The following is a 240,790-nucleotide window of genomic DNA, read 5'->3' as shown; positions in this document are numbered from 1 at the left end:
ACTTGTACTATCAACTTAAAGTATGTAAAAATCAATTTCCCAAATACATAGATTTTAGTAAAATATGTTTAGATTGTGGTGGTCTAATTTTGTTGGTGTTTATTTAAAAAAAAAAAACTAAACTAAATATCTCGTAATCATTCAAAATCGTTTATAAGCCCTTTCAAATGTATTGGAATAGTTTTTATTAGTTTAAATAAAATTATTTTTTGAATTAAGACTTTTTCATTGGTCAACCAATCGTTAAAAACGATTTGGAGTACAATAATCAAATGAGTTTACAATGTAACAGGAACATCTTATCTCTCAAATTTTCATATATCCTAACAGTATATTTTTCAATAATTATGACTAGGGGTGTAATAATATGAGTTGATATCGAATAACCTGACTACCTAACCCATATTATTATAAGGGTTGGGTTAATAAAATGATTTTTGTTGGGTTGGGTTAAATAGTTGAAAAATTATGTTCAATCCAATTCATCCCGAGTTGACATAATATATATATATATATAGTTTATTTAATAAAATAAAATTTAAAAACTAGATCTTCCTAATGTCGTATGCCGCTTACCATTTTTCATTATCTTCAATTATTCTCTCCGGTCTCACTTCAGTCTATGATCTTCTCCTTCTTTGGTCTCCTCTCTTCCTCTTTGGTATTCTCCCTCAAAATCGCGTCATCCACCTCCGTTTCCCTAAACCCTAAATGTAACTCGAAAAATATGGGTTGGGTTGAGAATGTCTTACAACTCAACCCAACTACACTCCTAATTTCTACCTCCAAAACTACGCCTAATCTTTAGATTCAATTAAAATAGGTTTTTTTAAAAACTTCACTGATTTAATTTACAAACTAGAGATCTAAATTATACTACAGATGTATTAAAAACAGTTGAGAAACTAATATATATGTTCATAACACAAAATATTGATCTTTTATAAAAAAAAAAAAAAAGAATGAATTTTGAATTTTTGTTGTAAATAATTGGTCAATTATTTATAATTGAAATAAAAATTGAAAGGGGAAGCATTATTGAATTGGCTTCCTCCTTGTGGATAAGTCTTTTAGACTGAAACAAAAAAGCCGATAGAGGTAGCGATGGAGCCGCCGGCTCCGACGAAGAGAGGAGGCAGAGCCGATATTGGCGAAAGAGAGATCTGCATCTTCCTGGAAGCTCGGAATCTGGAAAAACATTGGTTTCAAATTTCTCTACGAAATTGCACATCGTCAATTTTTCAAAAGGTTCTACGTACGACGGGCTCATTGACTCCCAATTTTTGTGGTCAGTCCACACAGTGGGGAAATTTCAAGTAAAGTAAGACAACTCTCTACACACCAATCATTTCCTCTCCATTTCCTCGAAATAAACCCTAATTCTTTTTATTCATTGTGGGTTCTTTTCCTCCTTTTTACAGTTTAATGTAATTGTTTAATTGAATGTGGGGACAATGAGATCAGTTTTGTCCATTTCATGTAATTCTTTTTTGTCTCGCTTTCAAACATCTTTATGTTTTTTTCTGTCTCCGTTCGTCGTTTTAATGTGGGTCGTGTCGTTCTCGAGGAAAATGGTTCACCCATTAATCTTCTGAGTACGGTTTTTTAATTGACTGTGAATTTTCCCAGAAATTTGAAGGTAGTTTCAGCTACTCGATGTTTAGAGGCTGAACTTTTCTCTGTAATTTCTGTGCTTCTTCTTGATTAATCGGCCATGTTCGTTTATTTCTCTTTCATAATTCACTCCCTAGTCATTGTCAGATAAGAACACGTAATGGGTAGTGGTTGATATTTTCTTTGGATTGTTTCTTCTAATAGACAAAGGACATGGCAGTTTTTTTAGTTATCCAAAGCTTAGAGAATTTCTACCAACTTTCCATGACAAAATCTAGGTAATGTCAGGCTCTTCCCTAGAAATGATGTTTGATGATCTCAATATTTATTTTACAATATAAAATTGACTTCAACTATTAACGCGTCTCTTTTGAAGTTGAATGGAAGCTTCCTCCTCCCTTCCAAAATCAATCTATTCTCAGTGTCCATTTCCTTATAAATATTGATATCGAGAGTAATTCGTTAGAGATTGTGATTATCTCGACTTAATTTCTCGGTATTTGATGGTACAGAAGAGGCCTTTTCATGTCTACGGTGGTGAGTTTGGAACTTCGAATCAAGTGCCAAAGCGAATGAACATGTTCCAGAAGTGAGTTAGATATAGATAGTCCAAGAACCGTTGGTTTTCCGTACATAGATTTGTTTATGTTCTTACATGTGGCTTTCATTTGTGTTTCTGCAGTGCTCTTGGGGAGGATAGCCCGTTTGCTTTTCTCGAACCCCTGATTCGGAAAGTGGTAAGACAACGGGGCTTTTATGTTTGGTTATAATTGAACTGAATCAATTACATTTGATTTTAGAATTTACTTTGGCTACCTTGTTTCTTTTTAGCTTTTGCCTTTTAGGTTTGCAATTGAAACTGCAGTCGTTTTAGATAAAAGGAAACTATTCTGATGCCTTGATGGAAAACACTTCTATTATATTTATTTTATTATTATTTCAATATTTGGCTACAGATCATTGTGTCTTTTCTCTATTTTTTTTTTTGTCTCCCATCAAGTTAAAGAGTTTCTTTTTGGTTAAAAAAAAATATCCCTTGGGCACTTGAGATAGTGTAGGAAGTTGCACCAATTTACGGGCCACCTAATCTTCAACGCCACTTCAAAATATAAATTTCAAATTTGGGGATAAGATATTAACATCTATTTAACAAGGATAAATATATGGCGATGTGGCTTATACTGTCATGCTAAAATGTTCAGCAAGCTGCAGCCTTAGTTAGTGGCAAACTTTTGATTTCGTTCTTCTTCTTCTTTTTTGAGGAGGAAACATGAGAGCAAAACTTTGATTTCAGACGTTTGATATTCTATTCTATGTTTTTTTTTTTGTTTTTGGTTATTAGGTAAGAGAAGAGACAGAAGGTGCCATTTCCAAATTTTTCCCCTCGTCTTCAAGGTATATTCTTTACGTCTTTACCCTGTCATTACTCTATTTTTCTGATCGAACTCTTATAATCCGACTCTCCTCCTTTTAATGCTTTTATCCTCTAAGTTTGTCTGCATGAAGTCCAGGATTGCTCTTTTGATTTTCTGTCGATACGAGTGGTTTATCAATTAGTAAAATTCGTTTGCGTTTGTTGACCTGCATTTTTTAATGTATGATAATTCACCAATCATTATATTTGTTCTCTCCCCTTGTGCTCCATCTGATCTTAGCTTCCCTTTTGGTTCTCCAGCAGCTCAGTTAGTGAATCTGAAACAACAACAGCGGGATATAGTCTGCAGCTTCTGTTTGAAAGCAAATTGCCTGACGGAATATTCACTAACAATCCGCTGAAAGCTGAGGGCGGAAAACCATTGAAAATTCAGCTATGCCATGCCAATTCCAAGACTATTGTGAAATCGGGTCCACTGTCATCGGCCAAGGTTGATATTGTTGTCATCCATGGGTTATTTTCCAGAGGTAGAGAGGACTGGACTGAGGAGAAGTTCAATGCCAACATTTTAAGTGAAAGAGATGGCAAAAGACCTTTATTAGCAGGACCCCAGAGTGTCGTCTTGAAAAACGGGGTTGGATTAATCAGTGATCTTAGCATCACTGATAATTCCAGCTGGATACCGAACAAGAAGTTCATATTGGGAGCTAAAATTTCACAAAAGAATTCTGGAGAAGAAAGAGTTAAGCCAGCCATAAGCTGTCCTTTTTCTGTCAAAGACAGCCGTGGAGAGGGTAAGTTGTGATAACCCAACATTTAGAACGAACACCACTTTCTTCTTGTGCCTTATTCACCTATGACTTTTTCTGGGTACCGAATTCTGATAAATCATAGTTTTGTTTTACAGCTTAAAGCTTGTAACTGATTAGTTACTTTTCAGGGTATACAAAGCGTTATCCTCCTAGCTTGCAAGATGAAGTATGGCGTTTGGAGAAAATACGAAAAGATGGTAAATTCCATGAACAGCTTTCTTCGCATGGAATTCTCACGGTCCATGACTTTCTCTTGTTGAATGAAACAAATCAACCCGAGTTGCGCCGTGTAAGATATTTTCTCTGGTTGTGACTGTTAACTATAGTTCTGCATCGTCTATGTTTAGTTGTTCCTTTTCATTTGTTTCTTTCATCCATCTGACTGATTCTGAAAAGAATAATCTCATAACTCACACTTAGTTTTTTGACAACGACATTGCAGATACTTGAACGAATGTCAGATAAGATATGGCGAAAAGTTTTGGGTCATGCAAAAACTTGCACTATGGATGATTGCACGGTTCCTAGATGCTCACTTGGATGGAATGGGGTAATTATTTTGTTCAACTCCATCTCAAAAGTTGTCATATTTCTGCTAATGAGTAAATTATGACTTATTCTTCTGTATTGAAGGAGAAGCAAACATATGGAAAAAGGAATCATGATCTTTATCATCTTACAATAATGTTTCACTTAAATATTTGACCTGGAACTTAGTAGCTGTCATTTTCATCGCAGGGATTGGTTGGAGATCTGGATAAGCCAATATATCTGAACAGGTTTGATGAGCAACCAACCCCTAAACTGTCGTTGACTTACCAGGAAGCTGGTCCTTCATCTATATCTTCAACTTTAGGATCGCAACCTCTGGGACCTGGTATCGCACTTTCACAAGGTATAATAACTGTCATGAACAATATACATCATATTCTTTGTTCTTTCAATGTTTGGTTTGATGATCTTCCTACTCCGCATAAATAATGTACACGACCAAAGTAAATTTTCTCTTTTTTTTGGAAAGTAAATGATAACAAAAGGGGTCAAAAGCCTTTAGTCCAAGCGGTTCTACATGCTTCTATCCATCTAATGGAATCTGTGCTTGAACCATCGGTTTGATCTGGTTAGATTTCTAGGTTGTTCAGCGTTTCAGCATGGAAAATTCAGGTTCCCTAATTAGTTGCCTTGTGTCGTTTCCTTCTTGGTTATGGCACGTGATTGTATTCGTTAATGAGTCTCTGAGTGTAAACCACTCATGTTTTGAGTTCAAATATCTTTCCTGTCTTGTACAGAATTTATAAATCTCTAAAGCAAATCAATTCTATTTTCTGAGCAGAAAACCTGCAAATCTGTGCTCCAAATACTTACAACAGCGAAGAAGATGGAGCACGACCTCCAATTTTCCAAATCTGTTACAATCACACAAATCAAACTTTTTCTCAAACACTGCAGCCTGATTACACTGAGGAAGAGTGTTCTTTTCTGCCACACTCTCCAATTTACTTCACTCCAGCACCAAGCGAGCATGGATATGATTTGCTTCCTTCTTCGAGTTATACAGCAGAGACTGGGGGGAGTAGAATTTTCCCTTATCCGGATCTCGGGGCTAATATCTTAAATGGAGCAGATTAAGTTTCAAGTTGTTCTATTGAAGTATATCAGTTGGATCTTCAAACCAGAATGGCAAAGCCATTCCAGTTCAGATACCGCTCACTGTGCTTGATTCTGGAAGTGTCAAGCAACATCCTTTGTGGTCTTAACGTCAAGTTACTACACACCCAAGGAGAAAAGTTTCTGCTAAATTTGCAGGTCGTTAATCTGTTAAAGATTTTTTCTTTCTTTCTTTTTGGTAGATACCTCTCATGTGTTTTCCTGCAATATTTTTGCTTTCCCTTGGGGCCAATGTGTAGCAACTACCAAATAGTCTTTGTAAAGAGTCTGTTTTTCCTCGTTTTATCTTTGTTTCAGATCTGCAAGTTGTAATTGTTGTTAACTTACAATCAATTAGAAAGGGAAAGATTTTTCTTCGCAATAAACTTCTTAAAGAATACGGGTTCCTACATCCAGTAGCCTAAGGTTGAGGGCTTGGATCGCTATGCAGTGATACAATGACATTCTTGATTCAATTTATATAGCGTCATGGAGTACTGGTGTTCTTGAGTACTATGAAGACGGTCATGTTTTCGAGTACTTGATGATTACCAGAGGAAAAGAAACTAACGGTAACTGCATTATACATCTTTTGTTTCTAAATTATACATTTGGGGGAAAGATCTGAGTAGAGCATTGATTTGCCAGAATTTGTAGTTATTTCTTGTCAATTCTCCTCCTAAATATATTGAAGGGAAGAAACAATACCAAAAGAGGATGAAATCCAATCTTTTGTTTGTGAAATTGAGTTGAGTTTATGAAGTTTGAAATTAAAGTGTTTGGAGTTGAAAGAAGTAAGTGTTTGAGGTGTAGAGTTGGTTGTGGAGAGTTGGGAAAAGGAGAGAGAGAGAAAGAAAGAAGAGAAAATGAAGTTCCTCCGTAAATGTCTGAAGTTTGCTACTAATACTATTGGAATTAGTAAAGTTGAGTCTATTTTTAAGATAAAGAAGTGAAGTTGAGTTATTTAATACTGGCCTTTTGAATTTGGTGTGCCAAACACTCCCATATATTGTTATGGTAGAATGCTCGTGACTTCTAAAAGAAGTAGAATTTTGGATATCTATGAGTGTTTGGGCACTTTACATGTATATTGACTAATCTTACGAGATAACTCACATGAACCTATAACATTTGTATGTCAAAAGAAGTTTGTAGGATATTGATTCCTAGGCATAAATGGTCACCATGGATATGACCTTTAAACCATTTATCGAGATTATGCCCCATTTTTACCATTTAATTACGTTCAACCAGTGAATACATTTTTTTAAGGGAAATAAAATTATTTGCTATCATATTTACTAAAGTTATGTTATTGTGTATATAAATGACTGAATTTGAACAAATAATTTAATCGATGTGGTGTTGTGTTTGCTCACACATCGATGCTATAGTCAACAAAGTGATGTAATAGAGTACAACACCTACTAGTCACATACCTCCATGAGGATGAAGCTACTTGCTTATACAGACCTCTAGCTGTCATGAACTAGAGGATTTTATGCACTAGAGGTCTTTTTGACATCGTCAAAAGTGGAGATGTCAAGATGATCAAACATTGAGAACAACTAGTTTTGCTCGATGATTTTTCATCGTGCAACAACGTTTGAGTTTAAGCATGGTACACTCATTTCGTTGATATGAGTACTTTTCCTTTTATGCTATGTGAGGCTATTCTCTCATAGCCTATTTTCCCCTTGAGGCTTAAACTATGACTGAGTTTTGACTTACAGCATTGTTGAATATTCTTATAATTGTGCTTCTATTTAGATAATTAGATAATTTAAACTCTATAGAGCAACTATTTCATTTTTGTTTCTAAAAATGAAATCTATATCTTCCGAATTTGTAGTAAAACTATACAACTTTTTAAAGTTTTCAAAATTTAATTTAGTTTTTCATACCATCCATGATAGATGGATAACAAAGGAAAAAAGATTGGAGATGAAAGGAGTGTTTTTTATTTAAAATTTAGAAAAATAAAAGCAAAATAGTTAATAGTAAATAAGTGGTGAGTAGATAGACACCGTTTCAAAAAGACCAAATATCTCTACTTTGTTGATCTCTTCCTTGTTTTCCTAAAAGGACAAAAATATAAATTCACAATTTTCATATTTCTCATTCCCTGAAAGAGTGGCACTATAGTAAATAATGTAAAGTCAAGTGGGAAATCAATACGTCAAAAAATATCTAACCTAAAGTATTCTATTGCCATTGCCAGGGGAAGGGGAAAAAAATTATAAAGATAAGTAAATAAAGAAAAAAGAGAAATCTCTCGAACTTTCCTTGTACATATCATCTGCAAGATATTTTCATCTCTCTCTTTCTCTTTTTCTTCTCTTTCTACCGTCAATTCGCCCTTCCGTATACACCACACGCCAATCGTTGAAAAACCCAACGCAACCAACTCTCTAGTTCTTCTTCTTCTTCTTCTTCTTCAACTCCGTAACGCTGTTATGGTGATCTGAAAGTCGTTTTTCAGTTCTATTTTCCGGTCTGCTGGTTGTATTTCAAGCTGATTCAAGTTTCTGATGGATCGGGGAGGAGGATCCGACGGGGGAACTAGTTATTACGCTATTCTTGGTATTCGTAAGGATGCATCTCTCTCTGATATCCGTACTGCATATCGCAAGCTTGCTCTGGTATTGAATTTGAATTCTGTTTTGTTTTGTTTTGTTTTTTATTGGTTTGATTTGAGAGTGATGAATTTGTGAAATCTGAACTGTTTGTAAAGAAATGGCATCCGGACCGGTGGATGCGGAATCCGGCGGTGGCTGGAGAAGCGAAACGGCAATTTCAATTAGTACAAGAAGCGTATTCAGGTGAGATCATCGGTTATTCCGGTCCTAATCCCTGCCAATTGGTAAACTCCGTTGAATTCCCGTTAATGTTTATAGGAAAATGGCACTAACGCGCGTGAGGTTGCTCCGTCTGCCTCCTCCTATCTCGCAGTTCTCTCCGATCAGACGAAGAGGTCCGTTTACGACGCCGGGCTTTACGATCCGACGGAAGAAGACGATGAGGTTCGTACAATTTTTTTTTTTTTAAGATTTTAATTTCAAATATTATTTAATCATTTTTCCTTTTCTTTCTTCCTCCTGCCTTGGCTATGGGTTTAGATATTTTCGGCATTCCATTATTCCATCCACGGAAAAGACGACGTCGTTTCATCATTCTCTATTAATATCTTTTCATTCATCTATTTAATTAATTTTTTTAGCCGTCGTGATTATTATTATTCATCATTTTTTTTTTTTTTTTGCGTTCAAAAGCTGTCATCCAATTGCGTCTTCAAAACTTACTTTTTTTTTCCTCCTTCCTTCCTTACGGAGTTTTTCTACTAAAAAAACAATTGCAAAATAAAATCGGATCAAATTTAACCTTCAAACTTTTCAAACTTATCCTTAACATTTTATAGGTTCAATTTTAAAATAATGGGTCCCAACTTTTAGAATTGTGTAAACTTTATCCAATTTTAACATTTGTAAAAGTTTGATTAATTTTTATAATTGGAAGGTTTATTTGTGTAATTACTGTTACCATCCTACCTTGAAAGTGGTTTTTTTTTTCCAAATTCGTCTAAAGTGTTAATTATTTTTTAAAAAATACTTCTCATCTCTCTCTCTCTCTTTTTTTTTTTAAAAGTTTCTCAATATACTTTAGAAAAGTCACAATATTACAAAATTTTGGTACACAACCACCCAGTTTAAAATTTTCCATTCTTTGTTTGAAGTTTTAAAGGACTTATATTTTAAGTAGTTTTGAAACAACTATGATATGAAAGTACTGTAGGTGTATATTTGTTAACAAATGAGAAAGTTTGAGAATATTTGTTATAATACATAGCATTTTTAAAATATTCGTATTCTTTTTAAAAGGACCTTTAATGTGTTATTTGAAGATTCAATTTTGTTCAGAAATTATTTAACTCCAAGGTACTTTATAAAAAGGAAATGATAGTATTGATGCTTTTGAAATAAAGGTGAAAATTTGGATGCATTTCTCGTAATTTACCTTTTTAAAATTAGTCCTGCCATTTCCAAAAAATGAAGAAAGTTATATTTGCTAAGAACCATTTTTTTTTTTTAAATACCAAAATAAGAATAACCAAAAATGATGGCTAGGTTTTTTCTACAAAATATAAATATGTATTACCTTTCCTAAAATGTATTGTTTTAACTTTTTCCCTGTTTTACATATCTTTACCATTTTCATTTTTAAAAAATTCCTCGGAAGGTTTTAACTTTTTGAACCTTTTATTTTATAAATTTCTAGGTTTTATTAAGTAAAAAATTATTTTGTCTCTAAAGTTTGGGTAACAATTTAGACTTTATACTTTTAATTTTTATTATTTGATGATGACAATTTAGTCTATTTTGTGTTTTTCTTCAATTTCTTTTTTTCAATCTTCATTATGAAAGCATTTAACCCAATTAGAAAGATAAGGTTTTATATACACATATTTTTTGAGTTAAAACTGAAGTATGAAAGTAAGATTATTAAAATCTCAAATTCCATCCCATATGATAAAGAATTTCTTAGGAGTGGATCTTGTCTTCTTTAGTTTTGTAGATCGAGGCACTGTAGCGACCGCGGTCGATGCGCATCGTCCTGCGCGTGTAGCGTTTGCTTTTGGTATTCATTGGGCCGTTTCTCTCCATCGCCCCTTCTCTAGAGAATTCTCTAGGGGCTCTTGGGACCTTTCTTAAGTTTTTTAATGAATTCTGAAATTATATTTTACAAACATTTTAAAGAATTAATAATTGATACAATAGTATATATTTTTCTATATTTTGAGGGGGAAAATGTTGTCTTTTCTCTCTGTGGTGCAGGAATTTTGCGATTTCATGCAAGAGATGATCACAATGATGAACAACGTCAAGCCGGAGGTAAAAAAATCCAGACCGTTCAAAATATCCTGGCAAATTAAATCTCAACCATCCATCCATCCATCCATTGTCTTTTTAGTCTCACGAATATTTTTGGAATGTCGTTTTGGTTTCTGAAGGGTGACAGCTTCGAGGACCTACAGAAGATGTTTATGGAAATGGTTGGTTCAGATGGCGTGGGAATGTTCAACATGAACGACAATCCAACGGCCTCAAAGAGGCCACGTCCGAACGGCTCCAGATCTAGCGCGCCCAAACGAAGCTCCTCTCGCCGCTAAGATCTTTTTTAACTTTCCATTGGACAATGACGAAAATATCCTCAGCTGACGGGTTTGTGAAAGGGCGATTCGGTAGTTTTCTTTTTAATTTAATGTTAATTTAGAGCAAGGTCAAGGGGCTTTATAGTCTTTTCCTTGCTAGGGAATCTTTGGCTACTCTTCTCTTTCTCTTTTTCTTTCTATTTCATTATATTAATAACTATTATATGAAGTTCATTCCTCTTCTCTGATTGGTTTTCGACCTCATTTTCTGCTTTAACGGCCTTTTATTTACGTGGAAAATGTGTTTTCTTGTTTGCTACGTAGGATTAAATAATATTTTTGTATATTTTTTTACGTGATTTTAATATTATTATAAAGAAACGTAGATTTGAATTTCAAATACCACGATTACTAAAACATTAACACTAATGTTTTTATTTTAATTAGTTTTTGTTTAAATAAAAACCACTTGTTCAAAAATATTTATCTCTATAGTCTATAGAGTTTGGTTTATAAAAGAGACTTGGATCATGTTTTAACCCAAGTGGTGGTTTATATAATAGTTCATCAATTATTTGGAGTTGAGACTAGTGTTTGTTTCAAGGATTGAGAACTTCGTTGACCAATTTTCAGACACATCAATCTTCATGTCAACCAATCTATCGTCATTGTTTAATCTTAATTAATTTTCACAAAAACTTTTTTGATGTATGTGACAAACCCGATAAACTTGTATATTAAAATACTTTTTAAAAAATGGTTAAACGGTTTTGTATTAATAAAATAAGGTTTTTATAAAAAACGTTTAAATAAAAATTAAATTTTGATTTTTTTGCTGAGTTATTCCAAATGCGTGTTTGGTTTAATTATAATAATGTGCTTTATTTTAAAAAATACACTTTCTCATTTTTCTATTTGTTTTTCTTTTGGAGTTTATTTACTTATTTATTATTAGATTGTCTTACCTCCATTCTCTTTTGCTTTTGGAGAGATAGTGCTTGTATGTATATATGTATATAGTGTTAAATATACATCAAATAAACTTCACTTATATGCTTTATTTTTAATTAAGCCACATTTTAGGTTATATGGGTAGAAATTGCTAATTTAGTTTAATAACATTTTTCCTATTTTTTTTCGTTGGTTGATTTAACGAGCTCTAAGTCTTGGGGTTATCTTTTAAACGTAAATATTACGGTGTTGAGAAAAAAAATAGTAATTAAATAAAAATAAAAGTTCAAGCTTTGTGACGTTTTTATTCATCTAATATAATTTGATAAAAAAATATAATTTTTCAATAATTTAATTCAGTATTAGAATATTAATTTATTTCAATTTAAAATGGGCATATGATAAAATAAAAAACCACCCTTTTTTTAAATTACATAAAGAGACAAAAGTCTATCAGATTTTATTTCAGAACTTAGTAAAAACAAAACATCAATGTGTTAAACAAATTAATTATAGAAGTTGGTAAAATTTGAGTACTTTTTCACTATAATAGTAATGATAAATAAAAACAACCTAGAAGGAAGAAAAAAAATGAAAAATGATAATTTGTATGGTAAATAATAATAGTACACAAAATCATACACGGTTTAAATATCATATTTTACATTACACGATCTAAAAAGAATCGACACCCAAACACATACTGTTATAAACCAAACAGTAATAGTTTGCACCCTATACATATACTATAATAACACACAATTTGTTATAACTCCCATACCATAATAACACATACACTAATAACCTACCATGAGTTCCAATTGCTCCATTTGTGTGTAAATTTTCATTTCAAACAAACTTCTTCGTATACAATTTAAAGAGTACTTGTGTGTGTAATGCAAGTGAATGTGGACAAAATGTTATTGTCTGTTTGGATTGTTATTTCGAACCCTCTAGAGGGGCATAAAGATAATAAGTGAGTTATTATAGGCCTAGGTTAATATAGTTGACTTAAAGAGTTCGTTTTTAGAGTGTATACTATTTTAAGTATGAGTAATTACAATATTATGTGTTTATGGTGTGGATTATTTTAGATTAAGAATAAAATAGTAAACACTGTAGCAAATAATAAAAAAGGATGAATGTCAAATAATAAAAACGGTAGCAAATGGGGACATTGAAATAGTAATTACTATAACTAACTAAAAATTTTTAGTAGCTGGAGGGCTTTATTGTTTATATGGTCGTTGACCTAATCGAGTTCTTTACAATAAGCTCAATAAACATGCTCATTCCAAATTTATCCAAAATAGTTTAAAGCATACATGTGTGAATGTCATTTCATATTTGCATGTATAGTTGAATGACAAGTTTAGTCTCTTTACTTTCAAATTTTATTACGATGTTTAATTAGATATCAACTGTGACTATTATGATGTTTAATTAGATATCAACTGTGACTATTTGGTTTGTAACTTGATTTTGTCATAAGAATTTATCACCTATTAAAAAATTCCCGTTGATTTATTACATATAAATTTGATTTTTATATAACAAGACTTTCAACCTTTCTCCATATATCTTAGAATTTTAAAAAATGTCAATAGGTCATATTCCTATTAGATAAAAATGTTTTTTTTTAAAGATTTATCGAATGCAGGAAAAATGTTACAACTATAAATCTCCATCAACAAAATATATGAATCCGCCACTAGTTATGACTATCACCATTGTTAATGTTGGAACTGAAAAATTATCAATTTTAACATATTTACTATTACCATTACCGTTACAAATTGACACTCAAAATAGAGATAGAAAATACCCACAAATATAAAATGAAAAAAATATAATTTTAAGTTATTGCCATAAAAAATTTCAGTAACGTTTACGATTCATGATCATTACAATTAATCATCAATTTTTTTTTACTAAGGATTCGATAAACATGTTTAGGGTTTGGTTTAAAATGAGTTAGAAAGGAAAGAAAATCAAATTTAAACCTAAATAATCAAAGTGTCAATTTTGTAATAACATAGACATCGAAGTCGATTTACATTTCGACAGCCCGCTCTTGAGCGCGTCGATATAAATTCATCTGTAGGGTTCCTCCAACGTTCACTATCGTCTCTCTCTCTCTCTCTTCCACTGTGAAACTCAAAAAAAAGAAGAAAAAAAAGAAAAAAAAAGGAAAAAAAAAAGGAAAAAGAAAACTTCGTACCAATTTCTCCCTCTCTTCTTCTCCGGCGAACCAAATCCCTTAATCCTCATCGGAGTATCGTAGATTTCCTTTACTAATCGGGGAGAGGGGGGTTTGAGTTCGTCTCTTTGGTATTCAAATCATGTCGCTTAGACCCAACGAGAGGGCTGAGGTTCGGCGGAACCGGTACAAGGTTGCGGTGGATGCTGATGAAGGTCGGAGAAGAAGGGAGGATAATATGGTTGAGATTCGGAAGAATCGTAGAGAGGAGAGTCTGCAGAAGAAGAGGCGTGAGGGTCTTCAAGCCCAGCAACTCCAAACTTCCACTCACTCATCGGTAGTAGAAAAGAAGGTCAATCTTTAATTACTTTAGTTTATAACTGTATTGTTCATTTCTGGATTCTTTGTTTACTTTGTTTTTTATTTTTTTTCATGTGCGTTTTGGAGGTTGTGGTTTTGCTGTTTGAAGTTTGGTTTTTGTGGGTGTTTAGGGTTTGTTATTTGTGAGCTTAGGTGGGATCGCGTTTTATTGAGTTGTTTTTTTAGGAGAATTGATTTTTTTTAATGTAAGGGAGTTTGATTCTGCTTGAATTCATTTTGTGAAATTGTGTAAGATCAGATTGGTAGACTTTTTTCATTTCGACTGCTGGGGAAGTGGGATTATGTTGTGTTCTATTGTAGCTGTTTGGGAAATTGCTAATTGAACTTCGATACTGAGTTGTAAGCCTTATAGTTAATTCGATTATCCAGATAGTTGAAATTGGATGACTTGTCTTTTCAGCATTACGTTGTCCGATTTTTATGCACTGATATTGGCTTTGCACTATGCAAGTCGAGTTTCTCTATTACCCTCCTTGGGATTTTTTAAAAAATCAGCTATGTCCATGTTGCTGAATGTAGTTGAAGTGAGATTCTTACACGAACCATGTGGTAGCTTCTGTGTTTGTTATTCAAATGTCAGTTTCGGTCAAGAATAGTATTTTCTGTCGTGTAAAGCTTTCCTTTATTTCCCCTTCAACGTCTGTGGGCTGAATATGCATTATGCAGAGTCAGTTTGAATTTGAACTTTGATTGAGTACTTTTGTTACTAGAGAATCATGTTTGTTAATGTAGAATTTGTCTAAATGCAGTTGGAATATCTTCCTTCCATGGTTGCGGGTATTTGGTCTGATGATGGTAGTCTGCAACTTGAATCGACTACTCAGTTTAGGAAACTTCTTTCGATTGGTGAGTAACTTTTTAACATTGAATGTTGTTGGGTTTGTTCTTGGGTTGTTAGTAACTTTAAAGCATTTCTTCAGAGCGTAGTCCCCCAATTGAAGAAGTTATACAGGCAGGAGTTGTTCCTCGTTTTGTTGAATTTCTGATGAGAGAGGATTTTCCACAACTTCAGGTTTGATACAGATTAGATTATATTCAATCACACGGTTTGAGAGACTTCACAGTTATAAATCCTCTTTACATCAATATTTATGTAGTTTGAAGCTGCTTGGGCTCTTACAAATATTGCTTCGGGAACATCAGAAAACACTAAGGTGGTCATCGATCATGGGGCTGTGCCAATATTTGTGAAGCTTCTTGGTTCTCCAAGTGATGATGTCCGGGAGCAGGTAAGCTTTTTGAGTTTATTTCCACGACCATGCTCATGGGACCTTCTCCCTGCTTCTGAAATTATTGTATTCTTCCCCATCCCTTTTTTAGATCAAGATGTTCCCCATCTTCCATCAAAATGAGTTGCATCAGTTTTCTCTAATTCTTATGAAATGGAGAGGAGCAAATTCAGACCTCCTTTCCTGGAGATGTTATTTTATGAGTTGATTTGCTAGTTTTGTTGGATAAGCAAGCTTTTGTTATGTGGAATATTCAAGTATCTTCTCCTTCCATCTGCAGGCTGTATGGGCATTAGGAAATGTTGCTGGGGACTCTTCAAGATGTCGTGATTTGGTTTTAGGTCATGGAGCATTGGTTCCTTTATTAGCACAGTTGAACGAGCAAGCTAAGCTTTCTATGCTGAGAAATGCTACTTGGACATTATCAAATTTTTGCAGGGGCAAGCCACAACCTGCTTTTGATCTGGTGGGTAATTTTTCTAGTACTCTGGGATTTGAAAGAGATATATGATTGTAATTGGGTTTTGGATAAATCTGGCACCCACACACGCACACAATTTTGTCATTTCACTTATTTATGTATGTTGGAAGGTTCTCAAAGACTTGGTTGATATCTACTGACTGTTTATTATAAAGTAGAATGTGTTAATTTTTTCTAATCCATCTAGTGATCTTCTACTAATAGTTGTATACTATTTTTCGGACAGGTCAAACCAGCACTTCCAGCTCTTGCTCGTCTTATACATTCGAATGATGAAGAAGTTTTGACTGATGCTTGCTGGGCACTTTCATACCTTTCTGATGGTACAAACGACAAAATTCAAGCTGTTATTGAGGCAGGTGTTTGCCCTCGTCTCGTCGAGCTCTTAATGTGAGTGTACAATCATTATGGGATGCTTTATTTTTCTTCTTTAAGAGATCTGAATTAGATGATTCATTATATTCCAGGCATCCTGCTCCTTCTGTTCTTATTCCTGCCCTTCGAACTGTGGGAAACATTGTTACTGGTGATGATTTGCAAACTCAGGTATGGGCTATTTCATTTTCTTGGCCACTGTAATTGGTTGATGCTTTATGGACATTTAACCTTAGTTGGTAATTTTGGTCATAATTTATAATTTCTTTTTATTTCCATTGAGATAATTTCCGACATTATTTTAAACTTATTCTTCCAGGGAAAGATCAAATGAGGTTGCTTGTATGTGTTCCCTCTTTGCACTTAGTTTTGGAAGTAACTTACATTCTTTTGTGGGAACTGTGTGGAAGTTGCTTTTGGGCGCTCTTGCTTTTTCAGAAAGTGAGCATAAAATATAGTTTTTATTATCCAATTTAGGGGATGGATTGTGTTAGGCCACCTATTATATTGCAGTATAGTATGAGGGAAGCAAAGGAAGCGCACTAAGGCTGGGTTCCACAGTTAGGGAGAAGGTCTAAATAGTGAGGGAGTGGGAGACTGAAGGTAGGCAAATTGTGTGAGGAGAATGCCTATTCCTTGAGTAAGGAAAGATAGAGAGTATTGTCTAGGGTTTCCATTTGTTCTTACGTAATTGTCTTTGTTCTTGATCTGTTCTTGGTGATAGACCAAACCATTGTAATAGCCTTTGGCCATTTCAATTGAAAAAGATTCATTTGAGTTGGTGTTCTATCGGATAGCTGTTGATAGTTGATGCCCCTTAGTTTTTGGGGCAGACCCTTGGGATGAATTCAGATTGCTTCCCACTGCCTTCACCCTTGTCAGATAGCCTTGTATTCCATCTCCTGTTGCAAATTCTCTCTTCATTCCCTTCCTTACATTCTTTAGTTCTAACAATTTCTCCTAGATTGCAATCCATTTCTGAGATGAAACTGCTCTACTTCAATTTGATAGTAACCAGAGAATTAATATATTTTGTCATACAAAAACGAAGTTTTAGAACATGAAAATAGGATAAAATAATCTGCTACCATGAGAAACTTCAGCTTGCTTGACGAGAATCAAGTTTTTAACTATTGAAATTAACCACGTACTACTGTACTCCTTAGATTATGACGATGCCTTTGATATCTTAAGAATATTTTTTACATTACCTTAACATATCTCGAACATTATCATTGGGAGACTGGTTTATATTTGTTCATCTCTTCGGTGTTACTAGAATAATGATTGCTGTAATGCTGTCATTGGGCATTGTGTCATGGATACAGTCCACATGATGATGCCATTACAGGAATTACTTCTCATCTAGACTATGACTTAACTAAGGTCTGCTTTCCATTGGGCTCTCATCCGAAAGTTTGTGATCTCATGCTCTGTTTTATTGTTCAGTCCGTTTGCTGGGCTATATGAACTACTTGTAGTTTCCTACAACTCAATCTGATTTGTGCATATGATTCAATGAAAGCCCACTCTTCGTAAATCAACTTGTCAATCTATTTGAATCTCATTCACAAATACTTCTTTTCCTCCATAGGTTATTATCCAACATAATGCCCTACCTTGCCTGCTAAATTTATTGACAAACAATCACAAGAAGAGCATCAAGAAAGAAGCTTGCTGGACTATATCTAATATTACGGCTGGGAACAAGGCACAGATTCAGGTAAAATCACATATTCATCTTAACATGCCTGCTGATAAATCTTTTGTTGGGCAGTGGATTGGTTTCAGCTATATGATCTTTCTTTCTTTTCCTCCAGGCCGTTATAGATGCCAATATAGTTGCTCCCCTTGTTCATCTGCTCCAAAATGCCGAATTTGATATTAAGAAAGAGGCTGCATGGGCAATCTCAAATGCCACATCTGGAGGCTCTCATGATCAGATAAAGTATGGCGTTTACTGCCCCCTAGTTTCCACCCATTAGAAAATGTATGTTTGAGTTGCTAGGTTAACAAATTGTTCTTCCTGGTGTCAGGTATCTAGTAAATCAAGGTTGTATCAAACCTCTGTGCGATCTTCTAATTTGCCCTGATCCTAGGATCGTCACAGTTTGTTTAGAAGGGCTCGAAAATATCTTGAAGGTAGGAGAAGCTGAAAAGAACACAACTAATACAGGAGGTGTTAATCTATATGCTCAATTGATTGACGATGCTGAGGGGCTAGAGAAAATTGAGAATCTACAGAGTCATGACAACACCGAAATTTATGAAAAGGCAGTGAAGATCCTCGAGACCTACTGGTTGGAAGAGGAAGATGAGACTATGCCACCAGGTACTGATCCCCAAGCTGGATTCAATTTTGGTGGCGATCGACCTGTCGTACCATCTGGGGGATTCAACTTTGGCTGAGAAGGTACATTTTCTTTCATTCTGTTGCGTACTTCCAAGACTGGAGTCGATCAACTCTCATTTCGTGTTCTTGCCCTGGGTTGAAAGTTCGAGAAAAAAATCATCTCTCCTACTAATTGCAGGCTTTCCCCGAGGCTATTTCGACAACATCTCCAGTCACATCGGGTCAGGTCAGGCGTGTTATGTTGTTGTTTGCCTTTGCTTATCCCAGTCTCAGTTATATTTTAGCGTGTTGGTTGACTGGGTTGAATGCTTTTTATATGAGTTTGGGATTGACTGGTGATGAGACAGTGGAATATATATATACTATATCAATCGGTAATATAGTTTCCACAGATCTGAGAAATCGGAGCGATTTCATTTGGGCAAACTGTGATTTTTTATTGTTTTTTCTTAGTTGGTCTACTTGTCAGAAACATGGAGTCTAAGCATTGTTTTTTCCCTCCCTTTTTACATCATTACGCTCTTATATTTTTTTGTTCATAGTTTTTTCCGTAGAGCAACTTTTAGAATTATAGCAGATACCATTTTGGCTAGCTGGCTTCTATATGTTGTTACTTTTAAACAACACATGCAAGGAAGTTTTGGTAGTATTCTCATTTATGATTACTCTTTTTCGTTACATATCTTGAAAATCCTGACATTTCACTCTTAACCAAACTCCACTGCTTTTTCCTTTGACAATTTTTTGTTGATACATTACATAAAACTGAGAAGGGTTTTTGGGGAAAAGAATAGGTTGAACCTTGAATTGAATCGTGCTTGTGAAATCTCTAATTCTCTTGTTTTAGATTCTTAGGGTTGTCTATGTGGTTTATAGTTTCTGAAAATTTCTAGGTTTTTGAAATTAGTGAAGTTTTCGACTTAAAGTTATCTTGGTTGGCCAAAAAGAAGTTTAAAATAAAAATATAATTAATTTTTATGATCCCATGAGGAGCGTTCGTTCTTTCTTTGCTGTTCTTTGCCTCTTTTCTAAGACCGTTTGGGATAATTGGTGGAATTTTGAATTCTGAACTTTCCAAGCTGTAGTGTAGAAGTTAATATGGCACAAAATTGATGTTTCTTAGCTGCGGATTACTCTTTAGGTCAACATCCCCTAAAAGTGGGGAGCATTTTTTTTTTCTTTCAAGATGATGAGGAAGAAGCTGGTAGGAGCATTTTTCTAAAAAGACAAATATAATAACAAGTAATTTTTGTTTAAAATTTGTCACCGTCGGCTTTTCAACTCCATAATCAGAATTTAACATTTTCTAAGCATAAGAATTACACTGGCCAAAATGGTATTCAACTCGAACTCTAAATTTCGTTGATCAAATTGGTTTTCACTCTAATTTTGTCGAGTTAATACTTGGAAGGATTTAAGTGCATGTTTGAATTGTATTGATTTTTAAGTATTTACAACACTTAAAAAGTCTAAGTCAATTGAAGGGCAGAAGAAATCCTTGAAAAATATATTTGTACACATTGGATAGGAAGGTTTGATGTCAGTTTTATTGCACTGAAATACAAAAGTATAAGTACAAACATCAGTCGTTATCATCATACAAGAAAGTGAAAAGAATGATCTTCCAAGTAAGATGGACGGCCAAGAATCAACTTCTATAAAAACTCGTGAAAAAAAAATGAAATCAATGGCAAGTTTCCAATGCTAAATCAATCCCTATACAAAATAATACCGTCCACCATATCTCTATAGTTCAAGAATCTAAATTCCTCCCCCTTCCCTGACTGAAAACGCTGATCAGAAGAATGAGTCCTATGTGCTCAAGAATCTCGGATTGGCATGGAAAAGCCATTAACTTTGTTGTGTAAAGGTCTCTGAGAAACGTTGTATAGTAACTATGCATTATCTGGGAATTACATGCTTGAGGATCAAAATAGTATGGTTTTAAGGATCAAAAGAACCAACATGACGAAGCACATGATAACGAGCATGGACGCACACATCACCATCCCTCCTTGTTTCTGTGTTCTCTCTGCCTGTAGTAGAAAACAACGAGACGAAAATACAAACATGAAACAATGAGCATGAGATGGAATTAGAGAGATTTTGATTCTCCTATTTTAAGGGGATGTTTTGACAAATATAAAAGATTGAAAGAAATCAACCTTCTGCAATTGCTTAAGGCCCTCTTCAACAGTCGTCGCAACATTTTGAATATTGTAATCTATTCTATCAATAATGGTACCCTGTTGAAAAAAAATATAATGTACGTTGATTAGTGTGAGATTAGTGTATGTCACAGATGAATTTTATGAGCAAAAAAGAGAGGTTAGAGGTTCAATTCTTTCACCCAACAAATGGTAGAAAGAATTGAGAATTTTAGGATTAGGATGGAGAGCTTCTCTAACCTGGTCTATGACAAGTACAGATAGATCCTTCATGATCTGAGCAAGCTCGTTCACGGATTCTACAACCTGAATTCAAGTGAATTGGTTAAACAAAGAATTAAAGATGTATTAGAGGAATGAAGATTGTTGTAGCGAGAGAGGGTTGCTTCTTTTTTTTTTCCCTCTTCTTACTCACTTGTTTGATCTCTCTCTCTCTTTCTGCGGTGAATGCTTCACTCTTTCGCAGCTTAGCCATCTGATGCTCATTAAATACCTAGAGATAGTTTACACAAGAAAAGAAAGTAAGGCTTAAAGGACTCAATTACTGTACTTTCTCTTTATACAGTGACAATGATAGTGAGTGTCGACTCGAACTCAAGGGAATTAAAAGATGGAGAAGATGAAGTGTACCATATGTTCTAAATCGTCGTCCTCCATTCTCGATCGATTTCCATTTAAATTCATCTCTATGTCAATCCCATCTTGACCTTCCTAATTCACAAAAAAATGAAACTGGGATTCATATATTTGGCAATTGAGTGTCCAATATAAACATGAAGTAACTAGGTTACATAATTCATTTTGAAGCAAAGTAATTATGATGACGGCAATGTGGAATTGAAAGTCTAAATGAAATATTATTTCCGGACCTCTTTTTGTTGCCGTAGGCGCTTTAAATAAGTTGATTGTTTCTTGCGAAGCTCCATGGAAAGGTTCTGAAGATCAGTGGCAAGAGACCGCTGCATCATAGAAACATATAACGACATGAAAATTAGGATGGAAACCCCATATTAAAGAGAGATTCAATCAATGTGTTGACTTAACACCCATCTGTTTGTTCACTTGCAATTGAAAGAAAGTAACCTAATTGTCTTTTGCGCTAATTCAACAATTCTAGAATGCAAGTAAGAACATGGAGAAAATGAGATCGTAAAAATAGTACCCTTTCTTTTCCTAAAAAGAAACAGACGTCTTAACTTGTGGATTTCTTTATGAACCAAAAAATTTGACCTTTCCCACCTGCCCATTATCTCACGTTGAACCGTAGAGATAAATTGGAACAAAAGGCATGCAATAGACTGTTGAACCAAGGCTGTTAACAAGGAACTGGTCCTAAAAAGCCATTGAGTTTACTATCGAATCGGCTAACAAAGAAAATGCTAGCTGAGAAGTAATGGGGATGGAATACCTAGAACTTGCTCATTTTTTTAAAACTCAAGGGCACAGTTCTTCAACCTATAGAACGTATCTTGTTCAAGTAAGATCATGCCCCAAAGTTACACATTAAGTGGAATAGAAGGCTTAGAAGGCATTGGGATGGGGCGTGACTTAGGCTCATAAGCGTCGCCTAGAAAACTGATAATGGGAAAAACATCAATGCAAGTAAGGCAGAACAGAGGAACAATGCATGGTGAGAAAAGCCATTGTCTCCTTGTCCGAAAGTTCAGAGAGAGCAGCTCTATGTAAGAGAAGTAGCTTAATTAACCAATGTATGTTCCATACAACAATTTGCAACTTCAAGATATACCTGAACATTTTTTCTGATATTGGAATCTTCTGAAGGTCCAGCTACAAAGAGTCTCTTGAGTCCTTTCTCTGATTTCTTAATTAAACTAGTTATGTCCTGCGTGAGAGATTCAATTAATCGTTGATCCTCTTTACCATCACCAAATGAAGGCATTAAAGCCTTTGCATGAGCTTTAGCCAACTCCATCATCTTCACTCGTGCACACTGCACATTTGCAGCTATTTCTTCAGATACATCAACCCAAGCCGGAGGAAGACCCACAGTAAGAGCACCCTTACTGTATAGATAAACAAAGAAAAACTCCTAAGCCAAAAATATTATGATATAATTACGGACAGAACTAGGGAAAAAGGAAAAGAAAATGAAGTACGCGTTTGGTTTCCAAACATTGATGTTTATTCTGTCTCTACAGACATGGCTAACTATATAGTATTTTGACATGCTTATTTGATAAATATTTTGGCTGATTAGTCAAGGCATTAAAAACAGAGAAGAAAGACGGAGTTAGTTGGTACAAATAAAATGAAATGCAACATATCAAATTCATTTTACCAAGGGAAGAATGTTCGGAATCCATATTATGTAAGGAAATATTGCATTTGCTAATTCAAATTGAAAGGTATTTCTATTTATGTGAAGTTCATTCTTTCCTACCGCTGATACAAATTGTCAGGACAATACATATATATAGAAAGCCTCTTTGGATTCATAACCTTTCAAACAATAATATCTATTCAGATTCCCTTTACTTATAGGAGTACGATTGTACTACTTTTTTTTGTCCAACTCTCCAATTTTTATTTTGATTTGTTGATCAAGTCGTCCCAAAGAACAGATGTTAATTTGGAAAGAACCACAAAGAATAACATTTACATGGGTCAATATGTAATTGAAACTCCTAAAATTTCAAGTCTAAACAGACAGATGCAGAGACTAAACTTTTGATCGAACCAAAGAAGAACGAAAAAGAACCAGATATTTTTCTAATTGTTACGAATTCCTTCAATACTTGAACAAGTTTTCATATTTTCCTTGGTTTATCCGCCACTATTGGCCCTCCTCTGCCTCTGCAATGGCGATCACTCACTTTCTTATCTTAGATACTTTTCACTATTCCATTTCTTCATTTCTCTACTCCAAACATTAATCACCTAAGAAACCAAATTTCGCATCTCCTTCAACCATGGAACCGGTAACTGTAACTAACTATCAATTTCGACAAGATCTTACCAAGCGATCTCTACGATCAAACCACGAAAAAACGAACAATAAATTCTCAACATTAAGCCGAAAAAGAGATTTGGATCAAATCCACATAAACCAGATATACCGGCATACAATCACACACATGTATATAGACAGAGATAGACCTTGAATTACCCGGATCTTCGGTACTTAATGGAGCATACGATCGATTCGGATGCAACAACGAGGAGCTAACCAATTCAATCACCGGGCCACCACCAGCTGAGCTAGTCGATGGCGATGCAAAAGCAGGGGAAGAGCTGGTAGGAACCCTCACACTCCTCAACGCGTCCCTGTATTTCTTAAAAAGCAAAGTGCGGTTCCTCGACGCCATGGGGAGAGGGAAGAAGAGCTCGAATTCTCGTTGGAAAGAATTCCAAAACTCTTTAAACTTAGGAGGAGTGGAAGGATCTGTTACAAATTGTTGAAGTATAAAATCTCATTGCCGGGAAAAGAAACTCGAAGGAAAGGGGAATTTCCAGTCAGGTGATCGGAGATCAAGGCAAATAAAAGGGAATGCGGTGGCCGGAAGAAAGTTCACGTGGCCGGCGATGGGAGAGTTGCCGATGAAGTGACGTTGTGGAAACGGAGAGAATCGGAAACCGATGGCTCCCGCGAAGACTATAGAACTTCGTCGGCGTAAGCTTTGTTGACGTGTTTTGGGCCTTAGTGAAATGGGCCTAATTTGGATGTTTGGGTTTGGGCCGCAGTATTTAATTTCTGAAATAATATTAAAATTACTAAAGTGTGTAAATATTTGTTCATGGATAGATTTTGTTATTTTTATAAAATATAGCTATAGACTTTATTATTATTCTTGCAATTGTTACCGATAATAATTAGCTTTTTAATTCGTTAAACTATTTTATCAATTTTTTTGAACAATAGTGAAAGGTCGAAATATTTGTAAACCTAAATTTAATCCAACTTTAATATGATTAATAAGAGTTTATCAACAATAGAATTACAACAAAAAATCTAAACCCTAAAAAAACCAAATCAAACCAATCTAACCAATTTGATGGTTTGATTTGATTTTTAGTATAAAATTAAATATCTTGGTTTATATTTAGAAAAAATCAATACGTATTGATTCATATCCATTTTATATTAGAAAATTCAAATAAAAATTGAATCATTTACCCTTAAAATTAAACATTCATGTTCTTAAGTATCTTTGTTACCCGTGGTTTAGAAATTTTTTTTATTATTATTAGGAAATATGAACATTTTTTGTTAGAAACACAAAAAAAAGTCGAATTTCAATTCATATATATATAAGAAATATACCGTATTTTAATTTTAAATAAGTAAAAGGGAACAATTAGAAACAAAATGGTTAATAATTCTTTTAAAAAAATGCAACAAAAAATGTAAGAGAAATGTTGAATCAATTCAAGTGAAACTAATCCAATAGTTATGTCTCTATTTTTCAAACACATATTGATATAGTAAAAGTTAGTTTTTTAGTACGAAACCAAAACAATCATTATATTTGTTTGACAACAGAGTCCGCATAGATTTTGTTATATTTGTAACTTTTGTAAAATACGTTCTCACGGGAATTAACAGTTGTTTTTAAAAATGAAAAAAAAATTCAATCTCGGAGTATAGTCTAAATTTATAATTTAAAATGAAATATAATTTTGGACATGAAACTAAATACAAAATGGAGCATTCCCACTGATTATGATGTTTGTTCTTTCCCCCACTCGTATGACTCATTACGGCATTCTCTCCTCGTCCGGCTTTAAAATTAGGGTTTCGATCAATCTCCTCTGTCGATTTCCCCGTGCCCACACGGATTTCGCTGTTCTATAGCCGGTAGTTATGGCTAATCGGACAGACCCAGCTGCGAAAAGCATAAGGGGAACGAACCCCCAGAACCTAGTGGAGAAGATTCTTCGCTCCAAGATTTACCAGAACACTTACTGGAAGGAACAATGTTTTGGGTTAACGGCGGAGACATTGGTCGATAAAGCCATGGAGCTCGACCACCTCGGCGGTACATATGGTGGCAACCGCAAGCCCACGCCGTTCATGTGTCTTGTCATGAAGATGCTCCAGATTCAGCCGGAGAAGGAAATCGTGATCGAGTTCATTAAGAATGAAGACTACAAGTAATTGTTATTGTCATTTTACTTCTCATTAAGCAAAACTCTGGATTGTTGTTATCTAGAAGCGTTTTGGATTAGGGTTAATTGAAAGGAACATTGCAATTGTGTGTTGTATATGGAGATTAAGAAAACCAGGGTTTTGCAAAGTTACAGCGAAAAATTTATGAAAACTAAATGCTCGTAGGTCAAAGAGTTTTTGCAGTTGATCAGTGAATGATCCTAGAATTTCTGTATGGGCCTGTCTTTGTTAGTATGATTAATAAGTATAAGAAATGGATGAACTATCAAGCTTATGGTTGAGCTATCTTAAGTACATTGGAAATGTGTTATTTATCTCATGGTTTTCTATGGTTCTTAAAGTGATAGTTCACTTGCCTTAGCTTGCGATGATTGCTTTGCTTTTTATACTTTGTGGTCTTCAAAATCCGTTCAGTTAATAAGTACGTTGTCTCAGTGAATATTCTCTCTTGTAATTTCCTTGGAATGCTACTTTTGAAATTATATATATATATATATATTGTGACAGATATGTTCGGGTTCTTGGTGCCTTTTACTTGCGTCTCACTGGGACTGATGTTGATGTATATCGTTACCTGGAACCTTTGTACAACGACTATCGGAAATTGAGGAGAAAATTAGCTGATGGATGTAAGTTACTGAGCCTCTTTTTGAATTTTATTTAATTAGTCATTGTGAAAACTAGTTGATTTTACATTCTGGTTGGAATATTGTATTTTTAGTTATGATCTCCTCTCTAAAATGAAGTTGTGAGGCTCAATCTTATTTTTATCAGGTTTTTCTTTATCACACGTGGATGAAGTCATTGATGAACTTCTTACTAAAGATTATTCATGTGATGTAGCTCTGCCGCGTGTCAAAAAGAGGTATGGTACTGTTTACTCATTTGCCTATTTTCCAGTGGATTATTTTTCGAGTGGAAGTTGATAATATATTATTAGAATCAGGGAATTAGGAGAAATATTCATTATTCATTGTTTGATAAACAGAAGTACATGAATCACAAGTTCTAAATGTTGCTGTTCTGTTTTCTCTCTCTTGTATGTGTCTCTAGCGTTCAGTTTGGGTGTGATGTTTCTTTTGAAGTAACCTAAATATAAGACACACTTTGTAATGGCAGATGGACTCTTGAATCTGCTGGTTCATTGCCTCCAAGGAAAAGTGCTTTAGAAGATGACTTTGAGGAGGAGGAAGAAAAGGAGGAGGCTGAGCCAATTAATGATTCTTTAGAAGATGATATTCATGAAAAGGTATTAACGCATTATCTATTTGTATGTAATAGCATCTTGTTTGCATTTTCTTATTCTTGCTAACCTGCTTGATATCTTGCATCTGCAGAATTATTATCGTGGAAGAAGTCCGGTGCGGGAGAGAGACAGAGACAGAAGGCGTGATAGTCACAGACACAGGTTCAATTCCCTGTTTGTTTTATTCATTTATGCTCCCTCCCTCTCCTCTCGGTTTTTATGGAGCAATGAAACTTTGATGCTCTTTCTGATTTTGTGAATATTTTCTCCTGTGGAGAATGCCATTATCTGATATTCCCTGTCTATTTGCTGCCTTTGATCCGTAGATCACCTTTTTTTCTGTTATTGTTGAATGTGAACAATAATTTTCTAGATCAATATCAACAAATTTAGACTCAAAATTTGTGACTTACTTTAGTCTTTCTGATGCCGATGCAATTCTTTTAATGGAGTTGCTGATGACCGTTGAAAAATTAGATTGAACAAAATTAGAAGATGAATAGGAGAGTGGAAATTTTGGCATGGCATGAAGTTATTAGCATGTTTTGGAAAGTGATAAGGAATTCATAACAAAACATGACCCATTTTGTTTTGTTTTGATTTTTTTTTTTAATTACTTGGCTGGAAGCAGTTGGAATTTGTTAGTCTTGGATTGCTATTCGGACTTGTCATTTAACATTCGCATGTTTCTGTCACAACCATGGTATTTCAAGCCAATGGTTGCTTGCTGCTTCCTACAATAAATTCTTAAGATCCTGCCAGGTTTCTCTGTACTGACAGTGTGCAGCTGAGAAGTATGATGGATCGTACATATATTTGTCATAGTGATTTCATTTTCTCAATTTTACTTTTCCCATTGCATCGAAAGATTACGTGTTACTTAGATGTGTTTTTGAGCTGTCTTACTACAATGTTCCATTGAGTGGGAACAATATTGATCTTTTGACACCGTATTTTCTTTTGTTTAATAACAGGGACCGAGATTATGATAGAGACCGAGACTATGACAGAGACTATGATAGAGATCGGGGACGTGGAAGGGAAAGAGATAGAGATCGAGAAAGGGATCGGGATCGAGACAGGGAACGGGACAGAGATAGAGATAGGGATAGAGATAGAGATAGGGATAGAGATAGAGATAGGGATAGGGATAGGGATCGCTATCGCCTAAGGGATGAGAAGGAATATGGTAGAGATCGAGATAGGGAAAGGGAAGGCAGGGAGCGGGAGAGACGAGATAGAGATCGTGGTAGAAGAAGGAGCCATTCAAGGAGCCGAAGTAGGAGTAAAGATCGGGAAGATGGGGAGTACCGGAAGAGACACAGCCGTAGCAGTGTTAGTCCTAGAAGAAGGGACGGGGCGGAGGATAGGGAGGAACCGAAGAAGAAGAAAGAAAAGAAGGAGAAAAAAGAAGGTGGGGCAGGTGAGGAAGATCCGGAGATTGCAGAATGGAATAGGATTCGTGCTTCTCTTGGACTGGCACCTCTCAAGTAGATGGTTTTCTCTTCTTCAGTTTCAATGATATGTGAGTGAATTCTGTTTCATAAAGTATTGAAGTTAAAACTTGTTATGTATTAAAGTTTTGAGTTTGAGCCTTGTGGTTCTGATTTCTGTATAATATTAAATTTGCTGCTATGCTATTCTATTGCAATGTTGAATGATAGTATAAAATCACATTTGGAAATGCCTGCTTGTCCAATCCTATCCTATACTTGGGATTCTAAAAAATCATCTAAATTTACACTTTTGGGTCTGGTAATTCAATATCTTTTTTTAATAGTGCAAATATTAGGGATGATGAATTTAAATCACGAGACCATACTCTTACTTTTTGACATCTTCATTTGGAGTTCAAAGGTGTTGGGAATTGAATTTTGAACTTTTATATCAGTACACTGTGCCTTTGAAGTTTATAATAAAAGCATTATGTCCGTTCACATTAAATAGTATTTAATTTTGGAGTTATAAATTAATTTGAAATAAAGTCAATATACCGACCATTTTGTTTTTGCCATTTATTTTCAGTTTACTATATACTTATAATTTTAGTTTATTAAAAGTAACAATAAAAAATGATATTTTTTTCTGAATCCAAAATTAATAATGTTTTGAAACATTGAAAATTATTTTTAAAATTAGCTCTAATTATTTAAAATTAATCTTAGTTGTTAAATGTGAATATAATCATTTTAGTTGTCCTTGGTTAACATTGTAATCTTAACCGCGGCAAATACTCATAACATTAATAACAAAGTTCGCGGCTTCATTGTCAATATCAACCATGCCCACCATCATTTGAATTACTATCAACCATGTCCAACCTCATTTGAATTACTGATAAAGATTATGGCAGCACCAACACTTGGATTAGGGAATAGCGTATCCTAAACTACCTTTGCTCTCATACACAAAAGATGATAGCATTTTCAACTATTTCTTCTTTCCTACGGCAAAGAGTGCATCCATCAATCACATCCTACTTCCCGTTTCTGAGGGTAGCTAAAGACTGGAAGATAATTGTCACAAAGTCCACCAAATGCCGCTCTAGCATTAGCACAATCAACATTTTCTAAAAACGTGAATTGGACATAGATGCAACACAATCCAATATTGAACAACTGGGAAAATACTAACCATTCAATATCAGACTCACAAGTGAGAGGTGATTTTTCAAATATTTGTATTTTGCCTAACTTGTTTGCTAATAGAATTTGGTTAAAATATATTCCAAATTGCCTTTTATGGTTGGGACTCAGCTTCAAAATTTGCTGATGCCCCCAACAATTTTATGTTGCTATGTTGCTACAACACAACCAATCCAGGATTAACATTTGCACGTAAATGTACCATTCCACGGACCATCGCCGGCCCCGTTCTGCTCCGCCTTCCTGTCCGGCGTCTCAGCCTCTCGTTATTGCGCTTTTCGCTCTTACAATAAGCTTTTTTTTTTGTTTTGTTTTTTCGAAAACGAGTTCGATTGTAGAGCTTCACCAAGCATCTAGACTTTTCCCGGTATTCTCCATTTTTCCTGTGTATCGTCTTGTAGCTGCTGTTGAACTAACTCTTGATTGATCGATGAAAAAAATGCAGTTCGTGTAGCTATTAATCATCAATGTATGAATATTTATCATCGGGAGAGTTCGTGTTCACCTTTTCCTCACTGACTATAGTTTCTAGAGAGAGTATTGGTGTTTTCTAATTCCTGCTTGAAATCCATGAGGTTCTTGTTGTTATTTGATTCAAAGTATCTTAGATTATAACCGTCATTTTGCGGATTACACATGTTTATGAGATTCTAGAGATTGTTCAAGTTAGCCTGACTTGGATCGCCTGTAAATTTGAGGATCAAGGATATAGAATAATCTTCGTACGCATTATCATCCGACATTTGGAACGTTTTGGCTATTTCTTTATTTGTTTGTGAGTGCTGTTAGCCAGTCAGTTGTCCACCATGAAAGTTTGTATTATTATTAATTACTAAGAGTCCATATGTGGAAGCTGGAAGGTAATGAAAAAGCATTATGTTTATAATTGGGATCTTTAATAACTGAGGAGAGATAGAGGAGGCCATCCCACTTGGAGAATTGGAGCCACTCAAAACTCAAAAGGCAACTTTGTACCACAAAGATGTCTAAAAAAAGAAAGTGGGATACGGTTCATAGTTCTTTTGACAGCTGTTGGCTCCAATAACTTTTCCTTGTACAACAACCACCTGATATCAAGAATAAAAGATCAAGCAAAAGGTTCAAAAGTGAAAATAGAAGACTTGTTTATCAGATCATCTTTGTGTTTTTTTTTCTTATTGTGTTTAATTATGTGCTCATATCTTTCAGCTGTATCTTGAATAAGATTCTAGGCGTGTCCATAGATATAATGATATATTCAACCAGGTGCTTTAGGCGTTTCTTAATGGCTTTTTGGAATTATCAGTTTGATTTTGTTGTTTTGGATTGGAGTTTTTTTTTTGTTCTTGGACTTGTTTTCTTCATGCTCTTGTATATCCTTTTACATATCTCAATAATGAAAACATTGTTTCTTATAAAAAAATTGTGATATTCAACATGGTGCTATAAAATTCTTGTTTTCTCTTTGCTGCTTGCTTTTCTTTGATGTTAGGACAAGAAATAGAATAAAATAAAGATGGTAAGGAAGGTTGTTGATTTCATAAAAGAAAAAAAGAAAAAAAATAGTAATAAAGATGGGAGGGAAGGAGGGAAGGAGGGAAGGAAGGAAGGAAGGGGAGCAAGGAGGGGAAAATTCCTTCTAGGTCATGTAGGTTGATTAGTTTAAAAACTAGTGTTTAGATTTCCACTCGATGCATCTTTTGGTAAGTTTGATTTTTTTAACTCCTCATGATTAAGCTGTATATATTTACTTTGTGCACTGACATTTGTTTTCATGCGTGTTATAAAGGGAATTATATATTTCATAAAAGAGAACCCACTAAGATTGGATGTCTTAGTCCATTGGTTTCCGTACTTTTCTGTTATTCTCCATGTTGCTATTATTTATGCATAGGCAACTTTTCGCTTTCTATAAATAGACATTTGGCTCTGAGCACACTGTATTTCTCTATTGGAATCTCTTCACTCCTTCCTAAATGAAAAATATCAAGAAGACCATGTTTATTATATTTGCTCTCTTTTTTCAATTATCTAAAGCAATAGCTTTTTCGGCTTGTTCCAAATGTGGAAATCTTGAAGTCCCTTATCCGCTTAGCACAAATGACAACTGTGGAGACTCTAGGTACAAAGTTCATTGCAATGATGATATTCTTCAGTTCAAGTCAAGTGAAGGGTTTTACTATAATATTCATTCCATTGATCCTAATGCTTATAAGCTTATTATAAGCCCACCCGAAATACAGAATGGGAGATGTTTCTCTTCTGATCTCTCTTTAGGAGGTTTAAGGCTAGATGAAAATTTACCTTTCAATGTTTCTACACACAACACTGTCATGCTCTTAAACTGCTCAAATAATCTTATAAACTCGCCCCTGAATTGTTCAATAAACAGCCCTTGTAGGCAGTTTGAGGAGAAAATGATAGAAGCAAGTGGGTGCAAGAACACCCTTTGCTGTACGTACTTGAAAGATTCAGCCATGACTGCCCACATGATAAGAGTCAGAATAGGAGGGTGCACTGCTTATACTTCCGTGGTCAATTTTAAGCCTGGCGATCCAGTTGAAACCTGGAAATATGGAATTGAATTGCAATGGATCCCCCCAAACTAGAATTAGTTTCTGGGATACATGCTGGTTCTTTTTAGTTTTTTTTTTCTGGTGTGTTTTTCATTTTGCTGGTTGATGAAAGCTTATTTATTACTTTTTGTTGCCTGCCATGTACTTCATTGTTTGGTTTTCATTCCCTATTTCGTTTTGATGCTAATGCATGCTCTACAATTCTATCCCTTTTCCCCCTTCATTATTATGTACATTATATTAGATGTCTATGGTGGTATGGTGGTATGGTGGTACGGTAAAACTCGGCCTGGCCCTTTTTTCCATTATTGAGAATTCAAAACGTGTGGTTGTGACTTGTGAGGGTTAAATCATCCTTCCATTCAAAACTAAGAGACAATGGATACTCCGGCTCGCTCTTAACAATACTAAGGGGGTGATTGCAAAGGCTCTAAATGGACTCCAAGTCCAATAAGCATTCAACTAAACAAAACTAAAATGAAGCAAAGAAACACTTTGCTAGGTCATGACACATGAGCTATTAAGTTCTATGTCTAGAAATATCCCGAAGAGAGAAAAAATAGTGGCTAGGGGATGAATATAAGAAATAAAAGACCCAATATCCATATCATGACAATAGGGTTGTTGGCATCTTCAACCAACAATTTGAAGTCTTATTAAACGGACACTTTGTCCAATTCATCTCTTGAGGCAAATGAACACGAATAGAGGATACTTCCATAGTAAAGCATTTTGGCAGCTGGTCTTTCAAGATTCAATGATATTAGGACTTTAGGCCTGTTTGGAATGACTTTCCAAGGACTTCAAAATATATTTTTATACGTGCTAGTGAAGGGTTTTTAGACTCTTAGACATGCATTCCAAATAGATTATCCAATCATGCATGCTAAAAAGTTCTTCTAAAAAGGTGTGTCTAGCTGTATCTAGGAGGTGCCCACTTGGGTCTTCAATGCATCTAGAAGAGGTAAGAAAAAGGATGACTTTCTCTTTTGAAGAATTAGAATTCTTCAAAAAGGCACAGTTGGATTAGATTGTTGCAATCTTTTAGAGCTTTCCACTTGATTTTGGATCTCAAATAAAAAAAAGGGTTTTATCTTTTAGGAAGAAAGGAACCTCTTTTTGACTGCTTATATAAAATCATGTCATAATCCGAAATCAAAATTGAACAGATATGGCCTCTTTTTTTACCACGTATATATTCAAAGTAGGTTGTTATGAGGGATAAAACATCCTTCCAAACAAAACAATGGGAGAATAGACACTTCTGCTCCATTAATAGTCCAAGGTAAGTTACAAAAAGCTTCTATAAAAGGTTCATTGCACCTGAATATAACACTCAACGATGAGGAAGAATTTACAATACATGATTGGTCCTGATGGTATTGCTTTTGTTTATGTATGACATTGCTTGATAATTATCTCGTTTCCATGAAGATATAATGTTGAGTTCAACATTATAAGAAATGGTAGTGAATAAAAGAACGCTATGTGGAATATGAAATCTTCATCTTGTTCTTGATTCTGGTATGCAATTTTGTTTTCTGGAAATAATGATACTCGGTATATGGTTCATGATCTTTTGGTGTTCCACCAAATGTTCTTACTCATTTATTGTTCAAGTGTTGCATTGCAAAATGATATACAAACTTTTGTTCAACTCTTTCCCTTAAATTGCAGGAAACAGTGATGTTACATTTACTTGCACAACCACAAAGGTTAGTCTCATTGAAACTACACTTTCATTAAGATGAATGAAATAATACAAAGTCCGACAAGAAAATATCTTGTGATATTATAATACCAATTATCAAGTTGGTAAACCAAACACTACCAAATGGGTCTTTTGCCCACTAAGTTGAGTTAATAAGTTTGAAACTAAAAAGTTTTTATTTGAGGTGTAGAGTTGTAAGGTGAAATTTGGTTTATAAATATGAAAAGTAGAGGAGAAAAAAGGAAAAAGAAAGAAAAATGAAGTTTCTCAAAAGCTGTAAAAAGCAAAGAAAGAGAAGAACATAAAGTGTACAGATTTGAGTAATGTAACAAATATTGTATAAAGGTTAAATTTGATGGAAATTAAAATATTAATTATAATGTTAGGAGAAGGTTTGTAGTACACATAAAAGCTAGCGGAGTGGCCAAGTGCTATGTGACCATTTCACAATGGAATCTTTGCCCAAGAAAAAGAAAGAGAGGGATCCTATAAAAGGACAGTCCAATTTCCAAAGACTAATCTTATAAAAGAAAACAAAGTAGAATATAAAAATGACAAGTGGGACAATAGAAAAAGGAAAAAGAGTTAAATATAAACTAAAGTTGCTTATGATCAGAATGGGAGACCCACATTCACTCACTTTTCCATTCTTTTCGTTTTCTTTTAGAGTAGAAATAGGGCCAAAAAGAACTTTCAAGGGTCGGTATGATTGGTTACTGATACTGAATTTGATAACCATAAATTTTGTTAAAATTATTGTTTGAGTTCGCAATTAAATATTTGGTTGATTCACTTTTTTGACCTCGGTTAGATTTTATTTTTAATATGTTTGAATTAAAAAATAACAAAATGTTAGTAATATGAAATAAATATTAACAAACATCTATCTATATCTAAAAATGGTTCATTTTAAAATTATACGAGTCTATATAATGATTTATTTTTCTATATTTGAAACACGTTTTTTCTTTTCTTTTTTTATAAAGAAGTCGGATATCTTTAAATTATTAACTTAATTTATATTTGGATAAATTCTGCCCCATTATTTTACGTTCAATTAACTAACAAAAATCTAACTTAGAATGAACTATGAAACCAAACACATCCCTTACCCAAATACCCAAATTAGTTAGTTTTTTTTTTTATTACATTAAATAAATGCATGACCTACACATTTTTGTCCAATAGAAATGGATCGATGAATCGATTTGATAGCTCCGATATTGTTATTCATGATATTTTAATACGATTCGATATCATCGAGATACAATGCATCCCATTGAATTTACAAGCGAAACATTTATCATCTCTATGGGATTAAATCCCGAGTTATTGCGAATAAAAAATGAAACGATGATATTATGGAAGTAAATATTCTCGCATTTATTGCTACTGCACTGTTCATTCTAGTTCCTACCGCCTTTTTACTTATAATATAAGGCAAAAGTATTTTTTTAAAAAAGAAAAGCATTTGATCTTAGAGATGAAATATTTGGAAAAACACAAAAAGAAAGTAATTGGATGAGGAGAGGAAATGTTTGACGTAGAGAGGGTTGTTGAGTAGAATATTCAATTATGAGTTAATTACAATAAATAAGAATATAAGAATGTATGTCCCCTGATCATTTATATAATTGATATCCAAAAACTTACATTTTTTTTAGCAAAGGATGAAATGGAAGAGAGAATAAAGGGAACCTACACTTTTTAAGTGACCTATAGGCATAAAATTACAAAAGACACCTACAAATCTCATCTTTGTATCTGATCCGGTGTGTGGTTGCTGGTGGTCGACGATGAAGCTGTTCTACCGTTCAGGATTCCGTTGTCCATTGGCGGACTTACTCCCCATTTCCCTTCTGATTCTGTTGGCTCGATTACTTTAACAGATCCGTCAGACAACCCAATGGCTAATTGGTTTGGATCTAATGGATGTGTGGCAACGACGAGCGGGTATATAGCTTGGCTTCTGCAGAAGTTTGAAATGACAATGACAAAAAAAAAATGTAATGTCACTTCATACAACGTTTACGAGTATAATGGTAGAATTTGATAAAAAGAACTCTTAAGCTTTAGTCTTGTAATCATTTTGCGAAAACATAAATTTCAGTTACTTACGAATTCAACACTGCAGATGGCAAATACACTGATGGGGCAATGCGACATCTTAGTCGAAGGGTATCGGCATCAAACACTCCAACATTACCATCGCAAAACGTAGCGTAGACCAATTGGCTATTGCAGGAATATGCTGCGTAGGAAATAGGAGCAGGAAGCGCGTCTTGTGGAACCCACTGAGGAGAAGAACCGAGTGTCAAGGAAAAACCATATAGTTATTGGTATCATGGAATCAGTGAGGATTGTAAAAATCTGTACCTGCCGAATACGATCCATTTTCGAGGCATCATATATAGCTATCTGGGTCTCGTGGACTACCAACAAGCGTATCTGATCAGAATGGAACTGTACACGAGTATCACCGACGGGAGCCTTTCCTGCTGGGAGCTGAATTGTTATGGATTTCCTCTTTTCCCAAGTGTCAATGCTCCACAAACACAGCTGTGCAGAGTTGAGGAATAATTAGTGGTAAAAGATGGAGAAAAGCAAGAACCAATGTTTTATTCATGGAGGTAAGAAAAAATTAATTAAATCCCAGTTGATCAAAGGACAGTGAAGATTATGACGAGCCAAATAAAAACGATAGTGCAAAAGTACAAACGTTCGACTGTATAATTGTTGCTTAACAAAGGATAATAGAGTGACAAGAAAATAAAATCACTCACTTGAGCATCAGCACCAGAAGAAACCAAAATATTGAGACTGGTGGAAAAGGCTAGACCCGTTATCCGCTTTTGGTGACCCTTCAATTTTGATTTTACCTGAAAAGGGAAGACATAAAATGCCATTCATATAAGAGAGCAAACTAAAATAGGATGAAAGCTATATTGCGAAACCTTGTAGGCTTAGGGATAATGCATGAATATAGAACCAACTCCTTAAAGAAAACTTCTTGCACTACGACTGCTTTTCACTGTAAAATTGCTTTTTATAAATATTAATGGATCTCACATTTCGGTTCCACTCTATTTTTTAGAAAAAGTACGTTGACGTGACACAATAAATGGAGGGAGTATGCATGGTGTAGAAAATTTCCCACTGTGTTTTCAAAAAGAGATATACCTCATCCACTCTGACATTGTATATGTGAATGGTTGAATCCTCCATTCCTATGGCAATAATGTTGTTATCTTGAGGGTGGAAAGCTAGGAAGGTAGAAGCTGGGGGAGGAGGCATGAATGTTGTCATAACCTACAAGTCAAAGCAATTCATCACCAACCGGAAAAAAAACTATAGGTTACAAAGAATTTAATACGTTTTTGGATAATATACCTTAAATGTCATCATGTTAAATAATGAAACTTTTCCACCGGACGCTGACATTACATACGAGTCGTTTTTTGATAGTGCTATACATGGGACAGCTTCTTCAAGGTTTACACCTAAGACATCATTAGTCATGAGAAGACCACTGTTTGGTTGCCAATGCTGTGGAACAACATTGGCGGTGGCCTAAAAACTCAAAGGTTAAGATAATTGTCTTCAGAATGGATGAGAAAAAAAGAGTGAAGAAAAGATGTAAATTTATGAATGCTGACAGAAACTAATGTATCTCCTAAAATTTCAAGAAACTAAAGGAAATCGGCATATGTATGTTGAAAGCTGTTCGAGCTAGTACCTTTCCACTTGGATTCTGTTCATTGCGTGTCCATTTCCAGAGCTTCTGGATTCCGTTTGACCCAAGGGCCAAAAGACCAACACCAGAATTTGTATATAGAAGTCTAACGACCTGAATGGTACGGAAGAATTAAGCCATGTGGGAAATAATATCTAAGATCTCAAAAAATTTGAACAGATAACAAACCTTGTGGGAGGAATCTGCATTGTCAGGCATGGTGACCAACCGGCAACTGGCTGGATCAACAATTTCAGCTAACTGCCAGGGTTTGGCTTTATCAATTGCATCTTCTACAGTTCTTGCTTTGTCCAAATTTCTCCCCAAACCTTCGACTCCATTCTTCAGAAAGTGGTTGATAAATCAAAATGGTCAGTAATTCTAACAGCATAATACGCTAAATGACAAACAAATTAAAAGCATAGAAGAAATTAGGGATGACACTCGCGAACAAGTGTCTTTTTCCTGCGGAAGAAAGATTTGTCCAATGACAATGATATCTAAAACAACTCCACCATAAGAGAATAAAATTAAAAGCAAGGTCTAAAGAATCAGGATTTATGGAAGGAGCCAATTCATAACCGATCAACTTGTCACAGCTAAATTTGAGTATGTTACTAGAAAAAACTACAAATTTTCAGAAGGCAAACACGACTTACGATAATGGAAGGAGGTCTGACTGGGGAACTTCTTTCTACTTTGCAATTAACTGGACTAACACTTGCAACGGCAGATGGGCCAGAGACCTAAATGTGCATATTTGTGAGTTAGAAGTTTCTTCAGTAAAAAGAAAAGTAAATAAGGTCAAATAAAGAATAATCCTATGATAACAACAGAGTATACGTAGGTATGAACCTTCAAGGCAGATTCCATGGGCGACCTCAACGCTTCAAAAGGGGTGGTGGATTCAATTGCCTTTAATGATCTCATTCCCACAGCATTGGCGAGTATCTTAAACCCATTATCCGTTGTAACAGCAAGAAGATTTCCTTCCTTATTGAACCTCAAGCGAGGAAGACTCTGAACAAGCACACAACTTAATTCATCGATGACCAGGATAGTAGAATAAACATGTGATATAAATGAAACAATACAAAATATACTAACCGGAAGTCCACCTTCTGCATCAGTGTAAGTGAGAATGTTGACGTTATCCATATCCCAAAACTTAATTTGACTATCTTCACCCACAGCCAAAAAGTGATTCTGGGTTGTATCGAACTGCACAACGCCAGTTGATTTCTTCCTAAATCCAAGATATGTCCTCTTTATTGCTCCCTCACTCTCGTTCCATTCAACTAGGTAAGAATCTCCATCTTTACTTGTTCCACAGGAAAATAATCTGAAAAATGAAAAGAAAAATAATAATTAAATTTATGGTATATTCAAAAACAGTCAAAACGAAAAATAGGAAATACAAATATGAACAAACAAAATAGAGCATGGAAATTGGAACACAAACTAATAGATTCATAGTAATAGTCCAGAGATATTCAGAACCTAGCAATGTAGGATTTGAGGAAAAATAGATTTATAAAAATAGAACGAGGCAAGAGAGAAAAAATGGTAGAACAGGATAGAAGAGAGGAATTGGATCAAGAGATGACATGATGACAAAAACTCAATAGTTCAATTAATCTTAATAGCCAAATCAAACAATCACATGACCGTGAGCACCTTTTAGCATAGTCATAAAAAGAAATACAAGTGATTGAAATTAGAAACAACAATCAATCTGAAACATAAAAAGAAAATTAATTGAATATAATAAGTTCGATGATATTCTAGTGTAGTGCCAAATTCTTTCCTCATTTCAGGCATCGATATGACTACATACCTACTCCCATCTGCACTATAAAGCATCGTTGTACACCACTTTCCAGGGGCATCATAATCAACTCTTGAACCCATATGATCATAGAGCCATGCCTTTATCTTTCCATCAAGAGCTGTTGAAAATATGAACTGCAAAGCCACAAGTCAACATGGAACATTAAGCCGCCAGTGAATCATACCCGACTTATCATACGCAAAAGATTCAAAGGAATCCAAAAAAGAGTTGATAGATTTTCCTAACTGCTACCATGTTCAATTAACATTTATATATCTAGCATGAACTCACTTGAATGTTCTCCTTGTGATGAGGACATATGGAATACACTGATGCCTCGTGCCCTTCAAAGGTAAACAGTTTTCGTCCACCTATATCCCAAACCTGCACAATTTCTCAAATTATAAGCAAAAGCCAAGTTCGCCTAAAAAAGTTAAACAGAAATAAAGATTTCTTAAAGTAAGAGTGATGATCACCCTACCTTTATGAGCTTATCTTCTCCACAAGTTACCACGCAAAGCTGTTTATTTGGATGGGCAAAAGCCAAGTCATTCACTCCACCTACGTGGGCATCAATCTGGAAAGGAAAGGTAAGAAATGGTAGGTCAAGAGAATATGAAGTTATTGTATTAAATATTTAGAAGACAAACAAAAGTATAAGCACACCTCGGATTGTTGGTTTAGTTCATTTGAACTATTATACGAGTACAAGTGAACTAAATGTTTGGTAAATGCAACCCCTGAAACAAAAAGAAGTGAGATAATCAATTGGGCACCTACAATTGGTTACCACCCATGACTAAGATATAGCAACACGTTTTCCCGTTGTCAAAATGAACGTACCAACAAAAGTCCCATCTGGACTCCATGTAACTCGGCTGACAGATATTGGAGTGTCTTTTACAATGGCAGCCTGCAAGCATATTAAGTAAGACAACAATATCAGGTCATGACTTCAAATAAATTCCCCATATTAACATAAAACATGACAACTTTGATGTTCCCAAAGAGAATATTAACATAAAATCAGACTACCAAAAGGTCCAAATTAGAACAAAACCTGAAATGCCAATGACCTAGATGATAAATCCCAAAGCTTGAAAGGCTTTGAAATCAATCTCTCCCGTATACCAAGTTCCCAAAGTGTAACTTCACCATTGTTAGAACCAACTGCCCAAAAGACCCAATAGGTAAGATATAACAAGGAAGGAAGAAAATATCTCAAAACTTGGACTAAGAAATCAGACATAGAACTTTAGATCCGAGTTGGTTCATTTGGTACACAAACATACCAAGAAGTAAAGTGTGGTGAGTAGGATGGAAATCCATGCTTGTAACAGTAGACCCTTGGTGCAATGTAAAAGCTACTGTTCTCGGCAGGTCTTCAATTGACCAAGACGCTTGCTGCCTGGGTGCTGGATATGTGACCTAAAAAATATAGAGAACATTAGCAAATCTCAAATCATCAAAAGTCACACAAAGACCAAATTAAAGAAGAGAAAGAGCTGCATTTACATAATAATACAAGGATTATGGAAAAAGTTACCTCCTCAACAGATTGAGCAGACCGCAATCGCTTCATTAGTTGATCATGCTCAGGATTCTGATAATCAACCATACCAGGATTTGATGGAGGTGTTCTTGCATGTTTCAAAATTGAGACTGCATGTGTAAAATGGAAAGTTATCATCCGGATTCAGGACAATATACAAATAAGATTGCTTTACCCAGGTGTGTGTTGTGACAGAAGAGGGTTCTAACAAAATATTTTATATGAATGCCTCTTTCTTCCTGTAAACACCAACATTGGAATTATTTTATATGAATGCCTCTTTTTTCCTGTAAACACCGACATTGGGATTATTTTATATGAATGCCTCTTTATTAAAAAGGTTTCATAGAAGTGATGCAAATTTTAAATTTCAGGTGGTGCTGCCTTCCACTTAAAAAACTTCTAGCACAAACTCTTACAAGCTACTCTTTTGAAAGAAAAACTAAGAGCTGTTCCGAATTAATGTTACTGTGGAAACTGGTTGAATTATTTGGCTTGGTATAATTTTGGAATTGAGGATATTTTATTTCACGATCTGGGACTGAACTCCTTATCTAAGGCCTCTGGGATTACTGTGCTCAATTCAGGCCAATTGAAACCTTTCCTTACAATCTCGTTTTAGCTTTTAAGTTGGGAGGATACCTTTTTCTACCTATCCTGTGATCAACTGTGGAAAGAATTCTTCATTTTAAATACATTGCTTTACAACTCCCTATATATTTTATATAATCAAGTTGAAGAAGAGATAGGAGTAGGCAAATTGAAGAAGAGATCAAACCTTGATTTTGTGGAACGGGAATGGATGATGCAGTAACCACAGCTGCTTGAACAGACGAAGAAGCTGAAGCATTTGCCATCCAGCCAGCTAAAGCATTGGCATTTGCTGTAGCTCCAGTTGGTGGGAACGGCTGTTTGATAATAACATAAAAAGGAATTTAGAAATAACTTAATATTCAAATGTATCCAAGGAGAGGAGTATGTAACACCCATACACTGTGGGCTCCTAGTGGGGCATAAGGTGCCGGTTTTGCAACAGGAAGATTGACAGGTGTTGGTGCCAGAGGACCGTTTGGTGGCGAACATGTATGGTCCATGAATAAAGTCTTGATATCAGGATTTGGCCGTGGGTTCTTGCATAACTGATGCTGCCAGTTCAAGCTGCATAAAACAAGTATTATCAATGGTATGGAATTAAAAGAACAAGTACCTCAGCATCTACAGCTACTATCATCTGCTAATGCTTTGATGATTCAGTGTTGTAGCACTAGTATTTTGTTTACTATGGAGACAATTTTCACATTAATAGAAATTAGTGAAATCAAGGAGTAGGGTTCAATGTCAAAGGTTGAAACTCATCAACAACTATGATTCTAACCTTTGATTGATGAGTGTTCGTAATCTTGATGACTTCAAGGCTGGGAAAACAAGCTTGTCTCTGAAAAGAGGATTTGCCTCTATAAGCTTTTTCAGCTCTATCAACATTATACTACGAGCAGCTTTTGTGTCACCATACTTGGAAAGCTGCTCATTTTCCCTGGTAATAGTTTATTCAAAGAAGTAGCAAGACTCGGTAAATAAACCCCAAAAGATTGGTAAATTCATTTCAAGAGTTATGACTAATTTCATCAAGCCATTCTTTTATATGCAATCTATGTTCATTTCCTTCATATCATCTATATCAAGGAAGGATATTCAATCAACTTAGGTTGCTTATTAATAATGTATGTGCAATAACTTACCTAAAATTAGTAAGAGTCAAAAGCTGAGTAATTTCTTTGTACAACTCCTCATTAAATGTTGAGAAAACTTTCAAGTCGCTTACCAATATCTCCACAGCCTTTGCTTTGTCACTCCTTCAACATCATCAAACAGGACAAGTTATATATATCATTACAAGAGAGTTAAATTCTTGTACGTATGAACTATGAAGAAAAAGCTTAAGTACCGGTCAAGGGCTTCAAGATACTTCTGCTTCCTTATCTCGAAAAATATCTTCATTGAGTATCTGTTATCATCGACTTTAGTATATCCAGATAAGTACTTTTCAACTTCCTCCCATTCTCCAGCTTGAACTTTATCCTCAAAGTACTTCATATTGAAGTAAAACCCAGATTCTTTCTCCAGTCTACACAAAAAAAAAAAAAAAAAAAAAAAATCCTCAAACAAAACATCAGCAAAACTCCAAACTATTCCCTTTGAGGGGGAAGTGTCACAAAATAAACTACCATGCTAATATTGAAGTAATGATAATAATTATAAGAAAAGCATATAAAGGAAATCTTTTGGTTCCATTCCATCTTTAACTGTCATTTCGCCGGTTCCTAGCAACAGAAACTTCTGCTTAAAATGAAACCAACAGTAAGAATCTAAATCCAGGATATCTTTTCACATTTCTCACTACGAAACAGAATGTCAGCATTCTGTAGTAGTACATGCTACAAAGTCGGCTAGATAAAAATCCCCCATCCCCCACCATTTTCCCCCAACAATCAGACATCAAATATAAACATTAATTCAAAATCCTCGATAAAAAAAATTAATTAAAAATAATTTTTTTAAAAAAAGGAAAAAAAAAAAGCGCTAAAAGAATTTAATTCAAATCTGCTCTAAGCATACACTAGCCAGGTGAGAAACGAGGCTGCAACAACAATAAGTAATGCGTTTCAACATTAAATTCAACACACACATCGAACAAACATATAATTCAGATTCACAAATTCTACTTCCTCTCATCCCATTTAATTCCATTACAACTAAATTCAACAACTCCAACACAGAATTAACAAGGAATAGAGAAAGAAAAAACTCACCTATGCACCGATTCCTTGAACTTCTCCTCCTCAAGGAATTGAAGTATAAGAAACACCAATTCTCTGCTTAAAGACGACATTTATTCCAACCAATACTCTCAGAAGCCAAAAGCTCACCGTCCAAAAGCCAAACCTCGAAGCGGAGAGTTCAAATTGGCAGGAAAGACGAAGGAATCCAGTCGAATATCAAAAGCAACAACGAAATCGATGCTCAGACTTAGCGGAAATCATGAAAACACAAAGAATCATGAAGGTTTGAAGCATCACTGGGAGCGAATTCCAAGGAATTCTAGGGTTTCAGAAGGGTGCAGAGACGAGAGAGAAGAGGACTTGGTCTCGCTATCTTCGATGCGTTGTACAGAGGTCTCTCTTTTTCTACATGCCTATCAGTGACAAAAAAAACTTTGATAACCACTTTCGATAACTTATCAGATCTGTAATGCTGCTTATTGATAAGGGGATTGAATTATGAGTAATGTAAGATAAGAGCAATTAAGAGTCCGTGTTGCGGATTCGAACCACTAATTCAAATCTAGTGAATATTCGTTACACACGTCCAGTCGTACCCTACTTTCTCTCTCCTCTCTCTCTCATCCTCATAGCTCTTTTCGTACTGTCGCTTTCCGTTTCAAATTAATCGGAACCATTATCGCCGTCCTTATCGCGATTTATTCCCGAGTTTTTGTCCTACTTTTTATTTTGTTATTTTGATTTTCCTAAAAAGTAAAAAGAGCCTTCACTCGCGAGGTATTGATGCTTTTCCTAACGGATTGGATTTCAGTTCTCACTGTGGGACCCCACCTTGATGCCTCTCTACTTTTTCTCTTTTCTTAATTTCATTTTTTAAGTTTCTATTTATTTCTTTTTTACTTTTAATTAGTTCAATTTTTCCATAATATTAAATTTGATATTTCCAAAATTTCCGTTTATGACTTTGAAAGGGAAATTGAAATTTTCAAAGGTAAAGAAAAAATAACAATTTTTTATTTTAGTTACTTTCTATCAAGTATAAATAGTTTGTTTTATTTCTAATTTTGAAAAAAAATCTCAATTTTAAACATTAAATAGTTATTTGATATTTTAAATTAGAAATATTATCTTAAATCTCTTTTGTCTAAAAGTGGAATCCAGACTGTTTTCAAACATAAATCTAGTGATTTTGTTATCATAAAATAAGTTTTCATATTCTATAGTTTCAAATTTTTTTATTTTGTTTAATAAATACGTGAATTTTTATATTTCGTTTAATTAATAATTTTTTAGGATTAAAAACTATCTGACTTTTTAATTGAGGATTTTTTCAAACCTACTCGTATGTATATACAGTGGATTTGTTTAATTTTAGTGTTACCTCGGGATGAACATGGTGTGTATTTGGAATTTTGAGTTTAGAGTTTGTCTAATGTCTTAACATTCATTTACTGTGATTAAAATAAAGTTTTATATTTGTCACTGGTGGGTTTATTGTACTTGTCAATGGAGTTTGATTGAATATATTGTCGTGAGAATGGAAACCACTTATGAACCAAGTAAGAACTCATTGGGAGTCTTTTGATATATATCGAAGAGGTGTCAATCAAAATTACTTAACAAAATATTGCTTGTACGTGAAGTGGTGAATCACACACTTAAGGAGATCAGACATATGTTGCATTGAGAGAATCTCGTACGTACAATACCTGGAGAGACGTGTGAAAGTGAGAGGACCTAAAATTTAAATGAAGTAAAATACGTCTAACCTAAAACTAAAGGGTGTGTTTGAGAAAGGGTTGGATTATGGGGGTCAGAGTTAGGATAAACCTAATGTTATGATAAACCTAGAATTATGTTTTGGAAGAGTTACGTAATTAGTGTTATGAAATTTATTATCTCTTTTAAAAAAAATCATATTATAAATCTAATACACGAGTTTCTATACTTAATTTACCTAATCAAATAGTCATTTTAGTTTAGTAATTGTTATAATCAATTTATGGTAGTTCCATAAAATTGTACCAATTTTTTTTATTGAATTAACATTCCTTTGATATCTGTACCAAATTTGTAATTTAAAAACAAGTGTGTTTTAAAATAAAAAGATTAAAATTAATCGAACAAAAAAAATTAAATAGTATTTAAACTTAAATAGATTAATTATAAATGAGAAACAGTTAAAAGAAAAACTCGAAGAAGGGTTGAGAGAAAAACTAGGGTTATGATAACTCCCCTCACAAACGTTAGCTAATGTAACCCAACACTTCATAACTCATCCCTTCCCTCAAATACATCCAAAAGAGTTGGTGAAAGATGAAATCTCTCATCTAAGAAATTTTTGTGTACTCGTTAAACTCTTTAATTTCATTGGAGGAATAGTCTAAAGTGCATCAAACTAGGTTTTGGTTGTCTATGATTTTATTGTTGGATATTAATTTACTTAGTTGTTTATGAGTTATTATGTTACAAAGTTTTGTATTAAATACATTGTAATTTTTCAAACTTAACTTTTTCTTTAATGTTAAAAGACCAATTGAAAAATCTCTCTATTATAATATTGTCTTTTTTTTTAATTAAAAAACATTTTTTTTTAAAAAATTGAAACAAACTAAATGAATATGTCAAATTTTTTTAAAGTTACAACTTCAACATGAATTATAAATTATATAACTAATTGTACATAGAGATATCTTAATAAATAAGAATTATTTGAACCCTTATTAATTTAGTAAAGAATAAATAAGGTGAGTGGTAATCATCATCTCAATTCCATAAATATATAAAAAAAAATTCCACTTCATCATCTTCTCTTTTCACAAATCTTTAATTTAAATCATGAAGTGGAAAAAAGATTAAGCTTATCCCTAAACTCGTAAGAAAATCAAAATATAATTATAATATAATTATAAGTTCTATGATCTAAGAATAAAACAAGATGGTCAACTTATTTTTTTAGTTCCTTAATTTATAAATTAAAATTTAATCCATATAGTCATATAAAATCCATATTTATTCATTGACGAGGACTATTTATAATATTTTATTAAATCATATAAACTTAAATTTCAATTTTAGATATTAAATTATATATTTTTCTCCGATCACATGTATAAAACATGTCATTTAATCTTTAAAAAAACAAAGAATTTTTTGGGGTCAATATCACATCAATGTCAGTGACAGACAAAAACTATCGAAATCTATAATAATAAAAACATTATTATAGATAGTAAAAAAATATAATAAAACTATTTACAAAATACAATAAAAATGGTTTAGAAAACTTTACTAATTTTGTAGGCATTTTAAAAAATAGTAAAATAGTAAAACTATTTACGCAAGATAATAAAATCCATCTATCTGTTCGGGTCCATTTAAGTTTTTTTTATATATATATTTTGTAAATATTTGTAACCACAATTCTAATATAAAAAATAAAATGAAAAGAAAAAGAGAAGGAGGGGAATGTCATGCTCACACGTTTTGTTGAAAACATTGAGCACGTCTCAACACAACAACATCTTAAATAACAAATAAAATTAAAAATTGAAAAAATTGACAGCTTTTCTTTTATTGTTTTACATTAAATTTTGGTTCAAAATAATGAAACATCATTTGTCTCATTATATAAAAATAAATAAGGCTTCTAGTTGGTGCGGAATTTCATTTCCTCTTTTTAATTAATTTAATTAATTAATATTATTTAAAAAAAAAGAGAGAAAAAAAAAACTTTTAAAAAGCTTAGAAGAAGCCAACCCGAGTTGCATGTCCTTTCAAGTAGGGGCCTACAAATTTCCAGGGACCACACTTATTTGACACGTGGCATCACTTCCTTTAACTCCACTCCCTCACGCGCCTTTAACTGCCCGTGGTGTTATCTGTACCCCAAAGCACATGTTACGCGCGTTGCCCTTGCGTCATCATGACAGCGATACAAACCCTTTTTTCTTATTTCTCGCGAGATCATTCTTTTCTTACCAAATCCATCCATTTTATCCTCTAATAATTTTGAAAACTTTAGGGCTTTTCTATGATTCATCAAAATGGATTTTCTTATAACTATCATTATTAAATTTTGGTGTTAGTAAGTTATCCGTCGCTTCCTCCGCTCTCTCTTTACATTATCACGTGTCTCGAAAATACTCAACATAGTATCTATACAATCCAACTTACCAAATCTTTCGCTCTTTTTTTACATCGTCACGTGTCTCGAAGATACTGAACGTAGTATCTATTCAATAATCTAACTTACCAAATCCTCCGCTCTTTGTTTACACATTGTCACGTGTCTTGAAGATACTGAACATAATATCTATACAATCCAACTTACCAAATTGGTTATTGTCGTTTGGTGAGTTTTGTTAGATCTGTGTATTAATTGAAACTCCGAAGAAATTTGAGATACTGAACATTGAGAATTTTTCTATTTTTGTAATTATCTATTTAGTTATTTATTTTAATACTATATTTTTAGATATGAGTGTTTTGATTGTGTCTCGTTTTTACAAACAATTTTTAATGTATTTTTGCCTATTGAAGGAATAAGAACATGTTTGTGATTGTGTTTAGTCGAGGTTCGTAAATTTCATCTTAATCTAAACAATTATTTAAAGAGAATATATTTGGTTAGTATTTAGGTTGGATGCAAAAACTATAACCAACTCATTTATAAACCTTCCTTGTTTTAGATAATGTATAATTGTTAGTTTATAGATAATTTATAATATATTAAATAATACATATTCCAATTTAAGAAAATGGCATTGTGTTTAAGGGTAGAGTTGAATTTATTTTATTTTATTTTAATTTTTAGAATCGACTTGGACTAAACTCCAAAAATTTTAAAAATAGAATCTAGATTGACTAACAAATGAGGAAGAATTTAAATAAATTTAATGTTTCATATGATAAACTTAGTCTAAAAAATTAATGTATAGTAAAAGTATAAGACATATGTTGAATACATTATATTATATTGTAAAATATTGTAGATAATAAAGTATATTACTATCAATTAAAAAATAAAAGGGCAACCTAGGCTTAGGGCTACTCCTACTTTAAAGTGAACTCCCAAAATTTATTAACCTTTCTGTGACCACATTTAATATATATATTATATGTGCCAACTAGATAAAGTTTAAAATAAATAATAAAATTAAAATTTATCAATATACTTCAACTTATATAAATTTATATTTTAAATTTTTATGAATCTTAAATCGATAAAAAAAAAAAAAATGGTTGTGATGATAAAATTAATTGAATTTATTCATCAAAATGGATGGCTTGGCCAAGAATATAAATAGCAAAAATTACCAGTTTTAAAATAAGTGAAATTCTAAAGAGTTGGGAAGCATTATTGCCTTAGTGAGTGTGATCATTAAGCATTTTTCAATTTAGCTTTAGTCTAAATATGGGATTCTTTTCATTTTAAGCATCTATGATTATGATTATTGTTGAAATTGATTGGACATTTATGCTCATGGGAATAAGAAAGTAATGCAATTTAATTATTAATTATAAACACAATATACATTTAAAAATTTCAATCAAATCATGTTTATTATTTGTGGCATTTCTTAATACTTCAAATTATATACAACCACCAAGGTTCAACTGTCTTCAAATATAATTGGTTTATTTTAGTTGTTATTAATATATAATTATTAGTGTTAAATATGGTAAGATGAAACCAATAATAAAATTATACTCATACTTCAATTTTCAAACCTACCAAAGAGTTACAGCTAAAATAACGAAGATATATAGAATCGTAAGAGAAATAAAATTCACGAGATGTCGTTGTTCAATTTTCAAACCTACCTTTCAAGGTCACAACCAAAACGTTAAACAATCAAATATAATTAAGGGGTTTTTTCAAAAAAATAGCATGAAAATATTTACACAGTATAAAATAATTTTGAAAAGAAAAAAAGTCCACATGTCAGCAACGTGAAATAACAAAAATACCTCTTCAATTAATCGGTCACACACGCATGAAAAATAGTTTGTACCTAGTCTAAATAATATATTTTTGTAAGTCTAAACTATTTCGTAGCAAGTCTGAACGATCTTGTACTCTTGTACCAAGTCTAAACGATCTTATACCCTTGTACATAGATTAAACGATCTTGTACATAGTCTAAACGATTTATTAATGATAATGGTCTATCCATGTCTATTTGAGATAGACAATTGATCGTTTAGATATTGGTAGACGATCATTTATATCTGGTACCAATATCATTTAAATCTTGTATTAAGAAGAAAAAAGAAGATAAGCAACGAAGAAGGAAGAAATTCTGAAATAGGAAATGGAGAAATTGTTAAATATTTACATAAATAATTATAATATTGTAAACTAAGAAGAAGTCCTAATAACGCGAAGAGGAGATGAATAAACCGCAAAAAAAAAAAAAAAAAAAAAAAAAGTGAAAAATCATCTGCATTATTCAAAGGTAAACCTAGAATTTATGAAAATATCATGAACTTTTTTTATTTTGACAGAGACGGTATATATTTGAGTGTTTTGTTATATTTATAAAAATTAACCTATAATTAAGCTAAATAAAAATTTAAAATTTCATACGTGAAAAAGCTATATCATATATCCGTAAAATCTAATTTAATTAAATGTTTAGAAAATACTAGTAATATCACAGTCTTTTCACGATTTGATTATTAAGAAAGTTGATCTTAAGTTATATTATATCCATGGATGTAATTTGATTTAAAATGGTTGGATTGATGAAAATAAAAAAGGGATATTTTGATGTCTTTCTCATGAACATAAAAAAAGAAAAAGTACAAAAGGAAGCAATAGTAATCCACTACAAACATTCCTATGGAAGGGTTTAGTTATCAAACAATTTGTATAATATCACAAAATCTTTGGTGGGATCCATTGCCTATTTTATGATCTTTTATGTCTTAATTCTATTTTTGTAATGTTTCTCTCTTGTAGGGCTCATTCCATAATGGACAACTTCTTTTATAACTTAACCTGCTTTCCTAATCATTTATCTACGTTATATTTAGGTAGCCAAAACATAGAATGGGTTATAGTCACCCGAGTTTAGGGTTCAAACAACCCTTTGAATTTTAGTTGAAATAATTTATTCGAATTTACAAATTTATTTAGATCAACTTGGTTCTAATGTTTTTGTTTTAAAGAAAAAGTTATATAACTACTATGGGGAAAATGATTTGAACAAAAAGAAACAAAAAACACTTACGATGAAAAGTAGTGGAAGAATAGTATTAGAGTGCCCGTTGTTGGGAGCCAAATCAAAATCAAACCGAATTAATTTTGGCTCTTTGCTTACATCAGTAGAAATTACCACTTTAATAAAAATGCGTTTTTTACCTATCTTCTTCGTTTTCATTTTCCAAATTATTCTCTTCCTTCTTAGTTCTACTGTCTTTCTAGTAGGAAAAATTTTAGTTGCGTTTGATGAGAAAAAAGAGGAAGGTGTGAGAAGCTAGAACGAGAAACTGAAGGAAGAAGCTGAACAAAAAATCGAAGAAAATTTTGTAGTTGTGTCTATGAGGAATAAGAAAAAGAAGTGCAAAGAAGCTATAACAAAAAACCAGAATGAAAAACAAGAGGGAAGAAGTTGAACAAAGAAAAAAAATCTATAATTGTAATCGAAGAGGAACTAGAAAAAGAATCGAGGAGCTAGAACAAGAACCTAAACAAAGAAAGAAAAATTAAAGTTGTGTATAGTGAGGAGCAAGAAAAATGAACGAGTAGCTAAAACGATAAACTAGAAACAAAAAATTGTTCAAGTGAAAAATTTATTGTTTTGATTCTAAATTCTGATAACTCTTTTTTCACGTATCTTTTTCAAATGAACAATGAGCGAACAAAATGAATAAGCTCGATGACCATTTATATTTACAAGTTCTATATACATTTTCAAATTTTAATTAAAAAAAAAATAGTTTGCTCATTAATAATTAATTTTTATTATTTTATACCGAAAATTTTAAAAAATATTCAGAAAAAGTAGACTGAATTTTTTTCCTTAAAATATAATAAATAAACTTTTCAACAACAACAAAATATCCATCAAATAGCCCATAAATAATATTTTTTATCCATTGATCTCAGCCGTTTATATCTATAGAAATAAAGGAATTATTTTCCAATTATGACTCTAATCATACAACAAAAATATTATAAAATAATTGAAAAGACTTGATAAAATTTGTTGTACTTAATTTTATTAAAAAACATAAAATAGGCAGAAAGTATATTACAATATCATCCTTAATTTTTCATTAATATTTTAGGACGGGGATGATTTTTATTCCAACGTTCTTATGACTTTTTACTTTAAAAAGAAGTTTTCAAAAATCAATTAAAAGTTAAAGGTAATATTATAACTTTTCAAGAGATATAAAAAAGTAGAAGGTGTTCGTGGTATTATTTAGAATTATGCAAAACATGAAAATTGTTGTTACCATTTATTTCATCGTTAATATTTTTTACATATCCAATTTTTATATATCATCGGTCACATCATTGCATAAATTTCTATATGATTTTACATGAACACTTTCAAGATTCAAAATTGAAAAGAGAAGATTGATTTTTGAAAACATGGTTGAAATATTTTATCGTGATTCTTTCCCAAAATGTTAAGAAAAGGTAAAACCTTACTCTATATAGATTATATTAAAGAAAAACAAATAATTAAAAGAAGCAAAAGGCCAAAAATGAAGAAACAAAATTCAAATATGAAGACCCATCATATGATTTAATGACCAATTTGAAGCTTGTGACATTGGGAATTATTTAAAATGATTAAGTGCCACTAATCTTGCAAAATTCACTATCAAGTAGCATTTTTATTATTAATTTCTTTTCTTTGTCATTCCATGCCTATGTCATCTTGTTGTGTGCATTTGAGAATCTTGTACTAAATTTTAAAAATCAAAAATTAAAAAATCAAAATAATCTCATTCACTAAATATAATTTAATGTTCTACTTTAGTGTGCTATCTATCAACCTAAGTTCTTTCCCACTTGCCATAAAGCAAGTTGCTTTAATTTAATTCCTCTTCCAAGTGTTAAAATTCCACATGGATATATAAAACTTGTAGGGCCAATTTGGGAAAAAAACAAAGAGAAGAAAGAAAATGAACAATGCATTTTTTCACCATTGAAATCATGGAAAATTTTATTATGTGATAATTAATACGTTTTTTGTTTACTAGTGAATTGAGTGGGTAGAGTTTCTAAAAAAATAAGACTTAAAATATGACCAAACATTAATTACTTGATTACTTGGAAGTTGATTAATCTTGTAAGAACTATTATGACAATTTTATGGAATTATAAGAACTATTTTTGGATTAAATTTTAATTTTAATCTTGAGTGGAAAAATTTTCTACGTTAAAATTTTAATCTATTTTGGCTTCCAAGCAAGCCTTAAATTCTCACAAAGAAACTATTGAAATGCTAATATGTGAACAAGAAGAAGAAAGTTGGACATTTTCTAATGAACTATTAAAAATGATGATATTACAATTGGAACAAGGAGAGCAACAATATGTTTAGCTTATTGGTTCTTTTCTCCTATAGTGGGGATACAAGGTGATGTTCTTGCTCTGATGAGGAGTGGAAGAAGAGGCAAATAGCTGATATATCATCCATTGCAATGCCCCGTCTCTTCCGCTTCCATGCCCGAACCGCACACTCAACCAGACGTTTTGATGCTTTTGCTCTGTCCGGTGTTGATGATACGATTTCCACTGCTTCTTGGTTGGTGACAACATCCCATACCTAAAGAAAATAAAGTTACATTGATCATGTAATTCTCTATAGTTTTTCGAATTTTCAGGCTGCAAAACAAATGGTTCTTCTTACTTACCCCATCAGTAGCCAATATAATGAATTGGTCTCTGCTGGTTATACTTCTATGTGTCACTTCTGGTACAGAAATGAGTCCAAAATCTTTAATACAATAATCACCAAAGGCTCTCGACATCGCCAATCCCGGTGATTCTTCGTTTGGAAGCCAGACTCTGTGAACTCCTGGCTCGTCACTTAAACAAAACACCCTCCCATTGCATTGAATTATCCGTTCGGTCTCCTCTGGAGACGGTTAAAGATCAATAATAAGTAAACAAAGTTGAACTACTTCATTTATTTTCCAGATAGAGAGAAGAGAGAGACTCACGAGGTAGGTTTGGTTTGAAATCAACTGTGAGCTGAACGGCTACTACACTTCCATCATCTGAAGTAGTAGCTAAAACTGCTCGGGAGTCACCTACGTTGGCCAAAACGACTAGTTCGCCCTGTAAAAGAATAACAATGATTGGTTTTCTCAGAACAACAAAGCATCAATGTCCTTACTTGCCAAGAAGATCAAAAGCCAAAAGTATATGAATCCAGTCAACTAAAACATGAATTTGGAATTTGATTTCATAATTAAACATGTCACGGATGCAGGTTTGGAAGAAGAAGTAAAGGATAATTGTATTTTAAAATTCAACTCAGCCAAGTGAAGCATAAACCAATTAATCTTCCAACATTCGTCTTCTAGATCCTTGGACTACATATTGGAATAGCATTAGAGATGCAGAGTTGGTAGAATTTCAACAGATGATTATGATACTTTTCCTACTCAAGGAAACATAAAACCAAATTGGATCAATAATCAGCAACTAAAAAAGAAAAAACCATTTTACCTGTTTAACAATGGACAGGGCAGTTGTTCCACTGTAAAATGTATCGATTTTACGGTGCTGCTCGAGTTCGCGATCGATGGCAGCACAAGTCCTTAAATAAGAATGCTTCCATATATCATATCGTTGATGCTTCTTTTCTGAATCCAATTCTGGGTCAAGAAAAGCTTGAGCAAGTCCTTGCTGCCAATGGCACAGCAAAGAAGGTGGCAATGATTCTCTTACCGTCTTTGCAACAAAATGACCCCATGGTCCGTGCCCATCGAAAATCCCACAGAATATCATGTCTTCTTGGCAACCAAATTCCTAAACAGAATAAACAAGCAGTTTTTATATTAGCACAAGGAAACCCTCACAAGCTTTACTTTATTCAATTGATTCTCTTACCTCCCATACAATGCAGCAGTCTTGGTTTACTCCTTTTTCGCCTTTCTTCGAAAACACCGAAGCAAAAGTATCCGAACCTTCTGAATTGAGAACACCGGAGGTGCATAATATAGAGTCTTTCCTTTTGGCATCCTTTAACATGGCTTTTGCAGATTCTCGCCCTCCCCCATCATCGAGACTTCCGGAATTTCTACCTTTCTTGAACGAAAATGACCTAGCGAGCCCATTGAACATGGTGGAGAAATGCCCCATCAGTTCAACAATTCCAATTTTCACAACCCCACTGATCCCAAACTTTGGTTCTTCCTTTTAAAGAATCAATTTCTGAACATCAAATTGCTTAAATTCAGTTTAAATCCAATTCCATGTGCATGTGCACTAAGAAACTGTAGATTAGAAAAAGATTAAAATGAAAGCTGTTGGGCAAAAACAGCCTCAAAAACTTACAACAGTTGTTTCTGAGACATGAGAGTCAAAAGGAATGGTCTTATTGAGTAAAAGACAGGATCCGACTCAGAAAGTTAAGAATCTTATACTTTTTATAACAGGAAATGACATGTCACAGTGAATTTGTAAAGACATTATCATAATGTATATGCAAAGCCTTTAAACATGAATTCTCAATAAACAGCTGAAACCTGAAAGAATATAGTAAAAAATACAGAGTAGGTCTGCTAAGAAAAAGGAAGAAATGCAAGACAAAAAGGACAAGGATGCTGGAAAGTTAAACAAATTTTCTATCCTCAACTTGCCTAAGGATCAATAAAAAAATCTACCCACTTGTTTAATATTCAAGGAGGGAAACTTTGTTGTACACAACATATCATCTCAGTTAAGAAGAAAGCCTATTCTTTCTTTCTTCCACTGTGAGAAAGTTTCCTGTTGTTTATATATTTTTTTAACTTTTCTCATCCTCCAAGAAGAGAAACTATTCTGTCTTTCACTGTGGAAATTTTTCCTGTTGTTTGTCTTTGGAATTTTTCTCAGCTCCCAAACAGAAAAGCTAAGCTAATTCATTCTCTCTTTCACTGTGAGAAATTCTTTTTCTGTTGTTATTTTTTAAAAAACTTTTCTCAGCTCCCAAACAGAAAAAGCTATTCATTCTCTCTCACTGTGAGAAATTCTTTTTCTGTTGTTAATTGATATAACTTTTCAAAAGCTTTTTCACCTATGAGAAAATTTTCCCATTATTACTCTTTCGAAAAATTTCTAAGCTCCCAAACAAAAAAAACACATGCTCTGATTCGTAGAACAAAGTTTTAACCTTTCATACTTTACCAACACTAAAAAAGGAAAAACTCTTCAATCAGAACTCCAAATTGCAGAAACCCTCAGAACAATCCCCCTCCCCCCACTCCAACAAAAAAAAAAAACCCACAAAAGAAAATCACTTCAAAAAAATTTCACCCACCAAAACAACAGAACAGGGGAAGGAAAATTTGAGGAGAAGACAAAAACGAAAATAAAAAAAATCAAAACCCAGATTTCATATCTTTGATTCTATCAACAGATTCATACACACACACACAGAAAAATCAAAGCCATTAAAAACTCAAAAACAAAAACAAAAGTAAAAAAAGAAAATCCCAGAAAAGCAACCTTGGATTTCTCAGAGAGGGAAGTTAGAGAGCCGGAATCCAAAGAAATGAGCGGAAAAGAGAGCGGCGGTGGGGATTCCGGCAAAGTGGGTGGGAAGTGGGAGTGAAGAAGGAGAGGAATTGATCAGAATCCATAAGAAAGAAGAAGGAATCCGAGATCGATGGAGTGTTTTGATATGATAATTGGGTGTGGATTTTATGAGGAAGAAAATGGAAGAAAAAACGAAAGTGGACGTACGAAAAACTGTAATCGAGTGGTGTGATTATATGTAATGTAAAATGTGCTCTTTATTTATTCCTTAGTCACTTTGTATAAAGAAATTAAAATCATATATTTAAATTTTAACTTTTCTATTATATTCTAATAAAAATTTCATAAAATAAATTATAATAATAACTATTGATATTATTATCTTGTATAGGTGTTTCTAGTCAATTCTCAATTTGGTCTTTTTAAGATTTCAAGTGTAAATAAAGTTAAAATACTACAACAGGTTATTTCACTTTATTCAATTTTGTAAGTTTTTTTTTTTCTTTTATCAAAATTAGTTAGACAATTATAATAATTTTTTTTGGTATAATGTTTCTTAAATAGATTAAATTTTTGTTTGGGTGAAAAATGGAATAAGATTAAAATAGAAAGTATATTTTACATTGATTGAAACTTCTAGTAGTTAAATTTAGATATCCAAAACTCTATTAAAAAATGTAGATGTGCATATAATAGACTAGAAATTGAGTCGACTCAATCGATCGAAAATAGTGAAGATAGTGAGAAAATTGGTGAGTGTTCGTTTAGAAAAAATTCCAAATCTAATACCACTTTTATCATTTCACTTTTTTTGGTCCTGGTCGGAGTTTGTTTGAACACTTACTAAATCGACCATAACAAGTTTGTGACATTTAAACCAAAAATCGACTCCAACCAACTAAAGCTCATCCCTACTAAAAAGTAACCGAAAGTCATACCCAACATCTTCCAAAGTAGAAGAGTCACAAACTTCATAGAATAATAATTATTTTTTTTCATATTGCGAATATGATAAGTAATTAGTGATATCAAAGGACTATCACAGCTACAAGTGTAATTATCCACATTTAAATTTACTATTTTTGCAATTTATAAAATGTAATGACGTAGGTTCTATTATCATAATACTTTTGGTTATTTTTACAAGTTTTCCTTTTTTTTTTCTTTGAATGTTAGGTTTTTTTTTATCTAACAAGTTTAGTAGTATTTAAAAAAATTAAAAAAATATTTTTTCCCCTAAATTTTGGATAAGAATTAAAATGTTTATTAAAAGAACCAACAAATTAAACGTAAACTAACAAACGTATTTAATTTTAGAACATGAAATGCCACTTAAATAAACCATTAAGAGAATAAGAAGATTTTAAATAAAAAAAAAAGCATGAATAATTAGTTATGAGAATATATGTTATTAAAATTAAATAATGTGTTCGAATGTGTAGTGTCTCAATTGATCATTAGGGTTGGGTCAACTTTGGGCAACAATTTTTAACTATAACTTTGGATGTGTCAAACTATTTTTATATGTTTTTAAGAAGTTGTATTATGTTTCATATAATTAAAAAAACCAGGAAAATATTTTAAACTATTATTTAATAACGTATTGGTTGATGGATCAATAGAATATAAACTTGTATATATTTAATAAAATGAAGTATGTAATTTGTGAGACTAATTAAGTAAAGTTTACTTAATTAATAATAACAATTTTGTTTCCTATAATAAGTTATATTAATTTGTGACACCATAATATATAATATTTGTACATAAGATTAAAAGATAAAGAGAAGAAATTAGTAAGAAAGATGAGTTAAAATTTACATTTTTTAAATAAAGAAGTAGTATAAGGTAATTTGGATATGATTTTTAGTAAATTTTATTATTCATATCATGAATAGAAATTTTAGGATATATGAAATAGAAATAGAACGTAAAAAAGTTGTAATGAAGATTAATCAATCGTAAAAATTATTGATGAATTACATACAAAATATAACAAATTTTGATATTCTATCGTTGATAAATAGTATTGCTATCATAAAGATAATGTTTCATATTTTTTTCATAACTTAGTCACTATTCTCATTTATAAATGTAGGTCTAAGTCAACATTTAAAAATACATCATATTACAACATTTTTAAAAAATTATTAAATTAAGATTATAGAAAATATTTTTTTTGGTGATGCGATTTGGATAGATAAAAGAAAATTAATATTTAAAAATTAGAAGAAATTTTATTTCGTCAAATATTCTAATTTTAAAAAGAGTAAACACTTCAAAAGTATATTATATTGTATAGGTAATGTAAAAAGTTGTATAGTTGGATGATCAAATTTGATAGATAATTTCTTTAATTTAAAACTTTTTTATATATATCAAAATAATTATAATTAGCTTAAATTGAGTAATTAGTTTGGAATTTGAGGCTTTTTTTTTAAGATAAATTTCGTAATTTAGTAAAACCTTGAAGCATGAAAGTATATGATAATTTAAATAAATGAAGAACAAAAATGGTTTTTCCAATAAACCAACTTTACACGTGGCAGGTTATTAACCAGGTATTAATAAAACGGCACCGTCCAGATCTTCCCTGGTTAAAAGTGAATTTAATATATGCTTTGAATTTTAGTTCATAACTTTGATTAAGCAAATAATTATTGTTTTCTTTGAAGGATTAAGAGAATAAAATAATTGTAAGAAAGAGAATATAAATGATTTAATTTTGGTTTGTTAGTATGATAACAAAGACAAAGCAATGATAATATGCCAAGCTGTATATTGTTTGTTGCACCAAATTAAACCATGCAACATATTTCTTTGACTTTTTAATTAACAAATCTTCCTCTTCCCAATATATTCAATACTAATCATAATCTTTTTATACCAATTTTTTATTGGAATGTGGTATATATATATAAGGACGTTTTAAAATAAACTAAATAATTAATAATTCTCATTTATATAATAAGTGTAATTTAGATGTTTAAAAATAATGATTAGTGAATTGTATATATATGTAGCAGTCGTGAATGAAAATTAGGAAGAAAAAATATTTGTATACATGTCAATGAGTTTAATATAATTTTACTTAAAATATCATTATATGTATGTTGATATCATCACAATAGATTTATTGGGAAATAACTAATAACAACAACAATAATTATTATTTATATACTTAAAAAAGATAAACACAGAAGTAGAAAACAAATTTTCATATATATATAAATATATTGAGTTAACTATTTATAATAATAACTTTGGGATATATAACTTCTCATAACTTATAACTTGTAGGTATATAATAATGTGAATGATTGAGAGTTGGATCTTGACCCCATTTAATAATTAGAATATTATTTTAGTCCTTTTAGTTTGAGTTTCATTTTATTTTAATTCAAAGGCCAATCAATATTTAAATATGAGATATAACCTTAAATTTTAAATTACAATAATAGCAATAACAACAAATTTCATATTAGAAAAGATTGCTAATATATAGACAATATTCATTTTAAATAATCAACTTTTAATAAGTGTTTGAATTTAGTATCCTACTTTACATAAATCTTAAAGGGCCAAACAAAATATAAAGTAAAAGATAAAAATGATTATATTCATATATTAAGTACTATATTATTGATAACAAAAAAACAAAAATGTTTGCATGGGCCAATAGGTGATTGACAAAGTAATTGATTAGACAAAATTGGACACTTTTTCTCTTTTTAATTTCCAACTTATAATCATTTTGATTATGTTTGTTGGTGGAAAATAAGATAAAGAACTATCAAGGTCCAATAACACATACATATATATATATATGCTTTACAAAAGGAAAGGCAAGCAAAATGTGTGTTTTTACAAAAAGAGAAAGAAAGAAAATATTAACGATTCAAATTATGATAAGACAACCTAAATAATAGATCACAGTAATGATTTAGGTAGAAGTTGCAAACTAGAAAAGATACTTCGAAAAAGCTTCATCCATCGTTAAAAAAATTGATCGATGCGTGAAACTATACCTAATACATTTTTAGCCTCTTCAGTGTTGAAGGATAAGATCATTCTTTGGTTCTTTGTTTTTAAAATATATCTTTTTAGTTTTTGAGTTCATTTGAAATAGACGTGTTTAGTCCATGAATTTTGAAAATACAATTTTTATAGTTTTCGTGTTTTTAAAAATATGTTAAAATGGTGTCACTTTCAAACATATCAAAACGAATCAAAAAATATTTTCAACATTTTTGAGTCGTTTTTTAAAAATAGTAAAAAATTGAAATTATTTAAAAAACACCAAAATCCATTCAATTTTTCTAGAGTTATCTTAAGTTTTATTTAAAAAATATTTTGTTTTTTTCATATAAATAAACAAAATTTCTTTTTAAAATCTATTTTTTAGATTTAAAATAAGGACACAAATTTATTGTATGAAGTTTTAAAATAATCTATTTTCTCAAAATTATATTTAAAAAAGATAAGAATCAAATATAGTTATTCTAAATATGTTTTTGTATAGACATACGTGGTGTTTTTTCCTTGAGAAACTCTCTAGTCCTATCCTCTAAAAAGAAGAGATTTTTATTATATGATCTTTTGAAAATGTGATCACATCAAATCAAATAACTATCAAATCATATATATAATTATATATTGACTAAACTATATCTTCAACCTAACTAAATTTTAATTAACATTTAAAGTTCTTTCATTATTATTATTCTTATCTATAATTATTTTTACCATATTGATTAATGGGGTGTTTATAAGAAGGGAATTGAACAACTTTTCCAAAAATAAAATGAATTATTATTATTATAATAATTGGAAAAGAAAATATCAAATTTGATATGTGGTTGAAAATAATATTCGAATAATAATTTTTGTTAATTTTTGAAGGAGAGAAAACCCAATTTTGATTGCTTTTCTTGATCTTTTCTTTTTTGAGATAACTTCAAAATATTTCCAAAGCTCTATTTTTTGATATATATATATATATATATATATATATATATATATTAAAGTTTTCTAATATATTTTATAATATTAGGGCATGGAAAGTGGAGATCAAAAAAGATATTATTAAAATTAAATTAAAACCACTTTAAAAGGATCGGATTCCTTCAATTAAAAAACAATTCCAAAGGTTTATATTTGGATAATTTATTTTAATTCATTTCTTAAATCATTAAAGATGATTAGCCATAATTGTGAATAACAAATAAAGTGATATTCTTTTTAATCTTTCCATTATTAATTAGTCAAAAATGTTGAATTTGATTTAAAAATCATAAAGGAAAAATCAAAATTTCCAATTCTAAGTCTCTAATTTTTTTTTGTCTGATATGTTACATTTTCTACCATACTTTTTAAAAAATAAACTGAAATTTGAAAACTTTGTTATGCATGTAGAAACATGCTTGATATAAATATCTACCATTCTCTTTAAAAGTCGGATAAAAAATGAACTTCTAAATCGTCTTCTTGAATATATATCTCAAGCTCGATACTAAACTCTAGAAAGAAAGAATTCCAAAGAAAGTGAGACCATGTTTTTCTTCTATGAGTAAAAGTTTCTTTTGCATCGTGTCATAAATATTCGATATACAAAATTAGTTGTAAAGCTAGATATAGCCGTATTGATCATTGCTAACACATTTGTATATATCATAGGATGAATATATTATCATATATATATATAGAGAGAGAGAGTATTAACAAATTTAGTTGGAAGGAAAGAAAGAGGGGATTGTAAGGTCGAGGGTGGGGATATCCCATTGGAGTTGATGTTCATAATTATTGCCTCCAAAAGGAAAGTGGGGGTCGCCATCAACGAATACGGTGTCCACAATCACTCCATTTTCCCCATTTGATCACCATCTCTATTCTCACTTCCTTAAGGTGGTTTTCATTTTCTTTCTGTTGAGAGGTGGAAAGCAAAAACACACGATAGGGTAGTAAGGTGCTCAAAGGGAGACACCCAAAATTTAAAACCAAAACAATAAATAAGTTCATTAAGAAGAGCAAGAGCACGACAGAACAAACCAAGACATAGAAAGAAGAAGAACAAACGCCACTACAATCTACAACACCTCAACAATATTTTTAGGTCAAGAAGTCACTACAAAAAAAAAAATACACATATCTTGACGTGCAAGGTCATAAAAAAATGCCTAAAAGTGGGTCAAAATTTTAACTCTCAACGATGCAATGGGCGTTAGAAGTTTAATCCGAAGAAGCTCGTCGAGAGAGAAACTCGCGGCAGGAAAAAAATATAGTTGTCAGCATCGTTTTTTTAATATAATTATTGTTAATTGGTATTTAAACATTTTGATAATCAAAGTTGAAATTCTAATACACTCTTATGTAATATATTTTTATATTTTGATCCCACGTGCTCAAAAATAGAATTATTCGAGAAAACTACCAAACATGCTTACTCTAAGTCTAATGTTAATTAGTAAATATTGTATATATATATACACAATTACACATATATAATTGAGTAACCCATAATATTTTAATTACACTAATCATTCTTCACACATTTTTTCTTACTGTCAATATCTTGATTGAAAAAAGTATTGGTATCTCTTTTATTTTTCTCATTACTTTTATCACAATCAACTTTGCAAGAACAAGAAACCTGTTTAGTTTTATTAAGAAGTCTTATGCTCATTTATTAGGTTAACCATTCTAAATACATCGTTGAACTTTTTTAAGTTTTATAATTAAAATATACAATTAATTGATTAAAATTAAAGTTTAACCATGTAATTATAATAAACTCTAATTCAATAACACAATTTGTGTAATTATAGAAAAAACGGTCACATCATCCATCTAGAAGGCAACTATTAAATTAAAATTTTAGAGATATAATGGTAAGTTAAGTTGTACCCAACCACAACAATCAATGACTTTGAATAACAGTAACAATTTTAATAGTTTATATAATTTCTTATTATTTTTACGAACTACTCGAGAATGAATGAGTTAAAAAGACGAGGTTAACTTATTATCCAAATCTATAAGGATGTATATATATATATATATATATTGATTAAGAGAGGAAAGGAAAAAAGGTTGGGGTTATATGTTTGGGTGTATAATGGTACACGTGTCGGAAAAGGGATGGTCAACTTTAGAATATAATTGAAAAAATTGACTGAAAAGAGGATTAAAAAACAAAGAAAATCAAACGTCAAATTTCATCCACAAAGTGAAAAGAGATACACATGTGGATGTTGCTCACCATTTTCCTTTTCTTCTTCTTTTAATTGTCACATCAATTACAAAATAAACACAAAATACAATCAATTTATTATTCTTGAATTAGGATTATTGTATTAAAATGGCATTTCTTTAAAATAGACAAATTAACCAAATATTTAGAATAAGTTTTAAAATAGGATGGCCATATTAGCAGTTTAAGTCCTTTTATTTATTATTAAAATAATAATAATAGTAATATGTTTTACTTGAAAAGGTGAATTATTATTAATATTAGTATTTATACTCATACTATATATATATATATATATTATTTATATAGCTATCACTGATAAAATATGAAAGTTTTCTAGAATTTTGTAGGGTTTTCTTAATTTTAACCTTCTTTTTATATATAAAATAAAATTATGGAACTTACATTATGATTATAGTCAAGGAATATAAGTTTGAACTTTGAAGCTTTTTTAAGAGATTATTTGAAATCTGTTTGATTATTTTTTTTAAAGAATGCCAAATAATGTTGAACATAGGGGTAAAACATATATGATGGGTTTCGAGTTCCAATCTTCATTTCATATTATTGGCGCACAGTTCCATGTCTTATATTTTATTCAAAATTCTAAAATTTTATACTCGTGTAGTTTAGATTTTTTCTTCTTTGTCTACTTTAGACAAATTAGCATAAGGAATCGACAAAAAAACACGGTTTGGAAAGATTTAGTACATTAAAATCCACCCTAAACACATGGGTATATAGAAAAGAATATTTAGGTACATCTTAATATACATTATATATATATATGTGTGTGTGAATATTTATGGAAGGATACATATGAAATTTGGTTGTATTTTTATAAATATGGGTAATATTTTGATTGGGAGAAAGTAAAAATGAAAATGATATATTGATAAAGAAAGGGGTCCCAGAGGGGAGGGGGAGGCGTAAAAAGGAAGCAAATGAAAAGAGGGCACGTAGAATTGGGAAGGAAAACAATCCCATGTGGGGCGGTGCAAGGGAGCAGATACCGACATCCAGAAGTTTTCATATAAATTCAAATTCTTCAAGTAATATGAATATGGGACAACAAAAAATAATAATTCACTCTACATTTTTTTCATTTTCACTTTTTTATATAAATATTTTTTAAATCTAAATTTCATATCAAGAACATACCTACTCTATGTTCTACTTCTCTACATTTATTTTTAACTTTTTTAAAATTATTTTCCATGATTGAATTATGTGTATGTGTTTGTTTGTTACTTCAAAGTTTTTTGCAACAATTTTCTTCTTTGGTAAGGTAAGATGTGAATCCTCAACTACATTTCACTAACAACATTTTGAACCTCTCCCTCTCCCTCTCCCCCACCAAAGCTTTTCTTTGATTTCAACAGCATTTACAAGAAAAAATATAAGAAAATCACGTTAGAAGTAATTTTGAAAGTAAAAAAAAGACTAAGAAGGAAGTTAAAGTTTGAAGGTAAAATAAGATTCTAATTAGGCACACAATTGATAGGAAATAAGCTTAAGAGAGGGTGAGGCAATTGAGTCATCGACTTAAAACGTAACGCCTATCACAACCAAACAAATTGATTAGATTGGTCACTTGGTTCAAAAGATTTGTTTCAACTTTGGAGGTCATGGTCAAGGCTAAGAAAATTTTCATTAAGTGAGCCAAATGCCCAAAAGACCCTCCTCGACTTATGGCTCTAAAGTTGAGGTTGAGGTCAATCGATCCTAGTTGAGTCTACTTAATTAAGTAGGAGTCATATCTCTAAAGTCATACTTGTAAATGAATTAAGAAAACCCTAAGTTTAACTTCATATATATATATATATAACATGATAACTTCATATTAGGTAAATTCATAATTTCCTCCCTAACAGCTTGCTTCAATCATATATATATATATTATAGCATTTATTAGTGGAAAAAAGGTTAGAAAAGGACAATAATGAGAGTGTTTAACAAACCTAATTCTTAAATCATTATCAAGACTTTATATTCCTAGAAAAGGAAAAGTAAAACCTAAGATCACCACACAATAAAAGTCTAAGTATTTTCTACAAGTGGGGATAGGGGAAGGAGTGAACTTATAAATTACTTCATATTTGTTGGCTCATAATTACTTAGAAGAATTTTAAGTTTATTGCACACAAAATTTGACAAAATTGGAAAAGTTTTAATTTGTAAGGATTGAACAAAGCAAAAGAGCTAATGATAATACACAACTTGCATAGTAATTATAAAATTTTGGTCAACAAAGGTGTATGAGGTCATGTGGGTTAGTTTTGTTTTCTTATTGGCCTAACCCTAATATCTCAACAATAGCCTTTTTGGCACCAACTAAAATTCCATTTGAAAGAAAATATATATACATATGTGAAAGCTATTTGATGAAATCTACAAAGTTCTCTAAAGAAATTTGGTCAAAGTCACAATCTTAAATTCCCATATTATAATAAAGCCTTGAAAAGGAAGCAAAACACAATAGTGGAATATAGGATAATTTTATTTTAATATATATAATTTTATATTGTAAGAGTTGAGAGAGATTGCACAATGTAGTTTCTATTTTAATTCTAAATTTTAAAATGTTTTACTTTCGGTAACGTTCTACATTCTAAGTTTTGGAGGAAGATATGAATGAATTGATGAATGTGAGAGATTATGAGAACATAAAAGTAAGGTCAAAAGATGCTTAAAAGAACTGAAAATTACTACATATACAAAAAAATGTGCACTTTTCTTTTTCAGTGACTCAATTATAAGATTTCCAAAGTTAAGTGTGAAAATTTACAAGGATATGCACGTGTGAGTGTAAATAAAACATGCTAAAAGAACTCATGTTTGTTTGTGGAGATAACCCTCTAATAGACTTTTACGAGCAACAAGAACGATTATGTTGCTAGGTCATAGGGGAATGTCGGGATATTGTCCGTTGTCGAATTTAAATCCTAGACTTAAGGTGTTACAATTTCTGTCTACCAGTTTGAAATTAAATTTCAACTTAGTCTCTAATTTTCAAAGGTTTGAATTTTACTTTTAAAATTTAAATTTTATTTTAATTTTGATCTTTAAAATTTAAGATTTTCACTCTTAACCGCTATCTTTCACTCAATGTTTACTTTAAATCATTTAATGGCTATTAATTCACGTAATAACACTACAATTAAGTGAGTATTTAATGAAAAAATAAAACTAAAACGTGTGAATTTTAGAAACTTTGGGGTAACATTTTAAAAATTAGAGACTACATTGAAATCATACTTAAAAATATAACACACAATTAGAAGAAATATAGAGATCCCTATAAGGTTAAATCATACATTTCATTTGTAATAACTATCATTATGTGACTTGTAAGATTAAGAGTTTGATTATCATACTTATCTTTTACTTAAAACTTAAACCTCCCACTACATATATACTCTTCCTTTGCTATTAGTCAAAAGCAACAAAATTATGATAAAATAACAAATCTATTAGTCACCCATCACCTAAAATGATAGAACTTCACTAGATTGATAAGAAAAGTTGATAACAAATCTTTATAATTTGCATAGAGCAACCAAATTAAAATAGAGGCTACCACCAATGTATGAGCTAAAAAAATCTAATCCAACTAATGATGGGACTAAATATAAATAATAATGGAATGGTGTACCATAAAACTTCCCCATTACATCTACATAAATCATTTTCAATCACTTCAACTGTTCTTCCTTTTTCTAGCTAGTGACCTCAACTGTTCTTCCTACACTGATTATTGTTTAGTCAAATACAAGGTGATTTCAAGGGTCCTAATTTGAATCATCATGGCTGCTGTTTGGAAGGCAGGATTTTAAGCAAGATTACTGAGAATCTAAGATGGTGATGGAATGAATGAAAATGAGATTGTGAAGCATGGAAATGGTGGGAAAAAAGGTTGGGTTGAAAACTGTGAAAAAAGAATGAACTTGGTATTGCAAAATCAGGTCCTAAATACCCAATTGGAACATGGATTTTGGATTACACTACATTCTGATCTCATTCCATTACGAGCCTCCAAACACATATTAATGAAAGAGAAGCATATGGGTGAAATTGTATCATAATGAACTCCACAAAACTGGAAAAGATGGATGGACCCTACCCTCTACCACATTCTAATAATACATATTAGTCACACTGTGGGGTTGGCTTTTTCTACCAACCAACTGGCCAACTCATCAACAATGTTCAAAATGTTCAACGCGTATCTTTGATTCTTTGATACCTTTTTCCCCCTTTTCTTTGATTAGTCACATGTGAATTCTTGTTCATAAGCCAAAAATTAAAGCATTTATACTAAAGATAATGTCCCTCTACTCTTGACTGCGTGACATTTCTAGACATGAAAAGGAAGGGTAATTGGGTCTCTCTTACCAGTTTTTAAAAGACTTTTGATGCACTCCGTGTTGATAACAAGAATAGGGTCATTTGATAATAAATGACAGAAGTAAGATAGTTTTGTTTGCTCGTGGTGTTTGTTTTAAAGCATGCAGCGTGTATTAGACGACACTTGACACAATTTTATACTTGTGTATTGTAAATTGTGGTTAAGAAACACACTTTATTGACATGGTATATCATGCTTAAGAAACATGCTTGTACACTGTGGCTCGTTTTGTGATTATTTCTTTTGGTAGCTTTGTCTAATTTGAATTGACATGGTATATCATGCTTAAGAAACATGCTTGTATCTGGTTTTAGAGAGATGTCGGGTATTTGATGTTATTGTTGGAGATCATTTATTAAGAAACGTGATTGCGGTCTTAGTAAATGTCATTATGGTTTTTTTCCCCCACCTTTTAAACCATCCTATTTTAAGTACTATTTTATGGGACAATTCTATACATGCAAAAAGCTTCAGCAAAACATTCATTCAACACATGATATTAGTGAAATAAGTAGTTTACCTACTGAGATTTTCGTAACAGAAAGTAAAATAGGAAAAAGGAAAAAGTGGTTCATACTTTTGACATTTCAAAGATAACAATTACCTAGATTACCTTTGTCGGTGAAACACATGAGAAACTCATTCCAAGGCAAAAAGTGAACTAATTTGTTCTCTTGTTCAAGTGATCAGCTTGAAATTGTCTTAACAACTGCAAGGACTGATGATAAAGGTTGAGGTCAATGCCATCAACATTCCTGCCAACACGTGCCTTCAAAATTGCCTGGAAATAAAGCATCATTTAAGGCTCTTGTGTGTGAACGGTGTGACAAAGAAAAAGGTGGTCCTAATTAAATGGTATTTCACCTCATTATCTGACTGGACGAGTAGTTCACCAATAAATTGATATATGGAACCAATGCGAATGCTAAGCTCTATTAGATGCTGTGTGTCGATCTTCAAGTTAACATTTCCATCCACAATTATGGCAATGGCCGTCTCTACAGAATACTCCACTAATCTGTCTTGAAGAACAGATGTTAATTATTTTCATTGTCACAAAAAGAGTTACGGAAACAGTTCATAGATTCAAAAGTATTTCAGTCATCTATGTCATAGCAATAAATCAAGAGAACAGTTGCACATACATAAAGACTGTCACATCAAGTAAGAGGAGAATTATGTGATGACACCATTAGATTATGTTTCAAAGTTTTTCAAGATTCAATTAAATGGTAGGTCCGTGCCTTAGCTACGGATTTTAAATATCTGGTTTCTATTTGATGCATATAAGACAATGAACACTCACAATAGCCAAGGAAATCTATCACGATAAGATTGCTACATCCAAAAAAATTCTACATTGAATACTGCTACTAAAAAAACAAATGTGAAGGATATAATTATGCCACCCAAAGTGAATCATAAATTTAGATAAAAACTACATACAAATCTGCAACAAACTACTTAATAGGCTGCAGTGAAATAGTTTACTGGTGGCTTTTAGTTTTAAGAAAATAGTGAACATCCAATGCTAAGAAAATAAAGGCAGCCCAAATTTCAAACAGACAGTTATGAAAAACAAATTCAAGCAAAATCTACCAAAGAGAATCAATTCACCAAACAAGTTTAAGCCCAAATTTTTTGGCCCGTATGAAAAGTCGTAGAAAGCATAAGAAGTTTTTTCATTTAGATAAATTTTACTTTCCAGTAACTCTAAGCGAAGCCCCATCCTTGAAGAACTCAGAAGATGGATGCATCAAGTCTTTCAGTGAAACCAACGCCCCTGATTTTATTGCAGATAAAGCCATCCAGTACAATCCTCTTTCTCACAAAAAAGCACTCTAATCTCTACTGCAAGTCAAATCCCATATGAAAGACATGTAAATCTTAGTAACTAATCAACAATTTCTTTAGAATGAAGATAAAATGATAAGAGTAACGATTAAACTCGTCCTCCAAATTTAAGAATTCATCGTTCAACCATTATTCTTTACAATAACACGTCACATGTTGCCATGTTACACAGTTTCTTAGTAACTCAATGCTTTTGAATCTAACCCCCACCACTTAAATTTGCCATTGTCAAATCCTCATAAGACCAAGCAAAAAAAGAAAAAACCAACCTAACTCATCTAACATAAAATGAACTACCTTTTTTAACAAAATTCTAAACCCATTTCATGTAAAATTTGAAACTCAAAACCTTAATATACTCAATCGGTAAACTTCCCATTAGGAAAAGGGATTCCTCATGAATTCCCACCAAGGGAAACAAATGGTTGGAATTACCATGTGAACTAAAAGGGAAAATTTCAAAAGATCAATGAATACACTGGGGGTTATATAAAGATTGTAAGGGGGAGAATACATAAATTCTAGGATCAATGATGAGTTCAACAAGGGATTGAAATGGGGAAAAAAGTTGAAAAGGAAATCCCACCGAGGGAAATCTTAAACGATCAATAATAATGGGTAATGGATTCAGATTCTTGAAGCACCATGATTGTAGAAGTGAAATACTAAAAAAAGTGGAGTGAAAGAATTAGAAAGGAGAGAGAGCAGGTTGAGCATTTACCCGATTGGCGCCACTGAAAAATCAACCCAACCGAGACGACAAACTATCGACTTCCAAAACACTTTTTTCTTACGAACTTTTCCTATACTTCGTTCTGTTCCAAAATTTACAAAATATAATAAAATGTAAAAATATAAAACACATAATCCATAGTATTTACAAAATTTAAAAATATAACAAACCATCTTATTTATAAAATATAACAAAAATTCATATTATAGACATCAATTGTTATTGATAAACTTTTATGCACTCAATCACGATAGATATATACAGTCTATCGATAATGTCATAGATAAAATATGAATTTTTAAATATTTTGTAAATATTTTTATTCATTATCTTATATTTCATAAAGATCCTATTTTATTATTATTATTATTATTATTCGTTTTATTATTAAATAATAACAATAATAAATATTTTTAATTCTTTTTATGAGTTATTTTTAAATATAACACAATAAACTAAAATATTTATAAAATAATAGATTGTAATGGACTATAAATTATTAATGATGTAATCTTAGTCTATTGCGACTTATCACAAATAAATTATTATATTTTGTTATATTTATAAATATTTTTTTGAAGTTATGTGATTTAAAAGTATTTCAGTTTTAGCTATTACAACTTTCTTTTCTTTTTGTTTGAAATTGTATTGGTTCACACATGTACATGTACACAAGGGTGTGTGACAGACTGACGCCACAAGTGACCATTAGTATCAACGTAACATTCTCGGTGTGGATTTTAAGCATTTGGGCATATAAAGGAAGGTTGTACTAGAACAATGTCGTTAGACTGCCCGAATTTGAAACTAATACTAGATACAGTATACAACCATTATTTTTCAGATTATACATTTGACATGGAACAAAAATTTTATCAATGGAGAATTTTTAATAAGTCTGTCATTTTATCTTTTTACAAAATGGAGGAATTTTCATTGCATATCCCAACCAATTTCGTATATACTACAAAATACAATCTACATACTCAATCCCAATTTTCCTTTCTTTTCTTTTTCAGAGAAAATAATTGTTTATATACATACTCTTTACACCCATGTGACTAGGATTTGGACGACCTCTATGAAAGCATGAATAAGTTTCACGATCTTATTTTTACACTGACAATGGATGCATAATGGTGTATAATGCTGTAGTAAAGAATGTAATTTTCTTGTCCCAAAGGTCCATGGTTCGATCGTCTAGCTAAGAAATGGAATGGTTGAACTCGCGGTTCCATCTCCAATGGTATGTATCAATGGAAAACATGAGGGGCAGCATAAAACTCACTCTCAATGAACCCTGGCCTGAGATCTTCTTGCCACAGGAACTTCAAAGGAAAACAAACTAGATGTCCCCTAATACACTTCAATCTCTCCATTGGATCTATCATTTTTACTTCCCCATTTTCATGGCTTTCTATCTTCTCAGCAGCTATTCCTAAATCTAGTGTGTTATGATCAAGTTTCACCTTCAAATCGGCCAAACTTTGGCGTAAAGACGATCTGAATTCGGTAGAGTACAATATGAATAAAGGGAAAAGAAAAAAAAGAGCTTTGATGAAGAATGTTAAAGACGATAACAATTGGAAGTTGTTTGGTTACCTTGAGTTTATGTTGTCATTGGGGATACAAGAAAAGACTTCTTCATATATTGTTGTGTTTTCCTGTTTTGAATTCATAGCACTTTATCAGAATTAGTAAGAGCAGAAGTCGTAGTATTAAGGATTGAGAATTTAGTAAGTATTTTGTTTTTTGTGTCTCGTTTTTCTAGAAAAGGATTTTTAAATTGTGCAGAAATTTTGAAAACAACGAAATCAAGATTCTTATTCTTGCCCATTTTCTAGAACGTAAATAAAAGTTTTATTTTATTAAGGCTTATAAAGAAATATGTAACAAATTTAACAAAATTAGACATTTAATTCTAAAAACTAATTTTCATATATAATTTTACGTTTGTAGCTTATAGATTTAAGAGTACAAAAAAACAAAAATTGATTACCATATACATTTAAGAAAAACAAGAAATGGTTACCAAATGTAGTTCTATTTTACTATATAAAAAACGAGGGAAATGCTACCAATCTTGCCCTAAATAGCTTGCTTACTAATGAAAAGGTTAATGGTTAGATTATATCTACACTACAAAACTCGTTATTCTCACCTTTGCCGTAGCTAACCATAAATGTTTGTACGTTGCTTCTACAATAGGATCAAGGATCTGACAGACCTGAAGTAGTTAAGGCATATAAGATATGTTGAAATTGTATGGTCTTCTTTCATGCAATGATGTCATGGAAGATTGATGAATTATGGAAAACCAAAAATATTTCAACTCCTAGTATGTGTAAGTACACGAACCTCTCTGAGATGAAGACCGAGGTGCTCACACCACAAGGAACATCGTAGACTATGAGCGAACTTTCCAGCTTTCCAAGGTTTTCCATTCATAGATGAATCAACAAACTCTTTATCCTCGATAATTACTCCGATCTGCAGAAGGAATACAGTGATAGACGGATAGGTAGAAGTACATATATACAAGCTAGGCAAAAATACGAGTGCCTCTGAATTTTGCTAAAATGTGTATCACTAGTCTTTTAAAAGTTGCAATATTGTCCTTGACTTTAAATATAGTTTCAAAACTGCCATTTAAGTAGAAATCCTTTAAAGCGTTGGACAAAAATTGACGTGGAATGCTGTTTTGGACTACGTCTAAGAGAACAAGATTTAGACATGTTGCCCTTTCATCCAACAATCTAACGACTTTTCAACTCTAGCGACAATTATGAAATGTTTATGAAAGACAAGATAATTTTGCAATTTTTGAACAAATATAGGTATTTTTCATATTTTGGTATCTACTTCTTACCAATTTATAAAGCAATCTAAGATTTGAAAACTAAACCAAGCCAAGTATTACAAATGTTTTTATGTGACATGAAAGTAGACAACTAGCAGACTCTAAAATAGCTTTAGAGCAATACCTCAGAATCTCTGGATCCAAGTAAACTTCTATCATTGATATTGGAGGAACCAATAAAGGTAATACAATCATCAATTATCATCAATTTGCTGTGCACATATACCTGAAAAAAGATATTCAGGTAGTTCATTACAAGATCAAATTTATAGCATTTTAAAACAACTTAGCCTTTGATATTATTAGAGAAATTTGTTCTAGTTTATTAAGGCAGTTGACCATATGCTACAACTAATGACGCCCATTAACTAAAATCTCGTTTAGAAACCATTTCGTTTTTTGTTTTTGACTTTTGAAAATTAAGCCTATTGTTTCTTTTTTTCTTTCTTACAACAATTTGCATATTTCTTAAGTACAATGCTTGAATACTTAGCCAAATTCCAAAAACAACAAGAAGTATTTAAATGCTACTTTTTTATTCCGTTTTAGAAAATTTGCTTGGTCTTTTAAACCATTGGTAAAAAGTAAATAACAAAAGAAGAAATTTAAGGATGAAAGAAATCGTGCCTATAAGGTTAATTTAAAAGAAAAACAAAAAATCAAATGGTTACCTAATGGGGCCTAAACTTTTTCGTTTTTCTATGCAAGATCTGTAGCAAATATAAAAAAAGTTGCTCCAAAAATTGAGAGGCTATGTATACATTTTATTTCATGACAGATCATCTGATTAATATTCTATGAGAGCAAGATCCCGATCTCCAAGAGTAACCAATAATCAATAATAGAGATTATTAAGAAGAAAAAAAAGAAAAAAGAAAATAAACAAAACAAAAAACTAAGCTACATTTTGGCAAGAAGCTAGAAGTGTACCTGACTTGTAGCAATTGGACCACCATCAAATAGTCTGCCATATGATCGAAGGCCACAAAATAAAATATAATCTTGCGTTTTAGGACCCAATAATAAATTGAGACGGTACAGTATCGAAGTTTTTTCCCAACTAATTGTTCGGTACTGCCAATGCATCAAGGCTCGAACAGTTGCTGCACCATTATCATCTACACCACCCTGATGGATGCGTAAGGGAGGAAGCAGATAGTCCGTGAAGCCAGCCATAGAGAGCCAATAGAAAGACTAGAAATCTAAAATTTTAAAAGTTAAATGAAATATGCCACAATACATACCTGAAATCCAGGTAAGAGTGGTAAAACAACAATAACTCGGAAACATTGTTTTTCCTTATGAGCCAGCCATATACGTTGGTATAATGCATCCAAAACCCGATTTTGTATGGTCTCATCCCCTGATAAACCAGATATGAAAAACTGGTTCTGAAAGTAAAACAAAAGGGTAGAAAACTCATTCATCATTTCATTTAATTGCATCGATAGAAATAATGATTAGTTACTTATCTATGTTGAAATCTATCCGTTTGACACACACATTTCCTAGTGATTCCTGATTGGCTAAATAACAGGCTGAGAAGCAAGTGAACTTCGTGCATACTTACTCCTTCTGTTTGACAATATTTCTGTCTTTAATCGTTCTAATTTTTCGCTATTTTTAGTTGCAAATATCCTAACATGCATTGTTTTCCACGTGACAGAACATTATTGCTTAGATATATGTATGTCCTTTCTTTCAAGGTCTAGATACATTGGCAGATTGGTTTCCTTTTGCGTGATAGCTAACTCTTTATCTTTTAGGACTACAGTGATGTCAAAGGATTCTTTGAGAGAACAATTTTTTCCCTTCTAAACAGTGACCCATAAAAAACGGAAGTTCCCATGACGAAGGTCGTTACCTCAATGTAGATGAAATGTTTTGCCTCTTGAATGGCAGAGCAATAAGCAGCATGAATACTTGCTTCTGGTTTGCTTGTTCCTGCTGACCACTGGCTGACACTTCTTATTACCTAAAATCACCAAGCAATCCATAAGTACATACATAAATAAGATTCTTAATTAAGACATATATGCGGCGATGTTTTAGCACTTATAGATAGGTCTTGTCCTGGGAAGAATTTAAGATGTCTATTATGGGGTTTAAAAGAAGAAAAAATGTATTTAGCTTATATTCTTAATTGGCATTCAATCAGAAATGGATAGATAGAGATAGCTAACCTGACAATTGCTACTAGTAAGGGGACCAATTTCGTTGACCTCGTTTATAGCAACATGGTTACTTTTGCGTTCAGTTTCTAACCAATCATTTGAATTTTTCATATATGGTGGAGTATCAAAAGTAGCTTCCCTCAGATGTCCAAAAGCACCAAACTCATCCAAAAATCCAAATTCATCTAACAATCCATTTGTTTGTTCAAATTGAGTCCATGGTTCAGCATTGTATGCTTGGAAAGAACCCGTACCACTTCTTCCTATTTCCATGGGCTGATTAAAAGAATTGTGGTTCGAAAGATTATTTGTTTGCTCGTTAGAATCTGGAAGTCCACCAGTTTCCTGAGGCATCAGTAATGGAATATCATCCTGTGGGGATAAGGAGGAAAAGTGATCATCTGTGGTCTGCTTCTGATGATCTTGCTCTGAGTCTGTATTTTTAAAGCTCAACTCTGTCCGTTTTCCCATGTAATGTGGAAGGACCATGTCATGTTGAGGCATAAGTAGAGGTATTTTTTCTTCATTTGGGGCTTTGTTTCTCTAGAATAATGCTTTGACATGTTAGAAAGGAAAAAAATTAAGGTTGAAAACAGGTGCATGTGAGACAAGATTGACCTTGGCATGGTTCCACCTCTGAACAAAGTGTCGTGCAATATCACGGCACGGAGATCCCCAAAGGGCACAGTGAACATCATGCCATGGCATTCGGGGACACTTCTCCCGTTCCAATTCATCTTTCATTGTATCTTCCCAAGAATTTGGTTCAGATTCTCTAACAAACGCAAGGTCGGCAAATCAATTATATTCACAGAAGAAAATTTTAATATTCTACTACTGTCTCTGCTGTTCAATCAGGCATGAGCATGCTTGAGAACACGACAATAAAGAACGCTGATACAAGAAGTTCTCATCATTTTTGTGAAAAGTAATAGCTACCTTGGGTTGTAATAGTCCTTTCCCGGCCATGTATAGGGAGGGAAATCACTCACTTTATGCTCCATTGTATCATAGCGGCCGAAGCATAAATCCAAACCTCCAATGAAGCAAATGTGATGATCAACAACGACAATTTTTTCATGATGTGACCTGTCATTATGCCATGGAACAGGTGATAAAATTGTTTAAAAACAGAGGCTAAAAATGATAGGTAAAATATAACAACTTTAACATAATCTACAAAATGCTTACCAATAATAAATCCCAGTTGACATATGATCAGGAGAACGTAATACCTTAATATTCTCATGAATATTTAAAAGCCTCTTCTTGCTATACATACTGTTAATTTTCAGAGCAATAGGAACCTCCTTATACATTAAGATGTAAATCTGAAAGAAAAAAAAAAGCTTCAAAGTGAAAATAGGTTCATGATGAGTTCTAGAAAATGCATAATCATAATAATAATAATAAAAATGTATGGGAACTACTAAGAGCAAAATTGAGGAGCTGTTTGCACCAAAAAAGATCCAAGTCAACAAATAATAGCTAGATAAAACGTACATAGATAACTTTTAGAACTGCATTAATAGCTGATCAGAAGTTTAGGCTTTAAACTAATTTTATTGCATCCTACAACATCAACAAAGTATCCAAACTCAGTCAATGCCTAACAATGCAACAAAATCCAGTATTTTAAAACAAACTATTATTTCACTCATGATATTGGGAATTGCTTAAATACCTGGACACCTTCTTTTGCTTTTGTTTCCAGCAATGCGTCAAGCCGTGATGAAGAATGATTGTGAAAAGGACGTCGCGTATAAAGCTCAGGGCAAAGCCACCAGCCAGTGATGAATATCTGCAAAGAACATTAGATCACTTAAGTTTACATGGTGATTTGACAAGCATGTTGTTTCAACATTCATGTGGACTATCGGACCTCCGATTTAGCAGCCTCAATAGAGCAAGCAATTGCTTCAAAAGCTGCCCGGCCATCTATGAACCACTGAGCTTGGCTTTCATCATCACTCAAACCTCTCTGAGGAGCAAAAGAACCAAAGCGATGAGGCTGGCACCAGCCATCTTTGGCTCCAAAACCAGCATCATTAATTGATGAGACCCATTCTCTGACTTTGGCGGTACTTGTGGTCCTGAACCTTATGTCCCCATCTCCGCGTCTAACCTTTTCACAACATTCTGTATTGTCATTAAATTTGAATCTGCTATATGAACTCTCTTCTCAAATCAAAATTGAAGATTTTGGCACGAGAAAATAAAATAACTGAATTCCTTAACCAGCATTAGCAGACAAGTTCAATAACCACAATGAAGATTTCAGTTCAACTATGACCTTGCAGAAAATTGTGGTGTGTTCACAAACAAGTCGTGTAAAAAAATTACATAGAGCTAGACGAAGTAACAAAAGATGAGTTGAATTACAGCCGAACTTGAATAGAAATAAGAAGAGAAAAAGAAGAAAGAAAACACACCTTGAATGAATAACGTAAAGGATTGCGCTCCTTGACATGATATGATAAGCATGCTTGGGATCCCTCCTTTTCTTCTAACATCGGTAGCACATCAAAAACAATTATATCTAGAAGTTTAGAGTCCATAGGATCAGCAACCAAGGCCAAGAAACCTGGTTTCAAAACAGCCCAAACCTGTTTGTCATCAGGGGTTGTCAAAAAAACCAAAGTATTGATCATTGGAAAAAGAAAGGGGCATGTTGAAGTTCGTAAAATTAAATGCAATTCATGATTGTTAAAATGAAGGAGCATGAATAGCATGGGTAAAATTTCTCTACTTGGATATAAATAACCTTCTGCTAAAGTGATTAATAGTAATGGGAACTAATTCATCATTAAGCAATTTAAATTCGATCAAAAGAAACACAGAGAGATAAGTAAACAAACCTTTTTCCAATTGTACATGCAGCAACTGCACCAATGACATGCAAAACATTTTATACTAGAATCAGATCCTGTGACTTGTTTTAAATGCTTCACCATTAGGTAACCTTCTTTCAACTTTGGACCATGTTCTCTTACAAATGACATCTTCGAGACTTCTAAAAATTTGCAGACCTGCATTCCAAGACAACTTATTTAGAGAAACTGAGGAAGCATAGGGGTGCAACGTGATCAAATTATATCAGAAACCTTCAAGCAATCACCCATACATGATACATTTCCGTAGTTCGTAAGAAGGATAGGGAGTTTAGAATTTAATATTCATTGATATTAAAGTACACCAAAAATAAAATCGATAAGTTACTATTTAATGCTTTTATCAAAGTTACTCGTCTTTCTACGAGAAGTTGATGTTTCAAGAAAATTTTCCACTCACCTCACGAGAATTTACAATATCTAAGTTCCCAAAAAAGTGATTTAAGTAACCCTGCATTGCTAGCTTTGCCTTGTCTGAAATGGACCGCTGTCCTCCCAGAGCTGGCTTAATGATGGGTAAAGCAGCAACAGAAGGAACGTTCCTGTACATTTTAGAAGAAGATCAAATATCCAATGCATCAATATTTACCTTCTTAGTTCTTACACCCCAAAAGAAACAGAAAAACAAAACACAAGATCCACCATAAGATAAAATGATCAATTTGGTCTAAAGCATACTCTTAATTTAATAGGTAAATGGGTTAAATACTATGCTTCCATGCATCAACCTGTTTCTTGTAGTTTGTTCATCATGCAAAGAAAAAGCCCCATCATCAGACTCGTCATCATGATGAACTACAGCTGGATGGTCAACTATTCCCAAGTTGTGAAGCCATTCTTTCACCTTGTATGTAAACATGCGAACCAATCAAAACAAGAAATTATGAAAAACAAACTAAATAGAATCCACATTTCAGGGCCTTGTTCATAAAAATTTTGATTTTGATTATCTATTATCACAACTGTTACTAAGAATTATCTTCATTGTGTATTCTATTACTAAATCACTGTTAAATGCCCCTAAACTTTTTACTAAAAAGGTAGTTTTAAATTTTCATTTTTTGTTCATTAAATTTAACTAAGACTTCAAACCTAAAATTAACCAATTACATTCAGGTTAGAGCTAATGGAGCAGAAATATTATAGATAGAAGATTGTTTGGAATATACGATGTAAGGAAAACCTGCTCTTGTTTCTCGTGGAGCTCTTCAATAAATGCACGTCTCTTCAATGAAAAATGTAAATATAGAACTTGCGATGCTTTCTTCACTAACCTCCATTTAAACTGTCAGCAGTGAACTTCATGTCAGAATCACTTTATCACAATAAAACAATATTTTCAATTTGGAATAGCTAGACTTCATTTGGGCTTCAGTTACCAAAACCTTTTGTAATTATTGGTAGAAAATATTTTAATTAGTTGGAACCCCATTCTAATTCTTTAGTAGGATGTTTTGGAGGGCTTTGTTTTTCTTTTGAAAGTAGTAAAGAAAATGTCACTGACACAACCAAAAGTTTAGAAACATCTTAAAACACTTTCTAAAATTGAACCCATTATACACCAAACAACTTTGAAAGTCAAAACCATACGAGCATAATTTAAACTAATTTGAAGTTTGTTCAATTTTGGTCCATGTAATTTAGTTCGCATTTCTGTTTGTTGTCGACTTTTTGGAGAAAAAATTGTTATCCATGAGCATTTTTACTATAAATTTTGAAAACATATCTACATCATATACTTATTTGCATAAAAATTATTGTTATTATTTAATTAATTAGACTATTTTCAAATATAGTAGAATGAACTAAAATATTTACAAAATATTATATGGATCATGATAGACTACTATTTCCGTCTATCATAAATTGTAATATTTTACTAATTTGTAAAAAAAAATTGATCAAACTTCAAAGTCTAGATACCGTTTAGTTTAACAATAAATAAATGAAAAATTGCAATGAAGGACCATTTTAGCAATAATAATTAAGGATATAGCAACATTTTAAAAATTGCAAATATAGCAAAATTATCACTTGTATCACTGATACCAATATTTGCAACTTGATCTATCGGTGATAGACTTATATCAATGATAGAATTTGACAAATTTTCCTATATTTACAAAATTCTTAAAATTGTGTTATATACTTAAATAATTTGAATTTAATTACTAAATTTGCAATTATCTCTAAATAAATAATCATACCAAAAACACCTTACTCTACTCTTACCAATCATTTTAAAAAAAAAACATTCAAATAGAAGATTCAATCACATAAATTCTTCTATTTCTCACAAACAGGTACAACTGTTTCACAGCCAAATGCGTTAAACTTTCACAATTACAAACAACAAAGCCTAACAAATCAATCTCCAAAATTTCTCAATAAAACGAAAAACGGATCATAGCACAAGAGAGACAGAGAAGTTCTGTTCAATACCTGTTTGTATTGGATTTCAATGGTGTAAGATAACAGCAAGGGACTAATATCTCCAGTATCCGGCCGTGAAACCGATACAATGGAAACAATCGGAAGCTCCTCAAAAACCCTAGCCGATTCCACACATTGCCGGAACGAGTGCGAGGCTGAAGCAAACAACCTCGGCGGCTCAGCTTCCGACGGAGTCGTTCCACTGGAAATCAATCTCTTCGTCGACATAACGAATCAAGGAAGGAAGTGAATTACAGAGAGTTCATGAAGGAAAATTTCGCGGGACGGAAGTGAATTCCTGCAAGAAATAGAATGAAAATGGAATTTGAAATTGAAAGAAGACAGTAGTTCGTGTTCTTGGTATGGTTTATGCGTTTTGGAAGGTAACTTGAAGAAAATACAAAAACCAGTGAAAGTTGGTTATTTATATTTACGTATCGGTTGTGTTCAAGAATTTTTTTTTATATAAAATATTTCTATGCAAAGTGTATAATGACTAAAATACCCTCAAGTATTTTGTTTTAAGAAAAATAACCTTAATTAACAACAACTAATAAAAATGTCTATGTATTAGAAAATGAGAACGAGCATCGATCGTCGTACAATGAGCTAATTGATTGACAATAAACGTTACATATCTATAGAAATAGATATTTGAAAGATACTAACATTAATTCAGTTAAGAAGAAGAATGACGTCCAGACAATCAGTTTTAATAATAAGTTTTGAGTTTTTGTCAAACAAGTCTCTCCATTTTTTATTTTGTATTTAATAAATTATTTACTTAATAATTCTTTAAATTTATGAATCACATAATTTTTTTTATTTTTTAGTAGTTTTGTTCTATATAGTGTAAATAATTTGTCAATTTTTTTTAAAAAATCTCATTTTCTAATATTATTACAAGAGGAATTATTTTAAATGACAACTTCTGAAAATATTATTACAAGAAGAATTATTTTAAATGACAAAACTTCTGAAAATATTTACAAATACAACAAAATATCACTATCTATTTATGATAAATCACGACAAACAATAGACACACATAATCGTCAATCGTAGATTAGATTGTTATATTTGGTTATATTTAAAAAATAACTTTTATTATTGCTATTATTTGGTTGCAAATGAATAATAGGGGAGGGCAAAAGGGTAAGTTTGCCATATGACAAGTGACAAAAGTTTGTTGGTGTTGTGATTGAGCAGAGGAATAACTCAACGAATATCCGACCTTTTGTGCTGTCCACAAGAATATGCCAAATGTGTGTATATTTTGTTCCAACCCATCTTCTCAACTTAGGCCAATCTATACTTTTTTTTAAATGATTGGATCTAAAATATTGTATAAACTTTTAACCATAGTCTTGAAACACTACCAAACTTATCTTCATTGTTACCACCATAATATTAAAACTTTGTTCACATTTTCATATTTGTACGTGATTGATTGATACGACTACACAAATGTAAGTATTTTTTTAATATGATAAATGGTCATGTTAAACTCATTTGGCGTCTCTTTTAAAAATTATAAGATGTTTATTTACTAATTAATTTTTTTCAATTTTTTTAGTTTTAAATAATTGATAGAATATCCATTCACATTTGCATTTTATCAGTATTTTCTTAAAAATAAGAAATTTGAGTTTTCATCAATATGACATTTTAGACAACGCTTACCAACAACCAAATAGTTTTCAAGAAAACAATGATTTAAAATCACTCTCGTTACATTCAAAATCACACTCTAACATATTTCCAACATTCTTTCTTTCTTCTTTTGACCTAACTTGAAGTAAATATATTACTAATAGAAGCTTCAAGCCAACAATTTTTTTGGTCAACAATCTCAGTAACCCCCAAAGATTCATTAGAATCTGAATCTCGATCTGAAAAAGTAGATTGTACACAAGAAGGAAAAGGAACGGTAGAATATAGCTTAGAATTTTACTAACTGAAACTCCAGTTTCGACAGAGGCAGTGAACTTTGGCAAGAGCTGCCATGTAATCATCAGACCTGAAAAGAGGAGAGACATTGCCCATTAATCGAACTTCCATTATAACTTTTGTCTGCATTGTTTGAAGAAAGTTAGAGTTCAGTCTTTGTGGTTTTTAAAACCTATAATTTAGTCCTTAAGAACTATTTATGAGGATTTTATGATAAATCATTTGGACTAAATTCTAACCATGATAGAACCAAATTTACCATTTAAACTTGAACTAATTAAATTGGTTGCACAAAAGACATGGATTTCTTTGAACTTTATTTATTGTAGACTCATACCTCTGTGCATATGTAGACTGGCAAGCTGCAACTATATCTTGTTTAGCTGCATCTACTTTTTTCTGCGAAAAGGAAAATACAATCCCAGAAAATCACTTTCCAGCCGTTCTAGAGAAGAAATATTGCAAATGATTTTTATGCTGGAACCAAGTATTATGCTTGCGTCATCTTATCTCCACATGAAACACAGTTTTGGTACATCCATAAAAATCATAAGGATTGACAAGTGTGTTTTCTTGATTGAGTTTATTGGAGTATGCTATTTAAACTAAAAGCTAATGGGTATCAAACTAGTCCTAAAAATAAACCTTTTGTTTGATTAGATATTGTAACTAGGGTAGTTAAGGAGATAAACTTCAACTAGTGTAGTTGTTATTACTCTGAAAGGGTATAAAATCAGGAGTTCAGATGTTTGGAGATAACTTTTAAGCTCAAACTTCATTTTCCTAAGTTGAAAATTTTCCCCCAATTTTTATAATTCTTTCATTTCAGTTTTCTATTTTTGAAATGTATGCTTTTTTCGAGCATGTGGGAGAGGTTGTAGAAAAGAAGACACCTATTTTAATATTTAACTTCATTGAGTGAGTTGGATATGTCAACATGCTAGGTTATGATCCCAAAAGCAGAATTATTGGATACTTTACAGTGAAGATAAGCACCTGGGTTGGCTTAAGAGAGGCAAAGTTTGAGGATAAAATGCTTCTTCTCCTTAAAGAAATGTCTGTCATTGTTTAGGAAAGTACTTTGGACCCAAGCTGTCAAGCATTTCTGCGACTCAATTGGAACAGCCTCATCACAAAATACTTTATCCCAAATCTTGAGTAGAACAAACTTTACGGAGGATGGAAGACACATCATGAGTATACTGAGGAGATCAGACTCAGCTATTTTGTGGAAGGTTTGGGGAGAGAGATGGTAGAATTTTTCAGTGCACAGACAAATTTTTCAAGGAGATTGGAGGTTTTAGAGTTAGCGATCACAAATGCCTTCTTATGGTGTAAAGATATACAGATGATCAAGAGCCCTAGGTTTTCTTCTTTAATAAAAAATTGGAATTAGCATCATTTGTATACTCTTCAAAGGGATCTTACCTGTACGCTCTTCGAAAGAGTCTTTTATATACTCTTGGATATTTCATTTATTCAATGAAATCGTTTCTCATAAAAATATATATATTATACTTTGTTCACTTATAATTTTTCTTTCTATACTTTTCGTTTTCTTAAATATACAATTGAATTCTTAGTCAAATTTTAAAAACAAAAACAAAGTTTTATTGTTATTTTTAATTTTTAAAACTTGACTTTGTTTTTAAAAATACGGGTTTGCAACAAAACTCGAAGGTAGAAGTAGTGTTTAGAAGCTTAAATTTAAAAAGTCCAAATGATCAAACTTAATAACTTAGAATCCTTCCTTGTTGCCTTTCCGAACCAACCTTTGGTTGGGTGAAACTGCTCAGAAAACCATTGACATTAGATCATGAGCACAATCTAATAATTGGGGTATGATTTCAATTCTATTGCAAGATGATATGTTCTACTTTAGAATAACAGAATGTTTGATCCTAGTTATGTAGCTATCAAAGAAAAGCCTGAATCTCATAGTTGTGGGCATGGTAAAAGGACAAGAATATTACTTCGGGTTATTATTCAATGATTTTTCAGAGACTAAAAAACAGTAAAGAGTTAGCAAGTGTTTTAACCTAACCTCTGCTTCATGATAAAGCCCGGCATATAGAGAGGCATAAAAATATTCGTTCTCACGGCCACTTGAGAAGGCAGCAACAAGCTATGAAGTAAAAACAACTCTTCTGTCAGCTCATAATCTAGAAAATTAAACAACACACTTAGCAAAATGGTGCATCTAAAAAGTAACTTAGAGATCGTTTGTCAACAAGCGAATTACGTCGGGGCAACAGCATTGAAAATTATTTAAACAGAATAATAGATACTTCAGAAAGAACAAAGGTAGTGACCAAATGACTTAAAAGGAAAATCAAAGATAATTCAAAATAGGCAGAAATTCCGTACTTTCTCCGGATGGCCACCATCTTTAAACATGTTGTAAGCTTCCCGCATGACTGGTCGTGGATCTCTACCTACCTGCATTCATTGTAAAACTTCCAAATATGATTATGATGAGTTTGCTATAAATTAATTAGTGTTTCTTGAAAACAAAAAATGTGTTTCACTTAAAACACCACCCTCAAAATTCATCTCAAACTCGTCACACAGCGGTAATTGACATGACCTTTCATCCTAAAGGTGAGAGTTTCGAAACCCCTAACTCCCAATTATTTTAAGCAAAATTCATCTTAAACTCACTCCATCACTCTCATGCAAATATTTCATCCGTGCTTTTATCATCTCAAAGATATTTTGCCACAATCAAATTTTAGCTTACCTCAAGAAATCGCCTTCTTGCTTCATCAACTCCATACAATTGAGCTTCACAAAGAAAGCACCAAATCGACTCCTCTGTGTCGTTTGGATTTTGTGCAACATCTAGTCGGAACTGTTCGGCTCCCTCTTCAAATCTAAAAAGAGATTCCTACTTCAACTATTCAAACTCATCCAAATTAACATAATTTTATTTGTACCAATGCTAACTCAAGCAGATGCAAAAAAAAATATTTTTCAATGACTTGACAAACCCATTTCTGCTTCTTCTCTGCATTTGTTACTATCATAAGACATAAATGTAGTAGAAAAGAAAAATTGAAGAAGATTGGTACCTATCAAGGTAGTAAAGTGAAAGCCCTCTTTGCCAAAGATCTGATAACAACGATAACAAAATCTATATTAATTAACTAATGCACTGCTATGGATTAGGAATAAATCAATAATCCTAACTCCTAATCAGTAATAATTTCAATTTCCTTTCCAGTGAACTCCAAAGCAATATATCCCTATTCGAATTAAGAGTTTTCATTTCGTTATCATTCAGAACTAAAACAGACTCCTGGTTGATAGTTAAGCTAACAAAACCAATTTCAATTTTCAAATTAAATTACGAACATCGCCGCAAAGTTTAGAAACCTACATGCCTTTTGACGAGGATCCAATTCAATTGCCTTATCGAATTCAGCTAAAGATCCCAAAACATCGCCCTTAGAAACAAAAAAATTTAAACAAATTCAAGCCAAAGATAGTAACACTAGAAGCAATTTTAGGCAAATTAAGAGAAAAACCTACCTGCCTAAAGAGAAGCATTCCACGTCGAATAGCAGCAACAGCGTCACGAGGGTTGTTTCCCCCTGTTAAGGCGTCCCAAATTCCAGAGACGGAAGGAACGAACAGCCGTCTAGATAATGACAATGGGGGAACGTGATTGAGCGTGATTCTCATCGGAAGAGAGCTCGGAGAGTGGAAAACTTCGATGGTTTTGGTTGAATTGGTGAAAGAAGGGGCGGTGAAAGATTTGTGAAGCGAATGGGAGACGGAAATGGAGGATTTGAGACTGGAAGACGTAGCCATTGATGAAAAATTCGATGAAATTGAAGAAGACTGAGGCTGAGCTCAGTGCTAATTTGAGGAAGATAAGGCGCCAAAATGAATGATAATTAAACGGACGTGTACCTGTACGGGAGAAATTGCAAAAACAACTTGAAAGTTATATTTTAAAACGTAAAAATACATTTTTGCCCCTAAGTTTCTAAGGGTTATTTCAGAAAAATAACCGTTTTAAACGTTCCACATGTAGTCTGTAATAGGAATGAGCATGATAAACAAAAGAAAAAACAAGTCAATCGACCAAATCGAAGGTGGTCGATTGGAGATGAGAAGAGGAATAGTGTAGGAATGAACATGATAGACAAAAAAGAAAATCGATCGACCAAACCGAAGGTGGTTAGTTGGACATTAGGAGAGGTTTAGTAGAGATGAGCATGATAGACAAAAAGACAACTCAATCGACGAAACCGAAGGTGACCTCTGTTGAGATAAAGAGAGGTTTAGTAGGAATGCGAGCATGATAGACAAAATAACAAGTCAATCGAAAAACCAAAGTGGTTGATTGTAAATAAAGAGAGATTTAGTCAATGTTGCTTTATGAAAAATCCAAACCGACAACATATTTTTAAAAAGTTTCTTCAAAGGCTTAAACCGACCCATTGACTAACCAATAGTGATTTTTGTAATCTTTAATGATCCGGATCTGTTTGAACATTTACTAAACTAATTGACCATAATCAATTCGATCGAACAACTAATCGTTTGATCTTAAATTTAGATTACACAAAATTATTTTTTAAATATATATTTTATTAGTTATCATGATAAAACAAAAATCAACATAGTATCCATGTTTATGATAACAAAGTGGTAGTCAAATCAAACACTCATTTTCGTTAAAAGAATAAGAATTTCCTAACTCAACCCAAATTAAGTATCTTTATTAAAGTTAGGTCAAAATAATTGATATATGGTCCACCTTCTCACCTTTGACGTTCAAATATTACAATTATTGATAGATTGAAGAATCACGATATCTATTTTCATATATAGAAGAGAAACACTAAAACGGTGAGCACGTTAGTGAAGACTATATCACACGTTGACATCATATTTAGATTAAATAATATAGATTTTATGATTTTATTGTCTACATCAACCTCATATACATAACACCTACCTCAGCTTAACTTAGTTTAACCAATGTTATTTTCAAATGATTGACTAAATAGACTATATCATATTTCATTTCTCTCACATCAGACTTTTCAAATCATATATTCATCATCCATCCAACTTTCTAGATTAGTAAACACAAAACAATATATTTAGTGTTTATCTTTTACATTACATTGATCAATTGAAATCTACAATAATAAAAATAGAAGAAAAAAAAATGTTGATCATATTTCAGACATAATTGTAAATAGAGATCGTATCAAATCGTTAGCAACTCAATTACAAGGTCGTAGATTTTAGTTAACGAATAAAATAATCAATAATCAAACAATTATTTGTTGTTTTCTTTTTCAAATCAACAAATTGTAGAGAGAAAGGTAATTTATGATTGGAAATTGAGTTCGTCTCAATGTTTAGGTCTGATTTGAATGCCTTGAATAAGAAGACCAGATTTGAGTTGAAAGCCTTCTGTTTCCATGAAACTCATATGGAGTTGTTGGTCATTTTGTGTTGTGAAAAATTCACCCAGTTCGACCTCCAACCACCCATCTTCTCTTTGATTCAAAACCCTAAATTCCTTATTCTGAAGATGATTCTGTATGAATTTAGTGGCTCTTTCCCTTCTATTACCATATAACAAAGACTCCAAATTACTTTGGTTATTTTGATCATGATGTTTATGGTGCAGCCAAACGTAGGCTTCTGAATTATTATGATTATTATTAGAACTGTTTGTGTTTGGTTGATTAATTGGGAATAATTGAAGAGAAAGTTGAGCAGGCATCAATTCTAATCCATAAGCTCTCTCTGAAATCTTGAACAGAAGATAAGCTCCATATTTTGTGTTTGGAGATAGCATTTTGGTTCTTATTTTCCCATTAATCTCTAACCAACTCACTGTTCTTAGCTCCACCACTTCTGGGAATCTGCACAATTCATTTTTTCAAAAGATTAAACCTCACATTATTTGAATATATTCAAAAAGTATTAATCGATTTATGAAATATATATATACATACGTTGATTGAGGATGAGATTTCCAAGTCCAACAAAGAGGATCAGAACTCCATGTGATACTCAATTCCCTTGCTGATAACATATATATAACCTTCCCTGATAACTTCTCCAATTCAAAACTCTACAAAACAGTAAACACCAAAAAATTATTCATTTTCATTTGAGATCACATCACTAAGTCACTAACAAAATAATTAATTAATTTTACCTTTTTACCCTCGTCCACAAGGATCGGAGAGCACAGTCTGAAGAAAGCCTCTCTCTTCGATCTCAACGGAGCCTCACCGGACATTTCAGACGCTGCCACAATTTCCTCGTAGTTTTCCGGCAAAAATCTCCCCCAAACTACGTCGGATTCCGCCGCGGACCGAAACATGGACGACACGAGGGCCAATTTCCCGGCGTCGGAGGGAGATGTGAGTGACAGAATCGCCGAAACACAGTCCTCCGGCAACACTCCGATGCTCGAAATTCCGGCCATTTTACACAAACAAAAATATGAAAATTAAATCTCTCCCTTTCTCTGTTTCTCACCGAATTTCCTCTCTTGAAGTGAGTGCCGAGTGGGGTTTGAAAGAAATGGAAATTGGGAGATGGGGTTTTATATACAAACACTTTCTCTTTCTCCTAATTTGTTTAGAGTATTTTAAAGCCGCTGGTTTAGTCTTTAATTAAACGTTTAAGTATGTTGAGATTAATACCCATTGTTTTCCTTTTTTTTAATCTACCCTTATTATTTAATTCCAATTTTTAAAAGCTAAATTAAATTATTTTAAATTAAACGGTTTTAAATTAAATTTTTCTATTTGAAATTAAAAAGGTCTGAAACGAATATATTTTTATGTTTAGATGATAACGGAAAAGAAGAAAAAAAAAATGTTAACAATTTCCTAATATGTCTTTTTAACTTTTTAATTGAAAATGTAATAGACAGAGTAAATGGAATAATTTACTTTTAAATTCAATAAAATCCTATCAAAATTGTAAAAAAAAAAAAAATTAAAAAGTCAAACATATCATTTACAAAATATATATTAAAAACGGAATAGATTTTATTATATTTTGTAAACATTTTAACATTTCTTTTTAAAATGTATTATTTATTTATAAGCACATTTTTTTAGAATAACAAAATAAATTAAAATATTTATTATCTATAACCAAATTTTGAATTATATTTTTTATGGGAATCTCAATTTTTTATTAAATATTTTGTTAAATTTGTTAAATTTTTTTTTTGACAAATTTTCTTTATTTATTACTATTAATTTTAAAATTAAACACAATTAAATTATGTTAGTTAGATTAAGAAGCTCATTTCTTTTAATCTTTTGATTAAAGTAAATGAATATTAATTAATAAACATTATTGTAGAACTTCTGTGCAACTTCTCCGATGGGTACCCAAAGCTGACCTGACCACCCCTCTCTAACTTTTGAAACCTAATGACAATTATTTCAATATATTCAAAAAAGTCCATTACTAATAAAAAATAGAAGATACCAATAATAGAGAGAGAAATTATTAGAAATTGATCAAAAATTTGGTAAGTATTAATATTTATTTTACTATTTTTTTTAAAATAGCTCTAAAAAGAACCGTGCTAAAATATTGGTTTGGTTATTCTAAAATTTATTCAATTTTATTAGATTTAGACTTTATTATTCAAAATGCTAATTTTTTTTTGTTATCTTTTTAACCTTTTTTTTATTATTATCCACTAGTAATTTTGAAAGAAGAAAAACCACACATTGTATTTCTTTAAGCAAAGTATTATCATTGTGATGTAATGATTTTGATGAAAATTGACGGATTGAAATTGTGCAATTGTTGAAAATATTATAAATAAAATTGAATAAATTTTCTCTTTCGTAATGTTTATTTGGAAAGAGTCAACAATAACATAGTGAGATCAAATTCAAATTAAATAAATTTAAAGTATTGAAGCAAAATGGTTTTTATTTTAATAATAATTATCCAAATATTTTAATCTCAACATAACGAATTTTTTATTATTATTATTATTATTATAAACTTTTAAAAGTATTTATAAATATAATATAATGTTATATGTGATAATTTATTTTAATTTGTCATTTTTTTCATTTTATTAAATTTAAAAATAATCTTAGTTTTTATATTATTATTTAGTTTTCATTGTCATGATTTTCTTTTAGAAAAATGACATGATTTGTAAAAAAAAAGTATTTTACTATATTTAAAACTAATGTTAGTTTTTATATTATCATTTAGTTTCTCTTTTTCATATTTTTTAGAAAAATGACGTTTTTCTAACAACTTATTTCTAAAAATAAGATATAATATAGAACTTATTTTCCAATTCACAATTTTTTTGTCCATTTAAATATATTAAGTTCCTTGTGGGTTTAGAATTCCATTAATTTAACAATAATTTGGATCATAATCTAAAAAAATGAATTTTTAAATGATTAAAAGACAAGATTTTAAGTGTTGAAGAAGAATTCTTCAATTTAAAATTGACCTTAAATAGTTGTATTTTGTATTTGTATTAAGAAAATCCAATTGATTTGATAATTTATTATATGGAATACACAAACTATCTAGTTTTGACTAAGTTTGTTTTTTAATAAATTATTCTTAACTAATTATTTCATTACTAGTCTTTTTTAACGTATTAGAATTTAACATAACAATACTTACCCCTAAAATTTGATGTAAATCCAAAAGAATTAAAGATTAGATTAAAGTATAGAGATATTATGGTTTAGGGTTTGATTGTATTTATAATTAAAATGAAAGAATTGAGTTGATAATATAGATTAAAGTATTTTGTTTTGACATTGACAACCCACCTTTCTAATAATAACTATACATTCTTTGAATGGATAAGCTTCTTCCACTCATAGGAATATTTAACCTTTTAATATTCAACAACATTTAACTTATGTCTACTCATTTATATATTTATTAATGGTCAATATCATGCTTTTTTTAATATAATAAATTAATATTTCGTTTTTACCTTAGAAAAACATAAGAATAAATATTAAAAAGGTAATTTAAGTCTAAGTCAATTAATTATGATATTGTGGTGTTGTTCATAACCATTTCTTATGATGTTCTTTATATTTTTTTTTTTGAAGGGGAAAAGTAGTTGAATTATTAGTTAAATTCTAAAAAAAAATCAAGTAAAATTTGATTTTATTTACAAAAATATTGATAGAAAATAGATAACAACAAATTATATTAAGTTATTAATAAAAAAAATTGTACTGCATTGCAATTAGTACGTACAAATTTAGAGATACCATTTTAAGAAAATGATGACGTCCCTTTATAAATTTATCTTTTAAAATTAATGACAAAATTACAAAAATATATATATATATATATTATAAATTGAAGAGAAAGTTAGTTGACAAATCTTAATCATGTCACTAATTTTCATCTTAACCGGTGTATCGAATTAATATTACACGTGTTTGAAATTCACGTAAATAATATTTAGCTACAATTTGTTAAAGAGAGTTTAACCGGAAGGATTGTTCAATCTTTTAGTCTCACACCATTGAAAGTGATACTAAATCTTAATTTTTCTATCAAACATATATTTAAAACATGAAAAATATAAATGACAATTTATTTATATTTATAATTGGAGATTTATTATAAAGAAAATTTTTGAAAAAAATATTTACAAAATATAGCCATTTTTAAAAATATAGTGAAATAAAATAAACTAAAATATTAATAAACAATAGAAAAGTTTGGTATTATATCAATGATAGAAATTGATAACTATCTATCACTGTCCGTCAATGCGACTGATAGAAGTATATTAGTGTTTCTCAATATCTATTATTAATAAAATATAAAATTTTATTATATTTTATCAAATTATCTATTTTTGATAATTTTCTTTATATTAAAGATAAGCAACAATAATTTGGAGAATTTACAAAAATAGCAAAAAAAAATTATGATAATAAAACTCATATTACTTACATTTTCAAAATTACAAAAATAACAAATTTAAAAGTAGATTACCATCATACTTACCAATTTTGTAATATGCGAAAAAAAAAAGTGTCATGAGCTAAAATTTTGTTATATTCTATAAATGTTTGAATTAATATTGGTATATTTGAAAATGAATTTATATAATTTTTGGTTTTGTATTTTGAAAAAGAGAAAAGGGAAATGGTAAGTAAGTGGGTGAAATTAGTCAGAGTCGTCAGTATTTGACTATATGGTTGCAGCCCTCAGATTTGCGTTATGTGGAAAATCAACGGTCCATAGTCTACTCCTCTCGTCTTTTGACTCACTGTTCCCGTTACCGGTTCCGGTTTGCCATGCAGCCAAACTAGACCTCTCTTTTTCATTTTCTTTTTATTTCATTTTTATTTCTCTTTTCCACGCGTTCTGCCGGACCCCACCACAATTTCTAATTTTATATATATATATATATGAGAAAGAAAAAAAGAGTTATTTTTATAAATTTAATAAATAGAGTGGAATAATGATTAATGTTTGGATTCATTTGTGATTGTGATTATGACTCATTTTAGTGACATTCATTTATCTAATTATGTCTATTGGACACATACATTTCATCTTTGATTTTTTTTATTTTCTTATCTACATTTTATTACTGTTTCGAAAACTATATATATAAAAAAAAAATAGTGTTTCGAATTTTTATCGTAAAATTTGAATTAATTATTATAATTATGCTATAATTATATAGATCGATATGGTTCTTACGCAAGATATCGGTGTAAAATTCAAAGAGTGCATTTATGTAGCTCAAAGCTAAGAAAGTTACTTTACCTTTGCCTTACTTTACCTTCAAGCTACCATATATTTATAGGTTTGTAGTTCATTTAGGTCATTCTCCATAGAGTTTCAAAGTTGTATTGAGGTTATCATTTTATTCATTCGGCTGGAACGGCCGGAACATGTGAAGGGTGTGTCTCATTTAATATTTGGGTAATTATAATTGATTATCACAATTTTATGAATAATAATTAAGTATATAACATCGTTTTAAAAAAATTGCAAATATAGTATCAACTCTAATAGTATATCACTGGTATAATTTTTTTTTATCATTCATAAAGTTCGACAAATTTTGTAATATTTGTAAATATTTTAAAATATTGATATATGCTTAATTATTTTGAATCTAATTGTATTTGCAACTGTCTCTTAATATTTTGTTTAGGGTTTTAGTCAAACACCTTCTTCTTGTTGTATTTTGGATCTATGAATTTATTGGATCGAGGCATGCACAAGTCATACTCTATTAGCTATTCTATATACCTAAAGATCAAGTTAGGTTTAAAAAATCTCTGCCCCTATTAGTATTTTTTTAAAAAATCCTCTAATTTAATCCAAAATCATCCCAACACTTGGAAAATAAATCCCTCTAATTTATGTTTAGCAAAGGAAAAGAAAACTTTCAATTTAAAAATGGTTAAAATAAACTAAATTATTTGATGTTAAAAATCCCTCTATAACACATATTTCATCCTTGAATTTTTTGTTTTTCTTATCTTGTTTTTTAACTAAAACTTGTTTTTAGTTTTTGGAATTATTTAACTCAGAATTCTAACTCATAAAAATGTGTGAAATTAGGTTTAGTTTTGGTGTTTTCAAATATTAAAATTTAATCAATCTATCCAAATAAATCTATAGATCGTGGACTAATAGTAGTTGTAAACCTTATACTATAATTTAATTAAATTTCGTAAACTATTTATTATGTTTTATTTGACACCTATAAAAGTTAAGTGTATATATATATATATCATAGTTTAATTTAATATATTTTTCAAAATTCATAATTTGAATTGATATAATTATTAATTTATTTTTTGGATTCGTACCTTCATTAATCGTCTATGACTAAGGGCAGTTGAATCCTAAAGCAAAAACAATTTGAAGATATATTTTCAAATAATTAATAATACCCCTTGATTCAAATCTTCATTTATTATTTTTCTCACAAACTCTTGTCACACATCTTGCTTACATAAATAAGGTATATCTAACTAAGTACACATGGCATCCCCACATTTATACAAGATTCAATGGTTTCCACCAAGTAAAATATGTTGATATATGAATGGATTGTTTCTCTTTTTAATAGCTGTTTATCTTTTATATTTAACGACTTAGTCGTTTTCCTTCCTAACATTAACGTATTGAATTTAATTTTAAATGAATGTTTGGTTAATGACAACTTCATGTATTGTATTTAGTTTCTTTGTAAAATATACTAATTGCTAAAAAATTTGTTACTAATTTGGTTGTATTCGTTCATTTATAGACATTAGATAGTTTCCTTATGTTATAAGTTTCTATTTAAAAGCGTTATGTTCTATGTTATTATTACATATGAAGCTCTTATTTATATTTGTTTATTAAAAAGAAATTCTTAAAACTTGTTCAATTATAAATAAATATCTCACCCAGTAAAATCACTAAGAGGACCATCTAAAAATTATAAAATAGTCATAAGATCAAAGAAATCTTTTTATTATTATTATTTTTCTTTTGTGATTTTACAAGAAACTTAGTTAAGAGCGAATATTAAAATATTGACGTTGTTGTAGAAGATTAATAATTAAGTTGTTTGTCCTCCTCAAATAAACTATGAATAGATGACATTTTTTGTGATTTACGAACATTTATAAAATATGTTGGGATTGTTGGTCGATTGCGAGAAGGGAAATATAGTGCATTGAGCTAAGTTTATAAAGTTTTGATTTATGTAAATGTACACGTGGATATTATCATCCTTTTAGAAACCCACAAAAGTCCACGTAGGATGGTCAAATTTGGAGATCTAAAAGATTCTCAACGGCTTTGATTGGTAAAAAAAGTCCATTTGATTTTATTTTTTTTCCTCTCAAAAACCCACTTCCACTTCACACGTGCCAAATCAAAGTACATCCAAAACATGAGTGGGAGAGACAAATTGTTTGTATATAAACCCAATGTACCCAAACTCCCAAATTCCATCTTTTACTTACACACCCAAATCAATTCAACGCAGAAACATTAGAGAGCAAGAGAGAGAGATTTAAATTTTGATATTACTTTTTTCTTTTTTGTGTGTAAAATGGCTGGAATTTCGAGCATCGGAGTGTTGCCGGAGGACTGTATTTCCGCGATTCTGTCACTCACAACTCCCTCCGACGCCGGGAAATTGGCCCTCGTGTCATCCATGTTTCGGTCCGCGGCGGAATCCGACGTAGTTTGGGGGAGATTTTTGCCGGAAAACTACGAGGAAATTGTGGCGGCGTCTGAACTGTCCGGTGAGGCTCCGTTGAGATCGAAGAGAGAGGCTTTCTTCAGACTGTGCTCTCCGATCCTTGTGGACGAGGGTAAAAAGGTAAAATTAATTAATGATTTTGTTAGTGACTTAGTGATGTGATCTCAAATGAAAATGAATAATTTTTTGGTGTTTACTGTTTTGTAGAGTTTTGAATTGGAGAAGTTATCAGGGAAGGTTATATATATGTTATCAGCAAGGGAATTGAGTATCACATGGAGTTCTGATCCTCTTTGTTGGACTTGGAAATCTCATCCTCAATCAACGTATGTATATATATATTTCATAAATCGATTAATACTTTTTGAATATATGCAAATAATGTGAGTTTTAATCTTTTGAAAAAATGAATTGTGCAGATTCCCAGAAGTGGTGGAGCTAAGAACAGTGAGTTGGTTAGAGATTAATGGGAAAATAAGAACCAAAACGCTATCTCCAAACACAAAATATGGAGCTTATCTTCTGTTCAAGATTTCAGAGAGAGCTTATGGATTAGAATTGATGCCAGCTCAACTTTCTCTTCAATTATTCCCAATTAATCAACCGAACACAAACAACTATAACAATAATCATAATAATTCAGAAGCCTACGTTTGGTTGCACCATAAACATCATGATCAAAATAACCAAAGTAATTTGGAGTCTTTGCTGTATGGTAATAGAAGGGAAAGAGCCACTAAATTCATACAGAATCATGTTCAGAATAAGGAATTTAGGGTTTTGAATCAAAGAGAAGATGGGTGGTTGGAGGTTGAATTGGGTGAATTTTTCACAACACAAAATGACCAACAACTCCATATGAGTTTCATGGAAACCAAAGGCTTTCAGCTCAAATCTGGTCTTCTTATTCAAGGCATTCAAATTAGACCTAAACATTGAGAAAGAGAACAACAAATAGTTGTTGATGATTGATTATGTTTATTCTTTTAGAATCATATCTAAAGGCCTTGTAAGTGAGGTTGCTAACAAATTATGTTTCAAATCAACTTTTTTTTTTTTCTTACATTTGTTTTGTTTTATTGTAGAATCAATGTTATAACGAGAAAATTATATGTTAAATATGAAATGAATTGGGTTGAGTTTACTATACTCTTTAAAGTTGATAGATGATGAAATACACGAAAAGTCTCTCACATGTAAAGTCTTTTTAGTCACTGAAACATACAGGTGTCAGTTGAACTAAGCTCATGTTGACGAAATTTGTTTAATTTTAAACGTTTCAATTTCAAAATATTATAATTTATATATATAAATGCATCAAGAAATTTTTTATATAAATATTATAATGACTATTTATTTTTCGTGTAGAAGAAAAATTACACAAAACATTTATAATAAAATATACACGTGTGTGGTCGATTAATCGCGTATTTGATTTGACATTTTTTATATTTTCTATTGATAATCCATGTCTTTTCTAAATATTCTGTCTGTTTGTTATATTTTAATAAAAAAGATCTTTTCATATCATATAATAAAATAGTTATAGATCGATAAATATTTCAATTATACGAATCAATCTAATGGCTATTATATAGGTTGAATGATATGTTGCAATTAAAGAACGCATCGTCCCTAAAAGTTTCTCCACCACACAGTTGTCTTGAAAAGTAAAAACCTATTTTGCTATAATTCCATGGTAGTATTTAATTTTGTTAAATTTTTTAGACTAATTTATCATAATTTTTTTTTCATTTTTAGAAGAGACTTTTAAATTATATAAATAAGTAAATATCGATTTCGTTTGCATATCAATTAATTTACTTAAACTAAACCCAAATGAATTAAATAAACAAGTTTGCGTTGGGCTGAAATTCTTACTCCCTTTGATTTAAAGAAAAAACTAAAACACTAAGTAATATTCAATTTTTCCTATTTTTTAAGGAAAACCCCTATAAATTTTTAAACAAAAAGAAAATTACAACCTTTATGTACTTATAATAATTTAAAAAACCGAGTCATTGAAATTTTGGCAAACAATCAAAAATAGTTTTAAAATGTATTCAAATCGGTATGTATAAATAATGATGTATTTTATAAAAGAAAAAAAAGAACTTCCAAATGAATCCAAGATACTAAAATACTTTCCAAATATCACAATCCTCCCAAGGTTTTTCATCATATCCTGAAAGAAACGCTAATAAGTGATTAGAAGTAAAACAATCAGATGAAGATAATTGAGGGGGGGGGGGGGGGAAATTGCAAAGTCTTGAAACAATATCTTTCACCGAATCCGATTTTGGTTTTTATAAGAAGAAAAACTTGTACTAAGACATGATAGAGTCTCACATAATAATATTTCTTCAAGTCTAGCAAAACGTGAATTTTTTTTCTCTCACAAAAAGGGTTGAACAAATTAAACTCGGTATCCCCTGCTGTTTCTCTTTCCTCTGGCTCTCTCAAACTTCCTTCCCTTTGACCTCACGTACGGTTTCGTGTGGCTGTGAGGCACACCAGGAGCAGGACCGAAGTGTTTCACAGCCTCACGAGAGTTCTTCGGTCCACGAAGAAGAACCTTCAAAAGCAAAATGAAAACAATGCTAAGTCTGAGCTGGTGAATAAAATATGGGCATGTATGAATGACATTCAATAGCCTTGTGTAAACATAACAAGTGTGAGAGATAGATGAGGCTTGTAATCATACCGTATTCTGGCCAAGAGGAGCCCTCAAGGCAAGCTGGTCGAATGTCAAACACTCACCACCTGCCTTCTCAATTCTGGCCCTTGCGGTCTCAGTGAACCTCAAGGCTGTAACTTTCAATGCTGGGACTTCGTAAACACGGATGTCATCTGTCACGGTTCCAACAATGACAGCAATTCTCCCTTCCTACACCACGTTAACCACAAGAGAACTTAGACAATAAAAAGTATCTCTTGCAAAGCTGAAACCAGATGTAAAGAAAATGCAATGCATAATAGGAACACACACCTTTCCATTCATGTACTTGATAAGTCTGGATAGTGAAATTGGTGGCTTGTTCACCTTGCTCATGAACAAGCGCTTGAGGATCACTGCATTGAAATTGCTTCCAGTTCTTCGGACAAGAAACCGGTACAGCTGAATTCAATAAACAAGATTATAGATATGTTATTTAAGCAATCCGAATAAACATAATTACATGACAAATGTGATAAAAATCACATGGATCACATCATAGCTGATTCCAACACGGTGAAAATGTTACAATAATCGATAATGCAAAAAGGCAGAGAACTCTTCTGGAAATAATTGATTTAAGATTGTAGGCCAATTCCCTCAGAGATAACTTGAAGATCAATCATTATGTGATCAGTATTAGCATGGTTAAATATGTAAAACATCACAGGGAACAAACCTATCTCTCTTTCAGAATGGAAGAGAGTCTTAGTTCAATATCTAAAAGTCCAAACATCATTAAAAAGACACATAGAGAAAAGAAGCCAGAGTCTGAACGAAAAATGAAGCCTAGGGAATTACTTATTTCCCAACTTCATATTACTTTCATATTCAAGAGGAAATGAAACAAACTTCTGGGTAGAATATTTTATGCTCAGATAAATATGTGGATTTAGTCAAGTCCTTGACCTTTAAAAAGTCTCATAATGAGCTGGGTATCACATATTTCATCATTGCGGCAGCAAAAACAATCACATTCAAATCAATACAGAACAAAACGTTTAAAAATTACAACTTTAGAAATCAAGGTTCATTAACGTCCTATAATAAACAATATACTTTACTTCGTAATTCGAACTGAACAACGACGTTTAAATCTAAATCTGTGCTCAGATAAATGTGGAAATAGTTCATTCCTCGACCTACAAAAGATCTCATAATGAGCTGGGATACACAGATATCATCACAGCATATAAATGTTCCTCTACTTTCTAATCAAATGAATAAAAGTTCCAAACAATGCTTGCAAAATCAAACTCCAAACTCCGAACTCCATTGTTTCAAGGTTCATTAACGTCCTGTAATTAACTATATACTTTACTTCGTAGTTCAAAATAAACAAGAATATTTAACTCTAAACATGAGCTCAGACAAATGTGGAAATAGTTCATTCCTTGACCTACGAAAGATCTCATAATGAGCTGGGATACACAGATATCATCACAGCATACAAACGTTCCTCTACTTTCTAATCAAATGAATGAAGTTCCAAATAAGAATTTATAAAAAAAAAAAACCACATGAAAGCAAGAGCTCGTAACCACATCGGAACCAATGAAGATAAGAAACACCAACCTTAACGAGGAGCTTGAGGTAGATATCATCGGACTTGGGGGCAGTCCTTTTGGTCTTCTTGCTCTTACCTCCGGCTACCAGATCGATACCCTGTAACAAAAAGAAAACTCATCTCAGACATTGATCTAGGCCATTGAAAGCAGAGAAAGAGGATGGAAGATAGGAAGAGAAAGACGAAGAGACGGACCATTGGAGCTTTTGGTGGAGAAACCCTTGTCTTGAGCGACGGCGACGGCTAAGAGTGAAGCAAATGGTTCTTAGGGTTTTTAAAGAATACTGGGGCAAATATGTGCATCGGCGGGTTTAACCTATCTTCAGAAGATCAATCCTCACCGTACACGTGTCTCTCTATGTATTTTGAAATTTAGTTTCGGGGTTTCATAATCTAAACTTTTTAAAATAAAATAAAATAAAAGAACAATACATTTTTGTTGGTTTATTGTTATTTATTACAGACATTTTCGGTCTTCAATTTTAAGTTTAATTTTAATTTTAAAATATTTTTTTATAAGTATAACAAATCGATAAATATTTATAACCAATATTCAATTTTTTTTTAACATCTTTTATAACCAAATAACATTTTTTAAAAATAATACCATATTTATTGATTGATAACAAAAAATCATTAATTTTTAAAAAAATATATATGCGTATGAAAAGGAATGAGAAACATGCAATATTTAAAAAAATTGGTCGACTTTCTAATTACATCTAGATAGCATGCAATACTCTAAATTATAAGAATTAGAGTTTTACAATGAATAACCCTTTTAGTTTTCGAGTCACTAGAAATTTCTCAAATCAAAAACTCAAACCACCCCCTAAAGTTTATCTATACGAAGAACCGGGTTGTGGGACAGAAGGAAAAAAAAAATTGAATAAGAGAGATGAAATTTTAGGAAAGGTAAATAATTAGGAAAAAAGACTCGATAGTTTTTTAAGTAAATGAAATAAAAATGGCAAAAAAATCTCGTTTTATAAACTCTTGAAATTTATGCAAGTAATTGGATCATCTAAGCCCAATATCTCACAATCCATTAACTATTAGTAAAATTATTCTCCATTCAATTTTTCTTAGTGGGATGAGTGTCATCACGGCCAGCGTCCACTTAGCCCATTAAGAGTTAGTGAGATTATCAAACAAATATATTTTTTGATTTTGTTATATTTATAAAAATTTATCATATAAAGTGTTTGTTATTTAAATTTTAGTTTTGGTTTTTCACTCCTTTTTCTTAATTTGTTAACTGATTTTAAATAATTAAAAGATTTGTAATGATTTTTATTACTTTAATTTTATTTTATAGTAATTTCAAATTAATTAATAAAAGTCAATAACAAATATTCAAAACAAAGTATTTAGAAAAAAATAGTATTAAAAATGTAAATGTTAAAAGAAAACAAAAACACATTTAACATTTTTTTAAGCCTTCTTAACTAAATTGAAATTATATTCAAAACTTAACAACAATAATTTTATTTATGGTTTTGATTTAATACTTTCCATATAACTTAACTTAAATTGAACTATTAAACGTATTAATATAAGTTGAAGAGTGATTGATACTTAATAATATTGATTAAATTTGAACGTTAATATGAAATATAAGGTGAAATACTAGCATGAAATAAGCTTAACTGACACCTATATGTACCCGTAAACAATAGGTTTCATGTTTAAATCTCCCCCCTCTCGATATAATGTGAAGTATATGATTTAAACTAACATATTAATATTTAAATTTTCAAGCAATCTTTCTTTTCTCAAAACTCTATAAATGTATAAGTTTTCTCAACAATGACTATTTTTGAGTCCTTAATAAGTTCAAATCAAACATTAGCAATATACCAATATGCTTATTCTGTTTATATTCAATTTCACTACCTTTTATATTATTTACAACAATAAACACACTTTCTAAATAACAACATGGTTTAAAGTTAAGCAACCCACGTAAACTAGTATAGTCACAAAACTAAGCTCATATAGGCCACGAACCTCGCTAGGAAATACATTTGAGCTAAGGTGGATGATTGAGAATCAAAAGAGATGAATCGAGGTCAATCAAGTTGTTGAAAAGACAATTAAGTTAAATCAATGTTAATTAGGACAACTCATTCTACATATGTAGCATATATACTGATGTGAAAAGTTATAAACTCGAGGGGACAACCAACTCTATTGTCAAGACAATACATCTTATCAACGAGCTTAGCTCAATATTACTTTGTTATGGGATCCACACTTTTGACCCCTAGGATCCACATCTCGATATATATTAGTTAAGTTCAAATCTTATATAAACATTATAGAAATCTTAGCCGAATGTATGTTTTGGATCAAACATTACACAAACCCTAAACAAAAATTGACACTGATGGATTTTATTGTAACTAGAAAAATTATAACCATTATTGTAAATAAATATGTTGGTTTTACTTCAAAAGTAAGTTATAGACTTTATTATTGGTATATACCTATTCATATTGGAGTTAATACATGATCTCTTGTTTAACATTTCATGTATACTTATAAGTAAACTAGAGATATAGATTAATCTTCAAAATTAATATCAAAACTTTCATTTATAAATATATCAACGAATTAACAATTATTTTAACAATCGTTGATGTGTACTATGTAAGCAATTGTATTGAATTTTCAAGATTTTCGTATTTTTATCGAACCAATATTATCATGAATGATAATGTTTCCATCTTAACTACGAAACCGAATGATTATGGTAACGTGTTGAGGTTATCGCTTAGGAATTCTTTTGTACATGTTGTTGCACACAAAACTTTACAATCTCACATGTATTCAGTTCTCCACATTCTCCTTATCTTAATTGGTTTTGGCCAACTTTTGCAGACATATTCATCGCAATATTTTGGTGGACATTTATCTAAAAGTAAAGTAAAGTGTACATTTCAAATTTAATCCTACAATCTTACTCAAGTGGGTCCAAGCAATAATTTTACCAAGTGGGTCCAAGCAATAATTTTACCAAGTGGGGAAAAGCTTAAAATTTACTCATAAAATAATGCTCCATTTTATTTTTAAACGACAAATCGAAGTTCCACTTTCGACACCATAGTTGGGCTGGGCCCAGCCCAGACATAAAAGGCACCTACGACCTTCCTCTGACACATTACGACACGTCGGAATCATATTACGAGCCGGTCCAGGAAAACCGGGTCAGATAAAAACCCGACCCATTACAGCTCAGACTGTTTTCTCCTTTTACACCGCTCCACCCTCTCTCCCTCCTTCAGTTTCAGTTCATTTGAAAAATCGGCTAAACGAATTTCTATTTTTCGGCAATGGCCGATGAAGAAGTGGAGCTCAGCGACGAGCAGAAGAAGGAGATCGCGAAGTGGTTTCTCCTAAACGCTCCAGCCGGAGAAATCCAATTCGTCGCCAAAGGTCGTCAATAGTTACATTTCTGTTCACGTAGATGTGTAATTTTGTATATGCATTGTGTACGGTCATTTCGGTGATTGTTGTTGTTCGAATTGTGTATTTGATGTTTCGTGTTTATTAATTTTCAGATGTGAAGAAAATTTTGAACGACGATGAGTTGTACCACGAGGCAGCATCTGAAGCTTTTCCTCAGTACAATAAATCACATATGATTTGTATTGAAATGCCTGGTCGAGTAGGAGATGTAAGTTTCTTATACGGATAATGTTTTTGTGCTGCTCTTTTCATTGCGGATAAGGTTGGGAATTAGTTTTTGTGGATTCGAGATAATTGTAGTGAGTGGCGTGAAGAAACTGCATCTTGTTTTTACTTCATGTATCAGGTTTGCTTTTGTTAAATTTCAATTTAAAATAGTGTTTTCTGGCACTTTTGTGTGGTTTTGGCATTGTTATGCTGTTTTTTCTTGGAAGTTAAATGAAATACTCTCCAGCCCCGTCCAGATAGATGCAAAAACTTCACAAAATGGAGTTACTCGGCACGATTTCGTGCATATCTAGTGAAACAAACTGATATAGGTATTCAGTTCAGTAGGTGGTTGTAAGTATTAAAAAATTAAGCATTCTAACAATTTGTGAAAGGAGAATCTGATTATAATTATCTTGGAATTAAGTTCTAGAAAGCTTTCACATTAATTATCTTGTTTTCTTTATGCTTCTCAGTTCTCTCATGTGATGAATTCAGGTGATTATTACACCGTTCAATGAGCTTGAAGAAAACGAGTTCCTTGATCCAAGAACTGCACAAGTTGCTATAATAGATAATATCAAACAGGTACGGGTTCAGTCTGAATCAATCTAAGCAGAGTAACCATTTTATGGACTTAAGAGTATAATACTTCTAAATGGCTAAACGTGAAATTATCTTTTTACTTTCTTTTGACGTGGAGAAAGGAAGAAAGCATGATCACAAGATTGTCTATAGAAGTTATTTACTTACTGTAGGAACTTGAGTATTTCTACTTTGTTTGCCATTTTAAGGTCAATACCATGGGTATTCTTAGTTGATGTTACATATCTTAGACATTGTCTGTTGATTTAATCCGTATTAACAAAATCAGAAAACCTGTCTATTTAATTATGCATGAAAACTTAGGCCAAATTGTTAGTTACATGTTATTGAGTCACGTCTTCTGATTTATTCTATTGACAATGTGGCAACTAAATTCATGAAAATTACTTACCTCTATACTTCCCTGTCCCCTCTTTCTCGTTTGAATCCAGCTTTCTAAGTTGTTATATTATTCGATCTGTTTTTGTTAATTTGGTGGTTAATTGGCTTAGGTATGCACTGAAGTGAGACATGCGCTGGATGAAGAACTCCCCTCTGCATATGTTGAGGAATTTCGGTAGGCTTTAAAATTTGCAGTTTGAAGAACTGAAAATTAGTAACCATCCTTGTTGGAGATTTCTAATGTTAAATGATTTGGTGGATGTGAGTTTTAAAATTTGCAGCATATGAAACCACTACTTTTTAAGCTAATGGCTGATATGGGTCATGTAATAAAATATAGTAGGATCAAGCAATTAGGACTATGCGGTCTCCTTGAAATGGATAGTGCTTATATCAAGCTGTCTAAAATTTCTCCTTTGTTGAACAACAAATATATGTACTTCTATAACATATTTGTAAAATATTGAGCCATTTTTTAGCAGACATCGACCATTCCAGGTCAAGTGAGGATCATACACCTAAAAATTGTCTTGGTTATCCCTGAAAGATGAGCCACAACCATTGATTAGACTTTGAAGAGAGTATGGAATTGAAAATATGGGACAAAATGAAACAAACTAAAGTAAATAAACCTGAACATGTCTTTTCATTATTTTGTGTTCTATGTTATGGCAGATATGCTGTAGATATGGAAGTTTCTCGATATGTTGGGGAAGCATATCCAAAAGGTGTTTGCTCAGTTTACTGTGTAAATGGAAAAGACGCAGAGGGACCTGAATCTGATTTTGAGCTTGCTGTGGTTATTGCTGCTGCTAGACATAGCCCTCAGAACTTCTGGTGCGTGCATAATCTAATCATCATTATATTCCTTAGCAACTAACTTCTTGGCTCGTTTATTTGTCTTTCATGTTCTTGTACTTTTTCTCTTTCTTTACTTTTTGTGATACGCAGGTTTTGAATAATTAAGTATCATCACGTGGCTATATTGAATTTATTTTAGTTACAGCATATGTGATGCTTTTGGTTCATTTGTTGCTGATGACATTTCAATTCATTAGTGTTGACGAGTCATTTTGCAGAGTAAGTTCAATTCATTTTATTTGTTGCCTGTTTACATTCTTGTGCAGTAATGGAAGCTGGCGTTCTACGTGGAATATTGAGTTCAAAAGTGATTTTCAATCCCTTGAAATAAAAGGGAAAATGCAGGTATTTTCTGTTACTTAATCCAAGTGCACTATATATTTGTGTCTCTTTCTCACTCTCTCATTTCTTGGATTTCAACTTTATTTATTTTAATGTTTTATTAAAACCTCAACATTCTGTATTTTGGGGCTCTTTTCTCTCAACTCTCTTCAGGTGGGTGCCCATTACTTTGAAGAGGGAAATGTTCAATTAGATGCGAAGCATGAATGTAACGATTCAACTGTCCTACAGGTCATGACACATTTGAAAATTTCTTTTTAGTTATTATTTCTAGTTAGTATGGTTACCTTAGATGGAGTCAAACGTTTGGTTGCTTTTTTTGCTTTTTACATCAGTTTGTATAGAGCATTGGACATCCCAATAGGCAGTGCAGCATGATCATGTGAAATGAAATTTTCATTTATTCTATCAAAATTTTCAATTTGTCCATCAGATTTTTTCATTTTTTCTCAGCTTAAATAGGGCATGAGCTCGCTTTTCAAATTGTTGATATTTGTTACATTTGTTTTAGGCTCCTGAAGATTGTGCAGCTGCTATAGCCAATATTATTCGTCATCACGAAGCAGAATACTTAGTATCTCTTGAGGTTCTTTGTAAATCCCTAATCATTATTAGTTATTGGGGTTTCTAGGAATTTTAACTAATGCTTCTTTGTTCGACAGACATCCTATTCAAACTTGCCAGATACCACCTTCAAGGTACTATTTTGCTCTTGGGTGAAAAGCTTTTGCATTTCTAGAGCCCTTCATTGGAGTAAAATTTGTTTTGTTATGTGAAATGAATTTCGTCTGTTATCCCATAATCTTTTCACCATCTGATCCTAGTAAAAGTTGGAGGGAGAGAAATTTTAAAAATATTCTTGACTCAAGGAAGTGAAGAAGTCATTTTGATCTTTATCTTATTTTTGTCCTGAACTGTAAATATGATAATAATAATACTAATAACTCAAAAAATAGAATGAGTTTGTCAATCCTATGCAATGTCTTGGAAAAATTACTTTTATCATTTTCAAAACCACTCCGAAAATGTTTTTATACATTCCAAATCAATTTTAATATCATGAAAATTGCGTTTAAAAGTGTGTAAATTATACATTTAATTGATTTTGAGTGATTAAAGGTGTGTTTCGGAGTAATTTTAAACATGACAAAAGTGCTTTTAACCATTCTAAAATCACTCCCAAGCATGCCTACTTCATTGATTTTAACCATCTTATCGTGCATTGTAGGATCTTCGAAGGAAGCTTCCCGTTACTCGGACCCTATTTCCATGGCACAATACCTCACAATTCAGCTTAACAAGAGACATTGCTAAAGAACTCGGAATTGGAAAGTAAATCCACAAACATCAAAATCTCAGTATCTTTGTTCACTTTTACAGGTAAAAAACAAAGACACTATTCTCATTCCATTCCCCTTTCGTTTGCTCCTAAATCACATAACTCTGCCTTTAGAGTTAGTTTCCTTATTTTTTTCCACTTTCCTCGATATTTGGTTCCTCGTTTCGATGTCTTCCTTGTAGTAGTATTCATTCTTGTGAGTTGTATAGCTGCGAGCGCAACAGGTGCGTGCTACCGTTTGTAAGTACTTACTTATAATTTGTAAAGTGATGGTCATGTGTTTTTGTTTGATGTATTGCATTTGATTCTGAAATAGATTGTACAAGTGTTTGCTTCCTTCTTCTAGTTCTTTTCACCTTCTATTTGCCTTTTTGTTTTTCTTACTTCATTAACAGTCCATCAGTGCTTGTTTGTTTAAAATTCCCTGACAAAGACCATATAATTCTAATTCCTCTTTACTTTTGTAAAATGAGACTTTCCTTTGGCAAATTGCAAAAAACCATGTGGTGGACTGATAGTTGTGGTTGTTGTATTTCTTCAACATGTTGACATTTCCTTCGATATTGTTGCATTACTACGCATTCGATATTTTACCAAGTGAATCAACATTTTCATAATTTCATGAAAAAATAACGAAGCATAAGAAATCATTAACAAAATTTAAATATAAATATTTTAACTAGCTTAATATGTGTGACATAGCTATTTATATAACTTTTTTAGAAATATTTATTGAATTCGATGTTTTATTAATATTTCTACCAACATTCCCATGAAATTGAGACCTCCAAAGCTACTTAGAAAATTGAAAGAAAAATGTATTCTTGCCTATTTCACCTTTCTTGTTCTCACAAGTATGCATTTTCTTTACCTCTTTTATAACTTTTCTTTTTAATCTAAAGACCTTGTATTTTATAAAAATATAGAACTACAAAAATTTCAAAGTATGAATACAATATTATATAAGTATAAAATTGTCTCCTCGTTTAAAATTTATCACTCAACTGATCACATCAAATTTTTAAGACTATTCTAAACCATTTTTCATACCAAATGGCAAGTTTGGAAAGCATAGAATTTCTCTAGCTCAACAAAAATGTATCACCTCAATCAACCAGCTTCATTTTTCTTGTTAAGTCACACCAATCAAATTAACTCATATTTCTTGTTAAATCATAGCAATCAAATTAACTCATAGACCATTTCTAATATCTTTCAAAACCTTCTATACCAAACAATACATAGATATAAATGTTTTCATACAAAAAAGTTGACTAAATTATATATAAAAAAAAATTCACCAAACTTTACAACAGATAATATATAGAACCAATTTTAAAATAAACTATATAGTTGTTCTATTTTTTTTTCTTCATACATGTGTTCGCATGTTTATTTTAAATTGTCAATTCTTAGTTTACACCCATCTTTTTGTTAACCAAAATTTTAATTTAAAACATACAATTTCACAAAATTTCAAAATCAAAATCATTTTTAAACACACGAAAATGATAACTAGTAAAATAAAAAGAAAACGGCTCACACATAACTCGTACAATTTTGATAAATTATGCAAGTGTTTAAAATCATCTAATGCTTTTATTTTTCAGCTTTCTTCTTCTTTATTTCGTACACCTTGATTAAAATGTACAAATTTATTTCTTTTGGATAAACAAGTGTCAAATAGCTAATAAAAAGGAAAGCAATAGGGTGTTGAAAAAAAAACTTTGAAAGAACGTTATCGAAGATGAAAGAATTATTGTTAGTTGAGTTTAAGTTATTTTGGAAAAAAGATTTGAGTTGTAAACCAAACCAGTAATTAATTAATATCCATTCATAGAACACATTAAGAAAAGACCCGCACCCGCATGAGGAGGAAGAACAACTTTGGCTTTGCTGCATTAACTCACAAACAAAGCCATAGCCTTCAATCTTTAAAGCTTTTCTTTCCTTTTTAGATCCATTTCAAGAAAAATCACTGGAGCTCTATTTCATGAGCCCCACCATGGATCATGGTAACAACAGTCCAAACGAGATTTCTCAACCTGTAATTAGTTTCACTTTTCTCTTCTTACATTTCAATCATTCACTCTCTTTTTAGCTTCAGTTGAGCTAATTCATCACTTCACTTTTGCAGCTCATTTCCATGGAAGAAATCAAGCCCGATTCCACTTCTCACCACCCCCACCGCCTTATCTCGGTTGATTCCGATGCTTTGCTCCCAAAACCGGTGAAATCTAAGCGTCTTGCGTCGCTTGATATCTTCCGAGGTCTCACCGTTGCGGTACTTCTCTTTCCTCTGTTCTCCCGCCGCCTCAGCTAAATGATGTATAATTAAATTCGTCTTCATCCATAAACTTAACTTTTAGGTCCTCTTCGGGTCATTTTCCTTACTTGGGTCTTCTTTGTATTTTAGTGCACAAGTGAGGGGAGTTTTAGATGATATTTAATCAAATTTGCCTTCCTCCATAAACTTAAGCTTTTGGGTCAAATGGGTGATTTAAAAGTTCCTTTGGTCATTTGATGGATTATTGGACGATACAAGAGAAAATTTAGTAAAAATAGTTATAATGTACGCGTATATAATCAGCAGTAGCTTTTCTAGTTGTTAGTTGATAATTGGTTAGCAGTTGCATAGTTAAGTTGTCTTTGATATAGTACTGATTACTATCTTGTTTTTGGTTTTTTTGAATCTGTGTTTGTGAGGACTATTTCTTTTACTATGGTTCTTCATCTATCTCAAAGAATTATTTTGACTATAACACAAACTCAAAAAACACAAAAATAAATTTTTAAAAACCAATTTTTAGTTTCTAAAACTTCGTTTGGATTTTGAAAATATTGGTAGGAATTAGATAAAACAACAAAGAAACTTATTGTGTTTGGAAGTAGTATTTTTAAATTTAATTTTCAAAGATGAAACTTGAAAACCCAATGATTATCAAACGTTGCCATAGTTGGTTAACCATGCTCTATTTATACTTTATGGAGGGCTATTCTCTTGTATTAGCATTTTATTTTATTTTTTGAGTTTTAAACTATTTTATGCTAGATTGCATTAATTTCATTGGAGAAACTTGGGACCACACAATTTTGTTTCTTTATACTAATTTTTGAAACATTACTCAATCATCATTGCTGTAGTATTTTGAAAACTTTGAATCGTTGATAAGTACCGGCCACAAGAGTGATGGGAATTACTTTGAAAGTGTACAAAGAAAGGAAACGTATAAGGATTAATCTGGCTTGTTAGGTGATGAACAAGAAATTGAGGGGAAGAGAGCTCTTTTGATGAGGTTGTCAGCAGCCTTTGGTATGACTAGAATAATTTGACTGTTGGGTTGATGTGGACTTGTTGGCTTATGATTATTTTGACCTGTGGTTTGGTGCCACTGTTGAAGGAACTAGAGTTGAGTACAAACAATCATAGTCTGATGGAATCGACCATTTGTCTTCAGGTCTTTAGAGTACTTGGTCAAGTTGTACGTACTAGAATTGATAATCACTTTCATGTAGAACTCTTTGAATACTCAAATATCATATTGATGCTTATATAATTAATTAATTTATCATTGAGCTTCTTAACATTTGGCATTTTATTTATCGGGCTCTTCAATGTTTATGGTGCTTGTAGTTGATGATTTTGGTTGATGATGCCGGGGGAGAATGGCCTATGATTGGTCATGCACCATGGTATGGTTGTAATCTTGCGGATTTTGTGATGCCTTTTTTCTTGTTCATTGTTGGGATGGCCATTGCACTCGCCCTGAAGGTTCAGCTCTTTCAAAATAATTTTTTTTCTTGCAATGTTTTAAAAAGCTAAAGGCAGCCTTGAGGCTTTTCCTTTCCAAGAGGTGAGGCATAAGCCTCAAGGCGGTAGGAGGCGTAAGCCTCAAACAATGAGTTAAATATATTTTATAAAACCTAAATTGGTGTGATCAAGTATTGCTAAACATGATAGTCATATAAAAGTGTAAAAAAAAACTTCACCTCCACAATGTTCACTTAATAAAAAACTCTAAAGGGACATCTTTATCATTATCAATACTGCTATTATTAGTAATAGCATTGATTTATACTATATATGTTTGCTTTCAGCAAAATAGTCCCAGTTCAAATTGTCAAAACTCAAACCTTAATATTTTTGAAGAATTAGGCAAATCACTATTATTTTTCTAATCACTAGGCGAGACAGAGATTTTAAGCTTCAGTGTGTTTATGCAAAGGTGTACCTCTTATGGTTCAACAAAGGCATAAGTCTCGAGGATAAAACTTAGAGCCTTGCCTTGAGGCAAGCCTCAAGGTGTAAGCCTCAATAGCTTTTTAAAACATTGTTTTCTTGACAGCAATGTATGGGTGGATGTTTTAACACTGTTCTCCATTTCTTGTCTGGTTTTATTTATAGAGAATACCTAACCAACTTATGGCCATTGAAAAGGTCACTCTTCGAACTTTAAAGCTCCTATTTTGGGGCCTTCTATTACAAGGTCAGTTTTGACTCCAACTCTTCTACTTTTAGTGTAGTGCACTAAAGATTGAGGTGCAACCTGCTAAACTCTTCTTTTCAATGTCACATCTTGTGCCGTTGTAATGTTCTATTTGATAACTGAAAGGTTACTTTATGTGAAAATCTGGTGGGAGGATTATTGTTTCTGTGAATTTTTGTTATTCTACGACCATCTATTGACAATCCAAGCATGAAAAGCTTGACGTGTTTCACTTGGGTTGTGTGGGACTGGGAGTCTCTACATATGACGGGTAGAGCCAGTTATTATTAGTACCAATGGTTAGATAAAGTGTATTCTAGGAGGAGCAAGGAAGTGGTTAGAAAAAGTGTATTCTAGGAGGAGCAAGGAAGTTCTTTAACAATGTATCTAGGAATTTTCTAACCTCCATGGGTCATTACATAATGTCTTGACAGTGAATATTGGTATTTGGATAGAGAGAATTTCTATTAGTCTTTTGGGAACCACTAGTTATAGCCATCTCGAATGGGCCTGAAGGTTTCTTAGGTTTACTTTGTCTACTTCTGTAATATTCATCTAGAAGTAGTTTATAAATAAATACCTATCAGTTATATTTGAATAAGTTGAAAACTGCCGTCCTCAAGAACAGAGAAAAAGGATTCGAATTGAATGATTTTTTCAAGTGATAATAGATTTGAACAAGACTAAACAGTAGGTTGTTCTTTGAGACAGTATGTACATACATATATGCGCACATACACTCACGTGTTAATCCTCCTTTTTTTCAGTGTCATGATCTTCACTGCAATGGTGATAAATTAAGGTCTCTACCTTTTGATTATTGTTGTTAGTTGAAAAGGCTCTTTTTACTGGCACTATATTGTGGAATGTCATTTTTTTTCTATACTACAGTAACATCACCAACAACAAAATGTAACCAATGCAATTAGCTTATTTTCCTTAACAAAATTTGACTTTACCTCAACTATTTTGTTAAGGTGGCTATTCGCATGCGCCAGACAAACTGACTTATGGTGTTGACGTGAGAAAGATAAGGTTATTTGGCATTCTCCAGGTATTTAAATATGAAGCTTGGTATTTTTTTAAAAAATGATTACAGGAGTTGCTAATATATTTTTGAGTCCTTTTATAGAGAATTGCTCTTGCATATTTGGTTGTGGCATTTGTGGAAGTACTTTCAAGAAAAACACAATCCAATGTTCAACCATTTAACCACTTCTCTATATTCAAGTCATACTTTTGGAATTGGTAATCACTTGCATTACAATCGATCAGTTATCTTTATTCTTTTTTTGGTTGCAACGAGGGTGATTTTCTTTCTTAAATTGCAGGCTGGTTGGAGCTTGTATTCTTGTTGTTTACTTTGCTCTTCTTTATGGAATATATGTTCCGGATTGGCAATTTACTGTCACCGATAGCGAGAGTGTTTATTATGGAAGAAACTTCACTGTAAGTTCTTTTAAAAATTTATTATTATTATTATTTTATTTATTCTTTACCATCCAAGTTATTCTCAAATTATGAGAGGCATTGGTTATTTGCAATTATTTGTCCAATTGACTTCACGGTGTTTGATCTTCATCTTGATACAATATGAATACAAACATTTTTCTTGAATACTATTTATCGAAATGTTTTTTTTTCTCCAAAGTCTAGATTTTCTAAGCTATTTTCATATCAAATTTAGGTAGCATGTGGTGTCAGAGGAAATCTGGATCCTCCATGTAATGCTGTGGGATATATTGACAGAAAAGTGCTGGGAATCAATCACTTGTATGCCCATCCTGCTTGGAGAAGATCTGAAGTGTGTAAATATGTTATTCTTTTTTGAATTTCATAGAGCTATCATAAGTTGATGACATAAACTTTTGATGGCTTATAATATTTTGTATGGTTCAAGTGCTGCAGGCTTGCACCGAGAATTCTCCATATGCAGGGTCTTTCCGAGATAATGCTCCATCATGGTGTTTTGCCCCATTTGAACCTGAAGGAATTTTAAGGTCCGTCATACATATATAATTCAGTATTATGGATTCTGATTTATTTAAAAGTTCTAGACATGGCGTACTCAATTTCTGATTTTTTCCCTAATTGTATTTGGATATGCCGTGTTTGTTGGAAATAATTTGGTACTTGAGCATATAGATGGGTTTACTAGATAGAGATATGGAACATTAAGACGGTGCTCTCCCCCTCTGATCGACATCCCTCTAGAAAAAATCTTCCCATATTCTGAAGTATAACAAAATCTGCTCAGCAATGCTGAAGTTTTTTATAATAAGGTCAAAATCATTTAATTTTGCAGCTTCATTGAACAGAGAATGAAATAAAATGAAATGTTGAAAAAAATGCCTACTTGTTTCTTCCTTATGAGAAACTTCTAGACAGTAGTTATAAAACTAGATTATTTTGAATTTCATCAAGGATACCATGCTTGCAACTGCAGCTCTATATCTGCCATTCTGTCCACAATCATTGGAGTGCATTTTGGGCATGTTCTAATCCATTTTCAGGTTAGCTTTTGTTCATTCTAGTCTTTATGGTTTGAATTTTGGTTTAGTTTGGGTTTAGTTTGATCCCTATGATTGTGAATGTATCCTTTTAGAGTTTCTATAACTGTATTAGTTAAATCTTCCAAAATGCCCTTTCTATTATTGAATACTACCATCTTTCTTGCATTACATAATTTATTGCACATCTTTTTTACATATTGCACATCTTTTTTGCATATTGCAAATATGACAAATATGACAAGTAATTAAATATAACATAGGGTTATCAAATGGCTATCAGAGGACTATCCTCTTTTAAATTTGCTACTTTTGCAATTTAGAAAATGTAGTGACATGGGACCTATTATCATAAATCTTTTTGCTATTTTTGCAAATGTCCCTAACTTATTTAGATGCCATAGAGAGATGATGAGCTAAGGATTAGTATAAGATACAGGAGATATGTGAGAGTTGAATTAGGTGGGTCTCGTTGCACATCTTCAAAAACTCTAGTCCCATAACTCATCTTTTCCTCTCTTTGCTACATCCAAATGTATATATAATAAATGAAAGAAGCATCTGGTAAAGGGTTGGGTAGGAAGAATGTTTTGGAGGATTTAACCAAGGTGGTTATAATTTAACTTATAAAACTATAAGGATGGAAATGAAACAAACCTCAAACGTGAAGTAAAATGTTAATCAAACTTTTTTTTTTTTGCAATTCTTTGCATGTCATTTGACGCTCCACAGGATCACTCCGCTAGGCTGAAGCAATGGGTTACAATGGGCTTCACTCTTCTTATCTTAGGACTTGTTCTTCATTTTACTCACGGTGTGGCTCATCACCCCACTGTCAATTCTATGCAACTTCTGCTGTGTATAACCCATCTTCATTTATTACAAATAACAATGTACATCTTTGATCAATGCAGCAATTCCGTTAAATAAACAGTTGTATACATTTAGCTATGTCTGCGTGACATCGGGAGCTGCAGCGTTGGTTTTCTCAGTCTTCTACACTTTGGTACTTATCTTCTTCTTTAAACTACCTTCGACTGGTTTATGGACAACAATTTTGTACTTCAATGCATATGAAGTTCTTCAACTTGATTCCTTTCTCCACTGTGGTATAAAGATTTTGTTTTCTTATTTGGACTGAGTCAGGTTGATATCTGGGGCCTGAGGCCCTTGTTTCTACCATTGGAGTGGATCGGGATGAATGCGATGCTTGTGTATGTTATGGCAGCTGCTGGCATTTTTGCAGGTTTCATCAATGGGTGGTATTATGATGATCCCCACAACACACTGGTCCGTTCTTTTCTTTGTTGTTTAAAAAATAACTTAAAACCATTTTTCAGTTGTAAACTATTATTTGATAAATTATACCCTTAGATAAAAAAGCAAATGGAAACCGCTCTGAATTGGTCTAGTTAATAAACACTGTGGAAGTATTAAATGGCTTAGCTTAGAGGGAATGAGTTTAAACCATATTGCCCGACTGCTAGGATCTAATTGGTCCGACAAATTACCTTGACAACATTATGAAGTAAGATCAGGAACGATCGAGTTGCCCACAAGCTGACTAGACCTACTCACAAGAGAGGATACAGCCCCTTCCCCAAAAGATAACATCATTGTAGAAACATATATGATTTTTTTTCTAAAGAAGACCCAAATAGCAAAGATTAACTTTTCATATTAGGCAACACCAAATCCAGCATCTTTATCGACAATAAACTTGTCTTAGTTTTTAATCAAACAAAAACTGGTAGATGAACTGAAATCCATTTTCTACATCATAGTTCTTGTTTCCTGAATATGTTATAGTCCATTATTAACTGTGTAACATATTACATATCCATGGCAGATATATTGGATAAAGAAGCATCTTTTCATTGGAGTTTGGCATTCCAAAAAAGTGGGTATTCTCCTCTATGTGATATTTGCAGAGATCCTGTTTTGGGGCGTCGTCTCTGGGATCTTGCATCGGTTTGGTTTATACTGGAAGCTGTAAGATAGTTTTTCTTTTATTGTTCATACAGATTGATTGTCTTCTCTGTGTTATTGAAAAAACTGTTTAAGCTTCTCTTTTTTCATCAAGCAAATAGGACAGATCTTAATGGTCGATGTTGATTATATACTCTTCTTAGTTTAGCAAGGTCTCGTGAAAGGAAAGAAAAGGGGGAATTCTAAACTTTCAATGGTCAGACAGGTGGTTGGAGTTTTCGGAATATGATGGATGGTGATAACATTATTTAAAGGAAAAGCAATCCTTTTAAAATTAAAATGTGAGAAACGCCATGGACCCATAATAAGATAGAGATTTGAAATTCTAACTTCTTAAGAGGGAATGGGTAGATAGACGATTGTCCTCTCCTTCCTAGTTTTTAAATCGGAGAAGTTATAGGGGGAGGTGATTGCAAAAATTGTTTGTTCTCCCAACCTTAATTGAAGGGGGAGATGTTTATCTAATAATTATCAAACTGTACTACTACTACTTTGAAGAGGTAGCAAAGGAGAATATATTTCATAAGAACCATATACCTTAATTTCTTGATTAAAGGAAAATTTCGTCTCAAAACAAAATTTGTAGGTGTGAAACACAATTTTTAGGGATCTTCCTTTAATAAACTTTGTGAATTTGTTTAAAATTTGATAATTAAATTGAATGTTGTTTTCTTATTGGGATCTCAAATCATATATATATTTTAAAAAAAACTATAGTAACTAAATCTTCTCCTATTCTTGTTTATTAATTTTTGTTCATTGTTTCTTAGTTACCTTCGAGTTTATTGATACATGATTCTAACGAATCTTTCTTTGAGTATACCAAAAAGTCCAACATAATCAAAAAAGTTTAGCAACCAAATCAAAAATAAAATTTATAAGTTGAATCACATAAAAATTGAAAATTTGAATTTACTAATTTTAAAAAATCAACAAAAGGTATGGTTAAATATAATGTACAAAATCAACAAAAGGTATGGTTAAATATAATGTACAAGATTGATCCAAAAGATCTACAATAAAACTCAATTCGAAAACAGAAAGATCGGTCGTTAGATCTGAATGAAAATTATGGATTTAAGATGACAATTGATCGAAAATAACAAAAGTGAATAGCAAGCGGTGGTGAGTTCAAGAGAAAAAAATGTCAGTCTAAACAAAAACAAACAAAGAAAACGTGACGAGAAAAAAAAATATAGTAAATTTATTTTGATATCATGGTACAAAGAGAGATATTGATATTTTATTCATGTTGTCGAGATATTTTATTCATGTTCTTGTGAAATGTATGAATAAAAAACTATCAATAGACATTACATGAATTTACAAAGAATAAACAATATATATTTAATAATAATTTGACTCCCTAATACTTCTATTATCCTAATATTATGGTATTTAATGATAATTACCCTTCACCAATACTCTACTTTCTATGATTTCTTCAGCCCAATTGTGAACCTATTAAAATAGGCCCAATACACTTTAAGCCTAATTGTGAAACCCATAGGCCCATTAAATTCCCGGCCAATTAACACTCTTCCAAATTTCTTCGGCAACAAGTTTAAAATCTTCTATTTTCTTCTTCTTTTCTTCCTCTCTCCATTTCAACTGGTTTCGTTTTTGCTTAGCTATTTTCGCAAATTCAATTCCATCAATGGCAACTGCTATGGTTGAAGATTCCAATTTCGAAGATGATCAGCTTACTTCCATGACCACCGACGACATTGTTAGGGCCTCTCGTCTCCTCGACAATGAGATCCGAATTCTCAAGGTCCCCATTTTTTCTTTTTCTTCTTTAATCACTTGTCTAATCCAATTCTTTCTCTCTCTCACTCTCTCTCTCTCTTTTTGTCTGTGTATTACTTATGATATCACCATCTTGCATTCTTTTGGACTCTTTCTATCTGATTTTCTTTGTATGATTTTTTTCTTTCTTTCTGGCGGTGTTATTTTAGTTAGTGCTTCATGAAACAATGGTGACTTGTTTTTAATTTTTCTGACTGGTAATTGGAGTGTAGGAGGAGGTGCAGAGAACAAATCTGGAGTCGGAATCAATCAAAGAAAAGATAAAGGAGAATCAGGAGAAGATCAAACTCAATAAGCAGCTGCCTTACTTGGTCGGCAACATTGTCGAGGTATGTTTTTTTGGCATACTCAAACGAATTATTTTTCTCTCTAAATCACTTGTGTACGAATTTCGCTTCTTTTTTGTAGCAAGCCAAGGTCGAACTTTTTCTGTTTATATAAAATATATGAAGTGCGTATTTATTATTCTTAATTCTAACTTGTATTCGAGCTCTAATTGGAATTCTACATCAACCCAAGGAAGCGCATGGAGAAATTTCACATTATTTAATCTTGAAGTGGATTTTGGGGAAAGTATGGTAGTGGATATTATGAAATAAAGAATTCTAAGTTATTTCATAGGTAGTCAAATGGCCTTAATATTTATTTATGCTTTGTTGTTTATTTAATTTAATTTTTTCTAAGTAACTTGGGGTTTTTATTGCGTATATTCTGTATTGAAAGGTGATTTTTTGAAGTTTCTAGTATATGAGGTTTAGAGATTTTTATGCAGTCATTTTTCTTAAGAAGTTGCTGCTTCTCTTCCTTCAGTTTCGCCATGTTATGGTGTGTTAATCATGGATGAGTTACTGTGACTTTTTATTCTACATTCTCTTGGAACCAAGGTTGATGTGTTACGTTTAATGCTTGTAAGGCTGACTTCATCTCATTTTAATTGGCCAAGTTGGCCTTGGGTGATAATTTGGTCACATTAGCTGAACTCTGTTCTTTCCCCTTGTTGATTTTTCAGATTTTGGAAATGAACCCAGAAGACGAAGCGGAAGAAGATGGTGCAAATATTGATCTGGACTCACAAAGGAAAGGAAAATGCGTTGTACTGAAGACATCCACTCGCCAGGTTTGCTATGACCAGATTCTTTTATGTGTTCATATGATGTTCTTCCCTTTCTCACTGTCAGTGCTAGAATGTCAGTAAAATTTCAACTACAATTTAGGCTGGCAGCAACATAATTGGTGTAATATTTTGCAATTTAAAAGTAATATCGTTTCTAATTTAACTGATTTTGTTCTCCGACTTAAACTGTAATGCTGAATCATTCGATATGTTAATTGCATGAACTAGGGGAGGCATATATTCTTATCAATATTTCTTTACTTTGATTGAAGTCACGGCTCTTTTATTATCTAGAAATTGGCAAGAATTGTATTAAATTATAATGATCTTGGCTGCAGACTATCTTTTTACCTGTTGTCGGGCTCGTGGATCCCGATAAGTTAAAGCCAGGTGATTTGGTCGGAGTAAACAAGGATAGTTACCTTATTTTGGATACTCTGCCATCTGAGTATGATTCTCGAGTGAAGGCTATGGAGGTTGATGAGAAACCTACAGAAGACTACAATGACATTGGAGGGCTGGAAAAGCAGGCACTTTCAGACACTTGATATTGTCCATTAGTTCATTTGTTTGAAGATCATATTAGATGCCCTTTTTAACTGAATGCTATATTAATGGTGCAGATCCAAGAACTAGGGGAGGCTATTGTCTTACCCATGACTCATAAAGAGCGATTTCAGAAACTAGGAATTCGTCCACCTAAAGGTGTGCTTTTGTATGGACCTCCTGGCACTGGTAAAACTTTGATGGCACGTGCATGTGCAGCACAAACAAATGCTACCTTCTTGAAGTTGGCTGGCCCACAACTTGTACAGGTAAAAATTTGCTTGGGAAAAATAGTTTATTTGATTTAGAAACCTCGGAAAATTAGCTTCCTTTCATCTTTTTTTGGATATTAAGATGCTTTTCTTTGCATCATACTTTGTTAATGAATTTAAAAGGTTATTTTTTATGTCCATGATTCTGTTGAATTGGCTTCATGTGCTTTTTTACCCATTTATCTCTCTTTCCTTTTACTAGATGTGTCTATCAGCAATATAACTTGGAATTATTGCAGATGTTCATTGGTGATGGAGCAAAACTTGTTCGAGATGCTTTTCAGCTTGCAAAAGAAAAGTCCCCATGCATCATTTTTATTGATGAAATTGATGCAATTGGAACTAAGCGATTTGACAGGTTTGTTCACGTTTTCCCCCCCTCCGATATTTTCATATAGCTCTCTGTATTATGTATTTATGATTTTCTTTACTACAGTGAAGTAAGTGGAGATAGGGAGGTGCAGCGAACCATGTTGGAGTTGCTCAATCAACTGGATGGGTTTAGTAGTGATGAGCGCATCAAGGTTTTCTTTTGCCACTTTCTTGAATTATTTTGATGTCGTTCGTGTGTGATTGTTTCACCTTTAGCTAGGGTGGTGGGGGCTTATGTTTATTTGATTAGGCATTTGACTTCTACTTGAATCTCTTTGCTTTTGGGGCCATGCAGTATTTCATGATGTTTCATTTTCATTTTTTGTTAAGTTAGAACTCCTATTATTTCAGGTTATAGCTGCAACGAATCGTGCTGATATTCTTGATCCGGCACTCATGCGTTCTGGTAGATTAGATCGGAAAATCGAGTTTCCTCATCCAACTGAAGAAGCGAGGGCTCGAATCATGCAGGTTCTTATGTTAATCTTAATTCTTATGTTTTGTTGCTGCATTTTATTTTCTCTCTCAAAATTATGATGGGAACTTCAGAATTGTAGCCTATATACTATATATATATATATATATATATATATAAAATAATTTCTTAACCTAAGATGAGATAACAGGCCGTTCTATGCTTTGCTCATGTTATTCCATGTAAAATATATATTTTGTCATTTCATAAATATTGTTGCAAAATACAATTGTTTAGATCCACTCAAGGAAGATGAATGTCCACCCTGATGTCAATTTTGAAGAACTAGCTCGGTCAACGGATGACTTCAATGGTGCACAACTGAAAGCAGTTTGTGTCGAGGCCGGCATGCTGGCTCTTCGCCGTGATGCAACTGAGGTGCTCCTCTCTCTGTCTCTCTGTCTCTCATGCACTTTATTCCTTAATCAACATATGAGTGTTCTGTTCTCTCCTCAGGCATCTCTGGCTGCTCTCAGCCTCTTCCTTCTATATGCTCTTAATCATGAGGTCTTTTAGGAAGTTTCATAGGTTCTGGATTGAAAGCCTCTTAGTAGAGAACTTGATCAGTGGAAAACCCTTGATGTCTATTGGAACTGGCTTCAAGATTTTAAACTTATAATACACGAACTCTCTTCCTAAATCAGTACAAAAAAAGTATAAAATAAACAATAAAAGTTTAATCTTACCTTTTAGAATTGTGTGCTTGATGAACTTTGAAAGGTATTGAATTTTCAAATTGTGCCTACTAAGTATGTGATGTTTAGAAATGCTTAGTGCTGCTTGAGTTTTCAATTTAGAGGCTTATTAGATACTTCTTCATGAATCTATTAGACATCAACATTAAAAAATTTAGGGATTCAAATTGTAATTCAACAAAGAAGGCTAAAAGAACTACGATGATGAGGGTGTTATGTATGTGGCTGAAACTTTCTTTTGGGGCTATAATTAGGTGAACCATGAGGACTTCAATGAAGGTATCATCCAAGTTCAAGCCAAGAAGAAAGCAAGCTTGAATTATTATGCTTAAGATATCTACCGACGAAGACCGACAGTCGTGAATCTGGCAAATCGAGAGGTAAAAAAAATGTTGCTTCAAGCAAGAAAGACGATCATCAACAAAGACCCGAAAGTAGATGCTCAACTTTCGCGCAGTTCGTGTTCTATGTTTTGGATGTACGATAGATGAGACCAAATCGAGGCCATTATGCTGCTCCTCCAAAGATTTGTTTTTTCTTCCATTAGGCAATTCTTGTGGTTATTTTTTAGAATTAGTTTGTTGTCTGTTGTGAAGAACTGAAAAGCAATTTGAATCTCAACACCACATTGATAGAATTCATTGATTGTTCTTTTTGTGTTGTAAGACAGTTTCTATAAGTTTAAATTGTCAATTTTGTTTGAGGTTTTTATTCTTTTAATTTCTTCTCCAAATGATATTGTTTTTAATTTCCCCTTTCTATCTCTGATGATTTTTAAGTATTAATGTTAGAAATTTCTATTTACAAATTTGGAAATAACTATATAAATGTATTTTTAATTTGATTTCTTAAGGAAATATGAAATATTGGCAATAAAAATATTTAGGAAGATAAAAAAAGTAACAATATTTGATAATTAGATTTCATGGTCAATTTTTTAATAAGTGATAGGTTTATCAACTTTTTAATCTAATTTTACATTTTATACAATCGATATTTACAAAATATAGCAAAAAAAAAAGTTTAAAAAGCTCGAGGTCCATGGATTTATCTATATTTTATAAATAATTTTGATATTTTACTATTTTTAAAAATTTTCTATTTAGTTTGAAGCTTCAATTATTGGAAACTAATAAGACTTACAAACTCTTTAAACCATTAAGACTTACAAACTCTTTGAACCAAATATGAGTGAAGTTGCAACTATAAAATCTTTCAACTCCTTTTAACCTAACATCCTAGGGATGGTTGTGTCCATGAAATTTAATATCTATTTTTTCGAAAAGCAAATATTTATATAAAGACCATTTTAATTTTCCTTTCCCATTTTCTTCTTAAAAATTCACCTTAATAATAAAAAAAAAAAACTTCTCTAATTTCTCTCCTTACAATAAAAAAGAAAAAAAAGGAAATCTTTGATTGGTGGTTGAGATTTTTAATAACGTTGTGTCTATCAACCTTGGTGATGTGACAATTTTATGGCTATTTTGAGCACAACTTCTATATTTGTTGTGTGTTTTTCAAATAGACGAAACTTAATATAACCAAACAAAAATTTCCCATACATTCTTTTCTTTCAAACAGTTCTTACAAAAGATAAAATTTGAATATAATCTATTACTAATATATTTCAAATTGGATTTTTGAATCTAATTACTACATTTGCAATTATTTCTCCGCTCACATAATTGGAATGCCAACTATGCTCACTTGCACTTTATTGAAAAACTTCATAAGAGGTTCCTTATTAATTACAAAAAAGAAGAAAAAAAAAGGAAAACCAGTTGTTTATTAAACAAAATTAAAGAGTGCAATTAAGTTTTGGAGAGATGTTGAGGATGAGCCAATCTGCTATGTATTTGTAAGCCTTTTGAGTCAAATGAACTCCATCCCAACTAATAACTTTATCTGGGTTTGGACAAACACCTACTCCATTATTTCCACAAGTTCTCTTCAAATCAAAGTTGTAATCTCCTCCAATTCCACAGCATGATTTTTGCAAAGAACCATTGTCAAACCCTATAGATATATACATATTCAACCACATTAATAATACTATTACATGTAACTAGTAAGTTTCTAATTAAGAAATATTAAACATACCGAGCATAGAAGCGCGACGTAGAATCCATAAAAATGCGTTATAGTAGTCACCGTATACGATAACAGTGTGTAGATTTTCTTTCTTGAGTACTTCGATAACTTGTTTTATTTGATCATTGTGATAACTCGCCAACGCATTCAAACTTTTCAAACAGTGATATTCGTCGTATTCGTCGTAATCTGTTGTATTATTGGTTTGGAAGACAGTGAGGGAGATGGGAAAACATCCAATTGGAAAGTTTCCAGAAACAACAACTCGAGTAGCACCGTAGCTTATCACTCTCTACAAACAAAATCATAACCAAAAAAAGATAAGTTTTGATAAATAAAAAGAAAGAAACATACCCCAATTCTAATTACTAATGAAAATGTATTAGAAATAACACTGTTGTTTGAACGTATAATTTTACCTCAACTGCATTCTTTATGGCTTGAACAACTTCTGGTACCATTTCTTTTACCTCTTCAATAGTTTTTCCTTGTAGCAAGGCATAATTATAATCATTTGCACCAATTTCACCCACCAAGAACAAAGCATTCTTTAACTTCTCGTCGCAATCTATGAGATATACAAACATAATTACGAACTAAAATCAAACATGTATGTATGTATGATAAAGTCTAAAGGAAGAAAATGATTACACATATAGCAGAAGAATACTGAAGATTATAACAGTAAAAAAAGAAAAAGAAAAAAAAGCAAACCTTTTTGATCGTAGCAAATGGAATTGAAATGAGAGAACATCCAATCAAGTTGAAGGTCGAGGGAAGAGTTAGTGAGTAGAGATGAGATTTTCTTCTTCGAAAGTAGTTCAGAAGACAAAGCAGTAGAGCCAGCTACTGCGAAGTTGATTCCATGCCTTGTCAATGCATCTTTGTTAAGGTAAGGATTCACCAATGGAAGTCTTGCATCTAAAGCTACAAAATTACAAAATAGCCACCATTTATGTTGATCAAATCTCATAATTATTAAAGTCATTTCAAATAGGTTATAAGAAAAAGTTTGAAAAACGTTACGTACCAAAGTAATCTATGATAAGTAGGCCATTGGAGCAACGACCTGTTGGGGTGCTGTTGAAGAATGTTTGACCATAAGGAAGATGAGAAAAAGGGGTGTTGGGATTTTCTCGAATGAGATTTCCGGTGTCGGAGATGGAGTCGCCGAGTTGGTAAATACCATCGAAGTTACAAGCTTTTAGTGAATCAGCGTTAGAGGAAGGAGAAAGAAGAAGAAAAAGAAAGAGAAATGGAAAAACAAATGAAGTTATAGAAGAAGAAGAAGAAGAAGAAGAAGCCATATCGTTGGAGAGAGAGAAAAAGAAAAATAAGAAAAAAGAAAAGTTGGAATTAAAAAAAATGATGGATTCATAAGAACGTTATTTATAATTATAGTTAATATAGGTTTTAATTTCTTTTCCTTTCACAAAAAAAGAAAAAAAAATTTACTTTTTGGTTTTTTCAATTCCTAATTCTTCAAAAAAATCAAAATTCCAACCTATCAAAACCATCACTTTCCTTTTAGGAAAATTAATTAAATTCTCTAATATTCTAAGAGTGTGATGGCGTTGTCTCTAAGGAAAAATTTAAAAAAAGAAGTTTAATTCCCGTTGTTAATTTGTTATGTATTTAATCAAAACTAACTTAATCCACAAATTTGATACTAAACTATCATATTCTTGAAAATATTTATAAAATATAACAAAATTTTAAAAAAAATTAAGAACGTTTGTAGTACACCAAAATGAACTAAAATGTTTACAAAAGATTACAAAATTTTAAATTATATCACTAATAAACTTCAAAATAAACCAAAATGTTTATAAAATATATCAAATATTTTCAACCGTTTTTCCATAAGGTTGAGGTTATTAGAAGGTTAAAACCTTAATCCATATTTAATAACAACAAAAATAAATAAATACATACTCACATCTCTTCGAGTGAAAATAGAAAATGGAAAAAGGAAAAAAATAAAAATATTATAACAAAATAGATCAAAATATTTTTATATACGACAAAATATTATACAAACGTACATTTATTCGATAAACTTCAAAATTTGGTTGTATTTGTAAAGATTACGAATAAAATGATTAGTATTGTAGGGTTGATTTTGAAGTTAGAAATGAAAAGTTTCTAGAAATGGCTCAATCATGAGTGCCTTATAAAATCTTGGGAAAGGCATCACATATACCAATTAAGTGTAAGCAATTTACTCCATTTGGTGTCTAATAGTCTAATATTTGAAAATTTGAAGATGATTTGATGTATCATATTATTTAAATTTAAACATTTATGTTTATTGATATTCTTTTGATATTTTTCACTAAATTATGACAGCTTTTCAATCTCATCCTCACTTTCATTAACTCTCACTAAATGGAAATAATTATTATTCTTCTTTAAAGTTTATTTATAAATTAACAAATAAGAAAAATAAATGAATGTCTCTTTTTCTTTTTCTTTTTCTTCTACTAAACTTTTCTTCATTCTTGTCTATCAAGATTGTGCCTACACCCTATTTAGCAAATAATTAAAATGTAACCAATAATAAAAAAAATACCCTTTTGAAAATCATTAACATAAAACTAAAGTATTTTCGGTTAAATTTGAAAGATTAAAATATATAACATTAAAAAATAAATATCCTGGCTAGTACTATTTAGAATTATCGTTCAAAATATATGTATAGAAGCGATCGACTTGATGATCAAGGGCTTGAAACTACAAGGGTGAGTCAAGCCCAGTCTTGTCTAATGTCATGATCGTTTGACGTGTCCAACCCAAGTCAAGCAATTTATACCTTGGATTGGATATGATTATGGATTGCTATTGTTGTTTGATAAGAGGCATTTGGAGGTCATGGTTGGAAATATAGCAAAATCTGTATGGAATAAGTTTTTTAGCAAAATATTGACATGCGCGTATGATTTTTGGACTATGAGCTTGGAAATTAAAGGTTGGACCAAAACCCATTCCCAGTTTAACACACGATCATGTCAATTTTCATCGAACCAATCGTCACAACATTAATTTTACAAAAGCAATAACAATTTATATATTTAAATTTGAAGATTTGTTTTAATAAGTGTATCAATTGGTACTTGAAAATCAAACTTCTTACTTCAAACTACAAACATTCAACTAAGTTTCAGTTGGCAATAAATTACTTTATTTAATTTGCATTGTATTACTACAATATTATGAAATCTCTGGAAAGAACAAATTCAAACACTAGATTCCATATATATATTTAGTGTTTAGACATTTTCACTTCTTTTTATTTTTAATTGTCTCCTTCAATTAATATTCTCATTTAACACAAATATGGTTCGATTGCCTATACTCAAAAGTGCGTAGGTTATGAACTTCTTGAATTCCCTATTATTGGAACTTTAGGCTTTATTTATTGCAACATTTCAATAACTTTATCAAAAAATTTCATTGATTGCTAATTACTTCAATTTTACCCTATTCAACAATTACAAAATGTCAAATTGTACTCGACTTGATGTTTTTTAAAACGACGTCAAGATCAATATATTTACTAAAACATGATTGAAGTAAACCGATACTTAAAGGATCAAAAAATAAACTAAAGGATCGAGAAGTGCCATGCATTGCACATAAGGTGTTTGATTACGTACAATTTATTGTGTCAAGTTTGATTTTGATCCATAGAATTTAAATAATCAAATAACCATAATAATAATATACTCCTTAATAAAATTCGAACAACTATTTTCAAAATGATAAAAGCTTCTTTCACCTTTTCTCATTACACGAACTGCCATTTTCTCAAGCAATTCTCATAAAAGTTTTCAAGACCATATTAAAGAAAGTCTCCACTACCCTTATAATTCTAACACCTTCATCTAACAATCTTTCATTGAATAATATAAATGCAAAAGTAGCCAATACAAGACTCATCCCATACTTCAAAAATGCATCTTCACTGAAATAAGGACTCGTCACGAGAAGCTCGAGTGAATCTACAAATCGAAATCATTGAAAACCCGATTTTGAACGGTTAATAATTACCAAACACTCTAGTTATTCTTTTAAAATTAAATATTTGAAAATATATTCCAAAAATACTTAGGATGTTAGAAATAACGTTTACCAAAGTCATCGTCATCGATCGGGAATTGATCAAGGGAATCGTTGAGGGAAGTTTTGTCGTTGGGATCTTCGTAAGTGAGATATTCAACGTTGGAGATTGAGTTATTGTTGTTATCGAATTGGTAAATAGAGTCGTCGACGGCTAATGAATTATGAGCTTTGAATGAACCAAAAACCAAAAGAAGAAGAAAAAGAGTGAATGAAGATTTGATTGTTATTGAAGGCGTCATTAGTGATGGAATAAGAGATTAACCTTCAAGTGTTGAGAATTTGGATATGAGAGGGAATAACAATAATATTAATAATGGCAACAAAGTTATTTATAAGTTTAATTTTCTTTTTCCAAATACGTTTCCGAAAATGGTTTTGAATTTTTAAATCCTTTTAGGTTTTGGAAAAAAATATATAATTTTATGATTTTATGTAAACTTATATTGAAGGCGGAAAGGATTCAAGCGGAGATTTTGTTTCTCTCTTTTAATCAAATTTTTAGTTAATTTATTACAAAAGATCTTATCAAGTATGATTAATCATAAGATAAAGACGATCATTTGCAACTTTTTGTATGTAATCCTTTTATAACGAGTATGAGTCTTAAGATAATGTATAGTTTGGATGTGCTAATCTTAGACCGAATACTCATCTTGGCTTAATAGGCTATGGTACCATATTTGATACTCATTTTGTTAGTTTTTTTTTCTTTAAATAACACAAAAATTTGGCAGTTTGAATTTTAAATACCAAAATCAAAATCAATTATATACTTATTTTAGGTGATTTTATTTTTGAAAAGGTTTCATACAACAATTTAGGGTGAGAGGATTCGAACTCAAGACCTCTTGCTCTCAGGTACAAACATGTACTAATTAATAATTGAGCTCATGTTGACGATTTATGGTGATTTTATAGCATGTTCGAAAGTGTTTTCTAGCTATTTTTTAATCACACAAATATCCAAAAATAAAAACTAAAAAATTGGAAGCTAGTTAGAAAAAATTGTGTAAAAATTGGATTAATAAAAATATTGCACGAAATTTTTTGAACCATTTTTAAAAGTTTAAGGACATGCTAATTTTTTTTTAAAGTTTGGCAAAATTTTCTATTTTTGAAAAAATCCATTTTTTTTATGCCTACACATTATTATTATTTTTAAAGGAGATGTCTACACAAGTTTGGTTAACTTGGTCTAAATCAAGTGATTTATTAGTCTATCAATTAAAATAAATAAATTATTGGTTTTATTTCAATAAATTTTTTAGGATAGACAATTTTTGTTAGTACTATTAAGATCACAAATTGATTCTATATAGGCAAATATATAGTTGTAAGACTTGTTGAAAGATAGAATAGAATTTAGATCAAGCTCATCATCAGTGATAAAAAGTTGAGATTGATAGGAGCCCTATCAATATATAATGAAGTCTATATCACTCGAAGATTTTACTATATATATGTGTATATTTTTAAAATATATAGTTGGTATACATCAATTATTACCCTTGAAAGATTAGCTAATTTTTTTTAAGAATTTAAATTATTTTTGTTAAGATTATTGTGGATGTAAAATTAAATCATGATTTAAATAGTGATAAAAAGCAGAGAAGAATGAAGATTTAATTACGTTTATTAGGTATCTATTTCTTTTTTCAGAAAACATTTAGAACAAGAAAGAGTGTACGTAAGATAGGTTTGTTGATAAAGGTGGGATCCTCTCAACATTTAGAACAAACAAATAACTGAATCTTTTTATCGTTAAAACACACCATCACCACGAAAATAAAATTTAAGCAACGCAATATATGCTAAAAGCTAAGAGTAAAACTGAATCTTTATTAATAAAATTGAGAAGTTTATATAATTTCCTAACTAAATAACAGAAAATTAAAAACTTAAAGAATGCTGCAATGCAATTTAGGGAAAATGTGATGGATGAGCCAATGAGTCATGAACTTGTAAGTGTTTTGTGTCAAATGGACTCCATCCCAACTGATATGTTCATTAGGATTTGGACAAGCTTCAACTCCAGCTGCTCCACACATTTTCATCAGGTTAAACTTGTAATCTCCTCCAATCCCACAGCATGATTTTTGCAATGATTCTTCGTCATATCCTGTTTTTATATATACATATATATATAAGTAACTAAGTTGAAAAACTAAACTAAAATTAGATTCAGATAAATTATGTTGCAATTGACAGTAGTACAGAGAAACAATAATCACAATAATCACGTACCTAGAACAAAAGCATGACGAATAACCCATAGAAATGCATTGTAATAATCACCATATACGATAACCGTCTGTGGATTCTCCTTTTTGAGTACTTCAATGGTTTGTTTGATTTGATCGTTATGATAGGTTGCTAAACCATTCAAATCCTTTAGACAGTGAAGCTCGTCATAAGCGGATGTGTCGTTAGTATGGAATCCAGTGAGATAGATAGGGAAGCATCCAATGGGAAAGTTTCCAGGAACAACAACTCGAGTAGCACCGTAGCTTATTACTTTCTACAAAGGTTACAAGCAAAAGCAAGGTAAGTAATCATCTCATTCATATATGGGATATATATATGATCTATATTACTGTGTTAAACAAAATTAACATTACCTCAACCGCACTCTTAATGGTTCGAACAACATCTGGTACCATGTGTTTGGCCTCTTGTATAGTTTTTCCTTGGAATAAGGCATAGTTATAGTCATTGCCACCAATCTCACCCACCAAGAACAAAGCACTCCTTAATTTCTCATTGCAATCTACACAGTCAAATGCATAAAGACATATATGAAAACATCAGAAAAATATCATCGAAACATGCATAAATCTTAGCTAGTATATATGAAATGTAAGTAGCCAGTATGCTAATTGATCAGTCACCTCTTTGATCGTGACAAATAGAGTTGAAATGAGAGAACATCCATTCAAGTTGATGGTCGAGAGAAGAGTTGGTAACCGGAGATAAAATTTTGTAATTTGTAGAAAGATATTGAGAAGGTAAAGCTGTAGAACCAGCCACTGCGAAGTTGACTCCATGATCCATCCAACCATCTTTATTCAAATAAGGAGTCACCAAAGGAAGTCCGGCATCTAAGGCTACAAATATATTGGGAGTCATCATTATTAATTATTAGTAATTTGCAGATATAAAAACAGTAACTAAAAATAGAATAGATATGGAAGGTCATGTTTACCAAAGAAATCAAGCATAAGTAGACCATTGGAGCATCGACCGGTGGGATTGTTGAAGAAAGATTGGCCGTAAGGAAGATGAGAAAAAGGAGTGTTGGGGTTTTCACGAATGAGATTTCCGGTGTCGGAGATTGAGTCGCCGAGTTGGTATATAGCGTCAAACATACAAGCTTTAAGTGGATGAGCTTTGGACGAACCCAAAACAACGAGGAGGAGAAGAAGGAAAAGAGAGAAAGAAGATTTGGTAGAAGCCGCCATTGATGAATACTTAATATGGAATTGTGTGTTTGAAGGTAGAGAGAAGTGATGAAGGAAGGGAATGAAGAATGGTTTATTTATAGCATCCATTATTTCTTCCTATCATTTTCGGATTAATTAATTTCTTAATCCTTTTAGGAGAGGGAATTTCCCAATTCTCCGATAATTTTGAGCAGTTATAAAGATATATATATATATATATATATATCATTTAAAACGTTTTTTAGATATTTCTTCTAAATTATAACTAACCAAAATGATAAATGTTTATATTTATGTGTATATTAGTTAGAGACAAATGATAAAATTTTGTATAGCAAAATGAAAAATAACAAATCTAAAAAATATTAAGAAATTTGGTAAAATTGGTGGTTGCATAATTTTTTTAAATTTTGTTTAGCCGTTTATACCTTTTAGGTAGAATAATAGATGTTTTAGATATATGATATTTGCATGCAAATAATGAGGTCAAATATCACCTAGTCACAAATATGGTGTATTTGTAAACTATAATTAGTTTTGGAAAATATCATAAACTATGATATTATAGGGTTTGACCAGATTTCTTCCATATTTCCTAAATATATACATATAATTCATAACAATTTTTTGGATTTTTAGTATTTCAATCAAATTAATTAACTTTTATTTATTTAATTCATAAAAGTTATGTTTATTAAAGATTTATCCTAAAAAATTGCTAAATATCTCAAGCTTAATAGAAATGATAATCATCCGAGGAAAGGAAATTAAAGACAATGTAACCTTTGATTTTTATTGTGTCGTATATAAAATGAATATTCAAATCCATTGTAACAGATCAAATATATGGTAAGAAGATTTTGCTTTTAGTTGTGTGGAGTATGAAGCATAATAATTAAGGAAAAGAAAAATTCTTTGGAAGAGTAGGTAAAACTTAATGTGGGAGGATGGACAAAAAGGAGAATCCAAGTACCGTCATCGTATATGGTGATTATTACTATGCATTTCTATGAATTATTTGTAATGCTTTCGTTTTAGGTACGTAATTGTTTCTTTCTACTACTCTGAATTACGACATAATTTCTGAATCTAATTTTAGTTGAATTTTTCAACTTAATTACTTATATAAAATCATCGTAAATCACCTAAAAAGAGTATATAATTGATTTTTAGTTCGGTATTTCAAATTCATGCATTGCGACATTTTTGCAAGATTATTTTAAAAAATATATGGAAAAACTCCATTCAAATATGTTGTAAATTCACAATAAGTCAAATAAAACAAGTATAAAATATATTTGGAGTTGGATATTTCAAACTTGGACATTGTGAGATATTTGCGAGTTGTGTATATGATATTTGCTAGATGTGTGCGAGATGTTTTGCAAGATACAAAAACACAGTAGTTAACCCAAAACAGGTGTAGAATCTCCCGAAATCAAATAAAAACAAATATATATTGATTTGAGATTAAAAATTTAATGTTCAAAAGTAGCTAGATGTTTGCGAGATAAAAAAAAATAGTAAAAAACTTTCTAAATATGTGTCAAACAACCCGTACATCACTTAGAACAAATAAAATTGATTTGGGTTATGTTGAGAGGTTAAAGAATCTCACATTGAACTTAAAACCAACGAGACTCACACTCCTTATAAGATTGATGAGTTACTCCTCTCATTGCCATTTGGTTTTAAGATGGAACTTCATACAATCAAATATGATATCATAGCCCATTAAGCCCAAACGTACATGTATAAGATTCAATATTTGTGAATCCATAGAAACAACACACTACTACAAAAGTAGACTCTTTTTGACGTTTGTCATTTTAAATACTTGACGTACTATTTATTATCTAATATCTTTTTAAAAATAATTTGAAATATAAATTATACAAAAATATTGAATTAGTGATGGTTGAAGGATTAGATTTCATAATAATTCAAAATGTTTGAATTCAAGATATTTGAATTAGCGAATAAGGAATGGTGGAAGATATTTAGCAATTTTTTAGGATAAATCTTTAATAAACATAACTTTTATAAATTAAATAAATAAAAGTTAATTAATTTGATTTAAATACTAAAATTCCAAAAACTTGTTATGAATTATAAGCATATGTTTAGGAGATATTGGAGAAATCTTGTCAAACCTTATAATATCATAGTTAATATTTTCTAAAACTAATTATAGTTTACAAATACACAATATTTGTGATATTTTTTAAAACTAATTATAGTTTACAAATACACAATATTTGTGACTAGGTGATATTTAGTCTCATTATTTGTATGTAAATATAGTATATCTAAAACATCTATTATCCTACCTAAAAGTATAAACGGTTAAAAAAAATTTAAAAAAATTATGCAACCACCAATTTTCTTAATATTTTTTAGAATGGTTATTTTTCATTTTGCTATACCAAATTTTATCATTTGTGTTAACTAATATATACATAAATATAAACATTTATGATTTTGGTTATTTATAATTTAGAAGAAATATCTAAAAAAACGTTTTAAATGATATTTACTATAAAAGATATATATATATATATATATATATATATATATATATATCTTTATAACTTTTTAAAATTATCGGAGAATTGGGAAATTCCCTCTCCTAAAAGGATTAAGAAATTAATTAATCCGAAAATGATAGGAAGAAATAATGGATGCTATAAATAAACCATTCTTCATTCCCTTCCTTCATCACTTCTCTCTACCTTCAAACACACAATTCCATATTAAGTATTCATCAATGGCGGCTTCTACCAAATCTTCTTTCTCTTCTTTTCCTTCTTCTCCTCCTCGTTGTTTTGGGTTCGTCCAAAGCTCATCCACTTAAAGCTTGTATGTTTGACGCTATATACCAACTCGGCGACTCAATCTCCGACACCGGAAATCTCATTCGTGAAAACCCCAACACTCCTTTTTCTCATCTTCCTTACGGCCAATCTTTCTTCAACAATCCCACCGGTCGATGCTCCAATGGTCTACTTATGCTTGATTTCTTTGGTAAACATGACCTTCCATATCTATTCTATTTTTAGTTACTGTTTTTATATCTGCAAATTACTAATAATTAATAATGATGACTCCCAATATATTTGTAGCCTTAGATGCCGGACTTCCTTTGGTGACTCCTTATTTGAATAAAGATGGTTGGATGGATCATGGAGTCAACTTCGCAGTGGCTGGTTCTACAGCTTTACCTTCTCAATATCTTTCTACAAATTACAAAATTTTATCTCCGGTTACCAACTCTTCTCTCGACCATCAACTTGAATGGATGTTCTCTCATTTCAACTCTATTTGTCACGATCAAAGAGGTGACTGATTCAATTAGCATACTGGCTACTTACATTTCATATATACTAGCTAAGATTTATGCATGTTTCGATGATATTTTTTCTGATGTTTTCATATATGTCTTTATGCATTTGACTGTGTAGATTGCAATGAGAAATTAAGGAGTGCTTTGTTCTTGGTGGGTGAGATTGGTGGCAATGACTATAACTATGCCTTATTCCAAGGAAAAACTATACAAGAGGCCAAACACATGGTACCAGATGTTGTTCGAACCATTAAGAGTGCGGTTGAGGTAATGTTAATTTTGTTTAACACAGTAATATAGATCATATATATATCCCATATATGAATGAGATGATTACTTACCTTGCTTTTGCTTGTAACCTTTGTAGAAAGTAATAAGCTACGGTGCTACTCGAGTTGTTGTTCCTGGAAACTTTCCCATTGGATGCTTCCCTATCTATCTCACTGGATTCCATACTAACGACACATCCGCTTATGACGAGCTTCACTGTCTAAAGGATTTGAATGGTTTAGCAACCTATCATAACGATCAAATCAAACAAACCATTGAAGTACTCAAAAAGGAGAATCCACAGACGGTTATCGTATATGGTGATTATTACAATGCATTTCTATGGGTTATTCGTCATGCTTTTGTTCTAGGTACGTGATTATTGTGATTATTGTTTCTCTGTACTACTGTCAATTGCAACATAATTTATCTGAATCTAATTTTAGTTTAGTTTTTCAACTTAGTTACTTATATATATATGTATATATAAAAACAGGATATGACGAAGAATCATTGCAAAAATCATGCTGTGGGATTGGAGGAGATTACAAGTTTAACCTGATGAAAATGTGTGGAGCAGCTGGAGTTGAAGCTTGTCCAAATCCTAATGAACATATCAGTTGGGATGGAGTCCATTTGACACAAAACACTTACAAGTTCATGACTCATTGGCTCATCCATCACATTTTCCCTAAATTGCATTGCAGCATTCTTTAAGTTTTTAATTTTCTGTTATTTAGTTAGGAAATTATATAAACTTCTCAATTTTATTAATAAAGATGCAGTTTTACTTTTAGATTTTCGTATATATATATATGTGTTAGCGATTTAAAAGTTTATTAACGGATCCCTACAACTAACTTTTCTAAATACATGTTTTCATAATAATACAATACCCCATCATTAAATTAGAGAGATTATATATGGACTCATCTAAATCTTAGATTCAAAATCCTAAATGCTTACATATGTATAATTACAAAAAAAAAAGAAAGAAAAAAACAGAAGAGCTTTTGAGAGTGTTGTCTCGAAATCTCACCAAAGGAAGCTTAAAGTTTCAAAAGGCTTTTGGTTGGAAGCAGTTTAAATCTTCTTTATTTGTTTGTTTTGAATGTTGAGAGGATCCCACCTTTAAAAACTCAACAAACCTATCTTACCCTCTTTCTTCTTCTAAATGTTCTTTTTATAAAAATTAAAAAAAAAAAATTAGAACCCTTTCAAAGGTATCTAAATCATGGTTCAATTTTATATTGAGAGTAATCTTGATAAAAAAATAATTTAAAAGAAAAAAAGAAAGAACATTACAATGGGTAGCTTTTTAAGATCAATAAATTTATTTACATCAATCCTTTTCAAAAAAATATATATTGCAAAAATTTATAGTGATTCTATTGTTGTTAGGCTCCCATCAATGATCTAAGCTTGATCTTAATTTTATTATATCTATCATTATATCGGTTGATAAGTCTAACTACTATATTTACTAAAAATTTTAAAAAAATTTACATAGAATCAATTTGTGATCCTAATACTAACAAAAATTATCTATCCTAAAAAATTGATTGAAATATAACCAATAATTTATTTGTTTTCATTGATAGATTAATAGATCACTCGATTTAACCCAACCAAACTTTGTGTATACATTTCCTTTAAAAAAAATCATGTGCAGGCATAAATAAATTATTCCAATGATATATCTTAACTATCCAACCTGATCTAAAAGTTAAAAGCATGTACCTCATATTAGCTTTTGAATTTTAACTTTATTCCTCCATGGGCTCACTCTCTAACAAATTTTAAAATGTGAAATGTAGGTTGAACATATGTAACTTTTCCATGACAGATTCTATAAAATTTATATATGTTTAAATACAAAATACTTTCATTTGTCACCATTTTAAAAGAATATGTCAACTGACATCTAAAGCCAAATTTATTTCAGGGTATATATGGTTATCATAGGTGAATAATTTTTTTAAACGAGGAAAGGGAATCAAAGTTGTTCTTGGTAATACAATTTCTAGACACTTCATTGTAAGTCGTTTTGAAGAAAAAAGATGTTCTTTGGGTTCTCATTGGATTTTCAACCGAACGTAACATCACTATTGTTGTCTCATTTATTGTGGATATTAAACTATCGATATTAGTATATAACTAAACGCAAGGAGGATGGGTAGTGTATTCAAATCCAGGGGTTGAATGATGCCTTAAGAGGTGTAGAGACAAACATGAGATTGTTATAAATAGACATTGTCATATATCCTATGGAAATTCGTTTGGGAGCCATTCCTTGAAAAAATTGGACAACGAAGAATAATGGTGAGATGATAGGTTAACAAATGTTTATAGGAGAAGTAATGGGGATGTGATGTATCAAAGATTTTGATGAATGTTTAAAATGGAGAAATTAGAAAATTCAGGAAAATCTAAAAATGTGTAAATCAGTTTTAAGACTTGTTTTGTTGATGATAGGTGTCTTAATCAATTCAACTATATGTTTAAATTTTTGATGTTGTTGATGCATGATTGGTGCTATTGCAAAATAATCAATAGTTTTGTGGTTGCCTTTCACTTTTTGGGTTTTTGGACTCATTTTCTCTCTTATGATTCATCCGTTTGTACAAACACCCAAATAAATTTATGATAATAGAGTTCATGTCATCTACGTTTTTTAAATTGTAAAAATGACAAATTTAAAAGTAAATTATCGTTCGACTACTGTTTAATTACCATCAATTACTAGTCAAATTTGGAATATGCAAAAAAGAGGTGTTATGATTTTTTTTTTTAATCATCTAATGCAATTTTTCATTCAATATTTTATTAAAAAAATAGTAAAAGTAATGGTTTTTTTTAATATATTACATAAAAAGATCAAATTAGTCGTGGGTAATGATTTTGCAAATCAATCATTCATTTTGAACAAAATTATATCATAACAACTTTTTATTAGATGGTTGTCTAGACTACAACTTCTGATCCAACCTAAACAACAGCTTGGGTACCAAACTATGGCAGAGTGAAGTGAGCTATGTTAATCCACTTCACGTTTGGGACTTGATTATAGAAAACTTACGGTTATTTTTTCATAATCATCCATTTCTTTCTTTTTCACGATTTCACACTCCTTCACAATCGTTTCCAAATTTTCTTCATAAGTTGATCAACAAAAAATCATACAAATTAGTAATTCCATAAATTTGGACTCTCAAATAGCGTTATTTTCAAACATAAACAAAAAAATGAACAGCGACTTATTTACAAATACAACAGAAAATGACATTTTGCTATATTCATCAATGATGAATAGATATTGATAGACATCTATCATTATCACTAATAAACAGTGATATTTTGTTACATTCGAAAATATTTTCAATAATTTTATCATTTAAAACAATCATTCACATGCATCAGTGATTTAATTAAAAAAAATGCTTTAATTTTATTGTGTTTAAGATTTAGAGGGAAAAATACTCTTTGAAATAAGTGTTCAAAGAACTATAATTATTTAAGATTAAAAGGTATACTATTATCGTAACTCCGAGATTATGAGAGAAACATGAATGAACAAATATCACATCTAAATGAGAGAGACCCTGAAAACATAAAAGTAAGATTAAAAAAAATTTAAAGAATTGAAAGTCATTATCCATCCCAACAAGACATACATTCATTTTCAATAGCTCAATCACATAAACTTCAAAGTCAAGCGTGCTTAATTAGGTTAAAATTTTTTATGTTAGGTCAGTTCCAAGAAAGTGTTCGTTCGTAGGAACAATATTTTTTCTAATAAACCTTTAAGACAAGCAAATGGGTAACTGTGAAAGGTTACAATTATTCATTTATAAAATTATTTGTTTAATATATTTTATTTTTTAAAAAAGAAAAAGAATCACAAGAGAAGTTCAAATAGTGTCACACAACCACTTACTTTACTTCAACTTTGTAAACTTAATAATTAATATCTCAAAAGTCACTTCTTGAATTTCAAATTGTTTTAAATGATGTATACAATATGGTTAGTTGTATTAATTTAATATTAAAATTCTTCTAACAAAAATTTAATATCAAAATTTATTTTGTTAGGTATACATCATAACAAAATTGAAAAGTATCTAACCTTAAATAAATTATACTAACTTTTTCTATTAAATATAAACTGCACATCATATATATAAAGATATTTAGTTTCATAAGAAACAAAACCCTCTATATGATCAAAGTATTGCCCCAATATAATTTAAAATTTATGTCTTTATAATGTGACTAAGCCTAAGTTATTAAATAACTTAACTCAATTGTGTCTATATATATATATATATATTGTATTTAAAAAAAAAAACTCTAACTACCAAAAATGGTTCGTGATTAATTGATATCATAATGATTTTTTTTGGTACATATCGTTTAGATTTAATCGTTAAATCTGAACGCTTTTTTTATTAAAAAAAAATTGATACACGTTTAGAATTGAATAGTGAAATAAGAATGATTATTTTTCAAGATTTTTGTACATGCATTCAAATTTAATCTTTTAAATTTAACTATATATGCATCTAAACAATTTTTTCTATAATTATTTAGTTTAGATTTGACTATTTTTAGGTTATCCAATATGCCAAACTTTTTTTTATGATCTTTATTTATATTTCATCTACGAGATTAAACAATCAAATAACCGTTTGAAAAAAAATAAAAAATTGAAAGAAAAAAATTGCATAAGAATTGAAGAATTATAGTATTGAATAGATCAGTTAAATGGGTTTTTACATTTGGTTACATTTAAATATTTTACCAATTTATTATATTTTTTAAAACTAACCTTTATTAAAGTTAAAAGAAAAATGATAGTATTGATCTATTAACACACTAATTCATCTAGAATAAAAAAAGATATATAGTTTAATACGTCTTGTGATTTGAACTTTGCATGAAATACTTATTATTTTATTTCATGTAAAAAAAAAGTTAGTATAAATTTAAATATTTAATAAATTCATTCTTTTAAAGTATAGTGAAAGGTATAAATATGTTGAGAATACTAACATTTCTTTTTATGCATGCACCTAGAAATCATTTTTTATATTGAATACACTAAACATGAAGAATCATTTTTTTTATACATGGAACACGAATACATATATACATGAATTAATGTAAGAGTTCAATGTGTATATATATTAATGTGTATATATATTATCGTGCATGAACCAAAAAGACGTATTTTCAAGTTTTTAATTTAAAAGATAAATCATTTTAAACAAAGGTTGGAGTATATTTAATTTGTTTTTGTAATAAATATTTAAATAAAAATAAGTTTTCTAGAAAAGCTTTTCTTTATTGAGTTAAAAAATATGTAAGAGCAAAAGAAGGAATAGAAGTTTTCATCCATAGTAACGTTATAAAATTATAGAGCAATATGTAATTATGAAGTAAAGTTAAACTGACAAATAAATTAGATAATATATTTGTAATTGTTATTGAAAATTGTAATTTTTAGTCAACTTTGAAGCACTTTTCTTTTTGGTCCTACCATCATTATTAATATAATAAAATGGTCTATTATTAATTTTGATATAATGCAATTGATAATGAAAATTTGGACAAAAGAATTAGTTCATATGATAATGATGGATTTTGCACCATGAAAATCACCTAAACGATGGTAGCAGCCTCCTTGAGGTTGACAATCATCACTACAATTCTTTTCTTTTTCTTTGTTAGGGAACGCGTTTTTTTCAGCTTCCGACAACTTGTTAACGATAATTGACATGTAAAATTATTATACGTATAAAAATAATAAAACGATGGTAAATTCATGTTTCATCGTTTACGTATTGTGTTATCATGAACAACAAACAACATCAACGGTTAAGCATGTACTTATCATCAACACCTCTAATTTCAATAAATAAGAAAATTATTTGTTTTGCTCGATTTCTAATTTATCAATGTTAAGTTGGTATCAATTAATATATCAACATCAATGGTTAAGCATGTATCAATTAATTTAATGTTAAAGTGTACCAATTCCTACCGTTCAACATATTTCATTCGAAAACTTATGTGAATCTTCTCTATTTCAATTTAACTTCTTAATTTTCATAATTAATGAATCAATTTAAACTCTATTTATTAAAGTTACCTTTGAAAATTGATAATTAAACACATTACTTTTTACACCCAATTAATTGTACGTACGTTTTTCATAATTAATTCATGGTCTTAGACATGTTTAGATTGACTTTCTAAATGTTTGAACAAGTATTGATATTGATATAAAACACTCAAAATTAAGAATATAAATTAATATTTTTCAAAAGAATTATCGATACAGAATTGAAAAAACCCTAATCCATTTTCATGGTGATAAAAAAATTGTTTGCTTGTTTAAGGTTATTTGTACGTATGGATAGCCTTCATTTAGAGACCCAAATGAAAATTGACTCTGCTTTTGAGAATGAATGAAAAGTGGTCTTCTACTTGCTTTCGCACTGCTGTGAATTTACTAATGCGTGCTTGTAACTGGAAAACGCTACTCGATGCACGATAATTGATGATCTATGCTCTATGTTATCTATGCTTTATATTATATTCTCTATGATATATACTAGATACGTAAAAATACGAAAAAACCCTAAAAATGGAAGAATACAAATGAAAAAAAATGCAAATAAACAATAAAAAGTTGTAAAATGAAGAAAAGAGAAGAAGAAAACACATTTAAGATTAAGGTGATAATTTCATACCGTGATGCCATAAGCAAAATGTCATTTTTTTTTCGTTTAAAAAAAAATACACATTTTTTATTTGGCCTTTTATTTTATTTTAGGTCATGTATATAAATTTTTCCTTATTTACTGTTATAAGTTATATAGGTTCAATCTGTCCTACACGAGTTAAAATATTTGATATTCTAACCCCAAACGTGCATGTAATTATTTTTCTACCATCATTTTGAAACCAATTTGAAATAATTTATAAGTAACACACCTTATATTACTAATGTTCTTTCTATGTATATTGTCAAAACAAATTTAGTTTAATGGTAATTGACATAATTTTTCATTCTAGAGGTGAAATGCTCGTATTCTCATGGTATTATACTATAAATAAGTAATTTTGCATTCCACCACTTTTAGTTAGAAATTAGTGGAAACAAAGAGACCTTAATATTTGACATTGATTTCTCATATTCATTGAATTATAACTTGATTTGTTTAATAAAACCCTTTATTCATAAGATTATTATTAATTTGATTTAATCTTTATAGATACCTTTCATGTTTAATTAGAGAAATTACATTTTATTGAAGGGCTTAGTAAAATAATAGGTCTAACTTACTAGAGAGAAAATATTGGTCATGGACCATATTGATAAGCATATTAAATTTAAATTCAATCTAACAAAATAAAGAAACCTATGAATGAGATTGGTGTTTATATGGTTAGTTTTAAAAAAAAATCAAATGATTTAGGATTTTATCAATAGTTCATATGGTTGGAAAAAATTCCAAGGAGCCAATAAACTTAAAATTTTATTTAGATCTTCAAACTTTCCATTTTACTAACGTGTGTTTAGTCCATTTAATATTTTTTAGAAAAAAAAATATAAATTTATAAAAGGGATTTTTGTGTTACAAAATATGTACACCAAACAATTTCAAAAAAGTAAAAAACTCACGGACCTTCAATAAAAAAATATAAAAAATGTTCGTGATTAATTGACATCGAAGGCGCCTAATATATTTGGTAAACGGTAGTTTAAATTTGGTACTATTTTTGTACACGATCATTTAGATATATAATAGTTTAAATTTGAGTAGCCAAATCTCAAAGTTTGTTTCAAGATTTTTTTTTATATTAGGAGCACAATTGTTTAAATTTGATCGTTTAGTTCAAATTTGGCTAGCCAAATCTAATTTATTTTTTTAAGATTCTTTGGTACATATATTAGATTTGGCTATTTAATATCCCAATGATTTTTTCATCGTCTTTTATATTTTGTATACGATCTTAAACAACCAAATTAACAGTTTGAAGAAGGGAAAAACGCTCTTACGGTAACGATTGATCAATTTATAAATTAATTTAATGTAGTTTGAATATGCATAGATGTACAAAAAGTAAATTAAGAATGAAACTTTGATCGACATATAAATCTGGGAAAAACTCGTACTATATATAGAAAAGCATCTAAAACTCTTGAGATGTGTCCTATAAGAGCATTGATGCTCACACATCTTATATTACCATAAAACAAACATGTTAATCTAGATACACATTCTGTAAGAGAGTATTGGATTACCCAGGAAACAAATGATCTCTAAGGATGATGTACCCTTTTTTTTTTGTTCCTAGGACGACTTACATTTAGTACTCGTACACTCCCCATGAATGAGAATAAATCTTGTTAGACCCAATTTATTCCTATCGACGATGTTTACCAAGATCTATAATGAAAATAAAATGTGTGACTCAACTCAAACTTGAGATCGAACCCCATTCCAATCCTGGATTTTGCCCAAAGAAACGATTAATCTCATTCTTATTCCTTATTCCAGTGAACCTATGCTATCTTTTTGTTATAATATACCAATCTCTTGCCTTTCTCTTTGAGTTTTTCGTAAATATTCTTAAGTTGAATCATGAACAACTATGTACTAAAAAAAGAAGTTCAAAAAAAGCCGAACAAGTGAGACATTAATGAACCTTTTTAACTACTTCTATGTTAAAACAACCTAACTCAACTACCACATGTTTTTTTCGCAATCATAAAAACTTACACTCTATTTTAAAATGTATTTTTAAAACTAAAATATCATTTAATTTTGTTCATGAGATCAATTAACGACATTATTATATACTTGAGAACCATGAGGTCTATAGTTCAAATTTTTTATTCTCTTTTATATCGTCACAGTAGTATAAACACGATGTCAAACGACTTTATTTTAACTCGATATTTTGACTTTAATGTTTCCATAGGTTAATAAGTGACTAAAATTTCACTTTTTAAAAAAAATTACTGCCCCCTTGTAAGTATCTTCACTTAAGGGTATTCTGGTACTTTACCATCTGACAAAACTGGTCCCACTCTTTCCTTCCCAAAGTCCACGTGTCGCTTAATTTTCTTAAGAACCCCCGAGTTGTAGGGTCCACTCGTCAAAACGTTCTTATCTTCAACATCACCTGTTCTCAGCCGTCCAAGCCATTGTCCAAAAGATCAATCCAACGGTGTACATTTCATGTCTACCCTTGGACGACTTGTTCGATGCTTAACCCCTCAAATTTCTCTTTAAATATCGTTCCCACTGCCCCTTCAAAGCTCTTCCATACTCACTTCCGCAACTTTCTTCGCCGTGTCGGAACTTCATCCTCCGCCCATTTCTTCTTTCTCTCTCATTCGCAGTTCCCTATGGGCTTACTCGACCAGCTCTGGGACGATACACTCGCCGGACCGCGGCCGGAAAGTGGCCTCGGCAAGCTTCGGAAACACTCAACGTTTTCTGGTCGACCTACCTCCGGCAACAAGGGTATGCTACGCCCTTTTTATTCCACTGTTGCCATGGCGGACACTTAACCGAACTCGATAAACTTCGACTCAAAACCCTAATCATAAGACAATCATGGAATATTGAGTATTCGATTTGATTTTTCTTGATTAAAAGTATTTAAACTGTTGGCCGTCGATCCAATTGAGATTCTAATTTCTTGTTATAATTATAAATCGCTTAATGAGAAACATACTGTTGATTTTGATTAAGAAATAGCCGGCAGCTCGGATTTATCTTGCAATTAGACGGATCTACACTTTTGAACTGAAAATATGCCCAATCGATACCTCAAACTTCTTAATTTCCTCGTTGACTTTTTCTTATTTTTCTTCTTTTTTTTTTTTTAATGAACTCTTTTCGGATCAGAGCTCGATGGTGGCCGCGCTAGATCATACGGAGAAGATTCTTCGGAATCGCCGGTGAGGATCACAAGAAGTATTATGATAGTGAGGCCTCCAGGATATCAGAACGGTTCGCCTCCTATTTCACCGGCCGGATCCAGTTCTCCGGCATCTCCCTTTTCTGGTAAGAAACAGAGTCGCCCCTTTTACCTTTTCTCTTTATCTGAAATGACCAATATGTCCTTCGTATAGAATCCAAAAAAAAAAAAAAAAATACCCAAATGGTTAAGATTTATCTTGCCAGTACCAGCTGGAATGAATTACACGAGGGAGTGACTTTTGTTCTTTAGTGATAGCGTCTTGATGATCTGACAAGCACATGTTCTAATTAAGCCTGAATTTCAGATCATGGTTCCATTGAAAAGCACTTCTGCTCGTTTAAATTTGATCTCCATACTCCATAGAATAGTGAATGCAATGGTTTGTCATATTTATGGGAATCCTTAGCATCTTTCAATTCAATCGTTTTCAATTCATTGCATGCTTATCTTCTTGTGGACATAGTCACAAATCTCTAATGTGGAAAATTGGATCATTTTGCACCACTATTCTTCTGTTCTTTGGAGTGGAAAGTGGGTTCCCTTGTTGGTTGGTTGGAAGGTCTTGTCAAGTAAAAAGATCGTGTGGATCTGCCTCTTTGTTACAAAAAGTTTGATGGGAGTAGGTGGAGAGCAGTGGTTGTAAACGTAGAGCTTACTTCATAAACATGCATGTTAGTCAAACAAAAAATCTCGATCTTGTTGAAACATTATTGCAGATTGGTGATCATTATTACTCTGTTGACTGATAAGCTTTTGCTCTTACGGCTTGAATATTCTGTTAATGATATCATCTGGGAATTTATCAAATTTTGAAGAATTCCCTTTGTAATTCTGTTTGATGTTTCACAGCTTAGTGTCTAGTCTCTGATTTTTCCAAAGAAGTATTTAGAAATGATGCTTGTTTGTTGGGTTATCTCTTGGATTGGGTTGGATGATATTATATCAACTTTGCATAGTTAAGTTTTTGGGTTAATTGGTGAGACATTAGAGCAGCTCTTGCAATGCTTATTTCTTTCCCAATTAACTTTGATTTTCACTTGTTGGTCTTCTATTTGCCTTCCCTCGTTATCTTTAACTTTTAGTCAATGGGTGATGTAAGAGATTGTCATATTGAGAATTTGAGTTCATGTGTAGCCTATTTCAATTTGTGTTTGTTTATAAGTAATTTCTCTCTTTTGGAGGTAGAGAATCCTTCCGGTTTCGAAGAAGGTCGATCTCGGAGGTATACACGAAGACAACCAATGGTGGATCCGGGAGCCCTTCTTCTCCTCACAACATGTGAGATCTAAAGCTATTCTCGATCTCCCTTACATGAATATTTGTTCACTATATGTAATTTTTGTGTACTGTAATATGCGGCTGCTGTAGTATCTAGTGTATGGCCATATGAAATTCAGAATGGAAGTTGTTAGGAACAAAAAAGGTGTTGTAGGAAGGAGGAAGATGATGTTGGAAAATGTGTAGAGATGAGGGGTATTATAGCAAATTTAGCCCTAATATGTAAATATTAATATTTCAACTTTTTAGGTAGTCACTGTTGTTGGTTTTGTTAGTGGAATGAAAAAGAGTAGTTCTTTCTTTTTTGTATGTGGGCCTTCTTCTCTCTTTTGTTTGTGGATTTTCTTTCAATTTCAATTGGACAGTGTTTGATAAATGCAAAACAGCACTCTTTGTCTTTTGGGTGGTGGCCACAAATCCCCAAATCAATTCCTTGGACAGATGCTCTTTAATTGCAATTCCATTGAGTGTTGTTCTGTGTTGATTTTGCTTTTTTATTCTGTTAATGCTTTAGGGGAATTGTCAAGTACTGATAATAATAATTACACCCCAAAACAAAAAACTTTTCATCTTATTATTTATTCTATCCATCATGACATAGACAGACATGAACGATAGCCTATTTTGATCCATTGTTCATCCTAGATTGATTTTGATATTGTGTTTAAACTAAAAAAAAATTGTAACATATCAAAGATTTAGGAATGTGGAATTTTTGTATACTTTATTTTATTCTTTATATTTTCTTGGTTATGGAACTTTCCACTCACATGAATCATATAAATGATTCTCTTTTAAATTATCATATTTCTAAATTTAAGAATTAGGTTATGTGTATGTGTTTTTTTTTTTTTGCAAAGGTATTGTAATAAATTTTGTGGTGGGAATTTGAACTTGAAACCTCTTGAGCACGAGAACATATAGGTCAGTTGAGTTAAGTTCATGTTGGTTAGTTGAGCTAAGTTCATATTAGTTATATATATGTTATTTATCCTTTGTTTAGATTTTTCAATTAGTAAGTATCTAAAGGTCAAATAATATTAATTTAGAGTTTAACCAAGAATAAAGGTCAAATAATATTAATTTAGAGTTGAACCAAGAATAAATAAATCTAATACTATATTTAGAGTTGAACCAAGAATAAATAAATCTAATACTATATATAAATAAATTTGGGGTGGAAAATTATATGGAAATGACAAAAAAAATATTTAAAAAGTGATACTTTTTTTTTTTTCATATTACAAATATGACAAATATAATAAGTAATTAGTAATATCGAGGGGCATAATAGAGTTAATAACTTTTAAACTTGTTAAGCTATCGTTAAATTGGTGACTTCTAAATTTGTTGCTTGCAATTTAGAAAACTATAATTTTTTTTAATGGACTTATAGGACATTTGAGTTTAGTTATTTATATATTCGTTCTTTGACGTAGATTATTATTGTCAAAAGTGTGCATTGTCTATCATTTGTAAATATTTCAAAAACAGTATAACAATTTTTAAAACTGAAAAAGCCAACGTAGCCATTATGAATAATACCAAAAACGCTCATTGTGATTAATAGGTACCTAGTGCATAATATTCTTTACTACAAGATTATTTAGATTTGATCATGTATATTTGACAACCTAAATCTAAATGATTGTCTTTTTTCAAGATTTATTTATACCATTGTTTAAATTTTGATATTTTTGTAGACAATTGCTTAGCCCTTAGATTTGATTTTTTTTCCAGAATTTTTTGTATGGTCGTTTAGATTTGGCTACCAACATCCCAATGATTTTTATATTTTGCACACAATTTTAAACAACCAAATAAAAGTTTGAAAAATAATTAAACAATACGAACCAAATAATAGTTTAAAAAAGAAAATGATAAAAAAAAAAGAAAAAGAAAAATATAGAAGAAAGAGGATGAAAATGAAGAACAAATTTGAAATATTTTTTTTTCAAAATAGTCAACTTCATAGAATTTTTTTATTTTGTTATAGGTGTCGTAAATATTCGAGTGTTTGTTATATTTATAAAAATTAACCTGAAAATAGATTAATAAAAAATATCTATAAAAAAGTTTAACATTTTAGTGATAATTTTATAATTAGTATATATAGGTGAAAAATCTCAAACATTTAGAATAACTAAAAAAGAAAGGTAGAATTTGAAAGGATAAGTGGAGCAAAAAGAAAATAAATTTAGTGAAGGTCCTAATGAATATAGTTTTGATTTTTGAATGTATGTTTTGATGTTTATGGTATAGCCAATTCTTGTACTTTTCTTTGGCATTTGAAACACTTTTTGGAGTATTGTATTAAAATGGGCATTGGGCACCACATTTTCTTTTCTATTGCCATTACGGATTTACTTATTTCAACTCCATAAAACTATTTGTGGATTCCAATCAATTATTGATTTCATCCAACTTTGTCATTTTCTCATATTTGATGTATCACTAAACCATTTCATTTAAAACTACTTCTAACTATTCATTCTCTTCCATTATCAAATTATTGAGCTCTTATGTGCTAAGCATTTCTTTCCTTTTTTTTTGGCTTTATGACCTTTTATTTATTTATTTGGGAAATTAACCCTTAAATATGGTAACCATTACGAATGTCAATTCATGAGTAAGATTAAGGCCCATTAATACTGAAAACCCAAATCTAATGGGCTTCAAATCAATTAACCCCAGAATATACTTAGTTGGGCCTTGGCCCAATGGACCCAATGGATAGGAAAGAACTCTTGGTTGTGGAGTATCCATTGATACCAAAATGTCCGTCCCTCTACAAATCCAAAGCATCGTCTTCTTTCTCCGTTTTAGCGAAACTGAAAATTTTCACGGAAGGTCTTCAAAAATGGCGGAAAGGACCAAGAATATAAATATTTGGCACTTGTTCATGCTGCTTAATTTTAATCTCCTGTTTCCCTTTTCATCTGGTAAACTGACTCTATTATTTGCTTCATTTCCTCCCTCGCCTCTTCTGCAACATGATCTCTATATCAGTCTTGTGTTCATGTTAGATTCATTACTAAATGTTTTCTTATTGTGTCGAATTGTAATGTATTTGGTGATATTTTTACTGATTGTGGCTGATTTCTGGAGATTACACCTGGGTTTTGCATCTAAAGAATTTTTTGACACTTCATGGGTGTAATTTTCTGGAATTTAGATTATGGTCTTTCCAATTTGTTGACTCTTTTGTTTCATATATGGTGAAATATTTTTTATTTTAAATCCCTGGAATCATCCTTCTATCAATGAGTATTACTCGATGAGTAGAGAATTTTCTTTTGTTCTATGACAAAAAAAAAACTTGTGGCAGTTTCTTCTTTCTTGTGAATCTATTGGTTGGCTTGGTTGTGTCAGTATGGATGAACTTTGGCGTTATATCTATCTGATTTCTTAGTTGAATAAATAGATTCTTTCATCATATTGAACTAAGAATTTATTGTTCAAGGTTGTACTTCCATGCGTATTTGTGATTTGGTTTACATGGAAGGTGAACATAGCTATGTAGTATTTTTCGTTGTTTTTTCCATTTTATTTACTGAATGACTTGTATCACGTTTCACATTTATAGTAAAAGTTTGGATTATGAGGAATACTAATTGACCTCTTTGTTCTTTCTGTTGCAAGTAGGATTTGTTTTTACAGAATTGTGTTTTTTTCTTGTAGGTGAATCAAACGATGTCTGTATTTCGAAAGGTGGTCGTTTCGCACCCTTCTCATTGGAAGGAAAACCTCCTAGCAAGGTTAGCAAAGTACAAGATTTGACACTTTGCCGAGTTTTCCGAAAGAGGACTTGCTGTGGTGTAGCACAAACACACCCGGCTTTGCTTTCTGTTAGGAGGCTAGCTTCAACAGGGGAAGCCAACCATGAATGCTTGCAATTATGGGAACTTCTGGAGTGCTCAATATGTGATCCACAAGTTGGTGTTCAACCCGGACCTCCTCTAATATGTGCCTCTTTCTGCGACAGAGTCTTCAAAGCTTGTTCTGATGCTTACTTTTCTGTTGATGCTAAAACGCAGGTGAGCAGATGATAATGACCTGGTGATTCTTTTATTTTATTTATTTATTTGGCTGATTTTGTGTCCTAAACAGGTTTCGAGTGTGACCAAACCATAAAAATTTTAACTGTATAAGTTTTCTAAAGCCGGTTCGCTTCTTGAAACATAGATCTTGATACTCATCTTAGAATGAAAAAGAAAAATAGTGTCTCATTACTAGTAAAACTTTGGTTTAGTTATAAATTTAGTCTCTAAGCACAAAGAAGGTGTATTTAATTCTTGAATGTAAGATTATGCTTCTATTTAGTATTTGCTATGAAGGTCGTCAACAAAACATTAATATGACATACGACAGACTATAGTACATCGTAAAAAGCATGAATAAAGATGTGATACATGGATACAACATGATATGAACACAGAACACGTCATTTCTTCCCAATCTAGAACAATTTGACTAGGACACATTTTTAATAATATATATCATCTGTATACTGTATGAAATTTATTTTATGCATAAAAAGTGAGTTTGATGTATTTTTCACATTCAATATTTATTATTTTGTTCTATATTATTATGAGCCAATTTAGTGTATGTGTTCTATATATGCCTACAAATGTTGCATTAAAATTTAAATTGACTTTGTACAACTAGTGTCAAACGCGTATCTATTGTGCTACTAAGTGTCCAATAAGCATGAAACATGTGTTGAAGTGTCCAAGTCCAACATGTGTTGTACTTGGACATGTAAGTCAAACTTAAGCTTTTGTGTTTCTTAGAGCACATCAAAACTAAAGTGTTCTTGTTTCTTAGAGCATATCATTCCAACTCAAGGAAGAGTTTATATGATGAGCATGCGGTATTAGAATTTCACTAACATTATTAACTTAAGGACATTATAAACACAATGTTCAAAGTTGAGAAATACTTTAGCCTTGTAAATTTTAAATTTGTTATGCCGGGTTATTTTTGCTGTAATTTATGATACAATTGGAACTTCATTAAAATTATATTAGTTTGTTTCTTCCATTTTTCCACATGCATGATGTGCTTTCAACCAACACAATGAGAAGTAAAAGCATAATCTTGAACCTTGGCCACCACGTGAGATTAAATATACTTCCTGATTAGACTTTATGATTCAGGTTCTAGCACCCTGCGGAGTGAATGACTTTGTGTGTGGCAGGGCTTCCGAGTGGGTCTCAAATGGTACAGACCTTTGCAACGCTGCAGGTTTTACAATTAAGATCTCTGATGAAGAATCCTCTTGCTATGGTAGTAAAGCCAGACTAGACTCCATTGCTAATTCATGGAAGACTTCACCATCAGTAATGTCATCCCAAAGAACAGGTTACTTGGGCATCTTGGAGGATTTCCAGCAATGGGTAAAAGAAATGAGTTTTCATGAACAGGTTTCGTGGCTGATCGGGTCCATGGTGCTTTCAGCAGGGCTTCTGTTTGCAAGGTTGGGGAAGCTAAACATTTTCATTACATGGTCTTTTATTTTACAACTCTTGAGAGAGAAAAAACTGTCCTCCATTCTTATAAGTTTCTCGATGGCTATGCTTTAGGTTTTACCTTCTATAAGACGGGAACCGGTCATTTAATGTGTAAAACTCGAAGTGTAGTTAGAAATATAAAAAGAACTTGCTTATGTTCATACTCGATCAAGTTAAATGTTAAAACCATGTAGTGCTTGATGTTGAAGACTCAAAATGTTCTAATATTTTTTTCCTTGTGTTTCATCTGTTATATTTTTATGCTGTTTTTAATTCAGCAAAAGGCAAAGCCATAGCCAGCGCCAGAAATATGCTGCCATTCAACGAGCAACGAAGAAAATTGAAGTGACCATGAATCAAAATTCTCTTGCTACCCAAGGAATCAGGAAAGGAAGTAGAAGATGACCTGATACCTTACATCTAAAGACATTTTGTTTGGCCTATTTCTGAGGTAAAGCTATACCTCTTTTCTATCAACTATCTGACCTCTTAATGCTTTTCTCAATCTGCCTCTTCGTCGTACTCTTTTCCTCTCACTTTTATATTCATTGAAGTTCACTTTTGCAGAAAAATTGACTCTGTTCTCCAACAGTTCTGATGCTTGAAAAGTGGCACCCATGGTTGTTCTTCCATTTCAATGAAATATAGAAGACTAAAAAAAATGAGTTATGATGTAGCTGTACAATTGTAGGAAGTACTGGACATTGTGATAATTACTATTGAATTGTGTATTTAAGATAAATCTCTTGTCAAAATCAGCCATATTCAGTTTTATCCTTTTGTAGAGAGGGATTTTGCTCATAGATTAATTTTTGGTGAGAATAACAGTTTGTTGATGTGTACTGAACTGATGAAGCAGCTTTCATTAACTTGATAATTTTTTTAACTTTTACATGTGTACCAAACTGTAATGAAATCTGATGTAATTGTAACTATTGACAGATCAACGATAATGAGCTTAAATCACAAACGTAATTTGATTGTTTTTGATCAAGTATGCATAGAAATTATGAATTTTATATAAAACTTAAAGTTATATTTGTTGGTAATGGTAACAAGTAATGGTAACAATAAAATTCAAATTATTACATAACAAAAACCTCAAAAGTGATCAAATGATGGGATTCCTTTTTTATTACGTTTTCACTAGAATAAACATCACCTTAGTTTTGATATTTATTGCTTTCTTCGGGGTTGTGTTGATTAGAGAAGGGAATGAGGTTTGGGTGGTGGGATGTTGCTCAAGTGATGAAGTGAAAATGACCCTTCACCCAACACAAAGTTTGTTTGTTAGAGTTTTGATGAGAATTCTTCACTACTTTATGAGTTCGTTCAATAAATTATATTTGCTTTCTAAACTTTAAAATTGTTTAATAGGTTTTTTCTTTTTTAGTCAACAAATAATAACACCTAAATCTGCTACTCTATTAACCATTCCATCATGAATGAATGAGAATGCCATTTGAGAAACCATTTTTCCAAATAAAAAAAACTACCTGAGAGTTAAAACGGCTAGGAAACAGATAAATCTTAATTTATTTCTTTTCTAATTTGATAGGCTCCTTATTTTTAAAATAAACTAAATGTTCAAAAAGAATATTGAATTTCTCAAAATTCAGAAATCTATTAGATCGAAATTTCGTAACAACAAAATAAGCACCCATTATAGAGATTGATCATAGCAAAAGCACCCATTATAGAGATTGATCATAACTGTTGCGTAAATAAACCTCAAACAGACTATATAAAGTTTTGATTATTGATACAAGGACAACATTATGGCCAAAATTGTTACACATGAACGTATGGTTTGACACACCAACTTCTCGTATTGACGTAAATACCTCAATAATTAACACTATTGAAATTTGTGTATTTATCGAAAGTTTGTATTTTTCTCTTTTATCTTTACTTGCCACGTTTAACGACAAATTACATCTCAGCACATTAAACACAAACTTAGTGTAAAGATATTTTTCAATTCTTTGAAACTATGGTTTTGGTCATAAGTGGAAGTTAATCAAATTAAAAGAGGAAAAGGAAAAAGGAGAGGTTTCAAGAGGTTATTTATAAAATTAGAAATTCACTCAATCACTTATAATCACCATGGAAGAAGCAAATCTCTTTCAAGTCATTTCAAAATAACTCTGAACCATTGCCTTTCATCTTTACACACAACTTTTGCACTCCAATTAGCCAACCCATTGGAGACCACTGAAATCTACCACCTATTCGGCTACCGGGACAAGGACATACTCGAATTTTTACAGCTTCGATTGACATACCTCCGGCAAGGTCATTACAAGCTTCAAAACTATGAAGTACAGGGCACGAACAACTCTGCCGTCTCCAAACCAACTCGAGCTTGATTTTCATCTTCCAGAGATTGAAAAGGAACGTTCCTCAAAGTAATCAAGATCTTCCAATTTTGGGAGGCTGCTCAAGAAAAGATAGAGAACCATCTTAAGAAAACAGTCTTAATAAGCTCTCAATTTGGCAATGCTAGACCGACTTGAAAGTAAAATGTCAGATGAAGATGTTGGCCTGTTTGTTATCGTACCTTTTTAAGAATTACTCCCGAACTACTTCCTGATGCTATTTGCTCGGGTTTCAATATCTCGAAAGAACAAACTAATGATTCATCAACACTCAATAAAGCACCTGCATTGTCAAACTCTCCACCATAGTTCGGAGCAGAAAATATGGTGACCAACCGTCTTTTGGCGAAGAATTCATATCCATCTTCCACCACCTGAGTAATAAAATGAAACAAGCTCAAAAATCTAAATGGCTGGATCAGAACAAAGAAGTAGAAAACACATCAGAGAACCAAAATGTTTGAAACCATTCGACTTTTCTCATCGATGCCACAAAATCCAAAAGCATTATAAAAGACTATCAAAACCCAAATTTTCATATCCTTGTTTCAACCTAATACAGAATTTCATAACGGCTTCCCATAATGGTGATTACAAAATGAAAGATAAAAATATTTGCAATTTATACTCCTAGTCGACATATGCAGATTGACAGTCTATGGGAACATTCCATACGGAGTTAGTAATTGGTATTAAACTTCAGGAAAAAGCATGTTTACCTGATGACCACGACAAATGAGATCAAGGTCATTCTTATCTAAGAAGTCAGCCACTCGATCTGGTCCAAATGTACAAGAAACACCTCGATCACTGTCTGCCCATCCCTGAATACTAGGATCAGGATCGGACCAAAGCAGATCACAGAGAAGACCATTGTCAGGAATCTCAGTAGGTCTCGGCAGTTGCGTAATCTGATCCAAGCTTTTCAAATCTGGAGATATTCCTCCATGCATACAAAGGATTTTATCATCAATAAGTCCAGCCACAGGCATGCAGTTGAAACAATCAGTAAATATTTTCCAAAGCCTAACGTTAAACCTCCTTTTACATTCATCATAGAAACCATAGATTCGGTTGATCTTTGCATCTTCGTGGTTCCCTCTCAAGAGAAATACTTTATTTGGGTGTCTTATTTTATACGCCAAAAGTAAACATATCGTTTCCAAACTTTGCTTCCCGCGGTCGACATAATCACCAAGAAAGAGATAATTTGCAGAAGGAGGGTACCCGCCATACTCAAATAGTCTAAGAAGATCCTTGTATTGACCGTGTATATCACCTGGACAAAGCCAGCAGAGACAAGATTAAACAACTATGAAACAAAGTTATAATTCAACAGAATTGGATGCCTTTTATTTAGCATTTCAACCTCATTTCCTGATTTATGAAAGAAAGCTCAAATATCAAACCAAAAGAAGAAAAATGTATCAAAACTTCGGCATTCAGGGACACACAAGAGCTCGATTCATTTAGAACACTGGCAAATACCCTGAGGGAATGTTTAATGTTTATCTTGCAGATTGAGTTCATATAGCTTGGTCACAACATCGTCCCTATATACCCCAAAACCCTTAAAATCCACCAACTCCATTGACTCTTATAAAATCAAGCCAACATAATACATAGGTTTTTTCATCCAATTACAAACTACAAATTTGTCTATTCTACCAACTCCACACACCAAAACCCTTAAAACCCACCAAACGACACACTATCCTTTACAAATCATAGTACCATAAACCAAACGTAGACTATATAAAACTCGAGTCTAATGCACTATCTTCAAGCTACACAATTCCAAAGCTCCCAGCTCCACAAACGCAAGCTTATAAGAACTCCAAGCCAAACATTCAAACAACAATTAACCGTAGACTTCGCTAAGATTGTTCAAAACAGAATTAGAAAACATTATAATCCACAGATGAAAAAGAAGCAGAAAGAGAGAGAGTCAATACTGACCACAGATGCGAATAGGAGCACTAAGGCGGAGTAGATTTGGCTGAGAGAGGAAAATGTGCTTGGCGTTAACACAGAGATGGCGGATTTCAGCTTCTGAAAGCTGAACCTGTTTCCCTCCTCTCCCTTCCAGAAGCCTTCTAATTATATCATCCAAAACCCCTTTTTCAATCCCTTCCATTGTCATCATCCTCCTCTAATTCTTCTTCTTCTAAACAGTTTCCTCCAAGATTCACACCAGAATATCAACTACTCTGCCGTAGAACTTGCCCTAATGACTCTTCAAAAAGGGAAAATCAGCTTGGCTGCTTCAAATTGAAGAAAGATCAAAAGGGTATCTTCCAAATTGGAGAAAAGTAAACACCCAAGTCTTCAAAAGAGGCAGAGAACCAAATCAAAGTAGATACAGTGAATTCACACAACAAAACAACAAGAACAAGAAGCACAAAAAAAAACCCTCCAAAAAGTTTTCAGATGAAAGAACAGGAAAGAGTTTTCAGAAACAAGTCAACACAAAGAAGCCAAGCAACAATTACACGTAATGATTCCGATTCACAAAATCTCGGGTAGGAAAAAGGAAGAAAACCCACATGAGAGAAAGATATTTACAAACAAATTTGAGAGAATCAAGCTCTGAAGATGAGTCGATAATGAGAGAGAAGGGAAATTCTTGTTATCTTACATTTGGTTTCTCTGGTTGAAATCTTCAAACGAGAGCTGACCCGCGTATGATAGCAAAATGGCGCATGTAAGAAGATTTCATTTGAGAATTTGGACAATCATGAATGGAAGTCTTCTGTTTTGAATTGGTTTCCATTATTATTATTGTTGCAATTTACAAGAATTTCCCACAAGGAACAGATGTTCAATTGTTCACAGTTCATATACAAATCCATTGATTAAGCTTCTTTTTTGGAAAGATTCCAACTTATGAAGAATCTTCATTGAAAAAGGAGAACTTGATAGGAAAATGGTCATGATTCGGCCTCTTCCTCTTGTATAAATCTTGACGCTAAAGTTTAGTTGATTACAAATTTATAATTGAAAGTTTTAAAAAATGTTTACTTTTTTTTTTCTCTTTTACTTTATAATCGATGGAATTACGATTATTTATATAAAAAATTATTGTTAATTACAATTATACCTCAAATTTTCAATAGTAAAAATTAGGTCAATAAAATTCAATTCTTACGTAACATTCCACTTTTCAAAATATAGAACTATTTTTTAAATTCAACTTTACTAGTTTTTATAATTTAACTTAAGAGTCGTCATTATCATTTTTTATCACAATGCATTTTAAAATATAACTAAGATGAAAAGAAAGTTGAGTCCATGACAAACAATTTACTATAAGTAATCTAACTTATTGTGTACTTTTTCAGCCTAAACTAAACTACTGTTAAAGATAAATATTAATGATCTATGTAAGTGTGTCTATTATATATATAATGATAATTAAATGTTATTTGCAATGTAAGTAATTGATAAAATTTCATTCAATTCAAAACTAAATAATAATGAATTATATTCTTACACTTTAAAAATGAAAGTACTTAAGTTGTTTCCTATATACATATATACATATTTTTCCCACTAACTTCAATCATTTTCTTTCATTTATTATTTTTAGAAAATAAGGGTTCAATCAATTTTACAATATAAAACCATGAAGGGAAGGAAGGGATTAGGGCTTTTAATATAAGTAGTTAAAGGGAACATTCTAACTTTTCTTTTGATTCTATCTAAAATAATATTTGGAATAGGACAAGAAATATGAATGAATAAAATTATCACACTAATTTATTGTTTTTATAAAGAACCAAAATAATAATAATTAAAAAGGTAATCTTTATCTCAATTTGAATTTAATCAAGTCCTTGTTCTCATCCTAAACATTATACTTCATTGGTTTATTTATTTATCTTTCTATGTTTCAGTCCAATTTTGTTTTGTCTTTAGGTTTTAAATTACCTTTTAAACTTTGAGTTTTGATTTCAATTTGGTATGGATATAGTTTAGTTTAGTGATTACAAATGTTTAGTTTTTATCTCAATTTATTAATTTTTTACTATATACTCATACTTCACTATTTGGTATTTGTATATGTTCCTTCATTTAAAATAATTATGAAACGAAATTTTAAATTTAATTTTAATAACGATGAAATATAGTAAAAATTAATAAAATTAATTAATCAATCATAATTTTGATTAATTAATCGGCATCTATACTAAAGACTAAAAATAAAGATAAAAGTGAAATCTTGAAATATGGTGACTAAATTGAAACAAACTCAAATAATGTTGGCAATTTTGAAATTTAAGAACTAAAAGTATTTTGAATAATTTAAAAGGTAGATGAAAAATAAAGAAAAATTGCATTAGATGATAAAAAATTTAGAAAAAAAACAGCTCATAACACTTTTTTTTTATATTGCAAATTTGACAAATACGACGGTAATAATCTGATGATAATCTATTTTTAAATTTGTTATTTTTACAATTTTAAAAATACAGGTTAGATGACTCAATCTTTATAACTTATTTTCTCCAAAAATAAACTTAGAAATTAAGGAGTATTATATATGCTAATATTGATTCATTTATTGCATAAAAAATGTATAGTATTTATAAGTTGTAAGGGACCATTATGATAATGAAAAATTGAATAGATAGTAAGAGTGAGGTAATGGTTATTTGAGAGTACCTTTGAGTAGTTGAGAGTTTGGACCATTATCACATTAGAATATATATATATATATATATCCCTAATAATGATTTATAATAGGAGAATTAAAACATCACAAAACAATCCAATAATATTAATTATATATGCATATCATACGTTCCATCGGAAGAGTAGTTCGACATACACAATCACAATATCAATGTTTTAACTTTTATTTTCATTTTAAAAAGTTAAGTAATATTGACTTGTATGTTCACCGAGGTCGAAAGTTTAATTTCTCAATTCGCGATTGTTGTACTAAAAAATACTTTTATTTTCGTTGTTTAAGGAACTCATTACTTTGTGGCTATATAGAATTGACAGGAGTTTTATAGGATCGACTATTTCGAAGGTAAATGGTCGTGTCTTCTATTGATGTTATGATGATGTTTTAAGTATTTGAGATTTGTGTCGAGAAATAGACATGTCTAAGTCAATGTCAAATTAATTAAGCTAAAATATATCTAAACATATAAATAACCAATATAAAAAATAGGTTATTTGGGTAGTGGTTTAATTTATTAATTGGAAGATTTAAAAATTAAATCTTTATTGATACTCAATTCTTATTGGAAGATTCTTTCTAATCATGTTATATTGATTCTTCAAATAAAAGATAAAAGATACGTGTGATTATGATCACCTTGGGTCAAAAGATCAAAAAAAAAATGAGGAAAAAAAAAGCCATATATATTCAATCAAAATGTAGAGATTATTTTAATAATTATTTTTAAAATATTATTAAAACTAAAATAAATAAATAACAAAAAAAATTAAAAAATATATGTGTATAACATAATCAAAATCAAGTTGAATGAACTTTATTTTTTTTAGTGATTTTGGTAAATAGTTAGTTAATTTTTTCAATATTTTAAAAAAAATCTTAAATAAATACTTTATTTTAAGTGAGTTAAAATGTTGGAATATAAAATAGAGAAATTTTAAAAAATATCAAATTTTAAAAAATAATTACATTCTATAGCAAATTCTATCACCAATAGTCATATTAATATGTTATAATGATAGAAGACAATCATTAATATAATCCAAAAATTTGCTATACAACTTGTTAATATTTTAATTTATTTTGTTATTTTTTAAAATATTCATATAAAATATTTTATTTTTATTTACACTAAATTCTCTTTTATAATTATTTTGATTTTTCAATGTAAATTCATTTATATTTTTTCTTTAGAAAGGGTGTCATTTATATATATATATATATAGAAAATATCATTTCTCTTTGTTTTTGCAAATTGGGAGAATCGCGTGCTTTGAAGCGTTCGTCAATGGCGATGGCGTGGCCATGGTTGTTTGTATCAAATAACAAATCAACATATTCCACGTGCCTTTTATTAATGCTGCCTTTTTCCTTCCCTCATGGATGTCTACTTTTTTTTGGTTTTTTTAATGCTAAAGGAAAAACTAACTTTAATGTTTCAATCCTAATAATACGCAAATATCAATTTATACCGTATACTAAGAACGGTGGTATTAATTTAGACTCTAAATTAATAAATTTATCTACTTAAACATTGAATTTGAATATATCAATGTAAATTTTTAAACTTTCACAAGTGTATCTAAATAAAACATAATTGAGGTTTTAAATTCATACGATGGTGTAAGTTCGAGGTTTAAATTAACACACTCGTAAAAGTTTAAGGTTACAATTTATATAGTTCTTGTTGTAAATTGATTTTTTTTTTCTTAACATTATGTACATATTTGATCTCTAATTCTACTAAGGGTACATATTTAAGGGAATCTTTAAACTATTTTTATTATTAATAATATAGGAAATTTTGAATTACAAAAATAATCATAGAGTTTAACTGTTTCAACCTCCTCTTCAAAAATAATATTGGAGTTAAGTATAAGTTTGGAGGGGCAATCAACAAAGTTTGTTATTCTTTTATTAGTTTTGTTAATATAATTTAGTTTGTTGGTATATATATAAAACTTATATAACTATCGACTTCGAGTTTAGAGAGAGATCGATTTCATTTTCCTACCTCATATATATAAAACTTATATAACTATCGTCAATAAGAACTTTTACAAATAGAAATGTCCGTTCATGGTAAACAAAATTTATTGATATGCAACCAATTAGAAAATTATCATTTGATCATACAAAGTACATAAAACTCAAAACTTGATATAAGCTTGATCTCTATAAATATGTTATACCTCATATTGTACGGCCAAAAGAGATTAGAGTTGCTCTTGGTTTGAATTTACAATGTATTGTGATCAACTGATACCTCTTGGTTCGTTTAAATTTAAAATATTGATTCGGGCAAGAGATTAGGATTGGTTGATTTTTGAAGATAGCGTGGTTTCGGAAGGTGGTGGAAGAAGATGTTCATGTAACAAAGAAGTGTCCTCTTTGTTGTATGAGATGGGGATGTGGGAAGGTTGAGGTCCATTCATGTAAATGACATAGATTACCAATTGCATCAATCCTAGAAGGAATCCAATAAAATTTGGTACCTACAAAAGAAAGTCATTATATGGCATTATCAATTACATATGCAATTCAACACAAATATATTATCAAAAACGGAAAAGAATATCAATTTTTAATGTGAGTGACACTTAAAGTTTAAATTGATATAATAAAGATGGTTTTGTTGAAGTCGAGATTAAGATACTTATCAGTAGGTTCAACATCTCATAGTGTTGATAGACATCAACGAACTTATTGATTTTGTTAGTCTAAGTGCTACTAATTACAATACCCTAGAAAAACTTATAAAAAACAACTTTCGTTGTTATATCGTTGTCATTAAAATTCAAATTTAGCTAGCATATAGACAAAGATTAATAAAACGTATTGTGACTAATAGGTTATCATCAAACATTAAATACAAGGATCATTTTAGTGCATACTAGATTAACAATTAACAATATACTAAATATCGACATGAACATCGCAACAAAACCAATGTAGCGCACACAAACACAAACAAATACATACACACACATATACATGTATATAATTATGAGAGAAAAAGAAAACTTACTCCAATGAAGGGATCTTTGACAAGAAGAGCATAGAAAGTCCAAACCCCAGAGTTTAAGAATATGCACAAAGTCAGAAGGAATGGCATATACTCCACACTTTTACTTCTCACCACTTTCCTCTGCATTATTTTCATTTTCATTATTAATAATATTTCAACACTTAAGAATGGATTTTCAAAAAAAAAACTTTGAGATCCAAATAATGAATAGTAATCAAACTAGACATTAATTAACTTTGGTAGAGTTTAATTGGAGAGAATTATACTAACCGCTATTCCTAGGGGTGAACCGCAATTTATAATGTTAAGAGCAGCACAAATGAATCCAATCACATTGATTCGAGAGTTTCCATGTAACATGAAATACGATATCGATATTGTTCCTCCCACGAATCCAACGTCAAAAATTGCCACTAAAGTTGTTGTTCTAACCTACGAAAATATATACAAACATGATTAGTAAACAAATGATATGACGAAACGACGTTAATAAATCAATATATATACACACAATCGAAATTCAAGAAAAAAAAAAGAATTCCTTTTGAAAACTCAAAGAACAAATGTTTAATTATATTCTTAAAATCTAAAAACAAAAAGGTCTAACTTTAGATGCACACATGTTCTTCAAAATTCGTAATGTATGTTTGGATCGTATCTTTAGTCGTGTGAGTTTTGACACTTATCTACTAGTTGGGTTACCTTTCTTTTCTGAAAAATATGTTTTTTAATTGGTTGTTCTGCAAAAAATGATTAGATGTGATTCAGCTAGCAGTCGAGTGTTGTAAGTTTAGAGATGGAAATGGTTAAAAGTCATGTTCAAGGATGTCGAAAACCAAATCAAAAGTTACGAAAGTAGGGCAACGATGAGAAACAGGTACGGTGTGGACGAGTTACGACATACTTTCATGTGTGGAGGTGAAAAGAGAAGGAAGATGGTGAGGTAACAGATCTGGAGGGAAAGTCCAAAGATGTTGACAGTAACAATGAGAAAGCCATCAGGCTTAATGAGACCATAATAAGCCCATAAAGAAGCTGTGAGGAATGTCGAAACATATGGAAGACTATCAAACTCTTCTGTTGATCTTTTCTTCAACACTCTCCAAAATGTTTTTCTGCACAAAATTCATCACATTAATATCCATTAACTTAATGATCAAACTTTGAATCCAGGGAGTAACAGTACATCAAACTCGAAATAGTAATCTAAGTTTATTAAAACTATGCTTTTAGAGGTAAACTTTCTTTAGGGTGAGTGAGTCCCTCAAAATCGATTCTTATCTAAATTGGGTTAAATAACTACAACAACAATTTTTCATGCATTTGAATATAATATAAGAATATAATTTCAAATTCTATAATGAAAATACTAATTAAGAAAAATAAACCAAAAAAACCTAACAGAGACTATAAATTAAATATATCATAACTAAGATTAGATTTGAAAGTAGAGAGATTTTAATTAAACAAACATTCAACTATGTTGACAAAAATTTAACTAATCTGATTGAAGAAGAAAAAAACAATCTCACCAAGAGGGGTTAAGAGAAATGAACAAAATCGTTACAAAACGGAAAGAGAATTTATGGAGTGAACTTACATCGGAGAAATGAAGAACAATACTGAAATGATATTTCCTGAAAAGCAAAAAACGAATTGTATTAGCCCTACTGAAATGCATAAAATGAAGAGAGAAAATTTGAACTATGAACAAAAGATTGAAAACAAAAATTAGATTACATTAATACAAACTAAAATCAAGTTTTTGTTTGTTTGTTTTTTTCATTTTTCTTTCTGTTTTACCTATGACTCCAACAAAGATAGGAAGAGGCTCCATGTTTAGAGAAGAAAAAAAGAGAGTGATGATTTCAAAATAAGCTACGATGAGTTGAATCTTTATATATTATCCAATTTGGCTTTCAATGTAAATGAAAGAATTATATATTAATAATTCAAATAGTTTATTTTTGAATTAATTTAACACAAAGGAGAGATATTTTACTCCATATATAATTTTATATTTTCTCATGGCCAACTCAATCCTTGCAAAGTCTATTTAAATATAAGAGAGATAGATTTGAATTGGGATCTTTAGTTATAATAACATTTTTATAAAATTATACTAAGATTTCCTTTCATACCCATATAAACATGTCTTTTATTTTATTTTATTTTTCCTTTTCTTTAAATAGAAGCAAAAAAAAAAAAAAAAGCAGAGATTAATCTTCGGTCGAAATATTTAATAGTTTGATTTGTTTTACATTTTTTTGTAAGATCGTGGCAGTAAAATCACAGTTGCCTTTGAAATAAAGAATCTAGAACAAAACGTCGTTGATAGAACGATTGAAAAGTCATCATCGTTAAACGTTTTAAACTTTTAAAATGAATGAGAGTTATGTACCTGTAGTTTGGTTACTAGAAGAATTAATTTTTAAAAAAGAAATAATTGTTGACAAATTAACAAACACATATAGTTTTCTAAACATTGTAAAATTTTAATATTTAAAAATTAAAAATAAAATTTAGAAGTCAATAACTAATAAGAAAATATTTAGAAGTTTCGAAGGTGAAACATGCTAACGTGTAATACTCGAATTGAATATCCACGTAACATCGATGTTTTTAACAAGCAACGCTCAATTGACCCAAAAAATTCATTATACTACAAAAGAAAAACATTGAGATCTATCAAGCAGTAATTTAACGATGTTTTAAAAAATGTTTTACATCTAGCACTATATGATTTGATTGATATTAAGTATATAGTAGAAGATTCATAAGATTCGCATTTAATACCTTAATCAAGTTTGTAATAAATTAATTAAAAGACTTTCCTCCTCTTTTTGGTAAACTAAAAGTTTTCAAACTAAATGCCAAAATCTAGATCTTCAAGTACATTTGTATATTGCATACATACATTATTGAGCTCTGACTTTAAAGAAAATGATAAAAGGATTACCTTTTTTATTTTTTAAGAAATGGATTCCACAGTTCTCAATCACTTTGACCCAAGTATCAAATAATTGGTTTGAAAATTTTAAATCCTTTTTTCTTTTCTATAGAAATCGTCAAAACAACAAACACATTACAACAAGTGAAACAAACAAGGTAGAGTAAGAAAAAGAAAACGATGAGAAAAACTCCTCTAGAATATTATGGATTGTTTTGTACGAGTCAAAGATAACCATAATAAAGTGATTTTTGTTGCATATTCTTTTTGACGTGTTGTGGTTGAGTTCATATTATTTTATTAAAATTTTACTTTATAATATGATGTATTGATTTTATCTAATATTCAAAAGTACTTTTTTTTGGTGGCTTTCAACATCCCTTGAAAAGTGCTTTTATTTTCTCAAAATCAATTTCATCCAAATGATTCTCAAAATCAATTATATTAAAAATGTGTTTTAAAATGATTTTAAATATGGTAAATGTGATAGTCAAAAGTGATTTTTACCATTTCAAAATCACTCGTAAACAATCACATACCTATATTCTTAGAATACTATAGGACTTTTTCCACGATCATTCGATTAACCTACAGCAGTTAGAGAAAGAAAAAACATGTAAAAGAAGTGAGCCATTCATTTGTGATCTAATCTAAGATTTTTATTTAAGGAAGGAAAGTTTGTAAATGTTACACAAACCCCAGATGTACGTTTGATGAGTAAGGTATGAGGAGGGTGGAGATTAAATTTGCAGCAGAATAATAATGGATCCCTTGATGTTGACTCTGTTGTGCAATCCAACGTGGGAATATTGAACTAAATTCAAAGCATTCCCCTTGATCTGCTGCAAACTACAAATATATTTCAAAGCTACACAAAAAAAAAAAGAGAGATAATTTCAATATTCTTTTTTTCAAACACTCTAAGCACGAAACCATGTTGGTGAGAACTACTTGGATCCAACAATGCATGAGACGAGTTGGGACACAATTAACTGGCAAACCCAATAAATAAATATATCAACTTGCACAAACCTTCCAAGTTTAGAATTTGGCCTTAGATTGTCAAATAAATTTCTAAGAAAATAAAAACACAACCCAAAGGGTTACTACAAATAAGTCTTAAGATTTGTCTAGTAACCATTTAGTATTTGGTTCTTTTTACTAAGGGTTCGAGTTAGCTTACTTAATCCTATAACATTTGGATGTAAGAGAACTTGTGAGATATTAAATTTTAGGTAGGTGGTCACAATAAATAGAATTCATAATCCCTTGGTCTTTTATTTGGTAATTGGTTATTGAAAACGATAATTATAAACACTACTTCTACCTATATTTTTCTCCTTTCTTTTTTCTTTGTATTATTATGCAATTTACACCAATATTTTCATAAACAAAGCCAAAGATTTAAAAACTAGAAAAAAAAAATTCAAAAACTTGATTTTGTTTTTAAAATTTGAACCCGAATTTAAATAATTCTAATGTGAAAACCATAAAATGGAATTTAGGAGATACAAGCCTAAATTTCAAAATTTTAAAGTAAAATTATTACCAAATGTGTATTGTCTATTACATATTGAGTTTTGTCCGTAGTATGTCAATAAAAAAATTAAATGGTCAAAAATAAAACATTTGACATTTTGTCTATTTTTTCAATTTTTTAAAAAACCCCTGAAAAAAAACTATTGAGGCACAATATTGAAAATTCTAGAGTCTATTGCTTTTAAAGTTCAAAGATTTGAAGAACAAACAAACTTGAACTAAGTTCTTAGTAACCTATTAAACACTTAAACACTTATAGAGTTCAAAGACCAAAAAAGCTCGAACTAAGTTGACTGAACCAAATACAATACATAGACACACATTTATATAGTATTGGGAAAGAATGTGTGCTGGAGGCTTCGTACTAAACATCATTGGGATGGTTTTATTTTTTTCCCTCAATTCAACGACTAAATGGACTCAAAGGAATTACAAATCTATGAACCTAGAGAGATGGAGACACTTTGGAACAACGAATTATGAGTAAAACCCCTGCGGGGATAAGAAAAAAAAAAAAAATAGAATTCTATTGGCTCTCTTAGACACCGTCATGTTGAATATTGAAGAAAGAATAAAGTGTTTTGAGTTGGCAAAAAGGGTGAAATAATTGGCTTACTTGCTATGAATGGAGAGTAGATTTGAGAGGAGATTTAGAATTCATCTTGAACTTTGATGCCAGCTCCTTTGTCCCAATCCTCCGGGGAAGCCATATCAGCCATAATCTTCTCCTGACCGCGCCAAAGAATCTGGAGCCAACTTGTCAAATTAGAAATTATAATTTACTGGCATAACTAAGCAACATGACATGTGCATCATGTTATAAACATGGCCTAAAATATTTGTTGATAGAGTTCATCGTCGAGATTAAAGATTAATCGACATCTTTTTTTATATACACACATAAAAATAATATTGATAAATCAATAAATGTATTTGTTCTAATATGGAATATGGGTTACTAATAAGAGGAATTTGGTTTGGTTTTTTCATTTTTGAAAACATACTCTTTTTTTTTAGAATTTCTTGCGAGGATTGTCGATATGCTTAACCCAAACACATAATATTATAACCCAAACTTAAATAATCTACATCTCAAACACAAACTATAATAATTCATTGCTTACCTCAAAGGCTCCCTTAAAGGTAGAAACAAAACTAAATTTATATCATTTTTATAAATATTTTGATTTTCATAAATATCCATCGAAAACAATACTCTATCAATATATCTCCATCGAAAACAATACTCTATCAATATATCTCCATCGAAAACAATACTCTATCAATATATCGGTGAAAATGAAATACCATTATCAATATTATCATATTAGTATTTTAAACCTTGATTATACTTATTGCCCGAAAAATCTGTGCATTAATTTACCTTGTCAATAACTCCAAATTCTTTGGCCTTTACTGAGTCCATGTAGTACGGTCCTCCTTTCATCACATTTGCTACTGTCTCTACTGACTGAAAATATTAAAGTTGTATGATGAATTATATGGTATGTCCTACGTCGTGAGTTAATAGAAAAAGAGTAAAAAATAAACGTTGTCTAGGCTTACATTTTCAGTGTGCTTTGCTAGGAGTTTCACTAATGTGTCCCTGTTTGTTAGCACCTGAAAAACGAGATGAAATATATAAAGCTCAACTTATCCTTATAGAGCGGGAGGGGGGAGAACTGAAGGGCTGAGAAAAACATAATTTCCTGGAAAAAATTTGGGAACAAAGGTACAAATCTACCTTTAAGGACGTTCATGGTTCGGGTTAGTTTAACTCTTGGATATATAATCCAAATAGATCCTAACAGCAAATATTCAATTCGGTTTGATTTTTTATTTTGTGTGTATAAACGGTTAAATTTGATTTTTCGGTTTTACATATACAATAAGAGTTCCATTCGGTTTTATAATATCTAGTATATGTATAAACTATAAACATTTTGGTTTGGTTTTGGATCTGATTTACAAAACTAAACCAAACCGAAAATTTCAATTTCCTTATAATTTTAAACTGGACCAAACCAACGGCTTCAATAACATCTAAAATTTTGTTTTGGTTTGATTTGTTTTAGTGTTCACCCCTACCATCAATGTATGAAGATGCAAAAAGATTTTCTAATTACGATTACTTGAGTGAGATTTTGAACAAAATTTCCCCTTTTCACTTCTTGCATCGAAGTGGTAAGAGTTCCAGCGAAAATCAGTGTTATAGAAACTGAGTTCTCTTCAAAATAAATTATCAAGCTATGGAAGGGTCTTGACCTCTTTTGCACGAATTATAACGTCACTAGCAGGCATCAAACCATATGAAGGGACACTGGGCTGCTGTATCATCGCTGGAAATGAATTCAAGGGGAATTTGATCATTCTATATGAGCAAATAAACAAGTAAACAGATATTAACGTGTCAAACGCATCAAACCTTTGGCATGTGGCATCGAATAACGTCTGCCTTTAGTTCCTGCAGCAAGTAATAAACAAGCATGACCTACGGCAGCTCCAACATTTACTGTGTGTATCTGTATGAGACATTTAAACAACAGGGCATAATTATTTCCCACACTGCTTACATTAAAGAAAATAATTTCTTTAATCTTATTTTACAAAATTATAATTATTATTCCATTCAGATTACAGGAGCAAAAGAGATCAATCCGCACGTCACTTCTCAGGTCAGTTGTTGCATCTACAACCCTAGAAATTTTAAGTGTTTACCACTTCATGAAAACAGTGTACTTACCACCAGAATTCACGCCGTTGGTGCAGTGTTAAACTTACACCAAGGTATCAATCAATGTCATAGTAATTCCAAACTCCAAAATGCATCTAGTTATCATCTTGCCACTAAAAGAATAGTAGGAATGTACCAAATGGTTTGGAGAAGAAAACATACCTCATTTTTTGACTGCATCAGAGCATCATAGATAGCAAAACCCTCTGACTCCATCGCAACCTGAATGTCAAATAATTTAAGCATGTTGAAAGAAGACTGACAAATGAATGCATGCAATTATAAACCTACGAAGAGTATTGTAAATTTATCAAGTGATTGGTTACAAAGGTAAGCAAATATAAAATATTGTGGGGCCTGTTCGTCATAAGATTCATTCTCGTTTTTTATGCTTTTGAAAATAAGGGGATTAGTAAATACAAGAAAAAGGTTTCTGGAAGCCAAAATTTGAAAATCATTTTGCAATTGAGTTAATTCGAGGAAAAACAAAAAGATCATTTTAACATCTTTGCCTTTTCCATTTTCAAAATCAACAGAAACCTAAAGCACAATTTTCAGAAAAGATAAGTCCAATATGATTCAAACCCATTTTCATCTTCAAATTAATAAGCTAGCTCGTGGACAGAAAGACCACTCTCGGTCTCTCTCGGTTACCATACTTTGCAATATTCATTTAAACCATCCATATTGTTTCAAACCCACTTTCCTATATTGAAATAGTGAGCTAGCTAGAGGAAGACCCAACCCCTCTCCTACTTGATAATCTTGTGAAAGATTTATATCTTCTCACGATCAGATCACACAACATTCTGAAAGACTTGTCAACTCGTGTAACCCCACTGGCAGAGATTGTAAAAGTTCCATCTCCATTTCCAAACTATTGCTGGTGGAGTGTACTATGTCAGGAAGAATTAGAAAAACCTGTTCTATCATTCTTGTCCTGAGACAAATGAACCCCTGTCCCTCTTTTCTTATTATTACAATGCTTTTTGTGTTAGGTACTAATTGAAGGAAACTACCTGAATGACCATTCCATGGTATTATGGTCATCCTAGTTATATGCCTTCAGTTCTGATGACACGGAATAGATTCATTCTCTAGCTAAATAACGAAGGAATAGATTTTACTATTAGTTTACTGCTGCAGTAATTAGCACGGGAATAAACAGATTTTGGTTTTAATAAACTACTCACAGTAGACACTCAAGAATAAAAGTGTTCATAAATCTAGCTCACCAAATTTCACATATTTGTGATCAAGAAGCTGTCTTACGAATTACAATTAAACATATTTCTGGAAATGCAGAATCTAAAAACTACAATCACATTTTCAACTGTTTTTCTTGATTATTTTTAGTATAGAAATTTTGCTTCCATTGAGGGTAAAAATTTAAAGAATACATGAGGCATACAAAAAGAACTAATTCCAAAAGGAGAGAAGATGGCTAAAATTTCATTTGGAGTGAGGAACAATAGAGCGTTTAGAACATTGATTTTCTTGATTTTGAATGGAGACAAAATGAATGTTGAAGCATCTCAAACAAAAGAACTTCTAGTCAAGTCAAACAAGCAGATATTTGTTAAACCATCTCGGAAACCAAAAACATACACGAATGGAGTATGGTAAATTAAATTTATATCAATAATTTAACTCTCTTCATCAAGGGTTGAAAAATATTTTAAATACCTATCAAGCAAAAATCAATATAAATTAAGGAGGAAATGACATTATTGGAGTTTGAATACAAAACCTCCTCCTCTAATACTATGTTAAATCACCCTTAAGATAGAAAAAAAGGTTATGAAAGGAATCATATCAAATATGTAGTATTTACAAACAAAAGTATTTACTTATTAGGGGAAAAAATCATATACTTCTATTGTTGAATCATAACTAAGGCACAAGATCGAACTCTTCAACCGTGTAAATATAATAATTGTGGTAAGTTAAATTTTTTATCAAACTTAACAATATTCAAATCAACACTTCGATTTAAAGCAAGATGTATAGCCTGAAAACAAGCCCTGAAAACCCCCATGGTAGGCAGAAGATTTCAGAAAGGAAGGAGAGGATGTGCATGCTCCTAACAGCTTAATTTCACTCCCTTCACGTAACTGAATAAATTCAAAGTCAAGACTTACCACTTCGCCATCATCACGAGTTGTCCCTGTGGAGTTTATGTAAAGATACATTGGTTCTTTTGGATCCATCCATTGCAAGTACATTATTTGAGCAATAACTAGCTCTGTAACAGCTGGAACCAACTGAGAGTAGAAATAATTGAATGAAGAGCGATCAGTGATCAGATACACAAGAAGCTGAAAACCTCTTTAAATTAAAAAAAACGGAGTAAAAAACTACTCATAGCGTTGACATAAAAGTTTCTCAATCATTCCGAATCAACTATGCCTTGAGATGAAAAGACCATGTTACACTTATATTGTGAATGGCTATTTCAGTCAGGTTAATGCAACTTGAGAGGAAAGAAATGAAAATCAGCATACAAGAAAAGAGAACTTGGAAAAAGAACTTGCCAAACTTCAAAATCAGTAGCTGAATATAATCACAAATTCTGTTCTAATATGATTTTGGTACCGAAGCACCAAAAGAGAACTTAACTAACACTTTCAGTTCAACCAACAAGGCTCCTGAGACACCTCGACATCACTCATTAATCAACTAGAATCAGTGATGTCAAAGATATGCGATAATCATGAGAAGCACCTTTCCGGCGTGCACTAGTTAGTTAAAAACGCTCTAATTTTGTATAATTCTGTATAGCATAGTTCGTTTTTTTTTTTTTTCCTTTAATGAAACTACTCGACGAAACGAAATTGAAAAAATCATTGTAAATTCTCCCATGCTATTAGTTGAATAGTTCCTCGAGTATCAAGTTAAATCGTACAACACTAGAAAAACTCTAATTCAAGAACTTACAGGCATTCCGATGTAAACAATTCTTCCATGAAGTAACAGAGACGGCAAGTCCGGCGGCGGCCTCCTCGACCTATGTTCATTATAGGAAATTGATCTTTCGACCTTATCCAATAAGAAAATCACCAAACTCACAACATTAGCAATCTAACAAGACTCCGTTCTTTTACAGAAATTCATACCAACACAAGCGGGAACAAAAGAAAGTAACGCGAAATTAAGCGAGGCGAGAGACAGCTAACTTACTTGGGCAGGTGCAGCCATAAGGCGAGGAGCATCAAAAATATCCAAATAAGGAGGAGACTCGGAATTTGCAGGGCGGTTTAGCAACGTTTCAGGTGAGGTTGAAGCTACTGAAGCGAGCTTCGAAAGAAATGGATCCTTGGGGTTAATTGGAGGCAAAGGAACTTTAGCATTGCTTGTAGCGTTTAAGCAGGAAACAGTCCTGAAATTGATGGCTCTATGGAGAGAAAACGAGGAAGATGGAGCCGCCATAGCCATGGGCTTCTGCAAGGTAACGGTCATGGGGAGCTTCATCCCAGTGGCCATTTTTCTTGGATTTCTTCAGCTTCTTCTCAAAGTTTCTCAGAGAAATGAGAAATGTAAGGAGAAGAATTACAGTTTGATTTCGTAGAAGAGAAATGTTTGAAAGGGCCGACTCTTGGGCCGAACTATATGAGAGAGGCCCAGTTTCATCAAAGGATTTTTTTTTTCCCTCTCCCTATAAGGATTAGATTTAAAATATTAATAATTATTTTTAAAAAATTATAAATAAAACAAAATTGATTAAATTTTATTAACGATAGAAGTGGTAGATCATATTGGAATTATTGGTCGATCACTCATCGACCATAAAAATCTATCATTTATAAAAGTATAGATTTTACTATATATTTGTAATTTTTTAAAATGTCGATACATACTTGATTATTGTTTTTAAAATTTCTATTCAATATAATTACTCGAACTTTGTTTATCTTTTTATTTTTAACGATTACACGTGTAGCAATCATATTCAAAATATGTCATATATTGCAATATTTGAATCTTATTTTTAGTGGTCTATTTTCGATAAATTATATACATCTATCAATAATATAAATTTTTTATTAATACATCTATCAACGATAGCAGTCTATCACGAATTGATGTACAATTTTAACATTACAACTTGTTAAAAAGAAATGTTTGATTTACAAATTTAGTTTCATATTATTGAGAGAGAGAAAAAAAGGACAAATATCAATTTATACTCCTCAACTTTGAGGATTGTATCAACATAAGTTCTAAACTAACAATTGTATCGGTATAAACCTTGAATTTTAGAGGTTATATCAATTTAAGCTCTATATTAATAGTTGTATCAGTTTAAACTCATCAACTTTTTCAATTTTTATAAGTATATCCAAGTAAAACATAACGAGGATTTAAATCAATACACATTTATATAAATTTTTAATCTAAATTGATACATTTGTAATAGAAGTTTATGATTAAAATCCATACAAACTCAAACCCAAACATATAAATTCAAACCTTCCAAAAACGGTTTCATGGATGATTCATCGAAAAAAATGTTTTTAAATTGAAATTTTATTTAGCTCTTTTAAAAGAAACGTATTGGGTGTGTATCTAACTCTATGTATATAAATAAAAGCATACATTTTTTTGTTATAATTTTGTAAACTAATTTAGTTACCTATTTAGAGTTTTTTATTAGTTAAAATCGTTTCTACCACTACATTTTAACCAAAAACGATCCATTTTTAGTTAAAAACATTCGTATAGTTATCCATCAACAAACTAGGGAAGAAAATGAGTCACTTTTAAATTTAGTAAAATGATATGAAATATTGCAATAAATCAATATATATTTGTATGTATGTTTATTTGTATTGATTATTTGTATTATATAGTTAATCGTGATCTATCACAGCTATATTTGTGAGTACTTTTAGAAATTCTATCACTTAAAATAATTTTTTAAAAAAATATATCACGTGTGCAATCTACTCTCCATATATATACACACATATAGAATAATTGCAACGAATAACATTTTTAGAGATAATATGTTATGGAAAATTTTTAAATAATCATAAATATAGCAAAAGCTATCAATAATAGGCTTTATAACCAATATATCTCTACCAACAATATAGTTTCTTACTTCAAGAGCAAAATTTGCACTTTTGTATAATAAAAAATTAACACACAACTATTTAGGCATAGTTTGATAAACATTTTTTTTATATATATATATTTTTTAAATTAGGTCGATTTCCCCTCAACTCCTTACAATAATTTGCATATTTCTTAAACACAGTCATTGAATTGTTAGCAATCTCCAAAAATAAAAACAAGATTAATCTTTTTCAAATTTTAACAAAAATAAAAACAAGATTAATCTTTTTCAAATTTTAACTTGATTTTTAAATATCGGTAAAAAATAGATTTTTAAAAAAATAGCAATAAATATAAAAGTGAAACGAGCTGTGTGTATAAGCTTAAATTTAAAAATAAAAAATCAAATGATTATCAAACAACCGAACCCGAACCCGAACCCAAAGAGTAGTAGCTAGCATATGATGATTTAACATATCTAAATAATAAAGGAATGAGTAGGTCTAGAAGTGTAGATGTTGATGAAGAAACCAATAAATTTGATCAACCATATGTACATAATACATTACAAACCAACCATATTTTAGGGTCCCTACCACATTATTTTATTACATAACACTATGATCAACTTCAACCAACATTATTCACTTATCCATTATAAGTCTATGTCTATTTGAATAAATATTTTAGACCATAACTAATAGACACCATTAAGTATTTTTACGTTATAAATATATTATATATATACATACATATAAGAGTTCAATTGAATTGGCTAGAAATTAGAATGTGAAACAAAATGAATTCCATCTCTCTAGCAATCTAAATTGTCATTTGAAATTCACTTCAAGGATATCATAATATTGTATCATAAGTATTTGCAATAGTTTAACCCGAGAATACTAATTTTGAGACTAAGACCCAAAAAAAAATGATAATTTCGAGAGCCTTCGTCGTACATGAAAGTCGTGTCAAACTCACTTTGACTACATGTAAAAACGACCCTAAACAAGACGACCGAGAAAAGAGGACCTTCAATGCCTTTTTGTTTATAGACAAGGAACATAGAGAAAAAGAGAGATGCTTATAAGTGACGAATCGTACAGCTTCTAGTTGTAAAAGGAATCACAATGTGCAACAGTTAGGTGGACTGCTAGGCTGTCATGGCCCCCCCAACCATTAATTAACTTAGTCATGAACCAACCAAACAAAACATTACATGAAAAAAAAAAGAGAGAAATAGATTCTCCCCTGAGCATACAACAACGAACAGATCCCAGCAGAATAAGTTAAATGTGTTGTGTAATCTATTTGAATCAAAATCAAAAAGATTATGCAGCAGATTCAAATCCTACAGGATGTAATGTCTAAGATCTGAAAAGGGCTATAAAGAATTAGGGTTGCTTCCTCCTTTCTTCCCTTGTTTTCGAGATCGATCAACATAGCCTTCTCAAAACGTTCTTGTATTAGATCTGAACTGAACTTAAGGAGGGGGAAAGGGAAAGGATAAGGAGATATTGTTTTGTAAGCTATCATACGATCAGTTGGTAGAGTTTGGTTGGTAAAGTAGGAAATAGTAGCTGTCAAATATGGTGGCGCTTTCATCTCTACAACCTATCATGTTCAAGTAAGGTCGTGTGAGGTTTTCTAATTTTGGATTTTCTTTCTTCAGAAATATTCCTAACCCATGGTTTATATACATATACATAACTGACATCTAAACTATGAAAAAGGGGAAATGGGAAATTGGCATGTCAAAATCATACCAAACTCAAAAAAGATATAATATCCATCCAACATCTAGCTTTCTTCCTCAGCGTGTCAAATCAAACAACAAACAGGACATCACAACCACTTCTCAAATCTCAGCCAAATTCAATTCCCTTCACCAAGAAGCCTAATCATACCCTCAATTATTTGGGACTCTCATTTGTATTCAAGAGGGCACACTTTTAACTTTAAAATCTCCACCTTTCAAGTCTTAACAATTCAGAAAAACATATCTTTACCTTTACTCAAATAGATAGATCATAGATGTATATAGTTTCCAATCCACATAATGTACAACTCCACTGATCTCATAAAACAACCAACCAAAAATTAGTGTAGTAGAAGAACATTCAACATCCTACATAGATGGCCACCACGACACCACTGAGTTTGAAACCGTTGCCCGAAAACATTCAAGACCCAGAAGAAGTTATACATATAGAATGCATAATCATCATCGGTAACGTACTCAAACTAAGTAGACCACAATCAATTGACAGATATATACATATCCTAATAATGCAGGATGGGTTTAAAGTAAAATACATAACCTAAACAGTATAGCTCATTCAAGAGCACCAAAAATGAAAATGGCAGTATGCTTTCTCCTAGAATTTTTTTTCTCTAAATACTTTCCCTAAAGAGTTCAAGATTCTTTGCCGCAAATATAAGATGAAAGAGAAACAGAAAACAAGAAAATGGAAAGAAATGACCATGTGAAGTTCATCTAAACCCAAAAACAAGACCCGAAACACAATCATTGAGATTTTCTAGGAGAGAACTATACTCAAAATAACAATCAATTCATCCTCATGATTCTCCCTAATTTCAACTAATTACAGTCTGTTTTCTTCCTCATTTTCTTTGCCGATTCCTCCTTTTCCCTTCCATGGAAAAAGGAACAGAAAGAAGGATGAACAATCAAGCCACTAAAAGACTACCAAATTATTGAGCAGAGATATATAATTAATTAACACACGACAACTTTCAACACTTACAACAACAAGAACGACACTATATGATCAATATCCCCTTTTTCAATTTGTATAACAATCAAAGCCAATAGCCATATCAAAGAAAAGATAAAGAAAGGGGGGAAAAAGATCAATGAACATTGAAAAGGAGAGAGGGATTATTAAACAAAGAGTACAAACAAATTACTCAACTCCTGCACCTCGTAATGGCGTTGCATCCACGGCTATAGGGATTGGCCTGAGCTCCGGGCTGACAATTGTAATAAGATGCACCACGTCTTGAGCACGGCACGTTGTTCCTTCGTAGAGCGCCGTAGCTGATGTACTGGCTAGTTGCCAAGATACGGCGGTTGATTTCTGAATCAAATTCGAACTCCTCTCCCCCGAAACACTCCGCTATGGAGCCCTTACAGGTAGATTGATTAGGAATCCATGCAAGACTGTGTTGGATCCCTAGACCGGCGTGGACGGTGGTTGAGGAACAGCTGAAGATAAGAAACACGGCGGCGCAGATCAGGAAGAAGGTCGGAGAATTGAATCCGGCCATTGCCATGCAAGAAAAAGGTCGTAGTTTGTCTGACTTCGTTTGTCAGTGTATTGTAGTCAGAATTGAGAGTTTATTCAGCTCCGGCGGTGGCTCCGGCGAATCGTCGGTGGGTTGTGCTTCGTCTCTTTGCTTTTGAAGTTCACAGTGTGAAGAAGGAGAATTGAAAGACTTATTTAGAACGTGGTCTATAAACATGCCCTTTATTTTGTTACTTAATTACGAATATGCCATTCTTTGAGATTCCTTTTTTTGGAAACGTCATGGAGAAATAACAAAACAACCACTCCCACTAAATAATACCAATTTCTCGAAAATTAAATCTCTTTCAAAACGCCGACGTTTTATGGTGAATCCCCATATTTTGTTGCAATTTTGCACACTAATTTGTCACCAATAACCAAAAAAAATAAAAAATATTACGACAATAGTCACTATATTTTTCAAATTGAAAAAGTAGCAAATTTAAAAGTCGATAACATTTTGACAGTCATATGATATCACTAATTTTGTCATATTTACAATATTTAAAAATAGGTGTCGTGAACTATTTTTTTCTAAATATCTTTGTTATTTAATACATTATTTCTTTATAAATATTATTTATTATTGTTTCTTGTTTAAATATAATCAAGACTTAGAAGAGTGGCTTTTTGTTACTAAAATACCATTATGGTTCTTGTAGTTTCAATTGTTTAATATTTTAGAAAACTCAAACGATTGTCCTACAGAACAGAGAACCTTGCATTGGGGTGCTTGACTGATCGTAAATATTTTACAATCAAGTTTGTAATTGTCTAGAAAAAGCGTTAAAAAGCAAGTTATTCAACTTATTGTTTTCTACTAACTTAACTATCATTTCAAATAATTAACCCAACCATCAATGAACTAAAGCATGTTATTGACTAGATAGACAGATGCTAGGTCATAATTTGTCTACTACAACAAACCCTAGGAATTGACCTTGATAAATTTCAGAAACTAACCTATACGGCTATTTTAACCATTCTTATACTGTTAATCTTAAAGAAAGAAAAATTAAATCTTTGAATTCACGATTAAGAATTAAACAATTGTCCTACACAACAAAGAACCTTGCACCAAGAACGTTTAATCTACCATCAACATTTTGGCAATCAAATTTGTAACCATCTAGAGAGATCAGTGCTAAAAAACAAAATATTCAAGTTGTTTTCTACTAACCTAACTATCCTTTCGAATAATTAATTCAACTGTTACTAACTTAGTACAATTGTTACAAATGACCCAAAACACACTATTGATCACTACATAAACAAATATCAGGTCACAATTCGTCTACGGCAACAAACCCTAGTTCTTGACCTTCATGAAGTTCGAAAACTTACCGATACGACCTTCTTAGTCACTCTTATATTCTTGATGGAGATTAAGAACAATGTTGAGATTAGTAATTAGGATAATAGATAACCACCTTCCAATGGCAATTTAGTAACTAAAACATGATTGGGAGGGTATTAGAGACATTTTGAGTTCCACCGAACACATCATGTAGTTGACCTGCTGTCTTCCTTCAATGGTTGGTGAGAACAAATTATTTTTTAAAATATAAATAAATACAAACTTATTAATTATTAATTATTTGATAAGAAAGAAAAAAAAAAGGGAAAACAAAGGGAATTGTTTTTTAAAAGTCCGTCAAAGAATCTGTTACCCGAAACGCGTTTATTCCATTCTTTTCTTTTCTTTTTTCCTTTCCGACTCTTTTTTTCACCAAACTTCCCACCAATTACTCCGTTCTCTCCGTCACCGTCAAATCCCAACTATTGTGTGTATATATTTTTTATTTATACATATTTATGAAAGTTGGTTTCTTTATTGTTCTTCACATAATTGTGAATGTAATACAAATTATACAAATTACATTTAAAGGAAGATTTTATTTATGAGGCTAACACAATAGCTTAATTGAAATTGAAAAGAAATTGAACCAACCAATTTAATTTAAGTGTGGTATAAACGTATATTTTAATGAGTTTTTAGTTCATTATATTTTGAATTTTGTTTTCAAGAATAAAGCAATTTCGTAAAAGTGAAAGACTTAAAATTTTAAATTGCAACTTATATAAAAAGTTTGTGGTGTTGTGTAAATTTATTAAAGTTGATTGCATATCAATATAAGTTCAAATTTCTAACTTTATAATATTCCGTGGTGGAAAATAAGTTCCGTTTGATAATTGTTTAGTAAAGATGATAGTTTCAAGAATGATATTTAAACTAATATGTAGTACAAGAATAAAATAATTACATATATGACAAAAAAAAAAGTAAAAGACGAAAAACACAGGTCTAACACAAAAACTGATAACTATTATCAGGTAATATCACTGAAAGTTATATCATCAATAACTTTCAATTAAAGAAATGTACTATATATTATTATTACTAATAACTTCTACTAGTGATGCTGCTATAAATGATAACTTTCATTTTAATAAATGTGTTATCAACTGCTATCAATAAATTTCATCTTGCTATAAGTGATAACATTCAATTTGAAAAATATGCTATTAAGCAATATCATAAATAAATAGCTCCAATCATTGATGAAGGTCCACCGAAGAGTAAACTTGAAATTCTAAAAAAATCACGATATGATGGGTCAATCTTTTCTATATTTGCAAATGATTCACAATTGTACTACATCTTGATATTGTTTTCCTCGTTGTGCTATTTGTTATATTTTTCAAGTTATAAGCACTATTTTTGCCCACAAGTTTTTTGTTTTGTTGTTTAATGTCTACTCATGCTTATAAGAATCAAGCCAAATTTAAAATAAAAAGTAAAAAAGAACGATTAGGAATTCAAGTACTTTTTTTAACAATGTAAATTCATAATTTTAAAAAAATGAGAGGAAAAAACATAAATTTCAAGGATAAAAAATAAAAGAGTTACCAAATAAATAATGATGTGAAAGAGAGTTTCAAAATTTTGGAAAAGACAAAACTATGAATATGAAGAATAATCATAAAAGACTTTTCCAATATAAACCCATACAAACAAATGACAAAAATGAAACGAAAATGCAAGGAGCAAACACAAAATGTTGTGCCAACTCAACCACAAATAAATTAATAACTTTGAAAAATGAATTCAAATGCTTGGCTAACTAAAAAGTGGAGAAAAATGAGTCATTTGGAATTGAAATTGGTCATCAATTTAATTCGAATGACCTTCCAAACATTATTCTTTGGCTGTCATCTTTCTATTGCAAGCTATACCTTTTGTTTTTCTTCATTCTTTAGTTTATTATCAAATTCAAAAGTTTGTGTTTTATTCTAACGGAAATGGACATTGACAAGCCAAGAATATATTAACTTTTTCTTAGAGGGTGTATATAACATGAATATAATTATGTTGAGTAATAGAAAGTCACAAAAAAACAAATTTTAATTTTACAATTAGGGAATTTTGAACCAACATTTATCATAACTTAGCACCCTTCCAACACTTAGATGCTCCTCTCATTTTATCTCCTATGACTTAAACCTATAACAATTGTTTTTTATAGTCTTATCCTTTATGGGTTAAAAAGGCACAATACGGCTAAACTTTGAGTTTTGTTTCGTTTTGATTGTGTTTTTAGTCTTTGAATTATACCTAGTAACTACTTGACTTTTAGTTTTTAAAAATTAGACTTATTTACTCTCAATTTCTTATAGAGTTTTCTTACATAAAAAAAAGTTTTCAAAACCAAGCTTGATATTTTTGTATATATCTATAGAAAGTTGACAACAAGAGATGTGGGAGAGATGTTTAGACTCAATTTTTCAACACATATCTAATTTCTAGTAATTCAGATTACATTTTAACTCTCTAAACAAGTCTTAAATGACTACCAAATAGAATATTCTTCTTTACCCTTGATTTTAAAATTATTCCAAGCAGATGTCTTTTCTAGTATGATAAAGAATAGAATTGATGTGACAAATGATGAGTAGCAATTAGTTGTATGTTTTATTTTATTATTTACAACTATACAGAAAGTAAAGATAGTTGTTACTATTTATTCCATCTCATAAATCCATGTGAACGATGTAAATAATATCATAAATGACCATTAATTTTTACATTACCTGCCACATCATTTTTTTTAAAATTTTCATAGAAAAAAATTGTCACATGGAACTTTTTCAAAATACAAAATTCAAAGTTCAATCATGAAAAGAAAAAAAAAATTCAAAGTTTAGTGCATAATTCAAATAGTGGGTATCTTTTATAGTTTGAACCCATTTCAAAATCAAACTTAACAAAACTATTTACACCAACCTAAGTATATGTGTGAGAATTGAAAAAGTAACAAATTTAATAGAATATTTATAAAATATAACAAATTTTAAAATTCTATTAATAAATGCCTAACATTAATAGACAGAAATTAAAATTTATTGATATATATATACATACGCTCCATTTTCAAATTTTAGAACTACCAATTTTTGTTTTCTTTTTTAAAAAAATTGTGGCAAAATTTTGAAATAAAATAAATTTTAGAAACAAAAAAACAAAATCATTATCATTGTCATCATGGAGGTTGCCATCTCCCATACATACACAAGCATGACTACTATGGATAACTTTTTTCCATTACCATAAATGCATATAAACATTAAATTATTGAGGATGAATTGTGGCATGTTCCTGTACAAGCTTTTTTTTCTTTTGGAGTATTATTTCCTCTGGAAGCTAAATATAGTTTTTTTAAATATTCTTTCTTCCCCCACATCATCTGTAGGACTCCAATTTTCTTAAAATCTAACAACCCACTCTTCTGCCTTTGGATTATTTTCTTTTCTTATAGGGTTTATTTTCAAATATTTATTTCCTAAGATCATTTAACCATTGATTTCTAATTTGAATTTTCTAGAAAGAAAAGAAAAGTTTAAGTTACCAAAATAATATTTTTTAACCATATTCAAAAGTGTAATAAGTGTGACTTAAGAAACTAACATGAGTACTACTCAATTAATGACCAAAGTTAGATTTTCAAATTACTCCAAGGAATAGAAATCAAATACAAATTGAGTAATTTATAAAGTGAGAATTAAAGGAGAGTTCATTATGCATTTTTGAGGGAGATAATATTTCTAGTATTTGTTGTAATACCCACTACCATCCTTTATAATTTGACCGTCATCAAATGATATATTAAATTTATTCATTTATTCATGGGCCCGCACATTTTTTAAATTTTACTTCTGCGTCAATTAATAAATGGAAAACTTTTCAAAAAGTTCTGAGAGAGAAGGGCTTACTAGGCTTTGCCCCCTCAGTAAAAAGCTTTTGCTCTTTCACCTCACATGAGATTTGAAAACTCCAGCATTCTGGGACTCATCATCATATCTATAAACAACATAGACATTAGAAAATACCTGAAATTAATGCAAATGAACACAGTAACAAAGCAAAGGACCCCAAACCAATAGCTGATTCTGTTCACAACTATATACTAGAACAGTAAAGTGGACTGGATGCTAAAACATTAACAATTTATGACCAGAATGACCCTATGATCAAGCCAAGGATACAGATACCACCAGCTAATTGAGAAAGTTGGCATCTTCTAACCCCCCAGGTTGACATTACATCACACTTTTCACACGAGAGCCGAGCACATGCGGTAGTATCTTCGAGATGTTGGTCCTACTGTTTAACGTCGTACAAGTTTGATATGCCAAAGTTTGAGGAGTAAATCAAGTAGGTTTGTGTTTACGCTGCCATCTGCAGCCAAGCACGCATGAGTAGAGTGTAGAAAGCAGACAACTGGTAATGTGTCAAACAGTATAAAAACGTGATTCAATAATGCAGCGGAAACGGAAACATTGCTCAGCCCGCCTATATATTTCAAAAATATTTATATTCTTTTTCTTCTCAGTATGTTCGAATTTCCATATAAAAAAGAATACTTTTATGATTTAACCTATAGGTTAAATTACAAGAAATGTCCCTAGACTTTGTACTTTATCAAAAATACCCTTAAAACTACCAAAGTTTCAATATAATACCATTAAAACTTTGTAAAACGGTTCAAAATATCATTGGTGTTAGATTTGAATGAAACCATTAGTGTTTTATTTAAAACGATTCAAAACACAATAGGATTTTTGTTCAAGAGTATTTTTAAAGCAAAAATTACTATTTCCATCCAAAACAACATTGAGGGTATTTTTTAACTCTCTTTGAAAGTATATTTTTTAGAAGATTATTAGAAAAAGAAAAAACAAAACCTCTCCAATTAGATAAATAAAAGGACCGGGAAAACAAAAAATAATCCATATGGAAAAAGCACCGTTATAGGAGCTCATAATCTACCTTGAGCACTAAGTGGCAGATAAAGTTTATTATGCCGTTGCTAGGAAAGGTACATATCACACCTCAGACAATAACATGGTTCAGATAATTTCAAAACAAACAGGGACCACAAATTGCTAAATTTACAATCAATGAGCAGTAAAAAAGATATACTAGATGGAAAGAAAAAACAAGAAGGCGCAATATTCAAATTAGATTAATGAGTCAACGAGAAAGAAAGTAGATACAACATGCAATGCAGACAAGAATACATGCAATGTAGACAAAAAATAAAATAAAATACCTTTCTATTGTTCTTCATAGTATGGTGGAGTTGACTGAACACACAATTCGTTGTCGTCCCCGTCGTCGTCGTCGTCGTCTTCTTCATCCACCCAGTTACTGGGGTGATGTTGGGACACAGGAGGACCATTAATATCAGACTTCTCTGAGAGCATCAAGCAGCCGAACAGGAAAATGTTACTACTAGCAGCCGGTGTAACAATATATGCTAGGTTAAGCAAATGACTAATGTGGTATCTACTACTGACCTTGACGTTCTCTTCCCTGATCCCTTCCCATAGAATAGTCACTACATTAATCAGTCAAGTAAACTTGGTCACGTATATCAATCCAAGCACTGGAAAAGGACTCTAAGGTGACCGCAGTTACAAAGTGTAGGTTACAACAGTCACTTAATATGCACCAAGTGAAAACCCTGTGGTTTGTTAATGTTTTGCATACTTTACTCGACTGTTGTCCACTTCTTTGGCTATTGTCTATTAGAATTTCAGTTTAAACTATGCATATACAAGTTCATGTTTTTCTCAGTGTTCACTTCTTCCAATCACTAAATATGTGAAGTTTTTTATTAAACATGAATCACTTTATTTTTTAATACGAATTGCTTTATTTTTCTAATACAGCTAGTGACAGGATGGATATCATTACTCCATTTACAAAACCTTTGTCCAGAGCAAAAAATCAAAAAAGGAAGAAATTTAGTCAGATAGCTAGGCTGAAGACTCTAAATTAGAGTTAGCTCCAAATCACCTTCCCATGCTATGAATATTCTTGAAGGGAAGTAGATGTTCAATCCTAACCGCAAAGATTGTGTCACTGTACCCAATTTTCTCCGTAAACTAATCTTTATTTATTGGTGCAAAATTCATCGGAACAGTAATAGACATCTTCATATAAGAATCATAACCAAAAGATCACTTCAAAACTGATCAATATGGAAACAAGTTGCATTGTAAAGGATACCCAGCACGACCAACTTGGTCATTTTCTTGAGCACACCCAGCTTTTGAAATCTGTATTGTACTAATCCTTTGAATCTCCATCTGCTCGGAAGAACTCAAATTTCTCTCACCTTGTACCTGTCCTTCAGCACCGTTACCACTTCTTGGTGCACTTCCTGAAAATGAGTTGAAGAATGATTCAAAATACAAAACAGTTTATTTCTAAGAAATCGTATCTTGGATGAGAAAGCCAAAGAAAATGTGATGGGGATACAAAAAAACTAGATTTGGGCCTCAATAAAAACAATGACCTGAGAGGTCAGACCACATTCTGGTATGATCAGATGGATGCCCAGAGACATTAGGTCTAGATGTATCTTGCTGTGCTTGTGCTTGTGCTTGGGAGCCAGCTCTGCGATCAGATTCACCATGCACACTAGCAGCTTCTTGTGGAGGCTGTGATTGGTTTCCCGCATGGAGCTGTGATATAAGCATGGTAGCAAGTACAAGTGTAGCATCAAAGTTTGAACTGGAACCATCATCCAGACCAAATTTCGGTGCCATTAGAATTGGCCTGCATCCAAATATGAAATCCTATCACACTAGATAACAAGAGTTAACTTTGTATTTCGTTCAGAACCATAGTTACTAAGTTCTAACCAGAAAATTGAACAAAGTATTATGAAGCTAAGTCAAGCAGTTAGAAGATCATCCGTGGTAATTTAGCACCATTATGATAATTATAAGTCGGAGGTCCTCAACTATTAAGGATTGAGAAAATGCTAAGAAGAAGGTAAAAGAGGAAGCAAAAAGAATAAATAACAAAGAAAAGAGTCGGAGTTCTTACTCCCCAGCTTTCTCAAAATACAGGTGGATGTCAACTTCACAGCCCTCACAAAAAGAAAGAAATGCCTGAAATTTGATGATGAAAGTAGCTTAAAGGAAATGCCTTGACCACAAGTATCCACGAAAGAGCTATGAATTAATAGCTCTTCCTATATATAGTTCCATGTCATCAAAAATAACAACAATAACATCAACTAACCACAGACTACAGAGCATATAGAAGAAATGGCTAGTAGCACCACCAGAGGAGCAGCATTCTCAACTCTATAATGAAAATTGAATGCACAAGGGAGATTCCAGAGGTTAAATCAAAGTACCTTCAATTCTTTTACTCCAAATGTTATGTCCACTGGATCTCCACTGTGAGAATAATGGACAAACTCTTCCATAGGATCTATCCAGAGTTGAGTATGAAGCAGTGCATCATTGTCTGCAGTTAAACAATGAAGCATAACCTAAATTTTGGTATATCCATGAAAAGTATCAAGTTTTCAGGCATCAACATTTAACTTAAGTTTATTGAGAGGGAATTTATAGTATTAAATATTAATTGATCTAGGCTTGCATGTATCATTTTTCACCTTTTGTTGGGTCTATGTAGCTTCTAAGTTCAACAGCCTTTCCTTCAATCTCACTTGCAGCTTCAGAAGGTAACGAAGTTGGTTCTGTTGCAATAACAGTGATCTCCTGCAAGGATGACTGAAAATTAGAGAGTAATCTGTTCAGATCTCGAGGTCTTACAACTAAGTCGCTTGGGAATTGCCTCCTGTCAAGAGACAAGTGTTGTATGTCTGGCTCAATGTTGCAAGAAATAAAGTATGTTTTCTTCATCCCTGCATAACAGATAACATTGGTGTATTTAAAGTTTATTCATCATAAAACCATATGATCTAGTGGTATTAAAAACACAAAAGCATTTCGTAAGACCAATGATCCTTGTAGCTTTAGATGCAATCTACATTTTTAGTTATCAGATGATTTATAATCAATGAAAGTCACATTGGACCAACGTAAGTTAGACATCATTGAGTGACATTTTTAAGTAGTCAGCATCTGCATTTATCAATGATCTTAGATCATTTGAACATGGCTTTACACAAATGTGTGTGTATTCATAAAAACGCAACTGACCGTTGAAACATTCCAAACTCCATCGCACTTTCAATGCATCAGGATCTGGTAACTGCACTTTCAGATGGTCTATACTGACAATTGGTGTTCTGAGAACAGAGCAGACAGCCTGGCATGCCATAATATGTAAGGATTGGAGCGCAGTAAAGTACTGATGGTGAGTGCAATACAACATAAGATCGTGAGTGCAATATAACATAATATCATGCATACCTTCAAAAGAACACTGCACTGCACTTGATTACCAGAAACAGCATAGTGATCAAAAAACCCAGTCTCAAATGTTATAGCTTGATAGGCAGACCGTGATGCATTGAGAGTGTAAAAAGCAAGCTGCACTTGATAGAAAATTAATTGGCTATAAGATTGCTTTTTTCATATATTTGAGCCATGCATGCCCGTGCCAAAACAATTCAACAAGCAAAGCAGGCTTCAAGATTTTAGCTATTTTACAATTTCAAATCGCACAGTTCACTCAATTTTCAGTGACAATAAAAAGTCCTTGTATAGGATAAAGGTTTGGGATATACCGGCTCAATGCTAACTACACTTGCAACTCCTGGCATATCAATGATAAGTTTTTCTGTTTCAAAAAAGAGTTGATATCGAAAATAAAAGCCATGGTTATAAGTTGTTAGGGTTCACGGAGATGACAAAGGAAAAAGAAAGACTGGATGTGTTCATTACTAAAATTCACTGGGTTCTCTTTGGGGGGGGGAGAGAGAGAGAGAGATGAGATCATTTCAAATGGTCAACATCAAATTGTTGAAAGAAGAGGATGAATTGTTTTTTCCACAGGTTTAGGCAGCTGGAAAAGGGAATAGTTTTTTGGCTAAAACTATCTGAGGTGAAGTAGTAGGTCTTTTACAGGAACATATGATTGAGGAGGTTTTTGAATTTCTCAAAGCCTTATTCAAAATAAGTAGGACAAAGGTTTTTTGTGGGGAGGTGAGATGAGTCTTATAAGCTAAGATAGTAGCCTTTGCATCAATCCTAGAGTTTCAATGCGATACCTGTTACCTCCCTTTCACAGATTCCCAGTTCACTAGTAGAAGGAACGGGTATTCCGGCTCGCTTTTCACCAACCAACGACATTTTACATGTTCAAAAGTTATTTTCACTCGAACTCGCTAACCAATGACCACATTCTGCAAACATATGTTACCTATATTGGATACAGAATCACTGGCTAAAATACAATTTCCAGAATCCGTTTAAACAGATACTGATATTCCACCTAATCTTGGACTCGTCAAAACATAGCACTATAATTAACCTTACAAACAACTCAACTGATCGATCAAACTAAATACGTCAGATGCAAAAGATGTGAGAATCGGTGATGAAGTTGTTGTAGGGAAACGGATTCGGAGGGGAAATGGAAAGAACAATGGAGAGCGAATTGAAAAATATGGAATACCTGCGATGGAGAAGCTTGGATGACGAGCTCGTTTCCGATTCGAGCAAGGCATGTGACTGAGCGAGCAAAGGTCTTGAGAGCATTTCCGCTTAAACTAAACTCCATCGTTGTCACACCCTCGCCGTCCGGTGACAGAACGAGAGAAAGCGAGAGGGAATCGCACTGATTTTGTGTTGGCGGGAAGAAGTAAAGAAGACCCCGCGAAGTTTCGAGGTTGGTGAATAATTAATTATGTGTTACTAATAGAATTAATTCTTATGTAATTACGGTAGATATCAAATATTGTAATAAGTATATAACAATATTTCTAAAGTTTTGTAAATTACAAATCTTTTCTATATGGTTTATTGTAGATTATTATAGTTGATAAACTTTCAAATGTTATTTATGTTATATTTACAATCTTTATAAAATGTTGCTATGTATGATAATATTTTGAATCTATCGATTAGATTTAGAATTATCCCTAATATTTTGTTAAATAGTATTGAAGAACTTTTGTACGGATGATTCAAATTTTAACATGAGAACGTAGTTGCACTTGAATGTTAAAAATATAGGTATATGATATTTTGTTAATTCACCTTTTTCTCGTAGGTGTTGTGTTTAATTATTCCAATACAGATTATACAATGTACTTGTTATTGCACGTTGTGGCACCTTCTTGTTCACTCTTCTCCTTCCTCTCTCACACTCGTGCACTTCACACTAAAATAATAAGTTGACATTTGACAATGTACTTGTTATTGCACGCTATGGCACCTCCTTGATCAATCTTCTCCTTCCTCTCTTACACTCGTGCTCATCGTTGACAAATGGTATGTGATGTCATCAATATGTTTTTTTTTTTCATATTTCAAATATACGGATTAAACAACGTATTGAGCGAGGATGTTTTTTGAAGTTTAATAACTTAATTGACATTTAAGTAAATCGTGAATCTCTTAGATATTTTATACGAGATGTTGAAGATATCTATTAAACAATGATATTAATGTTGAATCATTTGATTTACAAATATATTGACCAACTAATTGATGGTTTTATTGTCTATCGTAATACATGTATATATATAGTGTTTGTTACTGCAATATGTGTGTAATTGAAGTTGTTGTATATACGGGTAAAAACAACATGTGTGCATGTATTTACACAATATTCGAGCATATGAACCACTAAAATAAAGTACCGTGATAATTGCAAACTAAAACCAACTAATCAAACTCACATAATTTATGGAAGATTTGAGGTTCGATTTTCATTCTCATAATTGTTGTAATAATAATAAAATAATAATAATAGATAAAGTTAGGTAAAATACATTTGGTTAGTTATCGAATTTTGAAGAATAAGTTATACTGCAACTTCTCATTCATCAAATCCTTAAAATTATGTGCATTTGGTTAATAAGTTTTAAAATATTGTATGGATACTGAGTTTTCCAATAACTATATTTAAATAAGTATTTGGAGTTACTTTTTAAAACGATGGAAAGTCGTTTAGATTATAGAAAACAAATAATTTTAGAGAGACAATACAGTTTGTAAAATTTGTCGTTCTAATTTAAAATGTCATTCAACAATAAGCCTTGAATGGTAATTATTTTGCCTTTTTGTTACCATTCCTACAAATTAATTAAGTCTATAAACACTATATTACTTTTACCTTTAAATTTTGTTATTATTTTGTTACCTACATTTTACCATAGTGTTAGAAAAAGTCAAAATTTGAAAACTATAAATGAATAGCTTTCAAATACTAGTTTTTTTTATAAGACTACGAGAATTCAATAGTTATAGTTAAGAACCATTGTAATAATCATGAAAATATAGGCATAATTTTAAAAAACCAAAAACAAAATATAAAAGCCCTCTTTAGTAACTATTTAACTTTTAAAAAATTATATTGTATTTATTTCTGATTTCTTAAAATAATGTTATTTAAATATAATTGTTGAATTTTTAAGTAATTTAAAAAACATAAACAAGTTTTTAGAAGGGATAATTTTAAAAAGAGAATAATTGACAAATTATTTACGGTCAATAACAAACTTTTAATACAAGCCTAAAGTTTTTTTTTTCTATTTATGTAAATTCCCCTTTTTAAAAATTATTTTGTTTAGTTTTCAAATGTTAGATTGGTCTTTTTAAACCATTGATAAAGTAAACAGTAAATGAAGAATTTTGGATGTGAAAAAAATGCATAGAAGCTTAGGTTTGAAGGACAAAGACAAAATATATAGTCAAAATAATTACCTAAGGAAGTTTAGAAAAAGTTTACATTTTGAAAGTTGATTGTTCAAACATAAAGACTAAAAACGTAAGTTTCCTTCGAAATTACCATCACCATTTTTCAAACTAAATAACAACAATAAACTCTAACTTTTTTTAGAAAATATTACCATCTAACCAAACACAACTCGACACTCGACACCTAACCCACCAAAATGCAAATGGTTTTACTTCAAAATACTTACTTAGCTATCTTTTAAAAGAATGACATGAAACTATATTTGTTCACAAGTTTGATAGACAAAAGAAGTAGATAAATACAAAGGAATTAGATTCTCCATTACAAGACTACGGATATGAAAATGGGAATCTTCAATGACCAAGAGAATAATATGAGTTTCTTTTCCCTATAAAAGAAAACAAGAAAAGGGGAAAACTCTTTGGAATTTGAAAGGAAAAGGCAATTTTAGTGGGTATTGTTCTCTCTTTATTTTATATCTTTTTGTTAATATCTTACCATTACTCTATAATCATTAGATATTGGTCCAACTCAAAATGAATCAAATCAAAATATTAGGGGAAAAATGGAAAAGAACAATGGCCTTTAGAAAGTATTATTGGACTTATTAAATCCTACATTTAGTAATTTACCATATGACCCAACCCAACTATTATGTATATGTGTACAAATACTTAGAATTTGAACAAATATTGTAAACTTAGGATGTGAATGTATAACATATATATGTCACCTTACACCTTAAATGAGAATTTGTACACTTTTGTATATTGAAAAACAATATGAAAATTTATCTGAATCGTAGAAAGATGAAACAAAAAAACCAATATGGCAACCTAATTAACTCGACTTATATACATCCCTAGCAAACAATGAATGAATTTTTTTGTTTATTCATCTAACTCAGCTCAATTATGATTCATTTAGATAAATCTTATAAGTTTTGACTAAAAATAGCTCAAGAGTAATTAATGACATATAAATTTGTCAAAACAAACCTGGATAAATTGAGAAAACACTCCATTCTCATATTCTCATATTGTAAAACAAAAACACACAAATTTAGTTACATTTAGGAAGAGACACTCACATATTAACTTCATTAAACAACTATCTTCGTTTTTGGAAATTGAAATTATTTTCTGTATGGATATAGAACAAAGTGTAATTATTTTCTATATATATATATAGGTGTAGGCATGTAGCTTCGGATACGCTCAAATTCAAACCCTTTGAAAATGTAGCATAAGCAATAGCATTACAAAATGTGTTTGATATCAAAACAAAAGCCACCTGTACATTACATAATTACCCCTCTAAATACTCCTAAATTAGTTTAAAAGACCTTGCACTTACGCTGTCCAATATGGTCATTTCGGAGCAAAAATTTTAAATTGCCTCACACGATTGAGCACCCATTCGGATTTTCATCACTGAATATCTCCAGAGAATCAGACGGCTGTGATGAATATGGCTCAAAATCAGACGGTGGAGAATCAGTCTCAGGCCGTACACCTGGATGCACGTACGCATACGAATGTTGTTGCGGCGTGGCATAATATGATTCGCGCCGTGGCTGAGAACTCATGGCGTATGCTGTACTGTACCGCACTGAATAAACTGGGTGCGGAATGTAATGCGGTTGATATTGAGTCACATAGTGACGTGTAGGGCTCTCATTCACTACAATCGGAACCGGAACCGGACCGGCTACAGGATGTGGACCGGTATCCGAATGACCCGGATTTGGTTCGGACGGTGGCGCTCCATTTGCTGGAGGATCGACGGGAGCTTCACCGCCGGCATTGCCGCCGCCACCTCCGCCGCTCTTCTTCTTCTTTTTCTTCTTCTTTTTCTTACCTGCACTGCCGCCGGTCTGGCCATCACCGGCCGGTGCAGGACCAGGCTGTTTGGCTTGACTGTCACCGCCGCCGTCGATGATCTTCCCAGTCGGGTCTCCATTTTTCTTCGGATCCTGTACATCGAATTTCACTCTGTCTTTTTCGTCTTCATGGCCGCTGCTTTCATCGGAGCTTTCGGAATCGCTATGTTTCTCTTTCTTCTTCGACTTTCCTTTACTTTTTCCTTTTTCCGGCCATAGCTCCGCGTGCTTCCCTGTCTTCAACAATTTCTTTATCAAAGTTTCTGATTCGACGTTACCTTTCACAACAACTTTCTGTTGCTTTAAATCGATATCCGTTTCATATACTCCTGAAAAGTCACATTCATAATTAAACAGATATTCTCCAGTCCATGTTCCAAAGAAAAATCATGAAGAAGGTAACGATTCTACAAAGAAATAGTAGATTAAATCCTAGCAAATAGAAAACAGCGAGTTACATAGAGAGAACAATACAAGAAACTGAACAAAAACCAGAATGTTAAGAACGCCAGAGCAGATAGTAAAAAAAAACTTATTTGAATTCATTACCAAAAGAATATTACCGAATTCGCAAAACAGAAAATCGCAGTACGAACACGAATCGAGATAGATACAGAGGAAGGACAAAAAAAAAAAAAACATCGAAATTAACCTTCAATGTCCTTGAGAACTCGTTTAACTTTCCTCTTGCAGGCTTCGCAATGAATGGAGACTTTCAAAACCCACGTCTGTAAAACAGAACAAGAACATGACAAATTACACAAAGCGTCAAGAAAATCAAGGCATATAGTGAGTGAAGGAAGAAGACGAAAAAATGTTGGAGTACCTTGTAAATGAGAGGAGGGTCCAGATTTTCTTCAACTTCTTTAGGCTCAGGCTTGGGTTCTTGTTCTGCCATTAAAGGCACTGAAGCTTTGATCAGCTGCTCTGTTCTCGGGAGAGATTGTGGAGGATTAGATGCTTTTGAGGGTAATTCAAGCATTTCTTTTTTTTTCTTTTTGGAATGAATGGAGACGCCTTTGAAAGAGGAATAAGTGAAAATAATTTGAAAAAAAGCAGTTTCTACATAAAGAAGGAGAATCAAATACTGAAATGAAGGCAATATTTGGTGGGAATATTGTTATTTATGCTTCAAAAAATTGTTTTTTTCTTTTCAAATTCGAATAATAAGTGAATTTGAACTAATTGGATTGAGTGAGCTATTATAACTCAATGGGTGATTCACTCTTTAATTATCATACTCGATTTTTATAACTATTGTTAAATCATGATTCGTTATAGTAATATTAATTTATGTTATTGAGGTAAAATGACACTGTTGATGTTGATATAAGATGGAGAAGTTTTGTTTCTTCTCGATTTGTCTTCGGTGACTAATAGGGTTGATGTGCAAATTCTGTGGGTTTTTCTAGTTCTTCTATTAAATATGTCGGGTGGATTGAATTTCCCAACTTTATGAATTGGATGTTATATATATTGTGACTTATCAGTAAGAAAAAATTGAGTTGAATTACCAAATTGAAGTTTTTCAATTGGCTTATGTTAGAAGAATTTTCAAAAATAACAAATCACAAAGTTGACCAACTAACGATATTATTTTTGACCATGTTAGAGTCGATTTGAACATTTTCTAAATTGATATATTCGATTCGATGGTGATTTTGTCAAAATATCACTTTGATCGATCAATACTCACCACTACTTACCAAATCATTTGCCCCTTTAAGGTGAAATAAAATAAAAAGAACTCGTTATTCAACCTCTCATCCTTTTGTTACACTGTTTCATACTTACACTAAATAATCTACCCCTAAAAAACACAATCTTGTAACTTTATAGTACAATAACCAGCTTCATTAAGTTTCAAAATATGCTTTTGAAGCAAATTTTTTATGTTAGTTTTCTAGTATCTAAAATTTCTTACCAGAAGTTGTTACAAATAGAAAAAAAAAAATATTCACCCATTCCAAAATAATCTTAAATGGGTTATAGAAAATTGAATAGATTTTACTATATTTTGTAAATAGTTTTTTTTTGTTATATTTGAGAATGATCCATTTTTTATTTTCAAATGTCGAACAATTATTTAAAACAATAAAAATAAATATCTTAAGAAACTTTTTAAGTTCTTCTAAAATCAATAGATTAAAAATTAGAAATCGAACATGAACATATATACTAGCGTGGACTCTTAACATTTAAAAGTATTATTCTTTATGCTTTTATTCCATCTTTATTTGATTTTTGTTAATACATTACTATAAGGATTATCACATGATATTGGTTCCAAATCAAAGTTAAATCAATTCAAATATTGTAAAAAAAAACGAAAGAGATAGGAGAAAAAGAAATCAATGGTCTTTAGAAATTGTTGGACCAAATAAATAAATTATTTTGGTTATTTACTATATTAACCCTCATTGTCAACGATTTCTATGGTAGATGGCGTATTGTAAGCCACCGTTTGAGGGGTATTTTTGTAATCTAATATGGAGAATCATACTTGATGTAGAATAAGAGAAAAATCATGTTGTGATGTGATAAAAGAATAAACAATGGCATATTTGGGAGGGTAAAAAAAAAAAAAACGCATGTTTAGTGTTATGACAAATTTGATTTTAACGATTTAAATTTCGTTGTAAATCGTGCATTGATATGTTGATATATGTGAGATACAATATTGTATATAGTTGTGATACTAGCGAAAAAATGTAGTAATTAAAACTACTAATATCAAAATTGTGGCATAAATTAAAACGGTTATTGTAAACATTTTAATTTAAATGTTTTTAAAATGCAGTTGTTATACTGATTGTGTGTATATGTTTAAATGTGATGATAATAAGATTGTATACTACAATACTCAAAATGAATCTATGTTGTTTATCTAAAGAGTCTTTGGCTTACCATCGACTTGAGTTAGAATAAATTGATAACAAATATCAATCTAAAATACTGATGGAATTTAGTTAGGTTAGTTTAAACAACTCACTCTAGCTAGAAATGGTTATTAGTTGTTTTACAAGCATACTGTCACTAGTCGGTTTGGTAAATGTCCAAACCGACCTCAACCATCAATGCATAAATGTTGGTCGGTCGGTTTAACATTGAGATTTTTTTAAAAAAAAATTATTGATTTGAAACTTTCCAAAACTGACATCGACCGATTCTTCTCTTTCTCCAATCGACCAACTTTGGTTTGGTTGGTCGGTTAGGTTTTTCAGTTTATTATGGTCACCCCCTAACTCTAACTCACCTTAATCGTCTGCCCTTTTCATGTTTACGTTGCTTCCACCCACGAACCAAATGTTGCCTCACTCGTTTTGGCACATTGTGGTGATCACCAACTTCGATTGAACTTTTGCGCGTCCAACCTCGTCCATGCAACTACCTTTAATGATAAACTTTGATACAACAGTTAAGTGTTAAGTTTTTGGCAAAATACCATAAGGGTAATTTACCACACATGGAATGTTCGGTTAAATTATGGACTCCCAACGCTAAACAAATAACTCATGTGTTTGGTTCCCAATCATCCCAATTTATAGATAAAGTTTAAAATAGGAGCTCATACAACACTTTTCATATAAGTATAGATTTTACGTGTGGTTGTAATAAAATTGCCACATAGCAAACTTTGTATAATTTTGTGGTTTTTTCTCTAGTGTTGAAGTTTCCACACGTAAATTATTACGTTCATTTTATTGTTTTATTTTAATTGATATACGTTATTTTTCTGCTTATTCATGCAACAATAGTTCGAGGTTTTTTTCCATCCACTCAACACGTGCTATCGAATTATTAGGTTTGTAGTTTCATAAATGGTGAATATGTTATATGGTCGAAGCATTGTCTAAAATGCCACCTCATAAAATAACTATTGAAACAATATATGCAATGTTGCAAACAATGTATATTATTGTTTGCAATTTTGTTGGGTTGCTATGAACTAAGCATGTGTGTTGAGCTTTACGAGAGTATAAAATATTGATTTTGAAATTTGATGAAACTACTAGTTTTGGCTTGTGGCAAATACTCGTTTAGCATAAGATATGCTTATAAGAATGTAGACAATACGAACACATTTGTTAAAGAGTTATGAATAAAACACAGTGACATAGTCGTTCTTATTAAGTGACGATGATAATTTCCTCACCAAACAAACACAAGTGAAAAGATGTTACTAGTTACATGATAAAATAAAACGAGCAAATATGCCCTAATTCATATGTTTAAATGTTAAGAAAGTACCACAACGTGTTAGAAATTTTAATCATAAATTTAAAGGTCTTTAAAAACTTTAACTATAGACTTTAAATTTTATCGATTTAAATCTCGAACTTTCTAATGTAGAATGATTAATAAAGTAGTATTATTATTATAAGTATGGGAAGGTTTTTTTTAGATTTAGTTTAATTTTGAGGGACATTGTTTTGTTGTAAAACGACACCGTAAAGAAGTATACGATTTTAACAATTAGAGAGGTCAAGGTTTTACTATTACTCGGATCAAAACCACGAACGCTCCAAAAATTTTCCCACTCAATTTTTTTCGCGCGCCACAGTGTACAAACGAACGAATTTGCTTCAAATTCTGACACTTGAGAATTTCCGGTCCAATCTCTCGCCATAACCCGTTATTCTTAATTGTAATTTCGAAGTCGCATCAGAATTTCGTCTGAATCACCTACATTTCGGTATATCTCGAGTATCTTTCAACGTTCTTGCCATTTTTAATTACATTCGCCAAGCGTTTGTTTTAATCGTCATGTTGGATAGAAACGCTCCATGAATCTGATTGCTTGTCAAAACAGAATTAAGTTTATATGGGGTTTTTTGGAATTTTTTCATACGATTGCATTAGTGATTGTCTGATACTTGTGTAGTTACTGTCGATTTGCATGCTTTAATTGTAGCCTTTTGTTAGGCAGTCGATTTTTTGGTTGCGGTCGTAGATTGCCAATGAAAGACATCGGGATTTATATTTCTGCTGCTGAATGTTTTGCAGTCTTGCGCTGGATTTAATAAAGTTTACATGTTGCAACTATATCATACCACGTCTTCAGCTGGATTGTAGGAGAGAAATACGGGGAAGGAAATCCCCACCATGCTTCAGCGAAGCGGAAAAAGAACACAGTCTCAGGTTCTAATGCGACAGTCTTCCATTCTGGATCACTTTTCTCTTACCAATAGAGGTAAACGGAGTAAGACTGAAGCTGAACCAGTTGTTCCATTTTCTGAACCAGAAGTGTCCCACTATCCCGTGGAAGATACTCAGGAACATCAAAGACGTGTTCTTCAAAATGAATCAGATTCCTATCTGATTGATGGGCCACAAGAACCAGATACCCTGTTAGACTGGGAGAAGAAATTGAATAGGGTTCTGAAAAAGCATTTTGGTTATCCGTTCTTGAAGAAGTTCCAAAAGGAAGCTCTAGAAGCATGGTTAAATCACCAAGATTGTCTGGTTCTTGCTGCAACTGGATCTGGTACGACTTTGCTTCCTAGATTTTTCTTCCACATTTATGTGGTCGACAAGTTAGAACTGCAGTGGATGGAAGGATAATTTCTCTTGCATTGTTTTTATTATTGTTTCAGGGAAATCCATCTGTTTTCAGATTCCAGCTTTATTGACAGGCAAGGTGGTGGTTGTTATTTCACCATTGATAAGCTTGATGCACGATCAATGCTTAAAACTTGCAAAGCATGGGGTTTCTGCCTGCTTTCTTGGATCTGGGCAACCTGACAGTTCCGTGGAAAAGAAAGCAATGGGAGGTGCATATAGCATCATCTATGTTTGCCCAGAGACAGTTCTAAGGTATTTTCCACGTAAAAGTCAATGCCTAATGTTGAAGGGATTATTTGTTCTCTTGCAAGTGAAAGCTGAAAGGTTAATCTTATTATTTGCAGATTGATTCAACCACTTCAAAAGTTGGCTGAAACTCGTGGAATTGCATTGTTTGCAATTGATGAAGTACACTGTGTTTCTAAATGGGGCCATGACTTTCGTCCTGACTACAGGTTATTTTCTTCCTGGACTGGATAACTGTTTTCCCCCTTTCCATTCATTGTTTTTCATCCATTTTGATCTCTGTGGATAATGTTTTTCTTGCACTGACAAAAAGTCTTAATTACGCAATGTGGGTCTGTTTTATATTTACCAACCTTAGAGTAAATGACTAGAAGAGATTCTAAAATGACGCTGAAATTTGGAGTTATAAGTTCCTCTCTACTGATTTTTCAATTTGTGCCCCATTTCTTTTTAACACACTACTTGCGATGAGCTTTTACAACTTCTTATTTTCATCGCTTCAAAATTGCAGGCGCTTGTCAATTCTGCGAGAGAATTTCAGCTCCTCAACTCTAAATTTTTTGAAATATAACGTGCCTTTGATGGCGTTGACTGCGACTGCCACAGTTCAAGTTCGAGAAGACATTTTAAAGTCATTATGTATGTCAAAGGAAACAAAGATCATTCTAACTTCATTTTTTAGGCCTAATCTTCGCTTCTCTGTGAGTACAATATTTCCTTTTATAGAAACTTAACAAATTTTTCATTCAAACAACAATTAATCTGTAAGCCCTTTTTTGTTTTTCCCCCAAGTAAAGAAAACTTGGGTTTCCTTTTCTTTTGGTTTTTTATTTTCTTTAAGTAATTGATATCTTACTGACTTTTGTTTATGCATTGTTTAAAGTACATCACACATTACGTTCAAACTTACATCCTTGTTTTCATTCTTGTTCCCATTGTCAAATCATATTATTCATCTTCTCAGGTAAAACATAGTAGAACATCTTCACCATCCTCATATAGGAAGGATTTCAGCAACCTTATAGATGTATATGCTGGAAATAGAAGATTCGGAAACAAGAAACAAACTATAATCTCTCACAAACCAGACAGTGTATTAGATTGCTCAACTGACTGTGGCTTGTATGAGGTAGACAAAATCTCTCCAAATGACTTAGAGGACACTGATGATTCTGACTCAGATAAAGATGATGAGGTAGATTCTTCAGAAGAGTGTTTACCAAGCCCCTCAAAAGAAAGGACAATGTCTGTTGAGTACTTGGAGAATGAGGTTGATGTCTTTCAGAGTGTAGATGATTGGGACGGTACTGACATTATTTAAATTCTTGCCATTATACTGTATTTTTCTGAACTTTAGAAACCTGTAGCAATGAGTGGGTGATCATGTATGGGCTTCAAGACAAACAAAAAATACTTAATTTGTAAACTGATTTTTTCACCTTGTGCAGTTGCATATGGAGAGTTTTGTGGGCAATTAGTTTGTGAGGACACTGATGTAGACACGGAGAAGATTAATCTGCTGGATAAAGCAGATGAAAGACAAAAAAGTAGTCAAGAGAGTTTAGATCAAGGGCCAACTATTATCTATGTTCCTACTAGAAAAGAAACTTTAAGCATCTCAAAGTTTCTTTGTCAATGTGGTGTGAAGGCTGCTGCTTACAATGCATCGGTTTGTTCTCTAATACATGGTGCCAGGTTTATGAATCTTTCAAGTTGATTTTATTTTTGTGGTCCACCTACTGCACATCATGCGATTAAAAGTTTGTTTATTTTAGTTTTATCATTTTTTTTCAGACTTTCTTCACATACATGCCAGGATTTGAAAGTGTTTTAGGTGCCTTTTATCTTTGAAGTAGAAAATTTTCCATGCATTGCTAACTATTCGTTTTTATGTGTGACATAGTACTCCCTCGCCTTTAGTTCTTGCTGAGTATTAACTATGGATTAGAACTCCTTTGCCTTAAGTTCTTGCCAAGTATTAACTATGGATTGCTTATATTCTCTTACTTTATTTCACATGCGAAATTTTTGATAATGCTGTATCAAAATATTCTCGTTCTTGGAGCTGCCTACAGGTCTCAGAATAAAACTAAATGCAATCTTTTTTTCTTTCCAGCTTCCAAAATCTCATTTAAGGATGGTTCACAAGGATTTTCACGAGAATAATGTAGAGGTCTGTTCTTCACCTCTCAAATTTGGTCAACTTTTTATTTTATTTTCCTGAATTGTAATAAGCAAGCAATTATTTAGAACTCTATCTTCCGATTTAAGCATATGGCAGATAGGTTAAGTGGACACATTTCCAGTATGTGCGAATTACAACCATTTCTCTAAGCAATTAGTAGGTTTATGGTTAGCTTCTTCTAATAAGAACATAGTTGAGATTATACTGTACGTGTTTTAACCCCTCTGCATTTTTCTTTGGAGTACTGCCATTTGTACATTACAAGAGAAATCCTGCATAACCTATTTAGGCTAATACCCCCTTCCTCTAGAAAGGGAGAGATTTTTGGATTTAGTGCATTAGTGATAAACTGATCATTTACAGTGACTCAATGTCAACAATTACCACCAAAACTGGAGCCATTATAATTTTTTTTAGATTTGACCTTGTACATAACTTGGGATATGAATCATTTTTTAAACCTTACTATTTTCAGATTTTGATCAGTCTTTTAGCAGTTTAACCAAAGCTGGCAATCTTACATAATTTCCGTTCATTTATATTAATACGAATGAGTATGTATGTGTGTGTATATATTCTTTTTGGAATGTGTGTCATCAAAACAAATATTGATTGGGGAGCTATTAGCTAAGGAATTTTATTTTTTTTCTTCCATTGATTTGTTATTAAAATGAAGTTAAACCTCCAATTTAATTTCTTAGCAACACAACATCTGCATTCCAGTTTTTTGAAAGTTTGGTATTTTATGAATCCACTAGAGATTTTATTTTGTTTGTTTAAGGAAAAAGAATCTTTACTATTTGTTGACATCTTCTCTAATTCTCTAGGTTGTAGTTGCAACAATAGCATTTGGAATGGGGATTGACAAGTCAAACGTCCGAAGAATTATTCACTACGGTTGGCCGCAGGTGAGCACTCAATTTATAAATGTACTAGATATAATAATTCTTTGTTAGCATGCTTATTTTTGCTGTTCGAAAAGCAGAAAACTTGTGAAATTAGTTTGTTTGCACACAGCTATCTAACTGTGGTCTGCCTTGCGAAATTCGTGCAAGCATTCTAATGTGAGCTTTTCTGTGCATATTATTGTCACTTATTATCTTACGGGACTTTTTAACTACTGTTTTTGTTTTAGAGTTTGGAAGCTTATTATCAAGAAGCTGGTCGTGCTGGAAGGGATGGAAAATTAGCAGATTGCAGTAAGTTCATTAACATTTTGGAAGTATTCTTAATTGTTTAGATTAAAGCAAGAAATAATTTATCTTGATTTTTAACTTTAGATTTTTGGGATTAGTATGTGTCATGATATTACGTACATTAGAAGGATTCCACGGGTCTTTATTTATATCCTTAAACCATCCTGTAGCAATATTTATAGTTTGTGTTCACTTATCAAAGTAAAATTTGATCCTCCAACCATGGAAGGGGACCATCTAGAATTAGTTTGGAAACAACTATTATTATATTTTGTGCTTATTCAATATATTGGTAGCTTGCTAATACAAGGTGCAAATTTGTGTGGAAATTGTAGCTTCTTAAGAATTCTATTTTCCATCAGAGGATAGTTTCTTTTTGGGACTTCTTTTTTATTTTATTTGGTCTTATCCCGCTACTGTATCTTGACTTGGATACTGCCTATGCCGATGGATTTTTCTGACTATTGTGATACTACTACGTAATAGTTAGGCTTAATACAGTTCCATGCTAACTTGGGACAATCTTTTCCCTCTGTAAAACAGTTCTGTATGCAAATCTGACAAGAATACCATCCCTTTTGCCAAGTCGAAGAAGTGAAGAACAAACTAATCAAGCATACAGAATGCTATCTGATTGCTTCAGGTATGTACTTCTCTTTGCAGTTTTACTTCCCCCAAAATTGAGTATTTGCTCAGAGGTGATTCTATTTTTCACGTCCACGCAGATATGGGATGAACACTTCAAATTGTCGAGCACAGAAGCTAGTGGAGTACTTTGGTGAAACTTTTGATCGTGAGAAGTGTCTAATGTATGTAACACTTTCAACTTTAAAATCAGTTTCCAGTTTACTTTCTGGATAGAACTGTCCAAAGTTTGGTTTTTTTCTATTATCTTTAGATCCCTGCCAGTCATAATCGTAAATATATTTGCTAAAACAAGCCATTGTAGTTTATACATCTCATAAGTAATAGATATGCAACTTGACCGGACTCTACTTCTCCCACATTCGTTGATGGAACTTTTTCGTAGGTGTGATGTTTGTGTGAAGGGACCTCCAAATATGCAGAATTTGAAGGAGGAATCAGATATATTAATGCAGGCCATTGCTGCACATCATGTAAGTATTTTGATATATACATATATATCTTATACTTTGATATATACATATCTATATTATTTAGTTTGCTGTGTGCTGATTGTGGTTTTGTCCAACTTCTCTCTCTTTTTGTTTTTCAAACTCTACGTATGTTTATAGTTCTGAAACTTATGGTTTGCAGTTTAATATTTGTTTTTTGTGTTCGAGAAGTTCCACAAGATATTGGATGATTTCACAATCTCATGTTTCCAAATAAACTCACAATAAGCTGGTGTTCATTTTGACGTACAGCGATATTTAGAGGAGGCATCATACGATAATTTCTCATACAGCGATGTCAAACACAGATCCAGGGAGAAACCAAATTTGAGGTTTTTTGTCAGTAAAGTAAGAGAGCAGGTGATGCTAGTTAACCTGTTTGCATTTTTATGTTTGGTTTTCCATATTAAATGTTAAAACTGTTCTCCAAGATTCCAAATTAATGCCAGTTTGATAATTTTCATTAAACGGGTGTGCACCATGCAGACCCTCAAATTCGCAGCAACTGATATCCTCTGGTGGCGAGGTCTTGCAAGAATCCTGGAATATAAAGGTTACTTGAAAGAAGGAGATCACAAGGTATTGGAATCAACAATGGTAATTTTTGTTCAGTTAAGAATAATTCTGTCTCTTGCTTTAAATACATGCTACCCATAGGCATTATTTAGAGTTCGTTTTAATTGTATTTGAATGATTGCTAAATACTCTATTTTTTTCTAGAATGACTTATCTTTTAAATTAAACACTTGAAAATGTATTCCAAATACACAATTACTTGTTTGTATAAATTATCATTTTATCTCTAAATGTTTTTCCTTCTAAGAAGATATGAGAATTTGAACCTTTGACGTGGCTAATCATAAATATACTGTCCTCATATTTGCTCTTTTATACTTGTTTCCTTCTATTTTCATGCACATTCGAAGTATGAATTTTTGTGCAGATCCATGTTCAGATAAAATTCCCTGAGCTTACCAAGTTGGGATTGGAGTTTCTGTCAAGAAGTGACCAAACGTTCAATGTTTACCCTGAATCAGACATGCTTCTCTCAATAGCCAAACCTAAATCCTTCTCATCCTTCTCGGAATGGGGCAAAGGCTGGGCTGATCCTGCCATTCGTCGTGAACGACTCAAACGTAGGAGACAGTTTGTTGACAAGTCACAAGGACCACGGTCACGGTCACGGAAGCCAAGAAAAAGGAAATCACGTAAACAAAACTTTGATTCGAAAACGGTTCGAGGTAGATTAACTGCTAAATTGTCAATAAAGAAATAAGTTCAAAATTTTTAGTTTCCATGTTCACAATTTTCAAGAGATATTTATCCTTTGATATGAATTCTATCAGAATGTGCTTATTGGCTATTTTTTTTTTAGCTTTACTTCATTAGTTAAATGAAGAGGGAGGGAACTAAGGGGTGAAAATTAGCCAATTAGATTAAGATTGCATTCTTTTCTTATTAAAAACCTGGCCAAAACGAGCTAGTTGGAAACTATTTAGGAAAAATGATTTTTAGTTTTGGCTGTTTGTTGGAATGCAAGAGGATTTTTTACCAAAAGTGGAACTGGGAGAGGAATACATTTTAAGTATTTTATTTGAGAAATAAGTTTCTTTAAAAACTCAATAAAATTATTGTAAATATTTATAAAATATAACAAAATGTCATATTTTATCTATAGTTGACATTAATAAACTTTTATTATTATTTATCAACATTTTAGTTGATTATGCTATATTTGAAAATGCCTCTGTAATTAACTATCCAATTAAAACATTTGTTTTTGTATGTTTTCACTTCATACTGATCGTTGATCAAATATAATAAAATAATCCAACCTATTTAATATTTATAAGTATAACAAAATATGATTGTTTATCAATGATAGTACTAATAGAATAATATCATCTAGCATTAATAAACAATTTTTTAAGATATTGATAGATACTTATATATATGGTTATCATTGTTGATAGAGAATAATACCCTTTTTATATTTTTTAAAATATATTTTAAACAGTTTTGTCATTTAACACAATTATCTTTCATATTTCATACCTATATACACTATAATTTAATTTATTTACTTTTGTGTTCATAAATAGCGCATCTAGTGTAGTGGTATCATAGTACCCTCCCACGGTACTGACCGGGGTTCGATTCCCCGGATGCGCATTTATTATTCTTTGTTTATTTTGTTAACTAATTTTAAATTATTTGGGAAACGTGAAGAAATTTTAAGATTTTCCAAGTTTTGTTGTTTTTTTATGTATTATATTTTATCGATATTCGTACTTGGGTTTACCTCTCGCTTTTATAGTTGTTATTATTATTATAATAATATGATGTGTCTTAAAGTTTCTTAATTTGTCTTAAAGTTTTATATTTTATTTATGTTGGCTTTTTTCTCTAACTAGTAAATTATAAAAATATGAGACTTGAACCACAACTTTTAGCCTTTTGCATGTTAGTATGTTATTGAATTATGTTTCTTTTGATGAATGTTTTGTATATGATGAGTCCCTATCACATTTTATATTTTTTTTAAATTCATTTATATAACATTCGTCAGCCCTACTAGAACACGAGTTAAAAACCTATTATACACCCATAAAAATCCATATATTTTTTTAGTATAAATTAAATAGGAGAGGAGAGCACGAGTCCCTTATGAAGGAATATCTTCAAATCAGATTGTTGAAATTTGTATACAACTAAGGCATGTACAAAAAGAGATATTGTTGGAATTAATTAATATAAAAATGTGAGCATAACCATAGTGATAGATATCACACATGTGGTCAATGAACACCTGCTCCTCATTATCACGTCTAAAATTTTCCATCTAAAGGTTTCAAATGATTTATAAATTAGTTTTGGCCCAAAACCGTAGAACGTTGGCTTTAAGAACTCTAAAAAGACCTTCTTACCATAAACAAGACTTTTTGAGAAATCTCACAATTATAGCTACTGGCTCGAATGACATATTTTAGAACTCTAGCACTCTCTACTTTAACACTTTGTTCATTGTTGGCCCAAATAGGACATGCCACCTTAATGCATGGGGACAAACAAAGCAATGATCTTAGCAAGCTCAACAAAACTGTCAAAAGGGAACATCTCTCCATGACCAACACAACATCCCCTTCGAACCACAAAACAATGCCTTTCACTCATCGATTAAAGTTTTCACGTTTGAAATTTACCTTGAAAGAACTACGAACAGGACCAAAACCAAGCAACGTGGTCCTTAGGAATCAAAAGAAGATTAAAAAGTTGAGAATAGACAACCCAACAACTAAGGAACTCAACTAAGTTAATTACACGCTAAATATACCCAAATTAATGAGGTGTTGGGCTCAAGAACAAAAAAAGTGAGTTGTTGCTAGACCATAGAAACATCGAGCGCAAAAATTGTGATATCAAAGGCAGTGAAGAGTTTCAATTAACATAAAATGAGAGAAGATGTTAGGATAACGAATCAACCAAATGTTTACGAACAATAAAGACACCACACTTTAGCTTGTTGCATGGGATAGATGAAGAGTGTTTATAACACAAACATAAACGATCAATGAGTAAACTCAATAGCATTTCAAGCACTATATCAATGCGAGTAGGTGAAGTTCAATAGTTTTCTAAACAAAGCAAACCAAACAATCTCTCTCTTCAACACTTGAAGGGAGCATTTGGGACATGTAGTGAGTTATTATAATTTATTTGGAGTGCAGATTATTATAATTTGTGTTTGAGGTACATATTAATATAATATGAGTTATATAAAAAGTGATTTTTTTCACTATTTTTTGTTGCAACACATACATGTTTCCAACTTTTTATTTATTTAATTTTGTTAGTTATGTTGTTCATACTACAATCTCCCTAAAATAACTTTCTCATTTGTTTAGATGATCGTGTTTGAAATTAGGTTAGACTTACAATCCTTCAAATCGCGAACATGTTTTAAAAGATAAAACAATACAAAATTAAATTATTGAATATGTAGTTACTGAAATATAAATATAATAAAGTTATATAACATTTATAATTAAACCTTAGTACAGTAGAAACCAAAATAACAAGTTCATGCAATCATAAAATCTACAACTAGTAAAATATTATCTTCCAAGGAAACATTCCAATTTAAGTTCCGTTGGACACAAAGAAAATTCCTCAAATTCATTGGTAATCCTAAATTAATTGTGTAAGGAAAAAGAAATCATGTTCACAGTATTTTCATTAATCTTGAAAATTTGGCTATCAGGGTGGGTTTATATCAAACCCACGAACTTTCCCATGCCCGGGATTGCCAGCGTGGCACGAACGTCAGCCGTCAGATCTAATAAAACAAAATGCACAACTCCCACGTCAAATCCTCATTGCAAAACTCCATTTCAATCCGCCCGATCGAATCACACAGATTGCCAACGTGTAACAGTTGCGACCGTCCGATCGCTTTTCGAACCAAACAACCATCCCGCCATCACAGTTCCTATATATTCAACATCGAGTTCAATTCAGCCATCTCAATCGTCAGTTAAATCCCAAGTGAACTTTCATTTCAGATTCCAACAATTCTACAATGGAAGGAACCAAGGGTGCTGGAGGAAGAAAGGGTGGCGATAGAACCAAGGTCTCCAAGTCCGTCAAGGCCGGACTCCAATTCCCCGTCGGTAGAATCGGCCGGTACCTCAAAAAAGGCCGCTACGCTCAGCGCACTGCCGCTGGTGCTCCGATCTACCTGGCTGCCGTCCTTGAATATCTCGCTGCTGAGGTAATTATTCAATCCAGATCCGATTTGAGTGTTCATTCGAACTCTCTGTATGCAATGTGTTTCCGATTTCTGAGATTTGTGATGTTTCGTAATGTAGGTTTTGGAATTGGCTGGGAATGCAGCGCGTGATAATAAGAAGAACAGGATAAACCCGAGGCATGTTCTTTTGGCTGTGAGGAACGATGAGGAGCTTGGTAAATTGCTTCAAGGAGTGACCATTGCAAGTGGTGGAGTTCTTCCGAACATCAATCCGGTTCTGCTTCCCAAGAAGACCGCGTCGAATTCCACTCCCACTGCTGAAAAGGCTCAGAAATCACCAAAGAAGGCTTAAATTAAGTATAAGTTTCAGAGAATGATTTAAACTGTTTTTCTCTTTTGTATAAATTAGAATTCTCCTTGAATCCCTAGTTTATTAGATTAACCGATGGTTTTGATCTCTGGTTTGCGTATGATGTACGTATCCATTTCACAATGTCTAATGGAAATCTTATCGTTTACTAGTTCTTCTGTCTCATCTTTTTTGCTTTTAATCTCAAATTTCTTAAAGTTCTAAGTGCAATTATCGTAAATTTTCAATCCACAGAATAACAAAACGTAACTTGACTACACAGTTTGCGGACAATGATTTCAATGATCATTCCGTAAAACTTTGAGGATCGAACTGTTTTTTCTTAACGATGAATATAAATTCAGCGATCGTTTAGAACTATCAGTAGAAATGATCAATTGGTATATTTTTGTGGGCCATTAGATTCGATGGCACTCTTAAGCCCATGGGCCGAACGTGAATCTGGGCCCAATATTGTTCGTCTTCCTTGTCGGAATTATACCGGAGTGTAAGGGTACAGTCGAGGCGAGGTTTTAAGGACAAGAATTTTCAATCGAAATACAGCGCCGGATGATTCCATTTCTGGTGATAGTTATCTTAATTACTCTTGTGTTTTCAGTCATAAAAAGATTTTTCTTTTTTGAAGTTTGTTTTTATGGATTCGTACTCATCGGCGTATTTGATTTATACAGAGAAATGTTTCGAGTTCATACAAAACTTTCAGACGGTTCGCCGCAGTTGCTGCTGCGGGTTCTTGTTACTTGTATGCCAGAAGCGATCTAGATTATTCTAGTGAGTTCTTGAGCTCTTTTAATGGTTATAAGAAAATTTGGTGTAGATGAATGTAAATCTTGTATTAATATCTTGAAAATGTCTGTTCATTTGTTTTGCTTATTCTTTCAAGTATTCTGCATGTTTCTTCATTGAAGAACCCTCTATTGTGTTGTCAATTCCTGCTGCGTGGAGTGATCCACTGTTTCTTCCATGGCAGACAACACACGGAGTCCGTCCTCGCCCCCTTGGCACGTTCGATCATCGGCTATTGGGTCTGTCTATCTGACTATCTTGATTTTAGGCAAGTTTTCTGTATATGGTTTCTGCTTTAATTTAAAATGGGATTTTGTGTGAAATTGTAGATATTTCATTATGTTCTTCAAGAGTCAGTCCTGATGACAAGAAGGAAACTCCATGTTTGGGTAGAGATACAATTGCAAATGCAGCAGCAGATGTTGGCCCTGCTGTTGTGAATATATCAGTTTCATATGGTACTTGAGTTGGTATTAGTAATTTCTATTCTTCTTATTTGGTGTTGGTGAAAACAAAATGCTGTAATTGTTTGTTTTCTTAGGTATTTACGGAATTGCTTCTGCTAAAAGTATGGGATCTGGAACCATTATTGACAAGGATGGCACAATTTTAACATGTGCACATGTTGTGACTGATTTTCATGGTCCACGAGCTGCATCTAAAGGAAAGGCAAGCAGATTTATCAGCTCGTTTATTTTCTTATCTGAACTTAACAAGGGTAAAATTAGAGATCCCATCTTGTTTTATGTGATATGTTGAAGTGTGAATGAATGCATTTTTGTTGTTGCTAATTCTTGATCATTGGATTAACTTGCTCCCATGGTCAAGATCTGACTGTCACAATAGTTTCATGTTAGTTTATGATTTTGCGTTGTTTACACTTATGTTTGATACTTGTACTCTGTTGGTGAATATCCTAGCTCTTCAAACTCCCAATAACCTAGGACTATCTTATACAGCTCTTTTCAAGATTCATATTTGGTCGAATTAAGTTTATCTGTTTTTCTTAAAACTTTCGGGTGCTTAAACTGACAAATTGGTTTGTTATTCTTTCACTATTTGTTTGTTAATTTCATTCGCGAAATGAAATTATATAGGTGGAGGTTACTTTACAAGATGGTCGGACATTTGAAGGGACAGTAATGAATGCTGATTTTCACTCTGATATTGCCATTGTGAAAATCAATTCTAAAACTCCTCTTCCCAAGGCAAAACTTGGTTCTTCAAGCAAGCTCCGACCTGGGGATTGGGTTGTAGCAATTGGATGTCCACTTTCCCTTCAGAATACTGTCACAGCTGGTATAGTAAGGTTGTTAATTGGCAAAGGTTCCTCGGTATTTGTGCTTTTAATTCATTTTATATTGTTGTCAATGAAAAACATAAATGAAAGGTTATCAATCACTTTTGGTCCTTGAACTTTCATTTCATCCCCACGGAAGAAACAAATTAGTCCTTGAATCCTAGTTTGGAACAAAACAGTTTATGTATTTCCAAAATTTTAACAATTTACTTTAGTAAGTAATCAATTCAGTCATCATTATATATACTTTTCAACGTGTAAATATATAATCCTTATCCTAAAACATACTATTAAGATCTAATGAATTACTTAAAAATGTAAAATGATCAATTAATTAGGGATCAAGCTTCTTTAAAAGGCATAAAAACTAAAATTGTTATATTTGATGAAATATTTGACGATAGTCACTAAATAAATTGTTACAAATGTGAAAGTGTAAGGACTAAATAATTGCAAACTTGAAAGTATATAGTGACTAAATAGTTAAATAAATTATTAAACATTTGGAAGTACAAGGACCCAGTCGTTAGAAATCAATATTCACAGATTAAACTGTACAATATATTTTTTGGACCAAAAGTGATTTAACCTAAATGGAACAATCCTTTCTTCAATGGTGGGCTGAAGGTTTATCTGCACTTGTTGATGCTAAAAAATGGCCAAGATTGAAACAGAATTACCATTGTAGACCAGATTAGAGTTTGTGCAGGTTTTTTAGTTTGCAGTGCTGAGCATTAACTATATATATATTTGGTTGTCTACTTTTCCTCTGTTGATCCAGTTGTGTTGATCGTAAGAGTAGTGATTTGGGTCTTGGTGGAATGCGAAGGGAATATCTACAAACAGATTGTGCAATTAATATGGTATTTAACACATTCTTTTTTTCCTCATTTCATGCTTTGTGGTAGAAGCTTGTTGGGTATTCATCGGTCTGTACTATATACAAACAATTGGCATCCTTTAATGAGTATTTGTCATGTAGGGAAATTCTGGGGGTCCTCTGGTTAATGTTGATGGAGAAGTTGTCGGTGTAAATATTATGAAAGTCGATGATGCTGCTGGATTAAGTTTTGCTGTACCAATAGATTCAGTCTCCAAAATTACAGAGCAATTCAAGAAAAGAGGGTACAACAATTTTAGAGACTATTTATATTGCCAGTAGATTGGATTGTTGAATACGCGGAGTCTCTATTTGTGTGTTGTAAATACTTATCTTTATTGTTCTTTTCTCTTCCGTTCAATTGAGGGGTCGGTCTAATGAAGTTATCATAATTTCTAGTCACACCTTGCTCTTAATTTAAAAGTTCCATTTGATTTTTACATCATTGTGTAAGGGACCTAATTAGAGTTAAATGGGGATATTAGTCATTAGTACTGTTAATAGAAGGGGCATGTTAGCAATTAGTTAATAAGCTGGTTAGGGTTTTAGTTATAATTAGAGGGTTGGTGGAGAGCAAGATATCGAGAATTTTGTAGTGGGATTCCCTTGAGTGGGAATTTTGTAGCGTCTATCCCTCTCAAAAGGTTAGGGGTATGTGTTCTTGGGTATCTCTTGTTAGCTTGGGATCCTAACACATTGCTTTTCTTTTCCATTACTATGGCTTGTTTTAAATGGTCAATCTATGTTGTCCTTTTTTCCTTCGGAAGCCAATTTCTGATGTTTAAATTTATTAGTTACAATTGTGGTGTGTGCTGAAGCAAGACTCACTCATATATGGTCATGCACGTTCTTGTTTGATGCCTTTATACTTGATGGAAACTTCAGTTTTACAATCTAAACAATTCATAACTTATCCAAGCGAATGGAACTTTTTTGCTCATTCATAAAATAACATCCACGATGTTTTAAATTATTTTAAGGAGGTCTTTGATATTGAAAATTTTATATAATAGTAATGTTGATATAGTTCATCCATCCATTGAATATGTCGGCGTTGAGTGTAACAGCACACTGCCTTTTTAAACATACACATGCATTTTTATCTTCTGGGAGCAATTTTAGGTTTGATGCATTTTGATGCTTATGGGAACTGAAAATGGGTTGATTTTGTTTTGAACTGTGCACAATCTTTCACCTGGCTGAAAATACTTGAGATAATTGGTACTTTTAGCCTACTATAGGATTCAGAAAATGCTTAGCCGTTTCATTGATTATTTTCTTATAGATGGTAATTATTATTCATGCAGGAGAGTAATTAGGCCTTGGCTCGGATTGAAAATGATCGATCTCAATGAAATGATAATTGAACAACTGAAAGAAAGAGATGCAACGTTTCCAGATGTTACTAAAGGGGTTCTTGTAGCTATGGTAACAGTACCATCCGATCTACCAATGTTATTTTTGCTGCATTACATTCTTTCTTTTTCTTCTTCAGTTCATCATCAGATATAGTTGCTATCTTTTAGATGTTTTGTTGAATAAATTTAGCACGAACAAATCGATTATTGTCAAATGGTTCAATAGGTAACTCCAGGATCCCCTGCTAGTCATGCTGGATTTCGACCTGGCGACGTAGTCATTGAGCTCGATAAGCAACCTGTTGCAAGTATCAAAGAGGTATATTTAGACTTTTGTTTGTAATTCTCATATATCATTTTCTCGTGGAATCTTTGGTTAGAAAATTTTCACTTTTTGCTTCCTCTTCAAGCAACTTTAATTTCTTAGTCTTTATTTTGAGGAAAAAGGCCTTTCTTCACCGTTTGCTTCCAGTAAATCAATAAGAACATAAACATATTTCCCCCTAAATTTCTTGGTAAATATATAGAACAATATAGTTGGTAGATTTAGTGTTGGTTTCTTATTTTCATCTTTAACCATTTTGAATTATGTCATTATCCCTAAAGCCAAGTATTGATTTTGTGGCAGATTATTGAAATTATGGGAGACAGAGCTGGGGTTCCTTTGAATGCAGTTGTGAAAAGATCACTTAATACTATCATTACCTTAACTGTTCTTCCTGAGGAGTCCAATCCAGATATGTGATTTTCTTTTTCATATATAATGTTCCATCTCACTTCAATAATATAAAGATATCAATGAATAGGTTATTAGCTACGGAAACTTTTTTAGATTACTTCACATTTTGATTAGATCATCGTTGGGAGAGATAAGTCTTGTTCTTGTTCTCTTCTTCCGAAATACCCAAATGCTATATTACTAATTTGGACAAACTGAACTCGGGATTATATCTAGTCTTACACTACGGAATAAAAGAAAAAAGCTCAAATTTTTCGACCTTACAAAACCAATGTAAGATTGTGTTCGATAACTATTTGGTTTTTGAAATTGTTTTTGTTTTCTCACCCGGTTTTATTTTTATTTCTAAGTTTTAAATAAAGACTTTGGATTCTTTTTTTAATTGATTTTGTCAGTAAAACAAACAAACAAAAGAAGTGATATATGGGTGTTTAAAAAATTATATTATCCAGATTTGGTCAACTCAGGCCAAATCCATATGGTTTCGATTGGGTTCAAATAAAAATTTGTAACGTGTTGATTTGATTAATAGAAATCGAGATAATTGTTAAGTGAAAACATCAAAACTATTTTTCAATTATTGAGACATTTTTGCAAAACTCGTCAAACTAATTGGTAATACTGTTTAGTCATTGAGTGTGTGTTGTTTTTGTTAATACTTATAGTACCATCTTAATGGAATAACAAATCAAAAACCCCGCAACTAAGATCACTGCGGTGTGCAAGAGGGGGACGTTCGAAGGCCAAGGGCGGAGCAACTGTGGCACCATCGTCACTGGCATCGGATGCATTGTAAGTCCTGCTGAAACAATACGAAAAATACACCAAACCACGCAGGCCGCCGGACTTCGATAGCATAAAAGAGGAACTGCAATTTTCATTTGTTACATTCTCATTGCCATTAAACAGATTTCTCAACGGAATCGAAGCTTCAGCAATGTCTTCATCATCTCTTCCGAATGTTCGCCTTCGCTTTAGTTTAATCTTCAGAGTCAGTGCATTTTCTTGTAGCTTCGATTCCTCCAAATGGAACCTCATCGAACAATTCCACACTGGATTTTTGCCGAAGTATTTAGCCAGCGGCGTTTCTTGGGTGGCTGAAGGGGTTCCGTCGACGGAGACCGCGGCGTAGACTTTTGATTTGAAGAAAAAATTGGTGAAACTTAGAACACCTTTGATTCCTTCGGCGCTGGTGATGTTTAGATCTAATACTCTATAATCGATTAGCATTTTCGTGAATTGAGAATTTTTAATTTAACTTTTGGGATTACGATTTGAAAATAAGTTGGTTTTGGTGTTTTTATAAGTTGAAAATAAGTTGGAATTTGAATGGGATTTGAAAAACTCATATATTTGATTTCCGTTTTTTAAGTTTTTAATTTTACTCCTGATCTAGTGATAAGAAATTAAAATAATGGGTTAAATTAAAAAGTTAACCCCTAATCATCTTTTTAGATCTTCAATTTTTAAATTTTTTAAATTTATATATATAACAAAAGTATTTAAGTTTTAAGGAATTTTTTTTTTTAAACAATGTAAAATTTGAAACAGGTATAAAAAATAGAGTGGGTGCAAAATTATTTTAAAAATACGACTTCCATGGATTCCACATATTCTATTTTTTTTAATTTTTATATTTATACTATAGCGCTCCACATTTTTTTATTTTCTTATTATTTATATACGTAAGTCCCACACATTTCACTTTTTCTTATTATTTATATATACATACTCACATATAATATAATATATATATTAAACATTCAAATTCTAAAAATATCTTTCTTTATTAAATTAATTTATTTTTTTATTTTTTCTTTATATATATATATATATATTTAAATATCACAATATTTAATCTTCAACTTTTCTTATTAAATTCATTTTTCTAATTTAATTTAATTCTTTCTTAATCAAAATTATACGTATATTTTTTTTCCAATTTTCAATTTTTTTAAAAAAATCCCATATATTAAAAAAACATGTTATTAAAATATATTAAACAAATTAAAATAGTAATAATAATAATTGAAAGAAGTTAAATTACTAAAAAAATAATAATAACACTTGCACATTGGTTCGATTAAAATTAAATTTAAAAAAATTAATAGATAATTTTTAATTGCAAATTTGTTATTATTTTTAGAGTAAACTTCAACTTCTTTCGATTATTATTATTATTTTTCTTTGTTTAATGTATTTTCTAATAACATATTTGATTAATACATGTGTTTTTTTAAACAGAAAATTAGAAAAAGATATATATAATTTTGGTTAAGAAATAATTAAATTAAATTAGAAAAGATGAATTAATAAGAAAAATTGAAGATTGAGATATTTAATATATATATATGTATATATATAAATAATTATTATTTCTATTTTCATTTGTTTAATATATTTTTAATAACATATTTTGTTAATATATGAGTTTTTTTAAAAAAATTGAAAATTGAAAAAAAAGATACATTTATTTTTGATTAATAAAGAATTAAATTAAAGTAGAAAAATGAATTTAATAAGAAAAATTGAAGATTGAAGATTGTAATATTTAAATATATATAAAGAAAAAATAGAAAATAAATTTATTTAATAAAGAAAATATTTTTAGAATTTGAATGTTTAATATATATATTATATTATATGTGGATATGTATATATAAGTAATGAGAAAAAGTGAAATGTGTGGAACTCACGTATACAAATAATGAGAAAATAAAAAATATGGGATCGACTGTATTATAAATATAAAAATGAGGAAAAAATAGAATATGTAGAATCCACTGCATGGAAGTCGTGCACAACAAATCACCTATTTTTAAAAATAGTTTTGCACCCACCCTATTTCTGATATATGTTTCAAATTTTACATTGTTTTTAAAATAGATCCATGTTTTAAGAGATGAAACTATCTTAAAAAACGTTTTAGAGCATAATACTTTTATAAACATTTTAAAACTATGCTCGAGTTGATTAGTCTTAGTGAAAGGAACAAACTATGCTCTAGCTGATTGGTCTCTCAAACTATGCTCGAATTGATTGGTCTTAGTGAAAGGAACAATAACTTTAAAAGCGTGAGTGAAAGAAACCATATTTTTAAAAGTTTATCCCATGAATAGATTTGTGTCTATAGAGTTTATATATTTGAAAAGTGTTCCATAGTTAAAATTGTTTGTTAGATTTTTCTTTTAAAAATTGTGAATTTTGTATGTGATATATTTCTTAGATATTTGAAAATGCTAAAAATTAAATTTTTATCCTACATTATATTTGACTTTTGGAATTATTATTTATCTAATTCATAATAAAAATACTTTCACTCCCTAAACGCAATAATTCATTTTTTTTTACTTATAATTTTGTAACATACGTAACTTTATTGTGTAAAATTGATATTAATATTAAAAGATGAAAGTCCCAATATTTTTTTATAAATACGAATTCTACATCATAAAACAGGATGATTTTTCTAAATTTTCTTTCAAACTTTTTTAGTAGGAACAGATTAAAATGAACGAAAATAGATTTAAAGAAAAAAAATTCATTGGAATAGAAACTATATGAAATCAAAATGAAAACAACCATTAGGGAAAAGACAGCCGAATGGAATAAAATAGAGATTCCAAATGTTATTGATAGCCAATGTCTATCATTTGAGATTCCAAAGTTCACAAAAATAAAGCAAAATGGAAGGAATGTTTTGTTTGGAAATTAATGTCCGTCCAGTTGTTCATGCATCGTTGTTTTATTTACAATATATTCCATGGAGATTTAATCATATTTTGCCTTTGGTTTAATATCGAAATCCAATAATATATCATTATTCTTCCAAAGTCCCTAATCTTCAAACCAATTGTTCTATATTCTATCACATATCAAATTAAGTAGAGCTTCATACCAATTAAGACCCTCAATTCAATTTTTTCTTTCTTTTGAATTTCAATTCTAACTCGCACAAGTTCTTCCTAATTATGTGACAGTTGAACTATGTGATTATAGTAATCTGATTTTTTTTAAAAAAAATTATGACTAAGTTCATGTGTATAGAGCAAAGAACTTGAATGATTATAGATATCAAACATGGAGCCCCAAATAGTTGAACAAAATAAGTAATATAACACATAATTAAGAAGTACAAGAGATTCAATCTCAAGTCAGTGGAGGATTAGTTACTAAATTCATAAGAGCCAAAGAAAAAAATAATTGCAAAGTACTGATCATACCCGAAAAGCTCCAAAAAGTTTCATATACATAAACAAGAAGAAGAGGAAGAAGAGGGATTTAGAAATCAAAACCATCACCAAAACCAGCATCATATCCGGCATCATAAGCCGCCATATCACCGACATCGGAAATCGCTTCGCCGATCAGTAAACCACCCAGAAGTCCAGCTCCGGCTCCCAAAGCCATACCACCAAAACCACCACCGCTCTTATGTGGCCTCTGTGCCTGATGCACCGGCGCATATCCATACCCTGCCTGCGGCGGCGGTGGGTAACCGCCATACGCATATCCAGCCTGTGGAGGCGGTGGATAACCGTACCCTTGAGGCGGAGGCGGATACGCGTAAGCAGTCCCTGGCGCAGGGGGATAAGCACCTCCTGCCGGATATCCGGAACTAGATCCAGCATAACCTTGAGGATAAGCAGTCATCGGCTCACCGGATTTCATAGCAGGAGGCGGTGGCGGCGGTGCTTGAACCGTGTATTTTTCCCCAAATTTATACGATAATTCGACGTTACCTTTTTCCTTTCCGCTCATAGTCCTGACGCTGAAATTAACGGTTCTCTCAGATTTTCCCTCATCTCCTTTATTAGCACTTTCATCGAGCAATCGCTTAATCGGAACAATAACCTTCCCGATCTTCTTATCGCCTAAACTCCGATCGGAAACGAATTTGATCTTCAGATTGAGTCGATTGCTCTGTAAGGCAGCCTCATCGATTGTGAACTTCATGGTATAGTTCCAGTAAGGATCCGAACCGCCTTCTTTAGCTACAGGAGTCTTCTGCTTCGACTTCCCGCGAGGATCACCGGAGATGGAAACGACAGCGTATACATCCATCTTTGAGAAGAGATTGACATTCTTGAGGCCGTTGGCTCTCTTGATGTTGACATCTAAAGTTCTACACTCCATTGAAGAAGAATCAGAAGAAGTATTCAAAGAAATGAATTGAAAGTGAAAATGGAAAAGCAAATCTTAAGATAGAGAGATTGAATTGAAGAGAAAGCGAAATCGAGAGTTGAAGAAACTGTGAGTAACGCAAACGAAGGGTTCGGTTATATATATATAAAGGAAATAAAAAAGAAATTTCGTGGGAATGATATGGAAGAAAGAGAAACCGACTAATAATAATAACAAAAATCTAAAGTGATTTTTGGAAACGCTGCTTTGATTCCAACCCTCTTTTTATCCGATTCCATTTCTTTCTATTTAAGAAAGTAAAAACGCGTTTTCAGTTTTTATTTTTATTTTTCTAGAAATGGTTGTTTAAAAATATAAATTTACACCCATTATTTTTGTTGTCAAATTACACGTGACATTATCATAATATTTATTCAAATTTTAAATTTTAAAACTTCATGATTCAAAATTATTTTTAAATACAACAAAATAAATTAAAATATTTATAAAATATAAAAATCAACATAATTATTATTTTATTTTAATATAAATAAGTATTCATGAATTAGAATAATTTATTTTTTAATATTTAAAAAAGTCTGCACAAATATAATAATAAATTATTAAGTCTAAAGAATATGTTAAAGTTAGAATGTAAATGTATAAATTTTAACTATTAAAGTGGAATGGTTTAAGGTAAACTAAAAAGAATTTAATTTTAAAATTTTGAAGGTCCGAAATTTACTTTTAAAAAATTTTAAATCTATAAAATATATATATTTTGAATTGGAAAAGATTTGGTGTTAATATTTGATTTTAATATTAACAAACTGATTTATTTTAAGTTTAAGAAGGAAATAAACAATTGGTCAAACGCGTCCGATGCGTGTAGAAGCGTGCGTGTGACATGACGCACAATGAAAGCGCAAGTTTTGAGTGCGATTTCCCAAGTCTTTTTTCCCTTTTCTTTTAGCAAATTCCAAATACTTCAGGACTTTACCAGAAACTTTCACTCCAATTTATTTTTCATTTTCCATTTTAGAAAAATGAACCTTTTCAAAAATAAAAAAATACCTAAACTATTTACAATCTATTTATTCTCCATATTTTAACGAAAGTTTTAAATTTGCTCTCATTTTTGCCAACTTGCTCACTCTTGTTAATTTTATCGAATTCCAACTATAGATTCTCGACATTCTCCGTTAAATCTTTTTAAAATGTTTTTGTCCTCACTCATATGCGTCGTTGTTTCATAATGTTTTTGTCCACACAAGTAATTCATTTTTAAGATGTCACTTAATATAAAATTACTCTAAAGTAAGCACGTTTAACTTTGAAGTTGCTATGATCGAGTTATAGAAAAGAAAGATGCACATTGTTGGTATAGATAATAACTTTTAATTTCTTTAAGTCTTTTTTAACATTACTTTCATATTTTTAATGTTTTCAGATCTCTCTCATTATATCGTTTTATTTATGTTTTTCTCCTAAACTCAGGGTTTGAAGTATAGATTATTTTGATTTGAATCATAATAATAATAATTTGTGTCTAAGATGTAAAATATTTTAAATAAAATAGAAAATAGGAAATGTAGGGTTTTTGAAATAATGTATACTAAAAAGATCCCAACAAATTGTCAAAAGAAAGAAAAAACAACTTTACTCATAGTTGGCATGAGATTTTATGAGAGTTTTAGTGAGACAAAATAAAAAGATCCCAAACCATGATTTTACCCTTTTAAATTATATATACTCTCATTTCCCATGCATTCATCTCTAATAATTTTGTTTTTCTTCTTATTTAATCCAATAAATTTTTAATTTCATAACTATCTATGTTGTGCTTCATATATTGTATAAATATTTCTTGAGTTTTAAATATATCTATAGGTAACATAAATTTTATTTATTTAGTTTATTTAATAGACATTGAAATTTTTCCTCCTCAATTGAGTTTCATGAATTAAAAAAAATATATATATGAAGATACCAACTCGAAATTGAAAGTTGAAGATAAAAATTAAGAATATATATTTTTTATTATCTTTAATTCCAATAACCTACCAAGCACAGTTATAAAAAGAAAGGATCAGACTAAACAAACGTAAACTAATTAAGGAAAAAGTTAGAGATTCAAACCTCTCGGTGTCATATCTTGATCATTTTGTCATATCTTAACGAATTGATATAGGTTTGCTTGACATTTCTTTAAAAATTAGTGGAGGAGTTGAAAAGAACTATCGGATACTTTTTAATGGATGAGTAGACAACATTTTAGACTTTTTTTCAAAAAGATTTTTTTTCTTTCCACTCTTTGTGGACTTAATATTTCCTTCCTTTCAAGTATTAATTTTAACTATTTTTAAGAAAATAAAATTTTTACTGTAAATTTTAAAAATTTGTAAGTTTTTTTTTCTTTGATAATTTATCTCAACGTTTCTTCCAAAATTGATTTTAATATCCTTAAACAAACTAGTTAATGTTTCAAAGATGTTTGCACAGTTCTTTTTAATAATAATTTAAAAGAAAAAAAAGACCAGAGTAATACTAAAAAAAATCAACTAGAATTTGAGTGGTGAGTAAATAAATAAAACAAAATTTATAAATTTATAAATGATAGACCTTGATTGACTTCTATCGATGTCTATTGGTGACAAACGCGAATAAAAGTCTATTGATGTCCATTAATTACACTGATAAACACCGATAAAAATTTATTGATATCGATATAGAACATTGAACATTTTATAGAGCTATAGAGACTAAATTATACTTTTCTATAAGATACTAAATTTGCAATTAAAAAAAGAGAACTATACCAACCAAGAAAAATGGTGATATTATTTTGAAGAAAAGATTAAAAGGAAAAAATAAGCAAATTTTCTCACGATAAAAGTCCAACACAAAAATAAAAATAGAGAGGGAGAGAGAGAGCAGTCACTCTTTAATCAAAGAGTATATAAGGACTTATGGTCCACTTCTCCATAATCAACAATGTACAATGAGAAATTTTGAAGGAAAATAAAGAAAATAAAAGAAAGCAATTGAGCAATATGATCAATATACCATCAATATTCAATATCAGTACACTTATGGCATCAACATCAAAATCCCATCTTTGAACAATTTTAAGCCCCCACTTGGAATGCCAAAACTGCCCCTCTCCCTTTCTTTTTCTTCCATTGCCAATGACATCATAAACACCCACATACCCATTTTGATTCTTTTTTTTCTCTTCGAAGTAGTTATGTATTCAACTCTCACCCTCTCGAACGGGCCTCGGTCGCAACCGGACCACACTCTTATGTCTCCTCTTTTTTCCCATTTTGGTTTGTTGTGGAAGTTTTAACCATTGGGCTACGTAATTTTTTCAACAAAAGTGGTGCAGATTTTGTTCTTTGTCAAAGAGGGTGGTAAGGCGCATAGCCTAACAAGCCAGTCACATTGGTGACTACATCGCTGCACCTTGTTAAAAGGCTCAGCAGCTGCTGGGATATGTCGGTGGTCGGAGAGGCAACGGGTGGTGGGTTTTGGGGCACGGGTGGCAGTGCAACGGCGGGTGTGTGGTGGTAGTGATGGTGATGGTTAAGTGTATTTCTAGGTTGCGGGATTTCCGAGTGTTGTTGCATAATATTTGTAGTAGTAATGCTATGAGAAGGTTTAGTGAATTGGGGAGGAGGAATTGGGAGTGGAGTTGTAGAAACGACCTTTTGAAAGAAGTTACTATTAAAATCCATTGCAACAGAAGAAGATGTTCCACCATCTGCAAAATTTGCATTGATGTTGTTTCTATTACTTTCTTCCCCGCCCAACATGAATTTCACTCGTGTCGTTCCTTTGCTGCTGCTGGTGCCTCCCGTCCCCACACTCGGTACACCGGGTTCATCACCTGTTGCCTTCTTAAGGCATGACTTGAGCTGAACTGCTGGGAGTGGTGCAAGAGGTGGTTGATGTACCACAGGTGTCGACGCTCGTCCTGATAAGACCAATGGATCCTTCATCCTTGGGGTTTCAATAGGATTGTCGTCTGCTGTTGCACTGGGCTTCTCGGAATCGGGTACTTCAGTTGCAGGAGCTCCAACTTCTCGAAGTTGGTATTTCACATTGACATTCCCAAATAAGGACTTGTTCCCCATTGCATACTTGTATGCTGCCTGAGCGTCTGGTTTGTAAAGGAAAACAACACGGCATGTTGATGATTTCCAGAAGATACGAAGACCTGACTGGTCAATCGGCCCAAATCGACCAAACCTTGCCTTTAACTCATTGAGAGATGGAAGTGATGTTTCAGGAGGAAACTTCATAACTAGCATGGTTGGATCAACTTTCCTTGCTGATGGAGGCTCCGGCTTCTTCATATAATCTCGCTTGACCATCTTCACTGCCGTCGGTACTGCAACGGAATCTCTGGATTCTCGTTTCTGGCCATCAGCAAGTTTCTGAGTTGCTTTTCTTTCTGACGCCAACAATTTCAAATCACCCATTTTCTTTAATTTCTTTGATGCAATTTCCTCTAGACGGTCGGATGGGACCCGTTTCCGCCCCGTTTTTGTGGGATCATCACGTCTACGCAAGGGTTTAACTGAGTTTGAGGATGATAAATCTCTAATATTTTCGCTTAAATTATCGGTTCCAAAGCTAGCATCTGAAGATTTCAATGCACGAAGTTCAGGGGATTCAGCTTCACGTGGTGGCGATGAACCCAAACTTTTCTGATAAACAAGTGACCGAAACCGCAGGAAGAACTTGTGAACAATTACATGGCAATTCCTTTCAACCCCATGGAAAGGATCAAGAGCAAAGGCTTGCAAATCATTTAACAGTTGGGGCACATCGAATTCGTCGCTCCCTCGGCCAAACACGACGCCAGCTGAGACGGAATTATTTGTTGACGCATTGCTCTTTTTCTGATGTTCCAGTCGAAAATCCTCTCTCGAACTCAAGCCAATCTGATCAGATTTTTCTACAGCGTTTCCAACTAATCTCCTAACCTTCTTTTTGGCCAACTGTTTCTGTGTTTGGTCAGAACCCATTTCTGCACCATTGACTCGCTTCTTTTTCTTTTTCTTTTTCTCCCCCATGAATGGAGATCCAGAGGAGTTCATGTCTTCTGCTGGCCGTTTTAGAACCTTTGGTTTCATGACTCCCCCAACTGAACTATCTCCATCAGAAAACTTTGTGCCAGCTGATGTAGGTTCGAGGTCAACACGGTTATCCAAATTTCTGTCCAATTCATGGTCACCTTGAAGATAAACTGTGTTACTAAGCTGGGGTTGTTGAGGAGTTTCAGAGGATTTTGAAATATTTTCTGTCCCTGCATCTGCTTGGTCGCACAATGGGTCACCTAAAGCATCTGTTCGATCAAAACGAGGGTCACTATCCTCCCCCAACACACTGGGAGAATCCCTCTCACTTGCCATATCAGGGGAGATATGGCTTCTAGAACTGATAACTTCATTAGGTGCTATTGTCTCTTTCGGTTCCTCAAGAGGAATCATTTCCTTATCAGAAGATGCCTCAATGCTCATAGATTGCCCTTGGCTCACAAGATCAGTGCCCACAGCCATCTGACCAATCTCAGCTTCATTTTTAGGTATACTCAAACTAGAAGTTTCAGTATCCGTCCCAACAAATCCAGCGTGTTCACTTTTTGGGAGTATAGTTGGAGTCCTCTTCAAGAGAACATAATCCCCAGCGCCCCCAGTTTCAGTGGACTCCGCAGCAACAAGAGATAAGGGAACAGTAGAAGTTTCCTGCTCTTGATTAGCTGCAAAAACTTTCAAGTGACTTGGTTCATCTCGGCGTTTGAGAAGATACCTGTCTTTCTTAGATTGGTCCTTTAACTTCATAGGCTTTACTCCACTCTTCCCACCACCCAAGGCTTCTGCAATCACTAGGGGGCCGCTCAAAGGAGCTGTTGAAATTTAAATCCATCAGAACCAAGAAAAAGATAAAATATTTGATATTTCCTAGTTCACAGATAATTAATACAGGTGAAAGAAGAGATTTACGGTTCTGATTGAAAATTGCAGCTTAACCAATAAAAGAGAATGTGGATGAACTTCAAAACTAAGTCGAGAAAGTTAATGCAAGCTAATTCTTTATTCAAACAGCGAGAAAGGAACATAAAATTGGTATTAAATCAATATATCCAAAGATTCATTGCATTGGCCAATTGAATAGAACAAAATTCAAGCATATAAATAATTTGATAGGAGACAAATGTTAAGGACATCCATGTTATAATAAACCATAACAGATGTTAATGACACAAAGACAAGTATCAATCACAATATAAATGCTAAATGAACAGAAAATGTCTCTGACATAGTTTTCCAATGATCCTCAATATGGGAGAAAAGGGGAGAAACTGCCGTAATCAATACAGAGCAAGATGCATTAGCAAATTTAAGTTTGGATTGGAGTTCACAACTGCAGAAACTGGAAGTTTCCAAATATAGGAACATTAAGTGGACCAGTTTGCTCATTTCTGAAGCTCGTTTACGACAACAAGTTGATTGCGTAAGAAATTTCAAATAAATGGCATGCATTCAGAGTTCAAATGAAACATTGCATAAAGTGATGGTGCTGAATTTTAGAAAGATCCCCATCTATTATCTATTAATAAATAAATGTCAGTTACAGTCTTGAGTACACAATCGACAAAAATGTAAAACCAAGCTTCCAAGCGTTAATTTCTCAACAGTTCCTTGGGTGTTCGAACAAGCCAAGATCTGTAGAATGATTATCATTCCCATGAATAATTGTATGCGCACAGATTGGATTTCAAACACTAGAACAGAATATAGCGGGGAACATAAATCAAGAAACCATGATAAGCACAAAACTCCATTAATCTCCACATGCCTGAAAAAAGTAACATAATTTCTTCCAATCCACTATAAAACCAAGTCAAGCTGAAACCTATTTATTTCTGTTGTTGGGAGGGGAAGGTAGTAGGACTCGTAATGACAGGGAAAGGGGATGTGAGGCATTGAAACAACTAAGAACCTACGAATCCTGTAACTAAGTACCTCGAGCTGGTTGTCTATGCTGATCCAATGAAGCTACAGAATTGCGAGGGGGACGTCCTGGCCCAGATGGCACACCAAATGCTTGAGCATATGTTTCATCGAACTCTTCATAGACCAATCTTCGATAAGCAAAGACTGTAGCTTTATTGTTCAAAAAGTTAATGCTTCTATGATCACCACCTCGGGGAGTCAATGCCAGTTGCTTGATAAACGAGAGAGTTTCACCAGGTTTAAAACTATCCCTCGACCTCCTAATCTGATTCCACGAGTAAATACCTCCAGCCTCAAAATCTGGAACATCAACAGCGAAGTACCCATCAACGTTTGTGGGGCGAAAATTGTAACGATTCCTACACTTGCAGGCCAGACCAAGACCCCGTCTCCGACTCGCCTCGTCAACTGCCTCTTCCACAGCCTTCAGAAAGGTCCTAGAAGTTGTCTGCCTAGATTTCTCATAATAGTTAGGCTCGAAGGGTATTAGCTCAGCAGGGTCAAACCACCCATAACTACTATCACCAAAAAATGCAACCAAAACATATCCCTCCCTCCTCGTACGACGCACAGAAGGAGAAGCCAAAGCATCGTTAAAAATGTGCCCGGGCCACCACGGATGAGACTTGACCTTTCCCCACACCATATCCCCAACCTCAAACCCATAGCTCATCGCCCTCGAAGTTGCCGCCGCAACCATTGCACCACTACTCTCATTCGCAACATAATCATCAAACTCAGACATTAAACACTTATACTGAGACAAATTACCCTTTCGATCATTCTCTGCATCTAAATCACCAACCGAACCATCAAATCTATCAGTTTTTGATATTTTAACATCAACAAGAGAGTCCGAGAACTTCAAATCCATATCTGCACCTCCTCCACCTTCGCCATCCGAACTAACCAAAAACCTCACCTCCTCGGACGGGAAAACCCTAAACTCTGCAGATCTACCATTCCCCAACATCTTCGCATCAAACTCACTACCCGGAGCTCCAGGATCCATCTCCATCAAAGAAACCCTAGCTTCGTTAACAACACCCGAATCAGAAACTTTCCGGTTGTGATTCGAACTGTCATCGGCATGGTCAAGAACTGTATCCTCCGCATGTGACACTTCGAGGGCATCTGGTTTTTTCTCGAATTCAAAATCGTTGTTCATCACCGATATCATCTGAACTGAAGCGAAATCATGTCATAAACCCTACAAAAACAGCATGTAGAGATGGAGAAAAAGATGAATGGAGTGAGAAATGTGATGAAACAGAGATGAATCTTGATGAAGAAAGCTGAGAAACTGCTGGATTTTGGAGCAAATCTAAAACCCTAGAAAAAGTTTTGTGTTTAGGCGGTAAGAAAAAAAAAAAAAAAAAAGGAATGGGAATGAAAAATTTTGGGACTCAATTTTTGAGTGAATATATTTGTTGAGGGATTTTATTTTGAGTAAACGACGAGATCACGAGCGCCCTTCTAAGTTCTATCCTTCTTCCGTAGCCACGTCATATACTACTTCTTCAATATTATTAATTTATATGTATAAGAAAAAAACTATATTCTATATATATATACTTTGACATATTTTCAAATATAAAAATCAAAATTTGTTGTCTATATACAAAAATTAATCATATATAGAGAGTGATATTTGGTTAGATTTGTGATATATAGTTTTCTATAAGTATTTTTAGCCTAATTTAAGTAAAATGAATATCAACGTTTGAATATTGCTAGTATTTGATTATACATTTTAATTTAAGAAGATTTTAAGAAAATCATTCTAAGTTAATAGCTAAATTATTTTTTCTATTTGAAGAGTTTGAAATCTTATTATTAATATTTAGATTTAGAACTTGTAAAGATCGATAGCTTTTGTTCAACTTTTTATTCACTAGAAGTTTCGATCTTGTATTTATTAAAAATAATGATTGAACAATTGAATTACGATTGAGTATACACACAAAATTCGTTTATTTTAATCGTTACTCTAAGAAATGGTTTTAATGCACGACATGTCAAATAATATAGTTGCTTAAGTCATACTACTTCAAATAAACAAATTAAGATTACTTCGTGATCTTTTTAAATTTTTGAAATTAAGATTACTTTATGATCTTTTTAAATTTTGATGCCTAAGCAAGAGAGATTGCAAGTTATAGGGTAGAAAGGCAACCTACCAAAGGGAAGGGAAACAAATTGAATTGTACACATTGTGTATTGCTACAAACGTTTCAATTTTGTGTCCAATTTGTAGAGTTGACAAAGATTGTAATTCATGCATATACAATGTAGGGTTTCATCGTTATTGTGATATTAACTAAATGATAATTGATACGACATTTTTTTTTAGACATTAAAAGTTTGATGACCTATCTTTGCAATTGGTATAATAAAAATAAAGGGTTTTTTCCTCTCAAATTAAAAAAAAAATAGTGATCACCCAAGTTTAATCTATATTTGACACAAGTTATCGAAACTAATGAGTGATGAAAATTCAAAAATTAAATTAACCTCTCTAGATAGTTTTATTTATTTATTTTTATATATAATGACCAAACCAGTCTACCGACACTTACCTTGCAACATTTAAATGTCAAAAAAATCTTGTAAAAAATTAATTATTAAGTAATTGGTGATATGAGATTGAACACGAGTGTCTTTCCTAAGACATTTATAATAAAAACCACCAAAATTCTATAATATAGTTAAAGTGCTAAAAGCCAAAAGAAATAATAATAATAGAGAGTACATTTAAACTTCCACATGAAATAACATTGCTGAAGGAACGAACATCCATTCAACTCACTTAATAGTAAAATCATTCTCAAAAGAGAATAAACAATGAAAAATGTGTATGCCTCTCATTATCATTGTAGCTATATATTATATTCACCTCTAATACAAAACCTCTTTTTTTAAAAAAAAAAATGACAACAAAAGAAAATACACGGCAGTTATATTATAACACATTCATTTGAGTTCCCTAATGAAAAAGGAACAAAAAAGAAAAGAAGAGTAAAAAAGACTAACAATCTTATTATGAGATGAAGAAAAATTACTATGTGGAGATGAGGATGACCAAATGTAAATGAAGGAAAAATTGTAACAATTGTAAGCTAATTAATGGTCACTAACCAATGAGAGGTTGAAAAAAATCAGGCTTCTTCTGGAGGAGGGGATCCAGCCAACCAACCCCACACACCACCTGACCCTTGTTTCTGTTTTGCCTTGAAGGCCTCCTCAGATGCTGCCTTTTGTCGTTGTAGAAGGTCGAGTTCCTTTTGTAATGTCTCCATCGTTTGGAGCTTCTGTCGTAACTCTGCAACGTCCACCTGATATAGATGGTTGAAAAATGAGAAAGATGATTAAGATATTTATGTACTTTTATAATAGAAAGCAACATGATTCTCAATTGTCGAGTATTATGCTTGACCCAATGCGTTGTCACGTCCTATGTTGGTTCATGTTCGGAACAAGGGTTCTTGTATCTACCTTCCTCATGACCAGAACCAACCAAATTTATCAAAAGTGAACCTATTACTTTTTATCTTTTATGGGACAAAGTGCAAAATCCAAAAGAGTAGTTGCATCCTTAAACTTTCAATTGTAAAATCTGAACCCCCAAACTTATACAAGGGTTAAAATTAGTCCCTCAAACTTGCAATAATTGTAGAAATTAGACCCCTCAAATAATAAAATTGAATCCTCTAACTTGATATAAGTTTGTGGGTCCAATTCAAACATTTGTATTAGTTTGAGGATTTAACTTTTATAATTGGAAGTTTAAGGATCAACTTGCCGTTTTCGATTTTATGAAACTAATCCAGCCAACAAGTATACTGAACCGAGTTGATGAAATGAGTTTCGATTAGTTTTGTATCAGTTTTCTCTTATACACTCGTACTTTTACCTCTGGCTTCAGCTACAGCATACATAACAATGAAGAGAATGAAGGAATATAAACCTCAAGTTTGAAACATCTCGACTGCTCAGCTACAAGTTGCAAGCGTACTGATTGCAGCTCCTGTATAAAACCATGAAGATCAAGCATTCAGTTTCTTCGCAAAAGGAGTTGTGGATTCAATTTTTTTTTCCCTTTTTAAACATTTTACAATAAAATGTCAGTATTTTACCATACAGAAAGTTCTTTTCGATTCTATATCATCTCTCACGACTTCATGAGATGGTCATTTTCAGGAGGAGCCTTTTTATTTTCTGTTTTAATTTGGTTTTTTTGGCTCTTTCAGTGTCGGATTTTGTGTATGTCATTTCTATTGAAATTTTAAATTTGGTTTCTCATACAAAATAAATAGTTGTATTTTCAAAGCAATGAAGCACCATTGGAGTTATCCCAATGTAGTTCAGCTCACTTCCAAAATGTAAAAAGTTTTGGGTAAAGCAATTACCTTGTATAGCTCATCGTTACGGTTCTCAGCATCGGATAGCTCTTGCTTTAGTTGTAAAGAGTGTATCTTCTCCTTGTTGAGAGATGATTCCAGTTCTTCCTTCTCTGCCTTCAATGTTGATACAAGTTCTTTCGTTGGCTCACTTTTATTCTTCTGTGTGAAGTTTAAAACTGTTAGTCATTTTTAACATACTAAACTTAGATAGAATAAGATTCTTGATCCAAGTAATAGGATGATATATAATCACAGGATGAACATGAGAAAAATGTCGAGACTATCACGTTTCCTGGAGATAAAAAGGAAGTTACTATTTTTCTTGATTTCCCAACAATTTATATAAATTAGGATTTCCTTTACTCAATTATTTAGCAATTTTTAACTGACCCTGACCTAGTATCCTGTACCTAAAAATCAGCGCATTGTGTACAGTACAGTTGACCAAGTACAAAATTGAATAGCTTTTTTCACATTTCGCGTGTTGCAATATGACAGATACTCACAGCACAACCTTGTAAAAATGAAAAACTGAAAGCTACAAACATCACGTATCGAGACATACCAAATGATCCGACTCTATGTTGTCCATAACAATTTCCCTAATTTTTCCTTCTTGTGCCCCTTCAAACTCGGATTCGACATCCCTGGTGGGATTGGTGATGTTATGCACAGCTGAAACACTGTCAGGCACGGGAGTTGCCATCATCTTCGACTGCAAGGTTGATTTGTGGCTTGGTTTCAAAACATTAACCTAAAAAAAAAGATATATATGAGTGAGTTGAAGGGGTGAGCCGGCAGACAAAGCAACGCTATATATGGTAATTCACCTCATTGGTATAACGTCCATTGTATCCTCCAAATGACACAAGAATGTCTTCACCACCATAGGAGCTTACAACCAAACTAATGCCCTGTAAGGGATCAAATGACGGTGAGAATCTTGATTGATCGTTCTCATAGTAGAAAATGTGGGCACTTTATTAGTTTACATGGTTCAAGCTAAAAGATTTATCCTTTAAGACACGTCCTTAGTTTGTGAAGGTGGAGCATGTGGTGAATAGGTTAAAAGAAATGGCACCTCACTAGCAATAGGAACACGCCCTTGAACAGATGTTACAACTGACCAAACAAGTGTAGACATATTCAGCACAGCAGTTTCGGAGACCCCTGCAGGAGATCAAGAGGATGTGATCAGTACTTAGTTAGCGTGATAGTGGAGCATGGTAGCTTTTTGTGATAACAGATAAGACTTCCAAAAATCTTATTCAAACATCATGGATGATTTGCAATCTTCAGATAGAGCTAAAACTTACTGTGTTCATTCTGCTTTTTTTTGGTGTATAGACTTCCAGCTATACATAGTCACTGCTAATTGGAAAACTTTTTTGTATACCCTTTGAATAGGGCCCCTTTGTTCCATTGATATCTTTGGTTATTTCATTCAATCAATGAAACCGTTTCGTATCAACAAAAAAAAAAATCGTTTCGTATCAACAAAAAATTTCACGACAATAGAAGGGGAGGTGGGCACATGGGAAGAAGCTCCTCAACAAATGCTACCTTGATTATTGGAATATTGGAAATCCTTTGCAGTGTGACTGCAAGGGAAGAGATCTATTCTCAGAGAAAGGAAAGCATTTATTTGGTCCTTGAAGAATTCACTTGAAAGCATTTTTATGGCTTCAATTATAGAAGATTACTCCCCCTCCCTCGCCAAGTCGTCAATTAGTGGAGTGTATTCCCATCCAGGTACATGTACATTTTCTTGAACACTCTAGTAATAGAACTCGCAATGGTTTCTTTTCAATTTTATTTTCTAAAGGCAGTAAATATTTGATTGATTGCATCTTAACAGTTAGAGATATAAAACATGTTTTCACGGTGAAACTCCAAAATGAACTTACATCTTATTAGGAGAGGAAGGGAAATTCTATTACTAATTGGATAAAAAATAATTAGGAAGTGCTAATTATAAGCAAGGTACATTATTTACTCCAATATCCCCTACCACATTCATCTTCGAGGCGTTGTTAATCTTGTAAGCTGTACTTCCAAAGGAGAAACCCCGATACCATTTAATAAATCCACCTGGACCATCTTAGCTACTATTGCTATCAGATTTGTTAATGCCAGGAGATTATCCAATTGGAAACGGCAAGGATGATTTTTGGAACTGTGAAAAAGGAAGTAAAAGAAAAATACAAGTGCATACCATTCTTGTTGTCACCACCACCAACAATGAACCAATTCTCTCCGACTGTAACGCCTGCATGTCCAGCTCGTGGAGTTGGTATATCACCTTGTTGGGTAGGTCTTGACCATTCCATCTATGGAATCAGCAAACCATATAATATTTAGTACTTAAAATATTCACCATATAACATCAATAAATACTTGTATAAAATGATAATCTCACAGCTTGCAAATCAAGAACATGCAGATCATTGAAGCAAGTAGCATGTGAACCCCCACCAAAGATGAGGAGATAGCGCTCAGCATGGACTGCAGCAGCATGATCAGACCTTGGAGAGGGAGGAGCCCCGCTGCAGTATTGTCATCACAAATCAGCCAAAGATATGATGGAATAATAATTTTGTTTTTTTTTTTTGTTTATAAAAACCGAACTTTCAATGGGATTGATGAAAGGATAAACAAGGGCATACAAGAAAAAGGCTCAAGAATAAAACAGCCCCAAGCCCAATTACAGAAAGAGATACCAATCCAGAAGAATAAGAATCGTATAAACAGATGCTCACAGCAGAATGGAATAATTCATTCTGTTGGAGCTAATCAAACTTTAAAAAAAAAACCCAAATCCTCTATATTCTCAAAGTATTGCCAGTTGTCATGGTTCAAAATTAAATAAATAACTTCAATTCTCTGTTTCCATCCAACAAACATGGAAACGTTAAATAAAAGTACATCCCCATAGTGGAAAGGAGTACGCTGGAATATTTTCAATTTTCTTACACTGCATCAATTTCATCCCAGGTCATGGTTTCAAGATCAAGAATGTGCAAGTCGTTCAGAAGAGTCCTTTTTGCATCTTGCCCTCCAAATATAACCACGCTTGTACCAACAAGAGTCACTGACTGACCACCTCGGGAAGCCTTCAATTTAAAAAACCCATATAATTTAGAAACACAGGAACTGGTATCCACATTCAGTTCTTCAGTATAATTTTTTTAATTTATTTTTCTGATAAAGATCAATGGGACATACCGGTGGTTTGCCATAAGTCTTCAAGTTTGACCAAGTGGAGGTTTGTACATCAAAAACTCTCACTGGATAAAAGGAAAAACATGTGTCTTAAAAGAGAGGTATTTATCGCTTTCCCATAAAGATGAAGATCATCTCTAATAGATCAAGAGAGAATAAAAATATTGTTGGGAGTTCTTCCACTGGATTTCCCTTGTAGAGTGAAGTGTTAAATATATAATTAAACAGCAAATAACTTAATACAACCCTGAAAGTATCTACCAGTCCTTTTTCCACTAAACCTAAGGTGAATAATATGGCAAAAGCACGACATTTGTACCCTGAATAGCATCAGAAGGATCCTTAGTATGACCAGCTACTGATAAAAGTTTGTTCTCCCATGGTATCTACAGTCAAATAAGGTAGATTATAAATCTGACATTATACCAATGTTGATATTAACATCAAGTAAAACAACGGCATTTTCAATAAATGCTATCACGTTTGGAAGTATGACTATGACAGAGACAAATAGACTAATAAACCACAATGGGAAGAAAATATATGACCACATAAAAGAAAACATCTGCAAAAATTAAAAATAAATACGTGTACTGACCAATGAATGACCAGCACAGGGAGTTAGCTTTTCAGGAGGTGATTCCGGAGACTGGGTCTTAGCCTCAAGTTTTGTCCAAGCCCAGCTTCTCAGATCCAAAACCTACATGTGAGTGCAGGAGTTTAAAAGAATAACTATGTAAAGAAATCGATCAATTAGGTAGAAGAACAGGTGCAGGTGCAGATTAGAAGGAAATCTCATCACTCAAACTGACCAGGACTTTCTTGTTTCTGCTTTATTGTTCCATTAGACAAAAAATAATTAAGCCAAGTTTTCTTACAGAATCATCCAAAAGCTGAAATGAAAAATGGCATGAATGCAGCAAAAGCATGTAAAATATTTTGCTTACATGAAGATCACTAAGATAGCGACCATTGTGGTTTCCTCCAAAAATATACATCTTGTCCTGAATAACTGCTGCCCCATGCTGAAAAAGTCAGTAACCTTGGTTTAGAAAATGCCATGGTAGAAGATCATAGTCCTAATCAGTTGAAAGATGAATGATCCAAACCTCATATCGTGCTTTCGGGCGCAGACCAGATACTGGGGGTGAAATCCACTGATCGTAGACAACAATAGAGCCAAGACCTTCCACAAGAACATCCTTATCCTGAGTTTCAGGCAGGCTTCCGTTTTCTGTTGATATATTCTTGGTCTCGGGGATTGAATTCCCATTTTCAATGATTGGCTCAATTTTTGGGTCATTCTAAAATGACATAGTTATAAGTTTAGTTATTGTGAAAACGTGTGAGAGGAAGGCACTATGAAATTGAAAGTTAATGACACTATAATTTTTAATTCATATCAATTTCTTTTTCTTTTTATGTATTTATTTTGCTATGTGTTGGATGGAACACTAATTAATTTTTCAAAAGATAAGAAACTAAACTTTCTTTGAGAGCAATTAAAATACTATACCAGAGCATGCAAAAAAGACAGGCCAATAAAAGACGCCAAAACAAACCTTGAACTAACAAAGCATAAAAAGGGCGACATCCAAAATGCCAATAACTCCGATTGCTTGCTTTTCTACGAAGTGTTAGATTCCAAAATGTTGAGATTAACCCTGAGCTAACTAGCCAAAAACAGGCTCCAATGAAAAATCCAAACCAACTCGATTAATGGCTTCCTTATGGAATACTAGTTTCAAAAATGAAATTAGCTTTGTGGAATGGATTGTTCAAGTAGGTTTTTCTATCCTTTCCTTTTTTTTTTTTTAATGAGAAACAACTATTCAAGTATAGGTTTAAACATTTCCATTGATGTTATACATAGGTCCAATAAAATTACTATTAATTGAGGTTCAAAGAGGTCTCTATTAGCATTATATCACATTTATTAAAACTTAGGAAAAAGATCTTTTTTACCCCTGTTCTTTGAGACTATTTTAAACTTAAATAACTTAAATGATAATAAGATCTGTGATAGGGATTCCATATGCTCACATTAATTTGCACATCTAAAATAGGCTCTGGCTCTGGGACAAAGCTGGATACTCTAGAATACCAACCTGGCTCTTCTTCCTACCAAGATCAAACAATCATTAATTAATTAAAATGAGACTGCAACAATACACATGGATTTTTGGTGTTGGATTCGCACTGACCTCCAATATTTTCACAAAAAGGCGCATGGCTTCAGCAGGAACCATATTTCCAAGCCCATCCCAGCTGCAGAACCCCAAATAAGTTCCTCAAAAACTCTCAACATGATCGAAGCAAACCCATAGTTATACAAGTGAACTGAAAAGCGTGTTATAAACTTCTATGCAACTTAATTGCACTGCCTATCCAAATTCCTAGCAAATGGTTAGTTAACTGTTGACACAAAAGTAACCATTGACTCAGGATATGAAAAGAGGTTACAATACAATGAACACAGCATATAACCAATCTACAAAGAAGGTAGAGCATGAACAATAGTGAAAACTATCTGGTAGCAGTGACTACCATCAAATACAACATCACCAAACCATAACCACGAATATACAGCACAGCAGTTTACTAAGAATAAAAAGATTGAACAGTAATAATTTGAAATAAGTTATCTTTAAGAGCATCAATTCATCAATGCCAAAAGCAGACAAAATATGGATAAGAAACTGTGACTGAGCATGTGGTACTCTGGTGTTAGCACCAAGAAAATCACAGAATAACTTCAAGGACCTAAGTTTTGAAGAGACAGTATTTCGTTGTGCCTTAAAAGACCCTCACAGGAGAACCAGCATGGTAACTACCCATTAAGTAGTAGCATTGGTCTAATACCATAGCTAACCTTCTCCACAAATTGCTTCCTCCTATAAGCCAGAGCCACTATGCGATTCCATTTGAACCACTTAAGGACATTTTGTAAAATTAGATATCAGAAATGGAACAATGACCAACTTCAGTTGCAACAATTTCATTATATTGCAAGTACCGAGATGACAGAGTAGATATCATTTTGAAAAATTCTAAACCTCATCTATTCAATATGTTGCTTTTCATGTTGACTTAGGTTAGATATATAACAGCATGAGAAGGAATATAAGCTAACAGACCTCTTCCATTTGCTTTTCTCGATTGCATGCCAACTACTGGGTTCAGGTACATTACAACGCCCTACTGTAGCCTGTAATAAGAACAGTTAAGAGTTTGGCCGGTATCCTTACAGTAATTCAGGATTCGCTCAAATAAACAATAAACCCACTCAGTAAGACAATTTGGTACTGACATACATTTAGCATTCCTAATAAATTTGTGAATTCAGCAAGCTTTAAACCCGATCTATAACCTCCAAGCACAAAGCATGTCAGGAATCAATCTTCCCAGACATAAATTTAAATCGCACGGTCAGATCCACCAAAATCATTCCCGAGTTAACAAAGAAAATAAAGGACTCAAACCTCTGAATTCCATAACCAGAAAATTAACAATTTAAACTTCCAAATCAACGCCATAATTCAGTAAATCTGTCAGCTCACATTACACCAGTAATGCCAAAACAATTTTCAAAAAGAAATTTCCAGCTATTTGGAGACAAGCAATTAAACCTTAGACGACTCAGTAATCAGAATGGCCATCACAATTCGTACAAAAGACTAGATCAAAAATGAAAATACGCTTGAAGCCAATTACACCGTCAGAAAACACACAAGCCCAACAACCTACACAACTACGCCACCGCCATTACACAAATCAAAAGAAAAAAACGCGACCAAAAAATGCAGCAATCTCAAACCTCAGCCAAACAGCAGCGGTAAGTAACAGGTGTAAGAACACGTGGTCGTACCTGCTGATACAAGCCATAGAGTAACAAAGCGGCCTCATCAGAGAACTTAGACCTGAGGGCCTTTGAAGAGGATTTCGGTGATCCATCAAAACCGGCATAAGAAGCCGCGGCGTAGAACCGGTCGGGATATTGCAAGCCGGAGCTCGCCCTCGCCATCGCAGCCATTTCTTGTTCGTCTTCTTCTATGTAAGCTTAGGAATTGGACGAACAAACAAGAATTGAACTGGAAGAAGAGAAGAAATGGAGGTGGAGGTCGTTTGATTTTGATAGCAACAAAAAATTTGTTTTGGGAGTGTTAGATCTGATTTAAACTGAATTTTGTTCTTCGCACCTTTCTTCTTTGTTACGAACACTCGGGTCTGGATCTGTTTGTTTTTCTTTTTTATCACGAGAGTTTAATTTTGGTTTTTTCTTTTTTTTTTTGTAATTAAATAAAACGTTCATAATAAATTTCATATTTTGTAGAATTATATAAAGTAATTGTCAGTTGTATTAACTTTGGTAGATATATTCACATCTACCTCATAATTCCCATTCTTTTGTAAGAAAACTTCCTAAACTAATTACAAATCCGCTATTTTTAAATATAAATATAATAAAATAAATTAAAATATATAAGTTTTTAAAAAAATAATAAATTTGACAAAATATTTACGACATATAACAAAATTTTTAAATTTTATCAATAATAGATATTGATAGAAGTATTTATAAAATCTACAATCTTGTTATAGTTTATAAATAATTTAATTTATTTTTATAATTTTAAAAATGTCTCGTAAAATATCTACAAAATGTAGCAAATTTATTCATGGTAGGTTCATATAGTAGATCACTCTATTTGTGTATGTAGATATCAGATATACTTTTCTATACGTGTCTGTTTTAATCTATTATAAATAATTTATGATGTTTTGTAAATATTGTTAATTAGTTTAAATAAAAATTACATAATAATTTATTTTAAGTGACAAAATTAATTGACGTGTTTTTCAAATATAGTATGATAGGTTTTAGTAACAATTTTATGACTAATAATTAAATGTATGATAAATAGTTGTAGATATAGTAAAATTTACCGGTGATAAATTTTATCATCAAAGTACTGCTATTAGTGATCGACTCTATCGTCGACAGACCTCTACCAGTGACAACATCTAATAAACTATGAAAGTTGAATTTAAACTTTGTTATATTTGCAATTTTTTGCATTGTGTTATACGACCACTTGCGTAATTGACGTTCAAGTAAAAAACAATAGAATATACAATAAAAATGTAACATAATTGCATCTATAACACAAAAATTAGTAAAATACTACAAATAGTAATGTGCAACCACAATTTTGACGCTACTTATCAAATTTCTCAAATTAAAACTATCACTGTCATTTTATAGCTATCAATGATACCTTTTTATTTGCTACTTTCATGAGTACTTCTTATCAATTTTTTTAAATTGTGAAAGCTAAAATCATCTATAGTAGCTACAACTATAGTAATTGATAGATGTTATAAGTTGTTATCGCTGATAGATGTTGTTGGTGATATATTTCGACTTGAGAAACGTGTTATCAGCTGTTATAATTTATATCGATTATTGGTGATAACTTCTATCAATAAAAGTCACTAAATGACAAAACTTGTAATTATAAAAGTTTGCACAAGTGACTTGTCAACATTTATTACTTTTTGTAAATAATTTGTCCATGTACTATATTCATAGTTTATTTTTTTAAGTACGTTATTTACTATAATTCTCCTTTTGTTATATTTTCAAATATATTTGGTCTAATTGCTATATTTACAACTATTCATTGTTTAAAAGACAACAAATATTTTTTTAATATTTTTAATATTGTTTTTATTAACTCTATGTTTGTTTGTGTAATTTATTACAGACACGTTTACTGACATAGATATTTTATTGATATCTTCGTTGACATTTACAAATAATTGAGTGTTTGACATTTGTACTATTTAATGAGGTTTTTTTTCCTTTAAATAATGTGTTGTTTTATGTATGAATACAGTGTTTCAAAATAAGAAAATATGTGTTTAAAAACATAAAGATAAAGTTGTATGTAGGAAACTAATTATTTGTTTTTCATACTCGGCCACGAAGATATGGATAAATTAAAGACGATCTTTTATGAGCGAGGATGATGAAACACTTTTAAGTTTGACGGATAGTAAGGATCGGTGGATTTGATATCATAATAAGTACGAGGTGTATACTGTCCGAAATGGTCACAAATGTATTCTTCTTAATCGTTACCAGAAAGTGGAGGTTGGTTTGAATGTGGAGAGTAAAGATCTAAAGACAATTGTTGTTTGTTTGTATGGAAGGCTTGTAATAGTTGTTTTCCATCTCCGTCTAATATGGAATGTTGATATTTAGATGTGCCTTGGTGACATGGATGCACAAATAAGGAAAAAAACGTCTTCCAATGCTTTGTTTGGACTATGACCATACCAATTTGGTACATTTATTTTTATCGAACTTTGGTGTTCACGGTTTCAAACGAATGGTTGAGAGAGATGTTTGCATAAAGTTGGAGAGTAAGCTTAGTGATCATGATATGACTCGAACTTGTACAATGTGCTTAGGCCATATTGGGAGGTGGGGGATCAAAACAAATCTCACAATGTTGAGCAATTTTCGTATATAGAATTTCAACGCAAATGGATTTTTGATTAAATGGAGGTTATAAATCTTCTTCAAAATGGGCAAAACACATCGGTTGAGTTTGGAAGTAATGTTAAATCCTCGTTGAGGCATCTTGCCTAATTACATGGCTTCATAAGGTTTGTTCAAGTCGTTTATATAACCAGATAATCATCGTCTATGAGGGTACGAGGTTGACACCAAACGTTGGAGGTGGAAGTGGCGTACTTTGTGTTCGGTATTCAAAATATTGGAGCTTCTTTTTGTTTGATTCTCTTCCATCATGTCTCTCAAACATACAATTAGTTGAATTGGACATCTCATTGTTCAAGTACTTTGTGGCCTTTTCGGACTCCATTGGAACTTCTTCTCAATACCAAAATGAGTTCTCCTCTATTTTTTACAATATCAATATGTAATTGTTCCTTTGATCTCTCTCACTATACAACCCAAATTATATAACTATTTAATTGAAAAAACAACAACTAATTTAACAATGAATAAGTAATATTATAAGTTTTGTTAACATGAATTCAATTCAACTAACAGTTATATGCATCGTGGATAAGAGATTTCAGGTTCAAATCATTCACTCCAAGTTATATTACCACACATTTATAAAAAAATATTATAATTTTCATGGAAAAAGTCCTTAATTATTGCAACAATGAATGTTTAAAATATAACAAATTACCAAAATTAGCTAATTTATTTATAAATATAGCAAAACTTTATTTTATACTATGATAGACATGGATAGACTCAAATAAGCATCTAAACTGATACATGTTTATCTAGGTCTATAATCTCAATCAATAATATAAAGTAAACTTTTAAATATTAGTAAATGTTATTAACAAATTTATCATTTAAAACAAACTTCCTAAAAATAATTGATAAAAAATGTGCAAGAGTGAACATAACTCAAATGACATACAAACATATT

The 240,790-nt window shown here is 31.8% G+C and overlaps 33 protein-coding genes and 5 non-coding genes across 58 annotated transcripts; 15 read left to right on the top strand and 23 right to left on the bottom strand.

The window, feature by feature from the left end:
• Positions 1-1,040: 1,040 nt before the first annotated feature.
• Positions 1,041-5,834, top strand: LOC101207106 (protein SAR DEFICIENT 1). Of its 6 annotated transcripts, XM_031880910.1 has the most exons (10): positions 1,041-1,321; positions 1,819-1,892; positions 2,127-2,203; positions 2,297-2,351; positions 2,957-3,009; positions 3,290-3,783; positions 3,930-4,090; positions 4,244-4,351; positions 4,540-4,696; positions 5,135-5,834. In XM_031880910.1, the coding sequence occupies exons 3-10, from the start codon at positions 2,187-2,189 to the stop codon at positions 5,428-5,430; spliced, it is 1,341 nt and encodes a 446-aa protein (XP_031736770.1). In that variant the 5' UTR covers positions 1,041-1,321; positions 1,819-1,892; positions 2,127-2,186; the 3' UTR covers positions 5,431-5,834. The 6 variants fall into 6 exon arrangements, with proteins under 6 accessions (XP_031736770.1, XP_011648852.1, XP_031736772.1 ...); XM_011650550.2 differs by lacking the exon at positions 1,819-1,892; XM_031880912.1 differs by lacking the exons at positions 1,041-1,321; positions 1,819-1,892 and adding an exon at positions 1,373-1,639.
• A 1,805-nt stretch (positions 5,835-7,639) lies between these two features.
• Positions 7,640-10,847, top strand: LOC101207347 (dnaJ homolog subfamily B member 8). The gene is made up of 5 exons (XM_004144717.3): positions 7,640-8,090; positions 8,183-8,270; positions 8,401-8,471; positions 10,281-10,337; positions 10,457-10,847. The coding sequence occupies exons 1-5, from the start codon at positions 7,980-7,982 to the stop codon at positions 10,613-10,615; spliced, it is 486 nt and encodes a 161-aa protein (XP_004144765.1). The 5' UTR covers positions 7,640-7,979; the 3' UTR covers positions 10,616-10,847.
• Positions 10,848-13,647: 2,800 nt separating this feature from the next.
• Positions 13,648-19,159, top strand: LOC101207753 (importin subunit alpha-2). Of its 2 annotated transcripts, XM_004144718.3 has the most exons (11): positions 13,649-14,100; positions 14,879-14,975; positions 15,050-15,141; positions 15,227-15,358; positions 15,639-15,824; positions 16,066-16,229; positions 16,307-16,385; positions 17,809-17,937; positions 18,035-18,162; positions 18,251-18,627; positions 18,746-19,159. In XM_004144718.3, exons 1-10 carry the CDS (start codon positions 13,891-13,893, stop codon positions 18,621-18,623), a joined length of 1,590 nt encoding a protein of 529 aa, XP_004144766.1. In that variant the 5' UTR covers positions 13,649-13,890; the 3' UTR covers positions 18,624-18,627; positions 18,746-19,159. The 2 variants fall into 2 exon arrangements, with proteins under 2 accessions (XP_031736565.1, XP_004144766.1); XM_031880705.1 differs by having other exon boundaries at positions 13,648-14,100; positions 18,251-19,159.
• Positions 19,160-20,087: 928 nt separating this feature from the next.
• On the bottom strand, positions 20,088-24,493 carry LOC101207998 (syntaxin-41). Its single transcript, XM_004144719.3, has 8 exons — positions 23,853-24,493; positions 22,483-22,759; positions 21,605-21,694; positions 21,366-21,446; positions 21,151-21,228; positions 20,976-21,041; positions 20,733-20,813; positions 20,088-20,603 (listed from the first exon to the last, which is right to left on the bottom strand). Exons 1-8 carry the CDS (start codon positions 24,059-24,061, stop codon positions 20,496-20,498), a joined length of 990 nt encoding a protein of 329 aa, XP_004144767.1. The 5' UTR covers positions 24,062-24,493; the 3' UTR covers positions 20,088-20,495.
• Positions 24,494-25,390: 897 nt separating this feature from the next.
• On the top strand, positions 25,391-28,793 carry LOC101208242 (pre-mRNA-splicing factor 38). Its single transcript, XM_031881425.1, has 6 exons — positions 25,391-25,847; positions 26,371-26,492; positions 26,638-26,728; positions 26,983-27,112; positions 27,201-27,271; positions 28,084-28,793. The coding sequence occupies exons 1-6, from the start codon at positions 25,558-25,560 to the stop codon at positions 28,601-28,603; spliced, it is 1,224 nt and encodes a 407-aa protein (XP_031737285.1). The 5' UTR covers positions 25,391-25,557; the 3' UTR covers positions 28,604-28,793.
• A 6,758-nt stretch (positions 28,794-35,551) lies between these two features.
• On the bottom strand, positions 35,552-44,311 carry LOC101208482 (topless-related protein 3). Its single transcript, XM_004144720.3, has 25 exons — positions 43,947-44,311; positions 43,082-43,261; positions 42,876-42,989; positions 42,512-42,670; positions 42,129-42,294; positions 41,915-42,044; positions 41,131-41,246; positions 40,877-41,012; positions 40,645-40,754; positions 40,428-40,497; positions 40,251-40,324; positions 40,066-40,161; positions 39,876-39,968; positions 39,591-39,718; positions 38,861-39,095; positions 38,609-38,773; positions 38,413-38,499; positions 37,943-38,095; positions 37,757-37,867; positions 37,411-37,590; positions 37,201-37,329; positions 36,804-36,899; positions 36,397-36,579; positions 36,139-36,314; positions 35,552-35,989 (listed from the first exon to the last, which is right to left on the bottom strand). Exons 1-25 carry the CDS (start codon positions 44,024-44,026, stop codon positions 35,773-35,775), a joined length of 3,384 nt encoding a protein of 1,127 aa, XP_004144768.1. The 5' UTR covers positions 44,027-44,311; the 3' UTR covers positions 35,552-35,772.
• A 9,081-nt stretch (positions 44,312-53,392) lies between these two features.
• LOC101208725 (probable protein phosphatase 2C 34) lies at positions 53,393-56,879 on the bottom strand. Of its 2 annotated transcripts, none has more exons than XM_004144721.3 (6): positions 56,602-56,879; positions 55,003-55,326; positions 54,619-54,921; positions 54,108-54,225; positions 53,799-54,022; positions 53,393-53,710 (listed from the first exon to the last, which is right to left on the bottom strand). In XM_004144721.3, the coding sequence occupies exons 2-6, from the start codon at positions 55,252-55,254 to the stop codon at positions 53,504-53,506; spliced, it is 1,104 nt and encodes a 367-aa protein (XP_004144769.1). In that variant the 5' UTR covers positions 55,255-55,326; positions 56,602-56,879; the 3' UTR covers positions 53,393-53,503. The 2 variants fall into 2 exon arrangements, with proteins under 2 accessions (XP_004144769.1, XP_031737162.1); XM_031881302.1 differs by having other exon boundaries at positions 55,003-55,388; positions 56,602-56,860.
• Positions 56,880-68,743: 11,864 nt separating this feature from the next.
• On the bottom strand, positions 68,744-70,984 carry LOC101208970 (CST complex subunit TEN1). 4 transcript variants are annotated; one of them, XM_004144722.3, is made up of 4 exons: positions 70,864-70,984; positions 69,990-70,139; positions 69,153-69,306; positions 68,744-69,069 (listed from the first exon to the last, which is right to left on the bottom strand). In XM_004144722.3, exons 2-4 carry the CDS (start codon positions 70,094-70,096, stop codon positions 68,950-68,952), a joined length of 381 nt encoding a protein of 126 aa, XP_004144770.1. In that variant the 5' UTR covers positions 70,097-70,139; positions 70,864-70,984; the 3' UTR covers positions 68,744-68,949. The 4 variants fall into 4 exon arrangements, with proteins under 4 accessions (XP_004144770.1, XP_031736409.1, XP_004144771.1 ...); XM_031880549.1 differs by having other exon boundaries at positions 69,990-70,136; positions 70,864-70,962; XM_004144723.3 differs by having other exon boundaries at positions 70,729-70,865.
• A 761-nt stretch (positions 70,985-71,745) lies between these two features.
• Positions 71,746-81,629, bottom strand: LOC101220522 (phospholipase D zeta 2). The gene is made up of 20 exons (XM_004144769.3): positions 81,243-81,629; positions 79,984-80,085; positions 79,529-79,644; positions 79,201-79,342; positions 78,768-78,938; positions 78,342-78,515; positions 77,792-78,034; positions 77,594-77,710; positions 77,101-77,240; positions 76,849-76,998; positions 76,528-76,684; positions 75,919-76,452; positions 75,600-75,710; positions 74,980-75,126; positions 74,666-74,863; positions 73,860-73,961; positions 73,234-73,365; positions 73,037-73,102; positions 72,478-72,539; positions 71,746-72,378 (listed from the first exon to the last, which is right to left on the bottom strand). The coding sequence occupies exons 1-20, from the start codon at positions 81,459-81,461 to the stop codon at positions 72,129-72,131; spliced, it is 3,333 nt and encodes a 1,110-aa protein (XP_004144817.1). The 5' UTR covers positions 81,462-81,629; the 3' UTR covers positions 71,746-72,128.
• Positions 81,630-82,882: 1,253 nt separating this feature from the next.
• Positions 82,883-87,093, bottom strand: LOC101209381 (hypothetical protein). The gene is made up of 8 exons (XM_004144724.3): positions 86,715-87,093; positions 86,563-86,629; positions 86,255-86,294; positions 85,924-86,056; positions 85,551-85,622; positions 85,228-85,308; positions 83,521-83,582; positions 82,883-83,253 (listed from the first exon to the last, which is right to left on the bottom strand). Exons 1-8 carry the CDS (start codon positions 86,994-86,996, stop codon positions 83,187-83,189), a joined length of 804 nt encoding a protein of 267 aa, XP_004144772.1. The 5' UTR covers positions 86,997-87,093; the 3' UTR covers positions 82,883-83,186.
• Positions 87,094-88,277: 1,184 nt separating this feature from the next.
• Positions 88,278-89,750, bottom strand: LOC105434556 (F-box protein PP2-B15). Its single transcript, XM_011650544.2, has 3 exons — positions 89,377-89,750; positions 89,171-89,289; positions 88,278-89,077 (listed from the first exon to the last, which is right to left on the bottom strand). The coding sequence occupies exons 1-3, from the start codon at positions 89,647-89,649 to the stop codon at positions 88,558-88,560; spliced, it is 912 nt and encodes a 303-aa protein (XP_011648846.2). The 5' UTR covers positions 89,650-89,750; the 3' UTR covers positions 88,278-88,557.
• A 6,438-nt stretch (positions 89,751-96,188) lies between these two features.
• Positions 96,189-97,590, top strand: LOC101220765 (F-box protein PP2-B15). Its single transcript, XM_004144770.3, has 3 exons — positions 96,189-96,549; positions 96,637-96,755; positions 96,849-97,590. The coding sequence occupies exons 1-3, from the start codon at positions 96,277-96,279 to the stop codon at positions 97,366-97,368; spliced, it is 912 nt and encodes a 303-aa protein (XP_004144818.3). The 5' UTR covers positions 96,189-96,276; the 3' UTR covers positions 97,369-97,590.
• Positions 97,591-98,688: 1,098 nt separating this feature from the next.
• Positions 98,689-101,063, bottom strand: LOC101209626 (60S ribosomal protein L18-3). The gene is made up of 5 exons (XM_004144725.3): positions 100,908-101,063; positions 100,721-100,810; positions 99,419-99,547; positions 99,134-99,316; positions 98,689-99,004 (listed from the first exon to the last, which is right to left on the bottom strand). The coding sequence occupies exons 1-5, from the start codon at positions 100,908-100,910 to the stop codon at positions 98,846-98,848; spliced, it is 564 nt and encodes a 187-aa protein (XP_004144773.1). The 5' UTR covers positions 100,911-101,063; the 3' UTR covers positions 98,689-98,845.
• On the bottom strand, positions 99,739-99,820 carry LOC116402269. The gene has a single exon (XR_004214783.1). It is a non-coding gene; the product is annotated as a small nucleolar RNA snoR53Y (small nucleolar RNA).
• LOC116402321 lies at positions 100,012-100,109 on the bottom strand. The gene has a single exon (XR_004214835.1). It is a non-coding gene; the product is annotated as a small nucleolar RNA snoR69Y (small nucleolar RNA).
• Positions 100,248-100,342, bottom strand: LOC116402320. The gene has a single exon (XR_004214833.1). It is a non-coding gene; the product is annotated as a small nucleolar RNA snoR69Y (small nucleolar RNA).
• Positions 100,504-100,596, bottom strand: LOC116402261. Its single transcript, XR_004214775.1, has one exon. It is a non-coding gene; the product is annotated as a small nucleolar RNA snoR69Y (small nucleolar RNA).
• A 2,919-nt stretch (positions 101,064-103,982) lies between the features above and the next one.
• LOC101209871 (F-actin-capping protein subunit alpha) lies at positions 103,983-108,279 on the top strand. Its single transcript, XM_004144726.3, has 10 exons — positions 103,983-104,150; positions 104,276-104,391; positions 104,889-104,978; positions 105,488-105,552; positions 106,053-106,214; positions 106,505-106,583; positions 106,734-106,811; positions 107,092-107,166; positions 107,243-107,278; positions 107,809-108,279. Exons 1-10 carry the CDS (start codon positions 104,048-104,050, stop codon positions 107,914-107,916), a joined length of 912 nt encoding a protein of 303 aa, XP_004144774.1. The 5' UTR covers positions 103,983-104,047; the 3' UTR covers positions 107,917-108,279.
• A 1,488-nt stretch (positions 108,280-109,767) lies between these two features.
• On the top strand, positions 109,768-117,164 carry LOC101210116 (heparan-alpha-glucosaminide N-acetyltransferase). Of its 3 annotated transcripts, none has more exons than XM_031880744.1 (14): positions 109,768-109,934; positions 110,057-110,203; positions 111,554-111,691; positions 112,325-112,406; positions 113,384-113,460; positions 113,539-113,654; positions 113,738-113,855; positions 114,094-114,210; positions 114,315-114,406; positions 114,853-114,919; positions 115,649-115,730; positions 115,831-115,922; positions 116,063-116,206; positions 116,766-117,164. In XM_031880744.1, the coding sequence occupies exons 1-14, from the start codon at positions 109,932-109,934 to the stop codon at positions 116,910-116,912; spliced, it is 1,422 nt and encodes a 473-aa protein (XP_031736604.1). In that variant the 5' UTR covers positions 109,768-109,931; the 3' UTR covers positions 116,913-117,164. The 3 variants fall into 3 exon arrangements, with proteins under 3 accessions (XP_031736604.1, XP_004144775.1, XP_031736605.1); XM_004144727.3 differs by having other exon boundaries at positions 109,768-109,966; XM_031880745.1 differs by having other exon boundaries at positions 109,770-109,966; positions 111,554-111,612.
• Positions 117,165-118,486: 1,322 nt separating this feature from the next.
• LOC101210367 (26S proteasome regulatory subunit 6A homolog) lies at positions 118,487-122,908 on the top strand. 2 transcript variants are annotated; one of them, XM_004144728.3, is made up of 10 exons: positions 118,487-118,679; positions 118,927-119,043; positions 119,724-119,831; positions 120,167-120,358; positions 120,452-120,643; positions 120,886-121,004; positions 121,083-121,170; positions 121,370-121,489; positions 121,731-121,871; positions 122,443-122,908. In XM_004144728.3, the coding sequence occupies exons 1-10, from the start codon at positions 118,563-118,565 to the stop codon at positions 122,518-122,520; spliced, it is 1,272 nt and encodes a 423-aa protein (XP_004144776.1). In that variant the 5' UTR covers positions 118,487-118,562; the 3' UTR covers positions 122,521-122,908. The 2 variants fall into 2 exon arrangements, with proteins under 2 accessions (XP_004144776.1, XP_011648845.1); XM_011650543.2 differs by lacking the exon at positions 118,487-118,679 and adding an exon at positions 119,525-119,622.
• An 899-nt stretch (positions 122,909-123,807) lies between these two features.
• LOC101221001 (acetylajmalan esterase-like) lies at positions 123,808-125,590 on the bottom strand. The gene is made up of 5 exons (XM_031881350.1): positions 125,313-125,590; positions 124,997-125,209; positions 124,702-124,850; positions 124,292-124,574; positions 123,808-124,207 (listed from the first exon to the last, which is right to left on the bottom strand). The coding sequence occupies exons 1-5, from the start codon at positions 125,587-125,589 to the stop codon at positions 123,990-123,992; spliced, it is 1,140 nt and encodes a 379-aa protein (XP_031737210.1). The 5' UTR covers position 125,590; the 3' UTR covers positions 123,808-123,989.
• Positions 125,591-130,241: 4,651 nt separating this feature from the next.
• Positions 130,242-131,920, bottom strand: LOC116402172 (acetylajmalan esterase-like). Its single transcript, XM_031881353.1, has 5 exons — positions 131,607-131,920; positions 131,293-131,508; positions 131,023-131,171; positions 130,649-130,922; positions 130,242-130,523 (listed from the first exon to the last, which is right to left on the bottom strand). Exons 1-5 carry the CDS (start codon positions 131,860-131,862, stop codon positions 130,303-130,305), a joined length of 1,116 nt encoding a protein of 371 aa, XP_031737213.1. The 5' UTR covers positions 131,863-131,920; the 3' UTR covers positions 130,242-130,302.
• A 2,729-nt stretch (positions 131,921-134,649) lies between these two features.
• Positions 134,650-136,253, top strand: LOC116402175 (acetylajmalan esterase-like). Its single transcript, XM_031881360.1, has 5 exons — positions 134,650-134,868; positions 134,967-135,182; positions 135,306-135,454; positions 135,555-135,828; positions 135,954-136,253. Exons 1-5 carry the CDS (start codon positions 134,706-134,708, stop codon positions 136,172-136,174), a joined length of 1,023 nt encoding a protein of 340 aa, XP_031737220.1. The 5' UTR covers positions 134,650-134,705; the 3' UTR covers positions 136,175-136,253.
• Positions 136,254-144,722: 8,469 nt separating this feature from the next.
• LOC101210613 (dormancy-associated protein homolog 3) lies at positions 144,723-147,049 on the top strand. Of its 2 annotated transcripts, none has more exons than XM_004144729.3 (3): positions 144,723-144,999; positions 145,387-145,545; positions 146,648-147,049. In XM_004144729.3, exons 1-3 carry the CDS (start codon positions 144,738-144,740, stop codon positions 146,749-146,751), a joined length of 525 nt encoding a protein of 174 aa, XP_004144777.2. In that variant the 5' UTR covers positions 144,723-144,737; the 3' UTR covers positions 146,752-147,049. The 2 variants fall into 2 exon arrangements, with proteins under 2 accessions (XP_004144777.2, XP_011648844.2); XM_011650542.2 differs by having other exon boundaries at positions 146,644-147,049.
• A 2,471-nt stretch (positions 147,050-149,520) lies between these two features.
• LOC101210852 lies at positions 149,521-153,148 on the top strand. 2 transcript variants are annotated; one of them, XM_011650541.2, is made up of 5 exons: positions 149,521-149,682; positions 150,422-150,777; positions 151,903-152,222; positions 152,535-152,707; positions 152,811-153,148. In XM_011650541.2, exons 1-4 carry the CDS (start codon positions 149,601-149,603, stop codon positions 152,659-152,661), a joined length of 885 nt encoding a protein of 294 aa, XP_011648843.1. In that variant the 5' UTR covers positions 149,521-149,600; the 3' UTR covers positions 152,662-152,707; positions 152,811-153,148. The 2 variants fall into 2 exon arrangements, with proteins under 2 accessions (XP_011648843.1, XP_004144778.1); XM_004144730.3 differs by having other exon boundaries at positions 149,522-149,682; positions 152,824-153,148.
• Positions 153,149-154,306: 1,158 nt separating this feature from the next.
• Positions 154,307-157,415, bottom strand: LOC101211101 (serine/threonine-protein phosphatase PP1). Of its 3 annotated transcripts, none has more exons than XM_031881338.1 (5): positions 157,273-157,415; positions 156,594-156,895; positions 155,354-155,913; positions 154,817-155,008; positions 154,307-154,692 (listed from the first exon to the last, which is right to left on the bottom strand). In XM_031881338.1, the coding sequence occupies exons 2-5, from the start codon at positions 156,778-156,780 to the stop codon at positions 154,669-154,671; spliced, it is 963 nt and encodes a 320-aa protein (XP_031737198.1). In that variant the 5' UTR covers positions 156,781-156,895; positions 157,273-157,415; the 3' UTR covers positions 154,307-154,668. The 3 variants fall into 3 exon arrangements, with proteins under 3 accessions (XP_031737198.1, XP_011648842.1, XP_011648841.1); XM_011650540.2 differs by having other exon boundaries at positions 156,594-156,960; positions 157,273-157,413; XM_011650539.1 differs by lacking the exon at positions 157,273-157,415 and having other exon boundaries at positions 156,594-157,266.
• A 3,929-nt stretch (positions 157,416-161,344) lies between these two features.
• Positions 161,345-164,204, bottom strand: LOC105434717 (bidirectional sugar transporter SWEET16). The gene is made up of 6 exons (XM_031880753.1): positions 164,156-164,204; positions 163,953-163,989; positions 163,257-163,467; positions 162,623-162,784; positions 162,353-162,472; positions 161,345-161,819 (listed from the first exon to the last, which is right to left on the bottom strand). Exons 1-6 carry the CDS (start codon positions 164,187-164,189, stop codon positions 161,634-161,636), a joined length of 750 nt encoding a protein of 249 aa, XP_031736613.1. The 5' UTR covers positions 164,190-164,204; the 3' UTR covers positions 161,345-161,633.
• A 1,715-nt stretch (positions 164,205-165,919) lies between these two features.
• On the bottom strand, positions 165,920-173,137 carry LOC101211351 (ATP-dependent Clp protease proteolytic subunit-related protein 3, chloroplastic). The gene is made up of 10 exons (XM_004144732.3): positions 172,756-173,137; positions 172,513-172,614; positions 171,717-171,839; positions 169,738-169,797; positions 169,267-169,363; positions 169,107-169,180; positions 168,408-168,461; positions 168,226-168,312; positions 167,458-167,587; positions 165,920-166,170 (listed from the first exon to the last, which is right to left on the bottom strand). Exons 1-9 carry the CDS (start codon positions 173,056-173,058, stop codon positions 167,492-167,494), a joined length of 996 nt encoding a protein of 331 aa, XP_004144780.1. The 5' UTR covers positions 173,059-173,137; the 3' UTR covers positions 165,920-166,170; positions 167,458-167,491.
• A 9,916-nt stretch (positions 173,138-183,053) lies between these two features.
• Positions 183,054-189,112, bottom strand: LOC101212079 (cell cycle checkpoint control protein RAD9A). 2 transcript variants are annotated; one of them, XR_004214284.1, is made up of 12 exons: positions 188,893-189,112; positions 187,686-187,805; positions 187,473-187,581; positions 186,923-187,174; positions 186,659-186,771; positions 186,343-186,407; positions 185,807-186,069; positions 185,518-185,671; positions 184,803-184,843; positions 184,556-184,699; positions 183,498-183,681; positions 183,054-183,303 (listed from the first exon to the last, which is right to left on the bottom strand). XR_004214284.1 is itself a non-coding variant. In XM_004144735.3 (11 exons), exons 1-10 carry the CDS (start codon positions 188,995-188,997, stop codon positions 184,560-184,562), a joined length of 1,362 nt encoding a protein of 453 aa, XP_004144783.1. In that variant the 5' UTR covers positions 188,998-189,112; the 3' UTR covers positions 183,142-183,681; positions 184,556-184,559. The 2 variants fall into 2 exon arrangements, 1 of the variants encoding a protein (XP_004144783.1); XM_004144735.3 differs by having other exon boundaries at positions 183,142-183,681.
• Positions 189,113-192,297: 3,185 nt separating this feature from the next.
• On the bottom strand, positions 192,298-194,135 carry LOC101221234 (heavy metal-associated isoprenylated plant protein 36). Its single transcript, XM_004144772.3, has 3 exons — positions 193,851-194,135; positions 193,677-193,752; positions 192,298-193,353 (listed from the first exon to the last, which is right to left on the bottom strand). The coding sequence occupies exons 1-3, from the start codon at positions 194,004-194,006 to the stop codon at positions 192,542-192,544; spliced, it is 1,044 nt and encodes a 347-aa protein (XP_004144820.2). The 5' UTR covers positions 194,007-194,135; the 3' UTR covers positions 192,298-192,541.
• A 3,395-nt stretch (positions 194,136-197,530) lies between these two features.
• Positions 197,531-204,726, top strand: LOC101221470 (ATP-dependent DNA helicase Q-like SIM). 2 transcript variants are annotated; one of them, XM_031881556.1, is made up of 16 exons: positions 197,531-197,720; positions 198,032-198,512; positions 198,622-198,841; positions 198,934-199,044; positions 199,347-199,536; positions 199,800-200,139; positions 200,284-200,504; positions 200,952-201,008; positions 201,848-201,928; positions 202,156-202,219; positions 202,760-202,859; positions 202,942-203,025; positions 203,247-203,334; positions 203,605-203,700; positions 203,839-203,931; positions 204,296-204,726. In XM_031881556.1, the coding sequence occupies exons 2-16, from the start codon at positions 198,131-198,133 to the stop codon at positions 204,626-204,628; spliced, it is 2,460 nt and encodes an 819-aa protein (XP_031737416.1). In that variant the 5' UTR covers positions 197,531-197,720; positions 198,032-198,130; the 3' UTR covers positions 204,629-204,726. The 2 variants fall into 2 exon arrangements, with proteins under 2 accessions (XP_031737416.1, XP_011648840.1); XM_011650538.2 differs by having other exon boundaries at positions 203,605-203,712.
• Positions 204,727-205,453: 727 nt separating this feature from the next.
• TRNAG-CCC lies at positions 205,454-205,524 on the top strand. The gene has a single exon. It is a non-coding gene; the product is annotated as a tRNA-Gly (tRNA).
• A 2,314-nt stretch (positions 205,525-207,838) lies between these two features.
• Positions 207,839-208,625, top strand: LOC101212964 (probable histone H2A.5). Its single transcript, XM_004144738.3, has 2 exons — positions 207,839-208,123; positions 208,221-208,625. The coding sequence occupies exons 1-2, from the start codon at positions 207,932-207,934 to the stop codon at positions 208,452-208,454; spliced, it is 426 nt and encodes a 141-aa protein (XP_004144786.1). The 5' UTR covers positions 207,839-207,931; the 3' UTR covers positions 208,455-208,625.
• A 252-nt stretch (positions 208,626-208,877) lies between these two features.
• LOC101212324 (putative protease Do-like 14) lies at positions 208,878-213,803 on the top strand. The gene is made up of 11 exons (XM_004144736.3): positions 208,878-209,036; positions 209,144-209,243; positions 209,381-209,497; positions 209,588-209,716; positions 209,800-209,927; positions 210,356-210,567; positions 211,340-211,421; positions 211,541-211,683; positions 212,746-212,866; positions 213,023-213,115; positions 213,425-213,803. The coding sequence occupies exons 1-11, from the start codon at positions 209,022-209,024 to the stop codon at positions 213,539-213,541; spliced, it is 1,257 nt and encodes a 418-aa protein (XP_004144784.1). The 5' UTR covers positions 208,878-209,021; the 3' UTR covers positions 213,542-213,803.
• Positions 213,804-214,207: 404 nt separating this feature from the next.
• LOC116402064 (protein SRC2 homolog) lies at positions 214,208-214,765 on the bottom strand. Its single transcript, XM_031880822.1, has one exon. It carries the CDS (start codon positions 214,763-214,765, stop codon positions 214,208-214,210), a length of 558 nt encoding a protein of 185 aa, XP_031736682.1.
• Positions 214,766-217,628: 2,863 nt separating this feature from the next.
• On the bottom strand, positions 217,629-218,810 carry LOC101212570 (protein SRC2). Its single transcript, XM_011650537.2, has one exon. The coding sequence runs from the start codon at positions 218,669-218,671 to the stop codon at positions 217,817-217,819; it is 855 nt and encodes a 284-aa protein (XP_011648839.1). The 5' UTR covers positions 218,672-218,810; the 3' UTR covers positions 217,629-217,816.
• A 2,792-nt stretch (positions 218,811-221,602) lies between these two features.
• LOC101211600 lies at positions 221,603-227,098 on the bottom strand. The gene is made up of 2 exons (XM_004144733.3): positions 225,694-227,098; positions 221,603-224,573 (listed from the first exon to the last, which is right to left on the bottom strand). The coding sequence occupies exons 1-2, from the start codon at positions 226,862-226,864 to the stop codon at positions 222,061-222,063; spliced, it is 3,684 nt and encodes a 1,227-aa protein (XP_004144781.1). The 5' UTR covers positions 226,865-227,098; the 3' UTR covers positions 221,603-222,060.
• Positions 227,099-228,451: 1,353 nt separating this feature from the next.
• LOC101211837 (acyl-CoA-binding domain-containing protein 4) lies at positions 228,452-237,573 on the bottom strand. Of its 2 annotated transcripts, none has more exons than XM_011650535.2 (18): positions 237,178-237,573; positions 236,447-236,517; positions 235,514-235,577; positions 235,353-235,430; positions 234,419-234,613; positions 234,257-234,334; positions 233,908-234,009; positions 233,629-233,695; positions 233,313-233,374; positions 233,061-233,200; positions 232,507-232,633; positions 232,303-232,417; positions 231,169-231,257; positions 230,918-231,001; positions 230,653-230,841; positions 230,094-230,243; positions 229,652-229,711; positions 228,452-229,019 (listed from the first exon to the last, which is right to left on the bottom strand). In XM_011650535.2, the coding sequence occupies exons 1-18, from the start codon at positions 237,340-237,342 to the stop codon at positions 228,843-228,845; spliced, it is 2,013 nt and encodes a 670-aa protein (XP_011648837.1). In that variant the 5' UTR covers positions 237,343-237,573; the 3' UTR covers positions 228,452-228,842. The 2 variants fall into 2 exon arrangements, with proteins under 2 accessions (XP_011648837.1, XP_004144782.1); XM_004144734.3 differs by having other exon boundaries at positions 230,094-230,246; positions 237,178-237,571.
• Positions 237,574-240,790: the final 3,217 nt, after the last annotated feature.

The sequence above is a fragment of the Cucumis sativus genome, chromosome 2 (assembly GCF_000004075.3).
Source record: "Cucumis sativus cultivar 9930 chromosome 2, Cucumber_9930_V3, whole genome shotgun sequence".
NCBI classification, from domain to species: Eukaryota; Viridiplantae; Streptophyta; class Magnoliopsida; order Cucurbitales; family Cucurbitaceae; genus Cucumis; species Cucumis sativus.
This window is presented reverse-complemented; position numbering and strand designations above follow the sequence as displayed.

Coding starts and splice junctions, on each gene's coding strand:
- LOC101207106 (XM_011650548.2), top strand. CDS start 2,118: ATGGTACAGAAGAGGCCTTTTCATGTCTACGGTGGTGAGTTTGGAACT. Junction 2,352..2,956: donor AACCCCTGATTCGGAAAGTG/GTAAGACAACGG, acceptor TTTGGTTATTAG/GTAAGAGAAGAGACAGAAGG. Junction 4,697..5,134: donor TGGTATCGCACTTTCACAAG/GTATAATAACTG, acceptor TTTTCTGAGCAG/AAAACCTGCAAATCTGTGCT.
- LOC101207347 (XM_004144717.3), top strand. CDS start 7,980: ATGGATCGGGGAGGAGGATCCGACGGGGGAACTAGTTATTACGCTATT. Junction 8,091..8,182: donor CATATCGCAAGCTTGCTCTG/GTATTGAATTTG, acceptor CTGTTTGTAAAG/AAATGGCATCCGGACCGGTG. Junction 8,271..8,400: donor AGTACAAGAAGCGTATTCAG/GTGAGATCATCG, acceptor CCTATCTCGCAG/TTCTCTCCGATCAGACGAAG.
- LOC101207753 (XM_031880705.1), top strand. CDS start 13,891: ATGTCGCTTAGACCCAACGAGAGGGCTGAGGTTCGGCGGAACCGGTAC. Junction 15,142..15,226: donor AGGATTTTCCACAACTTCAG/GTTTGATACAGA, acceptor ATATTTATGTAG/TTTGAAGCTGCTTGGGCTCT. Junction 18,163..18,250: donor GGCTCTCATGATCAGATAAA/GTATGGCGTTTA, acceptor TCCTGGTGTCAG/GTATCTAGTAAATCAAGGTT.
- LOC101207998 (XM_004144719.3), bottom strand. CDS start 24,061: ATGGCGTCGAGGAACCGCACTTTGCTTTTTAAGAAATACAGGGACGCG. Junction 22,760..23,852: donor GAAGATCCGGGTAATTCAAG/GTCTATCTCTGT, acceptor TTATCTATACAG/TAAGGGTGCTCTTACTGTGG. Junction 21,229..21,365: donor ACGACGATTTAGAACATATG/GTACACTTCATC, acceptor AACTATCTCTAG/GTATTTAATGAGCATCAGAT.
- LOC101208242 (XM_031881425.1), top strand. CDS start 25,558: ATGGCTAATCGGACAGACCCAGCTGCGAAAAGCATAAGGGGAACGAAC. Junction 26,729..26,982: donor CTGCCGCGTGTCAAAAAGAG/GTATGGTACTGT, acceptor TTGTAATGGCAG/ATGGACTCTTGAATCTGCTG. Junction 27,113..27,200: donor AAGATGATATTCATGAAAAG/GTATTAACGCAT, acceptor TTGCATCTGCAG/AATTATTATCGTGGAAGAAG.
- LOC101208482 (XM_004144720.3), bottom strand. CDS start 44,026: ATGTCGTCTTTAAGCAGAGAATTGGTGTTTCTTATACTTCAATTCCTT. Junction 40,162..40,250: donor AACTAAACCAACAATCCGAG/GTGTGCTTATAC, acceptor TTTCCTTTCCAG/ATTGATGCCCACGTAGGTGG. Junction 36,580..36,803: donor CTTCTGGTGCTGATGCTCAA/GTGAGTGATTTT, acceptor AACTCTGCACAG/CTGTGTTTGTGGAGCATTGA.
- LOC101208725 (XM_004144721.3), bottom strand. CDS start 55,254: ATGGGGCATTTCTCCACCATGTTCAATGGGCTCGCTAGGTCATTTTCG. Junction 54,023..54,107: donor TTTCAAACCAAACCTACCTC/GTGAGTCTCTCT, acceptor AACCGTCTCCAG/AGGAGACCGAACGGATAATT. Junction 53,711..53,798: donor TTATATTGGCTACTGATGGG/GTAAGTAAGAAG, acceptor TATTTTCTTTAG/GTATGGGATGTTGTCACCAA.
- LOC101208970 (XM_004144722.3), bottom strand. CDS start 70,096: ATGGCTTTATCTGCAATAAAATCAGGGGCGTTGGTTTCACTGAAAGAC. Junction 69,307..69,989: donor TCGCTTAGAGTTACTGGAAA/GTAAAATTTATC, acceptor TCTTCAAGACAG/ATTAGTGGAGTATTCTGTAG. Junction 69,070..69,152: donor TCGTCCAGTCAGATAATGAG/GTGAAATACCAT, acceptor CTTTATTTCCAG/GCAATTTTGAAGGCACGTGT.
- LOC101220522 (XM_004144769.3), bottom strand. CDS start 81,461: ATGTCGACGAAGAGATTGATTTCCAGTGGAACGACTCCGTCGGAAGCT. Junction 76,685..76,848: donor AAGGACTATTACAACCCAAG/GTAGCTATTACT, acceptor TGCGTTTGTTAG/AGAATCTGAACCAAATTCTT. Junction 75,127..75,599: donor AACATTTCATCTACATTGAG/GTAACGACCTTC, acceptor TTTTACTTTCAG/AACCAGTTTTTCATATCTGG.
- LOC101209381 (XM_004144724.3), bottom strand. CDS start 86,996: ATGGCTACGTCTTCCAGTCTCAAATCCTCCATTTCCGTCTCCCATTCG. Junction 86,630..86,714: donor GAATGCTTCTCTTTAGGCAG/GTAGGTTTTTCT, acceptor TTTGTTTCTAAG/GGCGATGTTTTGGGATCTTT. Junction 86,057..86,254: donor TCACTTTACTACCTTGATAG/GTACCAATCTTC, acceptor ATCTCTTTTTAG/ATTTGAAGAGGGAGCCGAAC.
- LOC105434556 (XM_011650544.2), bottom strand. CDS start 89,649: ATGGCCGGAATTTCGAGCATCGGAGTGTTGCCGGAGGACTGTGTTTCG. Junction 89,290..89,376: donor TTGTGGACGAGGGTAAAAAG/GTAAAATTAATT, acceptor ACTGTTTTGTAG/AGTTTTGAATTGGAGAAGTT. Junction 89,078..89,170: donor AAATCTCATCCTCAATCAAC/GTATGTATATAT, acceptor TGAATTGTGCAG/ATTCCCAGAAGTGGTGGAGC.
- LOC101220765 (XM_004144770.3), top strand. CDS start 96,277: ATGGCTGGAATTTCGAGCATCGGAGTGTTGCCGGAGGACTGTATTTCC. Junction 96,550..96,636: donor TTGTGGACGAGGGTAAAAAG/GTAAAATTAATT, acceptor ACTGTTTTGTAG/AGTTTTGAATTGGAGAAGTT. Junction 96,756..96,848: donor AAATCTCATCCTCAATCAAC/GTATGTATATAT, acceptor TGAATTGTGCAG/ATTCCCAGAAGTGGTGGAGC.
- LOC101209626 (XM_004144725.3), bottom strand. Junction 99,317..99,418: donor TCAAGTACATGAATGGAAAG/GTGTGTGTTCCT, acceptor AACGTGGTGTAG/GAAGGGAGAATTGCTGTCAT. Junction 99,005..99,133: donor CTCCTCTTGGCCAGAATACG/GTATGATTACAA, acceptor TTGCTTTTGAAG/GTTCTTCTTCGTGGACCGAA.
- LOC101209871 (XM_004144726.3), top strand. CDS start 104,048: ATGGCCGATGAAGAAGTGGAGCTCAGCGACGAGCAGAAGAAGGAGATC. Junction 104,392..104,888: donor TGCCTGGTCGAGTAGGAGAT/GTAAGTTTCTTA, acceptor TGATGAATTCAG/GTGATTATTACACCGTTCAA. Junction 107,167..107,242: donor AATACTTAGTATCTCTTGAG/GTTCTTTGTAAA, acceptor TTTGTTCGACAG/ACATCCTATTCAAACTTGCC.
- LOC101210116 (XM_004144727.3), top strand. CDS start 109,913: ATGAGCCCCACCATGGATCATGGTAACAACAGTCCAAACGAGATTTCT. Junction 112,407..113,383: donor TTGGGGCCTTCTATTACAAG/GTCAGTTTTGAC, acceptor TATTTTGTTAAG/GTGGCTATTCGCATGCGCCA. Junction 113,461..113,538: donor GGTTATTTGGCATTCTCCAG/GTATTTAAATAT, acceptor GTCCTTTTATAG/AGAATTGCTCTTGCATATTT.
- LOC101210367 (XM_004144728.3), top strand. CDS start 118,563: ATGGCAACTGCTATGGTTGAAGATTCCAATTTCGAAGATGATCAGCTT. Junction 120,644..120,885: donor CTGGCCCACAACTTGTACAG/GTAAAAATTTGC, acceptor GAATTATTGCAG/ATGTTCATTGGTGATGGAGC. Junction 121,490..121,730: donor CGAGGGCTCGAATCATGCAG/GTTCTTATGTTA, acceptor ACAATTGTTTAG/ATCCACTCAAGGAAGATGAA.
- LOC101221001 (XM_031881350.1), bottom strand. CDS start 125,589: ATGGCTTCTTCTTCTTCTTCTTCTTCTTCTATAACTTCATTTGTTTTT. Junction 124,575..124,701: donor CCATAAAGAATGCAGTTGAG/GTAAAATTATAC, acceptor TTTTGTTTGTAG/AGAGTGATAAGCTACGGTGC. Junction 124,208..124,291: donor ACGTCGCGCTTCTATGCTCG/GTATGTTTAATA, acceptor ATATATCTATAG/GGTTTGACAATGGTTCTTTG.
- LOC116402172 (XM_031881353.1), bottom strand. CDS start 131,862: ATGGCGGCTTCTACCAAATCTTCTTTCTCTCTTTTCCTTCTTCTCCTC. Junction 130,923..131,022: donor CCATTAAGAGTGCGGTTGAG/GTAATGTTAATT, acceptor TAACCTTTGTAG/AAAGTAATAAGCTACGGTGC. Junction 130,524..130,648: donor TCGTCATGCTTTTGTTCTAG/GTACGTGATTAT, acceptor ATATAAAAACAG/GATATGACGAAGAATCATTG.
- LOC116402175 (XM_031881360.1), top strand. CDS start 134,706: ATGTTTGACGCTATATACCAACTCGGCGACTCAATCTCCGACACCGGA. Junction 135,183..135,305: donor TATTTGTCACGATCAAAGAG/GTGACTGATTCA, acceptor TTGACTGTGTAG/ATTGCAATGAGAAATTAAGG. Junction 135,829..135,953: donor TCGTCATGCTTTTGTTCTAG/GTACGTGATTAT, acceptor ATATAAAAACAG/GATATGACGAAGAATCATTG.
- LOC101210613 (XM_004144729.3), top strand. CDS start 144,738: ATGCTTAACCCCTCAAATTTCTCTTTAAATATCGTTCCCACTGCCCCT. Junction 145,000..145,386: donor ACCTACCTCCGGCAACAAGG/GTATGCTACGCC, acceptor TTTTCGGATCAG/AGCTCGATGGTGGCCGCGCT. Junction 145,546..146,647: donor TCCGGCATCTCCCTTTTCTG/GTAAGAAACAGA, acceptor TTTTGGAGGTAG/AGAATCCTTCCGGTTTCGAA.
- LOC101210852 (XM_011650541.2), top strand. CDS start 149,601: ATGGCGGAAAGGACCAAGAATATAAATATTTGGCACTTGTTCATGCTG. Junction 149,683..150,421: donor CCTGTTTCCCTTTTCATCTG/GTAAACTGACTC, acceptor TTTTTCTTGTAG/GTGAATCAAACGATGTCTGT. Junction 150,778..151,902: donor CTGTTGATGCTAAAACGCAG/GTGAGCAGATGA, acceptor TTTATGATTCAG/GTTCTAGCACCCTGCGGAGT.
- LOC101211101 (XM_031881338.1), bottom strand. CDS start 156,780: ATGATGACAATGGAAGGGATTGAAAAAGGGGTTTTGGATGATATAATT. Junction 155,009..155,353: donor TCATTTGTCGTGGTCATCAG/GTAAACATGCTT, acceptor TTTATTACTCAG/GTGGTGGAAGATGGATATGA. Junction 154,693..154,816: donor CGGGAGTAATTCTTAAAAAG/GTACGATAACAA, acceptor TTTCTTGAGCAG/CCTCCCAAAATTGGAAGATC.
- LOC105434717 (XM_031880753.1), bottom strand. CDS start 164,189: ATGGAGCCTCTTCCTATCTTTGTTGGAGTCATAG. Junction 163,468..163,952: donor TTGTTCTTCATTTCTCCGAT/GTAAGTTCACTC, acceptor AATTTTGTGCAG/AAAAACATTTTGGAGAGTGT. Junction 162,785..163,256: donor TTTCACCTCCACACATGAAA/GTATGTCGTAAC, acceptor ATATTTTCGTAG/GTTAGAACAACAACTTTAGT.
- LOC101211351 (XM_004144732.3), bottom strand. CDS start 173,058: ATGGCCACTGGGATGAAGCTCCCCATGACCGTTACCTTGCAGAAGCCC. Junction 171,840..172,512: donor TTGTTTACATCGGAATGCCT/GTAAGTTCTTGA, acceptor TTCTACTCTCAG/TTGGTTCCAGCTGTTACAGA. Junction 167,588..168,225: donor AATTTGGAGTTATTGACAAG/GTAAATTAATGC, acceptor AGTTGGCTCCAG/ATTCTTTGGCGCGGTCAGGA.
- LOC101212079 (XM_004144735.3), bottom strand. CDS start 188,997: ATGGAGTTTAGTTTAAGCGGAAATGCTCTCAAGACCTTTGCTCGCTCA. Junction 186,408..186,658: donor TTGGAGTAAAAGAATTGAAG/GTACTTTGATTT, acceptor ATCAAATTTCAG/GCATTTCTTTCTTTTTGTGA. Junction 185,672..185,806: donor AATGTGGTCTGACCTCTCAG/GTCATTGTTTTT, acceptor ACTCATTTTCAG/GAAGTGCACCAAGAAGTGGT.
- LOC101221234 (XM_004144772.3), bottom strand. CDS start 194,006: ATGCTTGAATTACCCTCAAAAGCATCTAATCCTCCACAATCTCTCCCG. Junction 193,753..193,850: donor ACCCTCCTCTCATTTACAAG/GTACTCCAACAT, acceptor TCTGTTTTACAG/ACGTGGGTTTTGAAAGTCTC. Junction 193,354..193,676: donor AGTTCTCAAGGACATTGAAG/GTTAATTTCGAT, acceptor GTGACTTTTCAG/GAGTATATGAAACGGATATC.
- LOC101221470 (XM_011650538.2), top strand. CDS start 198,131: ATGCTTCAGCGAAGCGGAAAAAGAACACAGTCTCAGGTTCTAATGCGA. Junction 198,513..198,621: donor TCTTGCTGCAACTGGATCTG/GTACGACTTTGC, acceptor TTATTGTTTCAG/GGAAATCCATCTGTTTTCAG. Junction 203,335..203,604: donor AGGCCATTGCTGCACATCAT/GTAAGTATTTTG, acceptor TTTGACGTACAG/CGATATTTAGAGGAGGCATC.
- LOC101212964 (XM_004144738.3), top strand. CDS start 207,932: ATGGAAGGAACCAAGGGTGCTGGAGGAAGAAAGGGTGGCGATAGAACC. Junction 208,124..208,220: donor TTGAATATCTCGCTGCTGAG/GTAATTATTCAA, acceptor TTCGTAATGTAG/GTTTTGGAATTGGCTGGGAA.
- LOC101212324 (XM_004144736.3), top strand. Junction 209,717..209,799: donor GAATATATCAGTTTCATATG/GTACTTGAGTTG, acceptor TTGTTTTCTTAG/GTATTTACGGAATTGCTTCT. Junction 211,684..212,745: donor GAGCAATTCAAGAAAAGAGG/GTACAACAATTT, acceptor TTATTCATGCAG/GAGAGTAATTAGGCCTTGGC.
- LOC116402064 (XM_031880822.1), bottom strand. CDS start 214,765: ATGCTAATCGATTATAGAGTATTAGATCTAAACATCACCAGCGCCGAA.
- LOC101212570 (XM_011650537.2), bottom strand. CDS start 218,671: ATGGAGTGTAGAACTTTAGATGTCAACATCAAGAGAGCCAACGGCCTC.
- LOC101211600 (XM_004144733.3), bottom strand. CDS start 226,864: ATGATATCGGTGATGAACAACGATTTTGAATTCGAGAAAAAACCAGAT. Junction 224,574..225,693: donor GCATAGACAACCAGCTCGAG/GTACTTAGTTAC, acceptor AAATTTCAACAG/CTCCTTTGAGCGGCCCCCTA.
- LOC101211837 (XM_004144734.3), bottom strand. CDS start 237,342: ATGGCTGCGATGGCGAGGGCGAGCTCCGGCTTGCAATATCCCGACCGG. Junction 234,335..234,418: donor GCCCGAAAGCACGATATGAG/GTTTGGATCATT, acceptor TGACTTTTTCAG/CATGGGGCAGCAGTTATTCA. Junction 232,418..232,506: donor ATGTTCTTGATTTGCAAGCT/GTGAGATTATCA, acceptor CTGATTCCATAG/ATGGAATGGTCAAGACCTAC.